Genomic DNA, 288,358 nt, shown 5'->3' with positions numbered 1-288,358 from the left:
ATTCAGACTGCTAGTCTGGTTCCGTGCCTGGCAGTTGGAGTCCATCATAGAACAATTATGGTGTCAACAGGCAAAGAAGAACATGATGATACAAGTGAGAGGATGCCACTCAGCCCATCAGGGTAAGAACATAAGAAAGGGTATGAAGGTGAAGAGGCAATTTCGCCTAACTAAACTGTTTGGCCATTAGCGATTAATTGACCCAGGGATCTCATCCAGCCATTTCCTGAAAGAAACCAGGGTATCGACCTCAACACCTTGGTTGGGTGGGCTGTTCTATACTTTCATTAACCCTTTGGGTAAAGACGTGCATCCTGATGTCAGATTTAAATACAGTAGACTTCCACATAATTTCCACTTGTGGCTTCTGCTTCATGTTTTACTGTTGAGTGTGAAGACATCTGCTGGGTTGACTTTTTGAGTCCTTGTTTCGGGTCTTGTGGTAGCCTTCTATATCAAACACTGAAAAGTTTCAGTTTCTTCAACCTGTCAGTGTAGTACATGCCTTTGAGCTCCACAATGAATCCAGTTGTTCTTCTCTGAACTGATCCCCGTGCACTAACATATTTTCTATAATGTATGTGGTGACCAAAACTGTGCACAATATTTGAAATGAGTCCTTACTAGTGCATTATACAATTTCAACATAATGTTTCTTGATTTACGTTCTATGCTTTTAACTATATATTCTAACATATTGTTTGGCTTTTTAATTGTTTCCCCACATTGTCTAGAAAATGAAATCAATTGTTTCATTAATGCAACTTTTGATGTTACTTTTTATCACTTGTTTAATAATTCTTTGACTAACAAAATACCAGAATGCATTTGCCTTCATTTCCTATATTTGCTATTTAATTTTTAGAGACATATGACATACACCTTCATAACAATAAATAGAAAGCATTAAAGATTGTGTGTGGGCCAATTATCATTACCAAATCCATTATCCTTTGCACTTAGAGCCAAGAGTATTTCTGGACCTTAATTTAAAGAATAAATCATTTAACATTGCTCGTGGCCTAAGATCATTTTTTTTGTTAATGTACTATATGTACATATGACTTGCTACTCTCCTTAGAGAAAAGAAAACACTGACGTTTGATGGTAATCATTTTTTGTCTAGCTAGGCCTCACAGAAATAGTTTGTGCCTGTCTCTTTTATTTTTCTTGGACAGAGAAGACCTTCTGTGCCATTTAATGTCAAGACATGTACACCACAAGAAGCTGGCCACTGGCACTTTAGCCTTGCATGCTTGAGGGAATGATTGTTACAGCCTGATCAGAAGTTTCTGTGGCACTTCGTCAAGATCCTGGCAGTGGTTATAGGATATTCCGAATAAATTAATCATCACTCCTCCCCCCCTCACACAAAGACGCACACAGGGTAAAATGCACGCTCACCAATCCAGTGGACATGACAGAGAGAAGGCAGAAAAAAAAAGAGTTCTGAATTTAAATAGTGAGACCTTTTAAGGGAGCTATGAATCGTCCCTTCAGAAAAATAAGGCTGCAGTGCCAGCTGGAAGTGTTTACTTTAGGGGTCTAGAAGAAGGCTGGCGTCAGTCGGGGCAAAGGACATGCCAGTGGAATGTAATATCAGGAGGAAGCAGCAGGTCACTGGAGGGCTGGCACTGTGCCCAGGAACGACTGGATGCCTTTGTATTTTTTTTAAAGGAGCCCTGATCCAAGCCTCCACAGTGCTTTTTTTTTTACATAGAAATAGCCTAACAACGGTGAAAAACCAACAATCTCTATGCAACATGTCTGCATGAGAAAGCACTGCTTGCATGAAAATGTTTTTTTAATGAACTGGTATTACTTTATATATATACACAAACATACACATGTATAATATTGTGAGTAATAGAATTATTTTGGTTGTCTTACATTGCTGACGTGTAAGAACAAACTTCACTAATTCTAAATTATACAGATTTTTCTCACACCCGAAGAAGACTCCACAGCTGAAACGTTGTGTTTCCTTTCTTCTCTTTTCAGCATGGAATAAACATTTAACTTGTTCCTTTGCAGCCTACGCATGCTGACTCAGCTACCTACTTCATTATACAGATTATACTTGCATGCAAATATCTAGGTTATAATTGTAAAATCATTAAATATAGTTAAATATAGTATGTTCATTTGTTAATGGTATTTTTCTTATATGTATATTTATTTGACTGGAATTGGAAATTCTGTCATAATAATTGATTTGACTGACACAAAATGTAGTAAACAAGCATTTGTTTCCTTGAATTTGCTTCCAGTTCTCAAGGGACAACATCCAAGAATCTGATGCTTTGTGTATGTTTAGGTATTTTATGTAGGATAGTCTAAGCTTAGCCCATTTGGTTAAAGGACAGCCCCCTGGCCATAGAGCAAGAAGGCTCAAATCCCACCATTCAGAGAGAGTTTACCAAGGGAAGCTGCGAGGTGGAGATAGGGTTGAGAAGCGATGTATAAGACAACTGAAAAAAAAGGTTTTTGTGTGGTTTTAGTGTATGATGAGGATCTGATTGTCCCACTTCACTTGCTCAGTTTCCAGATTTGCTCTTCATCAGCTGTACCGTGAACAACGAAAAAAAACAGGTGCAGTGCAATTTGTTTGTTTTTAAAAGACGAGTAAAGCCTAGAAAACACTTCAGTGGTGATTCTTTGGTATTGATTTGAGAATGTTGTAATGGAAAGTGAAACAAGAACCAGAGAGCATAAGTGGAAACTACTGTACATGTGAAAGTGCATTTCAAACCAAGAACAACCATTTAGGTAACTGCTTTACCTAAATGGTTTTGGGCACTCTCCAGCCAAGTTAACTCTGATACCCCAGATACATTAGAGAGTTTACAACTGAGAGGAGGCTCTTTGGTCCTGCTGGCCTATTTGATAGTTCTTGTCTCTTGGTTTGTATTTCACTGTTCATTCTGGAAAAACCTTCCCGGATGACTTTGTCCATGTGTTTGAGGATGTTGAATAGTTGTATCAGATTCCCCTTCTTGTCGTCTTCTCCATTCAAGACTAAAAAGGTTCAGTTCCTTAAAACCTGTCAGTGTAGGACATTGCTTTCAAATTCCAGAGTGTATCTGATAGACCTTCGCTGGATGGATTCCTGGCCAGTAATATCTTCTCTAAAATGTGGTGACCGAAATTATACAAAATGTTTTAAATGAGGCCTTACTGGTGCATTATACAATTCTAACATAGCATTCCCAGTTTGAAATTCTGCACTTTTAACCATATAGCAACTTTATTTGCATTTTAAATTGCTTTCCTATGTTATCTAGAAGATATAATGACGTGTGAACATCAACATCTGTCTTTTTCATTAGTACATTTTTGTTTATGTGCCTTTCCATGAAAGGTAGAATGAGGAACTGTATTGTCAACCCACACTTTTTTTGTGAAAATTATTTTTCAAGAAACGAAAAACAAATTTACAATCTGACCAAAGAGTTTGAAATGGATTACAACTTCATCCTCTATTCTTTTTACTTAGAAAATAACAATTTCATTGGAAATTGAAATGAGAAGATGGAAAACACTTGGCTACGGCACTGGAAATGTTAACTATTGGTATTTTTTAATATTTTATTCTCATACATTACAGAATACCCACCTTACAAAAACCAAAAATGCAAAAATATTGAGGCCCTTTTTCATTAAAGAAATATTTTTTACATTTTTCTCTGTAAATTGGCACAAAAAGAGATATTTCTTGTCTATTCCAATCTAAGAGAGCCCTGCTAGAGTGTGCTATCCTAATCACTATTTGTAAAGCTACTGAGCCTGTTAAGATTTACACAAAACATGAGCAAATACTTGACATTATAAGAGGTCAGACTATATTTTAAAGAGAATTTCGAAGGCTCACATAAACCACAACCTGACTAAAATGTCAAATTATTACTTAATCCTCCTAATACTGGAAAACATCATGTACTTTAATTTAGATGTGCATTACTTAAAGCATGTTTAACATGATTGGTTTGTATAGTCTCCATTTCTTTTATGTCTGAATAAATGTACTGATAGAGCAGTGTTTTTCAGATAAGTCTCTGCAAAGCTTAGAAATGTTTCTTTGCCCTCTCAGAATTCTTAGATCAATTATATTTATTGATGGTAAAATAATTATGTTGCTTAAAAAAGAAGGTTACATGAGGTTCATATTTAATAAGGTTTTCATAGGTTTTAATATACAATATGATTTCTAGCCATTATGGTTGAACAGAGCACAATGGTTCTTGTTAAAATAAAATGGTGTTTTATTTTCCAGTAATAAATAAATCTGTTTGTGTGTTTAAAGGCTAATGGAATGGACGTTTCTGAGCACAGAAGTTAGTAGCTGATGGCCAGAAGCTGCCGCCCAACATGCACTTTGTGGGATTCCTGGTGTATCAGAATGGCAGGAAGGAAAACGCTCTTTCTAGGGAGTGTGGAACATTACTGCTGAGGGTTTACTATTTTCTCAGCTGGAACGGCTGCTCAGGTCACATGGGGTGTAATGTGCACCTGTGTGACCTCAGCCATAATCCCCCTCTAATTACAAAGGCCTGAACTACCATGTCAAATGAGTGTTATCTTAGTTACCTAACTGAATAATTATAGTATATAGAGGCACTGTGGCGTTGCTTCTGTATGTGACAACAGTGCCCAACTAGAGAAAAAAAATTCTGAACAAAAAAAACAAACTTTGAAAAGTTCATTGAGCACAACAGCATGATAGCACAAGTGTCAACATTTTTCAACATGTGGCGCCACTGTGTAGCCCGCTCACCGGCCTTGAAGATATTTGCCAGCAAATGTGACAAGCAAAATGAGCGCATCAGCGATTTGGCAAACTTGCCTGTAAACGTTTCTGCCTTGGCTGATTTTTTTTTTAAATGATTTGATTTCTTAAATAAAATGTTTCCCACCTGTCATTGCCAGGTGAGAATGCTGAATCCTTTTGCATCACTTATCAACTGCCATTGCTTATTTTTTTATCTCAGAATAAAATGATTATGCACAGAACTCTTCGGAAAAATCAAGTTGGAAAAATTATACACGATCCTTATTTAAAACAGATCAACTATTAAAAAGTAAAAACAGCCTAGATATGATGATGCCCTGCATGATACAAGGAGAAAAATGATTATAGGGGTAACTCCTTACTCCCAGCCGCCTCGACCTGTAGACAGGAGGTTAGCTGTCATGATCGTCATCCCTCCTCTTAAGGTCCAACCCTTTCGTATTTTAGTTCATTACGTGCACCTGCCCCCTGTTTAGTCTACCATTATTTAAGCCTGGTGCTCCCGCTATTCCAGGCTCAGCATTGGAAGATGGACGCCTGCCTACCCACCTACCCGCTTACCCACCAGTCTAGGAGAGACCCGACAGCATAGGCTTCATTGAGGCGTCCTGACCGTCTGAGTCTGGGGCTCGGAGTGCCTGGCCTCGTTACCCTGTTTTTACTCCTTGTTCCTGTTCCAGATTTTAACTTTTTCCGTCTCGGATGGATCCCCCGGTTCCTGGACTCTGGACTGCGCCCGGATTTCCCCCTTTGGACTGTCTGGGTTGTTTGCCTTCACCACGCCCCCGAGCACCAGATCACCGCCATCGCGCCCCCGTCTGTCAACCCGTTCTGATCCTCTTCGTCTTTTCCCTGTTGTCCTTCTCCACTTACTTCCGGATTATACCGTCTGCATAGGGTCCTGAACTACGCTTCACGGGAGCTGGACCAGCTCCCATTACATTTGCCCTCAGCCAAGCGAGTTAAGATAAATTTTATGGTGACTAAAACACACCTTTCAGTACATTTAATTCTTGGGTGTTATTCCTAATGAAATATAGATGAATGTGTTTATTTGTAAAGCACTCTTGTAAAGAAGCTTACGGAAGGAATCCATTAGATGCCTAAGTTCACACTGTCCTCTGTGCGAAGCACATTTAAACAGAAATTATTGAGATGATCAGGCTGATAAAAGCATACAATAAGTAAAACCATTTTTAATTGTTTCTAGACAGTTTAAGAATGATATTTTAATTAGAGGCTACAAAGTGTGAGCTAGAGCTAGAAGTAGAATCAGGGCTGAATGTGCTTTTCACACAAAGTATAAAAGGGCTTACCAGGTGACATGATGAATGCCCCATATAATATAAGCCTGGCTTTTTTGTTCTTGGCAGGAGATACACTTTGGCAGTGTTTAATGACAATCTGTGTGTTTGATATGTATGGCCCTTGAATTGTTTTCATTCCAAACAAAGCCTGCTGATGCCTCCTGAGGTATTTCATACGCTGGAAACAAAATGTTTCACCTGGTGTCTTCCTTGGTCCCATAAGAACGAAGCTGTCAGAAGATGATGTCACCAATTGCATACAGCAGATGTTAGTTCACCCCTCTGCTTATTTCAGGATGGGCTGTGGGGCATGGGACAGACTAAAGGATGAAAATATTGTTACAATTTGTGAGTTATCAGAGAAGCCTGCCGCGAAGCAGAATCTTCCTGACATGGTTCCATCCTACACCTTCAATTTGGAGACCAGACATCATGTTAAGACCACAGTGACATGAGAATGGAGATGTAGGTGCCAACTGGCAGAACTCCAAGGCCCAGACACCATTTACTTATCAAGGGTGTACTTGGAAGTCAGGAGACGGAAAGGCTAATACATTTGTTTGTATGTTAAGATAAATTTGAAGTCTGTTATTGATGCAGTGTTTAACTCTAGACAAGGACTGCAAAACAGGAAGTGACAGAAGGAGCTGAAAGGGAATTTTACTGAGACAAGACCTGCAATTTTCTCATCCACCTGACCCTCTCATACTACTCAAAAAACAATCCCTATGTGCAAGACACAGGTATCTCCTCACACCTCTTTCAAAGCTGCCACATAGAGCTACAGCACTAATTATTTGGGAGCTCTCTTGAATATTTTAGTATATTGAGTCCTACGTTCATTAAGTGGAGTTTCATTGTATTTAAAAATATGCAGGAACTGCAGTTCTCAGTTTCTCTAACTGTATTTTGCTTTCACATTATTTTTCGTGCAGTAAACTGTACAATCTATAATTCAGACCTCCACGCTTGGTAAGTTCTATTACCAATAAAAACGGTGAAAAGACTAATGTAATAAAATAATGATTTTCTCTTGAAATGTCTTATAGTATTTTTAATCGATACTTTTTTTCATAGTCATAGCATTTAAAATGATTAAAAATGCTACTATCAGATGAGGTTTGCTCTCTGTCTTCTTCTGACAAGCTGTCCCATATCAGAGAGAGGAATCTGTTATCTGAAAACTGTGAAAACCAGAAGGTTCCTGGCTCAAGTTCCAGCATTTTTGCAGACTCCTTGCAATTCACTTTTAGATGAGGCGTCTATTTTAAGTAACCTTGGAGCTTTAGCTGTTTGGACAGTTTATCCCTGAGGCTCTGTGAAGTTAGTTTTTGATAGGAGTATTACCCAAATAGACGACAAAGAAAAACAACAGCCTCGGATTGAACAGAGCACACTTTTCACTGGAAATTTCCCAGAGCTTTCCAGAATTGCAGAACTAAGATAAAAAATCAATCCGATAGCTGTATTTGGGCCAGAACGACATATCCATTCTGGCGTGGGCTATGTAACGCATGGTGGTTAAAAATTTAGGCAAAAGTAGATTAGATGTCACCATGGAATTAATCTGGCTGTGGGGAATTAAGCAGGCAAGGCTTAATTAACACATGTTGAGTAAAGACATCTGGCATCATATTGCTGCTCGTCCACAGAACCCCTTACAGTGTGTAATGTTCACAGTACAGAGAGAAGGTGGGTTTAACAGCTCATCTGGGAAAGGTGAAAAAGAGTCCTTTCACAAAATACAGGGACACCTGCTGGTGAAAGATGACACTAGTACCCAGCTGGCTGTGAAGGTCTCAGTAGCTGCAGTGAAAGGGAGCCAGCTGTGTACACTGCTCGTCTGGCATGCGTTCAATACAGCACATTAACCATTACTGTGCTGATAACCCTTCTTAGCACAACACTGTGTTACATCATTCTTGTCCCCAGAAGAGGCCATTTTAGCTCTGAAACACCACACATTTTGTTGTTCATTTGTTATCTTGCACTTCAAGTGTTTTTTTTTAATTCTGACCTTTTCTGTGCATGTGCATGATATCAGCATCACATCATATTGCATAGTACAAAGGATATTAAGGACCCAGTGCCAATGTGCATTTTCAATGTTTTGAAAATGTCCTTCTTGAAATAAGCATGAATCTTTTCATAAGCAAGCCAGCAAGCCAATGAGGAGTAAGGACAATCATCCACATACCTACAGTCTCTTCGTTTGAAGTGGCTCAGAGGAAAACTAGCCACAGAGAAACCATTTAACCTTACAAATGAACGCAGGAAACCTTTTTTTTATGGAGCGAGCTTATTGCCTGAGGCGATATCAATGACTGAGACAGTGGAGCCCTGAGTGGAGACAATCCACATGAAGAGTTAAGTCTTTCAGCACAGGGGCAACAAATAGATAAGGAATCTTGTGTGAGGTTAAGGTTACAAGTTTAATGAAGTTCCCAAAATGGTCAAAGGAGGCTGAATCACATGGCTACCATAATTTATAAAGAAGCAACTGTTGCAATGCCTTATCATATCTCACACAGTATAGTAATAAGAGTAAAAAGGAGTTGTTTTTTTAGGTAGGACCAGATGGTCGGACAGATGAGGAATAAGGAAGTGTTGAGGGCCAATTCCATAACCCTTGAATGCCGTCACCCCTGTAATGACCTGGGTTTTTGAAGCAGTGTCAGGTACTGTATAAAGGGGAATTACTTTGATAGTCTTACCTAGCTCTCTGTGCCCACACCATAAAGTGTGGTCCAGTCTGTTTACCTTTCAATGCAGGCTGTGGAAGTTGTTTAATCAATTTTCAATTTTTCAATGGACAATGAGCTGCTGTTAATAAGGTTATGCACTGGTTCTTCCACTGAAAGGGTGAAGCACGTTTACAGGACGCCGTGGCTGCATATTCCTTACCTTACCAAGTGGGAAGATTGGCACCGTAAGATTTTCGCAAAAGTCTGAATTCCAAGCCGCCCTTAAAATGTTTTTCGACTTGTTAGCTGCTTCAGCGTCCGAGCTGCAAACTAAGCATTATTAATTTCTATACCATTTTGATAATGAGAAATATGAGCGGACAAACACGCAGATTGTTCGCTGTAAAATAGTTCATTACAAAAGCCTGGAAATCCTTGCGAATTTAACGTTTTATTTTAGAAATAAGAAATACCATCTGGCTTCACTGTTGGATTTCGTTCAGACAGTAAATTCCCGTTTATGTTAACGCCATTAGTTCCATTTTCTTTTTTTTCATGCAAGTGAAGTGAAGCAATTTTAACATAAACTTATTTGTTTTAAGTTGTAATGGCTATATATTGTGTGAATAAGAAATGTGGCAAGACATATAAATGAATTTGGGTTAAAAATGGTAGCGCTTAAACCTGTAAGTCCTCAGTGTGGCCGCAGTCATCACTAATGTCTAATGGGGGTGTTGTTCTTGTTTCGCATTGGAACGCTGCAGCTTTAAATTAGTCGCAATATTTGTACTGAAGTGCTAGGAAGCCCGTTGGCTGTGAGGCGGTCTCCCTGCTGCAGGCGGCGTGCTGACTGATCTCACCAACAGGGGCTTCTGTGTAAACTGAGGCTAAACAAATACAGATGGATCTCCGAGCGCATTCACTAAAAATGCTGGCAATGCGGCAGGGACTTCAGATGACACTCTGAATCCACAGGAGTCACACGCATGTATGCACTCTGCAGAAGATTCGCGCATTTAAAAGCGTTACTATTACAGGGCGCGTAGTTTCCACAGTTGAACCTTGTAGGTATTTTTGCCTCAGATTGCAGGATTGTTATTATTTTTAGATCCCCTGTTCCTATTTTTTTTCTTTTTTGAGGTGGGAAAATGAAGAACCCACAACTTCTAGGTGAGGGCAACTGGAAGAGTCTTTATGGGAAGGAAATACATGGGATGAAAAAATTCAAACGGAAAAGCAAGGATGCAGTGAAGCATATTAATGGAATTAAAAGTTTCAAACAGGACCCCAAGATGAGTGAGCACTTGTTAGGTGACTTGATAGAAAGGACTGGGAGAAACTCTAATGAGGAATCGCTGCAGGAGAGAGCTACTGGAGCTTCCAAATGTTTGGATCACGTCGTTCACCTAAGAAGAAACTCGAACACAGCTATTGACATGAGGACTACAGCACTGCCTGTATTAACAGGGCAGCACGCTCCGTCACAGTCACCGGTTCCTATAGGTAAAGACACATTTGGTTCAAGATCAACGCCGGTCACCGGCTATGACCATCAGCAGTCATTTTCCCAAGAACAGGCACTTCAGTCGAGAATACTTTTGTGTCAGCATCCCTCTGAAAGCTCCTACACCTCAGTCTCACAGTCACCGTACAGAAATAATAATAGCGACCCCACTGCATCGCCTAGGAAACGGTTGGGTGAAACTTCTGGCGTCGTCACCGAGATCAAAGCCATTCAGCAGACAAGGAGGCTGCTAGCAAATGCCAGGGAAAGGACCCGAGTGCATACCATCAGTGCCGCTTTTGAGGCGCTGAGGAAGCAGGTATTTCCCAATTAGATTGCTTGCTGTCCAGCTGGGGTTTTCATCATACTTAAATTTAAGAATGATTTGACTGTCATCTGTTTCAGGGGCCATACTAATGTTAATCTTTCTACATAACGATTTCATTTACAGTACCTGCAGCGTCTGGTCTTCCGAAGTTAGCACCGGGACAACGGCATACAATTATGAAGCACTATGTTGTTTGAACAAAATGCATTTGTATTTCAGTGAATAGTAGTTTTTTTTTAATTGATATGACTTTTGCTACTTTATTCAGATTTACTATAAATCCTAAGGCGTTTGTTTAAAAACAACAGAAATGTGCTCCACTGTTTTGTATAATGTTCGTGTAAAAGTATGTAAACTAAGTATGATCTGAAAAATATTATATAGTCTTGTGCTTTTGTCTAGCCAGATTGTGGTAGTAGCAGGAAATGTTCTACTTTACCTTTTTCCATAAAGGAAACCGAGATACAAAATGCTTTCAGTGTGATCGCACCATGAACATGTTATTGTCTACATATTTCTATATGCATATTATTCATATTTCGTTACTCTATTACTCCCGTTGAAGTGATGCAGTTTGACAATATGCTTACATAACTTTCAGTGCTGGCAAAAAACAAGGATTAATTTTTCTCCTAACAGCACCGATATCTACTGATTAAATGCCATGCTGTAAAATCTAAACTCATCTTGGAACATCTTGGAATTAAGCCACCTGTATTTCTAAACCTTTCAACTTTCTGGAAAATTGCTCAGAAAAAGTTATAGGATAGTCAAGTCTCCATATGATTCCAAACAGCCATTCTTGAGCCAACCCACCAGTATCCCTGAGGAGCCTTAAAATATTTGAATTCCCAATGCAAAAATAAGGTCAGCAAATTACAACATGAAAAATTCCAGCAACACTGAATCTTTTGTGCTTTAAGTCTGTCACAGGCAACAAATGAATGGCAATTACAACCTCTTTTTTGTTTTTTTTTCTTACTGAAAATGCAATTATTGAGAAGAGTTAATGCAAAAAGCGTAATTCAAATAAAGGTTTTACCACTATTCATGATTTAAGGAAAATACTATTTTTTCCCTTAAGGCAGTTAGTTAAGCAACATTTAAATCCCTTCTTCATTTACTCAACATTCATTTTTACTGTTATAGACATTTCGTATTTTTATAGGCTATTAAATTGCACAAGGAGGGACTTATGGCAATTCTGATAATCTTCAAGCTTGCTAGTGGCACTAAGAAATAACAAAATAAAAGGTTAAATTTAACAGTCTACGTGCAGTATTATGCAAAATTCCTGTATGGTTTGTAATCATTGCATTTTGAAGACTTGGTGGTCATCTTTCACGTAATGACTTTAGTATAAAGTCAATTTAATTGAATAGGTCCCTTGGTGACAAAATAAAGTGTGGATTCCCAGTCGCCCCCAAACCAACACAGAGTCAATCAAGGCAGAGTCTGTTAGAGCTGAGCCATGTCCTCCATACCCGAACATTGTAGATACATCTGACTTTTTTCTTCTGAGTCTGCTGAAAACCAAGAAGACTCTTGGAAGAAGAAGGTGGAATGGCCTTGGGCAGATGTGAGCACTAGCTAATGAAGAGAACTGTTGGCGTTAGACTCTAGCAACACTGCCTTCGAGGGCTGCTTTCCAGTGGTTTCAGATGACTTTCTATTGCTTGTTTCTGTATGGAGAATGAGGAGAACAAACCCCCCAGCCCACACAGTGTAGTGATAGATGAGGCTTCTGTCTTAGCCAGTGGGAGTTTGGACTGTGTCTGTTTGGGTGGTTGGGGAAAGTATTCAGCCCATACTGATTTACAGCGTTTTTGCACAAATGTAAAACAGCACAGTTTCATTTAACCAAAACTGTGAATTCAGTTCCGTGCAGTTTTTTTTTAATTCTTCAGGAAAGTACTGCACCTACTAGGCCTATAGTTCAGAAAAAATCCAGATTTGATTATGAAGTCTCGTTGTTCATTGTTTATATGTTATCCGTTTAACCATTTTAACTATAACAGCAACTCTTTTTTTATTATCATGTGTACACCCTAGCCTTACAGATGGATATTTAAAAGCACTGCAGGTTAACTCAGATGTTACCCTTGTTATGGGTATGTTCACTCCTGTGAACAGCTTTGTCAGTTCTGATGAAAAGGAAGTGTAACTGGTAGTGATACAAAACTCATGTGACAAGGCATGTAAGGAAAAGAGGCTCACTGCTGGTGTCGCAACCTGGTTGGTGTATTTTCCTTTCTCTCAGCCAGTATTCTTTGACTTCTTTCCTGAAAGAATTAAAAAAAAACTGCTACTTTTCAGATGATGCTGAAGACGGCAAAAAGATCTAAAGCTGTAAACACACGAGTCAGTGTTTTTTTCCTAATGACTTATCATTTACTTTTTTTCTTCCAGGTGCCCTGCTATTCCTATGGACAGAAGTTGTCTAAACTGGCCATACTGAGAATTGCTTGCAATTATATTCTTTCTTTGGCCCAGCTGGCTGACCTAGATTACACCTCCGATCACAGCAACATGAGCTTTTCTGAATGTGTGGAGCAGTGCACTCGGACGCTGCAGGCTGAGGGCAGGTCAAAGAAAAGAAAGGTAAGCAGGTAGGGAGACGAAGGCACGCGAGATACAGCACTTATTATTACACACTGTTGGCATGGAACTATAACTCAATATCAGAACTTGAGGCTGAGATATAAGAAGCAGGGCAAGAGTATATAGAGCAAAAATAAACCCTGATGTTGCCAGTCGTGTGGAGCAGTATTCTAGTCTCTGGACAACAAACAGCAGAGCCATGGATTCTCAGCTGGGATGTTGCCACTATACCCTTGAGCAAGGTAATTCACTCCGATTGCTCCAGTAAATGGCCAGCTGTATGCACGGGTATTATTAATAATATTTATTCATTTGCCTGTTGCTTTTACCCAAAGCAACACTTTGTACATATGTACTGCAAGCATGAATACAGCTAGCGCAATCTCCAAGTCCATATTATAAAGAAGAATGTGAATCCGGCTGGCTTGCATAATTAAATAAGAGTGTTATTCTTTTACCTTGTGTCATCTACCAGTCTTCATTCCTCTTTGTTAACATCTGTTCATACAGCAGTGAAAGAAACGCTGAACTGGATTTTGTTAAGTCATGAATGTAAAGCATGAAATGTACAGTATATGACATACCTCATAAAACACCATTTTGAATTTTGTTGTTAGCAGGGCCCTTCAGTTAAAATCAAATGCTTATGGCTTCAGCATTTTCTGACTTATTATAGCAAAAGCTTCTTTTCTTCAAGGAGCCCGGAAAGGTTTGTGTATTTGTAAATTCTTGCAGGAAATATTCAGCTATGGATACAATATGTCGGCAATAATGTTGTATTTCAGTAGCAGCTTTTTGAAGTCGAAAAAATATTTTTCTATCACTCAGATCTGACACAACATAGTCACCTTTACAGCTGTGACTGTAAATGGCTTTCACTGAGAACAGTGGCACTGGGAATTCCAAGGAATGCACTCTGTCTAATTAACGAATGCATTCCTTTACGTTGCTTAACAAAGATCCAATTAAATTAAATCATCATCAAGTGGTATTTGAAAGGAAACTCAGTGTTCCGCCAGCTTTCCTCCAGAAAATAAAGAAAAAATGAGGCATGGGTGAATAAAGGAGGTGATTGATGCCTTTGTGCAGAGTTTTATGACAATGGGAGTTCTGTAAACTTGAACTGAACTTCCCTCAGCATTCTCCTGGATCCAGATGTCAGGGTTTACCATAAATCAGCAGGATTTTTAATGCATGAATAAGACCCAGGCTGGGAGACATTTTATTTTTACATTAACGCTTTAACTAGCATCAGCTACTGCTGTTGCTTGCTTTTCTGCAGTCTGGCCACTGAGTTCATGTTCAGACTTCTTACAGCATTCGGTTTACACAGGTATCACGAGTTATCCAGCACGTTTAAAGTTTCATTTAGAGATCAGTTTGCTCCTATCTCATTTATGCAGTTTTTTATTTAACATACTGTATACTGTATATTACAATCCATTGTGTTGTGACACTAGGTAAAAAATATGTTTTTCCTCATGCCTCATACCTCACCCAGAAAACTTGAATAATTACACGAGTATCTTATAAATTCTATGGAAAATGACGCTTCTCACTCTTCTTATGGACCTCAGTTCTATCATTAGGGTTTCAGGAATGTCCTATACAGTATGTGGCCAGGCTGGCAAGAGATCATTACTTGTGAGATGTATATTTAAAAAAAAACAAATTTAAAATGTTAAACTAATAAATAGTGGTACTTAAAGGATTAAAAGATTATAAATGAGACTTGCTTTAGTCCACAGTTAACACAAGCAAGGCAAGTGTCATGGGTGCAGGGCGTTTTCTCAGTTATACAATATTTGCTCCTCTGAAAGACATGGATTCAATTACTGATGTGATCTTTTAACAGAACATGGAGAGTAAGAGATCCAACTGAAAATAACTGCATGTTGTAACATGCGCCAGCTGTTGGATATATTCATAAGAAATTGACTCGTTTTGGGTATGTTGTTTGTTTGTAATCAGTTGCTGTGATGTCACTTCATGACACATTTTGATATGTTACAGTAGCGGGGATACAAAATTCTGGTTCTTACTAAGTCCAGATGTTTGCTGTTGGCAAGGGCTGATTAATAATGTTTTAATTGTTCTTGTCCCTGCTACTTGTTCACTATTAGAATTATTAAGGTTAATAATAAAAGAAGTTACTATATTTTTTCCATGAACAATGAATGTTTTTAAAACAGAGATGGATGATAAAATACTTTATTACTAAATCATTTCAACTGAGGAATGCTTGAGTTTTTTGGACAACAAACCATTTGTAAATTAAAAGGCTCTAGGGAAATATCCCTTTAGTTTTAGAAACTTAAGCCTTTAGAAAATAGACACACTTGCCCATAAAACAGCAAATACAGTAGTTGCTTTCAACAGGTTAAGTGAACAAGTGAATTAGACATTTTAGTTTTACTGAGGATGTCTGAAACTAGTGCTGATTGGAAGGCAGGTAAAGTCGCCAGCGTGAGATCATACAGTACCGAATTAAATATTTTGCAAGATTTGTCTGTGAATTCTTCACAAAATTTGAGATACACACATTGAACTTTATTAGAAGAAATCGTAAGCGAATCATAATCCTCCTATAAATGTCAGTGAGGCTAACTGGCTATCTGGAATTTCACAAATTTCCCTTCAACCTGTTTAGAATGATTGTATTGATTTTGATTGTTTTGGTATAAACAACCTTTTACTACATATAAAGCTTCCCTTGCCATGAAAATGTTATCCTTTCTATGATATTAAAGCAGATAACTAAGAATAGGAATTTTAAAGTTTACCCTTTGTTAAGTAAGCATGTTTTTCTGAGTAGCACAGATGTTATATTTCACTTGCAAACATTGTCCCTTTGTGTAGCCCTGACATTTTTAAGCAGTGCCCTTCATTGAACTTCACTGAAGCTGAGTTCTGTGCGTTTGTTTTCTTCAGTTTTGCAGTCGTAACTGTGGTGGCAGGATGTTTCTTTTTCTTCCTGAAGATGTAACTCAGTATTGCGATTCTCTTTCTATGGTTACCAGTTCAAGGATCCAGATGTTTATATGACTACTTTGGAAAAAAATTGTTAAATATTTGTCAGAATACTATTTGCTATTGTTTATTCTATTCAGTGTCAGTAGTAATGTAAGCTATTTCAGTAGGAAGCTAGCCCATCACATCTTTTTCTGGCAGCCTCCAAATCCAGATGTTCAGAATGCTAAATCTGGAAGGTATTTTTTATTACACGCACACATACCACACAAGCACGCGCGAGTGCGCACACACAGGGGTGTTACAAGTTACTTTGAGCCTAATATAGAAGATATATCTGGTGTACCTCTTTGGGGTGCATTGATTTAACTCAGTGATGTTATTCTAAATTATTTTATTTCTTATACTGTATGTGCAGTATATATTGTCCCTTGCAGGTTACCTGTCCTGACATCATTTTTTAACAGCCCTCATGGGTCTCTCTGTGTGTGTATTATACTATAGTGTTGTTCTTAAATGGCAAATGCTGTTCTTTTACTCATAGATGTGTACAACTGAAATGACAGTGCCCAAGGACACACCAGTGCAGCTATTGAATGTGATTACCAGTGTTTTCTTTTAACCAACAGAAATGGGTCCAACCCAACCCGCTCAATGAAAAACACACCCAAAATACAGCAAAATTACACTTACCACAGAAGTCGCGAACAATTAACCAACAGGCATTTAAATTCAACACAAGTCCTTTTTAGGTAGTAAGAACTCATTTTATAGTCCCGCTATTGTGGGACTATAAATGGTGCTGTTAATCAATTTGCACTGCTATACATTTAACAATAGCAGACGTGGGCGACAAAATATACAAACGAAGACTCCTCCTGATCACAATCCGATATTTCTACCTGCGACCTAAATTAATGAAGACTGTACAGTATATGAGCGCTAGTGCAAAATTCTTTTCGGTTTCTGCATATCTTGAATATGGAATTCCTCAATGTGTTGTTGTGTTCAATAGAACAATACATTTTTTTTACTTCTACGTCTCAAACCCCACACTGTGTGTGATTTGCCATGATCTTTGACGCTTTCGTCGCGTTTTTGTGTTCTTTAGTTGTAATTCCTTTAAGGCGTGTTCTGCCAACTGTGCAATTGAGTCAGCTTGATGGATACTGTATATTTTCTATACAGTATATATGTTTCCACCGGTTTATTAATTAAAGCATATGCCTAACACCAAGCAGGTAGGATTTTGATTGCATTTAGAATAAAACGAATGGACCAGTTCCTTGCGCCGAGAACATTTTTTTTAAACTAAAGCACCGGTCACCGTACAATTATTTCTTTATTCCAGATTTAGCAACTGGTTGTTGTTTAATCAAACCAATCAGACAAATAGAGGTATGTAAAGCTGTTTGTATACGCCATTTTGTATACTCGGCTGTACAAAAATAAACCGGTTCATGCTGACACATTTTGTACTCGGCAAATCTATTTTCGTTTAAACCTGGCAAGGACGGGTAGCAGTTGTTCAAAGTAATCCATACTGTTAGGTTTTTTTTTTCAGTGTTTATAAAATTGCTTTAAGCGTAATGTACCTTCACTGTATGTTTTGGCGTCTTTTTAAACCCCTTCAGTCGAGTTTGACTGTATAAGCTAACCTAGTGTAAGCTCATTCAGTAGGAAACTAGCTGAGCCTTTTTTTCCCCCTTTTTTTCCTGGCAGTCCCAGACTCCAGATGTTCATAGCGCTAGTTGGGAAGTCCTGCTGGCGCCACTTAGGGCAGAGGGCAGGGTGAAGGCACGCGAGCTGGAACCCAAAGCACTCACTCACTGCAGGAATTGGCACATTCCCCAGCGCGGCGCTGGCACATTCCCCAGCTCTCCCCTGGCCATCTGTTCCAAAAAAACACTTTGAAATAAAAAACACTCATCATCACTCAGGATACAACACTGAGAGCAGCTGTTACAGAGGCCGGGGGGGGGATGGAGATGGGGGGGTCATGAAAAAATCCCTTTGTTAGAGCGAGCCTGCAAGTCTGAGGGAACACTCGCAACGACGGGAGAAAACGGGAAAAAAGTTACAGTCCGGGGCTCATTAAGAAGGTTTTGAATGAGCGTTTGTGGAGTTTAAAAATGATTCCCTTGCTTATTTCAAATTAATGATCTGCAGTGTTTGATGCATTATAAATGTATTTATGTAGACCGCTGATTTATTATACCACTTTAGTTATGTCCATTTTTTCTTCTTCTAAGAATAACGGACTGTAACAGCTGCAGGGAAAGCAGCTTGAAATTTAAAACGTTGCCGTATGTGTTAGTTCGGGAGATAGGGGAACTACGCCTAGAACTCATTCATGATCCTTCTGAATTGATTTAATGCTTGTTTCTAGCAATGTTGGGGTGAAGTTCTGCTTGATTATTCTTACCTACTTCGAATGTGTTCCTGCTGTTAACACGATTTCATACTTGTGTTTTTTATTGTAGGTTTTTGCTGTTTTTTTAACAATCACACGTTTAAAGGTAATCAAACGTCCTGTTATTCTTTAGCATAAAATACATTTCTAATTAAAAAAAAAACATTGGGAGGTATCAGGATAGTCCGTTGTATAGGTTCCATCAGATAACAGAAACTCTCGTTTTGGAGAGTCTGAAGTGAGTGATTACACCTTTCCACAATTTCTTCACTGTCTGAAAGTAAATCCCCAAACATGTCAGACTCTGCAAATGAAAGGATGGTGAAAGACCTTAAAAGATTTGTTTCCAGAAGAAATATGTTTGATGACATACGGTACATGGAATTTGCTGTGCTGTCTACCTAACAAAAGTCAGTATGAGTGGTTTAGTACAACTAAGTGATAAAGTTAACTTACTGACATTTCGGTGAAGGTGAGTTTTCCTTGAGAAGTAAACTAATACCTAGTTATTGACAGCACGATTACACGAGACACCACTGCTGGTAGGATTAGCATCGCTGCAGAGTTGTTTCTCCTCCAGTTTGGTTCATCACAAGCCATCTGCTTTATGAATCCTAAAGACTGGGCGATAGGAGCAAAAGAAAAGACAGTGCTCTGAAATGGATGACCTGGCTCGATTCCTAGTCCACCTCCAAGCATGATCCAAACTGGGCATTGGTTATCCTGCTAAAAATATCTGCCATGAGCACATGGTGTTTTGTCTGCCTCAGTTCTGTATGAAGCGTCTTGATTCCAAGAAGCAGCTTTCTGTATGAACAAAAGCCCAGATCACTGTATGCTTTTCCATCACTCAATGATTTCATTGTTTTTTCCCAAACGAATACTGAAGTAAGGGTGGTGCATTGGTGTGTTGCTACCTTGCACCCTGGATTCAGTTCCTGAGGCGCTGTCTGTGTGGAGTATGCATGGTCTCCTCATGTTCCCATGGCTTTTGTCCAGGTGCTTCAGTTTTCTCCCATAGTCCAATGATTTACTGTTAGGTTAATTGGCTTTTGGGAACTCTGGTCCCAGTGTGTGTGTCCTGCCTTGTGCTCATTGCTTGTCTGAATAGTCTCTGGCTCCTCTGTAACCTGGATCAAGCAGTTAGAAGATGAATGGAGTACTGAAGTAAATGTTTGACAGTGAGACTTGAGACTACAGTATATATAGTATGAGTAAATAGATGTCCACTATTGGAAAGAGCGCCTGTCTATGTCCTGTTTATTTTGAAAGTTTATACATCATTGGCAAAATTGGAATGGGTTTAGTTGATTGGGGTGCCAACTTTACTTTGTACAGGAAAGCAGTGCACTTGCACTGGAAGCACATGTATGGAAGCGATCAGCAGTTATCTCTGTGGGAGTGAAGCTCATCCTGGCACCTGAACTGTGTGAGAGAATCCTTGTAAGTGAGTAAGATGGGATGATTTTACAAGGATCTGAAAGGGACAGGCCATAGGCTGTAGGTCCCTGTCTGGTCACCGGCCAGACAATGGCTTATTTGCAAAGCACTGACATTCTTGCCATCTTTGCATTAAACAAACAGTGTGAGCTAGGGCACCATCTTCCAAATAAATACATTCATAGGGACTGATGAACCCAGTATGGAAAATTAGATGAGACATTTCGAGAGTAATAGTTCAGGTATACAGTGTGTATAATTAAGGTCAGAAACTAGTTTCATACCATTCTGTAGATTGGACTTTTGCAAGTTTAGAATGAACTGTTGCAGTTTTAAAATTAAAATTAAATCTATATTTTTAATGTTGTATCATCACTAGTGAAAAATGCTAGAGATGAGAAATAAAAATGTGTGATAGATTTCCGAGGAAATTACACCATGGAAAACAGGTAACGTCCACAGTTCCAAATGTTTCTTTTGAGGAACATAAAAAAGGAAATTTAATAAATAATTTTAAATCTATTTTGTTTCTTTTCCTGTGCCATTGCGTATTCATGTTTTGATTATTTTGGGGTATTTGTTTCTTTTGAACCTCAAAGCTTTGGTGAGTGTGTAGTAGCTGAAGTATAAAGGGCCAGAAATTTAATTGAAACCACCCCTTCTTTCCTTTGTAATTGAAATGAAAAAAAGAAGAAAAAACAGCGCATTTTGCCCATGGCCACTCCATGTGTCAGTGCGTATTACCTATAAACCACAGGAGCTTCCAAAATGTATCCTTATTCTAAAAACGTAAATGCAAAAACTATGCAGAAAGTTCTCAACTGTCTCCACTAAAAAGCTTTGTACTTTGCTGTGAATGTTATTCTCATAAGCTTAGAAATAACTGTGCAGTACTTGAACTTAAATCAGTTATGAAATCATTATACTATTATACGTTGTGTATATATACAGGTAAATCACTGTATTTTATAATGGTATTAAATGATCGACATCCAGTTAATGCACATCAGATGTTACTTGGCAGGTTGTCTGTGATCAGCTGTCATCAGTTAGGAAGAAATGTAGCGGTACCTTCTCCAGAACAAAGAGGCTGTGATCATAGGGAAGGATGAAAAATGGTCGAAAAGACTTGAGAGCCCCAGTACTGTAAATACTGCAACCATTGAGCGAGATGAGCATATTACTCACTGTTCCTGTCGGGGCTATTACAAGCAACCTGGAGATTACTCCATATTCTTTTGCACTTGAAACCTTTTGCACACTGATGGTTTGCAACATCCTGCTTCTCCGAATGTCCCTAGTGAAAATAGTGATATAATTTTTCCCTGCTTCGCCTGGTCTGTCGTGTAAGTGGGGCTACTGGTGCATAGTGGTTTCTGTGTGTCACCCAGGTGGATGCAGCACTTCAGTGGTGGATGAAGTGGACAACTTTCTTTATGTAAAATCCTCTGGGATGACAAGCTCTATATAAATGCATCCTGTCTACAGTTTCTATGAGATAGAATTGGTCTTCACTCAGAGTAACTAGGGCTCACATACTGTATGTCCTGCAATATGATTAAAGTGAACCGCTGACCAAGGACACATGAAACTGCCCAATCATTACGTTTATATAGTACTTTAGTGTGATGTGCACGATGGAAAAAATCGCAGGATGGCAAAGCCAAATGAAGCAAGTTTTAATAGCAAAAAAAAAACAATAGCCTTTGAGACACTGTCCCTTTAAAGATCATAATAAGAGAAAATCCTAAAAATGAATGAATCCGCAAATGAATTTCAAACCAATGCTTGAAGGAGAAATTATTTCTCCTTTAGTAATAAAGCAAGCATCCTCAGCCCTCTTTCAAATTATAAACTTCCCTGAGTTACATCAAACTGTCAGTAGACTGAATAAAAACATATTTATAAGCCTCCCTGATTTAATACAGAGGGAAGAGTTTAGAACAGCAGATAGAGGTTTAAATGTTGGGCTTCATAATGTAAACTCCATTGAAGGTCAAACATAAAGTTCTTCTGTTCTGATTTTTAACAGTTGTTTCTGTTCATTGTGTGATATTTGTGTGTTTATGTTTTGAATTGTAGGAATAGCACGAAGGAAGAGCTCAAGTCTTCAGAACACCAGACAGCATGTTGAGTCCCAGCCAGCCCAGGCAAACATCTGTTTATGAATAACTACGAAAGACTTCATTTTGAATTTACACAAGACATCAACGTGCATGGACATTCACAGACTGAAAGGCTGCTCACTGTGATAAACACAGTCAGAATGGCTTCGGAAAGACAGCTCTTTTGGCAAATCTGAGGTGTCTAGAATGTGCAATTTCTAAAGCACTTATATATGTATTTTTTTCTTTTTCTGCTTGGCTCAAGAAAACATTACCTAACTACTTCTGGCGGTCCTGTCAAAGAGATTTTTATTACTTATGGCAGTCATTGATCCATGTTCTGTTTCATCAAACAATGCAATATTTTTATTATATAAAATATATAAAGGAAATATTATTTTTAGAAACAGAGCACGTTTACAGCTTGAAAAAATTAAAACTTTTCTTGTAATGAATGAACAGTATCTTAGCTATTTTGTCTGCTTCTAAACTTTTAGATTTATGTTATTTATTTGTAGGTGGTCAAGATTGAAATTCTTTCCTTTTTTTTCAGTGTACACTATACAAACCTTCATAAATCAAATAAAAAAATTGTCAAACTGGCATGGGTTTCAGCATTAAAAATGCGTGTGGTTATTGTCCATTCTACATAATAGTAGAATAGACTAAAAATAATCATTTTAAATCTGCTATAGGATTTCTTGTTTTTAACCAAATGACATACAGTATGACAAATTAACCAAATAGTATATTTTTCACACTATACCCACCCAAATACCTTTAGTATTTGGCATTGCTTAAAGTGTGTTCACATCTTGGCTAACAGCAACGATACTCAGAGCCACATGTGTTATGATTGAAACTAATAACCAGCTTCCATTGAGCCATGTGTTTTTTAAGAACAGAAGAAAGATTACAAACAAGAGGTGACCATTTTGCTTATCAAGCTCATTGGTTCCAGCACTTCATCCATATATTTCAGAGAAGGCAGGGTATCGGCTTCCACAACATTCCACAACTTTCTTTCCACTTCCAGTGATGGAACGGTATTTTGAACAAGCTGTATATCCTGTGTTCCAGTCGTTTGCCAAGTGCTCCAGGTGAGAGACAGGTGTATCCTAGTTAAGAGCAGTGGAAGGTAAAAAAAACAAATTATGATTTCAGATGTGGTGTAAAAGCAGGGAAATAAAAGCAAAGTTGATATGGATAAGTAGATTTGTTTGGAAGGCGGGGGGCATGGGGTCAGTAAGTTGTTGACAGATCAAATATCAGATGGAAAATAAAACATAAATAAAAACTCACACTTTCAAGGCTGTTCTTCACTGAATACAAGGGGAAAGAACACAAAGGAGCCGAACAAACATACATAAACAGGAAGGAATCAGGCTAGTTAGAGGCCTCTATAATGCCATCTGCTCAGAGTCCAAGAAGGCCAGAAGAGACTTGCAGACTTTCTTTTGTCTCTGTGTAATGGCCGCACTGGGTTACTAATTGCAGTGAGATCATGACATGCAAGTTCTCCTGCAGGTCAATCAGTCAGTTAACAGTCCCAGGCAGACACCAGCTCATAAAAGCAGCAGGGCGGGATATATTGTCCCCTTATCATAACGTGTATTTTGGATAAGATGGTACTGGACAGAGATGTTGGGCATCTTTTTATTTTCCTTCTTTCAGGGGAAGAGGAATAGATACAGTTATGAGCAGTTTTCCTCCTCAAGCAAAATTCCCCAGGGGGCCTATCAGATGGTGCTGTTGACAAGGGGAATTTGACTATATCTTGGTTAGAAGCCAGACCGACAATTGCCCTAACATTGCCGAATGTTGTGGGACTGCGATATTGCCGTGCATTGTTAGCATTCCCACACCCTAAAGTAATAATGCTTTCTTGTATGCTAAATGAGGACAACAGCTTTAGTAACAGCAAAACACAGGAAATGTCTTGACGCTCCTTGATGACTCTAAAACATTTAACTAATTACCACTGGGATCCTCAGAAATGTGACTGTATAAAAGAAACAGTATGCAGAGATGGAACTGGAGTAGAAGTATGATTATCCTTGTACGCTAACTTTACAACTTATTCGGGTAAAAAGCAACGTTGCTTTTGTAAGTGTACATACAAAATCTTTCCACTACAATAAGCAGAACTCTCCCTACAAAAATCATATACGTAAACATACTTATTAGATATTTAAGGAAAAAAAAGCGCCATTCTTACTTTCTGTTTGGCATTTGCTGCTTTGCACCATTAATTACTGTCTTTTCAGCTGCTCCTGATTTCAGCTGCAATCAGACTGCATCTTCCTACTGGTTTCACAGACTAGCAGTATAAGACGGACTTTTAAAATGTAATTCTAACTGTGAAATTGTGGACTAGGAGGTAGCTCGGAAGTGCTTGATGCACATTTACATGTCAGAATAAACTGCACCAACAGTCAAGCTCACATCAATGTTGGTGCTCACATAAATATAGGGTACCTTGAAAACGTTTTCACCCCTTTCCAATGATGTGCCACTTTTTTGAATTATCAATGACGTTTTGGGTGACAATGGTATGGTGGAAATGCTATGCTGCTTCACGGTACCTGGGGCCTGGAGTTCAGCGCCTGGGGGTGCTGTCTGTGTGGAGTTTATATGTTCTCTCAATGTTCATATGGGTTTCCTCTAGGTGCTCCAGTATCCTCCCACAGTCCAAAGACATACTGTGGTGGGTTAATTGGTTTCTGGAAAAATTCGCCCTGGTGAGTGTGTGTTTGTATCTGTGTGTCTGCCCTTTGATGGACTGGATCCTGTCCAGGATGTATCCCGCCTTGCTCTTGCTGCTCGCTGTGATGGCTCCCCTGTGACCCTGTGTTGGATAAAGTGGTAAGAAAATAGATGGAAGGGTATACATGTTTTTTTTAAGTGAATATTTTTAATTGAAACTTGAAAGCTGAAAATGAGCACTTGTATGGGTGACCAAAGTTAAATGTAAATTTCCCAGGGTGCAAAGCCGGTCAAACCTAAGCAAACAAAGACAACTGTAATCGCTGAAAGCTGGCACTAGTAAGTATTTACTCAATTATTTTGCAATTAACATATTTTTATTTTTTTAAATCTTTTGTCTATTTATCTTTTTTTATTTTTCTTTGCAGTTTTTGCTGACATTGAACTTCTTTTGTCATGATTTTGTTTTTATTTCTACATTTCGGTTTACTCAGCAGCTGAAACAGCAGAGATACAGCGATGCTGTGGCAGATGTGCACTTTTACATACTTGTTTACTCATATGGATTCTTTTGCCCCAACAATTGTGCCGATCTGCAAAACTCTGCACAACTGTGTCCCAGAGGGATTAGCATAACAATAGACAGTGCAATGATGCAGCGCATCGGACAGAGGTGCTTGTACAGATGGATTTTGGAACTGTGAAAACAGTTGTCTCTTCCCGAAACAAAAAAGCTTATTTCGATTCGTCTTTAGCAAACTACCACCTGGCTGCCCTAATGTTTTTTCCATCCTCGGCTCTTGTTGTCATTCAAAACCTTTGAAGTCACTGGTCCCAATTTTCCGGTGAAGTTATTCAGGAAGAGTCTAATTATCTCACTGTGTTATTGCAGTGGGTCTCCAGGCCTCCTAAAAAACAGCCAGCAGCAATTAGGCAGGCGTCAGCTACTGAGCCCAGACACTGGCTGCCAGCTGTACAACTATAAACACCATTGGTGTCATAGTTTAAAAAAAAACAATGTTTGTGGTTACGATGTACTTGTTACCAATTGCTTGCACAACTTCAAGCTATTTGTATTGGGAGCAACCTGTCCCAGACACAGGATATACAGCTTGTTCAAAATACCGCTCCATGCCAAATCCTATTGTTCTCTGGAAAACATTTTGAGCTTCATGTCAGGTCAGTTAGATCATAAGAACATTTTCAAATGAGAGGACGCCATTCAATCCATCTAGCTTGTGCTGTCGGTAGCTACTTGATCTCATCTACCCACATCTTGACAGAGGCAAGGATGTCGGCTTCAACATGGCTGGGGAACATCTTCCGGACTACCACAACCCTCGGTGTATAAAAGTGCCTCTTGTTCCCAGTTCTAAAGGCAATTCCCCCTGGTTTCCACCCCTGTAATGTAAATAATATGCCTGGTACAACAGAGATGTGTTAATGCCATCTCATCAGGAATTGTGAAGCATGTTGAAAAACTGGTCCGCTGAGATCTTTAGCTTGATGAAGTCCAGAGAAAAGAAAACCGCTGCTAGGAACACAAAAAATGAATGGAATGTGCTGATGTGATAGTCTCCTCTCCTTCACATCTGTCTAGATGTGCTTGCTCTGTGAAAAACAGATAAGTGGGAAAAATATATTTGAAGGGTGGCTTGGAAGGCTGAAATAAAAATACATCAGCCAATTTGGTATTACAGGTTGAGAGCTGTTTTCAAGATTCATTTTTGCAATGCAAAGCTATTCCCTCACATTTAGTGTCTTCAAAAAAAAACAGTCCTTTTAAGAGCATTGGTAAGGGGCAAAGCACTGCGGCATTATCACACCTGAAAAACCTCATCTGTGTACCTTCTAGACACTTAACTGTGAAGGTGCTCTTCGGGAGATGTTTCACTGCAACGATGTGCAGGTAAAACAACATTGGCACCACAAACAAAAGTACTGAAGAGGAAAACCAAAAAGTCATGCTAAGATAAAAAAGGCCTGTCTCACACAATTGGCCATATATCCAGCCCTAGAATAAGTATGGGCCATAAATCTTCCCTTCCTGGGGATTCATTGCTTAACATCCATTAACTACCCCCATTTCTGCCCTCATTGCCCGCCCTTATCTACTGGGGATTGTGGGGAATTTTTATCTGCCCATCCTCTGGCCTCAAAAAGATGCAGTCTCACTATAGAATGCTGTAGTCGCTTTCCATTGTCCTGTAAAGAAGATATTCATTTCTCCATTAACTTCCTCTGTATTTTGTGGCAACTGTTTTAGGAGAGCTGTACTCAGGAGTTTTTTTTTAGTTAACGTATTTCTACCTGAAAAAGAACATTAGGATTCTTGAGCTCAATAGTGCTACATAAGGCATAGTGACGAACAGATTTGTTTTTAAAACTGTTCTAACAGTTCTAACAACTGAAACACAGCTTTCCTTCATCCAGCCATACATTATCTAACTTCTTTATCCAATGCAGGGTTCCAGGGTAGTTGGAGCTCTACCAGGCAAGCAATGGATGCAAGATGGGGGACACAAACACAGACACTCACACCAGGTCAGATTTTCCCAGAAGTCAATTAACCTGCCAGTATGTCTTTGCATTATGGGAGGAAAACCCAGGGCCCCAGCACTGAGAGGCAGCAATACTTACCACTAAACCACTGTGCTGCTTTCCTTGATATTAATTGTAAAAAGGGAACTTATGGATATGAAAAGATATCCAAGACCTTTAGAAATGTAAAGAATTTCTCTTAGTCTTGCAACTAGAGAACTGGTTGTGTTAGATATAAATGATGTGAAGTAATGAAGATGTACAATTTTGTTAAATGGGTAAAATAAGAGGCAAATGCTTAAAAAAGACAATTAAAATCTGGAAAATTATAAAGCAGAACTGGTATCGCATCAAAGTTTTAATTCTAAAGTGGAACAATCAAACTTTAGCAACCTAGTCCCTATAGACAAAGTAAAAGGACAGAACATTTAAAAAGCGTGTCTTTCAAGGGCTGCTTCTTTTTACTGTATGTTATTTCCACATCTGGTTCCATTTTTTTTGCACTGACTATCTGGTTTTTAGATTCAAATTTTGTCTTCTGCCAAAAGCCATCTTGAAGGAACTGTTTGTGAAAGCATCCATCAAGGACCTCCTGAGCGGCTACACTGGCGAAACGCAGGTTGGGCTCATGTGATCATGGGTTTGCGCTTGGATGGCGCGAATCGACTGTGACTGGGAGTCCCTGAGAGGTGGCGCACAACCTGTTGAGCAACATGGGATTAGCCAGGGCCCTCTCTGCGGCAGGGACACAGGGAACCTCTGTGGCCTCCTGTGTGCTTCCAGGCATGCAGGGCTGGGGGTGAAGGATGCGCCTCTCCCCCAGTCAGCACTGAACCTCTGGTACCAGGCTTGTGCAGCCTGGACCTCTGGCATATTGAAAGGCAAGTGGCTCAAAGCCGGGTGGCGTCAAATAGATCCGCCTTCACTTCTTTATCCTCCTCTGTGTGTGGCCGAGACGATTGAATATTCCAGTTTGGTTGGGTATAACAAAAATAATTGCAGATTCTAGATTTTTTTAAACAAAGAAACAAAAGCATCCATCAAAAAAGACTATGATGCAGCATGGCAGGGAATCAACTATGTTATGCACAGTCCTCCAAAGCCCATTAGTCATGCAAGGGATTCAGTTCCCTATGCATCAGCACTGATGCAGTTTCAGCCCTACTTCCCAGTATGACTTCAAGGAGTTCCAGAGCTATGCACTACTAATTTCTGCAGGCATCTGTCCTTTTTGTATTCTTGAAACATACTGTCCAACAAAATTAGAATTGTTTTAATATTTAAATTCAGATATCATGGACACCTGTGGTAATGCTGATGAAATCAGATCATCAGTACTTTCTGGTAAGACCTAGGAACAGAGAGTGTGTACCATAAATAAGTCCTTATACTGAGTCTGTTTGTGTATTTCATCCTGCTATTCACCCCCCATATCACCCTGCAACTCACAACTGGCAACCCACTGAAGCTAAGCAGGTGTGAGCCTGGTCAGTATCTGGATGGGAGACCTCCTGGGAAAAACTAAGGTTGCTGCTGGAAGAGGTGTTAGTGAGGCCAGCAGGGGGTGCTCACCCTGCGGTCCATGTGGGTCCTAATGCCCCAGTATAGTGACGGGGATATTATACTGTAAACAGGCGCCGTCCTTCGAATGAGACATAAAACCGAAGTCCTGACTCTCTGTGGTCATTAAAATCCCAGGGCGTTTCTCGAAAAGAGTAGGGGTGCCAATGGCAATGGCAAAATTTCCCATTGGCTCTTACCAATCATGGCCTCCTAATAATCCCCATCTATGAATTGGCTACATTACTCTGCTCTCCTCCCTACTGATAGCTGGTGTGTGGTGAGCGTTCTGGTGCACTATGGCTGCTGTCACATCACCCAGGTGGGGCTGCACATTGGTGGTGGTGGAGGGGAGTCCCCATTACCAGAAAAGCGCTATATAAGTGTAAGCAATTATTATTATTATTATTATTATTTCTGTGTACACTAAACTATTGTTGTTCAAAACGTGCCAGGAAGGCTTTGTATTGAGGGCTTTACAGTAGGAGGATATTTTGATGATCCATATTGTAAAAATACAGTGCACTCCTTGGGCTTCTACTTCTGTGTCCCTGACCTTAGAGGAAAGAAAAGGTGATTTGATTTTGGTCACCATGTCTGAATTGATTTATGACCTAGAATATATGAAACTATCAATATACTTAGAATTATGTTGGACGTTGATGCCACATAGCATGGCTGTTATCAGTACCAGAGATTTCTTTAAAGAAATTCTCTTGTGTTGGAAATACAAAAATTAAATATTTTTGAAAAGTTCCATATAATTAACATCATGTTACACAGTAAATAGCCATGTTACATATTCAGTTGTCAAAATTACTGATACTTTGGCTCCCAAGTGGATCAACTGATAAAACTGCTTTTAGAAGGTAAAAAGGAAATGGCAAATGTTTTAAATTAATAATTCACTAAAATATTTGCTAAGAATGTAATCATCAACATGCTATAGATTGAGAAAGGGCAAAGTACTAGATTAAATAGTATCAGTTCAGAAGAGGTTTAGGTCTTACAGGTGCTAGAAACACTTAAGATAAATTCATCTCTATCTCACCCGATAGCATTGTACCAGTTGTACTCAAGGAAATGACGGATGTTATTTATAGACTGCTAACAAAAAAACCTTTCAATGTTCACTCGAGACTGTTATTGAGTTATTGAGTAACCAATTTAATGGAAAATTAGTGATATAGCACCAAGTCACAAAACAGGTAAAAAACCCTAACAGGTAGTTATAAAATAATAAGCCTTACGTCTATTATGCACAAGGAAATGGAGATGATAACTCCAAACAAGAGGTTATCAGTGTATTAATTTATTAATGTCGGTATATTACAATATTAATTTAGAAAACTTAGATCTTCTTGAACTAATTTGTTAAAGTTCTTTGAACAAGCAAAAACAGTAATTTATACAAAGAGAACATACTGTATGACATACTAGATTTTCAGTCTTTTGGCAAAGTTCCACATAAAAGAATAACCTTTTAATTGAAGGCAATAGGCATAGTAGGTAACAAATGTATTTAGACAAAGAAATGTTTACTTCACAGAAAACAGAGATAAGAGGTGAATAGTCTAATGATGGTGATGTAATTAGTGTTGTACAACTGGGATCTGTATTAGGATCAGTGTTTTTCCTAATTTGTATCGATTGTCTTGATTCTGTCAATAAACTTGTGAAGTTTACACATGATACAAATATTAGCTAACATTGCAGCAATAGCAAGTCAGATTCAAAAAGACATATACTGTACAAAGTGTTGCATAATGATAGAAAAAACAAAACATAAATATAAGATACGAAACACTGATGTTGAAAATGTTAATGGAGTTTGGTAAAAGTTTGGTAGGGATGACAACAGCCAAGCTGAATCAGACACAGCTGTCAGTAATTCATGATCACTCCTGATGTCATTTCCTCACCTAAAACATTATAATTACCGTACGTGATTATGTTGACACATTATTTCCTGCCTTTAAACAACTGAGGAACAATGTTTGATTACAGAGATGAGGAACGCCAATCACTCATTTTCAGACTGCATCTCAGATGGGACTCCAAATGTCTGTTTGTGTTGTGTTTTTTGCATTATTAATATTGATTAGTAATGCTTCACATCATCCTAGTGGAACAGTAAGTGCAGTACTCCTCAGCTCATTCTCAGTTGAATGTCCTTGACTCTACCATTCAGAATGCCTCCTTAAGTCCCTGTGGAGTCTGTGCAGGAGTTTTGAAGGCATGCCTCAGGACAGCTGTCGCCAGACTTCAGGATTCTGTGAAAAAAGATTAGGAAAATGCAGACTCCCATAAGCCAAACTTAGAAAGTAAAATAAGCAAAGTGACTTTTTCTTGGCTCTCTGTGCTGCAGAATTGTCCATCTGTACAACATCGCCCTGTAGACCTTTCTAAAATAATGAAAATGGGCACTTTTACAAAACTCATAATTCTAACCTCCAGTAAATAAATATTTTCATGCCAATTAACAAAACTAGTCTAGATTATGAACCATTTTCTACTGGAACAACAGCATGAAAGAGCTTGAATGTGTGAAGAAACATCAATGATTTCTCCAGGTGAGTTCACCTGCACTGCGCTGTTATATATACTGTACACCTCTTTGTTGCAGTGTCATCTTTGCTTGATAAAGAAAGACAATCATTATATCAATGAACAAATCATCAAGTGATATAAGACAATGAACAGTGGTATTGTACACCATATTTTTTCATGGTTCAAGGAAATGGATTACTTGGATTAAGAACTTGTTAATGGACAGGACAAATAAAGTACAGGGCTGAATGCTCAAACTAGGATAATGTAATTAGCAGAATAATATGATTTGTCCATCCATCCATTTATTTCCTAAAGCTTCATCCTGTTCAACGTTGTAGATTAGCCAGAGCCTATCCCAGCAAGCAACGGGCACAAGGTAGGGTTCACTGCAGATGGAATATCAGTCAATTGCACAGTAGACATAGAGACACACACTCACACCAGGGCCAATTTTCCCAGGAGCCAATTCGTTCAATACCTGGTGGAGCCCACATTAAGACAGAGAGAACAGACAAACTCCAACCAGATAGCACCCCAGGTCTAGAAATGAACCCAGGGCTCCAGCACTGTGACTCAGCAGTGCTAACCACTGTGCTACTGAACTGTCCTGATGTGATTTCTATCAGTATTAATTCAGATACAGTGAGTAAACTGCTGAAATTTGCATATGATTGCAAAAAAGAGGATGAGCAAATCAGAATTGCAGAATCTGCAACAGAATTTTTCAGTACAAATTTTGGTTACATACATGTGTAAAATGGGAAACACAGAACCCAAAGAAGTAACTTCTAAAAATGACTGAGATGTTTTCAGTATGTTGACACATCATTTACATCCTCCATATAATGTGAAAAGGCAGACTTTTGGTGCTGCATGTAATCATATAAGATTACAATGTTAAGACACAACAAACACTTCAAGTCTAAAATTTAAATCAAGCAATACTTTGTTGAAATTGTACAATGCCCAAGTAAGACCTTGAATATTGTGTAGTTTTGATCACTATACTACAAAAATGAGATTGCCACTCTGAAACCGAATACATTCCCATGCTTAAAGGAATGTTCTTTAAGAAGAAAAGAACTGACTCTGTTGTCACAAACAGAAAAGACTTCAAAAGGACCTGATTCAAGTATTTAAAAACCTCAAAGGCATTGGCAAAATTAACCCCAAAAATTAACAGTGAAACATGAACTAGAGGACACAAATGGAAACAAAGGGGAAACGCATTTAAAATTCAGAAGGGAAGGCACTTCTTTACACAAAGGGCTGGAGGTGTTTGCAGCAACCTAGAGCCATGTTTTTAAAGCTGACAGTTTCTATTACCCTGGTTACAATGCAAGACATTCCAAAAAGACATCCAAAATATCCCATGAATGAACACGGGGATTGTAGCTTGGTAACCTGCACAGAAATGATCTGTATGCTTGGTGGCCATTCAGTGGTACCATGGACAACAGAGAGACTGTATTATCACTCATCCTTCAGTGGTCCAGAGAACATCTGAGGTGGAGGGAGGCAGAGTGGTGGGGCGCTTAATTCACCAATGAATGCTGGTCTTCCCAAGGCAGACCTTATGGAAAACACTGCAGACAGTGTGACTTGCATTGTTCAGATCACCAGGCTGTGTGGTGGAAGTGCAGCGATATGGGGAGGAATATCCTATAACACAAGAACGCCTTCGGCGAAGATTGAAGGCAACCTTATAACTCAGAAACACATTGATGAAATCCTTGAAAGCCAACAAGTTTTCCTGCTCCTGCAAGCTCATCTGGGCGTGTCGCTTTTCCACCAGAACACTGCAAGATCACACCGTGCTAGAATTACAATGGCACAACTTCAAGAAACAAGGCTACCCTGATGAATGGAATCATTCTGCCCATGCCAGGGCACGGGATAAGAACAGGAAGGAGATACTTAGTCGTAGAGCTCAAAACAGCTACTGAAAATTCTTGTTTTTGCTTCTACATGTTCTGTCATGGGTACCACAGTGGCACGGGGTTTGGTATTACTGCCTCATAGCACTGAGGCCCTGGGTTCAATTCATGGGGTGCCATTTGTATGACATTTGGATATCCTTTACACGTTTGCATGGGTTTTCACTGGGTGCTCTGGTTTCCTCCAAAGACATGCTGGTAAGTTAACTGGCTTTTAGGAAGACTGGTCCTGGTGTGAGTGTGTGCGTGTTTGTATCTGTGTGCATCCTGCCCATCACTAAGGTGTACCCTGCCTTGCACGCGTTGCTTGCTGGGATAGGCACCGGCTCCCCCACAACCCTGTACTGGATTAAAGTGGTTAGAAAGCAGGTGGATGGATGTTCTGTCATCCTGAGAGCTAAAAAACAGTCAACAAAATGTTCTAAAATTATATTGATATTTTAACATGCTATTATTTTCTTAAAAGAGAGTGCATAATCTAATAAATCAATTTGTGTTTTCTGATGCAGATCATAAACATCAAGTCTATTGGTAAGTCTCCCTGTTTTAAATACTCTTTGAAATACTTCCACTACAAAAATTTATTTTCACTGCCCCACCTTTGATCACTTTTTACATATAAGAGACAATCTAAAATCCTTACAGTTTAGTGTATGCTGGAAAAATTAAAAGATTTAAGATCAGAAAAAAAGTGTCATTCACAGATAGGAACCTAATTCTCATGTTTCAAAGTGTTTAACATTTTAACAAAATCATTGTAAATACACTAAGGTTTATAGCCATTGAACAGTATTTATTTTCCATAGGGTGGCAATATTTACAGTACCTGAGCTTTATTTAAAGTGAAGGATATTGAACGATACGTATTATTACTCATTAAATGTAACTTATTATATTAATTATGATAAAACAAGATTTATGACCTTTGTTATTCTATTATGAAATACATTTTTAGGCATATATTATTTATTTCTGTAATTATGATTAATTTATACCAATGTGGATAAAGGTCAGTTAAGTGAAATGATACTCATCTTTTTTCAGTTCTTTTTTTTGATTAACCAACTGTTGGTCAATCACCCAAATTGCTTAACAGAAACCCCCAGTCTCGTCACAAATCTTGTACCTCTTGTCACTTGTTCTTTTCCAGCTTAGCTAGTTTGCAGTACTCAGTACTCAGGCTGTCTGGCTTTCACCCACAAGTGCAATTACAGTACATCTCCCAGTTTCCAGTTCCTGGCTCAGGTCGCAGTTGGTCTGTTTGCTCCCATTAGTTTAATTGGCTCCACTTGTTCTGCTCCTCACTACACACACCAGGAAATCTTGCTCTCCCGGTTGTACATGGTCACCTGAATAATCAGCGCTGGCAGAGTATTCAGGTGACAGCATGTACTATAGCTGGACAACCCCACAAACTCCTGGGTATTTCTCATGGCAGGAAGATCCATCATCTTGCTCCCCTCTTGGTGCAACATCATATATCCTATCACCCCCATTACCACTCAGAAAATTAAAAGTCAGTTAAGAAGCATTTAAACCTCCCCTAATAGCCAGGACACAGCCATCTTATGAGAAGGATTTGTCAGATCTTTCACGAGTCTCAGGTGTTTGTGACACTATTGCTAGTCCCCCTTCTGGGCAGTTTGGGGCTGCTGAAGTAGCACCCTCTTTTCCGGGCACAGGAGCTCATTAACTTCTTCCACCTGTCTGGCTCAGGAGGCATTGACAACTCTGGCACAGGTACCAAGGAAAGCTCCTCCTTGCATCTCTCTTGCACCCAGGCTTTGAGCTCTGTCCACAGTGACAGCCACTGGTCTTGACACTTCGAGGTCAGATCAAGAGCTTACGAGCCCTTAAAAAGCTCTTTTCATGGAGGCAAGGGCCAATCTTTGTCCTCTGGATGTTCCACCCACAGCAGGAGATGATCTTCCTCTGGCTCATGCTATGGCAGCAACTCGGTTGAAGGCAGCAGCTCTTCCCTCAGGTACACGTTTCTTCCCGGTTAGGACTTCATTCCCTCTCCTAAGCTTTCCACTGGAAGGCAAATTTCTGACTCTCTTCGATGTTTCTAGGTTAGAGCACAGGGCTCATCTATCCTTATAGGAAACTTCAGAGACATCAGCCATTGCCCACTTCAGTCTAAGGCCCTCTATGCATTTTTCTGACCACCATGAATCTGGTATCTTATTTTCTTTTTATTTCTTGCTGGCACCAACAGCCACCAGGCCCACTGTTCCCAAAATTGCAAGGGCCTGTAACCCCCTCCACCACATGACATTATAAGAGGGTGTTGGAGGCTTTTTTAAATAGGCAGGGTCTAAGGAAACAGACATGTGATGCCAGCAATATGATGCAAAGAACAGCTTTTTATTTAAAGAGTAAAACAAAACCTAACCCTGACTCAACTTTTGGAGCCTCACACCATCAGTCAGACGGCTAAGCTGCTTACTGGCTTCCATAAGTAACCGATTAAAAAACACTGCCAAACAGCAAATCCTTCACGTGTGCTCAGTTGGTCACTTGTTCTCTTCCATGTCTCAGTCTCTTGTACTTTTCAGCCTTACTGGCATTCCCTTAGGTATAATGGTGGTGCTTTGGTGAGCATTGCTGCCTCACAGAGCTGGGGCCCTGGGTTCAGTTTCTGAGGTGCTCTCTCTATGAAGTTTATATGTTCTCCTTGTGTACATATGGGCTTTCTCTGGGAACTCCAGTTTCCCCCCACAGTTCAAAAACATATTTGTACATTAATTGGCTCCTGGGAAAACTGGCCTTGGTATGTGTGTGTGTCTGTCTTTCCTGTGATGGACCGATAGTTAGAAACTGGATAAATGGATGGATGTCCACTGATCAATTAAGCATGCATCATTTCAATATATTTCTGTTTAAAGCAAGTATCCCAGTATAAATGCTATGCCCCATTGTGGGGAGGCTGGAAGAAATATTTTATAAAGAATAGCAGTATGGATGATGGAATCTGGACTGCAGGATTGTGGGTATCGATTCCATGGGGAACTGCTATTGTACCCTTGAGAAAGGCAGGAGCTGTTTGAAAAGGAATAGGAGTATATAGTGGTTAGGATGCAGGACTCAAGAGGGGAGGATTGTGAATTTAAATTGTGCCCTTGAGAGAGGTACAGTAGATCGCGGAAATGCCCAGTTGACACCCAAGGTAGGGGTAGAATTAGCATTCACACACTACATAAATAATTTTTAAGGTCAGCACTGCATTTTGAGGCCTAAGTCAGGTTTGGGACGAGTAATTTTTTGCTCATATCTGATTTTTTTAAAAAAATCTCTCTGGGGCCTGGATAGCGAGGTGCACTGCACGGTAATAGTATCCCAAAACTCAGTCGGTCGGATCAAAAGTTGTAACCAAACATTATAGAATCTAACACTTATAACAGTTTTTATAAATGGTTTTGATTGTTTCCCACTCATACTTATTGGTTTTCGAAAAATGGCAAAATCCGAGTCCCAGAGAGGTTAAGAAATAGATCCCGGAAAAATGCTCAGTTGACACCCAAGGTTGGATTAGGGTTAGAATTCACACACTACTTAAACAATTTATAAGGTCAGCGTTGGATTTTGGAGCCCAAATCAGGTTTAGGATGAGTGATTTTGTGCTCCTATCGGAAATTCTTTTTTTGGAAACTCTCTGAGGCCTGGATGGCATGGTGCACCACAAGGTCATTGTATCGCGAAACTGATCAAAAGTCGTAACCAAACATTATACTGTATTATATCAATTGGTCAATAAGTACCAAACAGGCTGGATGGGCTAAATGTCCCACTGTTATTTAAAGCCTTTCTTATGTTCTTATGAGTTTGGCAAAGTAATGGCCGGGCATAAATAACAGAACATGTGAGAAGCAAAACTGTGCCCCAGGTGTGTAGCTGGTGGCGGTAGGTGGATGTCTTTTTGCATTCGGAGGAATAACATGACATGGAGTCCAGGTTGAGTTTGTTTTAAAGAGTGTGGGTGTATTAAGAAGCAATGAATTTAGATTTCAATGGGCACTGCTGAAGATCTGCCAGAAAATGTTGCAATCTATAAAAGTAATTATGTTTTAGTTCCTGTAAATATGATTTCCTATTTTTCATTGTGGGACCTTTGGTCAATAAGACACAAATCACAACAGATTCTATACCCATTTCAATCGCCATCATTTATAGCACTATCCAATTGAGGATATAAAAAGATATACAGTACTCCAGTCGTGACACCTTTTAGAACGTTTCCTCCACATGAAACATGGCTAAATTCTGTAGTGCAAAATATTTCAATCCTCTCAAGTGGGCAAAGGTTGTATAATGGAAAAAGAAAACATAAAAAAGAAAGAACAACTAGCCTGATCACACACACTTGATTATTAGCCCTGGTTTCAATTAACAATGAGAATTGAGATAATGAGGTAAAGCAGAATGTCTCTGCTAAATCATCCTGGAAAAGAGCTCTATATGAAAATGGCGGTGGTGTCAGGAGCATTCACCACACTCTGTCAGTCGATGTGTGGGCTGTTTTTGTCTGCTGCTTGCAAGAAACCAACGCTAAGCCCCGAAAACTGGAACCAGTTCAGTCTTTTACAATCCTTCAAATTGGGGCTGGAGCCGGAGAGGAAATACTAGTATCCTGTATATACAACTTCTGTCTGTCGGAAAAAAAAAAATGCTGCACAAATTGAAAGCATGCACAGCCGGGAATCAGTCTGTGTTTCATGGGCAGCGGAGTTTAACTGTGCTGTCTTGTGGAAAAAGAAAAAAGATGGGTCTTTGGCTCCAAGAAAGAACAAAAAAAAATTTGGAACAACTTTTGGCATTTCTCTGTGAGTGTAACAGTGTATTTATTGTCAATGACTGGTGAATTGACACTGAATTCAAATGAACAGTACAAATGGGATTTTTTTTCTGTATTTTCCCTCTGTAAACTTAAGCAGCTTCTTTTATATTATAAATCAAAATGTAAGTATTGAAGGAGCAATACACTTTAGCTTTTTCTAATAACCTCAAGAGCAGAGACTTGATTTGACAGTTTTCCTTTCTGTTAAACTGTCTTATTGAAATAATTAATCAAATTGATGTGACTTTAAGGGAGGCTCTTGTGGCTAGCTGTGAAAGTGGCTTTGAATATTACAAAATTGGTCAAGTAATGTTTCCGAAAAGCTCTGTTTATTTCAACGTTTAACTTGGGTTAAACGGCACAGGTATTTCCTCTAGCATCTGTCATCTTGCGGGAGAGTTTCGGGTCATTCCCAGGAGTTTCAGATATAAACTTAGCGCCATCTGCTGGTGTGATTTACTGTTACATCAAAAGTGAACGGTCTTTCAAATTGCATTTAATAATAATAATAATAATAATTGCTTACACTTATATAGCGCTTTTCTGGACACTCCACTCAAACCACTTTACAAGTAATGGGGACTCCCCTCCACCATCACCAATGTGCAGCATCCACCTGAATGATGTGACAGCAGCCATAGTGCGCCAGAACGCTCACCACACACCAGCTATCAGTGGGGAGGAGAGCAGAGTAATGGGGATTATTAGAAGGCCATGATTGGTAATCATAAGAAGTAATCCAATGGGAAATTTGGGCAGGATACCGGGGTTACACCCCTACTCTTTTGGAGAAACATCCTGGGATTTTTTTTTTATATAACCACAGAGTCAGGACCTCGGTTTTACATCTCATCCAAAGGACAGCGCCTGTTTACAATATAGTGTCCCTGTCACTATACTGGGGCATTAGGACCCACATGGACCACAGGGTGAGCGCCCCCTGCTGGCTCCACTAACACCACTTCCAGCAGCAACCTTAGTTTTTCCCAGGAGGTCTCCCATCCAGGTACTGACCAGGCTCATACCTGCTTAGCTTCAATGGGTTGCTAGTTGTGAGTTGCATGGTGATATGGTTGCTGGCTTTTTATAAAAACTATTATTTAAAAGTGCGTTACACATGAAATAAAGAGCTGTAGATTGTCACACGCACAAAGCATATAATATAAGTAAACAAACAGCAGTAAAATTCCCAAATAACACCAACTGAAAGAAACATTATACATTAAAGACCAGTCTTTAAGTCAATCAGCTGCAAAGTCTCTTATGGATTTGAGTAGCGAGTTCACAGACATTTTGCTGCACAAGAGAAAGTTTTGTCACCGATTGTATTGAGTAAATTGAGCTAAACTGTTCAGCATCTTATATGTAAGCACTATAGTAACAGTATAGTAACTATAAGCACAGAAGAAACTTAAAATCAATGCCAAATTTCACGTCAACGCAATTTACACACGACAGTTATAATCCTGAGGTAAACGAGTTTTAGTCACCAAGAGATGCAGAATTCTGGTTATACTGAAGCCTATTTAGAAAACTAGTGTATAACCTGCAAAGGAACGAGTAAAGGATTATTCCATGCTGAAAGGAAAAGAAAACAGCCACAATATTTCAGCTGTGAAGCCTTTTTCTTGAGTATCAGATGTGGAAAAGGCTCCAAAACCGAAATGTCTCTCTTTTCTTTTTCTTCCAGCATGGAATTAACCTTTACCTGTTCCTTTGCAGCCTACACATGCTCACTACTTCTATTAGATAACCTTGTAAGCAAGTCTTTGAAGTAATTTAAGGAATGTATTGATTTTTCATCAGCAGATAGAGCAAGATCCCACTGTCGCATAGATGGACAAAAATACAGCCCTGTAATTTAAACATGGTTTCTGAATGACAACATAAGGTCAAAAAATTCAGGCAACCTTTTTATTTCACTACTCTCAACAAAGATACTGAAATCTCCAGCGTTGTGTGCAGTGCTGAGAAAATGTTTGCAAACCCCAAATACAATTACAGAAATTTCATATTTTTACCATGATAGCCTTCTATAATCAAAACTTGATGCATAGTAAATAATCAATAGGGTTTATTGCAACCAATTCCATGTCAACAAAATGATGTATGAACTAAATGATATATGAATTAAACAAGAAATGAGTCGTTAAGGTACAGAGGATGTGAAAAGGTAAGTGAAAATTCACATTTCAACCCAATTAATAATTAAAATCATTGGCCAAATTTACAGATTTACAAATTGACTTCTAGTTAATAAATAGGAGCTAAGAAAGAGTACCTATAATCCCTGAATTATTTTCCAGGTTAATGAGAAAAAATTCATGATGATTAATATCAAATGCTGTTTTTAAGCCCCGAAGAAGAAGTCCAGATGGCTAGTAACTCTTTAACTACTTTAAACATCTTAGACCAACTGCTGTTTCAATAATGTATCTCTGTCTAAACATCAACTGAAAAGGTTAAAACAAGGTCTTTGGTTTCAAGAAAAGATGGCTAATTAGCTGCAACATTCCAGAATGACAAACCAAAATTGGGAAGATACTACAGAAATGAATGACACCAGACCAGCTAGATTTAAAACAGGAATGACAGATGCAGACTTTAAGGCAGTAGTTCTCACACAGCTGCCGGTTTTCAATCCATCCCAGCTTAATCAGATAATTGAAGACTTAATTGATCTAATACGTTTGGGGCGGAGCGTTGACTCTGTGGCTGGAAGGTTGCCAGCTCAAATCCTGTGGCCGGCAGGGTAATCCTACTCTGCTGGGTCCCTGACCAAGGCCCTTAACCCCAACTGCTCCAGGGGCGCCGTATAAATGGTTGACCCTGTGCTCTGACCCCAAGCTTCTCTCTCCCCGTCTGTGTGCCTGTGTGTCACATGGAGAGCAAGCTGGGGTATGCGAAAAGACAAATTCCTAATGCAAGAGATTGTATATGGCTAATAAAGTGATCTTAAAAAAAGTTCCTTCAATTGAATATTCACATTTTGTTTCTAGTCACAAGTTTTGTATTTTATTTTACTTATAAACTATAACCTTTAAAGCTCCAACATGTTCAAGAGGTGGGAACAAACAGTTCAAATTCATCTTATTATTATGAAGTCAGTGAAGGCTTTTATTGTGTAACTGAGGGCCCGACTGGAACAGAAACCAACAGGTGTGTCACCAGGGTCACCAGGAGCAGGACTGGGAGCCACTGCTTTAAGACAACAGGTTAAAGAGCAGATTTCAAAGAGTCACTGATTGGGTTAGTAGAAAGAAAGCATAGAGCATCCAGAGCAGAGGTTGTGAGTCACACTTTAATTACCAAAATGACCATATAAGTACAGCATGTTCCCCTGCAGTAAAATGAGAGCAACTCAAACCTGTGTAGGCATAGTTGACATGATTGCACAGGCCAGAAACTGGTTGTTAATATTGTGTATTTTGTTCTGTAAAAATGTCAGGAATGTATTACTCTATTCAGTAGAGGGAGAAAGGCTTATTAATAGTTACAAGTATTTTGTTACAAGCTGATGTTGTTCATAATTCTGTATATCAACTGGGAGCCTCATCTTCCTCGACAAACACAAAAGGTGTTATCTCTCTGCATTTACAGAATTCAGCTCATTTGTGTACGAGGAAAGTTTTTGTGGGATCTGGATAATCAGTCTAGTTACAAAATTAAGCAACAGAATCCTCACGCAAAGCAAACTGGGCTCCACTAAGGGGAGTTTTTGTCATCTTGTACACCAGACTTGCTGGATTCACAAAATTCTGTCTACAGACAGCCTTTTGGATAGAAATAACCATCTCAGATTCTTGGAGGAAGAATTAGCCTAGTCTAATGTATGACTGCAGATGTGTTGGGACATTGACATGCTGAATGAAAGCAATGCAGTCTAAGATTGACCTAAGAAATCAACAGATACTGAGCAGTCAGGACTAATCAATTATATGTTCAAATCACTAACAAATAAAAGGCTTGCCATCTTTCGGATCAGGCGTTAAACCGAGGTCCTGACTCTCAGTGGTCAGGAAAGATCCCTGGGCATTTCTCGATAACATTAGGGAGTTATCCTGGTGTCCAGTCAAATTTCCGCCCTCTGCCTTTACCGTGGCCTCCAAATTATTTCCATGTATAATTGGCTTGTACTTGCCCTGCGATGATCTGGCGCCCCATCCAGGGTGTACCCTGACTTGCGCTCGTTGCTTGCCGGCTAGGCTCCGGCTTCCCGCTACACCGTATGGTATAAAGCGCTTTGGCAAATGACATGACACAACATAAAAGGCTTGATAAGACATAGCTGAGGTGAGACACAGCAGTGTTAATAGCTTATAAATATCATGGATACAAAGGGTGCAACATCCATCACATGAAACATATTTAGCCCGGAATCTACCCAGAAAGTAACTGTGAAAACTCCACCTTCACTCCAAGGAGAGTAAGTTAAATATTAAAAATAATTTGGTATAAATCCAATTTGTTAGAAAAAATACACTTTCTGGTAATAAGCACATGGAGAATTGTTGTTTAATATTAAAGAGAGCAAATCTTGTACTGTTCTTTACCAAAGAGAGCTTAGAGTTAGTATTTTAAAAGGAAACTTTAAAACACTTTAAAAAGATAAAACTGTATTAACATTTTAGGTACCAGACTGTTTTTAATGAATTACAAATACCCTATTTTTACAAACCTTTATTAAATACCTAAATGGTAAATGCATACAAATGAATCTAAATTTAAATGATAGCTAAACCTATTTACTGGTTTATTTTTTTTCCTCCTGCTAACAAAATTGATCTGCTTGGCAAGTCAATCGCACAATGAACTTTAAGAGGCCAAATGAGAATGGTTACCGTGGTAAAAAAATTCTAGAGCTCTCCCTGAATTTCTTGACAGCTCTCTGCCCTCACACTATCCTCTTTGTGCAGAGGGCCACTGTGCTTGATTCAGCCTGGCACAAGAACATGATGAATTGGACAGGATCACAATGAACTGCAAGGCCTCCAGCCTGATGAATAATTAACGATTTTTTTCTGTGCAATTTCATTAAGGAAACCCTCTCTGTCAAAACAAACAAATGCATAAATCTCAGCAGTGACTGACTAACTGTGCTCCAGAAAGCTGTATAAACCAACAAAGGTTCACAACCTGCTGATAAGCTTTTTAACCGAGTGGAAATAAAAAGGAAACACAAAAGCAAAACAGCACCTTTCAAAATCAGGATGGTATTGTGTTATCCGGGTGCTATTCACTGCCTCATTCATACAAGTACTTTTTTTGGCAGCCTGGCAAATTCCCTGCTGGGTGCACCTTGGCACAGAGAAATAATCTGGTGGTAAAACAATTACTTCGAGCCAAGAGGGTTTCTGGATTGGAGATCAACAGTTGAGAGATTCATGTGCACATGTGTGTTAGAGCTACAAGAGTAATACTTCTGTGTTAATTTTATGTCTTGCAATGGAAAACAGAAACCAAGGACATAGGTGGTCTATATGTAATTAAAGAGAAATTTCCTTCACTTGTAATACAATCCATCTGTAAGGCACAAAGAGAAACAAACAAAGAACATTAAAAATGCTCTTAATAAGTAACAAAAGAGTGGGAAAATTTGATTTTCCAATCTTTTGATTTTGTGTTTTTCTCTGATCAGGTAACACCTCTTAAACCTTCCAGATGCCACCAAGGCAACCCAAACCCTGCCTTCCTCATTTTCTTGTTTTTGTCATCCCTGCCATCTTTTTTATTTGGTTATCTATCCAAAATGGCCAGGACATGGAAGAAGGCAATTTTTTAGCCTTGTTTCCTCAGATTTCTCCAGAAGATGTTCAAACAATGTGGTTGTCCTGAAGCTGCTAAAATAACCCCTCTAATGGAGAAATCGGTGGAACAGCAGACACAGAGCATGAAAACTGAACTGGCAGAAGTGAGCTCACAGATTGCTGTAATCATTGTGGATGTATCATTCAAAAGTCAAGTACTTGGCAACTGACCACAAAACTGGACTTGGTCTAATGGGACCAGAGTAAATTGAAAAAGGTTCTGAATACTCACTCAGTGAAGAGGGAAACTCTGGAACATTAGGTTATCAAATGAACAGCTATTCCAGCCCCATCAACACCTAGTATACATAGTAGTAGTTCAGGTGGGTAGCTGCGTCAGCATGCGTAGGCTGCAAAGGAACAAGTAATAGGTTTATTCCATGCTGAAAAAAAGAAGAAAGAAAACAACGTTTCGGCCGTGGAGCCTTCTTCAGGTGTGAGACCTGAGATCTTGGCTCCATGGCCAAAACGTTGTGTTTTCCTTCTTCTTTTTTCCAGCATGGAATAAACCTATTACAAGTTCCTATACAGAGTAGGTTTGTCGGAGGCACATGAATGCAACAATTTAGTCAAATTCTTGGAAAACATATTCCCTGTATAACCCCTGTGTGGTTTACAAATGTGTCATAGCTGGAATAAGGTAGAGATGGCACACAAAATAAATGCAAACCACTCTTCTGGAGGCCTGAACAAGCACCTGTTTTAACTTTAAAGTTTCACTGTTACACTTAAAAACTATTGCTTTTGAAACAAAACAGGTAATACAACCCTAGATGAGTTTCTGTCCATTCTGTGTTTTTACTGGGATTATAGTCCAGGGACATCCTTGTAGAGACATGTCTTTGTAAATGTGAAAATCACTGAGAAAAGGAGGGGGGGGCAGCTTTCCCATTGTAACCCACAGTATTCCATCCTTGTTGAGACCTTGGTGTGGAGGAGCCCATCACATCTGAGGGCCTACTCAAATCAAATCTAGTGGTATATATTATTTTTCAAGGATACTAATATTCTCTGCAACATTCCTTTACAGTAAGTGATCTACAGTAGGGTCTCGTTCGAGAGGGCTCAACGCAAAGGACCTTCTCAAATACCCAAATTCACATATAACCAAGTCCATCCCATACTGGTGCATAAGTATATAGTATGTACTGTAAGGTTAACAAAAAACAAATGCATTGCCCTTTAATTTAATTAAAATAAATTTGATCAACTAAAACAAACAGTAATCACAAACTTCACTAATCACAGTGCAGTAAACAACATGAATCCCTCCACTGTGTCAAGAGGATGCCTGCACTTTCTCTGCAGCTGTGATTAGCACACCCCTCTGTAATGAGAAGGGCAGTAAAACTATCAGTGAGCATGAAAATCGTCTCCAGTCTGTCATTCCCCACCCAGCCGACTCAAAACCTAGAGTGCACATTGCAATACAAAAACAGACCACATTAGGTTGCGGATGCTGGGTAGGGGGCACTTGGGCAGGAGGCAGGGAGAGGCTCACTCACTAGATTCGTCTTGCATTCCTTGTCTGTCGGCTTATTTAGAAGTTGCCCTTATCCTTAGGCTCAGTTTCATCCTGCTCCGTTCTTATTCCATCCAAGACCCCATCAGCAAGGTGAATCACAAATAAGCAAAAAAGAACATTATTTGCATATATGCACAGACATTCTGAGATTATGATTTTGGCTGCCATTAGAACCTCTACTCAGACCCTCCTGATTAAGCAATGTTGGTACAGGGCCCCGGTTCAAAGCCAATCCACAGTTACTGATTGTCACGAATGACCCGCTGAGCGAACGGGAAGATGAACCCTGTGCGGTACCTTAGGGGTTAAGAGATGAGTGAGAAGTCTCCAGAGGGAATGAGGGCTAGATGAGGGACGAGGTTCGAGTTAAGTTCCAAGGTCCATAACGAAGGTCGGCGAGAAGGTTTCCAATTCAGAAGGGCAAGACAGAAGACGTGATCGAAGGAAAGTTCCAAGGTTCGATACGAGTAGAGAGTAGGATCCAAAAACAAAGGCGAGGTAGGAGCTCCGAAGAACGACCAATAACAGGCGAAGAGCAGAGGGTTTTGGAGGGTTTAAGTATTGTGAGATGGAGGGGGTGCGCTGATTGATGGAGAGTCGTGGTTGGCTGATTGACAGGAACAGTTTCGTTTGACAGAAGTGCTCAGGGCAGGTGTGTAATTAGCGCGGGTGCGTTTCCGTGTTAGAATGTGGTAGGAAGAGGGTGTGACACTGATGGGGAAAGAAAACAAAATGATGAAAAATGTGTTGGTTTTTTTTTTAAACTTTTCAGTTGCCCCAATGTGGCTGCTGTGTCTTAACTGAAAGAATCTGGTATGGACAGCACTATTCTATCTTAAAATGTTTGGTTGTCAAAGAAATGTAAGGAGTCCCACCAAAAGAAAATTGCTTAAAGAAAAAGAATGACAAAACACTGACCATTTTTTTCCTTCATCCCTTCAACATGTACCTAACGTTGCTTTGTCCATCTAGTGGAGTCACTGTGTGTTTTTAACAAACCTTAAAGATCAATTTGAAAACATGTGGAAATATAAGACCAGCAGCTGTTGTCCAAGACATAAACAAAATCTACCCACAACACCGACCCAAACATTCAGAGCAAAAACATTGCACATCATTACGGACAGATTATGTGCATCACAGTCGCCAAGAGGTGTACAGGAGTGTAGCTAAAACTCTTGGCTTTATGACCAACTATAACAGCATGACCCTCACAGAGTTTCATTCAGCAGAAACAGCTCTAGTTTCAAAATGTTCATTTGATTTTTCCAGATGAGCCTGAATGGTTGTTGTTTAAAAAAATAAGAACGCAAATGTGCAATGAACTTCTTTCAGCAACTGAAAGTTCGCCAAAACCGAACTTTGTCAAACTTGAACATCCTGCTACAGCATAATTTTTGCTGACTTTGCATAGCATATTTAAATATGGAAGCACAGCAGTTATTCTCCAAAATGAAGTGAAAGCAGAATGAAAAATACAGACACCACAGGAGAATGATCATGACGCCCCCACAGTTTGTGAATTACAGCCCTGACCTATAGCAGTGTTGGAACAAATCAAAGAGCTATATGATCAAAGTAGCTCACTGGTAACATGCTTTGTTAAAGGGTGTCTTGTACCTGATAATGTTTGCTTGTCTCTTTCAAATTAGTCTTCACTTTTACACTGGGCTACAGACAATGCTTCCTGTGTTTCGATGCCAAGGGAAAGATTTTGTGTGGTAGTATTTACAGCATTTTTGGATTCCAGTTTCATTAATAAGGTTACAATGATATACACCATCACAGCAGCAATAGAGTTATCAGGCAACAGCTGGTCATCTCAGTTTGGTATGGAAACTCCCTCTAGATGTTCAACGTTTCCACTGTTACTTCCATCACATTTTTAAACAGCTTGACACTGACTTGAACATTTCCCAGTTTTCTTAAGGTTTTGGTCTCCATGAAAACAAAAAAGTGTTTACTTTCTTGATTTCTCTTACCCCCCCCCCCCTTTGGACCACTAGGAAGGTAGAATGGTGAATGTCTAAATTTATGTGAAAAGGGAAGTGAACATATATTAGTGTCACCACTCAGGGGAGCGCTGCAGGTGGCTTAACTCTGCCAAAGTTTACATTGTATTTCTGCTGCTTTGTTTTTCCCTGCTTCGGTTCAATCTGGACATTCCTGACATCCACTTGAAGGAAGTCTGCTTTTCCCATTTAAACTTGAAACTACAATTTATATCTGTATTCCCCTTAGACCTTGTAGTTTGTATTTTGGAGCTGTATTTACACATTTATTAGAAAGATTTACAGATTTTCAGATGACATGACATGTCTATTTTTCTGTTTGCCATGATCATAAAACCCTTACAAGTAACTTTCCATTCAATTTCCCACTTTGTTTCCAAAAAATGTTAATCAATCAAAATGATCTACTTAAACCTTAGCACAGTGAACCCTATTCCTCTTAGGCATGATCATATGAAACTAGTTCTTCCAGTGCACTCTGAGTAAGCAGTACTACAGCAACACTTTTTGGGATTGTCCAGGTAAGACTACATTTTCAAATCAGTTTGTTGTCTCCGTCAACAATTCTAAATGAGGATCTGCCTTGCTCTCAGTTGTGTGATAACTCCAGTCTTGTCCGCTCAGCTTCATGTCGATTGTATTTTGCAGGAGAAGTGATCACATATAAAATGATATTGCCTGAGTGCCAGCTCTGATAATTTGGGAAGCCAAGGGCAGATGAGGTCTACTCATTCATGAGAATGCGTTACTGTTCGACAGTAGTGTAGAAGACATGATCCCCAAGCTATAGTGTTGAAAAATGCAATATATGCAGAGGTGAAAAAAAAATTAGGAAACAGTAAAGGTTTATTCCATGCTGAAAAGAGAAGAAAGGAAGCAACGTTTCAGCTATGGAGCCTTCTTTGGGTGAAAAAAATTATCTAATCATAAAACGTTATGTTGCTTAGACTGTCCAATCAAGGAATAAACCAACCGAGTTAAAATATCTCAATGCTATTAAAACGGTCATAGAGAAATTAAATACAGCTTTCCCTTTTCATCCTTCAGGATCAGGGTGGTCTGAAATCATTTGGGTGCTGCACTTTATCTCACTTTTATTGGAAAAGACAGGACTGTTATCAAAATGAGGAAATGCTGAAGAGAGCAAATACTTAACATTTCACTTCAAACTGAAGCAAAGCCAAACACCATAGAAGCATCTGTTCTTCATTTCGCACTAATTCCCTCACAGGAAGGGGTTTAATTCATATTAACATGAGCTTTTTCTTGAATCAAATTCTCAAGCCATTTCAAAACTAAAAAATCTGTCTTAAAGATTGATGGGTTCTCAAAAAGTTCATGTGGCATAAACTCAAGCACCAGGAGGAGCCATGAAAAAGAAAAAGAAAGACCTACTGTACTGTCCAACTACAGGTTCCTCTGTGTGTCCTTAAAAGATTGTTTTCCTTAGGTCAGTAAACAATTACAGGAGGGGGTCACCCTCAGATATTTATATTACAGATTTGCATTAAAAATTTACATTACATACATTTGCATTAAAAATCTGCATGTCATATTACACATTTGCATTACAAATGTAAAAGAAAGAAACCACATTTGACATTCTGTGAGGCCCCAGAAATGCACATAACCACGTGTTATCAGAAAATGAGCTCTGATAGATAAGATACTTGGTCCTGGAGAGTACCATAATGTAACTAATAGTATTACTATTCCTTAACAGCAATACTAGTCTCTATTTTAATATTTAAAAGCGAGATAATATTCATGGTTACTTCTAGTTGATCATTTATTTATTCAAATCGAATGTCAACATTTGTTCGATTTGTTCCTTAAATCCATTTTTGTTACTGATTGGCAATTGAGCAATTTCATCTATTTACATACTTAGTCAAAAATAACCATAAATGTCAACTATGGTTAACATTAACAAACATTTTTTTTTTACAAGCCATTAACGTGATTAGCACCACTTGTTTAATTTACCAGTACTATACATATCAATGTCACCATGTGAAAACCTTCACATTACAATTGATCGATCTGACAATTAGTGCACACAAAAGAGTCAGCATGTCAACAAATCTTTGTGGCAGCCTCAATAGCGGCCTCTAGTGGCAGGCCCAATTTTATTACAGCCTTCACGTGGGGCTGCTGCTACAACACACACATTTCCACGAATGCCTTTGCTGTGTGCTTCAAAGAACCTGGCAAACCAGCCATTCCTGATGTTATCTTTCCTCTGTTTTATTTTCTGCAGCTGGTTCAAACTTGAAATACACACATTTTCTCGAAAGATTCTTACTGCCACTGCTGCCAAGTCACATGGGCAGCTCAAGTAAACCACACCATGTCTTGTTACAGTACAGTATGTCACAGTGATCATTTGAAAAACCATACGACCTCAAGCAATGCTCTTCTGCTTTGGTGTTTTATTATTAAAAAAGTACTATATAACAACACTCAAAACAAACCGGGGTCTCTGATATTTTTACTCATTAGATAGTATATTTGCTTATAGAGTTATCAAGATACAAGGTAAGCCATCTGTAGCAGGCACTGACCTGGCTCTGTGTTCAAGGTGGTCAGAAAACATTGAGCACAGCTTTAGCATGTTTATGCAGACTCAGCCTGCCTTAGAAGCACTTAAGATCAGTGCTTCTATTTGGCAGCCCTTCAAGTGTATCTGTCTGCTGTGGAACTTCGGGCTCTCTGGTATCAAATTTAGCGAAGCTCCAAGAAACAAGGTCAGCGCCTTTATCAGATGTTTCGATTAAAGTGACACCTAACACGAGTAAATAATGATGTGGTTAAAATAACACATTCAACTTGAAAACACTTGCTTGGAAAGGCTACGCAGGGACAAGACACTTTTTTTGTTTGTTTTGAGCAGATGTGAAAGGAAAATTGTATTTGGCAACAAATGCAACCTCTGTGACACCAAGATATCTAACTTGTCGGCTATGGCTGAAGAATATACTTTGGTATGTGATCCTTCCTTAAAGTATAGACACTGATCTAAACACTGTTACATTGACATTATACATTATACAGGATGTGATAACCCTGAGTGTTAACAAAACTATCCTGTAAAAAACATGTAGTGCTAGCCACTGTCACCGTTCAGTGCTGTTCCTCATCCTTCAAATGATATTTACTTCAAATATCCTCCAAGTAGTGTATTTTGTTAAGCTCTCAGTTTTTGTGTTAATTTAGTTATATTTATGCATATAGTACGATGCACTATGCATTCAGAAAAAAGGTCCAATTTTGTCATGTCTCACTACATCATCTTTTGCCACATGCTTGATTAGACTCATACCAGCCCCCATTTTGGAGTGACTGGGATATTGTTTACCCATACTGTACATACCCATACTCAACATTTTCTCCTGTCTCTGTCACTGACCTCTGTAACTCTTTCGAAGCTGCCAAAGTCCTCACAATTTAAAGTTTCCTCCTTGCCCAGCTGCTCAGTTTGCTGGGGGAACCTCACCTAGGAAAAGGAGCATCCAGGCGTCTGTGACATCACCATGTTCAAAAAGATATTAAGGGTTTTTGAATTTTTTTTATTATCCCTCAAGTGTCTTTCAGCTGCTCTCTCCCTGGTTTTCATGGCTGCATCTCTGATCACACTTCACTGACTGAGGGATCATACAGAGATATGTGAATGCATTCTCAAATCATTTGAGCCACTATTATCGCACACGAAGGCTACTCAATTAATTGTAGCCCATTAAGGTAATTTTGTGCACTTAAGTTTAGTTCTGACACAGCAAAGGGCTGGAATACTGATGCAGTCGTGAATTTTCCATTTTCCCTTCATACCTACTGTATTTGCTCATTACCTTTTGTTTTATATGCTTTGAATTTGTAAAGTTATGGACAGAAAAATAGTAATTGCTACATCAAAGTGGCATAACTACAAAGTACAAAGTAACAAAATGTGAAAACTCAGCAAGGGTGGGAATATTTTTCCAAAGTCTTACATTTATAGAGAGTGGTTAAGGCAACAGTTTATTTCATGCACTAATTCAGGTAACTTACATCACTGAGGTGTTACTCTATAAGTGTGCATCCAGCATAACAGGTGTTGCACTTACATGATACTCTTCCCCTCTGCACTTTTCATATGATACTCAGTAAATTCAATTCTCTGGTGATCAAGTGTCAGCAATGTTCTGCAAGTTAACTGTTTGTGAGGTGTTAAATATACGGAACCGTGCATTATAGGCAATATTTTGTACAGGAGGAAAAACTCATGTTCCACATACAAATATTAAATTTTCAAAGCAAAACCAGTACATTTCAAAACTATTTCTTCGTTTGCCAAATTTGTCTAATTAAAAGTAATTAAATTGGGCTTCACTGAGAGAGACCATGTCAGCAACCGGCTCACTCCTGACATTATAAGCATATGATAAGCATGTGACTCCCAGAACAGAAGAACAGGCTAAGAGAAGAGGAAAACCTGTATCTGCAGACAGCCATGTGACAACAGTAACGACAGGAACTTTCTTTCGGTTGACTTCCTGCTGTTCAGTGCAATGGGCTAGTGCTTTTTATTATACTAATCTGTGTGTTTGTGTCTCAGACAACCAAATGACATTGTGCTAGAAAGGTTATTATTTAGAATGGCATTGCATAAGACTATAATGTTAATTTTATTAACTAATAACAAATGTTATTGCTTCTGATGACCATTTTTGTGTTTTTAATGCCTCTTAGCATATATTAATATCTAATATAAGATTAGAAAAACTAGAGGCTGGAACAGGAATACTTTTATGTCATACCACAAATTTAATAACAGATATTTACAAAAAGGTGGCGCTATTATGCAAAATTTTAAGATCCGTACAAGAATACTGTACGCACTCCACCCAAATAACACTCCTTAGAAAGATTAGAGTAAAACCGAAGAAAAAGAAACATTCACACTTACTGTATCTTGGTACTGGGTCTCACAAGTCTCAGTACTGGGAAGTGGAGATGATATCAAACCAACACATCCAGGGCTACATTCAATGAGCCACATCCCATTTCTCATGAAGATCTCTTTTGACTTGGCAGGCAAGTAACTGTACTGGAAGTGCTTCTAACATTTAGACTGTAGAGGTTTGGAGCTGCTCAAGTAAAAGTACTTTTTTTAAAACTTTTATAAAAGGCTTTCATGTCACACACTGCAAGAGCCTCATTTTCACAAGATCACCTAACAGAAGTGTGGAGTTCAGGAACACTTTATTTGCAAAGCAATTACTTTCTGAAATTTTAAATTATCACTAAAATTCACAGATATAGCTAAGCCCAGTTATATATATACTGTAGCAGTACAAAGTAGTTTGAACTCTTACACCTGCAACAAATTTGAATGTTTCACACATTTTGTGATGTAATTGTTACTATTCTAACATATAAGGATTACATCATCGTGCAAGCTTAAATAAGGGGAGGAGAAGACATTAGGTTATGAACCTCCCCTCTACCTTGAGGAGAAAGCCTGACTGAACTTAAAACTCTAACAAAGTCTTCATCTAATTAGAAATACATTTTTAAACCATCTGCCAATACTATGTATTGTCATAGACAAATGGAACAAAAGGTAGCAAGCTTTTTATTAATATTAAGACAAAGTACTTATCTAATTCAACACATTTTCTTTTTCCCAAAGCTGTATTAATATAGTTTAAATCCACGTGTCCAAAGTTAAGAGACTCATGGTTAACACACTTTATTGTATGACTGGTGTCCAGTTGCTACTGTCAGTCACCCTAAACTAGTACTTGGCAAATAGTTGAAGGTTTATCAGGCATCAAACCACCTTGAAGACTCACCGCCAAAGTGACTGTAGGTTTGCTGTATTCTGTGATCTTCTAGAACATGTCTATGTGACTTTCTGTCAGTGAAATCCCTCTGTAATTGCAATTACCAATTTCACTAGTCCATTACCAGAAAGCAGCTTATTCCTGCTGAGGGTCATAACAACCTAGAGCCTATCCTGGAAGCACAGTTAAGTTGGAGAGGAAACCAGTCCATTAACTACTACAAGGCCAATTAAGGTGTTTACTAAGTCCAATAAAAATAAAATACCTTGGACTCAGACCATGGACTTCATGGAAAAGTACTGGGTTTATAATTTTTAGTTGTGGGTCAAATTATTCCTTTAAGATGAAGCAAGGCAATAAATTAGGTGCTGTAATGTTCACAGTCTGTCCTCAGCATACAATATGTTCTTAAGTGCCTTATTGCCAGAAATACTATCCCTTTTTGTCAAAAAAGAACAGTGGATAGTGATTGTCTCACTAAACTTCCTAAATAAAATATTTGACAGCTAAATCACCAGCACTGGTTTGTAGGATGACTTATTTTCTGATTAAAACTAGAAAATTAAAAATCAAGACACAAAACACCCTCACCTACCAACTTTCAGCTGAAGTGAATGCACTATTGCGGTCGGAACAAGCAAAATCCCCTAATGACACTCATCAAATACACATTCTAAAATGTGACTGAAAGAAAAATGACAGGTTAATTGAAAGAAGAAGGGGTCATCACACTGAAAACTGAAAAAATCTCAAAACATACCCATAACAAACCCATTTCCAGTTGTGACAGCTAAGTTTAAACACAAATACAATCACAATGCACATTAAAAAACTAAAGTATCAGATTAAAGAAAACTAAGGATATATAAAAATAACGAAAAAAATAATATTCCAATTCTCAGGAACTGCAACATTGCCCTGTTAACCAAAGAGCTGTGGATGACTTTTATTCCACATTTTCAGGCATTTCAGCAACCAGCAAAGCAGCAGGATTAAACTCCCAAAACGACATCCTAGCTAATATACCCTGCTTGAAAGAAGTCACTCTTCGTTAAGCTGACAAAAGTTACTAATGATTCCAAATACATTGGCCCAGAGTAAATTAACCAAGTTTACTTGATCTCAGTTTCACTGAAAAAAAATATTCAGATCATGCATGACTGCAGATTGTTTCAAGTATGCGTCTCTGTTTAAATGTATAGATTTCCTAAAGCCAAAATGGTTTTCAGTTGAGCCATCTTAAGTGCACGTAAGACCACATTGCTTTATAGCAATATATTGGCCAAAGAGCTTTTAGCTCACATGCAAAATAAAATTAATTTCAAACATCCTAAAATACTGTGATGCATTAAACAGTAAGATTGGTGGAAGAATGCAAGTATAAAATAATGACAGAACAGCAGTCTTACATAGCTGGAACAAAGAAATCAAAAAAGACCAAAGAAAGTAATTCTCCAGTTTAATTGCACTTCCACTTGTGCTCTCCAGCTCGTGTTTAAAGCAAGTGCAAACTCAGTGGGATTTAAAACTGAGAACAGGAGACTCCTCTTTACCCAAAGGGAGTCTAGAACAAACTACCAAGGCATGTATGTGAAGCCGAAATCCTGGCTTCTTTCAAGAAGCAACTAGATGAGATACTTTTATCAAGTAAGGAATAAAACAGGCTACATCAGCATCCTCACATTTGTAACCATTTTTAGGTTTTAAATTAAGAATTTAAGCAACTGCTTTTTATGGAAAAAAAATACCAAAAAACAAGCTGTTAAAATGATAAAAAAGTATCACAGAATTTCTTAAAAGTACTGTATGCCAATCTTATTTCTGTTAAAATCAAGCTGGTTTCAGTTACTTTACAAACTTGTTAATTATTTTGATTTCTTACAGTTGTTCAATTTGTTGTCAATAGTTTAATAAGACACATCATCAGACTCACGGAGTAAGCACCTGCCTGCCTAATGCCCTTCATCACATTGAAACATTTCTGTGATGAAATGTCTCCTGCACACTATGCACATCACATCAGTCATTACAGTGACTAGTGAGCAGGAAGGGCCACTTCACATCACAATTTGTGCAAACTCTTGCTCTTGCGTGTGGCAAGACTAGAGGTTTGCAACAAAATGGCAACTATACAGTACTTTCACAAAGTTCACAGTTTTGTGCTACAGTATGCTGGAATTTGTAAAATTTTGCAATTCCGTCAATTTGTTACTGTGCTTTAATAACCAGTCTGAGAAATTGGAACAGAAGCTCCTCTTTAAATGGATGTTTTTCACTACAACAGATAGGTAGGGTGCCGTCATGGACTTGAATTGACGCAGTTCATTGCGTCACTGCACTGTACCTTTTCAAACCTGGCAAGAAACTATTTTTAACAGCGATGGTTCTTGTAACTTAAATGTGCCTTAGATTAATCTCAAAAGTATATTGAGGGTCTGTAATATGACATATTAAGATTATGCACACAGTGTTACTGAAGAATACAGTTCAAAGTGGCTTCATTGTATACATATTCATGCAAATTGGATATACACGGTCTTGTTTTATTGCAAAAATAAAATAAAAAAAAATAAATAAAAGTAATATACAGGTATCTGTATAACAAGTATTTGTTCCTTCACGATTCTCTGACAGTAAAGTATAGACTAGAGTAGGAAGCTAATGTGCCACACTGTAGAAAAAAAACAAATACCCCTCTCTTTTTACTATACATACAGGAGTCAAGGTACTTTTTTGGTGTTAAGATTTTACCTGAATGACTGGGTGACAGCCATTGTTACAGATGGATCACCACTCAGTCTGATCAGATTTGCTTTGATCAGATTTATGCAAACTTGCACGCAAAGCACACAGAGACGTTTCTTAGAATTATTCCGTTAACTGCAATCATGCTATAAAAAGCAACTAGAAAATTACACAATCACACAGTACTTTTACAAAAAGAACACTGTAATGGTTTTCAGTAATATACACAAAACAAAAAAGGCTCTACATTTATTCACAGACAATAATGCAGACATTCTCTGGGAAGTCAGAAATGCTGGAGTCCAATGCACCTTATTACTGTAGATCGTCAACATACAAACGCCCTATTCACATTTGAGGCGATATTAAAAGCACATATGAACAGCCAACGTGAGAAAACAAACAGAATATTTTTGATCTGCAAGACTGATGACGATATGAGGTAAAAAACAAATTAGTCCCGTTCAAGCAGACTCATCTTGTGACAGCTATGGAGCCGAGTATTCTAGTTCAGTGCCTCATATGTTTTACCTTAGTTTAATTAGTACAACTGTTAGCTGTTTTTGAACAATTTATCTTTGGGTAAAAGAATGACAAACACTGTTATGGTATTTAACAGAAATTCGGAATCTAATAAGGTACAGAAGTCCAATACTGTATAAAATTACGGAAAAAAATGATTTACAAATTAAAAGGATGAATGATTTTAACAGAGGGCAGATATTGCAAGAATTTTCAAATTAAAATCTATAAAGTACATGCTTCTTTTACATTTAAACTCTTTTGCTGTTAAAAAAAATTCTGAAGACTCAATTCATCGATAATACTGAAAATACACATATGGTCCTATGACTATATGAAACGTCAACATGAAAAACAAATTGAAACAAATTAATAAAGCACCTTAAAAAAGTTCATAACTGTTCTTGAAATATGTACAAGTAAAAAGAAAAATCTTTAACAAAAAGATGGGTTTCTGAGGTGCAACTCATTTACAGGATTCCACAGTAGCATGTTATACCTCTACATAAATAAAGTTCATGTCCAAGAATGAGCAGTAAGCAGGCCTGCATCCTTCGTATTTGAATTCCCAATGAGAAATATTCTATTATTAATATTGAATAAATAATCTTCATCACTGTCAGTTCTAAGGATGAAAGACACTTGAAAAATCAAGTAGAGCGAGAAATCCTTCAGTGTTAGCTTTCATCGTTTCCGCAGAAGCTGCAGTGAACTCCTCCGGTAAGGTCCGACACGATCCCAGCTCGCACCAGGCTGCCGATGAGCGTCCTCTCGGTGTCCACGTCGTGCATGTGCTGCACCAGCATGGCGTCCATGGAAACATCTTCATAGTAGTGTAGCGGAGCCCTTGGCTGGCTGAGGTTGTACCCGAAGCCCGCTAAGCTGACCTCGTCGCACAGGTACGTGGCCAGGTTGAGAGCGCTGATTCCCAGGGTCGGCACGTTCTAGACACAAGAGTGCAGGGTCAGTCAGGACTGTGCTGTGGAGTCCTTTCTTCTAGGCCAGCCACTTCCTAGCTTTTCACTCTCATTCAATTAGCAGTCACGCCATTTTGTTACAGCATCACATTTCCATTTTGATCCCTATTTTTTGGCGCTTTTTTTGCCATTATTTTTCCATGTAGCTCTGCCATTTTGAGTTGCCATTGGAATTGGGATGTCTATCAAAAACACTTTCTGATGATGACTCAATTCCTACAGCCTGGAGGAACAGCAATAACCTGTTGCCCCACCCTTCTCCCCTATAGTAAGGCACTGTGGCATAAAAACTGTTTTCATCTTTAAACCAACTGTTAATGACTGTTAACTGTTAAAATCCTCAGAGACTGCATGTCATTGTTCTTTTGACAGCAAAATTAACTTACATTGACTATGAATACTTTTCCTGTTTTATCCAATTCACAAAAGGTCATAAAAGTTATCTGTGTCATCAGCTCATATTGAAATGGAGTAATGCTAAATGCCTAACTAAAACTGGAAAACCATAGCTTCATTCCAGTTGCCATCATGGTTCATCCAATGGCCTAAATTCAACAAAGATAAAGATAATTCTTAATGCAAAAAATTCCATGTGCTGAATATCATTTCCATGCATTTAAACTGAAGTCAAACGTCAGACAATCTGTATGGGACAGACAGATCAATAGATCGAGTAAATAATTCTAACTATTATATTCAAGTCTGGTCCAGCCACCTTTGGCATACGCATGCATCAGACCTCAAAGACGGTCAGCCTTCCAGTTTCCACCTTTAATTTATGGTCATGTGCTAATGCACACCTGCAATTATAAAACAAGGTTGACTGCTCTCAACTTCACATCATGATCGTTTTACCTAATAACCTCGAACCTGGTATTAACACTGACTGGTGATCAGGCCTGCCAAACCTGTTTCAGTTCTTACTCTCCTGTTACTTATCACACCTTTGTTAATCTGCGTTCGTTATTATTCAAAGCCACCAGTTGAAGGAAATATTCCTGGCAAATACTAATCTAGCATAAAACAGCAAATTACATGTGCAATTTAAATGTGTAAGGATTTGTAGAAAGAAATATTAGTTTGAAGGGAGGTATGAAGCTGAGTAAATGTAAAAAAGTCAATGAATATACTATAAGACTATGAAAGAATCAGTTGTATGCAGGTGAATTACAAAGATTGATTCACCTCCAAATCATAAGTATACACCTGTTTTTCGGCAGTTTATCAATGATTTTGGGAAAAGGCTCTCAATATTTTGTTTTTATTATTCATGAATTTAAGATTCATCCCATAATCAAAGTTATTGTAAAGATTATTAATAATAACAATAATGTGTCTTGTATACAAAGATATTTATGTAGCTGGCATCAGACTATCATTTTAAAGTTAATTACAGTGCAAAACCATACCCTGTAGCAAGTCCTAAATTTGTCAGTAAATTTTAACCATAAAACAAGTCAAATCCGATCCAGATTTATATTTTTTTCCTCTGTATTAGTTGCCAATTCAGAGTCTGATTTAACTTATGAACACCACTGTCTTTTGGTGTCAGTACTGGGCCTAATGAAAAACACTGGGTCAAAATTGGTGTAAATACTGGGCCTAATGTGTGTACATCAGGAATACCAAGAAATACTACATACTGTACCTGTGGAAAATGTAGACGTTACAATAAATGTACACTTATGTATTTTACTAGCAAACGTATAACCTTTTTGTTATTATGTTACATTTCTGTACAGATACACTAGGGTGCAAAACTAACGAGTAATATGTTTAAATGCAGTAAATAAAGCATGTCCATTGTAACATTTGCATTTTATTTATTCACATATATACAGTATTATTGACATTGATATGAGCCTATGCCTTGCCCATCCAAGAGTACAGTCACAGTCACAGACCTGAAATAACTCAGGCTGTTGACTTTTCACAATGTTATCTGATCGCACTGTGTTTTGAAATGACTGTAGCTCCACAATAGTAGTTCAACTAGTTCACACATGGTGACAAATGTGTAAGCTGGAAGTGTTAAAAGAAAACCAAGCCACAGTTTATAATGGGTTTATGCAATCATACCTCCTCCCTATGTACTTCTGTACGAATTAAAAGAAAGTTACCTGGTCCCACCCCCAGATTTTCGGCTGTGGAGTAGGGAAGTGGAGCAGGTCCAGTGCCGTCTGTCGAATGACTTCAGGGTTCAAGATTCGAAACTGTGAGATCCCTATGGGGATTTCTTCAGGCACCCTCTGCCAGAAAAACAGCCAGTCCCAGAACGACTAAGAAGAAGGATTATTCATATTAACTTTGGTACTTTTTTATTTACATATTCCTTAGACAAATACATTCAGTCACAATGCTTTTGCTTCATTCCAAGTCAAACATTTATGAATGCCTCTTAATGAGATCATTATCCCAATTTCACTTACTTTTAGAGATCTTAATCTGTTTTCACTTGTTAAATATAAAATACTGAAAATACCTTGTGGTCAAGTGGGGTTTCAGCTGGGGTTAGTAAATGTTAGCAACCTTGGTGCCCCTGCAACACCCTAGCTACACAAATCAAACCTACCAGACAAGAGTCTCCAAAATGATGGTCACACATCACAAGCATTTGTACTCCGATAAGCTGTCCTGTCTCACCGCCTTTATATTTCCGCCTATAATTGCGACATGAGACAGCACTGAGGGACACTCACGTGATAAGCACTGACACAAAACCAAGAGTTCAGCCCTGGTTTGTATCCTCCACTGTATCAGGTGCGAAACCAGGACATGGAAATTGTCTTACTCATGTACAAATGCAGCTTCTCTTTCTCTTTAAATTACAGTGACAAGCTGTTGATTTGACAGGGTTACCCTAAATTCTCGAAGTCCACACCACTGTGTCGAAAGGAGACCATGGGGTCTGATTTGGCCAAAAATGGTGTTAATCCAAATCACCCCGTATTATTAAAGAGAACCAGGCCCGCTTTTGTGCAGGACAGATCAAGACTGCCTGTGGTGAGTTGGCCTTTCTGGAAGGAATCACTTCTGGAGCCTGATTGAAGATAAAAATCAAACAGGCTTCACTCCAGGCAAATGATCTAGACTGGAAAAGGGTTTTTAATTTACATAATGCTGATGCCACTGTAGTTGTACAATTTGGAATTCTGTAATGTGATCTTTCCTGATAATGTTTTTCTCTTTTAGTGTTCTATACTACATTTTTTTGTTCCCCTGTTATGGACAGTTTAATTCATTTGAAGTTTGGAACGGTTTCAGCTTCTTATTGATATATTTCGCAATATACCAGGAATGTTTAACTGCTGCCATAACTGGGGCGGTGCGGTGGCTCTGTGGCTAAGAATCTGCGCCTGTGGCTGGAAGGTTGCTGGTTCGAAACCCGAATAAATGGCTGACCCTGCGCTCTGACCCCAAGCTTCTCTCCCTGTTAGTGTGTCTCATGGAGAGCAAGCTGGGATATGCGAAAAGAAATTCCTAATACAAGAAATTGTATATGGCCAATAAAGCGATCTTATCATTCAAGCATTGACTAACAGCAGCGGCAGTTCTATTGTTTTCCTAATCAATGGAATCCAAAATTTCCACCACTGTCAGTTAAACAGTAACATGATTGCTTTCTTTTGTCTAGGTCAGGGGTCGGCACCTTTTTACAAGGAGTGTGTGAAAAGTTAGCTCATGCACTTGGTTTTACCGATTTGTGTGCCACTGACATTTTCCAATATCAAAAACAGCCCTACTTATATTTTTATTAATAAAAGTTATTATTAATAATAAATAAATAATAACATCACTTTATTAACCATTCACAATTTCTTGCATTAGGAATTATCTTTTCGCACAGACACACAGACAGGAGAGAGCCTGGGATCAGAGTGCAGGGTCTGCCATTGTACAGCGCCCCTGGAGCAGTTGGGGTTAAGGGCCTTGCTCAGGAGCCTCAACGGAGTAGGATTCCTCTGCCAGCTGGGATTTGAACCGGCAACCTTCGAGCCACAGGCGCAGATCCTTAGCCACAGAGCCACCGCTCCGCCCCAATAATTTGCGGTAGCCCCTAAATTACAATATATTATCTAAAATTATTAGATTCATAAATCCCAATTAGTGTGATTCTTGCCCTTGTTTTTCCTTGCCGAGGTCTTCAAGCTCGGGTTCACAGCAGAGTTTGAAACTGCCTGTGCATCAAGCTAACAAGAACATTTCACCAATGTAGTCCCCTAGTCATCACATTAAGATTACAAAAACCCCAGCACAAAGGTTTTCCTGATGAAATAATACAATGTAAATTTACCGTGGGGTGGCCAATGTACTTTGCAATGATCTTTACAAATCCCCTCTGTTTTCCAATGATGGCATCATCAGCCATCACGGAAAATATTTTCTTGAGGTCAATTCATTTTTCCTCAAAATAATTAATATATGCCTTAGCTACATCTTCCCCAAACCTCCACCTGAATCACAGTACCTCACAAGAATTGCTCATCACAGTACGTAATTTAAATCCATGCACTCGGAGCACAAACAGCACAGTCTTTATGTTAACAAATCCATATTCATCTCTCCAAAAGGGCTGGAATGAGCAAACCTCCAATTTTGCCATCTCAGCCAACTGCCATTTTGTCCACATTCTTTGACTTAACATTTTTCACAGTTAAGCTCTAATCAGCAGCACAGATTACAGGTTTTCCAAGTAAATATATTTTTTTCCTATGATAAAGAGCTTTCATTGACTAGCATGTTGTAGAGAATTACAGAACAGTCAAGCATAGTTTATCATTTTTTTTACCTAATTTGTGGCTTATTGGACTTTTATTGCATGTGCTGCTTTCCTTGGACAAACATCCCTTTGAGTGTCAATAATGGCAGGTGGGCCATAGGTTGCAAAACAGAGCCCTGGTGAATGTTGGTATATTGGAGACCACAATGCACGTAATCTGAGCTATTTACACACATATCATAAACTCACCTTAACTCAAACATTTTCTAATAGGACCCACAGGTGGTTCTAAGGTAAAATCAAATTTACAGAAGCTGTGTCTTGTGTAACCCATGTAGAGGAAGGACTGCATTTTAAAGGTAGCATTTGTACATTTCCACAACCTATTGCCCTTCCTTAACTTTGAGGATAAGGGAATGAATACAGTCTCTATTACAAGAGGCACAATAAATGGTTTTATCAGATTTTCAGCAGACCACGTAGTCAGCAGCATTCAATTAATTTTTTATTTGGCTAAATGAACGATATTACTCTTCATCAGAGCAGGACAGGGATTAGATCAGCAGGAGGAAAGCAAAAATAAAACAAAGGGGCTCTCTGTGCCTTTTTATGAACTGTCAGCTGGTAAAGATGTCGAAAAATTCCAGCTGGAGGGGGAAAAAAACAAAACTGGAAAGCAGCTGCAACTCACCACCCTCTCCTTCTTCATCATCGCCTTCACCCAGCTGAAATCCACCGATTTATAGACCACGGCTACGAACTGCACCTCAGGGTCAATGTCCTCCCACACCACCGGGCTGCCCTCAGGATAACTCATCCTGATCGTCGTTTTATTGCCAACATCTTTACTGAACTCCCGCAAAGGGCCACTGTTTAACCTGGAATCAGAGGAGGAGCAGAAATAATGCTGTTACTCAAGTTCCTACCACTCTGTCGGCAGCGTGTATATCGCAGCACGCTGAGCGCACTGCAGAAAGCTGCCAGAACACAACATGGACTGTCTATGTCATCCAGCCAGGCTGTTTAAGATTAATTTGCCATTTTACATTTATTGTATTGACACTTGCTTTCCAGAACTGCTTCATTCATCAGCAGTATTATCTGCCAAAGGAAGGCCTGAGCACAGTGACTAGTGGCATTAATCGCCAAGATGGTCTCATGTTACAGTGGTCTGGCTTATGACATTAGCACATGCAAAAAGAAACAAATGAAAAGCACCTTAAACTGATGTAATGAAGAAAACGGCTATAAAAGTAAACGTTCTGCTATGACTTAATCCAGAAGGAAAAAGGAGGGCAGCCTTTCAACATGGTTGCTTCTCGTCACATTGTGCCCTCTGGGAATTTTCTTTTATTTTTGCATTCTAGAATCTGTCCAGAGTGATTTTACTTACAAAAATAATTATAATAATAATTGCTTGCACTTATATAGCGCTTTTCTGGACACTCCACTCAAAGCGCTTTACAAGTAATAGGGACTCCCCTCCACCACCACCAATGTGCAGTATCCACCTGGATGATGCGACGGCAGCCATAGTGTGCCAGAACGCTCACCACACATCAGCTATCAGTGGGGAGGAGAGCAGAGTAATGAAGCCAATTCATAGATGGGGTTTATTAGGAGGCCATGAGAAATTTGGGAAATGGAAAATTTGGCCAGGATGCCGGGGTTACACCCCTACTCTTTTTGAGAAAATCCCTGGGATTTTTAATGACCACAGAGCGTCAGGAACTCTGTTTTACGTCTCATCCGAAGGATGGCCCCTTTTTTACAATATAGTGCTCCTGTCACTATACTGGGGCATTAGGACCCACATAGACTGCAGGGTGAGCACCCCTGCTGGCCCCACTAACACCAGCAACAACCTTAGTTTTTCCCCAGGAGGTCTCCCATCCAGGTACTGACCAGGCTCACACCTGTTGAGCTTCAGTAGGTTCGCAGCTGTGAGTTGCAGGGTGATATGGCTGCTGGCCAAATGCTTTTGGCCATAATGCTGGTCCTGCTTAGGAAAAGGCTTTACATTTGAAGAGGGTACAAGGACACTTTGGAAAATATAATCAAGTTCCCCTTGCAGTTTTCCAGAGCCTCAGGAATTTTAACCAATCTAAAATGTATGGTCTTAAAAGCGGTTAACCAAGTTTTCAGATTTTACTAGAAAGAACTAAGGAACCCTATGAGGCCAGCAACCTGCTAAACAAGACAGGACTCCAAAAAAGTTAAACGTATGAGGAGAGTAATGATCTTACCCTTTTCAACATAATCTGCAGTAGTGCAGCAATTTCTGATTTGTGGTATTATAGCTATTATAGGCATTATAAAATTGTATCCTAAATCATCATAAATCATAAATCAATGCTACCAAAACAATCCAGTCTAGATATAAAGGTTTTTTTCGTCCCCAACGTCTACAGCCTCATACTTGGAAAGCTTACCTGATAACTACATCAAACTGGTCGATCAGGTTTCCCAGCCCCAGGCCCCGTAGTATTCCTCCGTTTCCAATTACAACACAACGCCGGCAGGACTTGGCATCCTCTTCCTTGGCAGGGCTAGGAAAAAGGCTCAGGACTTCCAGCAGTTTCCCGCCTAAGTCCTTAAACCCAAATGGCGGTGGGTACTGAAATATCGTCTCTGTGAACCGGGAGTTCTTGGAAAGGAAATGATCCTGAACTTGGATGGAAGTGCTGAATCTCGCTTCCATCTCCTTCCTGGCGAAAGAGGGCTTGCATTCCCGCTGCAGGACTTGTTTAACGAAGGAGTGTACCAACTGCAGACATGAAAACATCATTAGACCTCCATAATGATGGGACATACAGTACTACCAATAAACTGCAAAAGTAAGAGTGGCTAATTGTAAAATGCCATTTGACAGTTCGAGATGATCAGGAAATCACAAAACATTTTTAACCAAAGGAGCTGAGTGAAGCTTAGGTTTAGGTTTTACTAAAAAAAAAATTCAATTAACTCAATTTATATAGAAACTAGATTTGTGTACATACAATACACTATTGTAGTCACAAAGTTAAACTGTAGCCTAAACCTTTTTATTCTTAAAACTGAAAGACAATTACACAACAGGCTAAGGAGAATTCTTCAACTTTGAAAGAGAGTTTGTGTCTTTACTTTAGCGTGTAACTATCCTGACGATCCTGAAGGTATTATATGCTGCTCAATGCCTACAATACATGTAAAGATGTGCAAAAACTGTGCTCATCTATCCTGCCATGGCTTTAACACCAGTTTAAAGGAATTACATCCAACTCAAAATCCAGGAGGTTGTTAAGAATAGTAGAATACACCGAAAGCAGAAAGAGATAAGAAATAATAAAACTATAGCCTCAGTTCAAATGAAGCACCTCAGAAATGAAAATAATACTCATTTTGTTCCTTATCTACAGCTGTGGTGTAGAAGTTGTTGGGGAAAGTACTTTCACATTTCCAAATTCCAACCTTGACATGAGTGGGATCCACGGTGTACGTGTTCCAGATGGTGTGACTCCCGTTGGTCCTGGAGGTTTCCAACATGAAGGCGACTAGAGACGCTAAAGTGATCACCATCAGAATCCCCACCCCACACCTCACATGTAGAGAGAGCAGAACAGTACATAAGGCCATTTCATATCGTCACAAGCCAACAGCGCACTTCAGTACAGTGCAATTTGATAAACAATTCCCTTCCTTTTGGTCCAATTCCATTAGGCACCGTTGCATCAAATCACTGGACTCTCCTAGCAAGTGTGTAAGAAAATCACATCTTTGCATAATATGATTTTCATAAATATGAAATCCACCTCAGTAACAAGAGAAATTTTGAAATAAAGCAGAGGCAGTCCTTTCATAAGAAGGGCATATCTTTGCTTTAACGATTGTTTTGTTAAAATATAACAAAACTTATAAAACTATAAAGGCTTCACATACTTTTTGTATGAACTATATTTTCATAAAATGCCTGCAGCTGTGCAGTTCAAGTGAAAACCCACAACACAATGCAAGCTGAATTCAAGATAAGCTGACAATGTTTTATACTTTGAAAATATCAGGATACGGTTCACTTTCAACAGTCCAAGCAGCATCTTGGCAACTTCCTTAACATCTTAGTTCTGTCCAGAAAAGAATCACAAAATGAAGAACAACTAAATACAAAACTCAAGAGATTCACAAAACCATCCAACTATTTAACTGCCCCCTGTCCTAAACCCAGTTTTAATTTCTTTGCATTTAGCAGTCATCTCTAGCTCCACTTATCACAGACATTTATTCTGGATGTGTTGAACTAAAGAGAAAAATTGTGGACAATGAGACAAATTATATCATGAATGCTGAACATAAGGCTGGTGTATAACATTTTTGGAATCGTGTACCCATTATAGAATACCCAGCTGAAACTTTGTGTGTATACATAAAATGCTGTCATTGTCTGTCACTATACATGTGAATCTTTTCTTTTCTGTTCATTTTAACAATGACCAGGAAACAACAAACATTTGGACTGCCTTACTAGGATTTTATGACGAAAGTCAAGGGGAAATAGGCACGCATCTGCTTTCTTATGTTTTGCATTTTTCTGATCTTAAAACATTAATTCCATATAATTTTTCCTTCAAAATGGGTATGATTTTATTGTATAAAAATACTTCATTTTAAGTACACAATTCACTTTGAACAACTGTATCACTAAGGTACAGTATGTGTAAATTTAGTTGTTAGGGTAGCTCTCCATTAAAGGTTTGCTTCTGCTCAAGTGCCTCTTGTTAGTGAAGAATCAAAAGCCTAAAAAGGTACAAAAGGTTTCTAAATACACTAGGGAGTACACCATCAAAAGTCACAACCCTGACAACATGGTTCACCTTTGCTAGGTGCTCATCAAGTGAAAACTAGCAAACTTCAACTGGAGACACAGGTTTACTGATTTACTTTTGATAGAGACCTTTCTTCACTGTAAAGGTATTCTGAACATAAAAAGAAAAATGTAGAGAAAAACCTGCAGGTCTTTTATCAGATTGAAAACCAGTTCATCATGTGTCCTTTTTGGAACTTAATCATTATTTTGGAAGCAGATTTCCACATTATAAAAAATGACAAAATAATATCACCCTCCTAATTGATCACATTCTGTCATTCCACAACTAAGGAAAATTCAGGCACAGAAGTCGCACTTAACAGTTCCTTTACAAAACAGTCAAGTTCCTTTATCCTATTCAGTTTTAGTAATTTCCTATGATTATAAACACAAACCTAAGAGAACCACTGCAGACACCCTTGGTTCTCCTCATAGTGCTGAGTGGTGAGTGGGGTTTCTCCATGAGTGGAGACGAACTGGACGGCTCTCTGTGTCTCATACATCAGACTCCTTCCCTGCATGCAAACAAAATACATTAATTATGACATTGTACAACAACACATGGCTTGTTCTTGTTTTTACAGATGCAAGAACGTGATGAAAGGAAGAATGAATACAAAAAGTCATTTTCTGCTTTCATCTTTAATTTTACTATTGTATTAGGTTTTATATAGTTAACTATTTACATTATTCCAGCTTAGATGGGAGGTTACATATGCAAATAATTCACACAAAAGACTGCTTCCTCTTGTTTCATAGAATAAAACTGGGTCTCAATTTTACCCAGACTTGCCAGTATTTGCTAAACCTCTTCACCTGTAACCTAAGAAAAGTTAATCTTTTCCATTTATATAAATCTTCACAACATTGATCTGTTGTTGGGGGTTCTTTAGTAAACAATTTTCTTGTGATTGTTTTCTTACTGGCAGCTAGAAGAATTACTAGTAAATATCTATACTTTACTTCCAAATAATCAAAAGTAAAGTAACCCAAATACATAAGGGAGAATTCAAATGGTATGTCTAGGTAAACATGCCTTGATCTTAAGTGAAGAATAGCCCGCAGTTTAATGGGTATTGCAGAGTATAAGATGATATACGAGTTCTTTGCAAGTTTCTTCAACAGTTCTTTTACCTTCTTAATGTTAGAAGAAGAAACACATTTTTACCTCTTGGTTAAATAAATCATTCCGACTGTGAAATACAAATCATAAATCCACAATTTAAATTTAGGCAAATAAATGTTCTGACAATCTGGCCTTGAGGTAGAGCTTTACAGTACTTCTCAGTACAAACAGATGTCAACATACTACACACAACAACTATTAATCAAAATCTTAAAAATGTGTTACACCAGGAGAATTCACATAAGAGTTATATACTTCAAAATGACAGGACTGTACTTTCCGAATAAAAATTAATGTTTATAGTAATAACATCATTCTTCCATCTCAGAAATATCACCGGACTACATTCGATGTTGTCTCTGTAGCAGAAAAGCCGGTCAACACATTCATCTTTTTAAGAATTTATTAGAGCAATGCCCTTTTCGCTGGTGTATCTAAATCTACAATGACAATCTTCAGAATATCCAATATTCGACTGCCAGAATGCTGACCAGGTCATGTACAAGTGATCACATTACCCCTGTCCTAGAGTCCTTGCACTGGTTTCCTATGGGATCATGTCAACTTCAAAATCCTCATGCTTACCTATAAGGCCTTACATGGCTTGGCACCTCAATACCTGTCTGACTTATTATCTTCCTACTCCCAACCCAGCATCCTTCATGTGTCTGATTCTGGTCTCCTTTTGTCGCCCAAGCTCATTTACAAGCTATAGCTGACAAGGCCTTCTCTTGTTATGCCCCAAAGGTGTGGAATTCTATCCCCAAGATTATCAAAACTTTCAAATACAAACTTCCAACCTTATTCAGAAGGCTTTTAAATTTTTGTCCATTTGCCTATTTCATACAGGTAGGATAGTCGAAAGGTGTGGCAGGGTCTCCAGATTTATACATATTCGTATTCATTCATTATAGCTATTTTAATTCAAACCACATACCAAACATTACGCACACATTGTATAGTTTTTCGAAAATCACATGAGCGGAGCTCAGTATTTTGTTATTCCAAGAAACAAACCTGCCTTTTTTAAATGTACAATATCATTATGTGCCCAATGTGTTACTGATAAAAATGACCGAAGTAGTTGGAAGTAGTAGAAGGCTCTGGAGCCTTCTCTGAGTGTGGAAGCCAAAAAACAATGTTCTATACTCAGAAAAGAAACAATTCAAGGGCTATCATTAAAGAGGCGTCATTCAAGATCATTCTAGTCATTCAGTCAGATATTAAAGAGGAGTCAATTTGCAAAACACTGACAGATATCTAATTATCTCCAGTTACCAGACTGGTTAAGTCACTACTAACCAAGCTCTGCAAAAATAGTTTCCAGGTTACACAATTAAAAACATAGCAGAAACACTAAAGCACTCGTATGCATAGCTGTAAAAGCACCCACAAGTAACACAAAAACCTTTCACTGAACACCATCCATTCGTACTATATCCCAAGCAGGACCACAGAGAGATGAAGCCTCACCCTACAGAATGGGAAACCAGGGACAGTTAGAAGTAGCCAGCATGTGTATCATTCAGCCTTTTCTTGAAAGACGCTTGGGTATCGGCTGCGACAACACAGCTGGGTAGCTTGTCCCAGATTTCAACAACCCTTTGGGTTAAGAAATGCCTCTTTTTCTCAGTTTTCAATGCACTTCCACACAATTTCTACACGTGCCCTCTGGTTTGGGCTTCTGAATACTTGCTTCACGTCTCCTAGTGGTTTTTCTCTGTTCGAGAATAAAAAGGTTCAGTTCATTACTCAGCCCGCCAGTGTAGAACATTCCCTTAAGCCCTGGTTTCTCTTCTCTGGTTGGTTCTCCAAGATATTAATTAACCTTTTCTTTCCAGAGTCTGGATTATGTGTCAGTTACCACAGATAGGAATTGGGCTGTTGCAGTTCTTCCAGACTGCTCCACGTTGCACAAACTGCAGATTACTGGTTTGTAAATGGCTTGCTAATTTTTTATTAACAGTGGCTTAAATGCTGTTATCCTTCCCGCGTATAGTTAATAGCTTTTCAGCTCCTCCTGCAATACTGACTTGCAAACTAGTCTAATTGTCAGTCAAACAAAAGGCAACTTATTTCTGTTAAAGGGTGACAAGCAAATTACTGCCCATGTAGAAAACAAGACTTGGTCTACCTTGATCTCTCCCACTTTGTTCTCCCAGCAAAAGCAAATGATATAAAATGCACAGAATTAAAAACAAGACTTTCAGTAAAGGAAATAATTTAGATTAATTTAATTCCAATTTCTGATATACTCTGTGGCTGGAAGGTTGCCGGTTCAAATCCCGCAGCCGGCAGAGGAATCCTACTCCGTTGGGCCCCCGAGCAAGGCCCTTAACCCCAACTGCTCCAGGGGTGCTGTACAATAGCTGACCCTGCACTCTGACCCCAAGCTTCTCTCCCTGTCTGTGTGTCTCATGGAGAAAAGCTGGAGTATGCGAAAAGACTAATTCCTAATGCAAGAAATTGTATAGGGCTAATAAAGAGATGTTGTGTTACATTACTTACATTTACAAAAGCAACAAAAAACAATTTACCTTAGCACAGCACTAATCAATGTCTTGTTTTCATGAGTTTTTAACTAATACTTTGACAGTATTGACAATACATTTAAACTTAGAGGTCAAGGCTCAGCTTGAAGTCAGGCTTGTCAGGCTCAAAGCACTAGCTGATGTGTTCTGCTTATCAGAGACTGTGCAACGCAAGGCAATTTCCTGTCAAGGTTTATCTGCAGGCTGTAGGCTGGAAAGACATACAGCACTTGGGTTTTCTATACAATAACAAATGGCAACCAGCAAAAGGCCTAAAAGGCTTCAAATATTCTGACCCAAAACTCGTGACACATCTCTACCTTTGCTGCAGAATCTGCAGCGACAGCATTTTTTAAAAAAACACGACACCACCGTACTGCGAAGTATACTAACTAAGCAATTGAAGTTTGAAAAACAAAAATAAAAGCAATATTTGAGCAAAACACATGCAGGAAGAAATATCAAATGCCGCTTTGTTAATTAGCCAATAGTTTAGAGGATATATGGTCAGAAATTTTATACAACTAACAGGGTGGCATGGCAGCGCAGTGTTTACAAGTGCTCCCTTTCAGCACTGGGGTGCTATCTGCAGGGAGCTAGTATGTGTTCATGTGGGTTTCCATCAGGTGCTCTGGACTCCTCCATAGTCCAAAGACATACTCCTGGGAAAACTGGCCTAAAGTGAGTGTGTGCCCTGCGATGGACTAGCATTCTGCCTTGGGCCCATTGCTTGCTGGGATAGGGTCTGGCTCCCCCCGCAACCTGATATTGGATAAAGCATTTAGAAACTGTATGAATGAATATGCTCTAATGGTCTCAACATGACAATGTGTCCTGATTTAATTCCACTGAACGTGCACAAACCGGCCTACGTAACATCCTCCTTCACTCAACTTATGAAATTATTTCCAATATATATATAACTAAAAAAAGGGGGCATTAGGTTTGTACTATAGCTTCAGCATTACTGTTATACATTTGAATGTATTAGAACAGTGGTTCTCAAACTTTTTGGACCAAGTACCACCCCCTGATCAAACTAAAGCATCCAAGTACCACCTACAAGTCATCATCTCATAGGAACCCCAGAAATTCTCAATGACCAACATGAGCGTGCGTGCGCGCACACACTCACATACACATATAATAAATATTATAATATAAACTTTATTTGATATAGCGCCTTTAAAGGTGGCTTCTCAAAGCGCTTTACAGAAAAAGAACAACAAATAAAAATAAATGATAAAAAAGCACCATTTCAGTGAGAGGGGTGAACCTGTTTAGTTGAGCAAAGCAGATGTGAATTCATTTTTCGAGCCTTGATACAATTTACAACAGAGGCTAACAGATTTTAAATCCTCAGGCATTTTCTTGACGGCAAAGGTCTTGCGGTGAATGTTGTTGTTTGATGTACACTTCTTTTTAGAACCAAGCTGTGTAACCAAAACTAAATGATGTTCAAATTACTTTTTTTAATATACAAAATTTGTTGACCTAGTTGATACTACCCTAGTTTTGTTCACACAAAAACTTTTTAATGGTAACTGAAAATAAACTGAAAATTTGTTTATTGGACAGAACTCTGCAATACAGTAAATCTTTGTAGTTATAGGAATGCGAACCCTGTACAATTTCTATTTGAAATAAAACAAGTATTTTATGAAAGAATGGAAAAGGACAACAGGATTAGGAAGACCAACTTTCTTGAAATATGTAACAACAATTAATGTTTCTGTGAAACAAGAACACAGTGACAGAAACACCCCCTTACACAGAAATAGGGGCTGCCTGCTATATCAGGGAGGGTTTAGACCCTCAGTGTGAGACATATTAGAGAACTTTACAGTATCGCATGCTGATCCCAGTCTGCAAGTAAAAAACTTTTCCAGACCAGTGTTTCATTTTCCAGAAGTCTGTCTAGCACTTTGTACAACCTTTACATCTTAAACTGTCTGTTTACAAGAAGGACAATTAGTCAAATCTCTAAAGAATCTCAAAGCTTAGGATTACAAAACAAAACCCCATCTTTGCTTTTGACACACTGTTATCGACACGTGACAGTCTGCAGTCAGTAGAGCACAGGTAAAAGCTCTTGCACAATCAGACAGCATTTACTAGGCCTAAATAACACTCATATATTCCAACACTGGATACAAAACCCACAGAAATCAAAGGTTTTCACCATCGCTTAAAATAGAGATAAGCAGGATTTTCTTAAATGCCAACTCTCACCACTATGAACATGGGTATCATTCTGGAATCTCTCGCTTTTGATTTTTACTTCACTTCTTTGATGAAAACAGCTTTCTAGCTTTTCATCCATGTAGCACTGCTACAGCTGGAACTTCAGATGGCAGGATTAATGTAAGAGACCTTAAAGCACACCCTGTGACTTCTCACCATCATTACACTTCCCTAAATATGCATTATCTGCTAAAAATAACCTCAATGGGATCCAGTTCTTAAGAATGTTGTAGCTATAGTATATTGCTTACTCATCTCACTCAGAACATACAGTACGCCCCTTTGTAATTGTTCTTTCGCAACTATCAGATACTTTTTAAAATGTTAGCAACTTGAAAGTCCTATAGGGCTTTCTGATGTTACATTGCTTAGTCTGTTGCCAATCAACCTTTAATATCTAAAAGTGCAGCTCTGCATGTTGCTGAAAAGCATGACTTCACCTGCTATGCTCGCTGCCTGAACATTTCACTCACAATTAGCATCCAGTTTTGGCAGAAACAACAGTTCTTCTACGCTTAATAAGCTAACCTTGGTTTTACCAGCTTCAATTCAAGTCCTCACCCAGGCCTCTACCTCCTATATTTTCCAAGATAATTCAAGATCTCTGAGGACACTTTTTTCCAGGTAGAAATAGCCTCTGGAGGGCTGGGTTAAAGCGTATTATTTTTCCCAGCGAGTTTAATACTGTATAGTGCATTTTGATTGCCTCAGCACAAACCGAATCACACAATTAAGAATAGCGCCACATTGTGTAAATCTATTAAATTTACTAATAAAAACATTATAGTTTTAGTGTGAAAAACATTTTAACTTTCCATTTAACACTTAATGTTACAGACTTCAGCAATAATTCAGTTTGAAAATCACTAATGAATTTCTACATTCCTGATGTATTTCTACATTCATCACCAATTTTGAAGACTTATGAATTACAGAATTGCAACTATACAGATATTTGCAACAGAATAATTTGACCATTTTCACCATAAGTTAAGGATAGTACGAGTCCTGTTCCATTTTGTCATGATGCCTGAAGTCTTATCTTTTCCTAATGAAAAAAAAATCACCTGGGAAATCAAATTATAATTTTATTTACAATGATAAAATCATGAAGAAACTATTTAACAACTAGTCGAAAAGCATCTACAGTATTACAGTCTTTTACACCTGCATATTGTGTGGTGGCTCTGTGGCTAAGGATCTTTGCCTGTGGCTGAAAGGTTGCCAGTTCCTTACGCCCCAGTATAGTGACAGGGACACTATACTGTAAACAGGCACCGTCCTTCGGATGAGATGTAAAACTGAGGTCCTGACTCCCTGTGGTCATTAAAAATCCCAGGGCTTTTCTCGAAAAGAGTAGGGGTGTAACCCCGGTGTCCTGGCCAAATTTCCCATTTCCCAAATTTCTCATGGCCTCCTAATAAACCCCATCTATGAATTGGCTTCATTACTCTGTTCTCCTCCCCACCGATAGCTGATGTGTGGTGAGTGTTCTGATGCACTATGGCTGCCGTCGCATCATCCAGGTGGATGCTGCACATTGGTGGTGGAGGAGGAGAGTCCCCATTACCTGTAAAGCGCTTTGAGTGGAGTGTCCAGAAAAGCGCTATATAAGTGCAAGCAATCCTACTCCGTTGGGCCCCTGAGCAAGGCCCTTAACCCCACCTGCTCCAGGGGTGCTGTATAAATGTCTGACCCTGCGCTCTGACCCCAAGCTTCTCTCCCTGTCTGTGTGTCTCATGGAGAGCAAGCTGGGGTTAGCGAAAAGACAAATTCCAAATACAAAAATTTTTTATTTAAATAAAGTGATCTTATCTTATCTATTACTTGACTGGCAAGAGCAATTTAAAAGGTGTTACTTTTTTTACACCTAGGGGTGACAGCAAAAACAATGGTGCATGTCTGACTTCAGCCACAAGAGGGCATCAAACTTTTTTTTCACTTAAAGGTAAAGGTACATTTTTCACCTTCAGTAGTTCCAGGTGAGAGAGATGCAATAGGAGAAATTTAAACAAAGCTGTCAGATGTCTTTCAGGTATAAAAGCTGCTTAACGACAGCGCCATCCTAGAAAAAGAAAATCAGAGTAAGGCTAACTCTGTATTTTAAGATCTAGAAAAAGAGGAGGAAACGGACATAAAAGCAAAGGGTTTTCCAAATTAGGGAACGTACTACAAAAGATAATTAATTGCCTTAAAGTCTTCCTGTACTAGAGCAGTACTAACCTTTCCAACAGCCATCCTTTGATTATAGGTCTAGATACAGACTGTTGAGCCAAGATATAGAGACCTAAAATACACCCCTGATAGCCAGTTAATACACGGGGATACACCTGGTTACACATAAAGAAGACACGCTGTCCTGAGAGGTTTAAAAAAAACAGTGGAAGATTAGTCGAGGTACAGTGTGCGGCCAGGTGGCACAACAATATAGTGGCACAAGATGGCTTACAGGCCCAACCCCGTGCTCAGTAAGAGGCAGCTATTGCTCAGATCCAGCAGCAGCTCAACGACTCACAGCTGAGCCAGCGAAGAGCTTCAAGGGAGCATCCCCAAGCAAAACCAATCTCCTGTACTTCAAAAGACACTGAGGGATTGATGGACAGCATGTGCCACCCACTCTGCAGACCTACATCACAGCCCCACTCCTGACTGCAGAAGTTCAGAAGGCAGCACCATGGGGGGCTAGACATTTTAGGCTGAGAGAGCAACCTCCTAAGTCTGGCCACTGATAAACGAGCAAACGTACGATCGAATTCATTGATCTAAGAAATGGCTCAAACCAGACTCCCAGTCATCGATTTAGCGCTGGAACTTGTCCTTGACAGCAGCGGAATTTGAGAAGATTTCCCAAAGGATTGTGGAGCAGCACTGGCAATATGAGCTCGAATAAGTTATAATCCATGGACAATGTGTATGATTTTCAGCAGTGCTGTTTTATGTTACAGTTAGTTCAGAAATTGACAGTTTTACAAAACGGACGTCTGAAACCGACTTGTACGCTACAAGATCTAGATTTCTCAAGTGCTCAAGTGTAAATAAATGAAGAAAAAAACTGTAGAAAATGAAAACATTTATATAATCATCAATATAATAATGCAAAAGATTTACTGAACAACCATAAGAAGGATGCCTACGTCTTTGACATCTTTTTTTGTTTTAGCTTTGTAATTAAGTTACAGACATGTAAAACACACTTAACCAAGTTGCTATCTCAGTCTTCCGTATAACTACACTGGAAGATCGAGTTTACCGAAATGATTGGATCTACAGTAAAACGGAAATGCTGAAAATATACAAGAGAAAACGCTTTTTGCCCTTGGCTGCCCCTAACAGATAAAATAAAAACAGAAAAAATTACCTTGCAAAATGTATAACAAAGAAATGGAGACCTACTGTAGTTTCGGATGAGTTTATTTTTAATCTCAGTTCACCTAACAGGATGAAGTCAGTGCAAAACAGTGCAAAAACTATTCATCCCTTTTTTATTTAAGTGTTTATACCCAAATGTAGCACAAGTGAGCACACTTCCAGGCTGCCTGTTCTGAAATGGATGCCATGCAAAGATAAACAGTTTCACTGGCTTTGAAAGTATTTGCAGAAACCAAATTTCCTTGTATTGTTACAGTCAAGTAATGTGAAATGCAAACTCAGTCCACCAAAAGAATAACTTGACCCACCCTGAACTTTGATAGGAGTGTCATTTTGTGCTGTATTATTTAGATTTGGTTTCAAGGAAATAGATTGACACCAGTTTTCTGTTACTAGAACTGAAGTTGAAGTACAAAGCATACTTTTTTTAAGCCGCTTGAGAAGTTAATACACATGATTTACTGAGTCACACCTACAATTAACACTTAAGGTACCAGTCATCAGCTAGAAAGATCTAATACAAAACTGCTGAAGTGGAGAAAACTACTCTTCCTACTCATATTATATTCTCTACCAAAGTGCCCACAGCAACAGCAAAATAATAGAATACCTGAAAACCAGAGGCAAAGTAACGAGAACTAAATTACTATCAAATAGCACCTCATCAGCCTGACTTCAATGAAATGGCTTTAATTAAAATATCAAATTTAATACCCTAATAAACTACGTGACAATTCACAGAATACATACAGTACCTTTACATACTAGAACATGAAAACTATTATGTTAAAATTCTAATATCTCCCCCCAGCATTTTATCCATTCCTGTTTAACAGGCTATCATTCCTCAGTGCTAATGTTTAATTTCCAGGTGCCGAGACACTTCCTTTAACTAAAGACCCATCTGCAAGAGTGACGAGAGAAATACTTTTGTGCCAAGACAAAAAATGTCTTGCATGGTGGGAGACACATTAATCAGGTAGTGACAAATCACCTGTCTACATCAATAGACAAGATTTGAAGCAGACAAAACCTAAATGAGAAACTGCATGTTTAAAAGACACAAGATGAACACAAGCATTCGGAAAGAAAGTTGAGCAAAGAGACACGACCACTTCCTAACAGCATGAAAACATGTGAATGTTCAAAACATTCAGCTCCTCATCTTCCAAAAGAAAAACATCAATAAACTAAGGCTTTCTTTGCAAACATAAACCATTTTTAAATTGGACCTCCTTTCGCAAGACCAGATGTGTAAATAAGACATTCATCCACCTATCACCAGAAAGCCAGTTTATTATTCATAATCACAGAAGCACAAGGCAAGACAGGGCAACTACAAGTTAAAAATGAATAATCAAAGAGTTTAAAATAATAGCACTGGTAACAGCCTGACTGACCTTGTAAAAGATATTGACCATTTACCGGGACACATCTTCCATTTTTACTGGAATACTGCAGCTGCAGTAGTTTTAACAGTTCAGGATAACAATATTTAACATCTCAGCAGGAAAATGCAAACGCCTGCGTACTCGTAGTTTCTGAAAATTGCCTGTGCAGAATAAAGCCTGAATAATGTGACCTCAACAAGCCCAAACCAAGATCTAAATCCAATATGTTTACTACTGATCTTTAATTAAATGTTGTTAATCCTACAATAACTCTTTGGTGCTAACTGGCTTGTTCTTTCCAATCCAGAGGAGATGACTGGTAAGGAGACTGTTGCAGGGAGGTTACAGGATATTTAGAAGGGGTCTTGTAAAAGAACATGTGCCATGGAATTTACACTTGCTTATAAGGGTGGCTTAGAGATGCCTGCAATTGCTTGTTTGTGCAGACAATGTTGAGCATTGCACATTTCTAAGTTAGAAAGGAAGGAAGCAGCTATGGCACACAGATTAAGGCATGGACAGAAATCCTAAAAAAACCACACTTTTTTTTTGCGGGAGGGTCTTGGTTAAGGGTGATTGAAATCTGTTGACTTCACTAAAGTCAACAACAGTAATGATCGGTTATGTTCAAGGCAAAGCAAACAGCTTTCCAGTTAACGTGAGGATTCGTTACGGAAAGGCAGAAATCTTTCAGGAAGTTTGAAAGCTGCTTAGCGTCTGAGACTAACGGCGGTCTTCCGCCAGAGCTGCAACTCTACAGCCCTTAAAGAGCTGTTTTTACTCAATATCCTGCAATTAAAACTCGGCTGACGCCTTATTGCATCTTCCATTTGCGCAGCCACATTTTTTTCCTAGAGCCCAGAAGACATCAGAGCAAACTGTTAGTAAACTAACGCATGATACAAGGATTTTTTTTTCCAGAATGGCTGAGAAGCCAAAGAAAATCTCAAAGAAGCAGAGACAAAAAAGAACCCAAGGGAAAAACATCACAGGACCAGAAAATGTAGCGTTAAACCTGGGGACGTTAGAAATAATTAAATGAGTGGAGTTTCTGTTCTACAGCTAAGCACTAGGTTCAAAACTATTAAAACATCAAAAAAGGTTTGCCACAATGGCCAGGAAATGTTCAATCACCTGCAACACTTTTGTAAAACTATTGCATGTAGGTTATAATTTCCTGCAGAAACACATAATGGTCTCAAGCGACGCACAGAGGATTCTTTCAAGAGACAAAACAAACATTCAGATTGCAATGGGGGGACATACACGGAACAAGTTTCTCCTGTAAGGCAAGATTCAGAACTCAAGAGTGAAATCAAAGATCTGAAACTCACAGAATAATCATAAACTGATCTTATCTAAAAAAACTGTACCTATCAAGACAGAGCTTTGAGGTTAACAGGTCAGCAAAATGAAAAAGTTTAAATCTAAACATGGTGAAGCAAAAAGATGTTTTTTTGAGATGCTAAAAATAGTTTTGGAAATGATGTGAATCTGTTGCAAAGGATCTACTGTTTATGATGCACTAATAGGCACTTAGTTTAGAAATCTGTCAGTTCCATACAACTGGTTTTGGGGTGAGCAGAAAAAACTTAGTATTATAGTATATAATTAAAAACAGTATTATAGGTTAAGGAAATACTTTAGAGGGGAGTGAAATTATGGAATCACCCCCCCTCCCACTCCTTTAGCTGAAAAAGGGAGAGGAATCCCCCCTCCCCCATCCAAAAAAATTGAAATTCAATTTAAAAAAAAAATAGTTCCATGGATTCAACACTCAATGATTAAATGTGTCAGTCATTTCAGTTATTACTTTTTACAACTGCCGTGTTTTTCAGCATTAATATAAAGCATGTTATCGAAACACAAACAGAAAAGCAAGGTCATGATGGAAAAACATGCATGACTTTGTCATGTTTCCGGTTCAATTCACACAGATCTCGGCTTTCCCAACAAAAAGCTCTGTTCCTTCCTACAACCTGCTGACAGACCACTGAAGACTCGCTTGTTCTGACAGCCCTTGGCCTCATCTCACTACAGGTGCACTTTATTTGTCATGTACAATAACCCCTCTGGTCTTGCACTGTAATTACAGTACCCCACACTTGCATTTCTCTGCTCTTGTACATCACTGGTATGCGGATGTATTTTAAGTCGGTGACTTATTGCAAACTTCTGCCTTACATAACCTTACTACATTACAGTCTTTTGTTTCTATTTATCATATTTATTGTATTTATGGGCTTTCCTGTATGGTTACACGTTTTTTAAACATTCCTCCAATACGTTTGTATCTAAGGGCCCACTTTATCGACAACATTTTTTAAGTTCTATAAAAAAACAACACAATGGAAGTACCACCTGATGATGAGGACCGCACTGTGGATGCTGGCTCCTGGTTCCTGGTGAAGCAGACATGGGTGCCCGCTAGCAGTCGCCCAGACGTCACCTCAGAGAGACCCAGTACAGAGAAGAGTGCGAGTCGAGCACAACCTGCCTGATCAAGTACTTGTTCAGAACTGCTCTCTCATGCGCTGGCTGGGGCGGGGGAATTCCAGCAAGGAAAGCACAGGGGATGACACGAGGCCACAGCGCGCACGGCACCGGAACACCTCACTCTTACAAACATCTCACACAGAGCACTAGCATTTCAAAGATCGCCAACTCCCTTCAGCAAACGGGTGAGCCACCGGGTGTCAAGACACAATCGTTTCTAAATGTAAAAACACCTGGCCGGAAATATTTATTCTAATATTTTTTAATTCATCAAAAAAACAACGACAGAAAGCGACAGTGGCATTGAGCCCTGCTTTCACCTTTACCACTTCTAATATTTACAGTACCTGCTTTGGCCTACCTCGTTTTTCACGACACAGCCTGTGAAGCAGAAACCCTACAGAACAAACCTGTTGAAAAATCTGTTAAGAGATAATCATATCTAGGTATAATATGGTCAAAAGTATCATATTGTGGTTAAAGGATTTCATTACACCATGATGTTGATAATTCAGCACTTCTAGACAAACCTGACTGAAAATCAACAGCTAATGAGCTACACTGAAATAGTTAATCAGTAACTCAAGACTAGAGAGGGCAGTCGACGTTTAACGGACATTTTAAGCACTAATATTTCCATACAAATATTTTCATAATGGTTTCCATAAATTACAAATTGTAGTCTTTATACATACTAAACCTTCAGAGAGACAACATTAAAGTACACAATTGCAGCTCCAGCTACACTTTCACAACACTAATTAAACCAGAAATCTCACAGGCTAATCATTTTCCTACCAAAACCTATAAAAGAAAATGTGAACTTCAAACTCAATGACCACTTTAAAAACAACACAAACTGCTTTCAAGGGGAACTGCAATCCCAATTTCTCAGACCGGTTATTAAATCTTAGTAACAAAATTAATTAATTGACTGTATCACAACATTACAAATACTAATTAAGCATAAAATTGTGAACTTTGTGAAAGTACTCTATGGCCTCCATTGTTGTCTAAACCATTGGTCTCACCATGGACTAGAACAATAGTTTGCACAAATTGTGATGTGGAGCGGCCCTTCCTGCTCACTAGTCACTGTAGTGTAATGTAATTATATTTACGAGCGAATAAAAACAGGTTGTGCAGCAAACATTTCACTGCAGAAATGTTCCAACGTGATCTGCATGCAAAGTTAACAAGTATGTTGTATTGATTAACAAAACCATCTCGCAGTCAAGAGCAATATTTCTATTGGATTAAGAGATGTATTCACAAGTCTGCTTGTTTACGATGTAATAGGGATGCTTCACCTCCCCAGAAGTGTGGATACCTCGTTTTGAATTACAGAATATATTGCCGTGCATACATGGAAATTTCGTCTATTTTGTGATGCAAATTGAAGGTTTTACACGTTACTGTGTACATTTTACTTTCACTGTGGTTTGAAATGCACTCAACAATGCCAATTGTCTCTAACCCTGAGATGTAAAAATACCTTTTCCCCTTTAAATGAACAAATGAAGAAGTGAAAATATACAACTTGTTTTACCAAAATGTAAAATTCTCAACTGAAATCCAATTTACCTGGCTTCCTTCAACAATCTCATCAACATGCAGTATGAGGTGTGTAAGATTTCTAATAATCTTCATATGCATACAAAGATACATGCATTAATGAACTAGAACTAAGCAGTTTTATACTGTTTAAAATATACACTTTAAAAACAGGACCTAGGACTTTTTATGTGGGAAGGAAGCACAGCAACTGATATGGATATTGTCACTGTCTAGCTCCAACACTAGAATATACTTTTTCATCATGGGTAGATGTCTCACTCCAGAAGGTAAAATGGAGCATCCACTAAATTAAAGGAGATATGCAACTAAGGCATGGGAGCAAACGCTGCTGCACTTATTAGCGGACAGTGGGACACCCATTTTCAAAGGAGGGGCGTGTGGTCAATTGTCATTAATTATATGGCCACTGCAAAAATGCAGTGCAAGACAATGCCCGCAGCATTACAGATTATGACCGACATTTTCCAGGACTGGCAGGAAAACTATTAATCAGCTGCCTACAGCCCAGAATATACAAACATACAAACGTTTCCCAAAATCCCACTGGAAAACTTCAGGTCTGTAGCCTGTAAACTCTACAACACATAAAAACAACAACTCAAAGGCATAAAATGAGGAGCTGTCTTAGCATTTCCGAGTACTTACATACCCTGGTGGCTTAAATGGAGTCCATCCAACTTCATTCTACATTACGAAAGAAGGTGTTCCATACCCTGGACACAACGAACACATTCTCACCTCAGACTTACAGAAGAGCACAAGGGGAAATGGCACAGTCACATGCTTTCGGTGGGAATACAGCATGGTATGAGTAACAGTGAACATTTCTACAGCTGTGCACTCACCCACATACTTTCCTGTTAAAGTGTTCTTGAAGGGGGATTAAGATGTTATGCAATGTGTTTCAAGACAGAGACGTATCAAAATTGTTCACCACTGTAGACAAGACTAAGAAGGCCAGTTCCTCACGTAGAGCAATTCCACTGCAGACTGTTAAAAGGTACAAACCACAGGAGACATGACACCACTCCCTTACCTGTCATGTCTGAAATAAATTTGCCAGCTATGTGCATACAACTGATAATTTCACACCACCTGTATATTTAATGCCTGTTCAGGTGAACTGCTTTCAGATCAAAGCTTTTCATCAGATAGCCTTGACTGCTACTACTACCGCTGCAATTAACGTGTCCGATAATCACTTTTGAACCCAACACATGGGCACAGTGAAATGTTCTAATAAAGTTTTGCTTTATTCTATATACTCCATACATACAGTAATAGACAGCTGAGGCATCTCAGATCATTAAATATTTCTAAATAAGCTACTGTGGTTTTTGACACCATCATACATTTAAAAGTTGTGAATGTCTTAAAGTTTGCTCACCACTTTGAACACTGTTTCTGGAGTGGTTTTAAAACAAATGGTTGACTACATTGTTTAAAACAGGTGTGTGAACCCTTGACCATAGCTCAACAGCGTCTTTCATTTGTCGCCAATGCAGGAATCTAGGTCTACTGGTAGATCTCAGGTAAATATAAACAGGGATTATCATATATAGCAGTTTACATATACATCTGATTGGATCCAAAGATGCCCAATTTAGGACTAAGACATGTAAACAGTTATTTCCCCACAGGACAGGGCAGACATATACTATGTTTCGAAGAGGCAGGTCATTATGCTCTCATTTGCATTGAGGTAAACAAAGGACAGTACGACATGACTCTTCCAATGTGGTAGTATTAATGGATTACTTTGTGGTACAAGTTTCAAGAGGCAGCGAGAGCCGTCTTTCCTATCCACAGCTTTGCAGTATAAATAGTCTGACAGTTTGAAAGAAAGTAAAGCTGGTGCCAAAACTCAAAAGCAATGAAAGAAATCAAGCAATTGAATTGAGATGGTTACTGCATAATTGATCACGGGATTGGGATTTTTTTGTAATATAGCATTTCAGCTAAAAGGATCACAAATAAGCATGTCTACAGTAGTGAGGTTCCCTCATTTCCTTTACATGTATTGAAAGATCTGAATTTTACATTTAAATTCTTTTAGGCTATATTGTTTGCACAGACAGGAAAGCATCTTCTAACTGTCTAAAGCATCACCTCTCCATGTAATTTGGGCTAATTACTCTGATGATCAGGACTTGTAACTTGTGGTAACATTAAGAAAATATCAAATAGCATTAATATTCTTATATTTAGATGTCAATTGTGGTTGTAACTTAATATAAGTGTGCATTCATAATACTATAACATTCTGGAAAGTAAAGCCGTCTTTAGAAATGTTTGCTACTGTCATTACACCGTGTTAATTGTAGTACAGCTGGGTTATAATTGGTAAAAAAAAGGATCAGAGGCCAAGGTCTTGCGGAGCCGGCCGTAACAGTTGGCGTTTGAATTAAATGAGCTTTGGACTAAATTATCTCCTTTACATTTGTAAAAGCCTTTGCTTAAAATTCTTAAAGAACTTTTTTATACGCTTGGAGATGGACATTATAATTATTTTTTACCCGTGAACCGTGGAACATCTCTAAGTAGAATATAACCAATGAAAATACATTCGTTGGCCAAGCTTTAAACGAGTTTAGCATACTGAGAAATACTACATGCTACACGAGCTAAACAAGAATAAAATAATAACATATCTTCCTACTTTTCAAGTTTCCTCATTAGCGAGTTGGAAAGCAAATAAAATAAAATAGCACTATCAAAACAAGTCGTGAGTGTAGATGTTATCCTTGCAAATTACAAGTTAAGACATTTATACAGCACCATTAAATGCCACTGCAATCCATGTGAATGTTTTTTTAAAAGACGTTTAAAAACACGCCTTCTATTTACAAAGACTGCGAGCTATATGTATAATTTATTCTCAATTTGTAATTACAATTTAAATGCCACAGCAAGCATAAAAAGGCATGTAACCATTCAAAAAGAAAAGCTTCACTTGGATAGTTTTGTAGTTTTATCACTTAGCTACAGTCTGAATATACAAATCCCAGCGGAATTACTAAAGGGTACATAAATTCAAGTGGTATTACAGAGCGCTACCAAAACATCTTAACCCGCTGCTTCATGACTAATTATGTTCCTCGCTGTGTTTATTAATACCAGCCAATAAATAAACACTAGCATCTTAATTGATCTGTCGGTTTAGAAGTTCACCGACTTATCATTCGACTTTATTTGCTTTTCACAAAACCAAAAGAAAATCCTTTGAAAAGCGGTCTACGGCCTAAATGCTCGCACTTCTCACCAGGGGGAAATAAAACGAAGTAATTTTTCGCCGATTTTAGCTGTGTAACAGCCTTCGCTGCCATAAAAAGGCAAAAGAAAACACCTTTTTACGGGCCATAATACCAATACACTAATCGGAGTTTTTTAGGTGTTTCTTTATTTTTTCTGTGTGTGTGGGGGGGAGTACAACGTGAAGTCCTAAAAAAAACCTTTAGTGAGCTGGTAAATTCAAAACGTCAATGTAGACGTTGCTATAGGAGACAGGGGATTCCGCAACTAAAAAATAATCCTCGTTTTAAAATAAAACAGGACGAACATTTTTCTGTGACGCCTCTTGCGTCTAGAAGACTGCACTGAGTAAAATTCCAAAGACCTCAATCTTAATCCAAAACGTAAACAGCAGTACTGTACGTCCCTTAAAACCGAGATGTTTTCCATTTTGCCTTTAATATATGCCGGTTTTCTTTTGCGATAAAATGCATGGCTAAGTGCTGTTTCTTTGTGAACCACAGAACCAATATTCGATTTTCTACGTGTTTTTTTACGCAACCTTCATGTTCAAAACATTTAAATATGTGCTTTTGAGGTAGCGTTTTGTAAAAATGCGAGAAAACGGAGGACATACCTTCCCGTCCTTGCAGAAAATGATCTTCTAGTATAATCCGGAAAATAAATCCATCTCAAAATGAAGAGTTACATAATTTTCACAACGTTATGACATCGAGAAATGCGAATTTTTTCAACAGCAAAAAACGCCAGGGAGACGCCAGATACAATTGTTTCACTCAGCAAAACGCTGTTGCTGATAATCGGCCGCCGCTGCTCCTTAACTGAGCGCAGCGGCGTGTTTCTGATTGGCAGATCTGCAAGCCAAAGAAGGGACTGGTGGAGCTCCTTAGCGGCGATTCCAGGACAAGCTGGGTCGCTGTTCTGCGTCGCGCTGGAAAGGTGGAGCTAAATGTATCTCAAAAATCCATCTTTACGTTATTACCCCTAGGGAAAGGTAGCTCGCTAAAATCTGAATTGCGTTTAGAAATGAAGAATTCGAAATGTTATATATTGATTACTCACAAGAGATCATCGTGCGTATTTCTGAGGGCTAGACGTTTTTAAACGTCATTCCTATAAGTAACAACCTAAAGGTTTCTGTAAAAATATCCAAATTCTGAGGCGTTTCTACGGAAACTAAATAGACATTTATTTACGTAATGGAGGACAGACTTTAAATAGGAATTTTAAAGAAGAAGGAATTCTCTAGTACAGCAGTTCCCAACCATGGTCTTGAAGACCCACATACTTAAAAGCGATCATTTCAGCCAAACCTTTTACCTACTGAATCTTTAATTCAGGCAACAATTTGCTCGACTAAAAACTTTGCAAGTTCTACTCAAAAGTTGGAGATTTTAAAGGTTCGTGAGAAATAGAATATTTAAAAGGCAAATAACAACATATTAAGAAACAGAAATTTCAAATTTCACGTGACGTTAACATTACACGGCCAGTTAATCCTTGTTCTGAGCTCAACTGCTCATTTGTGAGTGACAGTTGTACGATAGTGTGCAAGCTTTTATGCGAAAGTAAAAAAAATCAAAATGTCTCATTGCAGTGCTGAGTCTTGGAAAAGTGTTTCAGGTAATTTATCAAATTGCGAGGATGGTTTCTAATACTACTGCATGGGTTGTCAGTGAGTGTATCTAACACAAAAAACAGGGAACTGGTGTTTCTGCAATCGTCTGTAATAGTAATAATAATAATAAGTGCGCTTATATATAATATATAAAATAATACATATATATAATAAATATATAAAATAATATAGTATTATCTCACGGTCACTAGTGTTGAGACAAAAAGATATTTCCCACCAAGATATTTCATGTCATGTCATGAAAGAAAAAATGCGAGAGTTGCTTTCTTGGAGGAGATTAATGCCAGACTGCCTCGGCTAGGGACATAGCCTTTATTTCCTAAAAAAAGGCCCTCTGGTGAACTTGTCCAGATCACACTCCTTAAAATTTCCCCAGTCTCTGAGTGTTCCCTGGTTTCTGGCCTGGGCACATGGCCCAATTCTATGAAGACTTTTGTGGGTAATTGTTTTCATCTACATTTTTAATTTTAGTGCAGAAAACTGTGAGGGGAAATCCCATGTGCACACAGGAAACACATGCACACTCCACGTAGAGAGCACCCCAGGTCCCCAGGGCCCAAGGTCAATTTGATAAATCAATAATATGCATTATCTTTTAATATGCCCTGCCTTATTTCACATTCATAACAAAGGAGCTGAATTATCAAGTTTAATTAGATTTAAGTTTATACAGTACATTTCTTCTGCCTTATGGAACTGAAATGAATGTAGTTCAGGTGGGTAGCTGCATCAGCATGCGTAGGCTGCAAAGGAACAAGTAATAGGTTTATTCCATGCTGAAAAAAAGAAGAAAGAAAACACAACATTTCGGCCGTGGTGCCTTCTTCACACCTGAAGAAGGATCAACAGCCGAAACGTGTTTTCTTTCTTCTTTTTTTTCAGCATGGAATAAACCTATTACTTGTTGAAATTAATGTAGTTATCATAAACTTTGCTTTCTCAAAAAAAATTCTGTTGATATACTTTGTCTTCAAAGAGAAAATGGCAAAAAACATAAACATCCTTAAATGTTTCAGTCTTTATTAATTTAATAACAATTTTATCAAATGTCCAAAGTAATTGACAATGAAATGCCAGCAACTGCAATAGACAGCCTAGACAGAAAAACCTTATAACCAAAAGCCCTCCAGTGGACATTGTAAAAAACAGCATCAAAAATGAGATTAATTGTAAATAACAGTATTTTAACCTGGAACAGAACTGGAATGCAAGAGTTTTTGTGTCAGAGTAGGGATCTTGAGCTCCATTTCCATTTCAATTTTGTAGTGAAGCTTGAATGTTCAGTTTTGTGGATTCAGTCTTTCAGTAGACTTTTGAAGTCCAGCTTCAAAGTGAGTCATGTGCAATCAGCTGCAAGAAGCCTTTGGATTTGCATTGCTGTTGGGAGTGTTTCATGTGTGAAGGACAATGAGCCACACTCCTACAGCTAAAGGATCTACACAGTGTATTACTATTTAAAGGCATTGATCTTCTTGTGGTGCAGTGGTTAGTATTGCTGCCTTACAGTGCTGGGGCCCTGGGTTCAATTCTGAACCTAGAGTGCTGTTTGTGTGCTCATATGAGTTTCCTCCCAGAGTCCTCTAATGTACTGATAGGTTAATTGGCTTCTTGGACATTTTGGCCCTGGTGTTAGTGTATGCGTCTGCTCTGCAGTGGACTGGCGTCCTGTTCAGGATGGTATCCTGTCTTCCAGCTGTTGCTTGCCAGGAGAGGCTCATGAGATGATTAGAAAATGGATGGATGCTTAGTTTATCAGCAGTATTTCTAAGCAAAGATTTATTTTTATTTCTGTTGCTCGTTTTGCATTACAAAGTACAATGCTATACTGTCCTTTCTGGCATACAGACTGATTAACTACCATATGCACATGGAGTATTTTGGAATGTAGAACTTGTCTTGTATTTCACCTTGACTTAGTATTTCAGTAAACACTGACACACACTTCTGAATGTACAATATACAGTACATAATTTAGTGTCCCCAGGTAAATTAACAACATCTGTAAGAACTTTGAGAAAATGTATTTTCTAGACAGGATCAAAGATTTCTGAAACTTACTGTAAATACTAGGAGTATATTATAAATTATATTTTATATTGTGGATAACATTGTAAAAATATGTTTTTATCTTTTAGGTAGCTGCTTTGCTCATTACTCCACTACATCAAAGTGCCAGGTAACTAAGAAAACACATGGCAGGGTTACTCTTTGGTATTTCCTGAGAAAGAGGGGTGTGTAATTATTAACTTTTGTCATTTTCTTCCAAGGCAGGATGGCACCAGATCTGGACCATATTTTTATAACATTAAGCTCCTTTATTTAATTTGTTTACACCCCCTATCTTGCGAGAATATCAATAAATAAATCAATATGTTTAAATTATAAAAATATTATTCCGTGTATTATTGATTAAAAAGAAAAAGAGAGGGCAGTGGAACAGAAGAGGAAGCAGACCTGCTACAGAATTATGAACTACACAGTCAGACTTTCTCCAGAATTTACTGTACATGATTTATTTTCCAAAATGAGAACTGAACATGCCTCCCAGAATTCTCTTTCTCTCCAAATTAAAATCTGGCTAAAGAAAAAAAACAGAAATAAAAAAAAAACCTTTGCTTAGTCCAGTAGAATTATCTGTGGTCTGAAATGAGAATTAACAGTGTGATCCAAATTAATTCCAAGTATATTCCATGATTTAGGCAACAAAGGCAACAAACCACTTCTATTCTCTCTGTACATTTATGCCTGCAAAAAAGACTATACCTATAGGTCGTGTTACCTATCTCTGTCTCTTCTTTCTTTCTCATATGTAAACTAATTGCTGTATAACACTGTGATATAGGAAGGCATTGTCCTTTGTAAGAGACTTTCAGACAAGGTTCTGTCTGCTTGGTCACTGAAGATCACATTACACTTTTTCACAGCATAGGGGTGGTAACCCTAGTGTCCTGGCTAAATGTCTCTCTGGCCCTGTATAATCTTGCCTTCTTAATGTTCATCCTTAAATCAGAAATACAGAAGTAATGGCTATGCAGCAGAGTAATGATTGCTTTGTGTCTGCTGCTTCTCAGGTAGGTGGAAGAAGTTCTTCCCCTCTTATAAGCAAAGAGTTTAATTCCATTGGGATGAAATATAAATGCAAGGAATTGTTATAATTACTTTTTCTACGGGTAAAACAACAGTACTTTGACTAAGTACAGCAACATAGTAAGAGAAAAAGGTACAGATGCTGAAGGTTTATTCCATGCTGAAAGGAAAAGAAAAGAGACACAACATTTCGGCTGTGGAGCCCTCTTCTTCTCCTGTTCCTTTGCAGCCTGGGCATGCTGACGCAGATACCTAAAAATGTCTAAACAATATATAAAAGGTTACAAATCAAAGGAGGCCAAAACATAGGACCGTTCTCGTAATGTTGATTCATTTAAAAAGGAATGCGGTTATTAACTCATGGGACAAACACCTAGAAGTTATTCTTCTGCAGGGTACATACTGTACAGTATATCAGAATCCTAGTTTATTCAGACCCTATCGCCCAGACTAGTTTTCCTTTCCTAATCTTTCAGCCGAACCAGCTGAAACAGGAACGATAACTCACAGTGCAGGAATACAAAAAAAACATTTAGCCATATTTACTACAGCTGCTCTCCAGGGGAAACTGAATTGGCTTTCAACCAGGAAGCTTAACCTGGAGTGATAACTAACCAGCAAAAAAACACCAAACCTGAAAGCATCCCACCATGTTTGAGTACTGCAGCTTGACATCTATAGAACACAGGTATTCTGCAGATTATATTTCTTGTTTTCCTGTACTGTATTTCTTAAGTTGGATAAGGATTTAGAGGCCCATATCTGGCAATCTTTCACCACCTCTGGCCAGCGTTCCGACACTCCAGAAAAACTTGATTCTGTTACCTGTACATGTACATCATTCTCAGTACGTCATTCTTTCTCTTTTTGGCAATTCATAAATATTTGGCACATAGTTGAATTTAACCCTATATCTTCTCTACATATTAGTATAAATATATAAAAAAATGAAATCTGACTCATACAAGATAAGTATATTAAGATAAAATACAGCAGCTCATAGACGTCTTTGCTGATTTGTGTATGCATTTGCATTTTAACTATTGAAAACAAATAAAATAGCATATGGTCAGAGACTACTGGCTCAAAAACTAGAGGAAGACAGAAAGAGTTTTCTTGTGTTGACTGACATTTACAGTAGCAAAGAATATTTAATGTATTTCCATTCTTTCTTAGATATTCCAAGCCAAATTAAGGTTGGTAATTGCATATAAAGCACCTTAAATACACTTAAATGTGCATAGGTATTTACTCAGGCTAATCATTCGAAGAACACTTTTTCTACAGGCAGTGCATGCTGAAAAAGTGGACTTTTCTAAATTATTTTTAAAAGTGAGCTCATTGTTTTTTGATTTACAATTATTTGTAAATTTGCATGAGTTCACTAATATGTTAAAAAGTCTTTAAAATATTTTTATAGAACCTAAAGGGTTGTGCTGGTGTGAACAATATACTGTATTGCAGATCCCACCCACAGGTGAAGACAGAGGCTTGATTCAGTATGACTAGCAGGATATATAAAAGTGGGCAGACAGTGTATGTTTAAAGTGGGAGGTACATTCCTTCACATTCTGTCGCTTTAATAATCCTGTTCTCCTATTCCTGTGTGCACTACAAAAACATTCTAGACAAAAATATTCAGTGGTTTCTATTGAACTACACTGCCACACCCCTTAGATTTGTACTTCTGCTAATTTGGAGCCATCAAGTGAAAATTATACCCGAATCACCAAATCAGCTTTTCTTGAGAGCTGACAGGAGAGGAATACAACCACACATTTTTTTTAAAAAACTAACAGCTTCTTAAATAGCCTGACACAACACTTGATTCCTCCAAGAAATCCAAACTTATTTTTCTTCTGTGAGTAACCAAAAGACTCCTCTGAGGTAAGCTTGCAAGTTCTGTTAGGAATGACAAATGATTAGTATGTGAACCCAAAGTTAAATAGCTACAGTATTTCCACCGTATTGCTTTTAAATTGAGAACATGACTTGGACCTAAATATTTGTGGGTGAAATGCAAAGAGTCCCTAAAATAAGACATTTCCTAATCCAGTCTCATTATATAAAGTTAAGAGAAGAGCCAGCAAGAGCTTTATGCAGCATACTGAAACTAAGAAACTTATCACTCTGTTTACATATGTTTCTACAAAAACTAAACTTTACAGAATTTGGATGTTGAGTAAATGTTTCTGGGTGGGATTCATTGTTCATTAATTCCATTTCAGTGACTTTTGCATGAGCATTTAACCACCTCGTTAGTGAAAATGTTGAATGGGCCAAGGCGATTAACCTGTTGAATGACAGAGTGCAGTAAAAATCAAGGAAATAAATCACAGAGAGGAATCAATCTGCTCCTTTGATCCAGAGGACAATGCCTTCGTGCCCTCAATAGGTGGGCACGAATAGGTGGGCAGTGGACTTTGCCAGTAGTGGAGTCAGGTGCCCTTTAGTAATGAATTAAGGTTTTGCGTAGAAGTGGTCAGATTTATAGAATGATACACTAATCGTTACATACTGTACAGCAGACCAGTGGATGTAATGGACTGGGAAAGTGTGTCTTGTCACTACAAACCTCAAGTCCTAGCATTTCACTAGCTGCTCTTCCTGCAATCTCATCCTGGTATAGCAACACTCCTTGTGTAATAATGGCTTTCTTGCAAGATGAGAAGGTGACAGGTACAGAATGTCGTTTGATGCCTTACGAGCCAGACGTGAGGCCCACTGAATGTCTGTGGGATGAGCTGGGACAACATGTGGGAAGTAGGGCTCCAAGAGTAGTGAATATGTACATGCATCCCTAGAGGGACAGGACAATATCCCAGAGCACAGCATCTGCAAACTGGAGCAACTCATGCATTGAGGTGTACAGCTTATACTGCTTCCGCAGCTGAGGTGCCCACACACTTGCTCAGTGGACAGGCTGTTGTTCGACCCTGTTGATGACACATTGTACCAGTATAATGCATTTATGTAGGCCTTGCCTTTGCATAATTTTCCTAATAATAAAGGTATAAGTTTCTTTTGCTGAATGTATATGTATTGTGATGCCTGAGTATATACAAGCCAAACTGGTTTTCCTCACGCAAGAGTCTCCATCTGTTGTTAGATACCTGCCCATACAAAACCTGAGCAATTTCATTATTTTGATGAGAGGGGAAAAGGAACAATAGGATTTTAAAGCTGGATCATATTAATTAACAGTACAAGGGCTGCTGGAAAAGCTGCGTAGGTGTGTGTGAGACAGAGAGAGTCTGGTGTAAATGACAAGAGCAGGGTCAGTCATATCTGATTTACCTAATTCATGCCGTTACTGAATTACAGAAGCTCATTGTATTTAATCCTATACAGCCTGGAGCCCACAAGTCTTGGCTTTACAGAAAGATAATGATTGTGTTTGTGACTCAGCAGTGCATGTCTCTCTGTTTCTTATCCTTTAAACACTTCATGCTTAAGCCCGGCAGCTGTGGAAGGTTGTCTTTTCTCTGCCAGGCTCCACATAGAAATGATTGTCAGCTTTCAAACCTCAAAAAGACTATATCACCAGCTTCAGGTGTAGGACTGGATGTTTAACAGTGAATGATTGCATTTTTTAAATGTAAATAAATTTGGAAATCCCAGCAACCTCCCTTAACAATAGTAGTTTTCAAAGCGTGTGTTATAGCAGTTAAAGATTCGTCCCACTAAGAAGCTGCTTCTTCCTTATTTAGTTCTCACTGCTTTCTTGTGTGACAGCTTCTTTCATCAGAATCAGAATCTACTTTATTGTCCACATATAGTAGAAATGTCAAGGATGTGTTTGCTTATACCAGAGCGCCTCAACCTTCTCAAGAGAAATAATCTCTGCATGTTTTATAAACAAAAACATACTCTGTGTTGTCTGAGATGTTTAGTTTGTTATCAATATATGTACCCAGATATTAAAAAAACAAGGCACAATCTCCACAGGATGACGATGTACTGTATATAAGTTGAAGTGTGGTTGGGTCAAATCTGCCTGAGTGTAATTCTTTTGTTTTCTTGGTGTTTATTTCCAAAGTGCTTTACTGGCACCAATTCATAAGAGTTCATACTTTGTCAAATTAAACTGTTTGCTCTGAACTTTCACTTCCCTACAGAAGGCCAACGAAGGCCATGTCATTATCATATTTAAACAAGCTAAAAACACCCTGATTGATTTGAAATTCATTTGTAGATTGAAAATGACACTAGTGGTAAAACACATTTTTGTGGCGTACCATTCATTACAAACATTTCCTCAGTGAGCATACTACTCATATTATGATATTATTCATATTCATTATATTATTCATACTCATTATAGTCCTTGTGGCTAGTAACTAACACAATGTATGAATTCATGAGTGAATGGACACTCCACTCAAAGCGCTTTACAATGGGGACTCCCTTCCACCACCAATGTGCAGCCCTGCCTGGATGATGCGAAGGCAGCCATAGTGCACCAGAACGCTCCCCACACACCAGCTATTAGGGAAGAGGAGAGCAGAGTAATGAAGCCAATTCATAGATGGGGATTATTAGGAGGCCATCATTTGGTAAGGGCCAATGGGAAATTTGGCCAGGATGCCAGGGTTACACAGAGAAACACCCTGGGATTTATAATGACCACAGAGAGTCAGGACCTCAGTTTTACATCTCATCCAAAGGACGGCGCCTGTTTACAGTATAGTGTCCCCGTCACTATACTGGGACATTAGGACCCACACAAACTGCAGGGTGAGCACCCCCTACTGGGCCCACTAACACCTCTTCCAGCAGCAACCTTAGTTTTTCCCAGGAGGTCTCCCACCCAGGTACTGGCCAGGCTCACACCTATTTAGCTTCAGTGGGCTGCCAGTTGTGAGTTGCAGGGTGATATGGCTGCTGGCGATATTTATAAATATGGGTCTTGCTTGTGTTAGAAGCTCAGCTAAAGTTTAATAATAAAACTTCAGCTAAGGTTTTATGTTGCTCAGGTGTTTAGTTTAGGTTTTGCACAGGTTGAGAGTAGCATCTTCAGTTTCTCCACCATAAAAGAACTTCGGGAGATCTAGATTTTCGGCAACATGTAATTATGTAATCAATGTAAAATGATTAACAAGAATTCTCTCCATGCATTTTGTGAAAACAATGGTGAAGGCCACAGGTCTAAAATCATTCAACCTTTCATTTACCAATTTTAAATACATTCCCTTTAAATCACAGCAGAATGCAGAACAACAGAGCATCAACTTAGGGCAAATTTCTGATTTTTTTTAAACATTTGTGTGTTTTGTAAAAAAGCATTGCCATTCAGTAGCATAAAGCACATTAGTCAGAAATCAGAATACATTTGTGACCTTTGCAACTTCGTTATCTGGCTTATTTCCATAAAGATAATAACACTGTGGTAATAAAAGCATGTTATGACCTCTAATAATATATTGCTTACTTCACCACAGTTACATGAAGTTCAGAGGGTACAGGAACTTAATCATGAGCGTTTTAAAAGTCAGTGGAAAAAATAATAATTTACAGAGATAACAGGGAAAGATCTTAGAGATTTTCTGGGATGTTCCTGCAAGACTTTAACCCCTCCAATTCTAATGTAACCATATAAACATGAGATTAATGGATTACATAAACATATACAGTAAAATGTTAGTTAACCTGCTGTTTACCTACATTTTCATTTGTCTATAAACAGCACAGCACGTCTGTTATAGACCCAGTAGCAGTTTTGGAGAAAAATGGGCTGCACTCCCACAAAATTTGACTTTTTTTTGCTTTGAAGTTACTGTTCATGGTAGTATTTTATAATTTTTCCACTTTTTATTTAATCTCTTGCATAAACCATTATGAGGGTAATTTGTATATCTGTGAAATGTGAGAAACCACTGTATTAAAATTGGCTGGCATGTTTTTAAGAAATGTTTATAATATCTTGCCAATCATCTGCTGTATCCAGGTCTCCATAAACAAAGTTGAAATAAAGGAGAGACTTGGAAAAGTAGAACAAAAACATAAATACATACAGGAACATGTCATCATACTGTATAACAAACTAAACGACACACAGTGCTTCTTTCTGGTATATTATAGAATACATTTTGTTTTTAACCCAGTTTCTACTTAAAAGAGGATAGAGTACAACATTAATCAATCATTAATTGTATCCCTGTCTGAGATGTCTGTTTTCTTACAAAAAATATGTTTAAAAAAATACTTGATCCCTGATGGGAGAACCCAAGTCTTCACAAGTTCTCAGTTAGCACACAGGAAACATAAAAGGCAGTTACATCCCACTCAATGTTTTTCATTGGAAGTGATGAAAACATCCATCATTTTCCTTACTAATATCACCTCTTTCTGAGAAACATTCACTGTTCCAGATATCAGCTACAGTTGTTTTCAGTTTTGAATATTATTTCAGTTTTAAATATTACGTACCCCCTTTGTTTTTTTAAATTCAAATGATAACATCCTTAAATAACCTGTGGTTCAGCAGAGAGATAATAAAACAGGAATGGGTCATAAAATGGGTTGTATTTAAATATGTCACGGTACTCTAAGCTTTTGGCATCCAAATGTTTTGTGTTTGTTCTACAACCAGCTAATCAAAATCATTATCACACTCTATAAAAATGCATGCCAAAACAATCATACTATTTCAACATCTGTTGGCTTCAATTATTAGGTGACTTATTCTGGTTTTTGTTTTACAGTGTGTCATGTTATCAGAGCTTTCCCAGTCCTTAAAGACATGTCTTTTAGAGAGAATTTGGTAATTAAAAAGGCTACTGACTCCCTCAAGAACATGTTATTAATTATATTTTGCTTGGCTTTCTTGGAAAGACACTGTTATGCCTGTCCCTTTCATAGTGTAAGTCCTACTTTTCAGTGGGCCCTTGACAACAAGCACAGAATTAGAAGGTGAAGAAAGAGTCAGGTAACAGCTGCTCATCTAGAGTTATACTAACCAATCTCCAGCTGCATTTAAGGTATGAAATATTGCTCAATCACACAACTAGTCATTTCTAAAAAAAGGTATATTTATATAATAATTCATCCATCCATTTTCTAACTGCTTTATCCAGTACAGGGCTGCAGAAGAGCCAGAGCCTATCCTGGCAAGCAATGCGCCCAAGGCAGGAACACCCTGAATGGGATGCCAGTCTATTGTGGGGCACACACAGACAGGTACACACTCACACCAGGGCCAATTTTCCCAGAAGCCAATTAACCCACCAGTGAACACGCTCATCCAGCACAACACAGAGTGGGAAACAAGGGAGCTGGAGGAGAGGGTCCTTGCGAATCTCAGAGTAAGGATGAAGGGCGACGTCGCCAGATGGGGCTTCTCCACGGCGAAGGAGCACTGGAAGGGACTTTGGGCCCTCTACTGGGACTAAAGCAGAAATCCCTGTTTCCTGAGCTCCTGCGGAGGACTTTTTTCAGAGTTTCAGAGCCGGGACAGGGAAATGGTATAGACAACAGCAAGGGGTAGGGCTTGGAGGGACTCTTTCATTGTGCAAATCCAGCCAGCTTTTTTTTGTTTTTGTGAAATAAAGTTTATTTTGATAGAAAAAAAAAATGTCAGAACTGTGGCTAAGGAGTGCGGGAAAGGACTGTGGGCCCTGCACAGGGACTAAGGAGAAAAACCTAGTTCCTTTGAGCCCGGACAGGGAAAAAGGCATGGACAACAGCAAGCGGTAGGGTTTGGAGGAACCTTTTCATTGTGCAAATCCAGCCCCAGCATCCACTAGAGATTGTATGACTAGATTGTGTATTCACTGTAAGATGTCTATTGTGAAATAAAGTTTATTTTGTTAGAGAAAAAAAAATCTCTGGACTGTGGGAGGAAATCGGAGCACCTAGAAGAAACCCACATGAACAGCCACTAAAATCCAATGAGATGCCCAGTGAAATATGAGAAAGGATTGAATCTAAAGAGCTGGACAAAAAAGAGGAAAGACTGCCACTGGTGGAAAGTTCTTTCATGAACTGAACAATTTATTAATGTAGTCTGTGTTTTTCATAGGCTGATACAGCATATTTTATATCTGTTGAGCTTCATGCAATTTAAGTTCTTTCAGTTTTACGTTTGGTCACTGATATTTAAATATGGTTTATAAAGATTTTGGTCATTTAAAGTCTGCTCCACTGACTCAACCGCTCTTTAAAACTAATTAAAATCCCAGCAGATTGGAAATCCGCCCTTATTTAAACTTTTGTTAGTGTCGGGTCCTAATGGCTATAGACCTAAATTAAAAAATTCATCTTGTGTGGTCTGTCTGGCACTCTGTTCAATATTTGCTTTAGGGTGAAGAAGCTGAAGAAGCTATTTCACCACCACAATGCTGAATTACATTGCATCACCCTATCCATTTTCTGCTCCAAACCCTCAAGCCATAAATACCTCTTACATAAAAAAGTGTCATGTTTAATCATCCCAGAAGCCGTGATCTTTCTTCTGTCGTGTGCTTTGATTATTTTGTTATTTCTGCTTTCTAAACAGATGCTCTATGACCTTTTCACAGCAGTGTTTAACGCAAACCTAAACAAAATTCTAAATGGTCTTCTCTTTCCCTGAATTTGTTGATAGTGGACTGAAAATGGCTTTAGAATCAGATTCTAGTAGGTCACCATTGTCAGACTGCAGAATGTTGTAAAAAAAAGGTACTTAACTACAGCTCACAGCAAATCCAAGGGCACTCAGCCGTTTCCCATCTGTGTACAAACTCAAACGTTCTGTATAATGTTGACTGTGACTTGAGTGCTGAAACCAAGCATTAGTCAGGTTTTTTCCTCATAAAAGGCCCTTTCAGCCTTCACAAGCACAGGAAACGTTATCCTGTGCGTGCTGCTAGGATACAGGAAGAATTACACAATGGGATGGATTGAAGAAATTAGTCAACGCTTTCTGGAGCAACCTAAAACTTACTGGCAGCAGAGAAGGGATGACAGGAAGTAGTGTAAAAGGATCTCTAAATATTACCTCCCCCAACTGGAGCGCCCACCCTGCAGTCTGTGTGGGTCCTAATGCCCCAGTATAGTGGCAGGGACACCATACTGTAGTAGGCGCCATCTTTCGAATGAGACGTTTAACCGAGGTCCTGACTCTCAGTCGTCATTAAAGGTCCCCGGGCACTTCTCGATAAGGGTAGGGAGTTATACCGGTGTCCGGGCCAAATTTCCCCCCTCGGCTTTTACCGTGGCCTCCAAATTGTCCCCATGTATAATTGGCTTGCACTTGCCCTGCGATGGACCTGCGCCCCCTCCAGGGTGTACCCTGCCTTGCATTCGTTGCTTGCCGGCTAGGCTCCGGCTTCCCGAGACACCGTATGGTATAAAGCGGTTTGGCAGATGACATGACATGACTCCCCCAAATTAAATATATTGTAGACATTTTGATTTTTGGGGGGAGGAACTTGTTGAAAAATGTTAGCTGCAGGAATCCCTGTTTTCAGGAATATGTCGGGTAAAAGGAAAAGCCTATTCTGACAATATGAAACTTAGAACTTCTTTGGTGCTTGTTTGAGCCATTTAACTACAGATGCCATTAATCAAGCTACTGTCCTGTGCATGATCAATTAAATTCCAGTATTACTTCCTCACCTAAATGCATTAGTCTTCAAGTGTTTTGAGAAGTGTAATGTTTCACATAAATGCAGTACGTTATCATCTACAAATTCCTGCAGTGCAGTCTACATCAGATGAACAATAATAAGACCCAATTTTGTAAGACCCAAAAATCGACAGCATTCAGTATTTCTCACTATAATTATATAAGGTGTCGTAATGTGTTCTGCTTTTATGTGCTATTAGCTTTGTAAATTGTTAGTATACTTTAATCACACACTGCGTATATATGGTATGAGGAAGTGAAGCATCAATTACATAGCTTAACAATGGAGATTAAATTAACCACACAGCTTGATTCTTATAATCAGTGGAGGGATTTTTCCATTTCAATATGTCAGAATTCAGAGATTAGTATAAAAGCAAGGATTAGATTTAAAATGAATGTAAAAGTGGGGATGCTTACCCTGCAATTAACAGAGTTCTAATAAAGTACCACTCAATTTTAAGGCACATTGACAATTTAGAGAACTTTTAAGGAGTTTAACAAGGGAACATTCAGAAATCTTTCCCTTAATCTTATCATGTTATCACTCTTTGCTATTAAATGTGAATTATTGAATTCAAATTCTATCTCCAAACATATAAAATAATACGAATACATTTTTATACAGTTATAGCGATCACTGATTTATCACCCTTCATCTAATTATATTTACAAAATTATTTTTCCTTCTCCCACACAAAGGAGCTATTGATATAAAGAAATTTTATCCTTAGTTGCAGCAATACTGCCTGCTTTTAGAGGAAATCAGAGGGTATTTATACTGTAGGTGTATTCATGTCACTTAACACAGAGACCACTAATCACGCATGAACTGAGTAGAAAATAGGATGTAGTGAGAAAAGGAGAAATGTGCAATAATCTGTGAAAGAAAACACAGCAGTTAAGCAATATCACACCATACCTAAAGAAAATTCAATAAATAAATTGGATTTGTAAATATACAGAGACCTGAGGGCACACAGCAGCGGCCTCAGCACCCCATATTCCCACAGCACCTCCCGTAAGATAGCCCAGGGAACATGACTGTAAGCCATCTCCAAGTCCACAAAACGAGTATAGAAAGGAGCTGCAAACTCCGTAATACATCCATGCGAGGACAAAGGGTTGGTCTGCTGTTCCACAGCCAGGACAGAATACACATTGTTCGTCCTGTATCTCGGGCTTGACTATCAGGTGGAGTCTCCTTTCCAGCACTTTCTGTCACGGGGACCACTATCCCAGCCTGCCACTCCAGAGGTACAGAAGTGGAGTAGTAGGGATGCAGGGGTGGATGAGATCTGGCCAGAAATGCTGAAGATGCTGGACATTTTTGGGGTGTTATGGTTAATGTGCCTCTTTGATGAGGCACGCAAGGCATATCTACCACAACACCCCAACATCACTATTTCCAGACGGATCTCATGTACCCCATAGGAACCTCAGCCACAGTAATGGACACTGTCCCATTAGAAAGGGATCCTGTGCTGGCTCCTGAAGGGAGGGTGTGTCCAGATTCAGGAGTTTCTCAATGTGCTCCTTCACATCTCAATGACATCCCCTGTCCAGGTCATGATTTCCCTACCCTTGCTGAGAACAGCCTGGGTGATGTCCCTCCTTCCCCTCCTGACTTGTCAAATGGTTTGCCAGAATATCTTTGAGGCTGCTCCAGAGTCATTCTCATGTGAGTCTTCGAACTACTCCTGTACGACGGCTTGTACAGCGGTGACTGCCACATCTGCTGCCTTCTTGGCCTGCCAGAAGTAATAATACTTCATGTATAAATTAGATGTAGAAATTATCAAAAAACAAATGTAATAAGATAAGATCACTTTATTGGCCATACACAATTTCTTGCATTAGGAATTTGTCTTTTCACATACCCCAACACAGACAGGGAGAGAAGCTCAGGGACAGCCATATATATGGCACCCCTGGAGCTGTTGGGGTTAAGGGTCTTGCTCAGTCGCCCAACAGAGAAGGATTCCTTTGCCGGCCATGGGATACAAACCAGCAACCCTCCAGCCACAGGCACAGAGCCTTAGCCACAGAGCTACTGCACTGCCCATTTTTTTAAAAGTATAATAATAATTAATAATAAAAGTAGTCAGGGTCTATGAAGGTAATTTAAGTAAGGAAAGAAGACAAGTCTTTTTAGTTGTACAGAAACCTCAGCGAATGCTTGATTATTCAGGAGATTGTCTCATTTTCCATTCCATTTCCATTATTTATTCCTAAAAATAAAACCAACAAAAAGTGGGAACTGTATTTATTGTGACTCATCCTGGAGAGCTACTCTGCCTGCTGTATGCTCAGAACTGTTAGCCTCTGGGGGGTAATCTTTCGCAATAATTACACAGCTGAGTTTATCTGGTCAGCAGCCCTTGGAGATCAGATAACTCAATAGCTTGTGAAGCCGGAATTTCCATTCAGCAGCTCGTGTGATCATGTGTTATACTTTAAAAGTAGAGATTAAAAGTTAAAAAAAGATAGCAGGAGAGACAGATGAATAAAGACTCCTGAGAGTTTTTCAGCAGCATGGACATCTTCACCACCAGATTCTTGACAAACTTTAACCTATATCAGATACTTAAGGGACTTGGGCTAAATTTAGGGAAATGAGCTGCACTTCTGAAACAAAGTTGGTTGCATCTATATTCGGACACATTTCTTGACAAGGCCCAATGCTCGTCTTATTTTAGCATCAGTTTAGAGGACAGGCTCGCTGATGAAGGATTTTTTATTTTGTGAGTGCAATCTTATTTCCCCTTATAAGATGCATGATGTCTATTTTTAAGAGCAGTAGAGATGTGCTAGGAATGCAACGCATAAAGGTTAAATGTGATGATTTGGGTTCTGGTACTTAGTCCGACTAAATAAGACTTATAAATATTAGTTTGAGTCCTGTTAGTTTATCTAATAAATAGTTCCTTCTCCACCATGGAACTGTTCACAGATTCAGCTATGTTATGACCAGTGGACAGGACAGTATGATAATATACAATAGTGTTACTAAACTTCTGTTATCTGCTAAATACCACTTAAGTTAACATAGCCCAATAAGAAATGTGTCAGTTATTATTAAAAGCAACAATACCTTGAGTCAATATTTGTCTTTTGCGTCCCAGTTCATATACTGGCTATCCTACAGCAAGAGCTAAAATAATTTGGACTGTGTTGTGTCCCGGTCTCCTCCAAGAAAGGCAAACAGGGTGATTGCAGTTTGGGAACTCGATCCCAAATTGATCCTAAACTACCTCATATTTTAAAACTGTTGTGCAGAAAGCAGGTCTAAGGTTTGTCTTCAAGTTTTAGTTCTATTTATAAAATTTAATGTGTTCTTTTTCTTTAAGGATTGTTGTTTAAACTGAAAGCCAGTAACCCAAGGGAGGAGAAAATTTAACATCTGATTGACCACATGATGCTCATTGCAGCTGATATAGAAGTCTTCCTGTAAGTCTTGCTGCAGTGAAGATTTGTGTTGATATGCCCAAACATGTCTTGACGTTTCAAGCATTTACTGTCTCTGATAATGCTGAAAGTATTACTTTAATTAATTTGCTCAACTGTCTCCGTTAACTAGGGTGGGAAACAACATTGCTGTTCAAAGTTTAAGTAAATCAAATATTCAGCTCTATGCACTACATGTTGACAACATCTGTATACAATATACAGTAAAACCTTCTCCATTTCTCCAACTTCTCCAATTAATAAGTTAATTATATGTGAAAACATCAACAGGAATAAATATCTGAAAAATGTGACATGTGGTCATACACAGTCCATCAAAAGTGCTATCCATGGTAACATGCACTCTAAAATCTTTGATTAATATCTACATCTACATTTGGGGTGGTGCAGTGGCTCTGTGGCTAAAGATCTGCACCTGTGGCTAGAAGATTGCCAGTTCGAATCCTGTGGCTGGTAGAGGAATCCTACTCTGTTGGGCCCCTGAACAAGGCCCTTAACCTCAACTACTCCAGGGGTGCTGTATAAATAGTGACCCTGCGCTCTGACCCAAGCTTCTCTCTCTGTCTGTGTGTCTCACAGAGAGCAAGCTGGGGTATGCGAAAAGACAAATTCCTAATACAAGAAATTGTATATGGCCAATAAAGTGATCTTATTGTTACATCACTCCTGCACCACCACATAGCCTGCTCTCTCAGTCTTTCATGTGCTGTTACCGCAGAAAGTTCAGTAAAGTTGTGATTGTTCTTTATTGAAGTTTGTACTAGTAACCAAACTGATATGCCACATCATTTAAATCAAACTACTACACATCTAAATGGATTGCAGCCACACTATCATCAAGTTGTAAAAATGTATATCTAAGCCCAACAATTAAATAAAGAATCCTTCATGGGAACAAGTTAGAGACAAGTACTTTGGCTCATATTGGAGGACTGAGTGTATAACTCTAACTGAGACTGTGTATAACTGTATTAGAAGCCAGGATGCTATAAAGTCTAATAACAGTTTACATCTCAGTTGCACTACTCAAGGCCTTTTACAGAAAGCCTAAAACAAATGGGTATGAACACAGATTACCAAAACTTGTTTTTGATGACTGATTCTGGTAAATTAATCTCATAGTAAATTATTAGAATGGCAATAAAGAATAAACACTCCACAAGGCACAGAATACAGAGGCAAAAGGCGGAAGGAAGACAGGGAGGGAGAAACAGGAACAGACCAAGAGAGGCAAGAGAGAGCTAAAATAAACATGAATCCCTCCTCTGTTAAGGCCTGTGCTTCCTCTCTCTGCCTGTGTGATTAGCACACCCCACTGTAATTAAATAGGCAATAAAACTGTCAATGAGCCTGTAAAGTCACCTCAAGTCTGTCATTTGCCACGTCGTCACAAGGAGTCCTTGTTACAGTACAAAACAGGACCATGTCGAGATGCGGATGCTGGGTAGTATTTGTTTAGGGGACAGGGAGAGTCTCACTCCCTAGATAGGTTTTATCTCACATCCTAGGCTTCTGAGCAGCTAATTTGAAAGCTAACAACCTTTGACCGGTTTCATCTTACTTCGCTCCTCTTTCAACCAAAACCCCTTCGGCCAGTCAGAATCGTGAATTTGCAAATGTTAAATTCGCAGATGTCAAGACTCCACTGTATTAATTGGCATTTCATAAACTTTTCAGTAAAGGCAGGGACATTCACATGTGTGTAAAAAATATATATATGTACAGTACACAGTCATTAATGCACACGGCTGCATTTATGTGTCACTACGTATTACAAAAGTTCAATTTTTCTCCAATGCAGACTTGCCAAAAAAGCAGCTTTAGAGAAATGTAACCCCTGGGATGGACATGGGTCAGCTGTACTTCTTATCGCACACAGTATGTTAGGGTCAACAAAACTCTTTCCGAGTCACGATCCATTAGCCTCAAGGCTGTGTGAGCTCTCCAGTTCTGTTCACACTTTATACAAATGATTGTACAAGCAGTAGTCAAAGCAACTTCATTTTCAAATTCCCAGATTATACAGCTGTTCTCGGCTTAATGCATAGAGGTAGCAGCTCATCTGTAGACATGTCAGAAATCCAAAGGATTGTGCAATGGTGTGACAACAATAGCCTAATTTTGAATGCTAAAAAACCCAAAAGAAATAGTTTTCAATCCCAGAGCAGCTGGTGATCACTCACAGGTAGTAATCCACAACGAACTCATCGCTCAGGTTGATTCATATAAGTACTTAGGTGTACACATAGACAGTAACCTGTGCTGGTCTAATCATGTTGAGAGTGTTTGCTCAGCATGTTCAGTGTTCAGCAGTGCTTATATTTCCTGCGAAGACTAAGAGTGTTTGGGGTTTGACGGGAAGTAATGCTACTCTTTAACCGTGCTGTAATCGAGAGCATTATCAGATATGGTATTTCAGTGTGGCTTGGTAATCAACTAGTTCATTTTAAATCGCAAATTACCCACCTCATCCAGATACTGTAGATTTGAAGGTCATGGGAGTAAAATGGCACCCCTCCCTGTTGACAATCTTTGAAAAATCCATAATCAAACAGGCAGGAAAAATATATCAGATCCTTCCCACATCCTCAACTCTGAATATCAACTTATTCCTTCTGGCAAACGTTTTAGGGTTCCCAAATGTAAGTCAAACAGATACAAACATTCCTTTGCTCCACTATCCATTAAAGCTGTCAACGCAAATGTCAAGGATAATCACAATTTTGACTCTTACAACCCACCTGAGTACAATATGTTTTGTGATGTGTTATAAATGTTACATGTTGTTATGTGTTAGACTGTACATGTGCAATAGAATGATGTGCAATGTTTTTATTATTTTTTGTAATAGTATAATGTGCAATGTTTTTCTTTTCTTCTTTTTTTTGCATTCTATTTAAATGTACAGGAGTGCTGGGGGGTCCATAAAAAATTCCCTAAGGGGACAATGAAAATTTTATCTTATCTTATGCCTCACATGGAAGCGACAAAATTTAAAATTTTTCTGTTATAGATCTCACATTTATTAGAAAATTCAGAATTTTCCATTACATTCTTTGGATGTTCAAATAGAAAACAGCATAAATGTGAAGTCAAATATTTAATGATGATAACAACAACCATAATAATTCCTTACCTTATAGAGCGCTTTTCTGGACACTCTCATAGAGCTTTACAGGTAATGGGGACTCTCCTCTACCACCACCAATCTGCAGCCCCACCTGGATGATGCGACAGCAGCCATAGTGTGCTCATCAGCTCATCACACATCAGCTATCAGTGGTGATGAGAACAGAGCGATAAAGCCAATTCATAGATGGGGATTATTAGGAGGCCGTGATTGGTAAGGGCCACTGAGAAATTTAGCCAGGATTACACCCCTAATCTTTTCTTTTTAATGACCACAGACAGTCAGGACCTTGGTTTTACATCTCATCCTAAGGACAGTATAGCGTCCCTGTCACTATACTGGGGCATTAGGACCCACATAGACCACATGGTGAATGCCCCCTGTTGGCCCCACTAACACCTCTTCCAGCAGCAACCATAGTTTTTCCCAGGATGTCTTCCATTAAGATACTGACCTGCTGAGCTTCAGTGGGCTACAAGTTGTGAGTTGCAGGGTGATATGGCTGCTGGCTATTTAGTAAATAGAAGGCTTACTATGAGCACTCAAAGTAAAAAGGAGTATAAGGGTTAACAGCACTGAGGTGAGGACACTTCTTGAGATCCAAAATAAAAATATTTTAATCTGAAATTAGAAACAGTGAGACAAGACGAGCTCTAATATTGAAAAGTCTATGTGTGAGGAAGTTTGCAGTCTGTGACATGAATGGTAAATTACCATTACCAGTAAATACTGTTTTTAGCCATACAGTATGTCCCATACTGTACCAGAACAGAAACATGAGAAAAGAGAAGTACAACAAAAGGGAAACACAGCAAAAATGTCAGTGCAACTTAATAAATCTCATTACAACTAAATACAGTGAACAACACAAGCAAGATATCTTGTGTCTTATCAAATGGATGTGAACCCTATATCACCGGCCAAATATTTTCATATTATTTTGGATTTCCCCATGCTTAACAACTGCAATAAAATTACCAAACAAAAATAAAAAGAAATGTGTCATTCCTTCTTTTTCTTTTTTTGACTTCAATTTTACTTAAACACAGAAAAAACAAATTAAACACAATAGCTTTTCTGGGCCTTCTGGGTGGGGCAGCTCTGGAGAACAGCAAAGTGAGAAACAGTCGGATCCTGATGGAACAAATTCCTTCAGTCTTGTGCTGAAATCAAGTTTCGTTTCCCCATCTGCCGTGCAACCTGGGGAGCATTTGGAGACCTCCAGCTCAGCTCAGCACTCCTTTCCCCCACAGCCAACACCAGTCTGCATGTTCAAATTACAAAGGCTTCCCTCTCCCTCCACAGAGTACTGTTGCTTCCACAAAGACCTACTGGAGTGGCTGCTTCAGGTCAAAGAGTCCTGTTCCTCCTTTAACTACCTTACCAACCACTAGACATGCTGATGGCGACTTCAGCTCATCATAGGCACCTGACAGGCACAAGAGATGAAAGAAACATCAGAATCCGTGTGAAATTTGACAATTATGTAACTGTAATTGCATTAGTACTGTATAGAAGTTTTACTACGTTTTACACTTATCTGCCTATGTTCTAGGATGGGTGTTCAGACTCTTACTGAAAAGGTGCTGTATAGAAATGATGGCTATTTCAAAGAAAAAAAACCCTAAAACAACATCCAACAACGAGTTGCTCCGCTACTATTTTGCAGTTAAATTCTTCATTTACAGCACGCACTGTTCTCAAGACTACAGAGCCTTTTGGTTTCAATTCCACCTGAGCTTATAATAATGTCTCTGAACTGATGATTAATTTAATTGAACCAATTTAACCCTTCTCCCAGGTTTAAAGCAGGTAATCACTTAGGATCTGCAAACCCTAATGGATTATGGTCCTCAAGGAGGAGAGCTGAAGAGCTGTAATTTACAGCACAAGCTGAGTGATATCCCTAGAAACAAAGGCTTTTATCAGTAAAATACAGCATTAGACTGAGGCATACGTGTTTGCATCACACTTAAATAAAGTCTGTCTTTTTTAAAGTAGCAGCAACATAAGCATAGACAAAGATCCTAAATGTACTGTACATGGACACACTTAACCGTACAGCAACCAACACCAGCTACTTCTTAGTTACTATATGTCTTCTGAAAGGATGTGAAGCAAGTTGATTTAAAATACAGGAAATCTGTTTTTAAGAACCAAGGCTAGATGTTTGAAGTTCTTTTTCACTGAACTGAAAGTTTCATACTGAGAGCTTAGAAGTAATTAGGAAGTGATGTGGCATGTCTAAAAAAACAGATTATCAGAAAGAAGCAAAAATTCAAAAGAACCACAGACAAAACAGCATTTTTCCTATGCAAGTGTCTCAAAAGGTATTCATTTTCTTAATAAAATAATATAATAAAATGATAAATAATTGTACACCACTGTTATTAATATAAGCACACTTAAAACATAGTTGACTGTGCAAATTAAATATATAACATCAGAATTCGATTAACATCTGAGGATTAAAACAATCTATTATATGTTGAAACTCACATACAGTGCCTTGCAAAAGTATTCACTCCCTTCCAATGATGTCCTATATTACTGAATAAAATGATGTGCACATTTTCAAAGGGCATATTTTTAATTAATCCAAGAATGCTAAAACTGAACTCCAATGTCGGCAAACACTACAAACAAAATTAGTTATGCAATCACCCCTTCTACTATAAGAAATTAATTGAGATAAGGCACACACAATTTAAAAAATTGTCACACAATTAACCTCTGTGTGGACAATAATTGTGATTCACATAATTTCATTATTTCACTAGCCTTTGTAAGGTCCTGCAATCATGACTTTCAAGCAAAGGCTCAACTATAAAGACTTAGCAGCTTTCAAAACAACTCAGGGATAAAGCTGTAGAAAGGCACAGACCAAAAAAATCAAAGACACTGAAGGCTGAAGATCTTTGAGTGGCGACTTAATATACAGTCATGTGAAAAAGAAAGTACACTCTCTTTCAATTCTATGGTTTTAGATATCAGGACATAACAAAAAATCATCTGGTCATTTCCAGGTCCTAAAAGTAGGTAATTCTAACCTTGGGTGACAAACAACACTACAGATTCCACTATGTCATTATTTAACAAAAAATAAGCCAACATGCAGAAGCCATGTGTGAAAAATTATGTACACCCCATGATTCAGTAGCTTGTAGAAGTTTGAGTTTGAAGACTGAGTTTATTAGTATTTCACATCGTTTTAGAGGAATTTTGGCCCACTCTTCTTTACAACATTGCTTCAGCTCATTGATGTTTGAGGGCATTCATTTATGCACAGCATCTCAATGGGGTTGAGGCCTGGACTTTGACTTGGCCATTCCAACACCTTGATTCTTTTGGCTTTTCTAGTTGTAGATTTCCTGGTGTGCTTGGGCTCATTGTCCTGTTGCATGACCCAATTTCGGCCAAGCTTTAGCTGTCGGACACATGGCCTCACATTTGTCTCTAGAATACTTTGGTATAAAGAGGAGTTCATGTTCGACTCGATGACTGCAAGGTGCCCAGGTCCTGTGGCTGCAAAACAAGCCCAAATCATCACCCCTCCACCATCGTGCTTGACGGTTGGTATGAGGTGTTTGTGGTGATACGCAGTGCTTGGATTTTGCCAAACATGGCATTGTGCATAATGACCAAACATCTCCACTTTTGTTCCAGAAATCTTGTGGTTTGTTCAGATGCAGCTTTGCAAACCTAAGCTGTGCTGCCATGTTCTTTTTGAAGAGAAGGGGCTTTCTCCTGGCTACCCTTCCATGAAAGCCATGCTTGTTCAGTCTTTTTCTGATTAAACTGTCATGAACTTTAACATTTAACATGTTACCCAAGGCCTGTAGATCCCTAGATGAAGCTCTTGGGTTCCTGGCCATTACTCTGAGCGTTATACAGTCTGGTCTTGGGGTGAATTTGCTGGGACACCCACTCCTGGGAAGATTCGCAACTGTCTTGAATGTTCTCCATTTGTAAATAATCCGTCTCACTGTAGAATGATGGATTTCAAATTGTTTGGAAATGCCCTTATAACCCTTCCCAGATTGATGAGCAGCAACAACTGCTTCTCTGATGTCACTGCTAATGTCTTTTCTCCTTGGCATAGTGTTAACACACACCTGAATGCTCCAGACCACCAAACTGCCAAAAGTTCTGCTTTTATAGAGGTTGTCACACTTTCTGATGATCAACTACTCAAATGCATTTGATTAGCAGCACCTGGCTGCTAATTACCTTCTTAATTCCTATGGAAGCAATAAGGGTGTACTTAATTTTTCCTACATGGTTTCTGCATTTTGGCTTACTTTTTGTTAAATAATGACATAGTGAAATCTGTTATGTGTAATCTGAGACTAGATTGGTCTAATTATAGAAGTTGGAGAGGACCAGACAATTGTTATTTATGCCCTGATAGGTAAAACCATTGAATTGAAAGTCTTTTTCACATTACTGTATGTGTGTTTGTATTGTCCCACAGCTTTCTGAACTATCATCTAGCCGCAATTGTTTTTACATGGCAGCAACCTGAAAAGTGACCAAATTCTGTGGATTTTCTTTAAGAATTCACTGAGGAGACACCTACATCCCCTACTTACCATGAACAACATAGATGGGTCGAAGTTTATGTTTTTTTTAATCCCTGACCTTATGTCTTGTATATAACTCCATCTACTGGCAAACCAGTAGCAACATTGGATCCGCCAGATGTATTTAATTTTCTTACCCAACATAGTCGCATCTTTAAGAAATTTGAAGCTGGTCTCGAAGGTCATCTGCTGCAGTGGGGAGGAGTTCGACTTTATTCCAAAACGATTGAGAGGTTTGTAAACACCTTCGAAACACATGTAGTCAGCGACCAGTGACAAATGACGAGGGTCTACCTCAATGCCTGCGGAGAACACAAGGCCAGGTCAGAGGGCCATGGCAACAGCGACATGACAGGTACCTTTGTGTTAAGAAAATAAAATCTTTAATGCAAAAACATTAGACTTATTAGGTGTGAGATTCAGAGCAAATCTGAGGATTTGCTCATTCTATTCTGACAGAGGAATTAATTTAAAATGCTTAGAACACAGAAATGGATGTTTATTGCTAAATTTTAAAAAAGCAATTTGATGGAGTTATCGACGCTGTGAAAACAGCCGTACACCAAGTGGCTCAGGTAAAGAAAAGGAAGAACAGACATACTTGCCAGACGCAGCTGAAGAACTCATCAGTAAAAGACAGTAACTGAATGACATCAGGCGTCACAAAGGGCTGGATTAACAACTCTTCTGAAGACAGATGCTCATAATGACACCCACAACCACAATTAGAAAGGACGCCTCCTTTTTATAGATTTAATAGTACGGTGCTGCTCTAATCTCTTGCAAATTGTTAGTCATTGCTAAGTTGCTGAGAGGACGAACTCTTGAATGAAACAAGGTAAAACTGAAAATGTAGTGAGGAAACTGCTCTGTTTACCCACGTTTGAGAGACTTGAAATATTACAACCTCTGAGAATACAAACATACTCACCATAGACGGCAAACACGTCTTTGATCTCCTTCTCAATGACCCGCAGAGCCACCTCGATACCGTACGTGTTGGCCATGGCGTGCACATCATTACAATACAGCCTCTTCAAATCCAGGATCTTCGGAAAGAGAAGGAAAAGTCAGCCTGTTAGTTCGGCATCTGACCCACAGGAAGAAACAGCACAGACCAGCCAGGCTGGCAGCTGAAGTGTGGGCATAGTAATATGTATGTCCTGTGGGACATGTAATAAAAAAGGTTTATGAAAATTCATAAAAGACAATAAATCCACTGACACAATCCAGGCTGGGTTGTGTCAAATAAATAGTTTGTTAAATTATATATCTAGGTATTCAAATAAGTAGTCCACGATGAACATGTATGCCAAAATGGAAAAGCAGACTTTTAACTAGAAATGTTCATGGGGCTTCCAATGGTTCAACCAGTAAAGGTACTGGCCTGAGCCCAGGCTGAGTTCTATGATCATGGGTTCAAGCCTGGGCTGTGTCACTATATGACTGTGATTGGGATTCCCTAAGCGGGGGTGCACAACTTAGCCGGCAGACCCTTCCGAAATCATCGTAAAGTGTCAGGCCAAACATTTGTTGAATTCGCCAGAGAAAAGGGAATTCTCTTTGATAAATGGTGTGTAGCCAGTAAAGTGAGCGAGTTCAACTCATGGCGTGAGTTAATGCTATTAGAGGAATTTAAGAACTGTTTGCCTGAACGCGTTGTTGTGTATTTAAATTAAACAAAAAGTAACTTCCTTATCGCAAGCAGCTGTTTTGGCAGATGAGTTTGTGCTCACGCACAAAACCGTTTTCATGTCTGCGCGTGCAGAGAAGACTTTATCTACTCCCAGTTCCCAGTCTCAGTCTAACCCAGTAAAAACTAGTCCCCCACGTCCTAAAGAGGAGCTTGAATGTTTTTACTGTCACAAGAAGGGTCAAATAATTGCTGATTGTATGACGCTAAAACGTAAGCAGCAGCAGCAAGCTAAGAGTGTAGGGCTTAGGAATGCTGTTTCCCATGTTCCCGTTCCTTTGACTATTGACTAATGAAAGGGTCAGATTCGTTAACGGGTGAACCAGGGGATCAGAAGCCGATTCAGATATTGAGGGATACTGGAGCAGTCCAGTCATTTATTGTTGCAGACACACTGCCTTTTTCTGATCACTCCTCATATAATTCTAGTATCTTTGTCCAAGGGATTGAAATGGGAAACGTGAAAGTGCCTCTACACAAGATAAATTTGGATTGTGCCCTAGTTACAGGGTTTATTAAAGTTGGTGTACGACTTTCACTACCTGTTAAAGGTATAAGCTTCATACTGGGAAATGAAGTGGCAGGGGGTAGAGTATAGCCTATGGTTTGTTTGTTTTTCTTTTCTGGCTTTGTCCAAACATTAGATGTTTGTTTTTATGGGTGGGGGTGTTAAGTCCCAGTGTGTGGTCTATGTGTGTTGTTGTTGTTTTCCTTTGTGTGTTTTCGTATAGCTTCGGCTTTGTTGGTTTGTTGTTTTGCTTTGTGTGTTTGTGTGTTTTCGTATAGCTTCGGCTTTGTTGGTTTGTTGGTTTCTGTTCGTCTCTTTGTACTTTCGTTTGTTTGTGTTATCCTTATTTTGCCATTACCTTGCTCAAACTTCTTATTGTATCAACCTCTGTTTTCTTTTGTACCCTGTTACTTGTCTACTCTTGTGTTCGTAGTTCACTTTGCTTTGTGTATTTGTGTGAACTTTTGTGTATAGAGTTAGTTCAGGTTGCTGGGTACATTTTGCACACACGTAGTTGATTTTTGTATTAGTAACACTAGTTTAGGACGGGTGAGTGCCTTTTGTCTTGTATGGTTTTGGGTAGTCAGTGGAGGTTAGCTCGGGTGTTTGAAGACGCCGAAGACCGTGGGTTTTGGGTTTTCTTTTGTAGTCAGGTTAGCTTTCCCTCACTTTCTTAGCCAGCTCCATTTTGTTTGTTATTTTCTTTTCTTTGGCACCACTCTTGTTCCCTTACCCTATGTGTTATTGTGTCCAATTACAAACCAGTCACTTATTCATCTTAAAATTATCACTTTTGCACCGACCCTTGTTATCACACTTCCTAGTCCGTCACCAGAACCCACCTGCTTCCAAAAATTATCCTAAATGTTACACCCCTTTACCCCTAGACACTTGGGGTCGTAACACATACCAAGCACAAAATAGATTGAAGTACAGTACTTAAACGTACCTAAAGGCACAGAGGCACTCCGACAGCTCCACTGTGAAGAGGTGGCAGCACTCGTTTTATTACAGCTCTGTATTAGAGTAAATCAGTAGAAATCTAATGTGAAGGGGTGATTTGGCCAAAAATTACTTTTGCTGCTGCTCTTTAAAATTCTAAATCTGATAAACTGTCCTTTTGTCATTACAATATTGACTAAACTGTTACAAATTAGTGAAAGTGAAGCCCTGTGTCCTAGAAATAAGGCGGTGTGTTTGGACCAGGTCTGGACTCACATCGCTGTACTTGCAGACCTCGGTCAGGTTAATTCCCTCCGTGTTGAGCACAAGCTCCTTCTCTCCCCTGCTGTTGGCGGACTCATTCAGCAGGCAGCGGGTGATGCCTTTGGTCTCGTGCACCACTGCACTTTGCGCCTGAGATGCTATCAGAGAGGTGAGGTCAAAGTACACCTTGGTAACGGGGAGGTTCAGAGTAACCTGAAACATCAAAGAACACAAGAATGCATCCAAGTCACATCTGCATCGCATAACGGAGACATACGGAAACCAGAATTAAAACAGAGCTTTACAGTGTGATGAAGAACATTTGATTCTGTAGTTTTTCCAATATGGTGCTCCTCAATCTCGGAGCTGATACTGTGCAATAACTAAGGATGAAAGAAAATAATAAAACAGACTGATAAAATTAGTACAGGTAAAAGAAGTCCAGCCATCCACCCATTTTCTAAACCGCTTCACCCAGTACAGGGTTGGCAGGGCACACCAGTCCACCGCACAGCACACAAGCACACACAGACACAAACATCTGCACACTCACACCCAGAAGCCAAATAAACCACCAGTATGTCTCTGGACTGTGGGAAGAAACCAGAGGGCCCAGAGGAAACCCAAGTGAACATGGGGAAAACATACAAACTCCATACAGATTTTACTCTGTAAATCGAACCCAGGGCCCCAGCACTGTAATGCAGCAATGCTAAGCACTGCACTACCATGCCATACTGAATAAAAGTCACTAATACTAATTTAATAAAAGTGCATCTATACCAGATGTTGAATTGTGAAGATACTAAAAAAAATGACAAAGCAAAAAATTAGAATGAACAGAAATTACATACATGTGTTACATCCACATAAACTCAAAACTGATTAATTTCTCAGTATACCTTTAAGAAGTGATTACGTTTGACAAGAACTGCCGAACACTTTTCGACAAGCCTTTAAATGTCAACAAAAGTATCCTGTTGGGGAGGAGCACATTTTTTCCCTCATGACCAATGTGAGGCTCTTCACACAGGTCTTCAGATCAGTAACTAATAGCAACTGAATATAAGTAAATAAGTAAGAAACAACTCAGGAGGAACTTCAAAGTTCTGATAATATGCATTGTTAAAGATTGCCAACAAACACTGTGAAAGACCTCAAGAGTACAATCCAGCGATTTTAATTAAAATAAGCAAAATCACTCCTATAATTCATTTTACCCTACTTAAATGCACTAACACATGCACTAAGTGACAGACTATAAGGCCAAAACAAGCACACTGTACTGACCTCGCACCACAGTCCCTGCTCGGTGTCATATCTATAGCTCTCAATGGAGGAGCTGGTTCCCAGAACGGTGTTTATCCGGACCTCATCCAGCTCTGTGTCTGCAAAGGACTTCACTGCCTTCCTCTTCGCAGCAGGAAGAGCAGCAGTGCTTTGAGGAGGCACCTGACCCGTTTCCACTTCCTCCTCGTTCTCCTGCCGGCCCTCAGGTCCTTCCTCCTCCTCTTGCAGCTCATTGGCTTCGTCATTGTCTCCCTCTTCCTCACTGTCATAATCAACCTTCAAAACAACACACGCAGGCTGAGCAGAGAGGCCGCCAAGTGAAGGTCTAACACAGAATGCATGTGGCACGGAGCAAATATGGTCATGCACAAAACTTTTCTTTCCCTCAGAGAGAAGCAGGAACTTTTATAATAGCCACACACTAGCAGAAAGTTGGTTTACTCCTGGTATGAGGCACAGCAACCCAGAGCCAGTCTCAGACGCCAAGGATATACAGTGTGATTACACCTTGGACAGGACACCTTTCCATCCAAGGGCTAACACACGGGGAAGATAAAAGCACAACACAGCTTCTGGGTTCCTGTATTATCTCAGCTTGAAAGACTTCCTTTTTGGCATCATGACGTACTGTACATCATCAATGGCAGTTGTCCACTTGCGGATTCTTGAATCATTCTTTGAATCATACTGTTGCCATCTACTTACTATTTATTGCTAAAGATTTTCAGCTGGGGAAAAACTACAAGCCCTCTAATCCAACAGTCCCCTGTGTCCTGTTTCCTCTGTACCTCCTCCTCCTGTTTTTGTTTCCTCCTGGTGTCTGTGGCGTCTGCGTCTCCCTCGTCTGCCTCTGCATCCACAATCCTGGCATCCTCCTCACCCTCACCCTCACGATCATCCTCTGCCTGAAGAGAAGATCAAGATCAAGACAGTCAGAGGTGACAGGACATCAGAGACAATATCAAATACTGGACGCACCGCCACTGTACTTGCTACCCTTATTTACACTGTACTAGACAATATGCTAGCAGTGTGCGGGTTCTCAAGGTTACAAGGCATTTGGAACAGGACTCGTACTGTTGGAGAGCCGTCACACTCCCCGAACCAGAGGACTCCTCTTTCCACAAACTGTGGAGTCAAAATTTCTCATCACGCATCACGAAAACTACGTTAAGAAGAACGAAGGAGGGCCTTGGACATGGCTCACCAAAGAGCAGAAGCTTGTAAGAAAATGAGATGCTGTTTTCTTACTCCAACTTGGTTCATTTACACCAGAACCTCTTCATCACATCATGACAACACATCACATCATCACGGCTGTATACCCGTACCACTGCTGTGCATGACAGTGCTTGACTTTAAATTATTTGGGGAACTAATCTGTCAAGATGCTCAATACAGTAAATGTTCTCAATTTCATTTACATGAATAAAATGTTCTTTGTGTGGCTAAGCAGCAAGTTACAAATCTTTTCACCATAAATCTGGGCAGAATTTGTTTGGAATGGTTTGTGATGTGACCTAAAATCTAGAAGACAGGACAGATTTTTCTGGACAGTGTCATATGTGTAAACAAGAAAGCACTTTTTGTAACTTGAAATATTGGTTAAAGTGGGGAAAATAGAATTTAACTGAACATTACAAGTTTGTCAGGAAAGACCAGTTAACCTTCTATCAACCAACACCTTTCACCTCAGTATTACATGTCAATAACAATAAAAAAAACTTTCAACAACATATCTATAACTGTCTTGATGTTGCCTTTTACTGACTTTACTTTTTTTAGGATGCAGATTTCTCTATATTTCTCTATATTTTTGAGGAGTAAAAATTCCTCCATATATATCTCAAAATAGTGACATCATATGACCAGCCTACATGACTATTAATAAACAAAGGAGAATATAAACAATAGCAACTACAGAAATCTGACTCTGGCCTGGGGTCATTATACTTACCTGTCTTAAATGCATTCTAAAAAGACTGTGCGTGACACCCAGGAGTAACCGAAAGGCTGAGTTAACATTATGAGGTATAGCCACTGTGCCATAAGTGGTATTTTCTATGTTTCCAATACAATTGGTACTGTATTGGTATAAACACCCATCCACAGTAATAACAAAGGGTGCCCATGGCTAAACTCAAACTATAAACCCTCTGTAACACTGCCGGATTTCAGGACACTGTGGGGGGATACACTTTGTGTATCTTTTCCCAGTGATCTCTAGAAAAAGCCATTTTTACCACAAATTAAACTCATCTCAATTCATCAATGAACTGTGCTGTGACTCCTGGCATTTCTACACAGCTGACAGTGAAGCATCCACCACATACAAAAATTAATTTGTATTCACCTGAACTATAATCTAATAACTTCACAAAAATAACTGCTAATCCCAAGAATTTGGAATCAGATGTTCCTGCAAAGTCCAGAACATGGTTGGATGCAGACAAAATGGGAGCTGTCTAGATTAGTATTCCTTTATCATCTCCTAATCTTCAACAAATGGTCATCAATGTAACCCGCGATACCTATTCTTTTACTCATCTAGTTAAAATGCTCCAACAACTCCTTAAACTCCAGTTATCAATGAACTGTCTTTTCACTTACAGGAAAAGAAATAAGTACTTAATCTTAAAAGCTAAATAGATTAAAAAGGGCTAAAGAAGGAAGGCGTTTTCTGTCTTAGCCCTTACTTGTGGTTCTTCTGAGTCATGGAGATCCCTTTGTGTTGCTTTGGATGTATTTACAGAGTTCAGAGATGCCAACTTCAAGCTCCGTTTTCTTATAGCTTCCAAGAGTATCCTGAAGAATCTGCCATTGGTGAAGAGAAGAAGAACAAATGAAAGCCCCTCACAGGAAATCAAACCACACGTGCACAACTAGATCCCACAAGTCCCCAGAATTATGTTCTGTCTCGGGGTACAGAACAGATGACACAAACACGTGACCAACTGCCTTATACATCAAACATTAAACAAGTAGTTCAGGTGGGTAGCTGCGTCAGCATGCGTAGGCTGCAAAGGAACAAGTAATAGGTTTATTCCATGCTGAAAAAAAGAAGAAAGAAAACACAACGTTTTGGCCGTGGGGCCTTCTTCAGGTGAGGTACATTAAACAAGTACTATACCCCATAGATAAAGTAAATACAGTAAACAAGAACTACACTCCATAGAAAAACTATGAGGTTACAGAACAGTAGTCCTTATGGCAGCCAAACACTATATGAAAAAGAGAAGGTGTTGTAATTAATCTGTGAAGACTTACAGTTGACGTAATTGGTTGTTTCTGTTCTTTATACAAAATTACAATTACACAGTACCTGTCTACAAAATCCTTTAGCATTATGTTCTCTAAGTTCAACAGCTTGAACAAAACTATGAAGGTTCACTAATGGCAACAAAGTCAGATTTAACAGAACTCCTGGACTGGAATATGGTCTAGTAGTATAATAAACCCAGTTTATTAAATTTTAGTTCATACAATATCTATTAATTAAGCAATAACCAATACTATTGTCAGTAACTGTATATCCATACAGTACATAATTAAGGACACAAAGGATACAAATCTGAAACTATTTCTTGAAGGGAAACAACTTTAACGAAATAGTTTGGCAATTTGTTCCAGACACCCACCACCCTATTTGTAAAGGAAAGCTTCCTATTCTCAATCCTTGATGCACATTCTCTAACTTTCCACATTGCCCTTAAGTGAAAAGCAGCAAGTGGTTGCACATAGTGGAAAAAAAAATCAATTTCTAAAACAAGTTACAAAGGGTAAAAGATATTGGAATAATGAGACAATTGTTCACAGGATTATAACTGGGTGTTTTTTTAAGAAAGTTAGAGAAACAGCTGCAAAGTATCTGTTCCCATAAATGAGATTATGTTTGTAAAAACATTTCTCTTTTACTAAATCCCTTGTTGATGAGAACATCTCAAATTCTAAAACAGGGCATGATATGGCATGATAGCTGGAGAATGGATTTCTGAACAGACACAAATCATTCAACTGTAATCTCTGCTCTTTCCCCACAATACTATTGCATAATAAATCTGTGGATTAAGCCCACAGGTTTGATACAGTCCACCTAGAACATGTAAAAAAACAGCTTTTTATGCAAGTTCTTTAAAAATGGTCTTCGCTTTCATATGACAATTTAAATGGACTATTTGATAAGAAATCACATTCTTAGATAATTACATAATTGAATGTTTTTTTCAAATCAAAAATCACTGTGAATGTGTTGCATTTAAATTTTGTAAACCTTTTTACAAACTAATTTACATATACATTTTATTTTTTAAATTAAACAAATGTCTGTTATTAAAAAAACACTATATCTGCATGGCATCACAAATAAAAAGGAATCACACAAAATGAGGTAGGACTGTAATCTTTGATAAAATGTCATCTTTAACTCTAAAAACCTTCTAAAAATCTAAACTTACAATGTCATATTATATACCCTGTGTGCATCCACATTTTGATTGTTCAAAGAACTTGTAACAAGTTAAGGTGGGTAGCTGCGTCAGCACGCGTAGGCTGCAAAGGAACAAGTAATAGGTTTATTCCATGCTGAAAAAAAAGAAGAAAGAGAACACAACATTTCAGCCGTGGAGCCTTCTTCAGGTGTGGTGAGGTTGACACCTGAAGAAGGCTCCACGGCCGAAACGTTGTATTCTCTTTCTTCTTTGTTTTCAGCATGGAATAAACCTATTACTTGTTCCTTTGTAACAAGTTAGTTAAGCAAGATAAACTCTTTTCTAAATCCATGTTGACTAACCCCTAAAATCCAACAACTGCACAGATGATCCTATACTTTAGCTATAATTAATGCTTCTACAACCTTACATACAATAGAGGACTGTAATTATTTGGTTCAGTACCCTTTTTGAAGATCAGCGCTACCATAGCAATTTTCCAGTCAATAAGCATCACTCCTGTCTCAAGAGGTGGAGTTCTGTTAATGGCCTATGAAGAACATCTCTTGTTTCCTTAAGTACAACTGACAGAATACCAACAGGCCCTGGAGACTGGTTTATCTCAATCACTGCTTAGTATCAGTAACACTTCTACCTCTAATATTCTCATTTTATTTAATATAAAACTATATCCTTCTTCAATCCTGGGGTAATGTACATTGTTTTATATTTTTTCAAACATCTCTGTGAAGTACTCATTTATACATGAGCCGTTTATCTTGGATTACCTAAACATTTCCCATCATTATCTCCGAGACACTTCACTTCACCCTTTGCTGTTCTTTTAGTGTTGCTAATAGTTTGAGTTTTTATTGCTTTTATTTGTTCTGCCTCTTGGCTGTTCCAATATCCTTTTTTATGCTCTAGCAATTCATCATACTGGTTTCCTGTAATGGGATTGTGCGCTTTTTTTTGGTCATTTTTGTTTATATGAGGAGAAATAATTGTCTTAAAAGGTATTTGATGTATTTAAACCTTTTGGGCCTCTACCTTCTTAGATTTTTCTATCGTTTCCATAGAGACCAATCTCACATCAGCTCATTCCAGTTAGTTTTTGCCACTACACTGTCTAAACAGGCATTAAGTACTCTTTCTCCGCTGCCACTGTGTGATAAAATTCTTTAAAAAGAAATCAACACTTTCGAGACTAAATAATCAATGAATCCATCCAGACAAAAAAGACAATCATCACTCTTTTGACAACAGAATACAAAGTTTTCAACAGAAATATAGTCACCATTTCTAGAGGCACTGCTCTTGGAAATAATTTGAAAAGACAGAAAATCTGCTGACAACAGGTTCTCTGATGCAGATTATGGCTGAAATCTGGTTTGAACGAGTTCATGCTGAAGCGTGAAAGGTTCGTCTCCTCCTAAAACACTGTTTAAACATTACATACTTAAAGGGGAACCAAGCATGCTTTCACTTTTCTTGTTTACTTCGTTGAGTGTCACGAGTGAATGGGAACAACTGAACAACTGAAATTTCGTATTTTGAATACATGTGGAATGCAAATTTAACAGGCAGATTTTATTTTTTAGATTTTAAATCTCATCTTTAGAATAGGGTGGCATGGCGGCACAGTGGTTATCATTCCTGCCTCGCAGTGCTGGGACCCTGGCTTTACTTCCAGACCTGGAGTGTTATCTGCGCGGCGTACATTATGTGTATTCTTCCTGTGTTTGAGAGGGTTTCCTCTGTGTGCTCCGTTTTCTCCCACAGTCCACAGACTGAAGATTAACTGGCTTTTGGGGAAACGGCCTGTAGGTGTGAGTGTGTGCGTGTATTAGTCTGTGTCTGTCCTATAATGGACTAGCAACCCGTTCAGGGAGCATCCTGCCTTAAGCCTGGTGCCCCTGCTCCTCTGCAACTCTGAATTAGAAGAAGCAGTTAGAAAATGGATGGATGGATCTTTACAATATTTTTTTTCATTGTATACATTTTGTGAAGAAGGCTCCACAGCCAAAATGTTGCGTCTCTTCTCTGTTTCTTTCACCACGGAATAAACCTTCACCTGTTCCATACGGGAATCTACTTTTCTAATTTTAAAAATTGTTACAAATCTAAGCAAGGTTCCATGCATGTCATATTAGATGAAAAACTTTACAATTTTGAAGATGGCTGATCCTGTTTTGGGTTGTTTCAGAAAGGCAAAATTGTTGGCTAGTGGTTCTTAATCTTTACTGCAATCTCTGCCTCTTTGTTCCCCTCAAAATATGTTCTCACACCCCTTATTAAAAATCATTGAAGTAATTTGTGTTTTCAATAAATCACCTTTTAAAAATTCTGGCATGTCTCGTACCCCCAAAAAGGGCATCTCACACCACAAAGGAGTGTTTGGACCCCAGGTAAAGAACCAGTGCTGTAAGATAACAGACTAAAGATAAACGTGGATTCACAACATATACTGTATAATAAGGTTTTAGGCCTATACTTATCGTTAATGTCGCTGGTGCAAGGTTTTGTTAAAAAGTGCAAAATGTATCTAGCAAAGCTGTTCTTTTTTGTCTAATTATAATGTATATACAGTATATCCCAATCCTAAGTCTAGTATTTAAGGGTAGCTACATTACCCTTAATTACTAGAATCCAAACAAGATAGGTGAACTGACTGGCCTCTTCCCAATGTATAACTAAGCTTTTATAGCTAAAATCATTAAAATAAAATGTAAATGACACTCTCTGTGCATCATTTGCATTGCTTTTGTTTTTTCTTAAATTACAGTACTTGTTCCACTTTCCAAGCACTCGTCAAAGAACCTACGGATACACATGGCTTCAGGCTCATATTTTCGTAACAGCAGTGACCTTTACAGACATAAGGCATGTGTAAAAAATAAACACACACTGTGAAATAGCTAATCTAGCTCTGCACATGGTGTGCAGTGCAAGCTGCAGACTGCTGAAGCCAGGGTCTGTCTTCTCCAGTGAAGACTCGCACTGTGCGGTGTGGTGGCAGCAGCTGTGTGTACCTGGTCTCCATGAAGTGCAGGATCTGCTTCGGGGACAGAGGCTTGTCATGCTGGTAGCGCTCAGGAGGCAGGAAGTGGAAGGTGACCTGATAGACACGGCTTTTCTTCAGCTTCCCCTGCACACTTAGAGACTCCTTCACATCCACTCTTTGCAGGACCTTCACAACACAGAGGAGACATCAACTTAAAATACACCTGCGTGCTCCATTTTTACAAGAACTATGTCTATACACCACACAGATATGTCCATTTAGGGATTTTATATATGTATGTCCCACACTATTCTTTAATAAATGTTATTAAATATTACACTATGTATAATTACTTATTAAATATATATTTTCAATAGAAATAGTAGAGCCCAAATAGTAAATTGTATCATATGTACGCATTACAAACTAATATTTAACAGGGCATTACAAATTACTCAGGTACATGTTTTTGCAGCTACTGGAACCTTAACCCTATAGATTTATTAAACAGATCTTGCAAAAACTATTTTTGTACAATCACTAGCAAGCCACTTACAATTTGGGCAACTTTTTACTTCAAATTATCTCATAGCTCTAGCTAAAAGCTAAACATGGTATTAAACACATCCTGAGGGCTATACCATGCTTGTTGTAAAACTGTGCATAATTACATTGTGTTTAAATAAAGGATGAGGCAAAATAGGCATCATCAAACCAATCTGCAGAAGAAAGCAATGTGCTTCTTCCCCTGCTCCAGAATTCACCGCAACAACTATTACTTATAATAGTAAATAGTGCCGGAAATTTAAAAATTCTAAAACAAAGATTCACACAAGTTAATTTATTCAAAATATACTTACCTTGAATAAAAAATAAGCTCAGTTCATGAGTGCATTTCTCAAATTAAAAATGACCAAAAGCATTTTTAAACTAAACTCATGAACACTAACATGTTTAGACATGTCTGTTCAAATTAACTCTCTTTTCATCTCTTTACCATAAGGCAGACTACAATCAGGCACAGTGCCAGAAGCTATGGTCACAGCTTCCTGTCTTTGCTGTCATAATATGCTAATGGCATTATTTGAAGACTTATTTCTAGGACTGGGTGAAACAGTAAAAACTGAGCAAGTGTCTAATGCGCTCATTATACATGATTCATTCTTGATCTGAGTGAGAACAACCAACAGTAGAAAAACAATGGAAGTAAATCCCAACCTGAGTGAGGAGCTGCAGTCTTTGAGTTAGCGTTGTGTGCTATCTCTTTACAGGGATAACAAGAATCTTTCTGTAATTCTTTAACAAAACTTGTTAAAGAAATACGAAAGCCTTTTGTAACAAAATTCAATTTTAAAAAGACATTAAGAAAAAAGTTAGGTTTTCTGCATAAGCTGACAATTTATTTCTGTAAGCTTCAAAATTCATTCTGTTGCAGCCAGCATTGATATAGATCAGTGAGCCAGGCCCAGAAATGGCCATATGTGTCCAGTAAGGTTATGGCCTGAGTTTGTCTCTGGAACTGGACCAGTAGAATGTATTCTGATGTTACATTTCTGAGTTCTGAATGAATTCTAATGATACATTTTGTCAGCTTATGTAGAATGTGTCCATACTTATTGGATGGAACTTCACTGTGCAGTAAGACAACCGCCGAAGACACAAGCTAACACAATCACGAAGTTCATTAGCAAAAAAAAATGGAAATTGGTAGACTGGTCAAGTCTATCGCCCCTTTTAAATTCAATTGAGCATGAATATATAAGATTAAAAAAATCAAAGTCAGAACTCCCCGAGGACAGGCAAGAACTTACACTGATTGTAACAAAACATCAAAAGTTACAACACAGGGTTTAGAGAGTTCAATGGGTGATATTTATAATATGTAGAAAAGTGAATGTGTCCCAATAGTCATAGTAGATTGAAATCACTGGGTTGAACATATTTACTAATTTGTGATCTATTGCAAACTTCCCCAAAATAAAACATATATTATATTGCACTTATCATTCATCATATATTATATTGCACTTATCATCCATCATATATTATATTGTATTTATTATTCATTTGCTTAGCTTAGTTATGTTGTCTCATGTTAAGACTAAGACATTTTTAATTTTTAGAATTTAGGGAGCAAACTTTGCTAAATCAGCCTGTCCATCGTTTGTGTGGCACTAATCAGGCAATGCCACTGAGATGCACAACAGGAGACACATGCTGATACACACCTCTGACAGACACACACGAGTCAGCTTCTTTCTGAGCTTCTTCACCTTCTTCAAGGCTTTCTTTGTGTTGAGCACAGGGATGCTCATCATTGGGGTTTTGATGGAAGAACTGGCAACCATGAGGATTTCACGCAACCTTAAACACAGAGAGAGCCAGAGCTCAAAAGTCTGCTCAGAAATGAGTGGAATTTCCTATTTAACAAACTTGAAAAATTAAATAAAGTATCTAAGAAAAAACAGTTAAGAACATTAAAAACATCAGCTTCATGCTTTTTTCTCTGCAACCTTTCTCCACTTTCAGCATTAATATCTGTCTCACACAGCAGCCAGTGGCATCTACTTCAAGCTCCAGGTGACTGCAATCGGTATGCTTATCAAGAAATTCTTTCTAAAAAAGCTTTATCTTCTTACATGTTTAACTAATTATTTTTGTAATTTGTAAGATTTATAGAAACACAAGAACTCCAAAATAAACTCAATATTAAATGTATAAAGAAAGCCCTCTGCTCTTTTCCATTGCAGTCCATTTCTTTTCTATTATTTGTATGGATTACCAAGTAATATGCTTATGTTCAGTCCTCAAAGACTGCAGCTCTAATGGTTTTTAATGCAGTCAAAAGCTACTTAAGCCCTAAAACGCTATAATGGACAATTTTAGCAAATAATTTAGAAAAAATACGAACACCCTTCTTTTCCATAATGGCAGTAATGATTAATGGTGATTACTCCTCTGGACTGGAATGTGATAGGTTCAAATCCTAGTACTTAAGCAGTGTTCTTTATCTAGAACATTGCAGCAAATATTAACTGTACAACTCAGTCCTCAAGGTGTGAACAATTGAGATAAGAACACCTGAGCACAGAAAAAGCATAAAAGCTGATTCCCATAAGACATCATACAAGGACAGGATAAAGAAACAACAAATTTCATGCTGCTCGTTCACTTGAACCATGGCTCAGTGCTCCTGGGTATAGTGACTCTCTCATTCAGTGCTAATTTATGTTTAAATCCCAACTTTCGCTCTCTGGTTTTGTGGTTATTTAGAATGTTATTAGTTCTTATTAATGGCTCAGAAAAAGAAAAGTGACAAAGATGCATCAAGTCCTAGAAAAAAGAGAATAATATTTTAAATGAAATTGGACATCATACATTTTTGGTATGGCATGAAATTGATTTGACTTAAGACTTACTCAGGTTGAGTGGGGTTTTGGAACATAACCTGTTTTTAATCTTAAGACAAAGTGTACATTAAAAATAATTAGTAAACGTAGCCTCTCTTAGTGACCTTCAGAAAAGCATAAGCCAGATAAGATGATAAATAGGGCTTTTGTCCGATTAAAAAAGAATGATGTGGTTTGTACCTCAGCACATCAAAACAGCCCTAACCCGAAGTCTGGAGAACGACACTCCAAGAGTGCAGGCTGAGTCAGTACCTGGGGATCCCAAGGGTGACGTTCATCTCTCCTCTGCCAGCAAAGTGAAAGGTGTTGAGTGTCATCTGAGTGGACGGCTCGCCGATACTCTGGGCCGCCAGGAGCCCCACAGCCTCCCCAGGGTCACAAAGCGCCCGCTGCCACTTCAAGTGCAGCAAGGACTTCAGGCTGATGACAGAAGGGGGTAATAGACACCTTCTAAATCAGTACCTTCCTTCTGCTTTTCAGTTATGTATGCTGGCAAACAACAATCAGACTCTGTATAATGAAAAACTACCTGCAACTACCAACATAAAGTGGGACTCTAGCATGAAAATAGTGGATGAGATCAAAACACTGCAGGTCCAGTGGCTGAGAACAGGTACAACGTGCCCTCTGTTCAGGGGACATCAAAGACAACAGAAGGACATGGTGACTTAAATAAGAGCCAGGAAAGCAGTCCAGTCTGCTGCTGACAGCGTGGGAAGAGAGACAATAGCAAAAACCAACTTTCATCCGAAAAATTTGCTCTTTTTGGCTTCCTCATTTCTACATTAGTGCCCTCTTGAATTGCAGAAGAATCACTATAAATTTTGTCCTTAAAAGCTTTTGGTTTTGAGTGCAATGCCCACATTACAAACTTTAACAATGAGTACGACCAGAAGAAAGCAATGCGGCGAGTGTGGTAAGCTGCGGTGGTTAGTGGGTTGGGGGGAGTGCTCACCTCTCCACAGACAGAGACTTCTCGCAGTCAGCACTGCTCTGCTGGGCCTGGTAGTCCGACAGGTAGGAGTCCACGATGCTCTCGAAGGTTTCAGACACAGAGCCGAAGGAAATGTCCGGCCGGTGCACGGCCAGGCAAGGATCAGGACAGCGTTCCGTCTTCCTGGCATACTTCCTGTGGCCCTCCTTGTCCAGGGAATACCACCTCTCCATCAGCTGTAGGGTAACAGGGAGAAGGACACAAATGAACTTTCTTTCTGGAGTGGCAGCTTGATTCATTAGTATTTGGATTCTGTACTGTTTACTGGAGTTAGCACAGGTGTGCTGACAGAGGAATTTCACTTAAATGCAAAGAACAAAAAAGTGTACTTATGATGGTATGCTTATCAGAGCTTTACTGCAGTCCAGAGAGGCCTCCCTAAACAGTGTTATGTGAAGAAAACAGGACTTCGTGTCAGCTTTAGCAGAAATCATTGCTAAAGATTACCGCAAAATCAAACCTTCTGTCGTGCAGTTAGTGTACTGCTAAATTAACCTGGAAATGGCACTTCACTTCTTGTCTTTTACATTTTTTCAACAACCACGAAAAAAGAAAAATCTGCACTCACAATGTGGTTTTCCTGCAACATTTTGTTACATGTTTTGGAACTTGTATTTCTTAATTCCCTTTTAAATTCTTTATGCCCTGAATTTGTGCTTTTGTGTGAAAAAAGAAACACGTGCTCCTATATTGTAGGCCACTGTTCACATCTGTCTCTTTAGGAGATGAACTCTAGTCACCTCCATTCTGTAGTCTAATGTCAATGCTCACTGAAAATGAGCATTCTCCTTCCCTTCCTCCTCTTTGGAGGCCAGATTTTGAGTTCATAGTCTTTTACTGAGGGCACTTTCCAGTCTCGACAGGCCAGAAAGGGTTAATATAGAGGAAAGCTGCTTTTGTTTTGCACAGGATAGAGAATTTAGATGGTCGCGTCACCTGCAGGGCAATGTGCCCCAGTGCTGGTGGCCGTACCTGCTGTGTGGCGAGAGTCCTGCTGTTAACCAGTGACCCCTGCTCGCAGTGGGCCTGCAGCTTGGCCAGCTTCTTCTGAGAGAAGAGCAGAAAGGCTCCCTGGCGGGGAGAGCTGTTCTCATGCTTGGTTTTCCACTTCTGGATGGCTCTGAAGTGCTTGGATGAAGCCTCGGAGTCCATCTTGGATAAAGCCTCATCTAAGCACTTGGACTTTTTGATAACCTTCAAAAACAAAAACACATGATCCACTGGAACAGCAACCTTGACAAAGAGTTCTCCCACAAGCTCTATCTGCTAACACCACCAACAGCTCACGCCTGAATGAAACGATATGGAGATTCTAAAAAGCAAAGCCATCGACATTCAAAATTCTCAATACCGTTTACACAGCTGGTCTGAGCAGTAACACCTGTACTTCACAAACCGAGCTGGACAGACAATAAATAAGTTGCAGTGGTCCCAATATTCAGACATCCGGACTGTTAAAAATGTAAAGCTTGTACTATAGAGTATTATTTAGTACCTTCAGCGACCAAACCTTAGTATAAACTCATAACTTTCTCTGCCTAATTTCTATTGCTTCTAAACTTCTTAGGAGTATTTCAGTGAGGAAAAATTAACTTTAAATATGTTGAGACTATATGAGATTTTATTCATGTCATTGATGCCAAATACTATTTCTTTGCAGTAATGGACATGTATTCGTAGGTTCTTGATAATAATAATAATGTTTCTTTATTAGCCCTATACAATTTCTTGCATTAGGAATTCATCTTTTCGCATACCCCAGCTTTTCTTCATGGAGACACAGACACACAGACAGGGAGAGAAGCTGGGGGTCAGAGCGCAGGGTCAGCCATTGTACAGCGCCCCTGGAGCAGTTGGGGTTAAGGGCCTTGCTCAGGGGCCCAACGGAGTAGGATTCCTCTGCCGGCCACGGGATTTGAACCGGCAACCTTCCAGTCACAGGTGCAGATCCTTAGCCACAGAGCCACCGCTCCGCCCAATAAACAATAAGCACAATTGTTGATCAATAAATAATAAGCACAATTCATTCACAAAATGACCTTGGTTTTTCAGTAATCGAGCTTCTGCTTAATTATTTAATAAAAAATAAGAACTGCTACACAAAGCAGCCAAAGATGTGAATACGTTCCAAAGACACGTCATACCTCATAGTTGTCCTTGATGAAGGGGAACTGCCGAGGCTGTAAGAACTGTGTTTTGGGGATGTCCAGGCCGTCCTCTCCGTACAGAAACTGAACCACACTCCCATCGCTGTCCCGCACAGTCAGGTCATACTGCACCACCAGCCCCTCCAGGTGCTTGATGATGCACCTGCAATGACACGTGGGAAAGCGGATGTATAAAAAACATAGAACACTGCAAGCTCATTTTTACTGACTGAAAAAAAACACATTTTGCTTTAAAAGCCATAAAAGAACAAAACAAAATAAAGACTAATTCAAGGTCAGCTCAGGTATTATAAGATAAGGTTTGTGGATTTAACAAATAATGGAAAAAAACTCTAAAGCTCCAGACAGAAACTGTTATGGAGGTTTTTATTTTTCTTAAACTGATCAAACTCTGTCACTGACAGCATATTTTGAATAATGTGAAGATACTATTATTTTAACAAAGTGTCTTTCAAAATGCTTAAGTTACACTTAGACAAAAGGGCAATCACTTTAGTTTATGAACAAGAGAACAATAAATCTAAGCAAAAGAATATAACAGTGGTAAACAGACCGGTGACCATAGGGAAAAAACAACTGTAAAAACACAATGGGGTGACCAGCACAAAGTCTGCAATTATGTGAAAGACAAAGGTTTTGTTGAAGAAATAAAGCAAAGGCTGGACCCTTCTAGAAATGCAGTAGACACAATTTCTGCTGTTTGCAGAAACCTTGGACAATAAGTTCATAATTTTTATAATTTTTTATTATAAAATTAAATAACTATCATACTTCATTTCTAAGCAGTGATTTATTTATAAACAAAGACTGGGGGGTCATCCCTCCGATGGGCCTGTGTCCCAGGGGGGAAGGGGTCATGTTCACTCGTCCACTTGATGTCATGGAAACCAGGATAAGCTCTGGCCCCATGGGCCGCTGTGGTTCTGTGGTTCAGTCTGGGAAATTACCCAGAGTACTCAGTTTAAATTTGTTTAACACGCTTGAAGTAAGATGCAGTGTCCTCACCTCTGAAGGTAACCAGATCGACTGGTTTTTACAGCTGTGTCTACCAGACCTTCACGACCAGCCATACAATGGAAGAAGAACTCCTGAAAGGAAAAAGAAAGAACAGAAACACAAACATAAACAAATATAAAACCCTCTAGAAGACTGTGTGAAGGTCATAAGCGACCCCCTTTTCTAGTCACGCTAAAACAAAACCTTACTGGTGTGCACAATGTAGCCCAGGACACTGAAACTGATCTACAAATAAACAAATAATTCTCAATTATAATTTTAGAATTTGACAGTGCCATCTAGAGTATAAGCACAATGATAAAAGAGTTACTTCACATACAATGCTAATGCAATATCTTTATGAAGAAGAGTTACAACCTCCTTTAAAAAGAGTAATCATGAAAACCATGGAGAAGAGTTTTAGATTCTGTTCTGTCTTCTATAAAACAGGAACATGTGAATTGAAAAAACTTCACAAAGGAACTCCAAATAGCTTTCAACAGTACAGTATTTGTAATGAAGCAGTGTGTTATAGTGGCTGTAATTAATTCTTGTATAGACAATATTTGAATATAAATACCTTCTAAATACAATTCTTCACAAAATGTTCCAGGGGATAGTAGAATTCCACGTGCTTCTTTTAAAAGAACAGACTACTTTACATGTCTATTTTGACCTTCATTTGACTGGCACGATATTTCATCCTCTTATTTAAGCCCTCTATGCATTGTACGATTTATGAAGAGACCCTCTTCCTCCTCCCAGCTCAGTGGTGCAGCAGTTATGTGGCAGCAGGGAGTTAAGAGAGAACTGCTTCATCAGTGGAATTATGGGAGAACTTGTGGAAGATCCAGTGAGGGATTTGGCGACAACACATGGAATAATAACCATACTCTTATAAACAGTGCCAGGCAATCTTTAATGACCAAGCAATCATGACCCTGGTTTAACATCTCATCTCATTGATAGCATTTCATATAGCAGAGTGTGCCTGGTCAGCACATTGGTCTACCAATAACAACAACCTGGTTTTCTTGAGATGTCTCCCATCCTACTACTTATAATCACAGGCTACAAGGCGCTGTTGAGAATTACAGCTCTCCTCGTCAGACATCAAGATCCAAAAAACAATCTGAAGCAACATGCTTCCAGAGAACATGAAGGAGGAAAACGGAGTTGCTTACAGGGGGTTTAATCCCAGTGAGAAATCTGCCGGACACAAAGCCCCCCGCTCGAGGGGACACGTCGTAAGGCTGAAAACAGGGCAGAGATTTCCCAGATGGCATCAGTGGGGGGCGGCGTCCTTCCAGCTCAATCTGTCCCAGCAAGCAGGAAATCTGCACAACATCAACCGTTGACACATCAGAGTCTGAGGAACTGGACCCAGACATTGCACGTTTCAGTTCATATGTGTCGCTATGTGTCACTATTCGATCCTCACTTTAACAAAGAAAAGCTAGCAAATAACATTTCAAAAGCATGCCGAAAAACCCTAACATAATTATGCAAACCCCTCGTTTTCCCAAACTTTAAACTCTTTTTCAATCTTTAAAAATCTAGACCAGATTTAACATGGACCTATTCACCATGTAGACATTTCTTGAGTATGTGTGAAACATGTTTTACATTTTAAAGCAATATATACTGTCATGCTTGAAAGTTTGTGAACCCTTCAAGGTGGTCATTATTTTAGATATTATAGAGATATTATATGAACCTGAACTCTCAATGAATATATAGAATGAATATCCTAAAAAAAGACTTCCCACACAAAAAAGGATTTGAAGTCAGATTATTAGACTGATATTTAACAAATCACCAGATATTCTTGTGTGCAAAAGTAAATGAACCCTTTTCAGTCAATAATTTGTGGCACCTCCTTTAGCAGCAAAAACTTCATAAGTCGCCTTCTATAACCAATTTATCAGTCTCTGACATCTTGCTGGAGGGATTTTTTTCCACTCCTCTTTACAAACCTCCGCCAGCTCTTTGAGGTTTGAAGGATGTCTTGCATGAACAGCCCTCTTTTTGGTCCTGCCACAGCATTTCATTAAGATTCAGGACAGGCCTTTCGCTTGGCAATTCCAGGACACAGAACCTCTTCTTCCTCAGCTATTCTTTAGTGGACTTACTTGAATGTTAAGGATCGTTGTCTTGTTGAAGCATCCACTTTTGAGCCCAGCTTGAGTTTTCGAACTGATGGCCTGACATTCTTCTCAAAAATTCTTTGATATTTCTCAGAATTCATGATTCCCTCAATGATGTCAAGTTGCCCAGGGCCAGAGTAAGAAAAACAGCCCCATACAAGGACACTCCCACCACCATGCTTGACAGTAGGGATAAGGTTTTGTTGGTGGTAGGCTGTGTAGGCTCTTGGCCAAACATGGGCCCTCTTGTTGTGCTCAAATAGTTCAATTTTGGACTCATCTGCCCAGAGAACAGACTTCCAGAACTCTTCAGGCTTGCCCAGGTGGTCTCTGGCAAACTTCAGATGGGCAGCTTTGTTCTTTTTTGACAGAAGAGGCTTCTTCCTGGCGACCCTTGCATAGATGGCATTTCTGTTCAGGATTCTTCTTATTGTTGTTCTATGCACCACTACTCCAGAGGTAGCTAGGGAGGCTTGTAGATCTCTGGATGTTATTATAGGATTACTTTTGACCTCTTTTATCATTCTTCTTGTGACCCTGGGATAAACTTTAGGAAGACGTCCACTTCTTGGCAGTGTTGCCACTTTTTTAAATGCCCTCCACTTGTATACTATTTGCCTAACAGTGGATCTATGGAGTCCATTTTGAAATGGCTTTATAACCTTGTCCAGATTGATGAGCATCCACTACCTTTTTCCTCAGTTCTGCTAGACTCGTAGGAAGAGTAACTGACCTGCTTTCTTGCAATCGTTTATGTTTGCTCCTCCCTAACACATCATTTCAGATCTTTGGTTACCTTGGTTAATTGGTTAACACTCTGTCATTGACCCACCTGATCCTGCTTTACCTTGATTCTTATTAAATATACATTTTGTGGTTAAAAAAAACAAGAAATCTCAAATTATGCAATGGGTTCACAAACTTTCAAGCATGACTGTATTGTAATAGCGCAGTAATAATTTTGTTTTGCAAAGCAGTCTGGATCACTATAGGAATCTCACATTATTACACAGACCTCAGCAGGGCCTTGCTGATGTCTGCACTCAGCACTGTGGCTTTACCTGCATAGTGTTGACAGTGGAGCCCTTGGCCCCAGACTGCACCATCAGCTGGAGGTTGTTCTCTGGGAAACGTGTGTGAAGACCCAGGGGCATGCACACCTGAGAAGACAGATTGCAGCATGAGCCAACAGAACACACTGGGGACACGGACAGAAAACTACCTAACAAATTTACCTACAAATAACCTTTAAGGTTCTTATAAAATTATCATCACAAAATCTCTGCAAACATTAATATTGGAGAATCGCCACTGGGAAGAAATATTCAGTGCACTTATATAACTAAAAAAAGCATGGCAAAATTCTCCTTAAACAACCAGAAAAATCAAAATATCTATGCTATTCATGATAAAATCACGGATAAAGTTTAAGGGCTTCCTAAAATCTGACTGTTCTGAGGTTAACTCTAATTTTTGCCGATTCAATCATCAACAGAAATCATTGTCAAAAGAAAGAAATGGAAATACAATCATAAGAGCTCATACAATATATCTGTAGGGTATTTCTCTCTTAAAAAAAACTGGTTAAATTTTGTTTTGAGGTAAGCAACTGCATATTGTGACTCTGGTTAAGCAGAGCACACGATTTATAGAACACAAATACTTTGGGGAGATACCGTGCACTTCTGGGACCAATTACTCAATGATTAATAATGGGATGCACTTGAGATGGTACAGGAGTTAAACTGAATTATGTGGAACAAACCTCTGACTTGCCAGAGAGAGAGTGAAGGGATACTGTGAGAACTAAACAGAGAGCCTAAGCAAGTAGTTCTGGATGTCAAAACACTAGCCAGAGAACGTCAGAGGACAGAGCCAGAGAAGTTGGAAGGCTACCAAATATTGGTTTCATTTCCTTAACCATCTTTATAGCTTTAGTTCAGGACGAGTTCAGGTAAACACAAAATGTAAATAAGCTGCAGGAAAACGTGATCTGTAGCTATTGTGCTGCGGTAGCTCCAATGTGCTGTTAAACCTTCAGGTTTGGTTGTATTTTGTTAGAGAGAAATTTTCCAAATGAAGAAGTAAAAGCCAGCTAAATTCTCTCTGCAACTGCTGATTGTAGGTAGATACAAATACAGAAGGTATTCCATATTCCTATATCCAAGAAGAGCCAGAGCAAAGCTCTTTTACCTTAGCAGAACAAAAGGCGAGCGCCTAGGAGCTCTGTACAGAGCTGGGTGTTGCAGGAGCATTAGCAGGCCTTGCAGTGCCACATTTAACAATCACAGCAGAAAGAGCAGCCGAAGAGAAAGTGTAACAAGAACTGAAAGAAGGTATAAAGTCAAGAGACAGAAACTGCTCATAAAGCGGTGAGACGCACCAACCTTATTGATGCCATTGCTGACAAGGTTGGCCTGCTCCTTGAACTTGAGGTCCACCATGTTGAAGTCTCGCTGGTCGGGGCTGAGGTGGGCATCATGCCACTTGTCCCTGGCCTCACTTTCCGGAACAGTCTCGGGGAGGTTGAAAGCAGCTCGCACAGCCTGCAGCAAGACAGGTGGTTACTTCACTTACACAAGCAGCACACAGCACAAAGGGGGTGTATTATTTACAGATAATGACCACTGTTTTCTATATACCATCATGTCATCTAGATCGTGGGACAACTTGACAAACTGTTGATTAGACCAGTGTTAGGACCAGTTGCACACCTTTTAGAATATCGAGCTACTCTACTAACATAGGACAACTTTTAAACAGTTGTTAATTCTCTTTGGTAAAGGCAAAGAAAAAAAATCTTGATAAAACCCAATACAGACAATGTCTGAACACATAGGGTACATTCTATAATAACATAATAGTGAAACTGACAAGTGTAAAGATATTCTAACTTTAATCAAACTTTACCTTAACTTGTGCGAAGGAAAGGCAGAAATCAATGTAGACTATTTAGACTTGGTATAAAGTGCAGTGATGTTTTTTTCTTCCTAGCAGTTCAAGTTTGACCTTGTATAATTTTTAAAATAAAGCATTATCATTTAAACGAAACTGAAAAAGGAAGAAATTATGTCTGCTGTATATATTTAACAGGATGAACCCTAATTCATAACCTGGTATTTCTGCTATGTACTAGAAATAGGGGGATTTTGTGACATGTCTGGCTTCAGTCTTACTGTAATAAACAGAAAATGTGAAAACACAGCTGCACTGGCTAAATCAAGGACAAAACACAGCTGTGAGTGCTCTTTACAGGCACACTCCTGTACTTTGGCATCTATTTGAAGAAAGTCTAATCTTGACATAAAGACTTCAAAATCTGATTCACACTGAGGTGTCTCCAGCATATTTCAGTCTGTGTTTTGGGCCCATGACACCACAATTAAGACTTGGAGGTTAGTAGACTCACAAAATCACAAAAGACATTTGAGCACAAACTACAATTTTACATATTAATACATTTCTTAGTTAACTTTTCTGTATCTTTTCCCCTTTTGAGCGACAAAGGAATTCACATTCTCAGATATTTTCAACGATGGCTTTTGCACGTTATAGAACTTGTAATTAACTCACAAATGGTCTAGATGGGCCCAAGGACCTCCGCTCGCTTGCAGCCTTTCTTAAGTTCTAATCATAATGAGGGCTTCTAGGCTCTTCTTTGCTTCTATGCTGAACAGAGATTCAAGTAAAGTGAGCCTGTGGCATAACCTGGGGGTTGAGGGTTTATATTTACCAATGCTATCTTTGCATGGCAATCTGCTTCATATCAGAGGTAAAACAGCACGCTTGGCTTTCTCTCTTTATGTATTTCTATAACAGGCTTCATATACAGTAGTACAGTACCTGCTGAGCAGTACTTATTTGGTGCAGGAACTTGACCATTGCAGATGAGGCCATTTCGTGGGACAATATTTGGGATAATACAGCCTCCAAAAATCCTAAATATTGAATGAAATTCCCTTCACTCAGAGGATCTGACCCCTGACACTAGGAGACACTGTCTCCTGAAGATCGTTTAGAACACTGTTCATGGAACATGTGGATACCCATGTGGACATTTTTACAAGTTCTAGGAGTGTCAAGATGTTGCGTTCTGGGAACTTTTTGTCCATTATTATTAAACAGGGATATTACTCTTGCTGGTTGCAATACTCTACCTTTGCCCCACATTTGGTAGACTCTACAATGATCTTCTTTCTCTTTTTATTAGCTCCAGGCTTTACCAATATATCTTCCACACCTGCAGCAAAAAATGAAGATTTTAGTGTTAGAGCCTGTATTCATTACAAGAATGGACATTGCTATTATTCCCTCACAGGTTTGTTTGTAATTTGATCCCTTCAGTAGTAGACAACCAGAAATGTTAAAGTTCTTAATCTTATTTGTTTGTACAGTATGTGTATAGTTTTTTCACAGTGGTCCAATGCATTTTTCAGTGAATGAAAAATTATCTTCTCAAGGTCAAATAAGCATTTCTTAAAGAAGAACTGTAGTCCCAATACCTCAGACCTGTTAAGTCTCAGTAACAATACAAATTAATTGACGGTATCTCAAAATCTTAAGCACATAATTTTGAACTCTGTGAAAGTACTGTGTGGTCTCCATTTTGTGGCAAAACACCAGTCTCACCACACACAAGAGCGAGAGTTTGTATGAATTGTGAAGCTTCCCATCATGCTCACTAGTCACTGTAATGACTAATGTAATGTTATGTACAAGCGAATAAGTATAGGTTCCAACGTGATCTGCATGCAGAGTTAACAAGTAATTTGTATTTGTTGGCAAAAATGTGTCGAGAGCAGTATTTCTACTGGATTAAAAGAGAGGTATTCACAAGCCTGCGCTTTAAGGATGTCAAAGGGCTACTTCATGTCACCACAAGTTTGTTTCCCTGTTCCGAATCATAGAATACGCTGCATATCCTGTAAATATCGTTTTTTTATGTAAAGTGAAGGATTTACACATTACTGTGTACATTTTTTACTTTCATTGTGGTTTGAAATGCACTCATCGATGATGATTCTTTTTTAACCACGAAATATAAAATTGGTGTTGCAGCTCCCCCTTTTAAGACAAAACAACATACGTACACTAGTAGTAAAATGAATTGCAGTCCACACCAAGTATTTCGTTGGCCTTATTCAAGTAATAATCGCTATGAAAGTTTAAGGGGGACCAGCAAACCTGATGAATTGGGTTTTACAGATGTCTCCACAGCGGAATACAATTTCTGTCTGAAGAAATAAAAACTTGTTCAATTATACCTGGAGAGCTGAAAAGAAAACCATATAGCTCCACGAGACCCCTGCTCTGAAGGAAATGACGGGGACACATGGGTGACACGCACACAGCCCTGCTGAAGAATGCAGCAGGCTCCCACTCTGTTCTGCACAGCCTGAGCTCCTTACCCATGGTGAAGCCCCTGTACAACTGGAGGTAGGCTGTGAAGAGCCGGGCCAGGCAGCTCAGCAGTTTGCCACTGGTCTCCCCTCCGTACAGCTCGTAGCAACAATGAACCAGCCCGTAGGCTGAGCTGCCATAGTGGGCCTTGTCCAGAACTCCACACAGCAGCTCTCCATCCTGGATTATGACCTGCAAGAAAAAGGCACCACTGGAGTGAATACTGGGGAACCGATCTTTTATGGGTATGGAATTTATTCACATGTTGAAGGAAGCATCACATATGTCTTTCTATCATCAATGCTCACAGAGAAATGTTACAATAAAAGGTCGGACTGCAGATTTTTTAAATACAATGCTTAAGAAACCTTAAGACAAAGACTATTAGTAAATAATGGCACAAAGAAAATAAGATGGCACACAGTGCATATCCCCAAAGATACAGCCTTTGTAACTGTAAAACAATACAGTTAGAGTGAGTTCCAGTCCTCCTTGAAGAGATGATACAGCTGAAGCTCAAGCATGTTTATTACAAAATGTCTCACTCTGCGAGTGCTTCACGAGACAAAGGGCTGCCCTACCTGGGACTCACACATGGAGTCTGGGTTGTAGCCTGGGACAGGTCGCGGTGGCTCTTTGATCCAGGCCTTACTGGGAATCTTGGCTTTCCCTGAGAGGTTCAAGGGCAGGTGTTTTTCTGGAATTACGTTGATCAGCAAGGTAGAAACAACCTAGACATCCAGCCAAACAAGCAAGTTAAACAAGATGAAATTAATTCTTTCAGAATTCAACTGGCAGTTATGGTGAAAATAAAATATTAAAGAACTATCAATTTCTCCTAAAAAAAGTTCAATTTCTTATTTGCCATTTAATGAGTTATCAAAGTGCTTCACTAAGCATACTTCATACCATTATACGTAATAATCTTATTAGGGAATAAACACTGAAGGCTAACGAGATCCTTAATGTACTGAAAATGGTTCGGAAGTGTTTACAAGTATTACCTGAGACATGCTAGCAATCATCCACTCATAAACGAGTGTAAAGAACATTTTTACACTAAGAATAAAAGGTTTGGGTTATATTTAGTTATTTTAAGAAAAATGGTAGAGGTTTTAACACGTCAGCTGACACAAGGTGTGCAATTCTTACAACAGCTTTACATTTCAACCATTTTCAGTGAGCCCTGTGAGTATGGACAAGCTTTAGACTAGAGACCTGTTTCCCTGTCCACAGGGCACATGGCTTCAGCACTGCGGGGGGCAGCACGCGGACCCTGCCCCTCTTGTCCGTCAGGCCTCGGTAAACCAGCTCCATGTACTGGTCTCGTGTGAAGAAGCAGCCGCGTATTGTCATGCTGGTGCCCGACACCATGTGATCCTGAATCAGTCCTGCCAAGGGCTTCCCGTCCTAAAACACAGGAAGCAAGTGAACCAGGCAGACCTGTCACTGCGGGCACGATATAACGGCAGTTATAGTTTAAAAATAAATATAGTTTAAATATGTGTTAGGCTTTGTGCCTGCATTTCAAAAAGACCACTGAAGGATAAAGCCGTTTTATTGGGTAATTTCTGCAAACGAAGAAGGCATGTTATCAAATTACAGAATCCATACACTTCATTCAAAAGTATTTTTGTGTTCAATGTGTCCTTTTTTTGTGGAATAATGAACAGGAAAAAATAAGTTCTGTTAAAATTAAAATTTAATCTCAGTCTAATAAGTGGTGTAAACTATTTAATCCTATTAAAAACTATTTTAGAGATACATTATCTTAAGTAATTTGATATGATACTGCCACTATGTTTCTTCGTTACCTTGGGAACCAGATACTGTTGGTCAGTGCTGACAAGATTATAGGCCTCAGCCCTGCCCAGCTCACTCTGAGGGAAGTGTGCGTTCATTTCATCGCCATCAAAGTCAGCGTTATAAGCTTTGCAGTTGGCGTAATGCAACCGCAGAACCTTCTCTCCAGGCAGGATGCGGGCGCAGTGAGCCTGGATGGAGGGCCTGTGCAGGGTGGGCTGTCGGTTCAGCAGCAGGACATCACCATTCTTAATGTGCCGGTTGACCTAGCAGGGAGAAACACTTTTTTTCACTTTCATTTCAATGTACAAGCTAAGGGCCATGTTAGAGTAAATATTACCCACCAACCAATTGCAAATGACAGATTCAGTGGGATTTAATAACTTCGAAGTGAACATTTTTTTTGCTTACTTCTTTGTGTATTAGCGATTTTATCAAAATCGACAAATCACATCAGTGAAGTGAAGGCAAAGGACAGGTGCTTGTGGAACTTCAAAACCATATCAGATTAAAAACATTTAAAATATCAAAATAAGAAAAGATAAAGTAAGGATATGTGTCAGGTCCTCCAACCAGTAGCGTAGCAATGAGGGACTAATACACATTAACACCAGTTATAGGGTCCCTGCACCTTATTTTCTGTAACCTAAATAAAGCTGTCTCCAAGGAGGAGGAAACTGCCCAGACCAGCCCTGGTGAAAATACCCACTCCACCCTGACTTCGTCCAAAGCCTGTTTTGCCCCATCAGATTCCCCTGTAAACCAAACTGTAATGGAAGTCAAAATCTTTTTCACTTTTAAGCCTTAACCATAAGGGAAATCAAGCCTGCTTTTCCCTTATAACCTACAGGGGTGCCTGCTTCTAACCTTTTCCTCTTACTGCAATACTGACACTAGCCTTACGCCATGACTAGCTGAACAGACAACTTCTACAGTGCTCATAACCTTTCAGCATAGAAGTCTCAATTAAATGAACCTCAGGAGATCTTTCTCTCACTGCCTTGTGCAAAATGCCTGGACTTATTTCCGTCTGGTCTCTCAGCTGCTCAACACTGGCTCAAAGCAACAGATGGCTGAAAGACACAGCTGCTCCATTACAGCATATCATTAAACTGCGTATACCTAGAGCATCAGCAATTCTACTGTGACACCAAAAATACTGTCTTACAAGAGAAAACATCCATAAATAATTTTGCACTACAGCTGTAATCAAGGAAGGAGCTAAGATTCATGGTTAATAAAGGATACAGACAACAAAAGGGTAGATACACTATAAAGATGCACATATTAGGAAAAGGTACTTAAAATCACTTGAATGCATTAAATTCTGCATTTATTTCAATTAAATATCTTCAAGTACCACAACGATATCGCACAGCCAGCAACCCCAGGTACAGCTTAACCCCACATCCTAAACAAACTACCAAAACAATTCTACAGGACAAAAGAGGAAAGAACTGTTCACTGCAGATGCAATGTGGAAAGGTTTCATTAATGTGTCCTGAAATATAGTACAAAACGAATACTAGCCTTGGGTCTCAGAATCTTCAATAAAGAGAAAAGACCACTGATAAATATTTAAAATTGCTTGGAATGTTGACTTACATAGTATTGACCACCACCATCAGATTAAGTTCAGTCAAGTACATCTGTGGGTTAACTAGGGAAGCCCCAAGTAATAACTCACGTTATACCCTTAATTACCCTGCCGTAGCAGAAAATGAATACATTTGGGCTATTCTGTGATTTTAATGTTCTTTGTGAAGAATGTTTCAAACACTAATGAAAGATGCTTTTAGTGTGACAACATTTTAATAACAAATGTGATTTACAATACCTGACCTGTCCATTCATATTCAATTTAGAATTATGCTAAACTTCCTTCATAAACATTGTCGTTCACTAATCTCTGATAACAACTGAGGCCAGGATCGACAGACTCAGACACATTTCTTCCAACCTCCCTTCTCTGGCCAATCTGGTGGACCTAAACACATTTAGAAACAAGGTTTGATGCCAACTATCCTACTAGCCCAACAATTTACCACTCTGCTATCTCATACAGTAAAGCTCTTAGCCTCTTGATGAAGTTTCTTTCAATTGAAAAAGGTTGAAGATAATCCTTAGCCATTTAGTTAAGGAAATCACAAGAGACTAGAGGTGCCAAACAGACTCTCTCATTTATAACGTTTCTTAAATTATTATGATCAATGCAGCACTGCCTTTAATCGGTGCAAGAGCAATTTTGAAATGACTACACACTCCTGGCCAGGCCATCACACTTTGATATCTCCATCAATCCTTTTTTGTTCATGATCTTCCAGGCTATGACCTATTAATTGGTTGGTGTTTAGCTTCAATATCTTGCGAGTCTACAAATTGCTGCCTGTGAAAACCCCAGGCAGTGAAGGTTCCTGTCACGGATGTCGGAAAGGACGAACCGAGGAATGGCAGGAGAGCGAAAAGACCCTATCCGTAGCGGCGAGACGGGGGTTAGCCCGGGCTCAGCTGTTCAGGAAATGCCGTATAGAAGCCTATGCCCTCAGGTAGCGGACGTGGGGCGACCTGGTCCTAGGCGGGTTTCAGGACATCCGAACGTCAATGCTGAGCGAAGGCAAATGAAAGACCCAGAAATATATAGCCCCAGAGAGAGAGAGAAACAGCGGAAGGACAGCAAAGAACCGGAAATGAGAGACAGAACAGAGAAGGAGCGCCCTCTGGCTGCAGAGGGCGTGACAGTTCTGTGTGCTGACTCAGTCCAGCCTCCAAAATACAAATGTGTCACAAAGATGTTGTGTGGTGTTGGGGCACACTGGTTCCCTTTGATGTGTTTCTCTATTTTGACCAGGATTCACATTCAGCAGGTTAATGTGAACACAATCAACTCTAAATTCTTAAACAGACTTGATCAGTAAATGATCACTTAATTTGAAGTGAAATTAAAGATATTCAACATCCAAAATCCATATAATTCTTTAAGAACTGTTTAAAATATCAGTTTGTGCACAAGATCACTGAAATATGCCAAACCAAAGGTACACACAGCGTGTGCTGCACACAGACCTGTGGGTGCCCTCGCCTCACGAGGAATAACCAGGTCAGGACAAGTCCGCGCTCAGGTATTCACCTCTGTCAGTTTTTTCAAGTTCCATAAAAACAGCAAACAACGTTTCGACTAATATGGAAAGAGCACTTTTTTTAAAGCAAGTCTGCAAAGACCCCTGTAACTGAGCACAGACGTTGCTGGAACTAGTGATCACTCGTAATATGCTGGAAAAAAAGTCCAAATAAACCCTCGGTCCCTCCTGGTCTCCTGAAGGGAGCGACAGGGCAGGACTTACAATTTTCATGGGCATCCTCTGCGGGCCGGTGCAGGGCGTGAGCAGCTGCTTGGCGATGGCCTCTCTCTGCGTGCGGTTGGTGGAGCTGAGGACCGTGCGGGAGCCGTCCTCACTGATCACCATGGAGGCGCCGGGGTGCACGTCGGGCCCGTTGATGACCGCCTGCCGCAGCTCCTTCACGTTCCAGGGCGTGACCGGCTGCGGGTACGTCAGTTTGGTGGCAAACACCTGGTGGTACATTTGACACCATTTCTACCCCCGGCACTTTCAACACGGCTTTGGCGTTTCAAAAAAGGGGAAAAACACTTGAAATTTAAAAGCTAAACAAAAGTTTTACCACTGAATACATGGTATATGGTTTAAAACAAAAATCACCCCCTGCCAAGTTATACAGCTGTGTAAAGGACAACTGTAACTACTATAACAAACTGTTCTGAAGTTTTGTTTTAAAAAACTGTTAAGGTCCTTTTTGAATTCAGAAACATTTTGCATAATGTACGTGTAGTGTAACCATATTAATGTTCACACTTATCTGATACTTTACATTTGTAATGTAATTATAACTAGAATTACTGCAGCATTCCTTCAGCTGACTTTGTGATTTAGTAGAGTCTTATGGCTTTTGCGTTCATATCTTTAAAGAATAATGTCACAGCGTTGTGTTTTAACTGCGCAGGTTTTCTCAGGGGTGCTCTGGTTTTCTCCCATTCCAAAGACATACTGGTAGGCTAACTGGCTTCTACGAAAACTGGCCCGGGTGTGTGTGCGTGCATGTTTGTATTTTGTTTTCCAAGTGTGTTTTGCTTGCCAGGATAGCCTCCGGCTCCTCCACAACCCTTTACTGGATAAAGCAGGTTAGAAAATGGGTGGATGGATGATGGTTTAACTTGAATGTTGCTCACACAGGCATAGGGATGACTGAACACGCTTACCATGGGTATTCCAATTTCATTGGTGCCGATGTACATGTCTGGACAAATGACAGAACGAGCTGCGTAGTCCACACGCTTCCCCATCATGTGTTTCCGGAAGAGACCCTCCTTCTTCTCCAGCATCTGAGGAAGAAAACCGGCATGTCTGCTGGGCACCTTTCTCATCGAAGCTTATCACAATTAATGCAAAATGTTTTAAACAGTAAAACGTTTCACGTAAGATGGGGAAAAGAAAGAATTCAAGAGTTTACTGAAGCGAAAATACAAAGACAACAGACATCGAGATCAGTAAATTTAAAATAAAATTAAAGGCATTTTGAATAAAGAAGACCCAGGAGGTTGATGTGTGTCTTATAAAAACACAGTCATACCACTCTCTTCCCCGCATGACATTTCGTAGGCAGAAAACAATGCAACCCGAGGTTCTAGGCAAGTTGTGTTACCAGGACAGTTTCTTTCACAATCACTGAAAACACAACAGGTCATGAAACCAACACCCACCTGCCGAATTCCTGGGAATTTATCACCCATGAGCTTGTCCATATCGCTGTCAAACACAATGTTGACATGGCTCTGCAGATGGATCCAAACATTGTACAGCTTATCTGTGAGTGTCTGTCCTGGGATAGTGCTTAGGAAGGCCCTATCAGTTTGATTGGATTCCACCTCCAGCGCCTACAGTGACAGAAAAACAGAATATGTGAGCCGGACAAAACATGAAGAAAGTGTAGAAATGAAAATTCAATATTCAAAAAATATTTCTATATATTACCCCTCTAGGGAAGACACCAAGAGTTCATAAAAACCTCAGAAAGGTTACAAACAAGAGGCAATACTAGCTCATCTGATTCTAGTGACTAACTCATCTGGGGATTCTATCTAGTCTTTTTATACTGTGCATCAAGCACTGTTTCCGAACATTTGCATTATTATTTTCTCACAGTAGTTTTTTTTTCATTTGTACATGGTTATTAAATTATACCACTATCTTCTATGATGCCAGTCCAAATATTAGAAGCTCAAGAAAAAACTGATTATTTACATTGTTCATTTGCATTTGAACCAGGCTACTTAAGATATTTTAGTATTTTAATGCGGCAGTGTATGGTAGTGGGTAAGTCTCTGATCTCATGACTGCAGGGTTGTGAGTTCATTTCCCTGATGTCGACACTGCTGTTATACCTTGGGGTACAGCTGTTCTAGTCAAGTCTAGTTTATGGCTGTATAAACAGGGACCAGCACTGCTGGGAAGTAAATCCTGCAATGGGCCAACATCCTGTTCGGGGGTGAGGGGTCTTGTGCTGTCTTGTTTGCCTAACACTACGGATACTAGGATAAGCTCAGGTCCAATGAGCTGCCATGGCTTGGCCATGGATATTACACACCAATGGAGGACCATTACATTCAGGATTCTTCAGGACACACAACTGTCTTTTCACATCTATATACCCCTGCATTTTAAGACAAAGATAAGCTTTTGCTGCACTGGCTAGAGGGCTTGCCTTGTACTTACACTGGCAAAATCAAATTTAATATTACGAATCATTCAACTACTTTTACATGTCAATTGTCATTTCAAAGGTTCCCAAAGTGCTTGGGACCAGGTTCAGCTCAGGTGCAGCACCAGCTATCTATGTGATGAATGGCAGCCATTTTGTACCAGCAGCACCACTTCATACAGGTCAGGTAGAAATGTGGAAAAGTTCCCAGTCACCATACTGGAGAGTCTGCTCCAAAGAGAAGAGTGCCACCTACTTGTTCACCAACACCATTTAAAGCAACTTATTTTTTCTTGGAAGCTTCCCAGGCCTGTACTGGCCAGGCCCCACGCAGACTGGTACTAAGCTCACCTCTACTGTCTCAGTCCCTGTGTGCTCAAGTGCCTTCTCCTTCTCCTGTGCCATCAGGGCCAGCAGCTTCCGGATCACCGTGTTGTCCTTCATCACTGCCTGCAGGTTCACCGTCTGCCCGTTTGTGAACATCTGATCCCCCAGACGGTTGATGGGGCGATACCTGGGGGAACAGCGACATGTGGCGGCAAGATAGCTTTACAGCTGAAGGACCCATCACAAAGCTTCTGCACTGATGACTGACAGGCAAATCTCCGGTTAACTCTTTTGGGCCATCTACACAAAAAATAAATTTAAGACAAACTAAAATAAAAGGCCTTTACTGAAAATTCAGTCCTTGCAAACTGATTAATAAAAATGTAATGTATGCTATACAGCCTATTTTTAATTTAAAGTAGAATTACATTATCAACTTTTCATGGATAACGATTTCAATCTATCCATCCATCCATTTTCTAACAGCTTTATCCAATACAGGGTCTAGGGGGAAACCAGAGCCTGTCCCAGCAAGTAACGGGCACAAAGCAGAATGTTCAATTTTCCCCAAAAAACCAATGAACGTTTAGCCCAGTATGTTGCTGGGCTAAAAGATAAAACACATAATTAACCCAGAACAGAACTGGGAAGCACTGTGACACTGGGAAATGGGAAGCACTGTGACAAAAGTCATCCTTCAATACACAAGGAGAAACTTTTAAAACCCTTTGTGAGTCTGAATTTCTATCTTATGTTATGACCCCAAATCTTCAAGTCAACACCACGTCACTATTCATCAGTGGATCGTCACAGGCAGCCTGCATGACACATCTGGCCCACACTGATTGGTCAATAAAGGCACACCACAGTCTCGCTGTCAGGATTTCTGTGTGTTTTTTCCTTATGGGAAAAATAAAATGTAAAAAGATTTCGACTGTCACCAGGAATACTTATGGTGACTTACGGCAGTTACAAAGAAGTAAAGAGCTTGAGGTTGAACAAGACGAGTACAATGCTTGGACAGAAGAGCAGTCATTTAGCCAGACCATGACAAGAAATACGCAAACATACAATTTCCCACTAAACCTCACATGAAACATAACTAGTGCAGTTGGGTACGGCATACAAGTACACCATATTGACAGAACAGCTAATTAAGTCACTAGTCTCCAAGTCCTAGATGCCAAACATCATCCCGGGTCATCCCAAAGACGATCAGTAGGGCTTAGGCCTGGAGAGTATGGTAGCCACATCACGAATGTGGCATTCATGTGTTGTGAGGAAGCTATTATTACACAAGAGATTATAATATTTCACATAGATTTATTTTACCAAACAGACACTTCTGTGTCTGTTTCTGTGTTGAACAGGAGGCATTCAAAGTAGACAGATCTACTTGATGCAAGTAGACCTGTCACATCACTAGTTGAAGTGTTGTGATTGGTCAGAAGAAAAAGAGAGGAGAGATCATAACTACAAAAGTAATTTATTTTGGAAAACCCCAACCATATCCATCCTGGCACTTAACTTCACACTGACTGTCTGAAAAGGCCAACTGTGTAAAATAAAAGACAATCACTGGTATAGAAAGTCTAACCTGGACGGCGGGACAACCAGAATTTCCAGAAAGAACACATCTGGGTTGAAACAGCTCTTGGAGTTCTCATAGACCTCCAAACCTGAAAACAGGTACTTCAGGAAAAACCCTGAAAAACAAAGAGATTCAGTACTGAACTGTCCTTGAAATATTTAGATGTTAACCGACCATCTAACCAGACATGTGAGAAGATCTAGGAAACTACCAATGGTGCGAAGCTCCCATCTGTGCAATTATGAATAAATGCTTTTAAGTCAGAATCCACCCTAAACGACTTATTGCCATAAAACACAGATCTTGAAAGTTTTTTTTTTTAAATAGCCACACTACCTTGACAGAAACTCTCCTAAAAACAAAACACAAAGTCTAGTTTCTAGTTTCTAAATTTGACAATAGAACATTAAGAAAGGAATATTGTCTACTACCATTTTATTCTTAAGCCCACCGCTACAGAAAAACTTCTGTGTCTGTTTCTAAGAAATCAGTCTTACCTTCATTTTCCCAAAGTCGCAGGACATGTTCTTTGGTGGTGCTGGGCGTCAGATATCCACGCTTCCCCAGTTGGGCTTCATTAATTACTACAAGCAGCAGAGATACATATTTTAGAAGCTTATACTAACAAAATGTTGTTTTCAAAATCACCTGTAAGAACATTTTAAACATAGGTGTCAGTAAAATTAACTCCAAAACACTAATATTTGAAGAAAGAATAACTGATAATAATGCTTACACTTATATAGCGCGTTTCTGGACACTACACTCAAAGCACTTTACAGGTAATGGGGACTCTCCTCCACCACCACCAATGTGCAGCATCCACCTGGATGATGTGACGGCAGCCATAGTGCGCCAGAACGCTCACCACACATCAGCTATCAGTGGGGAGGAGAACAGAGTAATGAAGCCAATTCATAGATGGGGATTATTAGGAGGCCATGACTGTAAGGGACAATGGGAAATTTGGCCAGGATGCCAGGGTTACACCCCTATTCTTTTCAAGAGACACCCTGGAATTTTTAATATGCCTCCTATTTTCATTTTTAAGTGCAGTTTCCCATGTTAAACATGAAATTGAGAACTTTGTCAAAAATACATCTCAAAGACCCTCAAAACTCCCCCAGAGAAAATCATGTGAAAAAGCATCGCCCTTCATTGGTCACTACAGATGTTGTCCATCACCCCCTAGTAGGCAAACAATTACTTCATCTATCTGATAAATACATGTATATGGGGCCAAAGCAAAACTGCTATGTGACCCCTACAGAATTATTTAGGGAACTAGAAAAAAATCCTTTCCAAATGTCAACCTTACCTTCAGTTTCTTTCTGATTTGCTTCACCTGTCTTGCTTGCTTTATGCACAGATGAGGGCAAGGTCACTATAAGCTTGCTGTTGTGCTCCTTCCGGACAACTGATCGACCAGTTCTGTGGGAGAAGTTTAAAGAAAAATCAGCTCTTAAGAAAAGTACATTAAACCATTTGCTGCACATTACCAGAATTACACCACAGGTTTCCTCAGCTTGTTGCACAATAGCCACCCTGGTGATTTGCTAGAACCCATGATCTTATGGCGATATTAGTGAAACCTGCTTTTGGCCTTTCTAAAGTGGCTTAGCTATAAATTTGAACTTGAACTTTAAAGAGGTGTGAAGTAGAAGGAGCTTTATAACTCCCTTTTTCTCAAAAACATGGGGCAAAACAATGAATCTTGATGCAAGACAAAGCTCAGGTTACGCAAAACTTCTTTAACACAACAGCATCACCTAACTGTGACCATGAAGGCTCAACCCTGTTGAATATGAACACACCCAGCTGCTCATGACTGTGCAGGTAGTCACTGACAAAGACAAGCGAGGACAGAGACACTGTCAGCATACCGTTTAGTGAGGTTTCACTTGAAAGCCAGTGGAGCTGCCACAATGTAAAGCAACATGCAACACACATAAGTCTAATGCCTCTTTAATTTATCCAGTTTTGAAGGACAATGATACACCTACAGTGTCAAGGAAAACAATGAAAGTGACAATGGATGTAACACTTGTGTGGATTTAATTTATTCCAGTGTGAAGTGGCCTTTAAAATGGACTTACTTGCACCAAAAAGAACAAAGTTAGACAAAAGGCAATTTGACTCAAGTTCATTATACGAGTTCGCCTCTAGCCAGGGCTTTCATAACACTTACTTGCAGTTTGGACATTTCCTAGATTTCACGTGAAGTTTCCAGAAATTGCTGATAAGGTTGTTCTTAATTTCACAAACATTCTTTACCTGGAAAAGGAACAGCATAACTTTTTAGTTATGAAGAATTCTCAACAGGTTTAAAAAAGCTTCACTAAGTTCCATCTCAAATGCACCATACCCCTGTGATAAAACAGGACCAGTACATTCAATTTCCCATCTAAACATTACCTACTGAATGGACATCATTATTTACAGAAATCTGTTGTTTTTAATATTAATATTTTTACAAGGAAGAGAAAAAACTTAAATCATAATTCCAAAGCATGTCAATTATTGTGTGTGCTTATGATAGTAAAACCCAGATGTTATAAACTCTCCTTCCTTAGTCCCAGTCAGACCTCCATCCCTAATGGCACAGACCTTAGGGTTTCTTAACTAAGCCTCCCTGCTTGGTACAGGCAAGCTGGTGTTGTGTGTTGCACAACCACACTGCGTCCTGTCACTCCAGGCACTTGCTCCTTTTCCCCCTTGAACATATCTTCCCACAACTTCAGAAACCATTAGTTTACATCCTTATAATCTCCATAAAAAACTTGGACTACATTAGGAATCTTCCAGCTCAGTATTTCTCTGTGAGGGTGTGCTGGTGAGCAGGAAGGGCCAGTGTGACTCACCGGGGAACTGCAGCCTATGGCGGTCCTCAGGATGTTCTTAGTATAGTCCTCCAACACCTCCTGTATCTCCACACCGCTGGCCGACACATTGCCCTCCAGGTACTGCAACACACGTCACGTCAAGCTCAAGTTCACGGTTTTATCCCCCCTCCCCCCCCCTCCAGAGGATGGATGTGATTTCTATACATTTATAAATGTCAATTAATCACTTCCAATTGGAGTGTCTGGCTAATACAACTCTTCAGTTCAGAAATACTGTAATAAGAGAATTGTGGATGAGACAAAAAATGAAAACGGTAAAGAATTGAGCCAAGCCAGTTTGTTAACGTAACATAGATTATTTTTAACTCTGTGGATTTCAAGCGGTTTGATAAAAATAGCTTTATACAAATAGCCATATTAACCTGGTTCAATATTTGTATGCTAAATGGTATGGTACATTTCTTCCTTCCTGTTCCAATTCCAGCTGGTAGCACTGAGAACTGACTCAGTCTGTGAATGGAAGTCGGGAAAGCACGTACCCTGTTCAGCTCAGCCTCCAGGTCGAACACTGCATTAAGGGCGCCTGCCTCCAGCACCCTCAGCTGGTTGAGGAGCAGGTGGACAGCAGCACGAGAACACGTCAGCATGTGACAGCTCAGGCAGGAGCCGCGGACCAGCAGGTAGAGTTTCTGAGAAGAGCACAGAGTGGAACTCAGTCTACAGGACTTTCTTGTCCGGTAATGCTCCCTGATCCTGCAGGGCCATTGTCCAACAAGTTGAAAAGGCAACTTAAAATGACCTATAGATTAAGATGCATAAAACACTAATAATAACACAATTGAATCAATAATTCACTTCAGTCATCCACACATCAGAAGTAATTAAAAGAATTACAGATTCTCTGGGACCAGGAGTGACTATCACTCACACAAACAGGCTTCTGTTTAAACTTATTATCCTTACCTCATTACACATATACAGAATTCTTTATGGAGTTTCCTTCATGTTTCTTCTTGGAGCTGAGAAATACTGATTCATGATCGCAATAATCTAAACACTTTTTATAAAGCAGATCCAGTCTTAAACCTCTCTGGTACAGATAAAGCAATTGTGCTTACAAAACCTGCTTTGCTTTGCTTTACTGAAGGGGGAACCTAAACAAAACTACAACTAAAATAGGTACAAGTAAAGGTTGATTATATGCTGAAAAAAAAAGCCACACACCATTTTGGCTGTGGAGCCTTCTTCAGGTGTGAGGAAAGGGAGAGGAAAACAGGCAGTAATCTCCTGTTGTGTCACTTTTCAGCATGGAATAAACTTTTACTTGTTCCTTTGAGCCTATGCATGCTGACGCTGCTACCTACTTGATCCTCTACCACTAAAATAAATGTACCAAAGTGCTTTTCGAGAAAAATACTGTGTTGCTTTTATTTCAGAACTTATTGATTTAATTTTCAAAAAATGTGTCACACAAGGAACTTTGGTATTTACAGACTACAGCTGGTCAGCCCCTTAATAAGCACACGGCACTCACTCATTCCTAACAACTAGCGGGTTTTGTCACTAAACATTAACATTCATCCCTTCATTTTCTAACTGCTTCATCCAATTCAAGGTCACAAGGGAGCCAAAGCCTATCCCAGCAAAAAACAGGTGCAAGTCAGGGTACACCAAGGATGGGATGCCAGTCCATCACAGGGCACACACAGACACAAACACACACACTCACACCAGAGGCCAATTTTCCCAGAAGCCTACCTACCAGTATATCTGTGGACTGAGGGAAGAAACCAGACACCCTAAACACTGACACTTGGAACCTTATTATTTGCAAGGGTAATGGAAGCTCAGTGAGCACTTACATCGAAGAACATTGGGTTGTACACAGGCAAAGGCAGTTCTATATGACCCAGGTGGCCAGGACATTTGTTGAAGTCCTGCATGCAGGTGGTGCAGACTTCCTTAGAGTCGGCAGGGCCCAATGCCAAGTCATACAAACCATTGGTCGCTGGGTTCCCCACGTTATCCAGAAAACGGGGATTAGTGATTGTCTTTACACTAAGCTTCCTAGGAAAGAAGAGGAGAAGACCTTTTATTCAGGATTCCAAGTGTATTTGTTAGCTGACAGGACATCCCAGCTGGACAGCCGAGTTCATCCGATTTGTAAGCAGGAGAATATTACAAAAGAACTTTATAATAAGAGTATACAAATTTGTCACATGCTAAACTGTTCCCATACTACACTGTGCTGCAAATTCCATTAATTCCATCAGTTCCTGAAAAGTAAAAAGACTTTTGGGAAGTTGCATGTTTGATATTAAAAATAAATTTAAGTCCATACCTAAAAAACAATTGTGCGTACACATCTGAAAGTGGAGTATTTAAATATTTAGTTAATACATGATTTAGTTAAACTGATAGTAAACTATTTGTGTCATGAACAAAACATTACCCTATACTGAAAAAAGAAACGTCCTTAGACACATCTGGAGTTAGGGTACAAAGTTTTTTCTTTTAATTCTTCAAATGAATATTACAAATACAAAGGTATACATAAGGAAAATTTCGGGAGCTGGAGCTCAAAACTTCCCCCTTCAATTAAGGTAATGGCAAAATGTAAACCAATTAATTAATAAAAACCTAAATATAGTAAGATACAGTAAATGTCCCTAAATTACAAGCAGAAAAGTTATTAAACTTTTTTATATGACCGACTAGGTGTAAAGCAATATACTGCACAGTTAACTGTGGCTAAATGTGATTCTGGGAGAAGGATTTTGTATTCCAAGAGCACAGAATATTTTTTTAATTGAAGTTACTGTACTTGTCATATCCTGAGTAGTTAAAACCGCTTACCTGATTTCATCTGTGGAGTATATTCCAAAGGACATGCCTTCGAGGCGCCGCCAAGGTGCATCTTTAGCAAACAGCATTTTTATATGTACAGTATTTAACGTCAAAACATCTATTTATTTTCAGACGAACAACACGCATGGAAAACGCACCACGACCTCACAACACGTGGTACTGAGTATGGACAGTTCCACTATTACAAAACTCTAGGGGGGATACTAATAATCTTTTTAAAAGTAATGATTTAATTAAATAAATGTGTAGTTTGTAAATAAAATAATACATATATTATTTAATTTTCTCTTAAAACAGAAAAATAACAGAAGATAAATGTTTGAACTATAAAAACAAATTTTGATTCCACCCTTCCTTAGAGATAGTACAACCGTTTCCCAGCAGGCTGTTGGTGTCCTTAAAAATGGCGGCGCCCTCTACACAAGCGGGTTTAAATTTTTGCAGGACCACAAAAAGAATATTTGGTAAATATTGGTGTATGAGGTGAGACTTCTAAAGGATTAAGTATTATAAAAAAATATTTTATTTAAATTTTAACTTTTTAGTATAAAATGATTATGCAACCCTACTCTAGAGTTTGACCTGTAATTGAGCGGTAGGGCTGATTTAGACCATGTTCAATAAAGGGTATCTTTGTAGTTTTCAAATGATCCAGGGTTTGTGCAACAATTTAAATTATTTTGAAAAATTACTTAGTCAAGACCCGATCCAGAAAAAGGTTTCGCGATGGACGTGAGCACGGTTATGATTGCTTTTGGAGATAGACGATATGCCTACCGCTTTCACCAACTTTGGATCTGTATGATTCGTATGAATGTAAAATTCGTGCTTTACGAAATGTTTTTTTCAAGGGATTTCTCTGGACGTTCTGCGTTGTGTCTACAGGCATCGGCTCAAAAAACAGGTATGTTTTAGTATATGATTTAATATTTAGGGGCTCTTTTATTCTGGGGAGCTCGATCCGTTAGAAAGGGGGCCATGATGTCCTGAAAAGGAAATCCGAATAAATCGACGTTAACTGTATAACGAGCATGTGACAGAGGTGTATTGTAGGATTATTTTTACTGACAAACAGCGGAAGATGGTGATACTGAGGTACAATTATATTAACGGTGGCTTTGTTGCTAAGGATCTGTGCCTGTGGCTGGAAGGTTGCCGGTTCAAAACCCGCAGCTGGCAGAGGAATGCTACTCCGTTGGGCCCCTGAGCAAGGCCCTTAACCCCAACTGCTCCAGGGCCGCCGTATAAATGGCTGACCCTGCGCTCTGACCCCATGCTCTCTCCCTGTCTGTGTGTCTCATGGAAAGCAACCTGGGGTATGCGAAAAGACTAATTCCTAATACAAGAAATTGTAAAGGGTTAATAAAGTGTTGTTGTTGTTATTAAATTACAGTACAACAGAGGGGTCGTTTTTGAGGATTCGTGTCAAGGGTGTATGTTGTTGTGCAAATAGATCAATGTGATTATGGGAACTTTCCACAGGGGATCCTCAAGAGATTTTAATTCCGAAAAAGAAAACATGGTAAGTCATCTGTATTTGTTATTAATGTAGGAATATCTCAGTTAATTTTAAGTTCTGAGAAATTTTTTTCAGTGAAGCATATTATTGTGTTTTATCTGTGAATATACTGTTGGGTCTGTCTAAAATTCAAAATTTATTTTTTAGGGATAAACTGGCAGTACTACAGGCACTTTCCTCCACAGTTAACAGGGTAAGTTTTTCATTTTTTGGGGGGGAAAAAACTGTTTTTAAAAGCTCATATAACATCAAGGCCCTCTTTTACCCTTTAACCACATGGATTGTAAATTTTGTATATATACCACATTATAACTATTTGTAGTTTAACTATATAAATTCAGTTTTAACACAATAAGCAAACAAATGCAATCTCCCCACAGGACCCCACAGCAGCACATTATGCATTTCAAGATGACCCCTATCTTACCCCCCGGACATCATCAGAGTTTGTGAGTAATGGGGTTTGTGAGGGAAGGGTGTCTCCTTTCTTTGGATGAAAGGAGTAACATGATTAGAAATTAAAATAATTTGAATAAAACAGCTTTTGTTGTAACATTTGAATTGTGGGTTCTTCTGTAAGTCTTTTTTTTTTTTTAGCACTGTTACTATCTTAAGTTTGAGTCCCGTCATCCATTAACCAACTAGCTTGTGTCTTTGTTCCTTCAGAAGCTATATTCCCTGTCCCAGGAGTCTGGAAGAAATGCAGCCAAATATATTATCAATACGTATCCAAGGTTTTTCAAGAAAGACTTCGCTGAACCACATATTCCAGTAAGTTTGTACCTGAAGTATACTTGTTTTGAAAATGTGTTAAATGACTGAGGAAAGACCTGTACTTTTACAACTTATTAATTTTTCTTTATAAATTTTGCTATTGCATCAATGATGATACCATCATACTAAGCAAAACTAAGCCCTGGCTGATTGCTTGAAAGTTGTGGTGGTTTACCAGACTACTTTAAATTTCCTGTGGCCCAGAGAATATAGAAAAGCAGAGTGTGGATGTAAGGTAATGTTTGTGTAATAGGTAAAGTTAACTGCCTAACGTTTAGTTGTCAGCCCTACCACATGTCAGTATGTGGTAAATGTTCCCCTACTTTGTTTTCAGTGTATCAGACAGTGAATGTTGATACAACAACACCTGGAGATTGAACGTGAAAATTGTAAGACTTAAAGAAATGAGAAAGACGGCTTGTCTATTGCTGGTGCTAACTTTCTACTTAAAACGTGAAGCAGATGTGGGGTTTGAACATTTAACTTCCTAAGTACAGCAAAAGCAGTGAACAGACCTATGTAAATCAAGGAACAAGTAAAGGTTTATTCCATGCTGAAAAGAGAAGAAAAGAAACGCAACATATTGGCTGTGGAGCCTTCTTCAAGTGTGAAGAAAACTATTTTTCTTTTACATTTTTCAGAGTAGACCTCCTAAATACTCAGGTCGCTGTCTCCCCTTAAAATAAAAGACAAGCCTTCCACTTCTCTTGGATATGTTCAGTTCCGGTCCAGGATGGTCTCTTTAAAGTACAAGCATTTAACGAGATAGGACATGCTGTGAAATTGGTCCATTTAAGTCAATAACAGGCTTAAGAGCTGAGTTGGAAAGAGAATCTGCAGCCACACCAGGGTTAGATACCTCTGTTTTAAATACTTCTTTAAAGCGAGAGGGTGGTAGTTTTCAGCTGGCCGTAATTTTAAGGTTAATTTGTTTCTACCTTGTGTTTTAGTGAAGTTGTTTTCAGCCGCCATGGTACATTTTCTCTTCCCCATCTGCAGTGTCTGATGCCGGAGACGTTTGAGCCTCAGATCACAGAGGTGAGTGAAGCTGCCCTCCAGGAGCGCATCAGGTTGCGGAAGGTGAAGGCGGCAGTGCAGGTCTACGACCAGCTCCTGCAGGCAGGTAAGGGGAGGTTCAGCCCAGCACAGCCCTCTACACCTCCACGCTGCCCTCTGGGCCTCTGCGAGAGGACAGCAGCCGCAGCTGGTCTTATTTTGTTGGAGTGAAAGTAAAAGAAATGTAATTTTGTGTGAACTGTTTGAATGTGTAGGGGAACAAAAATCAAAACCTTGGTTATATAGTGATCTCCTATTTTTTTTGTAATGGAAATGATTATTCCATCAATGATTGATTGTGCTTCCCTTGTCTTAAAATGGAAATCCTATTAATATTTGCCATTTTTAAATTCAGATATACGAGAGAAGCCTTGTATTTTTTTTTTCTTATCGTTTCATCTAGGAGGATCTCAGAGTTAACAGTCACTTACATCATCTGTTTTTTAGAGCTTTATATGTGTCTTTGACTGTAGTCACTTAAGAAAATTTCTCATTCCTTAAAAATCAGCTCCTCCTTTATGGACCATGTTCAGGTTTTACCAGGGGTAACAGCTGTTTTAAGGATAATCCTTTTTTTGGGTGTCTCTAGTGATGTCTTTTTGGATCCTTGATGCAGGAACTGCAGTCTCTCTCGAAGCCACGAACGACCTTCTGGATCTGATCTGTTTTTATGGAGACAGGGACCCTGTTCGAGAAGACATGCCTGAGCAAAGAGAATCTGAAGAAGTGGTACAGTATCTTCATTGACATCAGGGCTGATGTAAAATTAAACTTGACTGGCTTGCAAAGTGCTGATTTGATAAACCCAAGACCTGTGTTTCTAGTGAAACAATTTTCCATCGACTAATTTAAATAAGTCACAGCCTTAATACCGTTGAAGAAAAAACGGATGGGAACCCTTCATAAGAACCAGTTGGCGAATAACTTTGATATTTTTACTTTATACTGACCAGCAAAATAAACATGTAACGCTAGAAAATTCACACAGCTGGCCGCTGACAGTTTTTCGTGTAGCAGGTGCTATGCCAATCTATTTGTGTGATAGAGTGACGTAAATTAATTCACTATGCTGATTAACATGCGCTCACAGGAAGGGCAGAGAGTGAGCTTCCAACCCTTGACCAGTGTTAATCAGTGTGCTCAGATTGCCCTGTCATTGCGAGTGTCACCATAGTGACTTTCCACCCTTTCACAAGTCGTCATAGCTGGATCGCCCCATGAACTGGTCTGTTGTACACTGCAATTAGCATTTCGTTGTGAACCTTGATTAATCGGTAGCGTGCCTGGCTCCACTGCTGGGGGTCCGCCTGAATGTAATGGTCCGCCATGCCGACGGTAGACCTTTTGAGGGAGTAAAATATTTCTGCCTTTCCGTGTCACTTGTGCCCAAAGAGCTCTCCCTCCCGTGGTGATTTAAGATTTCTGCAATGTCATCCAAGTATATTATGAAGTAATTCAGGTGGGTAGCTGCGTCAGCATGCGCAGGCTGCAAAGGAACAAGTAAAAGGTTTATTCCATGCTGAAAAGAGAAGAAAGAAAACACAATTTTTTGGCTGCGGAGCACACACCTGAAGAAGGCTCCATGGCTGAAACATTGTGTTTTTTCTTCTCTTTTCAGCATGGAATAAACCTTTTACAAGTATTTTATAGTTGGTCAGGATTTATCAAATTACATTGATTGCTGCAAAAATTATACCCACATCCATTTCAAAATGCACACATGCACAAAATTCTGAGTTCTTTTATGCTCTGTACACCTTATGTATTTATAAGGGTTACTGAATATTGATTTACTAAAGAGTATTGATAAACATTTCAGTTAAACGTAATCAGACTTGTGACCAGTACATCTGTATTATGTTATAGAGAGTCTATCGTACACTGTAAATTATGATGGATATTGTAAAAATGTTTATTTAGCCATTGCACGTATTTCCTTGTTGGCTTCTTGACTCTAGGGCTTCCCTGCTTAATTCTGTTACACCCATCCATCAATTTATAAATAAATCTTTCCTTGAAAACTTGTAAGATGAAACTTCATATACCAGATTCTTATCGTTTCACGTGTAAAACCTGATGGTTTGTTCTTGGGGTGTAGCAGATCATCTAATTTATTCAAGGAGGTCTGAATCATCATGTAAGAACTCTCTTGCTTGTTTAAGATAATCGCAAGATCCTGCAGAGCTACATTGCGGGAGGAGGTAGTTAGAGGTCATACTGTAGTTTGACTTCTGTTGTAACAAAATCACTCTGTTACAATACAAAAATGTACAACTTATTATAGAGATAATACCATGTTGAGGTGGGAGAATGGTATTACTATATAGAGTGATATGACACTATTTACCTACCTACACTAAATACAATCCATTGTCTAACAGATTGTGCTGTAGATTTAGGAGTTTATTATATTATAGACTTTTATAAACCTTATTTCTCAGTGGTCAAGATCTCAGATGTTTCACAATGTATTGTATTCCCCTCCAGGAAGAAATCCAAGAAGTTATGCAAAGTAATAGAGGAAGACTGCGCAAAGCTTCGGATTTGCTTGGCATTGTTTGGAGGCAAGTCTATCTTCTGCCTGTGCTGTCGAAGTCGCCAGCTTTTCTGTTGTTCAGAAAAGAGAAACATTGAGAAAACAGATTGGAACCAGAGTTTGTGGTGTGGCTTAAAAGAAATGTCTCTTGCATGACATGAGAGGAAGACGAATAGCTCAAACGGGGAAGTTCGTTAGGACATGTATAGTGTTCATAGCTTTAATATAACATTGACTTGCATATAGCCATGACATATTCATCTTGTATTGTATGTATGCAGGTCTGTTTAACTGTAGTTTCTGTAACTTCTGCATTATTGACCTGTCGAAAGGTATTAAGACACATGATTTATTTTTTGTGGTAACTAAGCATAGAGGATTCTGCAGGGATTTTTCATTTTGTAGTTTGCGAAGTTCTCCATGAAAAGAGTAATTTTCTTTTCTGTTCAGAGAAAACAACAATGCCGAAAGAATATTTAACTTGATGCCGGAGAGAAATGAACGATCTTACTGTGCATTGATCAGAGGGATGGTAAAGGTACAGTACTCTTTTTTGTAGACTTTTTCTTTTACAAATGTGAGGTAATTGGATTCTAGAGTGCTTACTCATGTGTACTATTTTCTTAATTCACAGTATGGTGCTTATACAAAGGCATTCAACACATATACTGATTTACTGAACAACCGCCTGACTGGTAAGTAACTTGAGCAGAGCTGCTTGTCGAATGTAAATCGGCTTTATGGTCACATAATTTAGCTTTTCTTTTTCTGTCTGTTAAGGCCATTTTCTTGTCACAATTAAAATCTAAAAAGTAGTTTTAGTTAGGTTTAATGTGGCAAATGAGTCCATATTCACATGTAAATGCAGCTGTGCGATTAGCATATAGACTTTGCTGTCGGCAACTTGGATTCACCTGTCTGCCCAAGGAGGTTTTGTGACTGACACAGCTCCAAGTCTTTTTATTTGATTGTACAAAACAAATCCTACTTTTAGAAACCTTTTGAGCCCAAACTCAGATTCTTTACACAGTGCTCTTAGATGTTACCTGTAATTACCACGTGCAGGCTGCTGGCGGTGATGATTGGCGCAGGGGTACGGACCTCAGCTGATGATGGGAGCTGAGTGGAAGTGTTGCTCTCTGTCAGCAGGCGAGTGGCTGGCTGTCAGAGAGGCACTGACACGACACAACCGCCTAAATCTGAGCCAGCTCACTGTAGTTCCTGGTTCCAGGTAGAACCGGGCACTGCTGGACCTGTCCAGTTCTAATTTCTCGATCTGCTTGGCTGATATGATCAGGAGCTAATATGTTTTTGCTAATTTAAATGACTAGTTTCACAGCCCCCCACTCTGTAATCACCAAAGACCCGTTTCTCTAAATTGGCTTTAGATCATTCAGGGTTAGTAGTCATTGGGGTCTGTGGAAGTATTTGAGTTTATTCTAACAGGGACAGTTTATTAGTGTTTGATTAAAAATACAAAGTTGTGACTGTCTTGGATAAAGTGTAGAATATAAGTCTGTTTTACTAAGTCAATAATTGGATCAGTTGTGTATCCAGGATCTAGAATTGGTACAAATCAGAAGACCCCTGACCCTCAGCTCACACACATTAATTGTACAGCACACTTACAGAAGATTTAAGATGTATTTAATCCCTTCAGTGTCCCGCTGTGTGTGTGTTAATAGTTGTGGCTTTTCTTTCTTGCAGCTGATGTCCACACTTTCAATGCCCTGCTTGCAACAGCACCTGAAATCAAGGAGAAATACAATGAAAAATTGGAACTTATTTTCGTAAGGCTTTTCTAAAACCAAATTTACAGCAGTTGTTTTGTGCGTTTTTATATTTAATAGCAGTTTTTTTTTTAATAAATCCACTAGTCTTAACTCCAGCTGTGGGCAAATCATTTTCCATCTCAAGTGGAAAACTGAGTAACTGGTTTTGTCGACAGCCTAGAGAACGATGGTTGTTGTTAAAGGTAGAGAAGATTGAATTTCCGTTTCCTCCCCTTTGGTAAATTTCTAGGTACAGGAATATTTAAATTGTGTAGCAGCCCATTGACCGCTGCTGGAACCTCCAGTTATTATATGCCCAGCAACTGTCGGGGGGACATAAAATAAACCGTATGTATTAACCGGACTGGGTTACATGGTGCCTGCAGCTCTTGGGTCCCGGGTTTGATGCCAGATAGGGAGTGGAGTTTGCCTGTTCTGCACATGTCTGGTGGGTTTTCTGGGAGCTTTGATTTCCTCCCACAGTTCAAAGTTGTGCTCCCCAGGTAATTTTTGTCTCTCTAAATCCCCCTCCTCCCTCAGGGCACATGTGAGTGTCCAGTGACGGACTGTCCAGGTGTAGTCTCTTCTTGCACCTTCTGCCTACTGGGTTTGGCTTCTAGCTGATAAAAAAAAAGATAAAAACGATGACTGAAAAAGCAAGGATGTTGTTGGTTTTTTTTTTAATCTTTGTACAAAGGATTTAACTTCTATTCTGAACACTCTCCTGCAGGACCTATTAAAGCAGATGGGTGAGCAGAAGGTGCAGCCCAACCTGCTGACTTTCAATGCTGTGCTGAAGAGCCTGCGCAAGTGTGGGCCCCTGGCCAGAGTCCAGGCCTTTCACACCCTCAACGAGATGAAGGCCCTGGGCGTTGGTGAGTAACGGCGAAGGACACGCGAGCAGGCGACATCCAGACATATCTGCCGCTTGTATAAAGTTTCGCCTGAGATGGAACAGGAAGAAATGACCATGAGACCATGAGCAGAAAGCCCCTACATGCCACCATTTGTCTGTGCAGGTAGTTGACACCTTTGGGTGCACGAGACATGAGTGGCTGCAAGCTTGGTGCAAGGTACCTGTAATTACCACGTGCAGGCTGCCGGCGGTGATGATTGGCGCAGGGGTACGGACCTCAGCTGATAATGGGAGCTGAGTGGAAGTGTTGCTCTCTGTCAGCAGGCGAGTGGCCGGCTGTCAGAGAGGCACTGACACGACACAACCGCCTAAATCTGAGCCAGCTTGAAAATTTAAGCACGTTAGAACCATTTTTTGGCAGGTACAGAAATGTATTAAATTAAAAATATAAGGACAAACATGTCCTTTTCGTTGTTTTTTTTTACCAGCCTTTTGCACAAAATCCTATGTGGGTTTCTTGCTTGAGTAATGATTTCAGGATGTTTATATCGCAAGACTGTGCTATTTTAATTCCTGCAAAGGTTTTTTTATGTATTAAAGAGTCATCTGTTAAGCATTATTTTAATTGTTGGTGGTTGTTCTTTGAAAAGGGGAGTGAAATATACCTGTTGTATCAAGGAATGGTTCTGTGCAGTGAGTTCATTTTTTTGTATTGATGAAAAAGAAAAGAGAAAAATCCCTTACCTTTTTAAAATGTACTTAATTTTCTTCAATACTTTTATTGAATACATTGGTATTGGTATTAGAGGAGTATTACAGAAGTTTAAGTAGTTCTGAAAATAAGTATATGGTGTTGTCTCAGTTTTTGTTACTGATATTAAGGTTCACAAGCTCCATCCAAGTAGTGTTTAGGGAATAGTATTCTTGCAAGAGAAATTGAAAACCCAGTACAAACCCTTAAGCATTTTTGTTTTTATCTCAACAAACGTCATTTCATTTTGCCTCACAGAGCCAAGTTTGGCTACATTTCACCATCTCCTTGGTCTTTTCTACAAAACTGGTAAAGTATACTTTTAAAATCTATCTATAGTTTTGGGGATCCTTGGGGTTATTTACATTTCCAACTTTTCTTGTTCCCTTAGTTTGGACCTTTGTTGTAATCGGTTCTTGGCATTTTTTTTTCAGAATAGCAGTGCTTGATGAAATAAGATCTATATGACAGTTCATGAATCCTTTGTTTGTTTCTATATAAGTGCAGTAAAAACATCTGTAGTCCCTGTCCCCTTCTTAGAAGCAGGAACCACCAAAGCCTTATGAAGTTATCAGGTCTGACCAGCTGTGATTGCTTGCTCACTGTCTCTTCAGCAGCTGACTGCTGTACATAGAGCAACAAGAGCTTTGGCCATTGGGGTACCCTTGTAGATATACTGAGGTCTTCTCATGGTTGTTTTGAACACTCTTTCCTGTGCAGCCTCTTCTGGCAGAGGCCCTACTGAAATCCTCCATGAAGTGATGGATGAAGTTGAAGGAAAGAGCTTCTTTGCTCAGGATCCTGATGATGGTACGAGGGCTCTTATGACATAGGCAAACTCTTTTCCCCCTCTAATTTAGCGCTTTGATTTGCAGGGTTTTTTAGTTTAGAGTGAAAAAGGAAACTTGAATTCATGTAATAGAACTCCACATTCTCTCCCTCCTTTGTCTGAAGATTTTCAAACATTAGTAAGGATTTAAAAATAAGTTGGTAAATGCTGCTCAGGTTAAGATCTACTTGGATGTCTTGAGTTTGTTAAAATGTATTACTTGGATGGTCTCGCCCTCTTTTTAGTTTTATTTCATTGTTATTTTCTTCCTTTGCAGTGTATTTCTTTTCTGGTGCCATGAAAATTGTAAGTACCCTTTTAATTCTCTTGGATTCACCATGGTGGCTTTTTGTTTGAACTATCTGATGACTTCAGTCTTATTTCTCTTTTTTTGTTGTTGTAGTGTTTGGATCTTAAAGACATCGAGCTAGCCTACAGACTGCACAGGTTCCTTGGGGAGGGAGACAACTGGCAGTTGTTGGGTGACTCTTACCTGCGAAGTGTTTATTAGTAAGTGTCCTTTCTAAGATCAAGTATGCTGAAACGTGTGTGTAATGAATTGGTTTAGATGAACCGAAGACCCCCATCAGTGAAGTCGGAAACTATTTCAATTTGTTTTTCAAGTGGAAGATTCTTCAGCTTGCTGTGTATGATGGAGAACATCGATGAGATTTTGAAGTGGTACAGAGACCTGATACCTTCTGTGAGTGATTACAAGAAAAGCTTTAATTTAATTGCTTTATTGATTTCCAGTTCTGTACATTTTATGGGACTCTAAAATTACGATTTAGTAATGTTTGTCGACTAGAGCGGATTTTTACCTGAAATGTACTTTTTTTGACCTAGTTGTACTACCCCAATTCTCAAGGCTTAAAGGATTTGCTCCAAGCACTGGACACTGATAATAGACTGGACCTCATCCCAATGATATGGAAAGGTTAGTTTTTGTTTGTTGATCAACATTTTAATGTAAATAAAGCATTAAAGGGTTTATTTAAATAAGGAAAGATTAAACGTATAAGTACATTGAGGTTAACCTGGTTAATTAAAAAAAGACTGACTTCTTTCAATCCCTAAACAGTTATTTTGTTTTAATTTTAAACATGAGGAGATAATGCATCATGAGTGGCAGTGATGATTGGCGCAGGGGTACGGACCTCAGCTGATGATGGGAGCTGAGTGGAAGTGTTGCTCTCTGTCAGCAGGCGAGTGGCCGGCTGTCAGAGAGGCACTGACACGACACAACCGCCTAAATCTGAGCTGACTTGCACGACTGGGTTTTAATTTGATGAGCTGTTTTTGGTTCATTTGAGTTGTCGCAATCTGCATGCTGTCAGATTTAGTAATGTTCCTAATGTCTTGCACTGTTTGTGAATACCCACAGATATTAAGCAAATGGGTCATGCAAACAAGGCTGATCTGGTAGAGGAGGTATTGGCATTGATGGCTCGAGACAAGCACAGCCCAGAGGTAAGTGCTTCTAAAACCTCTGCAACTGCAGGTACCATATATTAACATGGAATTTATTTTTTGCATTTCTATCTATAGAAAAGGCAGTCTTCTGTTTCCTGTTAATACAGTACCCATAAAAATAGCTTGGCACGAGGTATATTGGAAACGGCAATTTTCCTTAGTGTGTATCCTTTGGGACGGCGATCTCTCATGGTTTAGAAAATCGGTGAAATTCTAGCCTAGTTCAGGAGTGTATCGCAGTGGGGTTCTTCAGCGCTATGTTGTGCCTGCAGGTCCAGCAGGCTTTTGCAGAGTGTGCCCTGGCAGTAAAAGCTGAATACGAGCACGGGGATCGGGGCCGCAGATCTCTGGAGTGGACAGCCAGCGCCCTGGGGAACGTCGCCACCCTCCTGCTGAGAGCTGGCAGGACACAGGAGGCCTGGTGAGTGCCGGAGCAGAACCCGAGCCTTGAGAACCACTCCCAGAGCCTTGTAGATTGTATAGTTACAATGCATGAGTCCATTTAGCCTTGGATTTAAGCTGTGTTTTTTTTTTAAAAGTCACCGACTACTAATCATACATCGGGAAAGTGTCACTTGCTAGTTGTTAAATTGGACACCCTGCCTCCTGCTACTGTAGCTGCATCATTTCAGTTGGTGTAGAGTAAAACCTGTTAGGGGAAAAAACAGACATGGCTGAGTGTGAGCTTTGTTGTTCATAAGCCGCCTCTAATGTTTGTGACCATCAGTTAAAGCTGGGTAAGTGACATGGAGGTGAATATGATTTCTGAAGAAGAGCTGTAAATGCCGGGCATCACCCTGATGTTGGGCTCATCTGTACAATTGAGTGAAAAAAGCAACACTCCTGTAAAGCTGCCCCCTTGTGATTTTTAAAATGCATAGACAACCATTCTACTAAAAAGTGATTTGTGCAGTTTGGTCACAGGTTTGACGAGATGTCGCATGATTACAGATAAATGCCAAAAACTGGAACCTAAGTGCTAGTTACTTCAAGTTGAATGAATACCTGATCACTTTGAAATGTTCATGGCTTTTAAAACTCGAAGCTTAGAGATATGTCTGTGGAGTAAAATTAATGTACCTGGCAATGATGATTGGCGCAGGGGTACGGACCTCAGCTGATAATGGGAGCTGAGTGGAAGTGTTGCTCTCTGTCGGCAGGCGAGTGGCCGGCTGTCGGAGAGGCACTGACACGACACAACCGCCTAAATCTGAGCCATTTACATAACATGATCCTTTTCTAAATGGTTCCTCTGAACGAATTCAGACATTATGGATTTGACCTTGGGCTCTGTCCGTTCATCACGCTGGGTATTCGACAAGAAAAGATGCTGTGTATGGGGGTTAAACCATGGTGTCATTTGCGGAGTTGCTGTAAAGAGGACACTTGTTACTCAGTCAGGCACTGTAGCTTGTAGTACATGAGATTGTCCATGCAGAGACAATGCTTGGACTGATTTAGCTCAATCAATTTAACTTTTGTATCTTAAACTGAGAATAAATTAAGTTCTCCAACAGTATTTTTCTTTTCCTTTTGTTTCTCAAAAAGGGGAATGCTCCAGTTGTTCAAGTCAAGCAACAGAGTGCCAGAGTAAGTGTTTTTGTTTTTAAGTATGATCCGCACTTGTGATTTATCACTGCTACTCTGTATACCTTGTAAAATATAGACTTTTATCCCGCACCTTGATGTGTTTTAATGTTCTCCGGGAAGCTGATCAGAGTATTCGTTCTTAATCTTTCCAGCGTGGCGCTGTTTGCCGAGTTTGTGAATTTGGCAAAAGCAAACAACAACAGCAACCAAGCTGTGGAGCTGGTCAGGCTGTCGGCTGGATTCAGCTTGCCCATCACTGCAGAGCTCGCCAGCAGAGTGAAGGAAGAGTTCGAGCTGACTGACAAACAGAAGTAAGACCTAATCTCTTGACACTATTCTAGAGCTAAAGCAAAACTATTCATTGAGTTGCGTCGCTTATACAAGAGTAGAATGTTATTAAAAATACTGAAGCAGAGGGTTAAGGTCCGTACTAAAAGGAGCTGTTTTCTTAAAAGATCAGTCAAACCACAATTTTGTCTACTATATGACGTGTAAAATGTCAGGAATTAGATTGTCTAGCATAGTTAGGCTCTTTGAGTGACAGAACTTTTGTTTAAATATAAATTTGGACTTTGTCATATTAGGGATTCCTTGGGTGAACTGGAGACCTTGACGAGTGACAGCAGTGACAGCGATGAAGAATGAGCTCTTCAGCAGTCTATTCGAGCTGAAAGGATCCCCTTTAAGTCAGTCAGTAAGAACTACACTTGTGTCACATGGCTAAAAACCTTATGATGACTTTCTACAGCTAACTTTCCAAACACTGCTGTACTGTACAGGCTCTCTGTACTAAAGTAAATTAAGATATTTGGTCTAATAAAGCTTGGATCAAACTCAAGTATTTTGATTTGTCCTGGATCATGATGTAATATAATAAAGGTGAGTGTCTTGTCCTTTGTATATTTTTTTTCGAGGGCTGAAGACCATCTTGCTGAAACAGACGAAACTTGCACTGTAAGATAAGCTGCCATATTGATCACTGAAATACAAGTTATTGGTAAACACTGCATGTGAATGCCAATTTAAAGTATTTTGTTTAAAACCTGATACTGTGCTATCAAGAAACCAAACACCAAGCACTCTGTTATACTGCACCCTGGCTTTTTTTGCCCAGTTAGCTTCTGGAGACCAGAAGGTCTCCAAATTCTCATTTTAGTGACAGGATCTGATGAAAATTCTGATTTTTACTTACCCTCATAGTTTGTCATGACATGTCAAAAGGTAGTAGTGGGTATTTAAGAGTTGGTGAATAAGAGCTGCTTCACTTATTAGTGAGATGAATTGAGCTCCGAAACAATATACTGCAGTGCTATATGCCATAGTTCTGAAGAACAAATATGAAGCTAATGTCTCTAACACTACTCTGTTTAAAAAAATATATACTTTTCCTCTTCAGTATTTCTTTGATGCTTACTAATCTTAGCCTGATTAGTATAAAAAATGAATTGGAACAAAGTCTTCCTGCACTTTTTGACAGAACACCTTGAACCAACAGCAAGCTCTGGTAATGAGTCAACAATAACATGGATAAGTGCTTTGCCTGTGAGGACATTCTGGCAAATTACAAACCCTTGTGTTCGTAATGAAATAATCAGTTCGGTTAGATCCTAATAAATGTGAGAGACAAGGTTAGGTCTGGGTTAGGGAATGGCTGCTTCCCAACCTTGGAGTAAGGTTGTCCAGGCAACCCCCCCGATAAATTCAGTTGGGATGCACATCATTGAACTGGTGATAGCACTAGTGGTTAGCAGCAGTAGCAGGACTGTAGTTTGGATTAGATCTGTGAAGTGCACAGCTGAAGTCCCAGTGGCATAGCCTGGTGCAAAAGAGCACAAAAAAACTAACACACTTGCTGAATTTACCCAAGTTTTGAAGTGAATCCTTGAGAAGATGAATGTCAGCTATGGATGGAGCTAGAAGTGTTGGATGACAGCTGAAAATGGGGGGCAGAAGCTAAAAAGATGAGGAATCCATTACTGTAAGTTGCCTAGGCCTGAGTGCTAGGGACAGTGTGAGGATGAATGTGGAAGCCCACGTATCCCCCATGGTGCAGTGGGAGCCGGAGACCAGAGAATCCTGCAGTGGACAGCAAAAAAGGAGAGGGGAGAGACTAAACAATTTTCTCTATATAGACCAGGGCTGTGGGTGCAGTGAGTTGGATATTCAACCAGAAATAGAGGAGAATATGGCAGTTGAGAGTAGGAAGGGGAAGAAAAATGCTGCAGAAGCTCAGATGTTCTGGTAGACTTTCTGACATTATGGTGGGTGCCCAGATGCTTGTTTTGAGAGGAGTGTTGATGAGAAGAGGTGAGAGCAACTCTGGTCATGGATGAACAAGATGAAGGTAAGGTACCGGCGACACCAAATACAAGACATGTCAGTCTGTGAAGAAGCGAGACGAGAGAGGTGCGATACAGGAAGTCCTGGGTGGGAGACTTGCTATTTATCATAGAAGTGTGGATCTCACCTTCCTACTGCATTTCTATTAGAATTTGATTTTGCCGTTAGAATTAAAACTGATTTCAGAACAAAATCAGAAAAGACCTGGTCATATACAGTATCTCAATCTTGCGCAATATTCTGCCAAAGATGGTGGTTTTCACATCTCTTAAGGTCCTTCCCATATTTATTCTTAACCTTCTTTGGTGTCTAAACCATACCAAAGGCCTTTGTAAACACCAATTGGCATCATACTGGGATCTAGGGCTCCTCCGAGTTAATAGAAAGTATAGGAGCCATATACACCCCAGATCTGGACTCCATCCACCCATTTTCTGACCGTCTTCCAAATCAGGGTTGTGGGGTAGCCAGAGTCTATCCCAGCAAGCAATAGGCACAAGTTGGAGTACACTCTGAATGGGACATCAATCCATCGTAGGGGCACACACAGACACGCACACAGTCACACCAGGGAAAATTTTCCCGGAAGCCAATTTACCAGTATGTCTTTGGGCTGTTTAAGTTCTTCCTGGGTTTACATAGGCTTCCATCCAATCGTTATGCGGGTAGCCCAGACCTGAACCCAAGGCAGGGATGCTAACCACTGTGCCACCATGGTGGCCAGATCTGGATATATTTTCATCAAAAGTAACTGCAGGGGTGAGTGATGCTGAAAGCCAAGAGAGTCCTTGCCAAATAATCCCACCCTTCTCACTACAGTGCTTGGCCAGTTTTGATCAGTTAGCTAGAAACTAACCACACGAGGCCCCAGAGAGATCAGTCAATTTTAAATGCAAAGTTTTGAATATGATCAGTGAATGGTGAGAGAGATGCCAAGAAGATTTACAACAAATGATTCCATCAAAAATAGATTGCAAAACTTATGTGCAGTGAGAACTGAAGCACTTTCTAAAGGACTTGAAACGGAATGTGACCAAGGTATTTTAGAAAGAGAACTTATAGACAAAATCTATAAATAATTGTGTATATAAATTTTATAAATTGTGTATAAAATGGCTAATTCACATAGGAATAAAATACAGATAAGGGCACCAGTCTGAGATATTTCAAGTTTCTTAATATTTGTAAAACAGAGGACCTAGAAATAAAACATGAGGTTAAAATAGATTTGCACAGCACTAAATTTGACCAATGTTTACTGACATTCTCACACTACTTTTATTGTGATTGGTTTGAGTTTTTTGAACTGGCTTAAACATTGCTTGAGATCATTAAACCTTGATTAAAGAATAAAGAGTCAAAGAAAGCGCATTACAAATGAAAACCATGTTTTCCCGTGTTTTATTGATATGCACCAGAATTGGGGAAAATAAATCAACAGCATAATGCCAAAATGAGTAATTAAATCACAAAGCCTGATCAGGGAAAACCAGGAACTGAGCACACCGATTTCAACAAAGCATTCCTGTAATATGTGTTAGAACAGCATGAGCCAACGACAGACACTGCGAACAGAGTCAGGCAGTGAGGTCACTGACAAGAGTGCCCTAAGTGCGGGAGATAATTCCTGACAAATCCCGAGCCCCCATGTTCACAAAAACCGCAGGCTCTGTCCGACAGCACAGCACGGTTGCAAGCAACTCCTAAACATGCGATTCCCTGCAATCCGTTAGAAAGAATGTCGCAGGGAGACTCACACCGAAACACAAGTAACAGACATGTATTTGCATCTATCAACAGCACAACCACAAAGGGCCTGTTTTTCCACCCTGTTTTGACAGTATGTTAATAGTGATAGTTTACAATGCGCCTTGTGAATGATATTCTAAGGGATATAATCCAAGCAACCAGTTCTCTGTACAGTGCTTTATGCATTATTTAACTAAATTCAGGCAGAATCTGCTACTTATGAACATGAGGGCTCTCCGGTCGGGTAATTAAATTATTCTAGCTGGGTGGTGCCAAGACCCACCGCATTGGCGTACGCAGACAGGAGGCTGACTATCTGCCTGGTCTCTAAGGTGAGCCGAGCCTCTTTCAGCCAGTCCTGAGCCACTCTCCGGGGCTCCCCCTTCAGCTGGTTGAGAAACTTGGCAGCCAGCTCCAGGTCCCCGTGTTCGATGCAGAAGGAGGCGTAGGAGAGCAGTTTGAAAGTATCCAGGTCTTCGGCAGAGAGCTGGGCGGGGGGTTTGAGCTGCTCCTGTTCGAAAAGGAGCAGGGACTGCAGGTAGGAGAGAAAGTACTGGTACAGGCTGTTCCTGGTCTCGTCGATCATGGCAACGCGCCGGGCCAGCTTCCTGATGTGGCTGAAGCGCGCACGCAGGGAGGCCTCGCTGTACACGCCCCGGCTCAGGGCCTCCTGGGGCAGGGCCGTGGTCAGGGTCTGGGTGAACTCGTTGTCCCCGCAGCTGGCCCTGATGGTCTGCACTGCGCTCTCCAGGGGCTCCGTCGGGCTGTCCCCTTCCACAGCCTTCAGGGCGTAGCTCAGCGCCTCCACCGACAGCCACAGCTGGTGGGCCTTCCTGGCCTCCTCCTCGGCAACGGTGTGGCCTGAAACAGCGGGCATTTGGTTATTCTCGACGTCGGTGGGATTCTAGCGGATCTTTTCCGATTTTGGAACATAATGAAAAGAGAGGAAACTGCACCAAAGCACAGCTCGCCCAGTGGCACTCACTCTCGATGGCCTGTTCCAGGCCCTTCAGCCTGGCGTAGGCTGCATTCATATCCAGAGTGAAGTTATCCAGCTGCTCCTGCGTCATGCGCCGGTAGTGGGTGTCGTGCTCAGACATCTTACGAGCCAGTTCCTTCGCAAAAAAAAAAGGTTAATGCATCATTAGTGAGCTCTGCCTTACTTTTTAAAAACCCAATTCCCACTATCAATGGAGAGGATCATAATGGTTAAGGTGGTTCCTTTGGTTCACTCAAAACCCAACTCAATGCATAAATAAAACTGAGCTCATGAGAACAAATTCCAAGAGCCCGTCCGAGCCAACCACAGTTTAAACGATTAGCTGCGATTGAGCTTGCAATCAGACAAACAATGTCACGCACTGACAATTGGTACCCAATTCCTTTAAGCATCAAAGCTCTTATTGGCATTCTTAGATAATTTATGGAAGTATAACAGAACGCTGCACAACCACATCAGGACTGTACAGGAACACGTATTTGATCAGTAACCCCACAAATAATGTCAATGCAATTGTCATCTCCTTTATGTTATCAGTTTACAATATTTCAACAAAGTAGACCTGAACTGCATTGACATTTTAACAAATTCTCTTTCTCTGCAGCTGTAGTCAATAATCTTTGTGTTCCACAACAAGAAATGAGAAAATAAAACAGATGTAGAAATTAAGGATCACTCCTCTACACAGAAGTCCTGATCTTTGCTTGTTTCGGTTTTCTGTAGGCCATTTATTGATTCAGGCCTTTTAAATTGTGATATCCACAATCCCAGAGGGTCACAGGGTCTTCTGATAATCAATGCTCTTTAATCAATTCTTGACATTGTTTAGATTACCACTGTTCTGGTTCAGGGTTCTTTAGGGTTTTAGGTTACGATTCTTAGAAGAACAGAGCATCTCTGGCTTAGACAGCTGCATGACAGCCCATGGTTTCAATCAAAAACACTCAATTCCTGCTCTGCTGGGGTTGGGTTTATTGAAGTTGCTCTACTTGCCTCCTGCGCCTCGGCCTTGAGCTCCTGCTCCTGCACCTTGAGCACGTCTCGCAGGTGATCCGTGTGAGCCGCCGCCTGCCTGCGCAGCTGCGTCCTCATCTCGCCTTCCATGGCCTCCCGCACCTCCTCCACCTGCCAGCAGGGTGACAACACAACACACTCGCCATCTCCTTCTCACACCACAGCGCGCTGGCTGCAGGGCGACAACACAGCGCGCTCGCCATCCCCTCCTCACACCACAGCGCACTCTCCATCAGCTCCTCACACCACAGCGCACTCGCCATCTGCTCCTCACACCACAGCGCACTCTCCATCAGCTCCTCACACCACAGCCCACTCGCCATCTCCTCCTCACACCACAGCCCACTCGCCGTCATCTCCTCCTCACACCGCAGCCCACTTGCCATCATCTCCTCCTCACACCGCAGCCCACTCGCCGTCATCTCCTCCTCACACCGCAGCCCACTCGCCATCATCTCCTCCTCACACCGCAGCCCACTCGCCATCATCTCCTCCTCACACCGCAGCGCACTGGCCATCTGCTCCTCACACCACAGCGCGCTCGCCATCTCCTCCTCACACCACAGCCCACTCGCCATCATCTCCTCCTCACACCGCAGCCCACTCGCCATCATCTCCTCCTCACACCGCAGCCCACTCGCCGTCATCTCCTCCTCACACTGCAGCCCACTCGCCGTCATCTCCTCCTCACACCGCAGCCCACTCGCCGTCATCTCCTCCTCACACCGCAGCGCACTCGCCCTCATCTCCTCCTCACACCGCAGCGCACTGGCCATCTGCTCCTCACACCACAGCGCGCTCGCCATCTGCTCCTCACACCACAGCGCGCTCGCCATCTGCTCCTCACACCACAGCGCCCTCGCCATCTGCTCCTCACACCACAGCGCGCTGGCCATCTGTTCCTCACACCACAGCGCGCTCGCCATCTGCTCCTCACACCACAGCACGCTCGCCATCTCCTCCTCAAACCACAGCCCACTCGCCATCTCCTCCTCACTCCTCACACTGCGCTGGCTGCAGGGCAACAACACAACACACTTGCCATCCTCTTCTCACACTGTTCCACACTGACAGCAGGGGGTTTAAGGTAAAACTAAAGAATGTAATAAGCTCTTCAACTAAAACTGCCTAATAAGGGAACAAACCACCATCCTCTTCAGATCTCATCCTGCCTATGCACTTACGAGACTTTGAAAAACATCCAGCAGATTAAGGAAAGTAATTTAAGACATTGTTAGCCAATGTTACATTAGTAGCAAAGTTACTTAAAACACTGTAACATAACCAATGTGTAATACACCAGTAGCAGCACACTCACAAAACCTAATATTATTTTATAGGTTAATGATTAGAACTGGATATGAACTAGATTCCAGGTAGCATGCCTAAGTAGCTTTTTTCCTAAGTGTACTGTATAAGTATTAAAGGAAGGCATTTTTGAAATGCAGCAAACTTCAGAGCAAGAAAGAAATGGCTGGATGAGATCCTTGGATCAATGAACTATTAACTACTTAGATATTTCCTAGATGGGCTATATAGTCTCCCCTTGTTCGTAACCTTTCTCGTGTTCTTATACACACGTTCTTCACCTACAGTCTTAAAAAACACATCGGGAAGGAAAGAAAATTAAAATCTTATAATTAAGGGTGGTAATGTCACGATGCTATATTAACGTAGATTACTCACAGACAGAAGGAGATTTAACCGATGAGGTAAGACTATGGACTTCTATTTTACGGGCAAAAAAAGGAAATAAAACGTCAAATAAAGACACATTTGCAGTCTTCTCTGTAGCAAAACGTCACAAATAAATGCTATTTCTAACATGTACGTACACAGATCTATATAGGGCATAAAATAATAAAGTAGCAAAAGGAAATATTTCTGTCACCTACAGCTACAAATTTTACGATAATGATATGACATTAGATTTTAGAAATATATTTCACATGTAAGGGCACATAATACTACTGAAGTAAATGCTTCAATGAAGTAAGTTTGAGGAATCACTACTCTTGTGATTGTAGAAGAGTGCAGAAAGGTTTTTGAATTCATTCATCCTCTGCATACAACAATACACAATCTGACCAGCAGACACTGCAGCGTGCCGAGATCTCACTCCCAGCCGAGCTCCAGGATGCAAGTAAGTGCACGCTCTCTCTCCCGAGAGACTGAGCAAAGGAAGAAGCCGAATGTAGATTTGTTTTTCTATGAGCTATAAGGTAGCGAAGTGTCCGTGTCACGCGCCAGCCCGCACACTTCCCTGTGCTTCTCCCACAGGCAGCAGAGCAGGGCCTCACCTTCCTCTGCTGGTCCAGTTTGATCTCGGTGCGGTAGTGCTCCAGGGCTTTGGCCACAGCCGCCTCGAGCGCCTTCTTGTCCTCCAGCTTCTGCTGCTCCAGGGCGGCCTCGATGTGCAGCTGCTCCCTCACCCGCTGCTCCGCCAGCTCCCTGTTGAGCTGGTCTATGCGCCGGTGGGCGTGAGCAATCAGAGAGTTCAGGTCGTCCGGTGTCAGCTGGCCAGCTGGAAAGCACAAGCGTGGTTGAAGAACCCGGGGAAGGGGCACAGATCAAAGCCAGCACGACGGCGCCGCTTCTAGCGCAGACGTGCGCCTACGTGGACTGCTGTCTGCGTTGCGCACGCTTCAAAAGGCACTGAGAAAAGGAAGTTCTAGTGTTTTTCTAACACAATACACGCATTCACACCCCAAATGCCATCCAAGTGAGAAATTTAAAAGTAAAATAATCAAGGTGCTTGATTAAAACACATTTCGTTTTAGCAATGGATTTTAGATGTATCCAAAGCCATTTTGGGGGGGGGGAGGGAGTGTTACCCATCTTTCATTTGTAAAGGGAAGATTGTGTTTTTAAAGACGCCCCTTCTTCTGGTTATGTTCATCAACACTTTTCTTTCTTAACCACAATTGTCCGCAGTTCTTTACCAGAGGCTTTACCTTTGGAGGCTTTCCAAAGAAAATTTTCCATGGGGTACTAACACAGACGTTTTTAGAGATCAGAAGATATCTTAGTAGCATAAATACAAAATCACGTAGTATGGGCTAGTAACAAAGCCCTGGTGACTCAGGGTTAGGAACAGAAAACAGGTTAAAAAAATTACATGTACGTATGCAACAGATACTTTACAATCACTACAATGAAAATCACAGAAGACTATATATAAAGTCAAATAAAAGTGCACAGGCAAAAAAGTCATGTTCAATATTGCGTCTGAGTGCCCATTAAAAGGAATATTCCTAAGGAAAAGGAATAATCCTCCTAGGAAGAAAAAGGATGAATTAGGGGGAAAAAGGTCTTGTTTTACAGGGAAGCATGATGAAGTAAACAGTTATGATCTCTTCTCAGAGGCCTGTTAGTGCCATGAAAAAATCTGTGAGGAGAAACAAAGGCCAAAGAGCTCTAAAATGCGACAGAATGCTATGAAAGAAGTCTGTCAGGGCGAGTACAGTAACAGGTACAGTAAAAGGTGTCAGAAAATGATCAGCGGGCTTTACTTTCTTTTATCATTGCAGTGTTACAAAGCTAAATTTTGTTAGCACCTACAAACATGCGTCTACAAATTGATCAAATAAGTAGGAAATGTGTGCAAGCAATCCTTTCATAGGATCATAGGTGTTAATGTGCTCTTTATGTGTAAGATGCAAACTTTCTGACAATATGTGGCTCAAAAGGCAGATGGGGCAGCTTATGTTTAATACATTACTTATTAAACAATTCTGCTGCTTTAATACCGATAACCTGCAATTACACTGTCTGTATAATCTGTATAAAGTCAAGCCCTTAGCTTTTGCAAAGCAGCTAATATCATAAAAGGTACTCATTTTAAATCTTTGTTCAGATTATTTAAAATGTAGAAGTTTCATCGTTTTTAAAAACCTAGTTCACCTTTTATGAATTAGACACCATTTTTAGATTGTGGTACATTTTTAAACACTTCCAACAGAATCGTTCAATACAAGAGATCGATTGAAATTCAATACACGGTATAAAAGAGCCTTCTGTCGTAGGGCAATGCATATTGGCCACTTGAAAACAAAGCTCTTTGGGTTGACAATCAAAGCAATGCATTTTGTCTACGAAAGTGAACTACAAACAAAATAGCTAGTGAATCAAGACGGTAATGAAACGCATCAAAACCACGAAGCACTCACCTAAGTCAGACACCTCTGTAACAGAAAAGGAAGGCGTAGAAAGGTTAATTCACATCCACCACAGCACAACTACAATTAGTCACAAACCCAAAGCCATGCAGTAAAAGATTAAAAGTAAATGAACACGGCAAAGTAAATGAACAAAGCTTTGCCTTTTTGAATGTCACATAAAACAGCAAAAAGTTCCCATTGATCCATATGCAGGATTTCAATGCCTGCATCCTGTTTGTAACAACTGTGTTCATTAATGAACATGAAAAAATTCACCATCTGCAACTTTTTTTCCCTCAACAGCCAAGAAAAAAATACTATATGCATTTTTCTGCATTGTGTTTGCCAGTTAATTACATCTTGTGCTTTGAAGTACTAGACTTTTAAGTTTCATAGTAACATTATACTGTCATGTCCCATCACTGTACACACTGATGTTGGGGTGTTAATACATTTAAAACTGAATTTGACTACAAGCATGAACACCAAGAGCAAGCCATAAGCTGCTTCAGATAAAAACAACTTAGAATCCATGCCAGACGTAAGGCAAAATTCTGACCTTTGTTTTATTATGGTAACAAAACACTAGGAAAAGGCATTCTTATGACAAAGCCAGAAGAGACATGCATGTGCTAGAATAAATGTTGGGAATAGCACAGCTATTGTCCTTGTGATGTCGATCTCCATCTTCAGAAATGAAAAGGTCAAACATTCCTGTCACACCCTCAAGTCCCTCTTCCTCCATGTTTAATTTTCATTTACAATTTCCCAAAGTAGGATTTCCACCTACTGCACCGGTTTTTAATATTTTCTGAATCCAGCTAATTGGCCTTCCATGCTGTAAACAAAAAATCTGAAAACCAAATTTATTTGCTACTCAATTTACGGTACAGTTCTTTGCTTTGAAAATGATAAAAAATAGTTAATGGAAAACTTCCAATGTAACCATGTTAATATGCAAGAATAGGAAAACACTCTGATATTAACAATTCTGTAAAAACCATTATAATACAATCCGTCAACTGTGTTGGTGTGGACTTACTGAGTCCCTTCCAGCCAGGATGGATCTCAGGAGTGATGCTGTCCAGCTCTTTGAGAAAATGCTCTCTGGCCTGAGTCACCAGTTCGCTGTACTGAGCTTCAATCTTTGCTTCTGTCTGGGCTGCCTGGACCTGCAACACAGAATATCCAGTAACAGGGAATCAGGCCTCTCAAAACAGCATGTTAATGGCAGGGGCACAAAGGCTCTTCCCAGTTTCAAGTTCATTGTCATTATACTCATACACAGCTATATGGTATAATGAAATGCTATGTAGCTAGCTCTCAGGCGGTGAGTAGTACAAAAACCAACAATACAATTGTGTAAGAAACGAAAGACAGGGACAACAGGCAATGTGCAAAACAACAACAGCTAGCAGGTAATGTGCAAAACAGCAACAGTTGTGCAAAATCATACGTCAACAGAATGAAATAAAGGATACAAAATTATGGGGAGTGAACGTCTTGACGTGAGGTAGAGGTAGATGTCAATGTGCTTTTGAGTTTTGATAAAGTTTTCGCACACTTCTTACCTTTTTAACAACATTATCTAGGTCGACTAGCATGTTGTGCAAGTTCTTCTCTGCCGCCAGGATCTGCGGCTTCGCTCCGGTGACCTTGGTCTGCTTGGCCTCCTCAATCACCCCTCGCAGCTTCTCCAGCTCGTTCCTACAGGGGAGTCATGGGACAACTCGCTCTGTGTGCTCTAGTTCAATTTCAGGTTTTCAATTACCTGAACAACATACATTATATCCTAATGGAAAGACCATTAAAAAAAAAACTAAAAAAAAAAACTTTGTGTCCCAGCAAGCAACAGGCACAAGGCGGGGTACACCCCGGACGGGACGCCAGTCCATCACAGGACACACATTCAAACCAGGTCAGGGCCTGAAGCCGATAACCCACCTATTTCTGTATGTTTTTTGGATTGTGGGAGGAAACCCATGCCAACATGGGGAGAACATACAAACTCCACACAGACAGCAGCCTGGAATTTAACCCAGTACCCCAGAGTTGCGAGGCAGCCACTGTCACCTCTTTTAAATATTTAACAATCTAATTTTCCTGATGGTGGAAGAAACAACAATCCTTGTATTTAAAGAAGAGGGGCATCCTGACAGAGTTCTATTTGATTAAAAAAACTACTCTACCTTAAAACATGACTCATTTAAACATGAGCTGCTGTTTTAATCCCAAAAACAGATATCACAGTAAAGCAGGTGGATTTGAAAAGTAAAACTGAGTGAGAAAATGACGGAAAACCTGCAGTATGCAATGTGAAAGATTTCCAACACTGTACTTCTCTAGTCAAAAGATGTCAGCGGACTTGACATTCTTACTTGGCTTTTGAGAGAGCATCTGTGGCTTCATCCACACTCCTGCTGCGCTCCTTTAACGCATCCTCCAGGACACGCCACTGAGCAGTCTTCTGTTCTGACGAAGTCTTTCGAGATTGAAAACAAAATAAACTCTTCATAGAAAACGGCCTGGATCACACACATGCTGTACTACACCAGTTAACCTAATCCCCCATTAAGAATCTGCCACTGAGTGCATTTTGTTCTCAGTCAAACAATAAATCTTTAGGAGGCTGGTAAAGCAAACTCCAAGAACTTCAGGCCTGGAACACAGACTAGGTAATGAACACATTCCTTGACTTGTCTTTACATGAACATCGTATTTAGTACTAAAGACAGGAGGCACTTCTTCACATTGGAACTAAATTAGATACTGCAACTTACTAAATTATATAGTGCTAAATTACCAAATTATGTTCTCTAAGGTATGGTTGAGACTTTGATAAAAATGCTTTTAAACCTAGCTGTCTGGACCTATCAATTATTGTGAACACCTGAACTGTTGTTTTAAGCACCTAAATAGGACTAATTAAATATGATGTCTTTATTAAAAAAAGGGCAGGCTCTCTCCTCCATCTTCACTTCATTAATTAAATAAAGGTCCTTCTTGATTTTGCTGTGGGCAGCAGATGACTCTGTGTACCTCGGAGTTCTCCATGGCCTCTTTCAGTCTCTGGGTATGGCTGTTAATGGCGTGGACAGCAGCATCCTGGGCACCGATAGCCTGAAGGGTCACTTGGGCTGTTCTGCTCAGGGCTTCCTCCAGCATCGTGGACACCGCTACAGACAACAAACAACCACCCTCAGAAAATGTCAATGTGCCATCGCTGTTTTCCACAGACACGCCTGACCTACAGTTCCTCCTCCATCACCATCACGAGCAGCCAGAAATACCTCAGTCTCACATTCTCATACCGGCTTACCGGCTGCTTTTCTGTGGTCACATTTTTCCACAGGCTCTATACAAATTATAACACACTCCCCTATCTGCACTGTTATTTTCCTTTTGCACAATTTTAAGCTTAAACAGAAACACTGTCTGACTTCAATCTGGCAAGGAGAAGAAAAGCAAAGAAAGTCTAACAATCTAAAAGAAATCTAGTAATACCCAAAAGCACTGAGGACCTCTGAAGAATATCTAAATAAATGACTCCTACTTCCGTTAATATTAATCCCTGAAAGTGTGTAATTAATACAGCGCATGCTGATACAGGCCCCTTACAGGCGATCTTCTCCTGCTCCTCTTTGTCCTGCTGCGCCAGGTGGGCAGCCACTTCTTCTGGCGGGCGCTCTTTCCCTGCAGGGGAGTCTTCATGGGCACACTCCTTACAGTGCCCTCCTGCAGAGAGGCAAGGACACAGGGATCACAGCTCTGAGGCGCCAAAGCGCGCAGCTAATGAGAGCACGATGGATGAGCACTCTCCTATCACCACACAGCCACACAGAACTTAGTTTCAGAACGCATGCAACACTTGAAACAAAGAATAAATACAAGTAAGTTTAACAGGACCCATGCACTGAGCCAATTACAGAAGTGATGTCACCCTCTCTGAAATCTAGACAGTGCAGACCCAGTCTTTTGGCTCGGTGAAGTGATCTACTGCCCATGAGTGACTGGGATCCAATCCCGGAAGGGAAAACTGCGGACGTCACTCAAGCACACAGCGATGTGTGTAGCACAGCAGCCTGATCCAGATCACAAGCACGAGCGGGCTTCACACGCCCACACACACGCCCGGGAAATGGATGGATCTGGAAGAGAGGCCCCACACCCCACACCCCACACCCCACACCCCACACACGCAGCACCTGCGTCCCACTGACCTGACTCCGCCTGGGGTTTGTCCTCGCCCAGCTGCGGCCCCTCGTGGGTGCCAGGGGCTGGCACAGACGGCACCTCGCTGATCGCAGAAATGATGTGGGCTGCCTCCGTGGAGGCCTCTGCAAGACAGTCATCACACATCAGGGCTCTCACTGTGCACCTGAGACGCAAACTCATATCCAATTCCTCCTAATTAAACCTGCCAGGTATCATTACGTCTAACGCTATCGTAACTCTCAATGTTATAATGGGCTCTGATTTTACAAAGCCCTAAATATACTACACCTGGAGCAGATATCAACATACCCTCTACATACTCTCCACCTATTCCAGTACTATTTTGTCAGGCTGGCATTTTGTATAACATTATTTAGCATTAAAAACTTTACTTAAAACTTTATTGCAATTACAACTCTTTAAGGATAGACCAGGGTTGGGTTACTCTTTTTGAGAAATGCCCTGGGATTTTTAATAACCACAGAGAGGTAGGATCTCGGTTTAACGTCTCAACCTTTTTACAGTATTGTGTCCCCCTCACTATACATTAGGGCAGTGGTTCTCAAACTGTGGTACGCGTACCGGCAGTGGTACATGGAGTGCCGCCAGGTGGTACGCCAAATGACCCTGGAACTGTGTCGTGTGCGCTGAAAAATCGGGACGGGTTTTCATATTTTGTATTTTAATACGTGTCGAATACGCAGCCTACGTACTACGATACAGTGCGCGCTAATACTTCAGTGGACACAAGAGATACTCTGTAATTCTATACCACTCTATAGGAATGCGTGCTACGGATGCAAGTGACCAATTGTATTTAAAAAAAGCTACTGTATCTCCAGCAAATAGGGAGAAAGGAGAATGTGCGTGATTTTGGAACAATGCCAACGTTGTAAACACAGGAATGCATAGAAATATGTGCTACGAACGCAGGTAATCTTGTGAGCACACGAAAGCGTGATAACAGAAAAATATTTAAGAACTGTTCTAATTTGAGAAAAATACACCGAGCGTCTCTGTGTTTCGCTCCCATGCGCATGAAATAAAAACTTTAAATAAATACGGAAATAAAAACGGAAACACGGAAAAATGCAAGCTTGCGGATTGCTAAAGCAGGTAAGCTACACTATTTTTGAAGAACCTTATTTACCGTTGGCAAAAGAGCTGACACGTATTATGTGTAGAGAAAAAGCTGCTAAACAGCTCGACCTGCTGCCCCCCTCCCCCTGAAAGACAGTTATTCATAGAATTATTGAAATGAAGGATTATATCAAAAGTACACTGATAGAGCGCGTTAAGATGAGCAGATCTTTTTCACTGCAATTAGATGAGTCTGTAGTTGATTTGGCCAATTTGCTCGTTTACGTTAGATACGAGTTTGAGGGCATGTCCCATGAAGACTTTCTGTTCTGTAAACCGCTACCAACAGGAACTACAGGAGAGCACATATTTCAGCTTCTGAATGAATTTTTGAAGAGAATGGCCTCGACTGGATAAAATGCGTCTGAGTTTGTACAGACGGTGCTAGAGCAGTGACAAGCCGACATAACGTTGTAGTTGCACAAATTAGATAGGTTGCTCCAGAAATTAATGTACGCATTACAACATCCACCGCGAGACCTTTGCCGTCAAGAAAATGCCTGACGATTTAATATCTGTTAGACTCTGTTGTGAATTGTATCAAGGCTCGAAAAATTAATTCACATCTGCTTTGCTCAACTAAATAGGCTCACCCCTCTCACTGAAATGGTGCTTTTATATTAGTTGTTGTTAATGTTTTTTTTCTGTAAAACACTTTGAGAAGCCACCTTTAAAGGCGCTATATTAAATACAGTTTATTATTATAATATTTATTATATGTATGTGTGAGTGTGTGTGTGTGCACGCGCGCTCATGTTGGTCATTGAGAATTTCTGGGGTTCCTATGAGAATATGACTTATAGGTGGTACTTGGATGCTTTGGTTGGATTAGGGGTGGTACATGGTCCAAAAAGTTTGAGAACCACTGCATTAGGGCATTAGGACCCACACAGACTGCAGGGTGAGCGCCCCCTTCTGGCTTGCATTACATCAACACCTCAGTCACCAATCGTTTTTTAAATTACAGATCTACCACTTGAGCACAGCAAAAAGTCTCTGGCTCCACAAACCTTCCCCATGGAGCAGACCGTTACTAGATTTCTATGAAAGCCCACCTGTCGGCCACCACTCACCTTCCAGGCTCTGGTCCTTTGGAGATGTCTCCGGAGGTGGGGGCTTTTCAGCAGGGGTCACCTTGTCTTTTCCCTTTGGTTTGGGCTGCTTCGATTCCTTCATAGCCTCGGACACCGAAGAGATCTGGAGCGGACCTGGCTTTGTCTTCCAAACGCGAGAAACCAGAAATGGGCTCATTATAACACATTTACTGTATATCTCCCCTGATCCACTATCTCAACACACTGACTTCTTATACAACTTCTTTTCATAACACTGGACTCTCCAAATGAATTCTGTGTGTTGATAACTCTTCGTATCAACAGCTAAAAGGTGTCACACCCAACATTTGTCAAGAGGATTTAATTCAGAATCCATCTAAGCACAAAACTATTACCATCTCTTACTATGAACAATAATACAATTTATTATTTGACTTTATAATATATAAATATACGTTATAAGCATTCTATGATTATAAGAGCTCCAGAGATATTTATGCATTAAAAAATATGAAAAAACAAATTTTCTGTGGTCACCAACTCTAGGAAAACAAACATTAATGGTCTTTTTCCAGTGCAGTTTCAGCCCTGTTCCAATACAGAGCCTATTGTTCCAATATAGAGATTTATAGTTTAATTGTGGGTGACGTCAAAATCTCTGATCAGGATTCCATCAATCTACTGTATCTCACACACTAATGATTCAGTTTGTTTCCTACATTGTGAAGACACTTAAGCTGCTCAATTGTTTTCCCCTCTTATGCATGTCTGTTTCTTCTTTGGTAATGGGTTCATGTTGTGTTAAATGTATTGTGTTACGTCTAAATTCCTATTTGGAGGAATAAAGGAAGTAAATAAAAGTACTGCTTTGGTCAGACAAGGCTAGGTGACAGGGGCCATTACGTCTTGTCAGGTATTATAAAACACATCACTTCTCCACTCTAGACTAAGTCTGCTGTAGGTGTAGCGGGACAAAGGACTGACAAGTAGTGTAGTTCTGACAAGAGCACATTTCACATTTCAAGTGCACAGTCTGCACCCTCTTTCAAGATTATAGTACTGACCCAAGTTGATTAACCATATCTGAATCGGAGATAATTGGTACAAAAACAAGTCACAGCAAAGAGAAAAATAAAATCACAGTAACAAAGTTCACAAAAGACGAATTCTAAAAAAGACCAGAAACAACAGTTATCTTCAATCTGAAATTCGCTCTAATTTCAGCGATAACCTAACAATTGTCAACTAAGGGCGCTAATAAGTATTTTCACCACAAGGATGAAAAAAGGCACCTATCTGTTTAATTTTAGCTTGACAAACAAAAACAAACTCAAAGAGCATTTATATCCAAGCAGAAAACAGTGTTCAAGCCACTTACCGGTTTCTTTGGCAACGGCAGTGCATAAGGGGCAGGACCAAGGGTCATTTCAAAGACTGTTTCAGAGTAGGGGACGGACTTTTCTACATTCTCTCTGAATTTAGGGTCCCATTTCGCATACAGAATCGTGCCTCCCAGTCCTCCCCCCACAAAGAGGAGACCTGCTCCAACTATTTTGCCTGCAGAAGCCCTGTGTAGTGAAACAACAAATTAACCACAAAAGTACGGTAAATTACACACACCCTTACAAGCAAGTAAAGACATTGTTAGTATTCCTAAATTAGTGATAATGGGAGTGTTTAGCACAACATTCAATCTTAGTAAAAAGAACATCAGCAAGACTAAGATGTATAAATGGTATTGGGGAGAATGAAAACGTAAATATTACAGAACAGTGCCTGTAACTTAAAATTTAATTCTCCTTTTCTTTCTTACACTATGTTAGTTTAAGGTCCAAAGAAAAGTACTCACGCAAACATTAATTACACTGTATCTCAAGGCTAGTCAGGGCCCCGACAGAAACCTAACTACTGTACTATACCAACAACGTGTGCGCTGTCTGAAAAACTGCACATCACAGATCAGTCCGTCTCAAAGGCCCAACCAGCTATTTTTCTGTAAACGAGATCGAGGAGGTGCAGAAAACTGAACTCCCATTCTTCCTCCATGACACCCGGGAGTGAGAGTACGTACCCAGACCTTCCTGATGTCGTGTAGCGCCGGCAAGGCAGCAGTGGACGGACCGACACTTTACCGCACAGGCAGGTCTGCAGAGAGCAAAGCAAAATACCGGCGCAGTCACGTCATCTGCTCACTTAACTTCCTCGGCTCCTTCCATACATTTGACGTTCAAATACTTCACAAATCTTCACAAGTGCATTTTATAAAACAATTTTCCTGATTCAGCGTACAGTCTAAGCTATTTAGGGGGAAAAAAGTAAAGTGTAATGGATAGAACAGAATGAGCAACGGTGGCCTACCGTATATACAGTAATTGTAGGAAGAGGCACTAACACCACAACAAATGAGCACTGGAATCAATAGCATTTGTTGCCGTTCTAATGCCTCGTGGCTCTGTGGCTAAGGATCTGCGCCTGTGGCTGGAAGGTTGCCAGTTCATATCCCGCGGCTGGCAGGGGAATCCTACTCCGTTGAGCCCCTGAGCAAAGCCCTTAACCCAACCTGCTCCAGGGGCGCCGTATAAATGGCTAAACCTGCACTCCAACCCCAAGCTTCTCTCCCTGTCTGTGTGTCTCATGGAGAGCAAGTTGGGGTATGCGAAAAGACAAATTCCTAATACAAGAAATTGTATATGGCCAATAAAGTGATCTTATCTTATATACAGTGCCTTACAACAATTTAACTAAACTATAGACTTTTTTTAAAGCCAATATAAATGTGAATGCTCAACCTGACACTTTTATGGGCGAAAGACATACAGAAGACATCATATTCCTGTAATAGTTCAAGTTGGGAGCTGCGTCAGCATGCGCAGGCTGCAAAGGAACAAGTTAAAGTTTTATTCCATGCTGAAAAGAGAAGAAATGAAACACAACATTTCAGCTGTGGAGCCCTCTTTGGGTGTGTCAAAGGAAAACATGTCAAATTTCATACGAAATCCTTTAGGAATGATATTATAACGACGACATCTGTAAAGGAATAGGAGATGGTTAGAAAGCCTGGTCTTGGAACAGATCACTGTGAAGAGACTGAATGCTGGTTTAGTGAGAGAAGGGTAGCCCAGGGAGGAGGAGAAGGAATGACGAAGAGATCTAGAAAAAGATATTCCTGTAATGAACATTTTCGTTTTTGAATTTTCTTTGCCGTTTTTGCTCACATACAGTATACATGTAACTTATTCACTCATAAATGTGTTCACTTACAATCAAGATTTGATTAGCAGTGTTCAAAAAAATCACACAATTCATACTCAACAAAATGGGGCATTACTGGAAGGGATGTGAATACTTCTGCAAGGCACCGTATATGGGGCACCTAGACTGCTGAGCTCACTAAATGTATCAGCTATCGAGTTTCATAATAAACTACATATTTAGTGAGCAAGGTGTATATTAAAATATGCCAGAGGGATAGAGTGGGCAATGACAACATGACCAGTGGTCACACAATACTTGGCAATGTTCTCAATTTTGGATGGCAGCACTTGTGTTTATCTTTTTTATACGAAATAAAGGGGAAATCAGATGCAACACGCTCATAAAACACTTTAAAGTGGGTGAAGCAGAATAAAGCGTCACCACACCTAGTTTATCGTCCTATCCCAGTTTATTTTATTTTTATGGAATATGTTTGATGTGTTATGCAAACCTAATTTTACACCGATCGAGGTCGACAGCTTTCATGAGCATCAACCTTGTCTGAAAAGCAAACCAGAGTATTTCAAAATCTCCAATAACAAAAAGACATTTGGAGTTGCAATATAAAATCATTTAGTTTTACAAAACAGTATTAAGAGACCTACTCACTAGGGGTAAAACAATGCATTATAGGAGTAGCACGATCATTTCAAATTACGCTATGAAATCCTGTCTCCCTAAATCAGAACTTGGTAATGTAAATACATTTCCCCTGCCTCTTACACCCAGGTAAAGCCAACGTCGAAACCCCGATTCATACACATGTTCCACTGGCTAATGAAAAAAAGTTTTTAACAAGGTCATGTCCTTCTGTCATCCAAAACGTTCAGAGCCTTTCAGGCAACTGCGGTCCTTATTACGATTAATTGTGCACTTAATTAACGCCAAACAGCATTACGCTGTTTATACTACATACTAGCAGCATTTTCTTAAAATAAAAGTCGTATCAGCACGAAGAAATTACAGTTTGACATTGATGAAGCCACTCCTCGCAAATTTAATTCCCACTTTACTTTCCAAACTACTTCTAAGCCGGGCGCTTGATCCCACCTTATTCATTTTTGCAGACACTTATTGGATAACGTCTGTGTCGATCCTGGAATATTCTGCGCTAATTCGCTCATCGCTGCTGTTAATCACGCAAAAAAATGACACACCGTGCCCACCCTAAATAACGTGCCGTGCGTCATTTTACATGCACCATAGAAATTAAACCACTTTCGAAAATGCAAAAGAACGATAGCTCGGAAAGCATTTTTACTTCAATCTTACAGTTTTTAGAATTTCTATCACACATGGAGGCAAAGAACTCCCATGTTGTATCAATAAATGCACGTCTAACACAGGCCTCTTAGAGTCGGAACAGTGAATGACAAGACCGACTTTCGTTTGTAAGAAACGCACTTACTTGAGCTGCAGCACTGGCTGCTTTTCCACAGACGCGCAGCATTGTTCTTGATATACTTTTAGAGTCGTTGCGAGCTGTAACGGATTACGATCTCTCTTTAGTTAAACATGATAGGTACGTTCAGCCTCGAAAGCGCTTTTCCCGGACACCCCACACCGCCTCTCCAGCCCCCTTTGCCCTCTGACAGAGTACGGCAGCACATGCGCAGTCCTCCTCTACCGAGGGGCCCGCAAAGAGCAACTTCTAGGGGGCGGGTCTACGACGGCCGAGTGACTTGTGGGAAAGCCAATGAGAGAGCCGAGATCTGGGACCGGGCCCTTCCCCGAGCACATGGTGAGTCAGAGCTGTGTGCGTGGGGCCAGTCACCACAAGGTTGTTACTGAGACAAAATTTAATTGAAGCAGTTTTTTTCCGCCCAAGGTTATACATCTGTTTTACATATTGTAAAAGGAAAATACGTATTAAGACTACAAAAATAATTCCATTTACAGTGTTCATTGGCGTTATTTAGTGTTTTCAAAATCCAGGTCTTTGTAGTTGCCTTTTGTCCAGAGTGATGAAATTTACATTAGAATAGTCAACTTTTTTTAGACATTTAGCAGCATGTTCCAGCACAAGAACACCAGAGTGATGGTGTTCAGTTTTGTAAAGGCTAGCATAACACGTTGTACAATATGTTACTGTGTGCCAGTCTATTATGTGTTAACAATTACTTTAGACTTGAAGTTGTCTTAGTTCTGTGCTGTTGGGTTATTCAAGATTAGCTTGTAGGTTTTAGAAATAACCGACTTTAAGTTTACTTAATATTGTTAATGTTTGTAACTTCTGTGGAGACCAGCGGATACATGAGGGACTCTAGGATCCACTTTAGGAATCACATTCATAAGAATGCCTCATGAGGTCTTTTTTTTTTCTTTTCTCTATTTCTGTTTCTTCTGACTCCACCTCCCTCTCCCTCTCCCTCTCCTCCTCGTCTGCCAAGAAGCTCTGTGTCATTCTTGCCTCTTCGACCTACTGTTTAAAGCACATTTCTCCTCTCTGGCACCTTCTTCTTGAGCAACATTCCCAGAATTCATCCCTTCCTTACCAGCTATTCCACACAACCTCCACTCCAAGCCCCGGTACTGTCCCATAGACTACTGTCATTCCCTCTTGGATGTCCTCCAAGCTAAAACTGGAGCTCACCCAGAATTCCTCCCTTTTCTCATGCTCCTCCCTTACTCCAGTCCCTCCACAAATCAAAACCATAGTCCTTGTCCACTACTGTTTCAACCATCCTGGGATTTTCAATCCCCTTTCTCTCCCTAAACTCCCACCCTCTGTCTCTACTCCTTATTAGCCATGTAAATATTATTGTGAAAAGTAAAAATAAAATTCACCAGTATATCTTCAAAGACCCAGTCACTTATTCTTGAGTTACAATTACCGAAACAGCCCCATCCTAATTAATTCCTCGCAGACTATTGCATTTCGCTGCTTGCCTCAGTGCCAATACTATACACTGCCTCTCATCCGGAATAGTCTCTATTTTTCTCATGCTATTCCTTTTATATTTTTTTTGGTAAACATATGTAGAAACATACGACTTCAACTTTAAACCATATGAATACGCTCATTATTGATAATAGCACCAAAATAATGATATTTTTTTCCACATCACGTCCCTCTTGCCTACCCGCACTATTTGTTCTAACTGATGTGCCGTAGTTTGGAGGTCGTGGTGGGGATTAAAGATGGCGGCCACCTTGAGAAGATGTTGTGGTGTGTAAATTTTCGATTTATATTTCCAAAAACATGGTTTGTTGATGATTGTAACTGTGGTTATCATCAAATCGAATATTTTTTTTAAATTTATACTGACGTATAACATTCTTCGGGGGGGCAGAGCTATGAAATCATTTGTGATTGTAATTTACTGTAGGCTGTAGGTTCTTACATGTTTTGCATTTCCTGATTAAGATCACTAGAATAATGCACTTGCAGACTCATTTGGAGTATGTCATTTTTATGTTACATACCAGTTCAGTCATGTTTGTATGTACATGTTACTACTGTTTTGACACGGAATTGCGAAGCCGGTCAAAGAAATTATAGCGGCTTACTATAAGTAAGTTTATAAGTGAACATTGCGTTATTTAGGGTGAAATGTGTACAACCTACACAATAAAATTATGTCTATAGCCACGATTTAGGACCCCTTTAATTATAAATGCATTTTGATAGCTGAGATTGGGCAGCCCATTGAATATTAGAAGAGGTGCCACCTCTTTATACTGCACTGGTTTCTGAAAAAAAAATATACATGATTTAAAAACCAGTGGAGTAATGGCTGTATTTAGAAGAATATAATAGATGCAGGGTTATGAAGTCCTCCAATTATTGTGAACATTAGCTTTGCAAGAAAAATGAGTGCAACGAGACTTGTTTGACAAGATTTTCCTTATGTACAACTGTTTTTTTTTATTATTTTGAAGCAAAGATTAAGACTTGTCTGGGTTAATTATACTTTAAGTACGGTTTTTATTATGCTGCTATCATCTAAGTTAATAGCATTCCTTGGTCACTGGATGCAGTGATTCTAATATATGTCCTTGTACACAGGTTTGCTGAGGCCCCTGGTTCCACTTGTAGCTCAGGGCTGTGCTCGGGGGGCACCTGGCCTGGCTGCACAGATGTCCAGCAAGTTCTCAACTCTCCACCTGAGTCGCCCCCTCCCAAGACCCACACTCAGCTCCTCTGTCTGGGTCTCAGGAGTTGGCCAGAATCATATCCTGCCTTTACATGGCATTATCCAGAGGTAAGTAGGGATATGTGTGGGGGGGTATCCCAGCTCAGTTATCTGTTTCTCTCGGACAAACATGTTTTGACATGAGTTGCAGTTCTGATCACTCCTTCGATGCTGTTGTTTGATGAAGAGTGCCAAAAGCTAGATCAATATACCATATTTCTGCAGTTTCATTAGCTATAGAAGATAGGACTCACAGTCTTTTCCCATTCGCCTCTGTCCTGTCCCAAAGGGAGTAGATATTTGAGCAATAAGAAAGTATTTCATTTTTTAAAAGCATGTTAGTGCCTGTTTTTTACAGCAAATATATTTTCCGTGCTGATGAGACTTCTGGTAAATCCTTAAGCATACAAGCAAGAAATGTCTATGCCAGGACGTACATCAGCAAGAAAAGGATCTCAGCATTACTGTGCGCACATCTGATGGCTGATGTGCGCACATGCTGATTTACATCTATAGGTGTCGGCAAGTCATGGTGACCAAGGGTCCTCAAAGATCAATTGAATGTGCTTTCAGTAGTCTATTACCATTCCAAAAAAGCTTGGCTTATTTCTAATATATTTTTTTCAGCAAATGTTTTTTTTAAGCTTGAGATATCTCGTCGGTAATTTAATGGAGAGCTGGCAACACCAGACACTCCCTTTCCCCAGGAATAGTCTGGAAAAGCAAGGGTGTGCTGTACTGCGACACGATACCATGTATATAAGCAATACAGTGCACTAATATATTAAAGCACAGTGCAGGTATGTATTTACATATTCAGAAAGCATATATACTGATGGAAAAAAGAAACAACATTTTCTGGAATGAGAATACTATAGGTATAGCTTATGTAGCTCTGTTCTCCTCCACACTGAGAACTGATGTGTGGTGAGCGTTCTGGCGCACTATGGCTGCAGTTGGATCAATGCTGCACATTGGTGGTGGTGGAGGGGAGTCCCCTTTACCTGTAAAGCGCTTTGGGTGGAGTGTCCAGAAAATGCTATATGAGTGTAAGGATTATTATTATTATTGTTGTTTTTGTTGTTAACACCCAAGTAACTCAAACAGATGAAACAAGTAAACCAGAGTTTTTTTTTGTCTGGGAATAGGATTTTATGAGTTCTTATTAATTGTTATTATTATGTACTTTCACAAAAAGTTGTCAATTTGTTTTAAGCCCTCTTGCCAGCAATACAGCTTGTGCAGTGAGGCATTGCAACTTGCCAATTGCACGAAAGCTCATTGGGTGCACTTTTACCCAAAGAGGTCCAGGTGGAACAATGCCTGATCAGGACACCTTTAAAAAGGCCTTAATTGAAAGCTTAGGTCACTGCAAGAAAAAAGCCACACTTAAGTCAGTTTTCTGTGCATTCAATAATGCCTTGAATGTGACCAGAAGCAAGGAAGAGGGCCATTGGCATGCTGCAGGCAGCCATGTCATGTGCCAGCGTTGCCAGACACTATGGAGTAAGCCGCTCCACTGTGCCCCGACTGCAGTGAAGGTTTCAACAGACCGATAGGACAGGTGACCATCCAAACTCCGGTCGCCCTGGAGTGACCACACCAGAGCAGGTCCATCTGAGAGATTGTTTCAGATCTGCCACCCGTACTGCTGCTGAAACTGCCGGCAGACACAATGCCCGCATCAGTGACAGGACAGTGAGGCTCCATGCTGCTGGCCTTAGAGCAAGGCGACCTGTCAGAGGCCCTCTGCTCACACCTTCTAGACCTCACACCCGACTGGCTTGGGCCAGACAGAGGCTGCGATGGACTCATCAACAGTGGCATCAGGTCCTCTTCACGGATGAGTCACTCTTCAGCCTGTTCCACGCAGACGGGAGGGCCAGAGTGTGGAGGAGGAGGTGTTGCGTTTCTTTTTTCCATCAGTATATATTTTTCTCATATGATAAGTCTGTTCTGGAGCCAAAAAAATCGAATTTGTGATTTAACAGACATTCAGCAATAATGGACACCCCCTTCTTGTCCATTAAACTGATGGTTTGTTGTACTTTGGGAGAAATGTGTGTGAGCCAGTGTTTTTGTTTTTTTTGTGTGACAGAATCACACCCCTGCTACCTGGCCTCACCCACCAGCCAGCTAGGAGCCTGACATATGTTAGCCTGAGGAAGGGGAAGAGGAAGTCAGTGAAGGCTGTGGTCAAGAGGTTCCTGCGGCTTCACTGTGGACTGTGGTTAAGACGGAAGGTAATGACAGCCTTGTGTTTGTTTATTCAGTGCTCACTTGCAAGTGAATGAAGTCTGGTAGCTTTCAGAGCACAACACTGAGTAAAACTCAAATGAAGTGAAACGTTTACCAGAAGCAAACTGTGGAAAATGCAGCTGCAAACATGCCTTCCCAAATGCAGAGCGACAGCATATGTAGTGGTATAGTCATTCCAGAACCATCCGGGAGAGAACGTGGGGATCCCTGAGGTGTGTTCTGTCTGTATTTGTTAAAGTGATCCAGGCTCTTTGCTGTCGAATGGCGGCTGACTCTGTATTCTCTTGTGTCCAGGCCGGATACAAGAAGAAGCTGTGGAAGAAAAAGCCGGCCAGAAAGCGCAGGTTAAGGCAGCACGTGTTTTGTAACCGCACCCAGTCCAAACTCCTGGACAAAATGACCACGTCTTTCTGGAAAAGAAGAAACTGGTACGCCAATGACCCCTACCAGAAATATCATGATCGCACCAACCTCAAAGTGTAGGAAACTGCAGCTGCTGCTGTGTATGTAACAAGAAAGACTGTCCACTATCGTTGTCAAGTCAAATCAAACTTAGAGGAGAGTTGAAAAGCCAAAGTAAAAGTCATTTTGTTTCATTTCAAACTCTCTACCTGAAAAACTCATCTATTCACCTTTACCTTTGAAGGTCAGTGTTCAGCAGTATGCTGCCTCCCTGCCTGTATAATCATTTATAAGCAGGAGGATTTTGTGGCTGTCTACTGAAATTGTGTCAGATTAAAATTCAGGTTCTCTGAGGTGTGGAATTCCATTTTCAGTGTGGAAATTACTCAATTAAATTTAATTTCTGGTTGCATATATTCTAAATTTCCCCAGTAGAAAAATAAACAACATAAGTAAAAATGTGCAGTATAATTGCGTACGGAAAATGGCAGACTGAAGATATTCTATTACGGTTTCATTTGAAAGCCCATTCATTAATTTATATCATAAAAGGAATGGCAATGCTGTGATTTTATTGTTGCATATGTCTGGTATGCTCTATTATTTGTATTCTTAAAATGTTTATTGATTTCATATTCATATTAAAAGAAAGCACCCAGTTCCAACAGATGAGTTTTGTTTGCATAGCTGGAGTTTCTCATCACCCCTGTTCACTAAGCATCACTTTGCGTGAATATTAACCTTATATTCGCTTTTCTTTTTCTGAAAGTGTTATCTAATTTCATGGTCACTCTATATATTAATCTTGAATTCACTCCGTAATGTAAGTTATCCTTATCTGATCAAAATAATTTCTGAAAAAGAACATCTTCAAAAATCAGACAAAGAGCCTGAGATATTCATGTCTTAGTCCTATACATTTCAGTCAGCGTTTGTGATTTTGGGGCTATTATTTCAAATGGTTACTAATACTATGAGATGCTACATTTTAGTATTTATCTCAAGTCAGTCTTTGCACCAGACTGACTTGAGTATGAAAACCACTAACACTTCATCAGTTGTTACGTTCAGTTTTTAATTTAATGGCTGTGGTTGATTCAGACAGTATACAGATGGAAACATGTGAAACACATAAAAGCACTTTGTGAAATCCATTCCAGAACAGTTCATCCATCCTTTTCAGTTTACAGATGCTGTATTTCTTATTTTATTTATGTGAAACTGGAGAAAAGTCAAGATACAGTACATGTAAAGTTCAGGTATGATTCTGGCCTGCCAGACAAAGGAGAAATCTGGTGCAAAGCAGAAATGGATCAAAGCCAGAAAGAAAAGATAAACAAAATACAATCAGAAATCAATACTTTCACTGCTTCAAAAAGAAGGTAAAATCTTCGGTCTCAACTTACCTATCAGATTTAAAAATAGAAACCTTAAGACAATTGTCAAGATGTACTTTTAAAGAATACAATGTTCCTAACTACAATCCATGATAATACAGTTTTTAAAATCAAAGATCTGCCTAAGAAGAAAATCATGCTTTCTATGCAAAAATCAACAGAATTTACAAATAACTGATACACATATATTAGAAAACACTAGCTAAATTCATACAACATTGCCATGCTATTGAATGCACTAGTGAGTGAGGCTTCATTGTGTTTATTGACATTGTATGGCTTCGTGAATTCAGTTCTACCAAAATACATCTACTGTTTCTTTTGTTTTAAAGATAGCTTTTAATGTTTGATGACATTTTTTTGCCGGGTGTTTAGATGGTTCTATTTAAAGTACAACAACATAACCTACTGGTCTGTATGAATGGTGCAGCTTTCTAAATGCAGCAACAACACAAAACCTGAAAAAAAATTACAAAACCAGTTTACGCAGTACACGGTTTAATTTCAATATGTACATCATATCACAAGCAGTGAACACGAAAATGTGTGTTTCGCTTGTCTATAAAAATTCACTAAATTGCTCAACTAAAAGCATTCTTCAGGGAGACAGTGAGCAACTAACACAGTGTTCATATTTTCACTTGATCTTTATTTCTACGTTCAAGAGAGAAGGCAATTCAATCCCACTTTTACTCCAAACAGTGAAACGATACTACATCTACACCAACTAAGCTTCACGAGAGCGCTACTTAACCTATGTTTTAAATCTATAATTACAAAATGACAGGTAGGCCGACTTTCATTTTCCTCTCAGTCGGCCTTGGTGAGGTTTCTAAAGTGAAGCACAAGCCTGAGCGTTAACCATTCTGATGAGCTTTGCTCCCACGTGGACTCACTTCCCTTGTCCTTGTGTGTGAATTCACAGCTTTTGACATGGGTCCGGGGCCTGTAAACTAGAGTCTGAGCTAACATGTACTGTAACTTGCTGTGACTTGTGAGACATAACCTGTTTAGGATGGTTATTTACATGGTGGAATTTTTGGTAGAGGGGCTTGTTATCTGCAGGTGTCACCTGGAGAGCAGTAAAGTTTTCCTATCTCTGCAGCTCTGCCAGCACTACTAAACCAGGATTGTGAAGTCCACAACAACCAAAATAGTTATTCTTTACAGCTGTTGCTCTGTATCCACATCAAGTAGCTGGAATCCCAATATACTTTTGCTGCATTTTGGCTTTGCCTCTGCAAACATTTAGGATGCTGCACAAATGACAATATTCTCAAGAAAAACAACTGCTCAAGAAGAAGGGAACTCATTATGGGCCCACACTAGTCTATTCCAGAGGCACAATGCATAGGACTCCACAAGAATTTGCTGAGATGACTTCCCCTTATTTAGGATACTGAGTATTCAATGGAACTGGTTCAGATGCTTGGTATAATGTCCTTAAAACAAACACTTAAGAGGAAATATAACTTAAGCTGTTTTATGCAAGTGATAAGATAAGATCACTTTATTGGCCATATACAATTTCTTAGGAATTAGGAATTAGAAATTTGTTTTTTCACATACCCCAGCATGTTCTCCATGAGACACACAGACAGGGAGAGAAGTTTGGGGTCAGAGCGCGGGGTCAGCCATTTATACAGCGCCCCTGGAGCAGTTGAGGTTAAGGGCCTTACTCAGGGATTCCTCTGCCAGCCATGGGATTTGAACCAGCAACCTTCCAGCCACAGGCGCAGATCCTTAGCCACAGAGCCAATGCCCCACGCCAGGGACCACAGGGCTTAGCTACTGTCACCTTCCTATTTTGAAGTAGCAAAGTTACAGTCCAGTAAATAAGGAGCAGTTTACATTAATGTCCTCCTACAGCATTTGTTAGGAATTGTAAGGAAGGTTACAGACAAGAGGGGGCTATTTGGCCTATGATAGATTGTAGTAACATGATCCAAGGATCTCATCTACCCATTTCTTGAAGGAAGGTAGAGTATCAGCTTCAACAACATGGCTGGGCAACTTGTTCCATATCCCTAAGTTTTGTGGATCAGTATAACTTTTATGCATTAAAAATTATAGTTTATAGGACTTAGTTCATAGAGACCATGATCAGCAGTAATCTTGGCTAACCAACGTGCGTGTTAATTTAATGAGTCCACGACTAGTGCCGATCACAAAGACCAGTGACCTTGACCAGTTCATAAAATTTGCCATTTTCTTGACGTTTCTTGCCAATTAATAAAACAATGAGCTATGGATTTACCTGTTAATCGCATAAGGTATCAAATGAAATAGTCACTACAACTGATTTTACAAACAGGACTCTAACATTTTTACAACACAGATTGTTTTGCTTTGAGATGTAAAGTGTGCAGCAGGACCTAACATAGATCTTTTCTTTAAAAACAAAGTGCAGAACACAGAAGGGATGTGTAGCATGGCAGATACATAGGAGGGCCCCGGATTCTACAAATCGTAGAGAAATCTTACTGTTTAAGGGAGAATCAGCTCTGTTTCCCCTTATCCTCTGTGCAGTACATGTTGCGCTAGTGTACATGCACTCGAAGGACACCTCAGCTCCACATAGGTGATTACTAGGAAGCACAGAATGGACACACATTAGCATTGCACAGACCTGGCTCTCCAGCTGTCCCAGCAGTAGCAGCCTCAACAATGTAATGCTAATGTGTAACCTGTGTAATGAAGGTGGAATTTTTGCTAGAACAGTCGTAGTTTTCAAAACAAGCACAACACTACATAGAATGCTACAATACCTTTCAGAAACAATGAAAAACAATGTTAAATCCAGACATGTTAATAAACCTTAAGACGAGGAAACAATATAAAAATTAAGATCTTACCGCCTCCTAATAAACCAAACAATTTCTATCTCTGTTCCTTTTTTTATGTTAACAAACTAGGAGTCACCTTCACTCTTCTACATGATTTGGAGCTCTATTTTGACAGTTTGACGCAATAGACAATGCACATGTGTCTCAACAGGCACACTGAGCAGATGGAAGTCAATAAGACAGCTCACATGTGAAGCATCACTACATCTTGTGGATGATGTTTCATTTCTTCATAGTTCAGAAATGGAGTTGAGACCCAGACAGACCTAAGGAGCTTTGTTACCTGGACAGAAGCCATACATACCGTCTACATTTAGTTGTCATTGAGACCTATAGGAAAGAATTGGAGGATCAGCAGAGGGGTTTAGAACACTCTTGAGAAGGATAGCTGAACATGGCCTGTACTTCAGTGTGCAGCACAGTTTTTGCTGCTCGGTGAGCTCAGCCAGCTCAGCTCAATTAAAAAAAACAACTATCTGCCACAGCAAATCAAAATCTGTAAAATATAAACAGATAAATAAAGCTCAAAAGCTCACATCAAGAGACACAGACATTTACAATCAAAAGGGTAGATACATAGGCTTTCCTTTCGCTCTTAGCACATGTTATAGACTAGCCAAGCCTGCACAGTGAAGCCTGGATAACATTTCGGATAAAATGCTGCGTTGCTCGGTTTCTTACTATTTTTACATTTGTTTTTCTGCTGAACTATATCTTTCCATTCACATATTTTTTCAGCTTTGCATGAACAATGTACATTTAACTCTGCTGTCAATATAAGGCTCACATTCTACATTATATTCTTTTTATCTGATCAAACCTTGAGTTTTTCTGAAGCGAGACAGTACGAAATTGCAGACGCATGTCATATCCTAACACAGGTATACTGCTAGTCTAAATCGTCCTAGTCCAAGTCATGCTTGACAGCAGCCCAGTGTATACTGTATATACAATTACCTCACCACAAGCACAGCACACACAGCACAAGCAAAGGTAGATGCATTTATCTTTGAAATGACATAAACCTTTACTGCTGTAGAATTTTCTAATCACTTGAAGGAAGACTTGATAAAATAGCATTTCTAGACTTATTTCTACCTTATTCAGGTCTTTCACATTGCTATTGAATGCTACATTGCACATATTTCCTTATTAGTGAAATGCTTCCTTTCAATTTAAAAATGTTCAATTATGTTATGCATAACTACTAAATATTGATTGGGGGCATATTCATTTCAGGTAAGACAGAACTAGTACTTACATTTCTTTCATATTGCCTATAAATATTTTGTAGTTGTGCAATTTTGTCACAATATTTTAAAATGCAGCCTGTTTTTTAAAGGACGGATTGTTTCCTACAGTTCCCATGGGAAAGTGACTTAAAATACGTTACATTCCCATGGGTTTCTGTGAGTCGAAGCTAGAGGCCACTGAAAAACAAGAGTTTTTGAAGAGTCAAGGTTGCGATTAATTTCAAGCATAGGGTTTGCTGCGCTCTACATGTCCAGTGGTAACCAAACTTCACCGTCTCACTATACATGAAACCCGTTTAAAGTCACTGACAGCATTCAGTAATGGGAGACGCAGCTGTAATAAAGGTATGCTCTATCATTATCATCTTTATCATAATCATATCTGATGATCTGTGGTGCTTTGGTGTTTTTCTGTATAGCTAGAAATGATTTACATGATTCAGTGAAGGTGTAATTATTGTCTTTTACCACACCTAGCAGCTCAATTTCACTACTGTCACTCAATAGTCCTTCAATGATCACACTAGCTTCCTGATTACACACTAAATCGATTTAAAGTGCTTTTTTAAAACAATCAGATTTCTGCTGAAGGACCCATTAAAGCAAGTGACATTTCGTACAGAATGTGGTGCCGATTTTGATTTTTTTTTTAATTAAGCTTTTTTTTTATTAACAGCTTGCAGTTACTAACCACTGTAGCAAGATTTTGGCGTAGTCAGATAGGTTTTCACAGGCATTTTACCTTTTTACAGCTCCAACAGATGCTCCAAAAGCCAGCTCTTTAATAAAGTCTTATTTTATGTGGATTACTAAAGTGTAGCATTACTAGGAAAACTGAGCTAAAAGGAAATGGAAATGTACCCAATATAACATTTTACTCTAAAACCTATACATCATTCTGTCTGACCTACATCAACTCTTAATGTCAGCTGCTGTAGTCCTGCACCACTGCCCATCCTGATTCCACTTCATCCTCCGGGGGTGCTGTAAATGCAGGCCACCCAGAATTCCCTTTCAACGGTTCGGCTGCAGGAAAGACCGAGGCCCTAGGAGGCCCTGTCTCCCCCGTCACCTCTCTCACCGTTGCCTAAGACACAATTACCCAACCAAAGAGCAGGCATCACAGCAGGTACGTCAAGTGTATACAGTATGTGTGTGTGTGGAAGATTGTTTCCAGGAAACGAGGCCTGACGAACGTGGAGAGGGATGTACACAGTGGCGTAGGACATCAGTACTTCGAAAACAAAATCGAAGACCGGCACCCTCAGAACCCTCTAACAAGAAAAACACACAAAAAAAAACAGAAAATAACTCGAACGCACAGACACAGAAACCCGATAAAGGGAGAGATGTCTTGTCAACTCTGCTGCAGGCTGTCGTTGATATCCCAGCTGCCTGGTCTTCAGTGGCTCTGCTCCTTCTTGAGTGTGGCTGCTTTGTGTGTGGGTGGGTGTTTTAGCATGGCTTCCCCTTCTTTCTTCGTCTGTTCTCTCCAGTTAAGGCAGCTAAGCGAACTGAGGATGTCTTAATCGGCAGCGTCCCATGGCCTCGTGCTGTCACATGGTATCACTGTGTGAAGACGAGGTACTCTTTGTTCTGGGATGGGGCCTCGGAGCTCTAGGAGGAGGCTGAGGGAAAGGCAGGCAGAGAAGGACACTGTTAAACTCTGAAGAGGCTACGTTCTACACCCAGAAACTCCCACATACTGTACTGTACGTCAAGGAAGGGGGAGTTACTTCTTCCCAAAGATCCAGCAGAAAAAGTATTACAGATACACATTTTTCCTATGTTGTGCAGGGCCTGGGAAGTAACAATGATCACCACATCTAAATTGCTCCAATACAAGACAGTTAACTGGAAATGTATTTGGAGAGCATGGTGTTGTTTCGCAGTGATGTGGCACCTCAGTAACAGTGAGAGGAGCACAGGCTCTCCAAACCAGTAAGCATCCCGGAAAAGCATTCGTGCACTTCCACACTTTGGTCAGCAGAGAGAAACAAGGCTCTTTCTGCGCATTCGACAAAGCATATCCCATTCCATTTTTTCAAGTTCCATTTTTTTTACCTTTCCAGTTCATTTTAGAACTTCACATATATTTTTTAATAGACAGGTATTTCTGATTTTAAAAATAATTTCATTTAAACTCATGGAGAATTTAATGTCAGAGGCACAGGAAATCAGATGTGATCAGAAAACCCTCAACTGCACATTCAACACAGCTCTCAAATAAATGCGTTAGCATCGCCATGCTGGCCACCAAATCAACCCACACTCAGATATGGGATTACAGAAAGCAGATTCAGTTGCTACCATTTCTTTTACTGTTCGTCTGCTTTCCAGGTATGTGGCATAAAGAATGTCAACCCAGGCATTTCACATTTGTATCTTATAATCCCCCTCAAAATGCCCATATTTCAAATGGGTGAATGCAGTACAGCTAACTGGTGTTTTCCCTCCTGTACATTAATTTGTGGAGCAGAAATACAGGTATAATTTTCAGTATTTTTTAAATGTAAGATTGTTTACAAGTACCTCTGCTCTGGAGTTTGCTGGGTAACAAACTCCTTTATTTCTCAAATGCAATACATCGTTATGTTAAATTCACTGAGGTGACCAACAAACCAAAGCTTAGTGTCAGAGCCAGGCTTGATTAAGAGAGACTGAGCAGACCGAAGCAGTCGATTAGTCAGTACAATCAGGCTTCCGTTAAGGAACCATCAAGCTGCCAACAGAAGTACCTCGGGAGCCCTCCTCTTTACTGTCCTGGGCTTAGCTCTGATTTCCAATACATCCTCACCCTCCTGCTCCACCTCAGAGGGCGCGAGCTGCTGTTCCTTTGAGTCGCACTGCTCCGAGCTCAAGACCTCATACTCAGTAATGTCAATCTCATCACCTGAGTCCCCAGTGTCACATGCTACACATTGAAGAAAGGAAGAGCAAAAATCATACAGCGCCAGTTTCACAAAGTCTTTCGGCTGGAACCTGTCTCAGCCTAGCCTAGCGCATATTAGGTTAATGATGAATGTTAATTCAGGACTGGGAAAGCAGTATTTGGTGTGTTGGGTACAAAACAACACAGCGCTGAGCAGTTATTTCGTTATATGGCCAGCAGGTGTCACTCCTGCCCTCAAACAAAGCACTGCCCTCATTATTCCCCAGAGCGGAGGAGGTGCTGATCAAGACCAGAGCTATTCACATCTTAAATCCCATTGCAAGCACAGGCAGGACACTCAAAGGCTGCATACTTACAAGACATTCACAATGTGAAAAACTACACACTTAATTGCGCTCATTTTGAGTGTCAATTATTTTATTTTTAAAAAACTGTATTTTCAATAACGGTTTGATATGGCAGGGATTTATACTTCTTCATAGGTAAGGTTACAGTGGTCTTACAAGTTGTCCATGTCCATGTTGTTTCTTTAGGCAATACACAAATATCTATAGAGTACCTCTGTAGAGACTGTACTTGATCTTAGCCAAAAGGCCATGGCATACAGTCTATTTAAGTGGGTTATTTACTTCGATTTACCACTAGTGTTTTTGACTATTATAACAACTTTGACAGTTAATACAGGTTTGGGCGGGAATAAATCAAGTTTGTAATTTAGAGACATTTAACTTATATTGATGAAAAAAGTTTTAGAAATTGATGTAATTGACTCATTGTCAGGTACTTCTTGTCATTCATGCCACTAGCACCTGTCTACACCCCAGCCAAGCCCAAAGGCTACTTTTCTTACTACAAAAATGATTTATTCTGATTAATTATTAGTTAACAGTTCACAAAATGGTTAAAGTAAAAGACTGTCACAGAATGGTATCTACATAAAGAATGAAAAACAAGAAATGAAAGGAGTATAAATGATGTAGTTACTCTAAATATTTTCCACAGCAGTTATTGATAACCCCAGACTGGGATTAGTCGGTTGTCACCAGTGAGGTTTGTAGGCTAGCAGTGAGCGAGTCTGCAAGCGGGGAGCTCTGCTCCTTGCGTTAAACAAGGAATCGCTCCCCCTTGTGGCCATAGTGGCTCATTGCATGTTCTCTAGCAGTCCTACTCAACCCACAACGGCACTAGATCATCCTTAGGCTTTGTTTACTTACAACATATCCGATAAATTACAAGTAACACCCTTTAAAATGAATGATGTCAATAATTCTACAAATTTAAATTTTTAATTAGGGATAGTTTAAACACTAATTCAGTAACTTGGCCTTTAACTTTGGCCTTTTTGTTCACAAAGAAAAATATCTTGTACCCATAGTTTCTTTTGACTTTCTGTTGTCTGGTGTCTCATTTATTCTTTAAATGTAAGTAAATTAGCTTGATGTGTTTACCTGTGTTTCAGCCCACTCCACATTGTTCCAGCCAAACAACAGCACTCTTTATAAACAAGATCCTGAGACACTGGTCAGTAACATGCAGGAACGCAAACAAAACACAAGCACAAAATCACTCAACTATCATCACCAAGGAAGAACAGGATTCTTAGGGGACAGATGGCCATTGGACATTTACTTACAAATGTCACTTTTTTAACTTAAAAGTAAAACAGAATATTTAAAGGCAAGCACGTAATGACACACACTGAATTTCAACTCATGTAAATTGGAATCAAATTCCCTGCCACAAAACTTTAAATGAGCAACTGTGCATCCATATCATTTGGAAAATACAAGAAAAAATAGATGAGAGATAATAAATAAATTAACGAGAAGAAAAATGGATGGGACTAGATTCCATGAGGAGCAAGTAAACTACTGCCCACACATCCTGTCCCAGAATCCCTAGAAAGGGAAGTGAAGAGCTGTTTATTTATTGAGCGCCTGGGATTGTGTGCTCAGATCTTGCACTCGTTGAGATTCTGAGGTGTGTAATCAGGAATAGTGTTTGATTTTTTTTAAGTATTCAGTCCGAAAACTAACTTTATTTATAAATTATATTCCTAATACTGAAAGGCCTCTTAGAAGCTGAGGTGTCACTGTAGAAGTCCTAGAAATAAAGAAACAGAATCCCTGATTTCTCCCCCAAACAGTACATACAGTATGGTGGCAGAAAACAGCTTCAAACACGGCATACTCCAGCAGTTAGTCAGGGCTTACCATGGGCATTATCACCAGGAGTGATAATTCTATATTTCACAGCTCTCCTAGCGATACAGTGTTATTAGTAATGACTGGTAATGTTAAATAGATCTGTATTTGTTTGCCATGATGAGTTTTGAAATGAGATTGCAGGGAAGACGTCTGCTATATTAACTGCAAGCTGTCACAACATTCACACACTCTTGTAACACTTACGCAGTTGGCCCAGGTGATTTCCACAGAGCATGGGAAGGAAATACAAGCAATTAGGAAAATGTCACACAGTGATTTATCTCTTGCATATTAAGACTGCACGGGCCTTTTTTTTTAATCACAAGAGCTTTATGTCATTTCTTTTGTTTCAATTTCTCAACTCCATTAAAGAAGCGTTACTGCAGATTTGTAACCAAAACTTAAAGGGCTTTTTCACTGAAAATCTCCAGAAATAAAAACCAGCTTTTAAAGTCCACTGGGAAGGACACAGCTGAGAGTAGAAAACACTGCAAACAGGAAAAGTGATGGTCGGGAGGAGAGGCCTCAGGAAAACAATGAGATGGAAAATTTAATAAGAGAACAATACCTGTGACCAGAACAGGATGACACTTACATTTTACTATAAAGCAAGGGCGACAAATCTATTGCCCTGCATGTGCATCACTGTTGGAGGCTGAGAAAGCATCCTGCAACAACCACGCTTATCTTATCTCACACAGCTGCGATGCAGCAGCTATAATAAGCACAGCTATTATAGCTCCAAACTAGTCAAACAAGTCCAAGCCAGACAAAAACAAGCCACACAGCACCCTGGACACTGTCTTTTAAGAAATTAACACTCCCATAGCAAATAGTGTAAGAGATATTTTGAAATCCTTTTTTATTTACGTGACGATTAATGAAATTCAATCCAGTGTTGGGGTACTTTCTATGTCTTTAATGGACCGCTCTCTTTTGTGACCATTATGAAGCAGTTTTTCACCTTTAAAAAAAACACGCACACAAAAACTTCATGCCTGCACCTCAAGTCCTGTCTCAGGTTTCCAGAACATAGAATCTACAAAAGATGGAGATTCCCTAAAGAAAAGCCGGAGAAAGACTGGCATAGGGTTCTTGTGAAACAGGACAGCACTGGTATGACACAGCAAGTACAACAGAATCTACTGTATCTTACAAAACTAGGATTAGAAGACCTAAAAATGTGTCAGTGCCAGTTTTGGGATTCGACTGAGAGAAGATCCTGACAATTGCCATTTCCCCAGTTTGCTTTTATCGAAGGATCTCTGTATTTTGAATGTTTCCAATCCAAGCAGTTGCGCATCTCAGGAAATATTTTCAAGGAAACGTCAACTGCATGCATCTGGAATTTTAGACTCTTGCTGACAATCCAGAGCTATCTCCTTAACCCGGCTACATCCGTCCTCTCCTGGAGGAAACTTGACCAGAAACATCTCCAGTCACTCATGCTGAAATGATGTCACCCTTCCCCTCTCCTTACACAGGGAAAGCCCAGTCACCCTGCAGGTGGTCTCCTGCTCTAAAGGAGGTCAGGAGCCAATCAAAGCCAACATGATTCTGTAGAGGGCTGATGGGCCAAAGAGAAATCAGTTCTCTAATTCACACCAGTGCAGGCGGTCTGGATCCATGCAGGCAGTAAAGTTCTGTGTTATAGGACGGTTTGACCCTCCAAAGAAAACACTCATCATGAAAACTGTACCAGCCAGCTGGGTGAAACCTGACAGATGATGCAGTGTACAAATGCTTTGTTCGCATACCAAGTCAGACAACTGGAACTAATACAGTGACAATCAGTGAAACAATTTGTGAAAGTAATCCTGTAGACAAGCTTGGTGTGGTCCTGTTTTTCAATAATGCACAACATCCTCCAGATTCATCTTTTCGCCCCCCTTTCCCATAGTATATATAAACCACCTGTGGCACGCCAGACGTAATTAGGTTAGTAGTTACAGCTGACCTGCCACGAGTCGTAGTTTAGGCCTCTACTGTGTGTCAATGGTGAATTAGTTAAATAATGAGAGAACTGGAGGATGGCTGAAAGTCACATCCTCGCACGGTTTTAATCTAGAAGAGTTTGGTATTTAAAGGGATTCACGGTGTGAGCTGGTCGGATTATTTGAACAGGTGTACCTTTTGTATGTATATAAAAAAACTTCAAGTAGGGAGCTGCGCCAGCATGCATAGGCTGCAAAGGAACAGTAAAGGTTTATTCCATGCTGAAAAGAGAAGAGACACCTGATGAAGGCTCCACAGCCGAAACATTGTGTCTTTTCAGCATGGAATAAACCTTTTCCTGTGCCTATCAAAAACCTTTATTAAAATAAATGCTCATTGCTGAGTTTTCTCCTTTCCATTCTGGTTTGTCCATGTGCTCGGGCCTCACGAGCCCCCTGAGGAGAGGCAGGCCTGTCACACCAGCACCGGGCCTCCTGCCCACACTGCCCGTTCCACTCAGGTTTCACCCCCTGCTCAGTCTCCATGCAGCATTCAGCCAGCTCCGCTGTGTGGTTCACTCACCGGACACGGTGCTGCAGTGCGCACAGTGAACACAAGCTGGAAGAAGGGAGTTAGAAGGAAACTGTCACCCTGACTTGCTGACACAAACGGCTCTGTTTCTGTTCAGCCTCGGCTCAGTGTTTAAAACGGTCAATTCAGTTCAGGATCTACTGACTCATAGAGCAGCCTTGTTCCTAGCTATCTTAAATCCAAGGCCCTGATAAAACACCATCAACAACTGATAACAATACATTTGAACTATTACACACTAATGCGTTGCTTGATAAAGGTGCCTTTCACGTATGAAAATTCTGTGTGTCAGTATTTTTATGTTAATCAGACACACACTTTAGTAAACTGAATTCCCAGAACAGACCAAGAAGAGAGATACTAAAATGACTGCTGTACCTAACAATGTTAGTCTTCTTACAGTTATGGAATTAAAGATTACACTCTCACTGATACTCAAAATCCATAGATTTTTTTTAATCTTGGATTTTGTCACAAATAAAAGCTTAATAGACATTCAATAATATCATAAAAAAGCCTAAGCAGCCTGTACAGTAACTCAAGTTGGCATAGATGCTATAGTATTAAATACATAGTAGCCCATGAGATGTAGATGCACAATGAAATAATAATAAATTAAATAATATAATGGAATATACCGTATACTACTATTTGCATTGTGAATTAATGCAGATTAGATTAATGAATCTAAATGCATATCTATTGACTTAAGTTGCATGGTACAGAATTTTAGTTTTAAGATTTATGAAAATCCTTTCTTGCATCATACAAAATAAAACACTGGAGATATTTTATACAGACAAACTAAGCCCTAGAGTTTCTACCATATATGTGCTTATTACACCTCTCATAACCACTGTTAAGAGTCTATCCTCCGTTGAATATTATAATTCATCATACCCCTTGTAAAACATGAGGGTCACAACTTAACAAATAACACCATGAGTCTGGCAGCCAAGAACACTTCACTTTGATTTGTAAATATAAAAATACTTCTGAAAACACTAGACATAAATACAGATGGCAGATAAACTCTAAGCAATGGGCTTTTTGTTTTACAACATTGCAACATCCACCCATAACTCCAATGCCTTTTATGGACGAGATGATTAACAGTCACTTATGTCTGGAGAATACCGAGATGTCAAACTGGAACTGCAGTCGCAAATGTTTTTCCACTGCCTGCGAGCTGTGAGTTTCCTACAGATAAAGAATTTAAAGGCACTGCATTGTGAAGAGAATGGATTATTTTTAAAACCCTATATTAACTGCACATTAAACAGCTCAGCTCTTAGAAATAATTTACCAAAGACAAATACTAGATACCAAAAGACAATACTTTGTTGCTAAGCAGGCTTCATGTAAAAAATAACTACTATAAATAACAATTTGTTTTCCCAATCTCCTTTACTTTCAACTGGTTTGTGAAATAATGAGCAAAATTCTTTGTTTTGTCAAATTAAAACCTAAAGGTCTGCCTTTTTTATAATACTCTATTGCACTTAAGCAATTTATATAATCAGAATACTATTAAGACTGGTGAGCACACATTTTATCTTTTTTTCTCTTTTCAAAGGGAACGCTGATTAACACCAGTTTTCAAAAGGTTTACACTAGAAAACAACATCCAAAAGGAGAAGAGAGAAAGTGAGACGAAAAAGCAAAAAGAGAGGAGGGATTGACTTAACCAAGCAGGCTTTAACAAAATATTTCAGTATTCCTATAGAAACAACCTTATTTATGTATTCTGCAATATTTATTCTGTGTGTTTTTATGTCAGGCCCGGTAAATTTCTTACTTTCTCTAGAACCACTCTTGGAGGTAGCTGTGTTTGCTTATGATTGCTTATGATTGCTTATGATATAGACTTGAGATGAAGAGTAGCTGCAGCCCCTCTGACAGTGAGGCCCCCTGTCTGTGCCAGCCGTACAGTACGTGCCGTGGGAACTCACCCTTGCTGGAGGCTGATTCGGAGTTGCTGCGTGTGGTGGTCCTGGCCCTGGGGTTTGTGCTCGAGGACCGAGAGGGCATGGGGCCGGAAACAGGCCCTTCTCTCTGGATGCTGGACAGGTCCTGCATGCTGAAGCTCCGCAGTCTCTCAGAGAGCGCCCCCTGCCCCTGGCATCAGGAACAACAATTCATCGTTAACAACCCCTCAGGTCATTCGCTTCTGGCCACAAATAGCCCATCTTTGCGATGCCTTTCACAGACGACTACCTTCACGTTACTTCTAAACGAACTGTCCTGTGATGAACAACCTTGTACAGGCTAGTGAAAAAGGCTAGTCGCCTGAACTCGAAATCTCGCTTTAGGCAGCTGGTGTAGATCAGTATCTAAACAAATCTAATCATTTGCACTTTACCTAGTTTGTATTTACTCAGAAAAGCTCATCAATATTCTGAAATTCTGCAACGCAAATCTGAAATATATTTTCCTGAGCCTGTGCACCTTGGAATTATAATGGCAGCTACACACCCACGCCAGAAAACCTTCAGAATTAACGTTGTCCCCTCCTTTTTTTTTACCAACATATGCTGTAAGAGTAACTGCTTGCAACGCAACCACACTTACTGTCCAGCAGAAAGGCTCATTCTTATGGCGTGCAACTCAGTGCTGTCAAGGGTATCACGGCACAGTCCGTCAGTACCTTTCTCCTTAGGGAACTTGCATTACAAACCTGTTCTATAACACACGAGGCTTCTGTACTTTAGATTTTAAAAGAATCATGCTTTTTCAACACAACTCAGAAAGGATTCATAAGACACCCACCATGCTCTGCAGTGGCTACAGTGTCTTAGCTGGCAGTTGATTGAAAGGAAGCTGCAGAAGTTGTGGACAACTTATGAAAGACATGAGGCTTTTTTTGACTCACTGTAACTTTACATGACAAAACATTACACATTACGTATCAGCTTGCAGAGTGAGCGCTACAGAGACTGCCTATGACTTTGTACGCAACTGTAGGAGGACTGAATCTTTTTGAATAGATACACTGTCAGCTTTATTCACTGAAAAATGCTACACTGTGTTTTCTTTTGTTGCTGGTTGGACAATGTACTTTATGGACTTACAAAGAAACCTTTTTTCAGATACTTTGCATGAGAAACTTTATTGACCGTTCAATACCTTTTAACCTCATTCAACATCGGTTTCCAAAGTTAAATGTAATATCCTATTGTTTCACTTCATAGTAGTATTTAGTAGTTTAACATCCTGTTGTGTATCACAATCATCATGTCTTTCATTAAATGAACAATGATACAGGCTCCTTCATACAGTAGGTGGTGCTGGATATGATCTAAAAGAGAAATCATCTGCATCAGTGGACAAAACAGTGCCCGTCGATAGGAGTTATCCCACCTCTTCATATCAGATTCAGGTCTGCTGAAGCAACATCTAATGCAAATAAGGCTTTACTCAAAGGACACTTCACTGACAAACACGGTTTAAATTGTGTAGTCTTTCTTTTCTGAGACTGTCGAATCATGCATCCCATCTTCTACACTTCTCCTCCACTGCGCATTGGAAGCCTTAGCTGTCTGAGAACCGTAAATGATAAACAAAAACCTAGACCGAGAGAAAGAGCTGCTTTTGTGGGTTTTTACAATTGAAAAAGAACAATGTCTGAAAATGTGAAAAGCGTTCTGGCCCTTTCCTTTACATGAAGCCACATTTCAAAACATAGATTTAAAAGATCTCACCTTCCAATGTGGCTTGGTAATTGGATTCAAATTTGGATTAATTAATGAATGTGATTCAAAAGTATCGTAGTCCTATCTATGGTCTCTGAGCTTCACGCAGCACCTTTTTGTAAACTGGACAGTACACTTGACTACATTAGTGTATTGTTACACAGCACATTGCAAAGCACTATGACCTGCAGTACGATGATGTACAGTATGTGTGGTGAAAAGCTCATGCTGTACAATAAATCTGAAAGGACGCAGTGACTCAGCTGTTATGATCATCTTGAAACAGTCCCTCTTCTCCCTGTGCACATTTAGAGGCTGTTTTCAGTTTGAATGATCGTTGCTATGGTTCTTTGTTTCTTCCCTTTGCTAATATGGTGCACGTATATTTGTTTCTTTTACGGTGCTTTTCAAGGCATGGGTATCAGTCTTTGTGTTCAGCATAACAACAAGTGTTAGGTGGCATCCATAAAACAGGGCACATTCCACAACAAAACACCAATTCACACCAACTGTGAAACATGAGAGTTTCACATAGTAGCCAGCTAGGGCATTCTCAAACTGAATAGAAAAACTTTCTCAAATTCCTAACCGGTCCCAATTCCACATTTTCCATGCATCCACAAAGTATTTTACCACACAAAACAAGCTTCTGCAAACAATACTTAAGAAGAAAAGTTATATTACACAAGACTGGTGAATTTCCAGAAACAGAGAATATTTTTGCCTGAACACAAACTATATAGGTATCAACTTCATCCTCCTAACAGTTGACTTTATGGGATGATTGCTTAAAAAACAAAGCGATTTACACGGATATTGAGTGTTTCTTTATCTTCATCTTTCAGAAGCACCCATGTGTTACAAACTGGTATATTATAATGGCATCCTGAGATCTCAGTCTTCATGTGCACAACTATTTACTTTCTGCTTTCTGCTGGAGAAAACAGTATTGTGGTATTCCTGTCCTCTGCCTTCCCATGAGCTTAACGTTCGGCTTCAGGTTGTCAGAAATAGGCTGATTAACAGAAATTAAAGGCCCCTGACTCAGGGTTTAGAAGCTTTTTCTTGCTTTACCTTCTCAATAACAGTAGAGCAATACTGTCTAGATCTTTTGATTACCTGTAAATTTTGTCATATGACATATATCATCGCTACTGTATATCGTATCAATTATATCATCTCTATAACTTACTGAGCCTATATTGAGAGAGGTATATTTCTTGTATCCTTTCCTGGATAAGACCAGTTGTAACTTCCTGAGTATCTTATGATGTTAGATAAAGGATGTGTTTGAGCCTGGTAGTCTCAATAGTTATCCTGTTCCATGTGGTAGAATAATGCAATAGCTATGAAGTTAAATCAAATAACCACAAGTGTCTAGCAAGGAATAGCAGCTTTCCTCAAAATCATGGGAAGTTAATGGTAATCTCTGCCACTAAAAACACGCTAAAATGATCACCTTTGCTTTATTCAAGGCTGAATTCTAGAGATTCTATCTCGCAAACAGATAGAGCCGAATTTAGACAGACAATGCAGGACAGTGTGGTCTGAGAGAACATGGGGGTGCAGTGGCAACACTGGACGTGCAGAGGATACCCCTGAATATCATGTTACCGTAGGAAATTGTATAGTTTTAATACCCTTACAGCTTGTTTTAATTGTTATATGTTCACATTATGTGCCTAGTTCATGGCACTTCATGGTTCTTTGTCTCTCCTTTTATTTTAAATTTTTTATGTAACCTCCTTTTATTTTAAAATAACTTTCAAAAGGAATTCTCAACTCTGACCAATAGAGCACAGAAAAATGAATAAATGGTCATTGTCAGGCTTCAGCAATCCGCCTTGACATCCTTCTGTCACAGTGTCCCTACTCTACCTACTGTACAACCCCTGTCGCTCGTCCACTCCTTCTCTTCTGTCAGACCTTCTGTAACCCAGCCTTCATTCTCCCACATCCTGATCCCCTTCATTCTCTGCCTTTGTCCATCTTTGGAAATCACGTAAATCAGGACTATCCAGCCCCTGACCAACTTCCAGTTCCTGTGCTCCTTATTCTGCTTGATAAAAAGGTTAGGAATAAATCTAATGTTTCCTTTGTACAGTACTTCTGCGTAATGAGAACTTTGTGCATGCTGTAAGTTAGTATTACTCCTACTTTATTCAGATGACACTTTTATCTAAAGCAACTGACATTTGCACTCACATATACAGCTGGACATTTTACTGGAACAATTCAGGTGACTTGTTCAAGAATTCGACAGAGGTTCTCACCTAGGATTTGAACCTACAGCCTTCTATTCATGAGTCCAGAACCCTAACCACTTCTCCACACAGTCCAAGTTGTACTGGATATGTGTGTCTGCTAAGCAGGCTAATAATTTATGCATTTCCCTTACATATTTCCTTCCAATCAGCTTGTAGATGTGTCATTATCACTCGCATAGCAAGCAGTGTCTTGCCCTGTCTGAAGATCAGGGATAACAGCACAGTGAGGTAGCTCCTCCCCTGCAGACAGGGCAGTGCTACAGCTGACTGATTAAGATGCTTTCCTTTTTGAGGTTTTGGGATTCCAAGTTTGCATTTTGTCACAATTAATTGAATTGGCTCAATTTTATTACCTCAGGAATTGGGTGAATATGGCCCCAGAGATCTTGCTTGGACTGTTTTCTCATTCCCAGACAATTCCCTTCTTGAGTACCGTAGCTAAGTTTTATGTGTCCCACAAGCACAAATTTTAAGAAGTCAGGTACCTGACAGTTCCTTCACTTCAGTCCAGGCCGTTAGACTAGGTCCAATTGCTAATGTGACTGCTGTTCTATTTAATTAAACAATGTTTCAATACATTATTTTTAATATACCTGAACAAGAATTTTAATAATTTTTACAACTTAAAGTGATGCATTTTCTTATACTTAGACCATTACTGTTTTTGCAAAAAGTATGTTTTTGCAAAAAAATCAGACTTGTTAAGGAATTTTGTACCATGAAACACAGAATGTGAAGCATAAAGAGATGGAGGCATGGAAAGATACAGTTCATGTACTCAAACTCCGGAAATAATAAACGTATCATATTATATTATATCAAATATATCATTTATAATATGGAAAGGAACAAGTAATAGGTTTATTCCATCCTGAAAAGAGAAGAAAGAAGAGAGAAAACACAACATTACGGCCGTGAAGCCTTCTTCAGGTGTAACGTTGTGTTTTCTCTCTTCTCTTTTCGGCATGGAATAAACCTATTACTTGTTCCTTTGCAGACTACGCATGCTGACGCAGCTACCCACCTGAACTAATTTATAATATACAGTTGGGAAGTGCAAAGTGAAATTGATTCATGCTACGAGCGTGTTACAAAACACTTCTGAGAAAATGACTCCTGTAATTTTCAGCTAGATCATTTGTTTTGTGAGGCCAACATAATTTTGTTGATTGGCCAAACCTTGGCACAATACAACGGATAAATGTAGCACGTCACAGAAAATGTCCTATTCGTACAGATATGATTTTTTACAATCCAACTGTAATTGTTTCTTTAAGTTAGCATGTAAAATTCCTTTCCAAAATTAATGGCACTAAAAAGGACAGATATGAAAATGGATTTATTGTTTTCATTGAGCACAGTTCATTCATGGGGTCAGAAGTAATATGAGGCTGGTTTACAATGAACCCTCACTGTGTCAAATGTACAGTAGCTCAGCAGCAGCAGCCAATGACCAACCAATCTGATCCCATATCAAACAGACCATTATTTGTTGGTTACCTTGTCGGCCATTATAAATTACACCATTCTTTTAGTCCTTCCTGTCACAGCATAACCCTTCTGTGACGAACGTTTGAATTTCAATGGGGGGAAATCATTCTGTGCTTCATGTTCAACGACTGACAGTCTACAAAACAAGTCTTGTTAAAAAACCACAAGGTCATTAGTGTGCAGTTAGTCGTTCATGCTAATGGTTACCTTCCCATCAGTAAACTCCCAATATGTGATTATTTTGAGCAGGTCAGAAACCTGGTGGAAAAGAGATGGTTGTTATCGTAACAGAACATTTGGAGCAGAAGACTAGTTAATGGGGCACTTCCACTTTCTCCCTAATTGGTTCGGAGAATTTGAAGTCTGGACACATCAGGGCCTTTTGAAAGGATCATAACCATTTACCCTAAACACTGTAAAACCACTCTAAGCAACCACAATGTGCCAATGGATACATATGTTACAATAGTTAACTTTTCGAAGTCCCCTAATTAGATTGTATATTTCTTTGTGGATAGAATGCACCTCAGGTTGGTAATAACCAGCAACAAAACCTTGAAAAATGGAGCTCAATTTAGGCTGTCTGTTCCTGGCCCTTTACAAAGATATAGGTGCTGTTTCAATGTCATTTTGCTCCTGCCACTTAATAATGTCTGAATCCAAAAGTGTGATTTCCAAATCAATGCAACCAATACCTCTCCTTCCTACTGGCTGTGTACAGGCTGTTTTTTTCTTTTCCGAGGTCTCACTCTGTTTGCCAGGAAATTTTGTAATGGACACTTTAACCTGCTTGATCAATAAGGTCCTCCTTTCCTGTGAAACACGAGGTCAAGCTCAGGGTGTCGAGTTTCAGGAGTAAGGCTTTCATTAAACAAAAAAAAACTTCTGTCTCTCCTGTTCCCTTTACATCTTTACCACACCTTTTTTTAACTTCACTAAAATAAAATAACTAAAATAACTTTCTTCAATTTCTCCTTGAGATGCAACTTGTTGTCTCACTGTTTTTTTTTGTTCTCTAAATGCATCAGAGATTTTTGTTTAATGTAAAACCACATAAAAAGTAAAATGTTACAGCAAAACAAATTGGGTCAAGATGATTTTGACCTTATTGGAACATAGTTATCTGTATTTCCCAATTTGTAAGCAGCTCAGTTTATAAATTTTGAGATCTTCACATATAAATTTCCCAATAAAGCACTGACCAGACCTTGGGTAGTGGAAACCATGACAACATCAAGTTATATAACCATTTTTTCTGCACATATGTAACCTTAAGATATCTTCAAATGTTTTAATAAAATTACAATGCCGCACTCCGCTGTTAACAAGATAAAACAGGCACCACACTGTCCACCGCTCAGCTCACTATTAGAAAGTAAAAATTTACTGAATCAGATTCAGACATGTTCAGCAATGTTTCTTTTGAACACTAAAAAGGCCACGGATTAATGGAGTCCAAACAGCCCCTCAAGCTCGGTTTCTCTGTAGTCCCACAGGCAGTGCTGGTGGTGCTAGGACACCCCCCCTTCCACCGCCAAGTACGAATTCTCTGGAAGTACATGGGAAAACATGCAGACTCCACACAGACATAACTCTGCCAGAAATCCAAACCAGGACCCTGAAGCTGTGAAGCAGTAGTGCTAACTGCCACACCACCGTCTATGGACAAATCTATGTCAAAAGTATAAACAAAACACACACTGACTCGTAACGGAAAATAGTGTCTTTGTTCTGGATTTTAGACATGTCGGAACGTAATAAATAGGCCCTAGTCTACTGGCCTTCCCTCAGGTCTGAAAGCCCTTTGCAACACAAAGGGGCTCCACCTACATGCATAAAAAGCCTCAAAAAGACAAAACCAGAATCACAAAGGAGCTCCTCCACAGTCATTTGAACCCTGCGTACAGCGGTATAGCAGCAACACACCAGAGTCAGCAGGACATTAATCACACACACCAAGGTTTTCCCCAGCATAAAATACAAGTTGGCTCATAAAGATTCTTTTCATTGCAACCAGCCTCACTGGCTACAAGAGAGGAGTCAAGGGTTTGTGTACGCACTTGCTGCCTGCAGTGTGCTGTAGGTGTCCCCAGCTCACAAAAAAACAACAACTGAGTTCAGTACACAGCTTAACTTTCAGCCTGGTTTGATCCCATGAGCAACCACACCTTGTTTGAATGAATACACTCAGAATGTAACATGGAGGCTTCTTATACAGTGGACTTGAAGGACATTTCTCCATGAATTTCAAAGGTTTTCATTAGTTTTATCCTCTGCACATGCAATAAGCTAGGGATGCATACTATAAGCTTTATACATAAGAAATAAGCTCTGTGAATTCAGATGTCCCAAGCAGGGCTTTAGCCACTGTACCTTGCTGCTTGAACCTATAACTAAATCTAGTATCTGCAGTGTGTCTCTGTTTTAAAGTGCTGAAAGTGAGGTGTCTGAGAGTGTGCGTGTGTTTACTGTGCACGTGACTAGGGGCTGCAGAAATTCATTGTTAAAAAGGAGCATATAGAGAAATCATACTTTATCCTTAACCCTCAGAACATAGAATTCTTAGATAACCTACAGTTCATGGGGGAAAGGGAAATTCTGATACGTATATCATGCCAACCCTTCCACAAAATGCATAAGAAACTAAATTCCAACATATGTGATTAATAATAACGTATCCAGGGATGGCGCTGAGGTTCTGTTTCCATTAGTGATTTCATTGTCTTCCAGACTGCACCCCAAAGATGCAGTAGCTATGAGAGAGTCAGTAATTGTACACGGCACACACAAGTTTGTTCTGCCAATATCTAAATTAGTAAGTAGGATCTGAAGAATTAAAATGGGAAAAAAATTCATATGTCTCAGGGAATTCTTATTGATAAAATCTCCGAACGTGAGATTTTGAGAGTTCAAAAAGACAATAATTCATTTTATTTATAAGTGTGTAAAGGAGACTTGAAATTGACTCTAGAGGGAAACATGATTCTGATTTCCAGGAGCCAACTGTCACATTTTAAAAGCACAAGTCTTATTCTATTGAGTGAACAAGAGGGCAATATTGTTTTACTTCAACATATCTTAAGAGTGGTGATAAACTGCTGTTATTGAACGTTACACTGTTTTTAACAGATAAACATAGAAAATTAACCTGTCAGACTGAGCTCAAATAACGAAATAATTTAAATAATAAATTGCTCCTGCATGAATCATATTTACGCTGCTGAAAGTATGAGACAGCAGTTTTTAAGGCCCCCCCCTGAAAGAATCAACCTGGTCTATCACCAGAACGCACAGCACATTGACGATTTCCCTCCCCTGCAGGATGAGTTGGCAGAATGGCTGACGAGTCAGAGTGTCGCCGTTACCTTGGCAGCAGCCGTTACCGCAGCTGTGGCCGCCACGTTCAGCCCTTTCCTCCCAAAATGCACCAGGGCATCGTAGCTCTTGTCCTTTGCCTGGCAGAGATAATCATCAATTTCCTGGAAGAAGACACAATTAAAATGCAGAGGCATTAGGTCCACTGATTATACTTTATTTTTCGGTTTTTCAGAGCTTTGACCTTTGTGGGAAAGGCAGAACATGAATGCATCCTCACAGCTTGTGGCCAGTGCCCGGTAATGCTTGTATATACTGTAGAACATCTCTAGAATATTCATTATCTACTAAGGATCTAAGAAAATTTACCACACAGACAACAGTTTTACAGTTTAACAAAGGTTATTATATTTGACTATGCCTAATATTCTGCAGGTTTAAAGACAGAGCCTTTGAAGTCGTTGACGAAAACTTGTAAGTTTGCGATTTCTTGATCTAGCTTAGTCCACATTACTGATTTAGCTAGTTTATTGTCAATGGTATACAGCACTTTATTCTGTCACAGTCATTATACAGATGCAGCCATTCAAAATGCGTGCGTTATTTTGCGGCATACCCCGGTGGGCGTGGCGCGGCATCTCGCAGTGTCACGCAGTGTGACGTGTTAATCGCGCGTCATTTGACGCTCTGCCGGAAACTATCCGGCGTCACCTTGTAAAACCGCCAGGGGGAGCTTAACCTCTCATGTACAGCATTTGAGCCTTTAATTTTGAACAGTGTATTACAGCATGTTAATCTTCAGTCATTAAAATGTTGGTATATTTTATGAAAGCAAGATTGCTCAGTTGGACAAAAGTACACAACCTACCTTTATCAGAAATATTTATGCATCAAAGCCTTTACCGGAGATATTACTAATAGTATTAATAATGGATGACTTTGGACAAGCTGTATACTCAAAGTATAATTTCTTTAGCACATTTGTACAAGCACTTGGAATCTGTCCAAGCCATACTTTGTCAGGCATTTTGTTTTACTTCAACGGGCATAAAAACTTCCTTGCTTTTAACAGGGCGTTTCATAATTTCTAACTACGAAAATGATTTAAAATGCGACACCTATCATTCAACTAGAGCTTAAAATATCACAAGGAAAAATACACACCGGTATTCCATTTCTCCCTAAACATTGTAAGCTTCGAAGTCTTTAACTAACGTGATACCGGAGTCAACAAGCATACTTTTAGAATTTGATTAAAAGGGAATATAATATGGAATCGCGTATCTCAAGAATTTAATAACGGTATGATTATATCCATGTACTGCGGCAGGGCTGTGTAGGGCTGTTTCGCCTGCCTGCTCATGCGAGCTGACTGTAGCCGACTGGTCTAGGTGCGTGCCTGCCAACGGGCAGGGTGTGTGCTCGAATCCAGCTGGTGCTGAACCTTCCAGTTTTATTTATTTATTTTTTAATCGCGTAACATATTACCGTATGCAAACTGTACTGTATACAGTATGTATATGTATATTTAATGTCTTAATTGTGCCCGTTTAATTGAATTTTAAAAAATTATTTAACACGAACATTAAGCTGTTTACATCTTCCGCCTGAGAACAGTCACCCGTTGCTACCCAACGCAGAATGGTGATTGGCTGACACCATCTGACACCCCTCTGATTGGAGAAAAAAGACGTGCTAGTTTGCTATACATACTGTAACAGGAAGAGGATTTCTTTCTATTCAAAACGTGTACTTTAAAAGTTTAAGAAGTAAAAACCTTACAGCGTACACAGATTTCTAAACTGATCAGGATCGTTATCTTTGTCTTATGCATAACAATATTCACCGCTCTGTGCAGCAAATTAATAATAAACTTTATTTTATATAGCGTTTTAAACGAATAAGTAATTAGATTGCTCATAAACCTAATCACTTGCTTTTTCTTTTTATTTAGGCTCAGATTTCAACTATAGATCGTATTATTAATACCCTTGGTGATACCCCTTGGTGTTTCTCTCGCTCTCTCTCGGGTCACCTGATCATTAGCTCGAAAGATTTGAGTGCTTTGTGTATATTCTAATGGTAGTGGGGGCAGGGTGTGTGGGAACAGGTTTGGTTGAAATTGCATTGGAGATCTATGTTCTTCACACCTGAAACATTTTCTCTGAAAGCATTTTCTTCGCTGTTTAACCGATCTTGTTACAGCATGTTACAGTTTACTATTATTAACCATATTAATTTTAAGTGCTTAATGTAAAATCTTGTAAAAATATATTTTCATTGTTCAAATATACATTAAGTCTGACTATCATATAATAAGTTAAATACAAAACTAAAGAAAAAATAGGGTTAAATATAATTCAAAATATTTTGCTAACAATGTTAACTGTTTATGAATAATAAAATGTATTAGCTAAGGCGTAGGATGGCACAGTTGTTAGTATGTTTTTTGTTTTGTTTCTTTTTCATAAATACAACAGTAGTACCTGATGTCTCAGTGGCTTTCAAAATTAAATTATGCATGCAAACCTGTGAACTAGAAAGATAACTAAGATATCCATCCATTTATAATGGTGGCAAAGTGGTTAGCATTGCTATCTTGCAGCACTGGGGTCCTAGGTTCAATTCCTGCCATCCTGTGTGTGTGGGGTTTACATGTTCTCTCTGGGTTACATGGTTTTTCTCCATATGTGTGATATGACTCCCTCTCGCACTCCAAAACATACTGGTAAGTTAATTAGTTTATGGGAAACCTGGCCCTGGTCTGTGTGTGTTTGTGTCTGTCTGTCCTGTGATGGACTGGCGCTATGTCCAGGGTGTATTCTGCCTTGTGTCCGTTGCTTACTGGGATAGGCTCCAAATCCTCTGTACTGGATAAAGAGATTAGAAATGGAAGTAAAGGCACTGTGTGGATGGAACTATACACAGTGTTAGAAACCCACTATGAAATGGCAGCATCTCACTGAGAATAAAATATTTTTTACTGCTGGCTTAAGGAAACAGCCTTTCCACCTCTCTTGCACATCAGTATCCATACCTAGTTATTTAAACAAATTGCCTCTAATTATAAACATCTTAATATGCTGGCTCTGTGGATCCGCATCAGCTATGTTTGCCCATTCCTTCAATTCATGTGCATCCAACACACAGTTCAATGCCAGCAACTACACATAATCTAAAATACAATCCTTATTTCAGTATCTATGTAAACATATAGTCTGTTAACTTCATCATCTTCATCAAAAGTATGCCTAACCCCATTAGGAAGTGTTCTTGTTATAAGTGTATTCCTCAGCTTTCCCCAAACTATCTTCTTCTTGCCAACATCTCTAGTCTTTTATCCTGCAATAACTCAGCCAACACTTAAATCTCCAAAAGCTGCTTGTGTTAATTTCTTTAAATCACAAATATCATGTGTAAATACTGGCCATGTAATACTCTGCATTGTGGAATAATAGTTTATTTTAAAGGGAACTAGAGAAACTAAGAACTAGAGAAATCAAGAAAGGCTTTTTTTCTAGAATTAATAAATGCACATCCTGTTCACTGGGGAAATTAAATCCACACTGAGCAATCTTCAATATGTTCAGAATATGACAGCAAGAATCCTATCAGGGATGCATTACACCTGTTTTCAAGTCCTTGCACTGGTTACCTATCAGATTTCGAGTCAACTTCAAAATCCTTATCCTCCTTATATACTGTCCTACAACTGGTATTATTGTTCTCCGAATTATTGTACTTGACATGACTTCATTCAGCCTTTCCTGAACGTCTATGACAGGCAGAGTGAGTGCTGTTTCTGGTGCGATCTTTTACAGCTGACATTTCACTGTTTTAAACGAACAAGAAATTAGATTGCTCATAAATCACTTATTCTATATAAACACAGCGTAATTGCCCTCCGAAAATCTTCTTTTTCTTGTTCGTTTTAGAGACCTTGATCGAAACTGATTTTAGATGTCAGAAAGAATTTATTTTCTCTGTATTTCCTACATTGCTTTGTCAAGATTTTAACTTTATATCTAACTTTATATCTAGGCTCAGATTTCAACTATAAATCGTACAGTAATTAATAGCAGTAAATACTGATGTTTATACATAAAAAAGTCATGCCTTGGAGTCATGCAAAAAGTCATGCCTCAAGAGCACAGCAAAGAGTGTATTAAAAGACACTTGTATTTATCAACGCTTTCTTTTCCGTATACCAGATTTTATGGAACCACTTCAGAGGGGTGTCAGCCAGTCAGATTCCAGGATTCGGCACTTTAAAGGAAAAATACACACCGGTATTCCATTTCTCCCTAACGATTTTAAGCATCGAAGTATTTAACTAGCATGTGAAATAGCGTGTGAAAAAGTGGTAGTTTTAAGCTTTTCTGCTAATATAATATGGAATCGATATTGATTTAAATCGTGTTCTGATTTAAATCGCAAACGCGTGTTTAATTATATGTGTTTTTTAATCATAATCAGGCTAATGCAACATAAATTGATACAGTATCTTTGTCTTCTAAGCATCTTAATAAACTTTCAGCATAGCTTTCTACCCGTCAAGATTTATATTTCTTGGGATTTTGGGATCAAACGTGGAAGGATTAGATTATAATCGTTTTTATTTGTCAAATACGTGATTGTATTTCTGAATGTTATGTGACACCTACAGTAGTTCACTGCTTTAAATACATCGAATTAAGAAAGTTATGTGTAGCACTTTAGATCTTTTTTCTGAACCAGGGAAAATCTGATCATGTTTCTCTATAACAATAATAAAAAAAACTTTATTTTACATATCGCCTTTAAAAGTGGCATCTCAAAGCAATACAGTAGATCGAAAAACAGTTAAAAGGGACCAGATTAAATACCAGACAATCGCAAACGCATTTTCAATAAAATTATTTTATTCATTCAGCAGTTTGTGAGAGGAACATCCAGCAGGGAGAGACACACACACCGGTTTTCATTGACAAAATTGGTTTTTTTCAATTCCTTTTGTCTAACAGGAATGTTTTGTTTGTGGACAAACTGTTAGACAAGAGGAAAAGACCGCCTCCTCCTACGAAGCATTAATCGCGTATCTAAGGAAAATTGCAGTATACCTTTGTTCATGCACATCATTATACAGTACAGTATCTCAATTTGTATTTCGATAAAAAAAATCGTTTGCCCAGCCACTACTGTTGTTATTGTTTTTATCCTGTAAAGCGTTTTCTTTTTCTGCGTTTTCCATTTCCTTTTTCTGATCACTCGCTTTCTGGATACACATCTCACCTGTCCTGTTCTTTGTTTTCCTGGTTTGCTGATTATGCCTGCTGCGGTCCACTCCTACCCTCACACCTAAAGAATACTATTTTAAATTTCTTGGCGCAGTTCATTAACCCTTGTATGTGCTGTCCGCGCCCAAAATGCAATTAAAAAAAAGTAAAAAACCGCGCTCAAAATGCAATTTAGAGCTTAATAAGATACACTCCACAGGCAAAATTAAAGACAAAATTAAAGACGATTAAAATCTGTAATCTTTCCACTTGTACTGTGAGTCATCGGACAGTTTCTGCTTTGTGTAAGGATGGTGAGAAAGCTGTGTTCAATGTATTTAAGGGACTCAGAAGTAAAAGAAGATGCTTCATATTGCGTGACTAATTTTAAAAACCAAGTTATAAATGCAGACGCTCCCTCGGTGCCGCGCCGGGTGTAAATATCAAAGTATACATTCCCAACAAGAATTGTACCCATCTGTCATGCAAATAAAACACCTTGAATTGAATTGAGGGAGAGATGGGGGTAGTGGGACAGAGATACTGTAGACAGACTCAAGGCAAATAAGATACTTATGGGTACGCAGACATTCACGACAGCAACATACGAAACGTTTGCACGTACTGTATAGTTAAGTTATTACTTGGTTTTCAAAGTGCAACGAAATACAATATTGTTGTTGCTGCTGTTCTGGTTGTTTTTATCCCGTAAAGCGTTTTGAGAAGCCACCTTTAAAGGCGATATATACTGTAAAACCACTGATTCTTATGGAATGTGTTCCGCGGGAGATTCAAATTTTTATTTATTTATTTTTTAATCGCGTATCTTAGGAAATCTCAGTATAACTTTGTTCATGAACAGTGGCATGTTACATTATCATTCGTTTTTTTAACAAGGCTCGCCAGCTAATGTGAATCGAAACCTGTCTTGCTAGCTTTTAAAGTCGTGCATGTGTAAACTGTACTAGAGGGCATGCAAGTTACTCTGCCCCTTTCAGCGGCAGGGAGTCCCTCTGCTGCAACACACAGCAGACAGAACGGGAGACTATTGCCTTTCATATCTGACACCAGTGAAGTAAAAGGGGTGTCTAAAGGGGTGATTTTAGACCACATTTTAGTTACTTTATTTTGTTTACTTTTAACATTTCTGTAATTTACAGTAGATGTCACAATAGAAGCCCGAAGCCTATTATACTCAGTCTAGCCTTGGATCCTCTGAGTCCCTTGACTCAGTTATTGCATATTAATTTCTTGAGATACGCGATTCCATATTATATTCCCTTTTAATCAAATTCTAAAAGTATGCTTGTTGACTCCGGTATCGCGTTACTTAAAGACTTCGATGCTTAAAATGTTTAGGGAGAAATGGAATACTGGTGTGTATGTTTTCTTTAAAGTACCGAGACCAGCCATATACTGAACGTTTAAGTTCCAAAATTAATATCGTTTATGGACTTCACACGCGTTGCAGTATGCTCCTATTCTTTTTATGCTCAGGCACTAAAATCTCCCTTCTGCTTTGTGTAAGGATGGTATCAAGAGCAATCTTAAGTGGTGAGAAAGCTGTGTTCAATGTATTTAAGGGACTCAAAAGTAAAAGAAGATGCTTCATATTGCTTGACTAATTTTAAAAACCAAGTTATAAATGCAGACGCTCCCTCGGTGCGCTGCTCTGGTGCGCCGGCTGTTACACAGTGCCTGTCTGCCGTAAGCGTTACAATATACATACCCAACACTGCTTGTACCCATCTGTCATGCAAATAAAACACCTTGAATTGAATTGAATTGAGGGGAGAGGGGGGGAATACTAAAGCCAATACTGGCTCAATACCCTCAATGGGCTTTGACGTGCTAATGCGTTGGTTTAACAGTCCGGGTGTGGCAGGCTTCCAATGTCAACTCGACTCGATTGGAAGACAATGAACGTATTTTAGCCCTAAATGAATTAATAGCAAACATGGTTTACATAAAATACATTTTTCCAAGAAAGTTTATAATAATACGATCTATAGTTGAAATCTGAGCCTACTTTAAAAATAAAGGAAAAGCATTTTCAGAGAGTAATCATGCTGTGTTTATGTAGAAAAAGCGATTAGGTTTACGAGCAATCTAATTACCTATTCGCTTAAAACGCTATTAAAAATTTACTCTGTTGCACACACACACACAATAGAAGCAGGCACCGCTGTCAGAAGGGAAGATATGTTCAAAATATCGCAAATATCGATCATGTTGCGATATTTTGAAATATAAAAGTCAATTGATTGTCCATAATATCGCTATTCTATTTTTTCGAAGAAATGTTTCTTAAAAGAAAAGACCAGCACCAGCTGGATTCGAAAACACAACCTGTCAGCTGGTAGTCACGTCTACAAGACAGCTCACATGAACAGGCAGGCGAAACAGCCCTACACAGCCCTGTCGCAGCACACGAATACCATTATTAAATTCTTTAGATACGCGATTCCATATTATATTCCCTTTTAATCAAATTCTAAAAGTATGCTTGTTGACTCCGGTATCGCGTTAGTTAAAGACTTCGAAGCTTAAAATGTTTAGGGAGAAATGGAATACTGGTGTGTATTTTTTTCTTTAAAGTACCAAGACCAGCTATACACTGTATGTTTATGTTCCAAAATTAATATCGTTTATGACCTTCACACGCGTTACAGTATGCTCCTATTCTTTTTATGCTCAGCTACTAAGATTTCCCTTCAGTGGTAAAATTCAATACCTACAACGGGCACAGCAAAGACGTTTACTGTCTTTCTACGACAGACCAACGGACCACGAGTGCCCCTGTCGGTCAACCAATCACGTACTGCGGTGCCCCGCGTCATCTTGCGTCATACTGAGCGACGTCACCTGCGGTACGTGTCTGTAACGCGCACTTTGAATGGCTGCATCTGTATGAGTAAGATTCCAAGGTATAGCACAGTGTTTACAGTTTTCCATTATTCATTCATGACTCTGATAACCAGGAGCTGGAAGAACCTCAAGTTTGAAATTATTTTACTCAGAGCTCAAAGGAATGTTCTACACTGATGCACTGAAGAAAATGAACATTTTTTTTGCCTTAAACAAAGACTGTGAATGGATATTCCATGAACAATGCTATGAAGTTCTAAACAGTCTAGATGAGTCAAGTGGCCTCCTCCCATCTGTCAATTATCTTAAGTTCTTATAAAAAAGTTAAATGAAATACAGTACTGTAACGGACAAGTTATTTTCGGACCCTATGCGGACGACACGATCCAGGGAAAAGTGAAGAAACACGGGGAAAAAAGTCATGCAGGATACAGGGATCAAAACAGGGGGCGTGTCCTTAGTGCGCTGGTGTTCGGGGGAGGTGTGGCTGAGGCAAACAATCCAGGAGAAAGTCCAAGGGGGAATCCAAATGCTGGAAAAAGTCCAAAACCGGGCAGTCCATCCAAGACAAACAAGATTTAAAAACGGGAACCGGATTGGAACCGGAGGGGAACAGGAACAGAAACAGAAAATAAAACCTTAACGGGACCAGGCTGGTTTCGCCTGGTGTGGAAACCAGAGCAGAGCCTGGATTAACGTCAGCACCTGGCTTTTAAGGGGGACTGGAAGGAGGCTAGAACAAGAACAAGAACAAGGAGGCTAGAAGGGGCAAGTGCACAAAATCAGGTCAGAAGTGAAAGAGCCGGAGCGCCCTTAAGGGGGAGGGACTACAATCGTGACAAGTACACAGCCAGTCTGGCTTTTCTCGGGAGCTAAGTCCTGACACGTAGATCTTTACTTTGTTTTTAAATCAGACACAAGCTGAGCACAGGAGGGCCACAGCCTACAAACATCTCTTCCAGACCTGAGGAATAGTGTAAAGCGACTCTATTATTATTTACAGTTTGCTGACACCTTCTTCCAGGCCAGCTCAGAGGGGTTGCCATTCTTCCATTAGCTCAATAAGAGCTTTAAGACAGCAGCTGAAAAGAAGGCCGCAGGATATCACTGGCCTGAGGAGTGATAGCCCGTCTTCCCTTTCTGCTTTACCTCAATCCCTCAATGAGAAGGAAAGTGCCATGCTGCACTAGATCGTTAACTGCTCTGTAATGGGTTCAATATTACGAATTAATTACATCTCCGGCACTTATTTCCTCCTGATTCCTTTCATCTGCCATTTTCCTTACTCCTTAAGAATTTTCATTTAATCCGTTGAATTCAGAACAACACAAACAAAAAAAGAAGAGCTGAAATAACATTGGATCTTTTTCCCCATGATTAACAATTACACTGCTTGTGACCTGCATCACGTGAATGAATTAATAATGTGAATTAAAATTTCAAAGGCAGGCAGACTTGAGAAAACGCCAAAGCCTGCTAACCAAAGCCCCAGATGCTTTGAATGAAATTCACGGAGGCATAACTGGTTTCTACTTTATCTTCCACAAACTGGCCAGTGTGGCCAAAAGTGATTACACAAGTTATTTTTTATGCCATTCTGCACCCTCAACGTATTTTCATGGCATTTTGGCATTTTGACAGAAAATGTCATTCAACTTCGGTAATTTGGAGATATTTTGGCCTTTTACGATCAGACATAAAACAGAGCGCTTTAAACTTTGCAGTCTGTTTGAGCCATCTTCTATGTGTGTTTTATCACACTGCAGTATTTAATTTTTCTATTAAGATATTTATTTTGTAAATTTTACTCATGCATATTTTGACATAAAAAAGACTTGAATACTCTCTACCTCAGATTTGTTTAATGTTTCTGCTGTTTGACAAGTGTTTGTTGTGTTCTTAAAATAAAGAGTTGTTTAATTTACCAATTAACTGTCTGGTTTCTTCAACTTTCACTCAGGAGAAAAAATCTGCCTTTAAACTTGAAAGAATTTGACATTTATCGTGATAATTATCGATATCGACTGATATGAAAATTTTTATCGTGATAATGTTTTTGGCCATATCGCCCAGCCCTACTAACAGGCAAGTCAGACTGCTCTTACCTTTTCTTTAGAAGACAGGGTAGGGTGGACAAACTTCCTGTAGAGCACACTGGAGCCCTTCGTGTACGGAGACAGCAGCCACACTACGAAGGCAATTTTCAGCTCATAGTAAAAGGGGACCCTGCAGAGGAGAAGCAGAAGTTATACGAAGTCCACTCGCTTGATAAAAAGAGCTGTGATGTACAGCAGTCTCAGCAGACATTTACACTCCTATATAAGGAACTCACGAATGAGAACATGTATTTCTAAAGACTTAATAGACAAATAGAAAAAACAGCTCTGTAAATACAATTTGTACATGTGTAGTACCTCGCCAGGAGTTCAGTGAAAGCCCTCTATGTACAGTAGTATTAAAACATGTTCTCATCATTTACATATTTCAATCATATGTTTAAAACACCTATTATGCTTTACAGTTCATGCATTTTAAATACATAATTTATATTCCATATCCCTGAATCAAAGTCATTAATATTATAGAACAGTATAATTTGTTTTGAACTGAGGATGCTTATTACAGAATGTAAAGGTCTTTTTTTAGCCACAAAAAACAGACAAGGCACGATATAAAACATAGGTGACATTTTCTGTGTCATTTTGTCTAGAAATATCCGCATGGACGAGTATTTCTATTGTCTTAAATTAGGTTATGTTCTCTTAGAAATCAGATTACGGAGATCAGTGTCACAAAGACCCAAAACTGAGTCACATGTCTTCCATTAAACTGTCTGTTATCTGAATAGGCCCAGGCAACAAAGACAAGTTATGAAAGAATTGTTGCCAGATTTTTTCACTCTGTGAGAAAACTGCAGACAAATATATCATCCTGTCGTAACAAAAATGCAAAAAGATGATGCAGTTGGAGACATCGAAACTAAAGCCCTAAAGGGGAGGGAGGGCAAGACTCTGAAATAAAATAGTGAATTTACATAAGGATCAAAGAAACCAACGTACATTGTAATACAGTCTGTGTATCTCTATTCAAATGAGTTCAGAAGAAAAGAAAGAATAAAACACACACCAACAAAATCAGTGTACTACTCTATTATTACCACAAATAGTATACAGTATGTATCAGGGTACAATATCATGCATATAACTAGAGACTTCAAATGCTGTACAACATAAGAAACAACACAGTGTGTTTATAATGGCAATAAAGGCTTGTGCAGCACTGGTTCTGCAGACAAGCCTGTAGTCCAGAACTCTACTGTACAGTAAATCAGCTGCAGAATAGGGTCTCCAGATCTGTGTTTCTTGAAGTCACCACTGCAGACAGACTGCAGAGTTTCAGCCAGAGGCAACCTGCTCCTCAAGAGTAAACGTAGCACAGACAGCTTGCACAGGCTGCTGGGACTGAGATTCTGACAATCCTATTTACACACACGGAAAGGCATTTACATTTAGCTAAGAGCACTGCCATGAGACAGAGCAGTGTCCAGCCCCTTGGATACATTAGGTATGAAACTGTCTACATTATCTGGTCCCTTTTACTAGAGCATGTATCTAAAATTAGGCATGACTATGTTCTTTGTGTGGAGCAATTCATTTGTGAAAGCGCATTTTCCTGCAAATAAAAATATAACTTGATGGTTGGTCAGTGCAACTATTTCCACCGTCAGAGACAAAATGTTTTCTAGCCACATCAACCTGGCTTCCCATAGTTTGGGATTTGCCAACTCAACCTTCTGATTTCCTATTATATTCCTAATATATTATCCTGAAGCAAAATGTGTACTCTAATGCTGAACAACACTAAATTTAATCTTCTGCACTGTCCAAACAAGACAATAAAACCGGATTGTCGTCAACTATCAGCACACGTATATACACAAAGAGACATTATTCTTGTCTGATTACTTTATTCCCCTCTGCTCAGCCTCATTTCAGGCTAAACTCATATTAAACGTAACTGCTCTCACTGTGCAGCATAACAGATTACCTGCTGCTGTTGGGATTCTAAAGATGTCATGAAGAGCTGAAGTCAAACGGCACAGTTTTTCCCTCTCTTGTCATACATTCACTTTATTTGTCAGATACTATCAGCTAAAATCAGTTAAATATAAGACAACGTTTAGACACAATGTGAAAAAAGTCCAACATGTTTGTATGTGCACATTCATAGTTCATGATTTTCTAATTGCTAGAATTTAAATGCCAAAGTACACTAAGGCACCTTTCTCCTTCAGCACTCTACTACTGAAAACAGCATCAAGAGGTGCATTTCCACACAATTTCGCTCCGTAAGTTCTGAAAATAAAAGCACAAATCAAAATAAATTATCGATGCGGAAAAGATGTGTATTGTCTTCAAACACTCACCAGCAAAGAAATATATCCGTCATAGTTTCTGCTGTGGTGAAAAGTGCAAATATTATCCAGTACATCATCCATTTTACCTGTCAAAAACATAAAAAAACATAAAAAATTTAAATTGCATCTAGAAAAGAAGACAAACAATAGCTCTCATTGTCCACAAATTAATAACAACATTTAACAGTCAAATTGCACAAGGTAGGATCTCATTGCACTTGGCAATCTTTGAGCAGGTAATTCTAAGGTGGAAGATTCGGTAGAAACCCACTCCTTCTCCTTGATTACAACATAGTGTAATTTATATGTTAGATAAATGTTTTTCTTTACAAATGTAGAAGCTGAAGACTATTTTCCCTCCAATTCTTCTTTCTCTACTTTTCGTGTATTTGCTTATTAGATGCTCTTATGAAGGGCAACTTATGATGTACTGTATATACACATTTAAAACTATCAGTCAGAGAAAATGAATAAAATTACACAAGCACAATAAAGATGAAATTAAACAGGCACTATTTTGTTTTTAAGTGTTGGGTTTCCATTAAACGAAGAAGCACAAAGAGCAAGAGAGATCTCATGAGATTGTTGAAATCTGTATACAGTATATGCCTGAACTCACAGATGGACAAATTGAGAACTCGCACTAATGCAGGGTATTAAATGCTTGAGCCCCTGTCACACGGAGCTGTCAGGACAGCACAGTACCATCTCCTAGGCTGGAGAGTGTGCTTTGTGACTTGCCTATATTGGTACAGTGTTTTATCATGGCACTGTAGCTACCTCACAAGGTGGTTTAGGCCTCTTACAGAGCTGCCTGTGTCATAGGCAGTGCTGGTTGTTTAGTGGTACAGAAGGGTATGGTTAGACTAGCACCAGCACATGTGATTTCACATGTGCAAGGATGACATCACACAAGCTGAACATAAGTAAGAACAGTAGAATAGCCACAGAATGAGTCACCTGCTGCAGTAAGCATGAAGTGAATTAGTCTGTGGGCTGGAAGAGAAATAAGTCTGTACTGTACATGATTTTGTACATTATGTGTTTCATGAGAAGATTGATCACAGGCTGCTTACGTGTAGTTACTGTTATGAAAAAAGATCATTCACAACTTGATGCTTAAAATGGCATTTTGTAAAGTAAAAGATCAAAATTCTTGATGTGTGAAAGCTCTGAAATCAATATGAAAGCAATGTGGATACCTCTCTGTGTGTGAAAGGTATACGATCGCTCATTTACACTGCACGAGCTATATACCATACAGAACAACTGCAACACACTATATGACTAGAGAATTTGCAAGTCATCTCTGAAACGATTCACTACTGGCGTAGCCATGTGAAAAGGGCTCTCTAACCTCAAATCAAGACTGTTAGTATAGTTAGACTGCTAGTGTGAAAATATGTGCTTCCCTGCAAGCAGACTTAGAAGAGGGAGTCAAAATAAGCCAAGCAGTCTTTTTACAGAGAACTTATTAATCCAAGCAGCTACAGGATTCTCTCAATTTTGTGCTGGCACACCATGTTCTCATGTTAATCTGGCAGTTCTCCAAGACAATGATCTTTGAAGGCGTTTGGATGATGCTGCATTCACTGACTGCTGCTCTCTGAGGGCTCTCTGAGCTCGTCTGAAAGCTACCGCAACAGTTTTCATTGATTCTTGGTGTCTATCAACAGTCTGAACAAACTGGCAGGCATCTCGAAACCCCAGAGAGAGTTTGCAGTTTGGGTGTGTGATCATAGTTTTCAATTCATGGAAACAGGTCATTAATCTCTACCTTCATTTTCCTGTTTTATTGTCTAGTTTTATCCCATACATTCTCCCTGTTTCTCAGTATTTACTTCAGTTGAATATGTTCTTCTGGCTATCCTTCACAAAAACTGCTTTTCACAAATTATGTGGGCCAGATGTGTGGAAAACATGTTTTCCTGATATCTTATCCCAGGAGAAACAGCTGCATGGACACTATTAGACGAATGGTGATTCGTTGGGTGAACGTCATGATTCTCAGACTATCAACACGAACTCCCTATTTTGGGATCTGTGGCAATTTTGCTACATTTTGAACTGCAATATAAAAAGATATTCTGTATTTGTATGCAATGTTAAAGCCCATCTCATATTCACTTCATTCACAAAATAAAAGATGACACCATACTTACGTATTCTTTAACGTCTTTGGATTTCACAGCTTTGTATGAAGAGTATGCAGGGTAAAGTGTGCCAAAAATAAGCCTGAAAAAGCACATAGTTACACACATTAGTTTTTTGATTAACAATAATTTGCAGAGCTGAAAACATTGTGGTGGTGAAACTTTCAGCTCATGGGCAGCTAGTCCCAGATTTTGGAATAAACAGTATGGTTTCTAGTAATAATATGTATTGCTTTCCACTGGCAGGAAAATGGCACAGGTTTGATCAAAAATACTCATTCAACAAAATAGGACATCTTTGGAAGGCCAGGAATCCTTTATCAGGAATCCTTTTTCAAAGTACTGTACCTTTTCACAGCTTTTGCAATGTGCACTAATATCTGACAACGTTGATATTAATGCTGTAATATCCAAAGTGTGTCAAGCCAAGACTACCAGACAGAGTGAGTAAAAAATGCCCACTGTAGACTAGTCTTCAACACCTCTTGCTGGCATTGGTAAAAATCTGAGTAGCTTTAAGAGTAACCTAGATCATCCAAATTCCTGAACAGCCAGGACAGTGGGAGAAAGAAAAGTCTCACAGCAGGCAGAATACACAGTGAAAATGAGGAATCAAAAGCTCTAAATAACAGATGGTAGGAAATGAGATTTGACAATATAATACCATTAGAGGGAATTGCATTAATCTGTCAAGCAAAAAAAGCAAAGCTGTAAAGCCATTAAGCTGGGCGACATAGGTTTCTTTGCATTTAAAGATGGAGAAAATTATGTTGCCCGCGTGCAATCTAAGTGATGAATTAGGCTCTGAATACATATTAAGTTTTCTCAGTAAAATTAATACTGACAGGTAGGCAAATAAATGTATTATTGTCGTATGACCCATAAGGAGTCCCAGATTTTAAAACTGTCATTTTTATTTGGGAGTCATGGGCAGACAAATCATGCAATCCTGATCAATTGCTGTTATTAGCACAGTCATACCATTGACCCCAGTTATCTTTTTAAAAAGATTAGCAAATGTATTTTATAATTGGAACAGAGAGAATATGAGAACACAGGAACCAGTGTAAACGAGAGGATTCAGCCCATGTAGTAGTTAGCAATCCAAGGATTGCACCCCGGCTTTTCCACAGTGTATAACTCAGGGTATACATTTCCATCGTATGACTGTGCAGCTTATTCTATTTCCCCACAAAGCTTTGTATAAAGAATCATCTCCTTTTTTCAGTTTTAAAAAGCACTTCCCCTTAATATCAGTTTTTGTCCTCTGGTTCAGATTTCACTGTCGATTCCAAAGAACTCCCTTGGGTTGTCTTTGGCAAAGCCTTTGAGAATTTTGCTTACTTTAAATATTTTAAATCTGGTCCCTGCACTTCTATATAAGTTCATCTCAACGGATTCACTGTAGCTGTCTTACAACTTATAAAGCTTACATACAAAACGTACTATTAGATAGCGTGCTCATGACTATCAACATTTAGTATTCTCAAGTCTTTGATCTGTCCTACTAACCACAAAAGCAGTTCGGTGGCACAACACAGGTCACAAACAGACAAGCATGTTTTCTATTATATGAAGCAATGCATTGCTGGATAGCCCTTTTTTAAAGATGTATCCAGTAACAGTTCAAAAACTGCTACATGAGCAGAGTTTCACACTGTAGGCTTTCTTATGGTCTTTATGTACTTTATAAAAGCATTTTAGCAAACAAATTTTATAGAAAGTCCTCTTTTATTATTCATATTCTAAAACTAAACATTTGTATACTGTTGCCAAGGCAACAACAGATTACTAGTATTACATATTTTTGTAATTTGTCATAGATATACAAAACAAAGAATATATATGTAGAACTGCCAGAAATAAACCAGTACAAATATGTTTTCTTCAAGCAAGGCTTAATTAACATGTAACTTGAGAAAGAAATACAGGTAAAAAATATAGGGTTAAAGAATAATCTAATTTAATTGCAGTTCTGTTTGTAAGAGGAATAACTGTCAGATGTACATTTCACCACTCAAAGAGTGCTCTGATTTAGGAATAGAAGTCACTTAACCTGGAGTTCAGCTTTTCAGTTTAAAATTCTCTTGTAAGCTCCTTCATGCATAAGTCAATTATACAGAAGGAAACAAATGTTAAAAATCAAACTGTCTGGACATACATCCCTAAAGTGTTTCGGGGGCAGGGGGAAAGGCAGCCAAATACAACAGAAGGGGAGGCTAAAGATTTACATGACAGCCCAGCCGCTGCCATGTTATACAAAGCCATCCGGAGACGTACAGATACAGCCTCCACCTGCATCCAAGAAGAAAGGTGTTGTGCCAAGGATCCCAAACTGAGCTCTCCGTCACCATGTTGTACAAGCTATTAGATATTTTCTGCTTGTAAGGAATCAAACTATTAATTTAAAAGAACAAAATAACAATTTTCTAAATGTAGCATTTGAAATATGTGTATCACTGATAAAAATAAAAATATATAATGCCTTATTATTATTATTATTATTATTATTATTATTATTAATAATATTATTATTACAAACAACATGTAGTAATGCAAACCATTATGCAAAATATGTATACAAACAAATACAACTTGTAGACCTTTTAATACTCTATATACAACTCCAACTGTCAATGATCAGAAAGTGTCTGCTTTTTCTTTTCTTCTGAACCCTTTATTAATATACCAAATTGATCACATTATTCACTTAATATATCAAGGTGAAGCTGTGGCCTTTCCTTGTTTTTAAGAAGCTGGGGATTTCACCTGGAACTAAGGTTCCTGTAAAACCCACTGGACAGTGGCCGTTGAGGACCAGAATTGGGCTCCTCTATTGCTCCAAAGGTACAATAATAGTATATTTCAATATAATGTAACTGAATGGGATTAGATTCGTCCAAGACCAGGGTATCTCTTGAGATAGTGTGGGTACTTGTCAGCTGAGAGGGAGATGAGGACCAGAGGTAGTGTACACGATGGGGCAGATAGAGGGTAGAGAACCTGAATGAGTGCCTATGACACAGCGTGGGAATGGCAGGAAGGGAGCTGTTAAAAGACTATGAATGTAGAGGCCTGAAAATGTATTTACTAGATTATTGGCCGCAGGGCCACAACTAGTCCCCCTAAAAAAATATTTTTGGCTTCAGCTCCTGTGGGGTCCATTGCTGGCTCAGCCCTGCCACTCATTTCCAAAGGTCTGGGATGACAAAAAACGTCTTAAGGCCCAGTACTGTTCTTCAGATTTACACAAGGGAGTGGGCAGAGTCTCCCCATTTTATGTGGGTCAGGACAAGAAAAGGATTGAAAGAGAAAAACATACTGACTCATACATAATTCACTCATTACGTATCCCTGCTAATTGCAGGAATACATGCACATAGAAAAGAATTATTCATCCTGCACAATTAATTCCTCTTACCGCCAAAGTCCTATATATTTTTAACTAGCATTATCTTTAAAAAAAGCATACTCAATCTTCACCTCATATCCCATCAACCTAATGCATTTGATCAGCTTCCTAATTAATTATACATGCCACTTGTTTGAATTTTTCCTCACAGTTATTTTTAGAAAATCACCCAATGAATGAATCCTTGTCTGTTCAAAACTAACTTGCATGTGAAAAATTCTTTTTGTGTACTTTAGACAGGAGCAAGCGTCTCTCGAAACACCTCCCGTGTTTTCAAACAAAGGGTGATATTTCTTAATGGAAATTTAACTGGGCACAGAAAAGGACTGAGATGGATTAGGCTCAAGTGGAAGACATTTCAGGAAAAAAAAAGAGAACACCGCATCACTTCTACAGAATTTGTCAAATTATTTAGTGTTTGCTTTGTTATGCACTCACTTACTGTCACTTTTGTTATGACCAGTGAGGGCAGCAATAGAGAACTGAAGCAGTTCGTGCTTGAAAAAAGGAGGATAACAAGGGGCTTAATAGAACTTTTCTAAATCTTAAGTAGGGTAAATAAAGCACATGCCAATCATTATAAGACACTGGTTTTAGATAGCAGGGCATAAAGGATGGCATAGGAAGAGTAAGAACAAGGACTGTTGGCACATTAAGAGCATAAAATAAAATCCTGGAGGAGAAGCAGACATACAGTAGACATGCCAGACAATAGACTGGACTTGCCTTCTGTCACTAGGATCTTTTGCTTTACTTACCTTCTCATCAAGTCAGCCACTCAAAACCTCCAGCCAACAGGTTTTGAGCCAAAGTATTTGGTATACAAAACTGCCGATCTCACAGCTCTAGTTATAGTTTCTCAGCTTCCTACCCTGCAGTTAGCTTTCCGATCTTATCACCAGAGCTTGAGCTTGGAAAGTCTCCAACAGGACTTGTTTTTGTACACTTAACAAATTTTGTGAACTGTCTGGGGACAGACAGTCCCCAGACAGGAGCATCATCACCTTGTAGCCTGATCTTAGGTTCTCAGAAGCTAAGCAAGGCTGGGCCTGGTCCGTACTGGGATAGGAGTCCTCTAAGGAAAAAGCAGGTTGCTGCAGGAGGTGGTGCTGGGGGACCAGTAGAGTCAAAAAACACAATGCATCATGGGATGACACAATGGTGCAGTGGTTAGCATTGCTGCCTCACAGCACTGGAGTCCTGGGTTCAATTCTGCATGGAGTTTGTATGTTCTCCCTGTGTTCCTGTGGGTTTCCTCCCACAGTCCAAAGACATACTGGTAGGTTAATTGGCTTTCGAGGAAATGGGCCTGGTGTGAGTGTGTGCGTGTCTGTGGGTGCCCTTCAATGGACTGGGATCCTCTCCATCCTGCCTTACACCTGTTACTTGCAGGGATAGGCTGCAGCTTCTCTGAGATTCTTTCTTGGATAAGGCAATTAGAAAATGGATGGATGAACAAGGCCCCATTATGGTGACCGGGAACACTGCTCTATAGTCAGCACAATCCTTCAGATGAGATGTTAAACCAAGGTCTTGACAATGTAACCATGAAAGATCCCATATCACTTTGTGAAAGCGAAGAGATGTTAAATCTGATGTCCGTTCTTGTAACCTACTTCAACTGTTGGAGCAATTTCTCCCTTCTCTACTTGAAATGCTGCTGCCCGTGGGCGAATAATGGCCCCCTAGTGGAGGCTACACTTCCGTTGTGGAAAATGGGAATCCCCTCCTATATGTAAAATGTTTTGAGACCCTCAGGGATGAAAAGCACTATATAAATGTAAGAAATTATTAATTACTTTGTTATTTGCTTTCTCCTTTATAATGCACAGTTTATTAATTGCATTTATATAGACACTTCAGTGCTGCCCCATTATTGAACTCAGTATCTGTAAACTGAAATGTGTTTTGAGGACAACCTAGCAGAGCTGTATTTTATGAGCACAGCTGACACAATAACATTAGGGACAATCTGTCTGCCAGAGCTGGCAAGACAAAGACCTATCACCATTTGCAGAGGTAGATCAGGGACTTACATTTGCAATGGTGTTCAAGAAAGCGTGCTGCTTCAAGACAACTGAGCAAAACGAAAAAATTGCAAGTTTGGAATTACTTTGCACAAAGTACTGGTTGTTAATCCCACTGCTTACGTTTTTCTCTCAACCAGCATAGGAAACGTTAATGTCTGAACACACTGTAGAACACAGGATGTTTATGTGAAGAGCACTATATAAGAATTGCATTGTATTCCAGCAAATGACTGTCTTCATGGAGGTCATTTAACAGGGCTGGGATCAATAGAGTTGTACCACATACAGCATAATAGGCAATTTTGTTTCCAACAGGAAAAACACTGGTACATATCAGAACTTCTAACCTCATTTAGAAGAACCTCTTTGCATCTCATTTTACTGCTGGTGATGAAGACAAACAACATTAAGGTACTTTTTTTCCTTAAGTGCTGACATCATCTAGTCTACTTAGTGCTCATCATTCATAACTCTTACAGGAAGCATTTGGTCACAAACTATTTCTGTTTAGTATAAGGTAATGTTAATGTTTATACACAGACACATTAATATAACCAAGAGGGTATGTGTCAATGTACTGACAATTGAAGACATGCTGCCTGTCTCACCAATAACAGGTTCGTAAATACTTTCAAATTCTATTTATCAACCCTTTCATGAGGCTAAACTAGCTTAATATTTGTATTTTGCACTAAGTTGTGTTTAAATGAAACAACGGGCATAAACAGAAGACTGACGTTACCTATCTGAAAAACCTCCATGCTGTTCGTGTGCATGAAAAACATAAACCGTTACTTTGTTTACCAAACAAAGTAGACTATGTAACATGACTAGCTAGACTTACTAACACGCAGGAAATCTTTTGGTTTAATTTTATTTAGATGCTGCATTTATATCATTGGTCAAAGCCAAGATTTTGCATCTATTTTTATTAACAGGTTTATTACATTTGCAAAGGGTTTTGTCTTTGATCTTATTTACTGTGCATTTTGTAAAGAGCTAAGTCCGAAACATATAAAAAATTAGATTCACTGTTCTACACATCCTGTAATAGGACCAAGATTACAATCAGTTTCTCCCTATTCTCCCTATCTTAATTCCCAGACACCCACTATCAGACCCGAAATCAAAAGCTAGGAACAGCATACGGTTGTCGTCTCCACCTGTGAACAGCAATTATGGGTTTTTCACAAAGTTTTGTAAAAATTCTGGTATTATTTGAGAATATGTCATACAACTCCATGAGTAATTCATTCTCTCAGTACTGCAGGTGTACACCAAACAATAATTATAACTTTTCTAAATATGTTTACAAGCAAATTAACATTTATACTGTATCTGAAGGTACTATGCTTTCATTTGTTTTTAGGGAAACTCTATTTCCAAAGTAATGAAGAGATAATTTGATAAGATTAGCAGTGACTAATCAAATGCCTCTATCACTTCTGTTTTACCAGCAAAAACAGAACAAACATTCATCCTGAAACAAAGTGATAAAATGACAGGAGGCCTTCCTCTCCCTGGAGATGCCAGCTGTCTATCACATGACCACTCACAAAGCATCATGGTCTCAAAACGGCAGGTCAGCAGCCCTGCTAGAGCTGTGATTAGTCTGAAACCCTGGCCATCTACAAAACTAGAGATGAAACTCTTCTGATGTCTTTACAAACTCAGCAGAAGACAAAATAATTTTGCTGGCATTCAACAGATGTAAACGGCTATTCTGTGCCACTTTGCTTCTCTGGAAGAGGATTAATGGATGATGTGAACAGAAGTAGATTCACACAAACATCTGCTCTCAGGTTCGCCTGCTTCAGAAACATCGGAAAAGCCACGAAGGACAGGAGGCTAGATGGCCCATTCTGTTTGATGTGCTTTGATTTCTCTATAACCACATACTGTAGCTACTGCTGGCTGTGCTGGGACAAAAACTCCTTAAGTGAGAAATCCTCATGAAGCCCCCCTTGAAAGGGAAAATTTAGAGTCACCCTTGAGCTGTGAGGCAGTTGTGCTAAACAGCTTGTCACCCTGTACATGTGTAAGGTTCTTCTCTGTGCCCTTACGTACCGCATAAAACAGAATACAGTCAGAGAAAGGATTCACATATACTGTAAATGAATATAGACATGGAGAGCACCTCACCCTGTGTCTTCAGACATACATGAAACCTACAGTAACTCCTATGATGAACATACTGTAGTATCATTCTGCTGTGTTTTATTGATTATGTATTTTGTATTTGGCCAATTTTCAAACCCACAATTTTTAAGTGGCATTAGGAAACTAGTCAAGTGACAGAGCAAATTTAAGGAGATGAATCCTCAAATCTTAGTACTCACTTAGTACTTTAATGCAAAGCACACACACTATATGGTCAGGATTGACTGTGGATGTGAAAATGACACAATGAGAAATTACTGAATTTTAACATTCATTAGCTTTCATTTCGGTAAATGTGAGTACCTTACTAACACTAGAAAAGCAAGTCTATTTGAAATTAAATTCCCTTCTCCTTTAGACTAATCTCATTTTCTGAACTCCTTGTTATTAGATTTGACACTGCCTTGACTGAAATATACTTGCTTATTTGTATTCCTTGCAAAACATTCTTAAAGAAATCTGTGTTTAATGGTGATATAAGGCATGGGACAACAGTCAAGCAGGAATAGTTTAACTCTGATGGAGGAAAAAGTTAATTCATATGCCTTCAATTATTATAAAGAAAACTGCATTAATGGGAAACATCAGAGGTAAGAAAATGTGATTTAAATCTAAGACATGAGGAAAACCAGTCTGGAATTAGAAATTCCCTCAGGCCACGTTAACTAACAGCATGTTGTGCACTTAGATTGCCCTTTCCTATTAGTTTAATCAACATTTAAAGCTACCAAAGAAGCTACCAGTCTCTGTGGTTTCCACATGCCTCTGGCAAGTAACACAAGCCCTGAGCTCATCACGGTTTATACACTTCATTCAGGGTTTCTAACTTTCTGGCTTTTAGAAACAAATCCCTCTCACCAAGTATCCCTCAAGTTATACAGAAACTCAAGAAGTCTTCTCAAGATTAATGAATATTATATGGGGAAAAAAACAACCTCCATCAGCACTGTCAGAGCAGTTCCAGTGTGTGAGGGTGTGGCTGTTACCCCCCAAACCCATGAAAATCTCTCCTTGAAGTGACTCCTGCACAAGCTGCCATTGTATGGGAGATGCTAGCAGTAAATCCATTTGGGTGACTACTGCCTGCATTTGATTAATGGCAGAGGAAGGCAGAAATGGTTCACAGCTGCCTGCCAGGTTTTACACTTATTTCTGGGAATGTAACATATTTTTGTGCCTTAACACTGTTGTTAAACAGTGGGCTAAATACCCCTAGTTATTATGGTGACACTGAACAACCGTTGCTTAACAGGGTCGGCCTAAAGTCACTGAATCAATTAATCTTTAATACGACTCTTGGGAATATTCTGGATAGTGCTTCAACAGTTGCTGTCTGTAGCCCATTCCTAAGGTTGCCCTCATTTTATAGTAGATCTTCACCCTGCTGCTAGAGAGCCCCAATCTGTCAGGTTGAATACATATCCATAAATCTTCAGGATCTAGTGACTGCGAACAAGTTAGCTGTGATCTATCAGACTGCATAAGCAAAAAAATCTTACATTTCTAGAGATCTGGAACAAGTTAACTGTGATCTTAAATAGGTGATTTGTTTGATTATGTCATTTAATACTAATTTGGAATAAACTCAGAATTCTTTCAGCCCAGAAGAACTGAATTGTTCCCTTAACTGAACAAATTGCTAGTTAAATGAGTATTGATATGATATGCCATTACCTTCTTGTTAACACTTTGGGTAAAGAAGTATAAATAATATACTGTAATATATTATTAATATATTATTATGTGATATATAATATATATTATGTTATGTAATATATTAACAGGCCTGCAGCCTGTTCAGTGCAGAACAAAAGTTGTTGTCAGGATCGCTACTCCCCCTCTTAAGGGCGCTCCAGCCCTTCCTTGTTCTGCCCCATTACCTGCACCTGTTTTAGCTCTCGCCCCACCTTAAAAGCCAGACGCAGGCATCACCCCGACGCTTCTCATTGAATCCTGCTTCGTGAGAGCCCGGGGTCCTGCCGCGTCTGGCTCCGTTATGGTTTTAGTTTCCTGTTCCTGATTCCCTGCCCCGCCGGTCCCGACCCGGTTCTGGTTTTTAATTACTTTGGATGGATCCCCTGGTCTTGGACTCTGCCTCCTGTATTGGATTTCCCTTTTGGATTTATGCTTGGATTGTTCGCCCTGGACTCACTTCCCCTGGACACCTGCACTTCTTGGACACGCCCCCTGTCTCCATCCCTACTCCTGCATGCTTTTATTCCTATTGTGTCTTCACCAACCGGATTGCATCGTCTGCATAGGGCCCGGAAAGAACTGTTCCTGACAGTTGTGGTAAAACTAGGTTTTCATTTTAACGTCCAATTGCTTCTTGTTAGGTTTGAGCAGCCTGTTGAAATGACAGTTGCTGACCAGATGAAGTGTTTAAAGACACGTACAACCCAGTGAAATTTAGTGCGGCGCCCTAAAACCCATCAGCTGATGGAGGCTATGCCACATTGAACAACAAATGTAGCTTACTGCTTGGTCAGGAAAATACACTGCATTCCTGTCACCCAACACCACCGGTTACCCACTACGAACACAAAGATCTCACTTATGAGTCAGAGCATGACAGGACAGTCCTGTGTGACCTAAACTGTTAGCATCAAATCAAAATCATTAAATGGACATCACTCTTACTTGACTGTATTTATTGAGCAGGAAGAAATGTGCGTTGTGGTGACACATCTTCCAGGAAACCAAGCTATATACGAAGCTTGTTGACAAAGAACAAAATAAACAAAACAGCTCTGGCCCTACCATATAGTGCAACATGTTGTCGCCCAGCCAGTAACACTGCGTCAAGTTTTCTAAGATTGCACCACTGAAGGCAAGGTGCCAGGGAGTTTAATTTAAGTCACTGCACTAATCCCGCAAGTGTTCCTCCACAGGGACGCATGACCCCCTGTTATAAATCAGATCTGTCTCCTGCTCCACCTGTGTTATTTTAAAAGACTCTGTGCCATATAGAAAAAAAAAGAAACTGGCACAAAACATTCAGTTTGTAGGTAAAGGAAAAAGAAAGAACGAAACAAGAGAGGGAGGCACAGAAGTTAAAAGTTGAAGAGTCATTCTGGGTGACTCATGTAAATAAGCCCCACGTTTTTAGAAACATAAAATAAGGTCAAAATTTATACTACAGCAACTGTGCAATTGTCTGTATGTTTACAATTGGAGTAAATAAAAACACCTGAATTAAAGCACCTGTCAAGGATTGGTAACCCTTTAACTGTCTCTTAAGGAAACAAAATTGACAGACAAAAATGCGGTTTCCTTCTACTGATGCCTCAATTTTCTACGCAAATTAACTCAAAGAAAATGTCTCAACTGCCTGGTTGACCACACACATAAAGTTTAAAATGCAATTAAATGTGATTATCAGGACAATAATAAGCTTTCTTATCACAAGCAAACATTTCATGTACTGGAACTTAAATTGTATATGACAGGGGAGAATTTGGCTAACTTATACATTTGGTTACGTGTTGGGGTTTATTATTTTTGTATATAAGAACAAAGCCATTGCATTTTATGAGAACTGTAACAAATACAGTTTGTCCTTGAGAAAAGGGGTCTTTTAGGTTATGATCTGAAAACCTTTAATTCTTAAATTCTCTTCATAGCTGTAATTAATTAACCAACCACTGCAATCTAATTACGTAAAGAATCATGGCACTCCAACCATCATGTTATTTTCCCACATCCTTTGATGCACACTCTTCTGTTTTCTCACTTTTGTGTTCTTTTTTAAGAAGGTTCCCAAAGCTAAGATAACTATTAACATTACCTGTCCCCTTGCCAACTGAAGCCAAGCACTGACAAGTGCGTTAATAACCACATGAGCCGGGCGAGTGAAGTTAGTGGTTCTGAACAATGGTTGTTAAGCAGTGATAACACCCAGAAGCTGATAGTAAGGCAGTTATTGGAGGAAACAAAACGTACAGTTTTAAACTACTATTGGCAAAGTTTTGTTCAAGTGTTGTTCAAAGGGGGCGTTTTTGTTTTCTGTAATTCACCTAAGGACTCATCTTTTGAATATTTGCCAATACTGTTTAAGAATAATGGGATACTTACATTATGAAATCTAAAAAGGGAAACAATGTGACAGTTCTAGGAATCACAATTACTGTTAAAAGTAGGTAACAGATCTGTGTTTTTAACTGTAAATACTTCACATGACAACTCAATAATAAACTGCTTTGAACAGCTGTTAAACCTGACCTAATCAAATACCAGCAATCGGCCAACATTTTAGTGTTGTGGAATGAAAACTCATCCCAACACAGTGTAGTCTGTAGAGCTCATAATACTAAAACTACATGAAACTCTGGGTTCTTTCTACTAACAACACTGCAACCTATGGTAGAAACAGAATATGTGTACATATTCTTGGAAACATCTGAGGAAAAACATAAGTATATACAATTCATCATTCCAGTGATTTTTGTTGCTTTTCAGACATGTGTAACTTTTTTGTAGTATTCCAGTTTACCAAGAAATTAATCACAGCAGAAATACAGCACATTCTCAGAGAAATTTCAGAAAGGGTCCTGAAGAATCCGCATTGGACCTGAAGAAGGCTCAACGGTGGAAATGCTGTGTTTTTTTCATCCTATTTTTCAGAAAGGAATGAACTTTTCCTTATTCCTTTGCAGCCAACACACGCTGACTCAGCTCCCCACTTAAACAACTTGTGTAAGCTACTTGTCAAAGCCTATAGCAGGAAAATGTGAAAGTTATTTATTACTGTGCTATGATGTCAGGGACATTGGCTACATAACACACAAAGGGATAACAAGAATCAGTAGCCACACAGGTTAACAGCTGTATCCTCTGATACATATACATATATTCTTACCCTGAACTGTGACCATTTCTCTTTGCAAAAGAGTGGAATACTATTGTTTTGCAAGTACTGAATTAAAAATGACACCACAGAAAGCACTGAGAAGCAGGTGGGGTTCCTTACCGTTAAAATTAAATACAGCTGCTCCCCACTGTAAGTTTCCCTGCCGTGGTTCATTTCAGATGAATGTCTATAAAATGGCAACAGCCCACAGAGACTTAGAGGACACTATGGGGACACTTGCCTTCTTCCCCTTCAGCACAGGCTAGAGTTCCAGCTCCAGCAACCAGCCCGTCTGTCACATCAGCATTAGTACGAGATCCACTAAAGTGGATTGGACAGCACTACATCTTCAACGGAAAGCAAGTTGAACAGGAACGGATGGTGAACTTGAGCAGATTGTATCTGGTCAACAAAGCCACTCAGCTCCTAAAGACGCTGCAGCATCCAGCTCAGCAGATCTTTCTGGACTTTATCAGAGATTCAATTTCCGCTTTAGAGAGGCCTTGCTCGGTGGCGCCCTGCTTGGACAACACCAGACATCCAATTCACTGCCAGCAAAGAGTGGCTGGGAGATAGCAGCTCACCAGTGAAATGGGTCATTCCAAAGAATGTGCAAGTGCATAACCCAGCACAGCCATCCCAACAGGTCAGGACAAGCAAGGCAAGAGTGCCCTCCTCAGGGCCCTAACACACAGTTGTACTTGAGGCACCTGTCAACCTGGACCAAGCAGTGGAACTGCAGAGGGTATTGTCCCTGGGGTTCTGACCCCGGCGTCTGTTCACAGGAGCAGAGGAACAGGAGCAGAAGGCGATGATTGTAACTCTGCACGTTGTAGAAAGAGTTAAGAACCCTTTGCGGAGTTGTACAGCTGAGTGAGGAGAGGTCTAGGGTTATCCAAAACGTAAGGCGGAGACTCAAGGGCGAGTTCCGGGTTCGATACCAGAGAGAATCCAGGAGGAGAAGGCAGACAAATCCAAAACGCTAGACGAGATCGAGGTCAAAATGTAAGATCCGGGTTCGAGTATCCAAAAAGGCAAGAGGAAGTTAATAATTCGAGGCAAGGAGTTCTGAAGAAGCGAACAGTACCGAGCAGTGTTCAGTGAAACGGAGAAGGCTTAAGTACGTCTGGAAGTGGAGGCTGTGTTAACAAGTGAGGTGCTCTGATTGGACGAAGGGATAGATTGGCGGCGTTTGCGGAGATTGCCTCCAGCTCGCGCTTGATTGGGACGAGATTCCGTTTTTAGAGGAGGATTCCGATTAGCAGCGGACGTGACAATGATAAGATCACAAGATGGCGCACATGATCAAGTAAACCCCAGGCCCACCCACACTCACTGGACTAACCAAGACCGGGCTCTGCAGCTGCAGGGGAGCTCAATATGGAGAACAGGAACACAATCCCCAGAAGGAGGTTACAGCAAGAGCCACAGAGAGTATTGCCAGCTGCAGTGACCAACCAAGCTGGTCCTCCAGCAGCAGGGTGGAAGAGCTCAACACAGGAGAAGCCCACAGAGACGGACACCTCAGAGCACAGAGGGAGGAAAAAAGGACCAGCAAAACCCAGTCAACCTGCAATGAGGCCAAGATTTTGCTCTGCTCTCCGAATTACTTCTGCTGGGGTGACCGCCATTGGAATATGAGGATATTGTGTTGTACTGAAGGGCCCCTCTGCAACGCTGCACCAGAAGGGGGCATGAACGAAGTACAAAAGGGTGGGTGTTGCTCTTCCAGACTGAGATGGTCAAAAAAGAACTTCGTCATCCTCGTGCCTGTGGACTGTTTCACTAAATGGCCTGAAACGTACTGGGTCGCTGACAGGGGAGGATGCGTGCTGATATTTCCCAGGAGCTTTACGCTCAAGAAACCTGCCATTCGAAAAGCGACACAGATCAAACCAGCAGATAAGATCCAGTATAGAGTTCGTGGTCAATCTGCAGGTGCAACTGGACCACGCTCATCAGTGAGCTAGCGAGCAGGCGATGTAGGTGGGGTCCTGGAACAACAGTCAGAAGTAATTTGCAGGGTCCAAATGACATCCTGTCCATAAGATGTGGTGTTAATAAATCAACCACATTGATTAATGTGGTTCGCTCACCAGCAATGGAGAGCCAAATGGACAGCATGGGTGGACTGAGGGCTTCGGTTCTGTACTCATAGGAATTGTTCTGTTTGCACATATGCAGCTTGGGTATGGGCAGGGCCGAGGACTTAAGACTCTGGATGTTAGAGAGAGGTAAAGATTGTGTGGGACTTTTTGTTGTGGGAGAAGCTGGGCAGAATCTCAGGTTGATGGGGGTTCCCATGACTACCCCAGCGGGGAATGGAGCACCACTTTTTTGTTGGCTTTACAGCTCCAGAACGGAAAAATAGGGAGCATTCTTCCCGTACTAGCGAATCTGGTTTTAGCAGGTGTAAGGCACATGTTGTTGTGTACTACCATGATACGGTTACACTGTAAAAATAGTGCACGCAATGTGTTTTTAGTATTCGAGGTTAGGGTCTTCAGAACGTCAGCTTTTGTGAGATTAGCATTGAAATTTAAGCGCAACCGATAATTGAAGTATTCAGCACCGGCATTCAGTGATTAAACAGTGAAAAGCTAAGTGAATGTAACAGCAGTCTTACAATTACTAAAGAGAGTTTAACTAGTCTCATCAATTTTTTGACCAGGTTTAAATGGTAAGCTTGTGATTACCTACTCTGAGGTGACGGTATTTAGTGTAAAAAGCATATTATATTGCTTTTTATATTTTATGCGAATTACTTGACGTTTCTGTGAGGTGATACAATCATCTCGCAGATATTTCATTTTGAAAATTATAATAGCAATTTTATTCCGATTTTCCGAGGAAGATTGCCAAAGATGAAAAGGCAAAGAGAATAAAAGCCCATGGTAAATACATCCAGGCTGCTAGCAGGACAGCGCCTAGTTACGTCAGTCTAAAATGCAATGTAATCGATATATACAAAAATGACTTTCAGTTTCTACACCAGCGACAATCCTGCGCTTTTATATTATTAAAATCATCGACTGTACATCTCCATGCGACTTTATACATCCATGGATTTACAAATCCCTTCCCTCTCTCACCCGTATTCAGAAGAATTTCGGAATCAAAGGCACTATACAGATAACAAAAGCATTCACATACAGCAGACAACGGTGTCACGTGTAACATGTTTATAAATGCAACTAATTATATTATAGACAGATGAATGTGAAAGAATAATTCTCACACAGAAAATATGTCAATCTTAAAATAAATTACACAAAAATAAAAGATTAATGTGTGCTGTATAGTGTTTTTTTTGTATTTAAAGCAAGGGCTACAGTTTTCTCAAAATCACACAAAATCATATTTACATCAATACGTATATAAACGAATGCCTTTATTCGCGCATATAAAAACTGCATTTCAGTCTCAAGTCTATTCCCAAATTTAAACTGTGTCCCAGGCAGCTTACATGAATAACATCTGCTGCTGCCTAAATTTAGGTGACAAGTCCGGACCGCGGCGTCTGAGAGCTCTTTTGACATGCACCTTGAGCGTGCGCTACATGGCTATTTTGTAGTTGCACAAGCAAAAAAACAAAACAAAACCTAAAACCACCTTTTTCAGTGGAAAAGAATAATACAAATAACTTACACAACCAATCTAGAGATGATCCATGAGACCATGGCGCTGTGAAGGCTCTGTGTGATATCGGCAGGGAGGAGTTTCCTATGCCTCAGCACTAACAACGGAACAAGCGGCCCCTCGCCTCAGCCATTTGTTAGCCCGTTCGGCGCAGGCGTCAGGACCAGCACGCAGCCAAAGAGCGCAAGAGTGTGACAGGCAAATGCTTACTGGACAGAATATATTCTTGGGTATTGGGAAAAATCGAGTGGTGTGACGACCAAAAAGAAAAGACTTAATCACATAAATGGTCAGATTAACAAGCCCCTCTCATTATACAGTATGTTGCTGTTTGTGTTGTAATCTACCCTGTTCATTGTTTATGTACACGTTGATACTGTACTCACAATCCACTTCATTTACATCGTTCTTTTAGTTAATTAAACACTAATCACTACTCTTATAATTATATCTTAGAAATTCACACTCATATTATAATTAGTCTGAACATTATGTTGAGACGATCATAATATGGCCTGCAGAGGAAAGACCATTCTCATAAGACAGCACAAGGAAGGTCAGCATTCATCTCCCTCTGTCCTTGTAGTCTCTCACGCATACCTCTACAATTTTCCTTTGTGCCCAATGATGAATGAGCTGCTGCAGACAGACCGAGGTCTGCTGGCATCAAACCACAGAATGTCTTCTTGTATGACCTGCTTCTGAAACCAGAGGAGAGGATTTAGAGGGGTTCCTCAGCTTTTAAAAAATGTTTGAGTTCCTCTGCTTGTACGCACATGCAATGTCTTTACTATGCTAGGTATGCAACTGTGGTAAAGAGTCAGTGGGATAAGAGACTCGCCCAGCAGAGGATTTCTGGTTCAGGATTCCTACAGAGGAACAGATGTTCTGCTAACACTCTTTTGTGGTGTGCCCAGTGCCAGATTTCCCATTAGTCACTGTCACGCCCTCTGCAGCCAGAGGGCGCTCTTACTCTGTCCTGTCCCTAGTTTCCTGTGCTTTGTTCTCCTTCCGGTGTCTCTCTCTCTCTGGGGCTATATATTTCCGGGTCACTTATTCTCCTGCGCTCAGCATTGATGTTTGGATGTCCTGAGACCCGCCTAGCACCAGGTCGCCCCATGTCCACTGCCTGAGGGCATAGGTTTCTATACGACTCCTGAACTGCTGAGCCCGGACGAACCCCTGTTCCGCCGCTATTCATATGGGTCTTTTTCCGCTCTCCTGCCTCTCCACGGTTTGTCCCTTCCGACATCCGTGACAGTCACTGTAGGCACGGTGCCTAGGCAGGCCTACGAAATTTTTAGGGCCTACGAAGGAGGTAAACACTAGTGACTTACGAAAAACGAGCTGAAACAACATGCTTACGATCGACTCTAGGTGCTTCAAATCAATAATCAAACGCTATCTAGTGGCTGTTCTAGAAACTAGAAGTATCAAAGTGATGGTCCCTCGACTCACTTCATTAATCACATGGCTTAGCATTAGAATAGTTTAAAGTCCATCATGTCAATCGACGTAATTCAATTGGCGTTTACCCCTCTTTTTGCACATTTCGGAGTGAAAGTGTCTAGGGCCTACGAACACCAAAACCTGGCCCTGCCGGTGCCTCCTGCATCATTTTGAGGCCAGTAGTCTGCATTAATGGAAACATGCAAATGTGAATTAAAAAAGAAGTGAAACTTCTGGAATGGCATTCAACAAGTCTGGATGTGAATAAAACTCATATATAAACTAGTCATGAACTGAACACATTAGCAGACGCACGAGTATTGTGCATTTGTTTAATGTAGAAGAAAATGATTGCTGTTTTTGAAGGAGACCTGAAGTTTTTATAATGCCTGAAGACCATCAATTTTCATGATGAGTGCTATTTTTCATTTTGACAATGAATGTAATGGCTCACACAAAATCATTCAGAGATCCAACCTCATCACAAACAAACCCTGCCTAACTGCAGTGTAGGGGTGGGGTTGGAAGACTGTTTTGAATAACAGACTTAAAAAAAACATTTCATTGTTTTTGATGCAGAGGCTGAAGGATTCACCAAGACAATTATTGTCCCAGCACTAAATTGGCTCCAGTCACTCAATTAATTCTGTTTGCTCTGTTTCTAAAAGCCTTGTGGGTCTGATTATGTCATTTTGGCTCAGGAAGTTGTGTTGAGAATCATACTGCAAAACCTTCAGAGCCCTTTCTGCTTTTCAAGGTTAGTTTAATTCACAGAGCCGTATTTTAAAATAACATTTTGTGTCACATGGTTAGCATTGCTGCCTCTCATCACGGTAGCCTGTGTTTAATTGTGGACCACTGTGGAGTCTCTATGTCCTTCCATGTGTTAGCGTGGGTTTCCTCGGGGTGCTCCAGTCTCCTTCCACAGTCCAAAGACATACTGGTAGGGAAATTGGCTGTGATGTGAGTGTGCATGTCTGTGTTTTTGTCTGTGTCTGCCCTCCTGTTATGGACTTGCGTCCCTTCCAGAGTATACCCTGCCTTGCACTCCTTGTTTGCCAGGATAGACCCTGGCTCCCATCAAACCCTAAAGTGGTTGAAGAGGCTAACAAATGGGATGGATGGATTTTCGGTCCCTTTGAAGTAAGGTTAGTGACCAAAGCCAAGGGTCAGGACAAAGAGGAAATGTTTTTCCTAGCTGGTGAGATGATGAAGACGTGTATGCTGTAGCTGATGACAGGATGGACCTTTCTCTGCGAGGTGCTTTCTCTAACCTTGCTCCTGCTGTCATACTGTGAGCCACTTGCTTCTGGGACAACAGCTGAGAAAACACTATCTGTGTTTGTGTCTCTAGAGTAGAATGATAAATTGCAAGTAGGATGAAACGAGAATCATCTAGTTCCAAGTAACAAGATTTTTTACACCGACTGTAAAGGGCTTTGAGATATTACTTTTAAAGATAAAAATATATTATTATAATAATTATTATTACGAATATTAACAAACAGATTGTTGTGCACTGTTGTGGAAAGTCAGTTTTAAAAATGAATCTGTTATATTTACAACCCACTATATTAACTATTAAATTAATATGAAATTGGGAGAAATTGCTTTTAGTAAACTTTAAATAGTAATTAAACACATGCTACACAAATCATCGGAATTTTTAAATTTCTGATATTACTTTTTTACACAACTCTCCCCAGCACAGATTATCTGTATACTTAAAAAACAGACTCTGCAAGGTAAAACACAAATATCTGTGTGACCGACTGTTAGATGATCTTAAAAATAATCATAATCATAAAGTAAAGACAATAATAATGACATTTTATCAATGTCAACGAACTCAAACCACCACTTATGTCAAGGAAGATGTTTTAGTGCTTTTTGTCATTTACAGTAATTTACAAGTAATGTATATAATGTAATGTGTAGTAGTTCAGGTGGGTAGCTGTGTCAGCATGCATAGACTGCAAAGGAACAAGTAATAGGTTTATTCCATGCTGAAAAGAGAAGAAAGAAAACACAATGTTTCGGCTGTGGAGCCTTCTTCAGGTGTGAGCATGTAATGTGTATCTGTAAATTATGTTGTTTCCTAAATAACTGTCTGGAGTTAAAACAGTACAGAACTTGTGGTGTTCTTAATTATTAGAAAATTGGACCCAATTTCCCAGAGGAAAAGGTTTTCTTCACAGGGCTTACTGTGTTGGTCAGTATGAAACTAGAGTCCACCTAGCTGACCCAGACAGCTGAGACTGCACACTCCTTCAAATGGTGGCATATCTCAAGTTACTTCCTTTATACTTCAAGATTGGCATGGAAAAACACACTCTGCCTTCATCAAATTTAATTTAAATACATTACACTTGCTGCTGAAGGCTCTAAACCTGCCATTTTAACTTTACAACAGCTCTCCAGATCGTTAGTTCAGTTGTGTCTGAACAAGCCCGTCTTCAACTGCCCTAACGAAACAAGTCATTTCAGACTGTGGGATGAAACTGGGTCATTGACATTAATTTAAGTTTGTCAAGGGTGCATCGCTCAGTGTCACCTCTGTGACAGAGCAACTGAGGCCACTCTTGACCTCCGACTGCTCTCAAGGGAGAGATGTACAGAGAGTATAAGAGCTTCATCATATATCATGAGCCCTTTTGCATAAGAAATAGAAAAACTAAAGTATTGCAGCATTGTATTAAATAAGTACTTAATGTTAAGACTGAAAGACTCCAAATCACATTAAAAGAGATTACCAGATCAAACATAAATATCTGTTTTATTATTTACATAATACTACAGACATGTTTCAGAGCACTCAAATTGTGGTGTGAAAGCTTAGAATTACCAAACATGCTACTCTGCTATTTTATATATCAAGGTCTTTGAAATATTTTCATGAGCATCTGAAAACAAAATACCGATACAGCTCCGACGCTATACATTGTACTTTTCTTTTAAAATGTGAAGGAATAACATTCCCCCGGATGCTACACAGCAGCTAGCTTACTGATGCTTTAAGCTTTCAACTGCAGGTTCGAAGACAATGAAACCTGAAACAAATAAGATGAGAACTGCACTGACAGCGAAGAACATGCTTGTTTAGTGTAACCATGGGAACAGACTCGCCAGAGGTCAGTTACAACATCCACAGGGAGCGCTGATATAAAGTAGGTCACCCCCGGCAGCGGAAGAACCTGCCGACAATAACAGGGTGGGCTGTCGTGGAGGGTAACAGCGAGTGGTTTAACACAAGGGAACAAAAAAAAAACAGGAAAAAGAGCAGCCAGGCACTACGTCAGTAACCCCAGAGGTTACGAATGTGCTATTTTCCAATAACATGTTCTTATTCGTAAAATCATATTTTGTGAAGATGCTTAGCATGTCTTTTTATTGATTTTTTTTATTGTATGGTATGGTTTATTTTAACACTGGATCTCACCACTAGTGTTCCTGAAATGCAAGGGGAAAACATATACAATTCTAACAGATATTATTTGAGAATTTCAAAATAAGAGCAGAAGAAAACACCTCGCGTACATTTTCCAAAACCGAGAAGCACAATCAGCCATATTAGAATATGTGAACTGTATTCGTCGACTAATTTAAAATACGCACAACTCAGATTATCCCGTACTCCCAAATGAAGCAATTAACGTTTCTTCACCAAGCTCTGTCTTCCTCTAGTGGTGGGGAGAGAGAATTGCTCAGTAAAAATTCGGCTTTTAATCTTTTGTATTATTTTTTACATAATATATACGTGTCCTTCTTCGGATACATCCTTAAGTCGTAGGTGCTGATTTGATCAGAGATTTCTGTAAAACTGCAATGTTAACATACTACTATTTATATTTACCCAATACGGAGACATAATTTGGAATTATGGATTATCTTCAAGAAATAACCAAACGGTGTGAGACAGGTTTAGAAAATACTGAACTGTTAACTGATAATAATTGTTGAACTGTGGAGCCATTAAATTCTTTGGTGTATGATTTTCCACTAGTAAAAATAACTAAGAGAGCAGATAATTGATGAATAGTCTTTCTGCTTCTAGCAATCATTTTTGTTAAGACTGTGTTTACTTAAGAACATACGGAGATAAGGAAAGGTACCTCTACCGTTTACACCTTGACTGGGATAGTTTGTTTCAGTCACACACAATACTATATGTAGAAAAAAATCCTCCTTTTCTCAGTATATTAATCTCTAGTGTCCCTCTCCAACACACGTCTGAAGAAATTCAGTGGGTTTTGTCAGTGCCTTTGTGGATTTGGAATACAAGGTCTTGAATAATTCTTTTTTCAGGATTAAACAGATTTAATTTTTTTTTGGTCTGTCAGGTTAGGAAATTCCTTTACATCCAGGAATGGATAGGAATGAACAACCAAGTATCTGGTTGTTCATTCCCTGCATCAGTGCCTGTATAGCAATCATTGCTGCAACACTGTAACCAAAACAGGCGGAATGGTGGCACACTAGTTAACATTGTTGCCTTGTAGCACTGATACCCTGGGTTCAGTTCCTGGGGTGCCATCTGTGTGGGGTTTATATGTTCTCCCTGTGTTCACACCTCCTGGTGATCCAGATTCCTCCCACAGTCCAGATACTTGCAGTTTAAATGCCTTCTGGGAAAGTTGGCCCTGATGTTTGTGTCTGTGTGTACCCTGTGATGGACAGGCATCCTACCCAGGGCGTATATTGCCTTGCACCCATTGCTCGCTGGGAAAGACTCCAGTTGGTGGAAAATAGATTAATTACACTTATATAGTGCTTTTTCTGGACACTCCACTCAATAATGTAATGTAATGTAATAGTGTCCCCATTACATTATTCCCAGGTAAGGTAATGGGGACTCCCCTCCACCACCACCAATGTGCAGCACCCACCTGGATGTGACGGCAGCCATAGTGCACCAGAACGCTCACCACACGGGAGGAGAGCAGATTAAGATGGGGATTAATAGGAGGCCATGATTGATAAGGGCCAATGGGAAATTTGGCCAGGATGGCGGGGTTACAGCCCTACTCTTTTCTAGAAATGCCCTGGGATTTTTAACAACCACAGAGAGTCAGGACCTCAGTTTTACACCTCATCTGAAGGACAGCACCTGTTTACAGTATAGTGTCCCCATCACTATACTGGGGCATTAAGACCCACACAGACTGCAGGGTGAGCACCCCCTGCTGGCCCCTTCCAGCAGCAACCTTAGTTTTTCCCTATGACCAGCCTTACTGACCAGGCTTACACCTGCTTAGCTTTAGTGGGTTACCAGTTGTGAGTTGCAGGGTGATATGGCTGCTGGATGAATATAACCAAAATTTTAATATATCGCTTGGTTTTCAATCCAGAAAAGTCTTTGGTTTTTTGACACACAAAAGTGGTGTCAGCAGAGACATCTTTGTGTTTTTCATAGACAGCTTCTTGAAGCTCAGTGCTTCTGATTTTATATCTGTACTTTATTGTTTTTTACTGCCTGCAGCTGCCAGGTGTTTGCTCTGTTTTGAGTTTTCCCCATTCCTTTTGAATTTTCTATGCAGAGTCTACAGTGCTTGTTAATCCTCTCCCTCCTATATAATCTACAGGCGGAACAGCTTTACTAATCCGGAGGACAGAAACGCCATGATCCTACTATAGATCTATAGATCTACTATAGAAACGCCTATAGATCCCTGTGGTACACTACTAATGATGTCAACATTACTTAGGGGCAAGTACATTTACTCCTCTTTGTTTTCTATCTGATAGTTTAGTTTTCTGTTCTAATAATGAGGTGATTTAATTGTCCTGATGATCACAACCTTTAAATCTAGACTTAATATCTCTTGCTTTAGTCTCTGTTTTCCTTAGTCTATAATCTGTAATCAGATCCTGGAAGGCTACACTCTAAATGACAGTGCCAGTAAACTTCAGTTATTTCACACGTATAATCCTGACGACAGACTCAGGAAGTCATAATACCAAGCCTGGAATTTGTAGAAACTCTTCATTTAATGATTTATTCTCTTTAGTATACCACAAACACCGCCAGGGGTCAGTATTCCACGACGGGGAGTTGCTATTTTCCACTCCTCCGTGCCCACACGGGCAGCTGCTGTGAGTTTAACTGCTGTTCTAGTCCGTCAGCCGCAACATAGCAAAATAATCTAAAACAACGTTATAGCAAGCATCAGCTAAAGATTTTGACTGTAACAAAGATTTAACTCTCTTAACAAATTAATGGTAATAATTGCTTATTCCCACCAAAAGAAGCATTCTAACATTTTGTAACACAATTGCATTTCATTTCCATATATTAAATTTTACAATACTTACATTTCAAAAGTTAAATATTCTCAAAAAACGAAACCTACCAACACCTTCATGCCATTTTTGCAATATAAGTATTCTAAATATTTTATATTTGATATGCCCTCTTAAGAAATGCATTCTGATGCTTTAATACATAAAGAACACCTTGCATTTTGGACTGTTAAATAATCCTTAATAGAGGGTTTATTTAAGGTCACTGGTCAAGCAGGGTTTCTACCACGTTGTTTGAATGGCTTTGGAGATGCTCCTGATTCCAAAGAGCACGTTTGATGGGATTTAAGGCAGATATTATACTTTTTGATATGAGTCTTAACAGTTGTCCCTCTTTGTTTCTCCTTTTTATTTAAAATCTTTAGAGTGATCAGGTTCAATAAACAACTTTCACTGGAAATTTACAATGTCCCTTTAACAACTTCACCTGTTGTTTAAATCACATTTTCTGAAATACTGTTAGTTTCCTAACTGCTGTTTTCAAACATTTTAAACATCCTTCAGCAAATTGCAAGAGCTCGGCTCGTAACCCTGGAAATGCTGCCTTCTTTCATTGATGACCGGTGATCAAAAACGGGAGGGTGAGCAGTCCCGGCCCAATGCTTCTGCAGCGCTTGGATGCCCTCCCGCCTCGCCACTCCCCGCGCCCTTCCTCCCCTCGCCTTATCAGGAGTACGCTGCAAAGCGCACGTATCTACACCGGCTCACCGCTCACACCACAACAATGGATTCTTCCGCTTGCTGGGGGTCTAAACAGTTTGGTGCGACACAAATGTGTCTGTAGTGGAATAACGGAAATTAAAAGCAGTGATATTGTAGATAACACGGCTTTCTTTTATCTTTCAGCTACAGATTTTGCGACAGGCACGTCTTTCTACTTTTTGCCCTATATGGTCTGTCACGACATCGCGCATTGATTTAGCCGCTTGTGATAATGCTCTACGGCTCCTCGGGGAGCCCCGAGTGGGCGTGGAGGTCTTTTTTCTGTTGCCAATACAGTAGCCAATAATCTTCCAGATCAGCCGTAAGGGACCCGCCCCCATACGGAAAAGATAACCAATAAGGACACGTTTAATTGATGTGTGGGTGGTGCCTGTAAAGAGCAGACAGCTGGCGAGAAGTGCTTGCATGAAAATTGAAGTCAAATAGCTACGATAATCAGAATCTGTTTAGGTTGTTTTTGTGTGGAAAAAAATATTACATTCTTATCAGATATTTGAGTTTATCCTAATATTAAGAAATTGGTTAATTTGAGAGGAGCGGGGAGAAAGTACTTATGAATTTGCAAGCCGTTTGATTCAAGTGAGACCTATCCATTGTGTACTTCTTTCGTCGAATGCTACCCGTTTAATTTCAGTCACCAGCTTAAGAACGCAGTTGGAAATGCGATTTTTATAAAGCGCTTTTTGCGTTCGGTGGGCAGAGTGGGATTTCTTGAGCTGTGGGGTCGGAACCGGTACAAATGTGCAACAAAGCCCGCCAGATCCTCGTAGGAAGGGGGTTTCTCTGTGTGACCGGAGAGCTCCCCCTGAAAGTCGAAGAGATAGCGAAATGGGATTGGAAATCCGGGAAAATAAGAGCCGTGTCGCACAGGGATGTTTCAGACCAGAACCTGAAGGTATGTCGGACCCAGTTCTTTGAAACACAGTTACTATTCTCCGTCTGAATGGCGATAGCTACAGTTTCAGAGATGTGGGTGCAGGCTGTCATGTTAGGAAGACAGAAGCGCACGTACAACTTCGTCCGAACAAGGAGCGTGTTGGCGTAACTAATTCGTGAGTCTGATAAGGTGTGATTTACACGTTTTGTTCTGCACAGAAAACCAGTGATGAAGTAACTTCAATTCACACCTCTATTGTGCGACGCCCGGTGGGTTTTTCAGGTCGCGCGGTGATAATCTCCGTATCCTCACAAGAATTTGAAGATTAATTGTGGAATATATTCCTTCCACCCGACAAATAATGATCAATTAGTAACAGTAATTGCTAGCAGTTTCGTTTTTGTGTTTCGGTATTACAAAATAGTACCGTTAAGAGTACTGTTTATGAACCCATAGTCATACGCATTATCGATAGTAACCGTTAGAAAGGCTAGTTTGTGTCATTTTTACTGTATGTTCGCCAAGATGCTCTCACAAGGACAAATCTAGACATGCCGTACCTATAGGTGAAGTCTAGTCGACGTTTGTTACACATTCTTTGGTAACTTATTTACCAAAGCTGCCTTTATCTCGTTTCCTCTGATGAAATCGTGTCTTTCACCTGTGAAGTAGTGACTGAGAGAGTGTCGGGGATAACTCGAGGTGTTTGTACACTTCGACTATAACATTGCCAAGTCTTCCTATAAAAAAACACGCTATCCATACATCTCTGCCAGGTCGTGGTTCAGGGATACAGCATCGGAAATGTCCATTATATGGAGAACTGAATGCTTCTTCTGGACAAATGTTACTGAACTGACCGAATTTACTGAATTTTAACGTCTCTGGGAACTTGGGTTTTAAGATGGAAAACTGGTAATGAATTTCCATTGTGGTGCTTAACGCCTTGGTATATTATCTTCTGTACTCACAGTTTGGAGTTCAATCCCGATAAATTTGCTTTTTTTCTCTTAGAGTGTCTTGGAAACTTGAATTGTTTGTCCAAATTTCTTCCATTCTTATATAATACCTCCGTAGTTGCCTTCATTGTAATTTAGGACTAACCCCAGTTAAAGAATCTGGTTTTGAATCACAAACAAAAGTACGGGTAGCCTTTGTTTTGTCTCACCAGTCCATTTTTTTGTAAGTCAAGATGTTTATTGATTAAACGTATCTTTTATTCGTTTCCATGTTACTGAACAATACCCAATTGATCCTGAAGAACGGTAAAGTAAAAGTAAAGTTCTTGAAAGTAAAAGTAAAGCATCTTGATACTGCCTGATGGGATCTGAGGGTAACATTGTTTTCCATGATGGGTGCAGCGTTTTATGTACAGCTGAAAATAAAAACAAAAATGCACACTTAAGTGCCAGCCTTTTGATCATTTTTGATCAAGCCCACAAAGCCCAAAGTATTGAGCCCACAAAGATGTGGCACCTCAGTTCTAATTTGTTCCCATCAGGTAGTTTTGTTTGCAGTCATGCTCTTCTGTTCTAAGACAGGCCCCTTAACTTGCCTGTAGCTTCTCAACTGCTGTTCATGTGGGAGATGAGGAAAGCCAACCAAGAATCCTAACTCGGTTTCTCCCAAACTATCCCTTTTGCATACCTTATTGGAAAACAAGACATTGAGCAAAGCGCTTTAAATGTTTTTCTCCATTTGCATTGGAGATTCACTTGATTCACAATTCACTTGACCCTTCCCCCCCATGTAATCAGTATCTTTATGAAGATAAAGACATTATGAAATGTCTTCTGATCACAAGCACCCCCCACCAAACCATAACACTCTGGACGGCAGAATTTGAAAGGTAGGTTGATGTGAGCTCAGGAACCTCGCAAACTCTCCTCCTCACCCCGAAGCACGAGATGATGAGCTGCGCCAAGCTCCTGTGAAGCAGACAGCACCTTGGCCGGACAGAAAGGTGCTGAGACGTGGGCAGGGGGAGGAGACGAGGTGACAAGGCCAGGGGGAGGTGTCCTGATCTCTCGCGGATTCTCGCCGCAGGTGTTTGTGGAGTTCGACGAGCAGCAGCCGGAGAGCCGGAGGTGGATCAAGGTGTACGAGCCCCTGATGAAGGTCTTCCTGGTGGAGCACACCCTGGGGCTGGCTCGCCGGCAGCTTCCTGGAGAGACCGCCAGTGTCCAGTGGCCGGCTGTGGTACGTTCACCGCCGCCTGGCGCTCGCGACCTGCGGTTCGCAAGATAAAGGGTCTTGTAGCGACTCTCTTCTGTGGGTACAGTCCCAGCGGAGGCAAGTGAATTTGTGCAGTTTCAGCCGATTTGTAGCTTGGCTAAATTGTGGAGGCTGAGTGGAGTATGGAGCTCTCCCTGTCTTCGTGTGGGGTTACCTCCAGGTGCTCTGGTTTCCTTCCACTAGCCCGAGACACGCCGGTAAGTTTGTTAGGGAAAATTGGCACTGGTGAGGGTGTGTGCGTGTGTTTGTGTCTGAGCGATGGACTGGCGTCCCGTCCAAGATATATCCTGCTTTGCACCTGTTGCTGGCGGGGATGGGCTTGGCTCCCTTGCAACCCTGGGTTATTTAAAGTGGTTAGAAAGTAGATGAATGGATATGTTGTGTAGAGTTCCGACATAATGGAAGCTTGGAAAGCTTTGTCAGCTGCTTCAGGCTTCCTTCCTGCTTCCCTCTCTTAATCAGTCTATAATGAACACACCCTTGAAATGGAGGAGCCGCTTTTTCATAGAGATCCATTTTAGAACAGATTGGTACCTCGTTCTTCTTCATCTAAAATCGGGTGTATGTGTTTTGGTCGTTCTGTTACGTTGAATGTTTTAACTTCCGTCAACTAGGCCATCGGATGAGTTATTTTTTCAAAAGGAGATTCCTAGTTTCTGCCCTGCGATGGACTGGCGTCCTGTCCAGGATGTATCATGCCTTGTGCCTGTTGCTTTCTGGGGTGGGCTCTGGCTCCCCTGCGAATTGGACAAAGCCACTAGAAAATGGATGGATATTTTGCACAAATAAATTTGAGCTGCGTTGCTTTGTAGGTGACAGTGGTTAGTTGCTGTGTGCTACATTCCTGAAAGTGAATACTACATTAGTAGGAAGAAGAGTACCTTCTTATACTATTCTGCTATACTAAATGTTTTTTTTTTCAGCCATTGAATGTAGTTAATGTTAATATTACTTAAAATCTGACAGATTTTAAACCTGGTAATTTAAGTTATTTTAAAAATTGATCTTGTAAGAGATTTCTCACTCAAATATCTCCTTACAAAGACAAACACTGTATATTAAGAGGATGGAGTGTTTATCTGCTAATTTCGGATGTGTTTTGTTCTTTGCAGGTTTTTAAGCCTCTTGTGGACACGATTGGACTGGTGCTTATTCCTGTGGAGTATCTCCTGATAAACAAGAGAACTTTCATCCCTGTAGGAACTGTCCAGCCTCTTGAGGTATGCTTACAGCTATAGCTGGGGCAGAAACTGCACATTACTAACTCTGCCAGTGTTGTACTGTTCCCATATTGAACATCAGAAACTGTTGTTGCAGTGAAGGAAGGAGATCAAGAATTCAATTCTTATATACGAATATATCAATATTGCACAGAGAGCATGACCAAAAAGCCAAAATTGGTAATTAAGTAGGATTATATTATCTGTAGATTAGGCATCATAACCTTTGTACAACCAGTAGTGGATAAACTGGCATCATAGATGTTCTCAAAATGACCTCAAACATGATGGACCAAATGCTGTCTGCTTCTTTGCTAGCCTTATTTACTGTTTTTCAGTTTTTCTTGAGTTTATGATTAAGAATGCTTACTAATAAGTTAAATTGTTGAAGTATTCAATGACAGATGAAATGCAGCAGTTATTTTTTCCCTTCCCAGAGATTAAGCTGCTTAGGGTTTTCTCTGAGGGACTTCCAAGAACTTCAGAAGGGGGTGAAAGCCTGGATTAAAAAGCACGCAGCCGTACAGCTCCTGATACGAGGTACTGTACACCCTCTTTGTTTCTTACCTGGAAGCATTGTGGTCATGCATAGTTTTCTGGTTTTGCATTGCGAAACGTCTGAAATGCATCTCCTGTGTTCAGAGCGTAGTTCCAAATCTCGTATCGCAGTTTATTTTTGCATTTTAAAGTGTGTGGGATTTATTTATTCTTTGAAATGTAGTACCAATGTTACCATGTTTAAGGGCTGTGCTATTATAATCACTAGAAGGCCATTAGATACCTCACTTCAGTAAAATGTATTTCCATTCTGTTATCAGGCTGTCACGTTTTTATTTCGAAATCCCATTACAATCCTGTGTTACAGTAGAATGAATAAGCACATGCAACCAAATAATGACTTTTACACTCTCAAATCTACTCGAGTTTCCCAATACTTCTGGTCACTTGAAATCACTGGGTCCAGCATTAACTATGTTTTGTTCTAATATGATCAAATGTGGAATGGAATTTAAACCAAAATTAACATGTATTTTATTGTACACTTGGCATTCATATTTATGAGGTCCCGGCTAGCTCTGTTGGTAGAGCACGAGACTCATAATCTCAGGGTAGTGGGTTCATGTCCCACGTCAGGCGCCAGGTCCTCCATGTTGGAGGTTGGGCACAAGGCTAGCAACCCTGTCCTGCAAAAAACAAAATGTTACAGAAACAGCAACAGGATGTTGCTGCCCCTACATGCCGGAAGGCATAACGGGCAGACATCCATCCGTCCATCCATCCATATTAATGCCATGGTCAAATATACAAAATTGCTTGAATGTAAAGCAAAAATCAGTTTTGACTTTGCAATAGTTTTGGAGGGCGCTGTAACAGTTGGAACTACAGCAGGAGTAATCGAAGGTTTTCACATGGGAAAAAAAACTGGGGCACATGTTGTGGAACTGTTGTCTTCTTTTAATGTGCCACATTTTTCCATGTTTGCAGGCAACAGAAGCCTGATTGGTTCCAAGATGAAACTGTATTGTGTGGACTCAGCCTGCCTGTGGTCTGTTGCTACTGTTGTCCAGCAAAATCAGGAGACGCAGACCCTGCAGGTTCAACACGAGCAGGTGACCCTGAAACTGAACTCCCAGTCAAATGTTTTACCATTTCTCCCGTCTGCAAGAAAGAAGTCCCTGCCTTAAAGAATATAATGTCATAATATTCGTGTATTGCAGAGCACTATCATTAGCCAAGTTAATATTTTTCAGGTGTGAAAAAATCTAATGATTTCTTCATTTTAGCGCTTTTGGTCAGATTAATATTTTCGCATGTTGTCTTTTAGTTTTAACTGTTTTTTTTTTTGTCCATCATAAATTGATGTCATGCCTGTCTTTTCTGTTTTCAGTCAGGCAGTATAGAGTGTGTAGACCCATCTTTACTGGAAATGGAGCTCCTAGTTCATGTGTTGGACAGCTCAGGTACGAGTTTTCATGATCTTAAAATCTGAATGTGGGAAAGGGTGCAGCCATTGAAATAAGGGGCATTTTATGTTCTTAATTTCTATAAGTAATAGAAAAATATAATCCCATGCACACAATTGCCCTCTTTCTGGAAACCTTTGAGACAAATAATAACGTAAGAGTCTGATAAGGCCTGTTCTGGGTTCTACCATGATAGACAAGCAGTGGAAAAGGAATGAATTGCAACTAAATTTGTAACTTCGAGAAGTGTCTTGTGCTTCATTTGTTTTTAGCAAAGAACACATTCTGAGTTCTGTATAACTGTTTTTGAGAATTGGGTGGTTTGCGGGGGGTTTTGCAAACCAGTAGTGCTAAGAAGGTTTGCGCCTGTGCCCTTGCAGTAACGATGGGATTGTTTTGCACGCAGGAACCACAAACCTGAAGAGGAAGCCCGACGAGGAGGCAGAAGACCTCGATGCTAAAAAGAGGAAATCGAGCTGCGATTCTTCTCCGGGCAGCGAAATGCCAGGACCTCGCAAAGAGCCTCCCGTGCCTCCGAATCCTGACCCGGCGGACGCACGGGGAGACGCCGCGGCTGACCCGGACTCGGCGTACGAAGAGCGCCGGCCCGTTGCCAGGGAGCCCTGCGCTGCTTGCCCTGCCAAGACGGAAGCGGAGCCCTGCAGCCTCAAGGTGTGTTGCGGTGCCGTGTGTGTGCCAGTGTGAGCACCGTCTCCAGGGAGCAGACCAAAACGATCGGTGCGCTGGTGCGAACGGACCGCGTTTCACTGCTGTTCGGTGCAGAGGTGTCTTATTCCCTGGCTTGCCCTGTCGCGGCGGCTGGCTCACTGCGCGTGTGCTCTTGCTGCAGACGGTGCAGTCCATCCCCTCGCTGTCCTCGGAGGTGCTGGTGGGCAGCACGGCCTCCTCCCCCGCGAGCAGACAGCCCGGACCAAGCTTTGCCGATTCCCCGCCCAGTTTCCAAGCCCAGACACCGTGGGGGTAAGACCGCTTGTACAGCGCATGGGCTTTCTGTCCAGACTGTTTTTAATCCATCCTGCTTTATCCAGTACAGGGTCTCATAGGGTCTGGATAGGGAGACCTATCCCAGCAAGCAATGGCCATGGCGGGTTACATCCTGGCCGAGATGCCAGTCCATCGCAGAGTAGACACAAACACACACACGCTAACATCAGGGCCGATTTTCCATGAAGCCAATTCACTTTAGAGCACGTCACTGGGCTGTGGGAGGAAAACCAAGCTCCCGGAGGAGACCCATATGAACACAGAGGGAACATACAAACTCCACACAGATAGCATCCCAGGTCTGGAATTGAACCCAGGGCCCCAGTGCCGCGAGGCAGCAGTGCTAACTGCTGTACCACTGTGCTATTGTGCTGCCCCCTTTTGTAATCCATTGTTCTTCAAAACATTTCAAACCTCACATTACAATACGCATTTCATTTATACAGGGACAAGTATTACCTGAAGCTACTCTTGCAAATAAGAACATGAAACCTCAAAAATATTATGTGATAGAATTACATGTCATGCTTAACTTACACCAAGGCACTTTTGGCCATGGTATTGATATATTGAGTTTGTCTTCTAGATGTTTTCAGGATGTACATGGCTTCTTCTATGGTAGCAATCATTTGTGAAATTGCTACCATGTCATTTTTAAATTGCGATTGTAGCTGCCTTTGAGGCTTTTTAAATTCACCTATTGAATGTATTAGCTACATGTAAAGATATTAAGATTCTGTATTTATCCCTTCTGGATGTGACACCGTAGAGCTATTTAAGTTGTTTGTTCCTGAATTAAAGTAAAAATATGAAAAGGAAGTTTTTTTTTCCACCCTCAATTTTTTATTAAATTTACAGCCCCTTTCTGTTCTTTCTCTTATAATTTGACATTCCAGGAATGAAACTACCGATGGAAACCTGCTACAGAGCAGAATGATGCAGAGTGTTGCCCATAATCCATTTGAAGAAGCCTTCGGCTCATTTTTTGCCCCCAAATCCAGCTCTGCCTCTGCCGTGAAGGGCAGCCCTCCCTTCCAGGAGCTCCGAAACCTGCTCACGGCCAATTGTCCTAAAACAGCTGGACTCCCCGCGGTCCCCCAGAGCCTGTCCTCTCCCGCCGCTCGGCCCTGCCTTCCCAAAGCAGAGCCGGGCAGGACGAGCCCGGACAGGATTGATGCGGACCTGGGGCCGAGCGTGAGGGACGACCTGAAGTCCTTGCACGCCAGCGGCAGTCCGGTTAATACGAACGGTACGTTCTGTATGCCCACCCTTTCCCTAATATGAGCTTTTTGTTGTGTTAGTCAATTTCAAACATTGTGTGTGCACCAGGACTGCTGTCCTTTATAGGTATTGTATACCTGTGGTGTAGTATAATATTTCCCACTTCCTCTTACACACCCGTCACCAACCCAAGAACATTACTACTAATATCTCAAGCAAGCTTATTTTGATGTTTAATTTGAATTTGCCTCAAAAGTGCACAGTCGCCTTTTCCTGGCAGGAATCGATGACCGTGAAACATGAAGCTCTTTCTTCTCTGCTTTTATTTTTTGTGTCTGAAACACTCATGAGGACAGTCTTAGTGTGTGACTTCTATCTCTTGTGTACACGCAACATGCAACACGACACTTCGGTTGCACCACAGAGCCAATATGTCAACTTGTATTTTTCTTGTGCAGCATTTCTAAACCTGTGCATCCCGCCCTTTTCATATCTGATGGCATGCTGGTGTAGTGCATGCTTGAACACCAGTTCAGTTTGTTTGTCATATGCACAAGTGCAATGAAATGCTTATTTGCATGAATTGTATGCTCCAATACAAAGACATGAAGGAATCACCAAAACCTAAACACAGAACAGCAGCAGCACCAGCAGCAAGTTAAATAACATACAGCTTTAGAAAAGCAAGAGTAGGAGAGAGAGACACAAAAGACAAGCAGTGTGAGAAGAGAAAAAACACATGAGTGTGAGCAGGACTGTGGTATTGCTGGGCTGTAGACAGTGCAGCATGGCCGCTCCTAATCGAACGGGCGATCTGTCTTTCCCGGCAGCGCTGCCACCGAATTCCATTCTGAACGATGCCGCCGCGGTGGAGAGGCTGCAGCGCACAGGAGAGTCCTTCCTCCAGGACGGCTCCTGCAACAGCATCGCGCCGCACCTCCACAAGTGTCGGGAGTGCCGGCTGGCCAGCTACCGCCGCAGGAGCAGCCAGTCGGACACCACCGTCTTCTGCCGCTTCTTCCTCTTCAGGAGGTGAGCGCTCCCCTTTCCTCTTCCCGGACCGCCGGAGACGCAGGCGCTGGTCGGGAGTGGATCCCGAAAAGAGGGGCTTTGATTTCTTCTGTGAGGCGAGATGTTCTGGCACAGGGTTCAGGAGTTGAATGGGATTTGTTGTCGGGGATGAGCGGTAGAGTTAAAAGTATGTTTTATTACAGATTGCTGCCAGTGCAGAATCTATCCACCCTCTGATGTGGACAGGGTACAGGGTGTCCACGGATGGTTCAGGCAAGAATTCTCTTTCTGGGGAAACATTACAAAGGCTGCAGTTGTGTTACCATAATCAGTTACTATATTGAATAATTTATTGAAGTTATACACTGCTTTACATCCCGTAGGACTTCAGCCACTACTGAAAGTCAGCACCAGCACCAGCACCAGCTGGGTAGTATTTAGCTGCTGTTACACTTCAGATTAGGTAGGTCTGATTGGCCAAACCCTTCATTTGAAGGACAGCATCTCTACAGCACAGTGTCCCTGGCCAGCATACCGTGGTATAGGTTTGGGAATTTTGGTCCAAGGGGAGGAGTGTGCCATACTGGGGCACCATCACCATGTACAACAACAATATGGTTTTCCTTAGAGTTCTCCCATCCCAGCATGGCTGAGATGCATTGCTAAGGTTTTGAGATATGATAAGATCATGCTACAAGGTGGTTATACTACTGTCAGGAAATCTGTCACAATGTTTTGAGGGCAATAAGTGTAATCTTCTTGGTATTTTGATAAATCAGTTGATTTACGGGTGTAGTGACAGACGTTTGGTTTTGTATTACCAAGGCAGTATTTTTCCTTGTCTTCTTGGGATTGTAGTTCAGATGTACTAGAATTTATAATGCAGTATTACTTTCTTGAGGCAAACTACCTTCATAGACTGAGTACTTCAATTTCTGGATTTTGAAAGGTTATTGGATATTATGGTTTCGTTATGAGATAGTAAACCTGTGATACACAGGCCGGGGCTCTGATCATTTTATCAGGCCTTCATTGTAGTCCAGTTTTAGAAGTATTCCATTTGAGCCTGAAGTTGTAATGTCAGTATATAGTATTCTTTTGAAGGGATCTTTGTATAAAAGTGCTTTGGCAAGAACGCGTCTTTGATAACGACTTCTTTATATAAAACTCATACGAAGCATTTTCCTTGAATTCACAGACTTTTCTTGCATTAAAGACGTAATTGATACAAACCGATTTTTAGTGTCAATTTTCACTTGACAAAGTATAATTTTCCTATTTAGTCTGTGTTTTAGGCCACAGATATTGAGAGTATAATTCAGGGTATTCCTAAGAAAGGAGAAGTGGTCTTGAGTTCACGCTGTGTGCTGGGTACTGATGACGTTCACAATGTCCCCTGTGTCTGCAGGCTTCAGTTCACAAAACATGGTCTTCTGCGAGAGGGAGGTTTCCTGACCCCCAGTAGCTATGGTCCTGACGCCCTCAGCCTCTGGATGCCAGCCAGGAGCCGGGTGAAGGGCCTGGACCTGGACACTGCCAAATACATCCTGGCCAACATTGGGGATCAGTTCTGCCAGCTGGTCATGCAGGAGAAGGAGGTCATCTCTTCCATACAACCGGATGGTAAGTCTCGGGTGACGTAGTGTGAGCAGATGCAGCTCCGTAGACGCACAGGACAATTGTCAGCTGCAGTGTGGGAGTAAAGGAGATGTTGAAAGTGAACCACAGTTAAACAGGACTAAAAGACTTATGATTTCATGATGTGTTAGACTTTTACCTTGTAGCAGCTTGAATAAGGCATAACTGTAACATTCTTGCTTGCATAGTAGAAAAGCTTAGTGCATGACAGACGTTAAAAATGCAACCAATGTTACTGGTTCCAGTAGTCGCTCAACTGAGCCTTCATTTCACTGATAGTTTGTCTGTTTTCCTTCTGTGTGATTTGACGTGTTTGTTTTCCCAGTGGCGATAGTCTGGAAGCGCGCGGTCTGTGGAGTGCGGGACATGTGCGATGTGTGCGACACCACTCTGTTTAACATCCACTGGGTCTGTCCTAAGTGTGGCTTCGGGGTCTGTCTGGACTGCTTCAGGAACAAGAGCAACAGTGGTAAAATTCCACTTCTATACGTCTTCACACACAAAGGAGGTTACAGATTTGAACACGGGACATAGATCAGGATAAGTCTTTCTCCGGCAAAACAGTACTTGAGTGCCATAGAATCTGCTCAGCAAGGTTTCAGAAAAAAAAGTAATTATTCTAGATCCTAATTTTGAGGTCCATAAAGTGTCGGTTTCAATGTATTTTTAAAATGTAGCAGATTGAATAGCAGATTATTTATAGGCAGCAATTTGAACTTTAAATTTTAAAATGTGCTATATAAATCCTGAGAATTATTAGGGAAGCAGAAAAACCTAGCAGGATCTGTTGTGAGCCATGGATTTCTTGCATAAGCAGGACACGCTGTCCGAAGGTGGATGGTGTATAAACAGATGTTTACATGCGTGGAGAGTTTACTTTGTCTTCAATCAGTAATTGTGGGGGAGATCCTAAAAACATTTTACTGATATTTTTGGATAACTGTTGCTTGAATTTGTAAAATAATAGTTTTCAATGTCATGGTTCACAAAACTGACCTCCCCCAGTGCTTTCCAAAATGTATTTAATAATTTCTTAAAGTTAGCTTTTTTTAAAATTGTTATTCTTCATCCCATGCACATTATCTACAGTACATAGAAGATAAAAATGTTTTTTGTGCATTCTCACGACTGGAACAATACATCATTTGCTTTCTAAATCATGTGTGACTTTGGTTCCTCCTAGCAGAGGGAAGAAGTTCTCTGTTCTCCTGGATGAAGTGTGTGAGAGGACAGCCACACGAACTGGACCACTTGATGCCAACACAGATCATTCCTGGAACAAGTAAGAAAAAAATATTGTTCTAATTTTTTTTTGACAATCCTTACCATGAATCGGAAATTTGTCTTGTAATTGCTGTAAAGCTCTGAAGACAAATCCAGCAATACCTATGCAACTGGGTGTACGTAAGCCTGCATCTGTCAGACCAACTCATTTGGATTTTTTTTTTTGCAGCTCTCTATGATTTCTGTGACATAGTTCATTCTGTGAGAGGGAAATGGGGGATTAAGGCAAACTGTCCGTGTTCCAGTCGCCACACGAGAGCGACTTCGAAGCCACTGCTGAAAGAGGAAAGGAAGCCCCAGGTACTGAATATACTGGAAAATTAAAGAAAGAAGGACAATGTGAAGTATTTAGAAGTGGTCTTAAGAATGGACTGTGTAGGTGGCTAAGGTGGTAAAGGCAGTCACCAGTACCCCGTGATTCGGCATGGGCCATGCCACCAGCTCTCTGTCTGGGACAACTGAGTGAGGCCAGGAACACCCCAATCGGGCAAGATCGGGTGGGATTTAAAATAAGTTATAATTATTGTGCACAAATAGCATAAAGCAAGTAGATGAGACTTGGCAGGTGCTTAAGAGATTTATGTAACTAATTCACAAAAATATTATATTAAAGTTGTATTATTTTCTCCTTAGAATATAACCTTATTAGCAAATCCCTTGCTGGATTCTTCACTGCGTAACAAGTCCACAGATGCAGTTCCTTCCACTTCAACCAGTGCTGCTGTTGTAACAACTTCTGATCCGGTGGGCAGACCCCCAGCATCCCTCAACCTCAGCTGGTTATCTGCACTGGGCAGCCACAGTGTGAATAAGGAGAACAAGGGTAAGGTTTCGGAAAGGTCACACGATGAGCAGACTCAACTCGGAACCACCCACGAACACACAAGTCTTTGTCTGTGTTCTCTGGAACAGTGTATTTCAGTCCTGGACTTGAAGTACTCCTGCGCCTGCTGGTTTTTGCTCCAGCTAAGTTCTTAATTACATACTAATTTATTTAAGTTTTCCTTTTGAGACATTAGGTGCATTTGCTTTCAGTTCTTGAAAAGCAGAATCGGCAGGACTTCAGTAGAAGGGCAAACACTGATTCATTGCAGTAAGTAGTTGTCTGACACAACATCATTCCCACTTGTGTTGATGTCATCATCCTCAGTTGATCGCCTTTTAAGAGCTGCTTAGTCCAAAATAAGGGAGTAAATTCTTAATTATTGAGGATAGACTAGGCAAAGTACTGTGGACCGAAGTTGTCAGAAACACAACAGGATGTTTTTGAAATCAAGAACAGAGTACAGAAAAAAAATCTACAGATCCGTTACAGGAACTAATTAACACAAGTGATTAAGCCGCTCAGATGGAACAAAAACCAGCAGGCACTAGGGTGTTCCAGGAAAAGGACTGAGAAGTAAAATATCCGATATTTAGAGGAAGCCAGTTCTACACTTATGTGCATTGGTCTTCCATTGATTCTCTCACAGGGAGTATTCTCATCACTCCTTCAACTAATGAGCCCAAACGCCACAACTCCTCATCACCGCTCAGCTCGCTGTTCATCAAACCTTCCCACAGCCTGCAGACATTCAACGGTTCGGTTTTAACATCGGTGACCAACAAGAACACAGGGAGCCTCCGCAGCCTGCTCAACGGGGAACAGGTACCTGCCCGGAGCCGAGCGCAGGGAGGAGAAGAATGGCACTGAGAAATGTCCAGTTCAAATCCTAAAATTTCAAGGAGACACTTTTTGCACGTGTACGCACCAAACCGAATCAAAGATGGTTTGAGTTTTTTTTCTGAAAACATAGGAACCAGTCTTCTATATTTCAACGTTTCATTAAAGGACCTAATGACTTGTTAGAAAAAAAAAATTCAATTTAAAGTTGAGGTGTAAGCCCGGCACGGAGAACTTTTGTTTTAACAGTTATGGTATTGTTATATGTCCTACTAACGGGTTTTGATTCTTTTCCAGAGCGAGACGGGAACGAAAAGCACACCAAAAATCCTTGACGACATCTTTGCCTCAATTGTGCAAAGCAAAGTCCCGGGCGAGTCTCCGTCCAGACGGACCGATCCCAGAGACGCGGTGTGTAAGCCGAGGTCCGTGCTGAACCCCAGCGTGGTGAGCACAGACGTGCCCCACTGCTGGCTCTGTGATGGCCGCCTGCTCTGCCTGCAGGACCCCACGCACAGGAACAACTGGAACATTTTCAGGGAGTGCTGGAAACAGGGACAGGTGGGCCGACATTTTCTTTTTGGGGGATTTTGTTTGGGGTGGTTGTGGGGTGGTTTCTATTTTGAATATCCCAATTAGTATTCATTGCAAAACTTTCAACCCTGCTTTTTTACACAACTCACAAAATGTGAAGAGAATCGACGTACAAATCCACTTTTGCTGCTCAAATTCTGCTTTTTTTGGTTAATTCAACATGTACCACTCAGGAAAGGGGGAGCTTAAAGAAGACTTATCATCCCCCTTTTGCAAAGTGAGGATGTTATTAAAGGAGTCATGGGAGGGCAGTGGTCAGCATTGCTGGCTCATATCGCTGTGGCCCAGGGTTCAGTTCTGGACGAGGGGTGCTATCTGTGTATGAAGTTTGTATGTTCTCCCTGTGTTCACATGCTTTTTCTCCCACAATCCAAAGACATACAGGTAGGGAATTTGGCTTCTGAGAAAAAAGTGTGTGCGTTTTTGTGTCTGCTCTGCGGTTGACAGGCTTCCTGTCCAGGGTGTTCCCTGCCTTGTGCTCTTTGCTTGTTGGGATAGGCTCCAGCCCCCCTGTGACTTTAAATTGGAAGAAGCCATTGCCTTACCCATTCTGGTCTTTGTCTCTCTTGCGGCTCAGCCTGTGATAGTGTCAGGGATGCACACAGTGCTGAACCCAGAGCTGTGGAGGCCCGAGACGTTCAGCGAGGAGTTTGGGGATCAGGAAGCGGACTTGGTCAACTGTCGCACGAACGCCATCCTGTCTTCCACCACGGTGGGCGACTTCTGGGACGGCTTTGAGAACATATTACGTACGTTCCTGGCATTCAGCTTTTAAAATCGTTATTGGCAGTCATTCTTTATATGTAGAACCTTCACTTTCAGTGATTCAGAAAATACAGATTGTCTTGAGCTATGAGATGTTGCAATACAAAAAATTGAACTTGACTTACAGCTCAACTGTTGATCTGTCAGTACATGTTTAAGTTTGGAATACCACCTTTGTTTTTGTTTTTACTAACCTACTTTGGGATTTCCATAATTCAATCAGTTTGGCTTGCTGGTGCAACCCGCATTCCAGCACAGGATTAGTGGGCATCATGCTTGCTCTCTTTGGAAGTGTTTCTTGCAGTTTGAGCCCCTCAGCGCCTGCAGCAGAGTTGGCATCAGCTGGAGCAATGAAGTCACAGGGGATACTATAGTGCGGAGCAGTGGCACTGTGGCTAAGGATTTGGGCCTGTGGCTGGAAGGTTGCTGGTTCAAATCCTGCGGCTGGCAGGGGAATGCTACTCCGTTGGGCCCCTGAGCAAGGCCCCTAACCCCAACAGTTCCATGGGTGTGGTATAAATGGCTGACCCTGCACTCTGACCCCAAGCTTCTCTCCCTGTCTGTGTGTCTCATGGAGAGCAAGCTGGGGTATGCGAAAAGACTAATTCCTAATGCAAGAAATTGTATATGGCTAATAAAGTGATCTTATCTTATACTGTTGTGTGGCTACATAACCAGACTACAGGGCTCATCCTGCACGCAAAAGCTATACAGGAGACAGTTTCTTCACCCCCCCCCTTGTAAGTCTAATGTCTCATCTCCAGACTGAAAACCATCTCTACTCCTCCTTTCTCAGTGAGCCCCTGCTCTGCAGGCGTAATGTGTAATGCTTTGCTGTGGGTGGCTCGTGTGGGTGACCGGTGTGGGGGTCTTGCAGGGCGTCTGAAGAATGAGGAAGGGGAGCCCATGGTGCTGAAGCTGAAGGACTGGCCCCCCGGGGAGGACTTCAGGGACATGATGCCGTCTCGGTGAGCAGGCTTTTCTTTCTACTTCCTTCCGCGCAGAGTGATCTGCAGGCTGCAGGCTGCGTGGCCAATACTGCCGTCACAACAGAAATCAAGACATGCAATAGATCACTTATATTATTTTACATAAACTTTTCCTGTAAGAATTTCTATCTCATATTGGTTTTTGTGTCCCATTGTAAGCAGGAGACTGGGGAATTTAGGGCTGTTTTTCATTTCATTTTATACCCTTTTAAAAATGCCGAATGATGGTAAAGCCTTAGTTTTTGTTTTTGAACAAAGTGAAAATGGATGGCTGTTAATCATAAACTAGGTCTAGGTTTCTGTTATAATGTAACATTTTACACATGGTTCCTGAATTAAACATGTCAGGTGACATTAGCAGGATTGGATTTATCAATTAGAAATGTTGTGAAGGTAGACATTCAGTCCATCCATGCTGTTTACATTACAAGAATTTATTTAATGTCATACATTACTATATAGCACTCATTTTACTGTTGTGTAAGGCAGGGCCTCTCAGTACAGGTTTAAGAACACAAAAAGTCAGGTGTTTGATAACTTAAATGTTCTATTAAATAGCTTCCACTCTTGAAAGGCAAATGATTAGGTCACCTGAAAACTAGCCAAGTGGCTGGGACAAGGATCTCAAAAGTGTTTATCTAGGGTTATTTAAGATATTTGTATTTGATCATTTTTAATACTTTTAATTAACCTAAGGAAAGTGTAACCCAGCTGCCAGATCTGGAGTGTCAAAATTGAGTTAGGCCACCAGAGGGCGGTGTAGAGACTCTCCTGAAGTGGAGAGGAAAGGAATTGTCCCCGAAAAAACTTGTGAAAAAGCATACTGGCTTCACTGTTTGGAAGACAGTTTATCTATATAACCTGAAACTTTCCTTATATGGTCCATTCAGATTTAAGAAAGATCTCAAGGGTAGACAAGCACTGAGTAAAAGTTTAGCAAGAACAGGAAAAGGGTCTTTACGAGTAGCAGCCTTGGTCATTGCTGTGTCTGCCCTCCAGTAAGGCAAGGAAGTTGGTAGAGCGAGTCCATCCGATTGGGATTGACTGAGTTCGAGTTACTTTCCACTGCTATTCACTAAAGACCGCGAAGGGGGCAGGCGTGTAAGAGGCAGACCAGATTCAGGTGGGAAGATCGTATTTACATCAGCGTTGGTCCATCCTCTGCTTAATTCCCCTAGAAGGTTTTTTTTATGTGCAGATCCTCCACTCTGTGCTATCAAACAAGGGGGTGTTTTTCTCACAGTCCACTGACACTGAAAGCTCTCGTTTCTGAGATACTTTTGGTTTTAAGTTTTTGTTTTGCACTCTCGAGTGAAACCAAGCTCTCCTTGTCCTTCAGCTTTGACGACCTCATGAACAACATTCCTCTCCCAGAATACACCAGGCGAGATGGCAAGTTGAACCTGGCGTCCAGGCTCCCAGAGTTCTTTGTCCGGCCTGATCTGGGTCCGAAGATGTACAATGCCTATGGTGAGTTGTGAAGCTTTAAAATATCCCCTTCCTTCTGAACTGGGTAGAATTTCACAACATAACTTACAGAAAAAAATGACGTTCTTGCTTTTCAGGTCTTATAACGGATGAAGACCGCAAGTATGGCACCACCAACCTCCATCTGGACGTGTCTGATGCTGCCAATGTCATGGTGTATGTGGGGATCCCTGAGGGAGAAAAGGAGCATGAACAAGGTAGAAGCACCGACGGTGACAGTGAGTCTTAACAAGATCAGCATGTCTGGCAGTAGTTACATCTTGGGCAGTTTTTCTAGTATTTTCTGAGTAAAATTAAAGCTCTCAGAACTCAGAAGCTGCCAATGTGAAGAGCCTTTTTTGGTTATTGGGTGATTTCATCCACTTGGCATAAAGATGTTTCCTGTTCAACATCTTAAATTTCATTTTAGTTTCAATGTATCCTTGTTTCCATACTGAGCAAGAAGCTGTCCCAAATTATACCACTTGTATCGCATTTCCTTTCCATCTCCTCAGTTCTGGTTTTAGTAGATTTATTTCCCTTACCCTGTCTTTGAAAGGCAACCCCCTGAAAATCAGGAACCATTCTTGAAGCTCTTATTTGAACTCTTTCCAAGGCTACAATATCATTTTAGTGGAATGGTGACAAAAGGGTGAGCATGATATTCCTGACCTAGACAACCTAGAACAATCTGTATAAACCCCCAGATACTTCTCATTCGTAGCCTTCAGCAGTGCAGAATCACCCACGTGATGTGTAGTATGTTTGGGTCACTTTGTACTTGTCTACTCAATCCATGATCTTTCCAAGTCTGCTGGAGCCTCTTCTGTCACCCACTCACCTGTTTTTGTATCTTCAAAATGAACTGGCTTGCTATGTGTATCAGAGCCTGAATAGTTGATGTTGGTCACAGCTGGAAGAAGAATGTTTTATAGCAGTCCAAAGGGATACATGCACCCTGAAATGTGCCCTTTAGCTTCCTGTTCCGTCCTACAGCTATTCACTTGTTTTCCTCAGCCATTGAATAGCAGGAAGTAGTTTTAGTAAAGTGGGCACAAACGTAATGAAGAATCTATTATATGAATTTAAATCCAGACTTGTAGATTAAGTTTTATTTATATTCATTCCTACATTGCATTGTGAATTTAAGTAAATATCCCCATTTTAGCGATTTCTTTTTAAATAGCATTTCAATGATCTTCCCCACCCAGCTGTGCTGCAGACGATAGAAGATGGAGACGTAGATGAACTGACCATAAAACGTATGGTTGAACTGGGGGAAAAGCCCGGAGCTCTGTGGCACATTTATGCAGCAAAGGATACGGATAAGATTCGGCAGCTGCTTTTAAAGGTAAAAGGCTGGTTTATCATGGGATTTGATTTTGGTTGGCGTGAAAAACTCATGATTGAAGTCTGGTATGACTGTATGTTCACAGATAGAGTTGTATTGCATGCAGTTGGTTCAATTTTCATGGCTGAGTAACTAAACACCAGCGATAGAAACTTGTAACTGCAGATAATTGCGGGTGTCATGAAATGTCCAGTAGTAAAGTACATCGTCCTCTGCGAAGTGTTTTTGCTGTAGGTCAGTGATGAAACTTCAGTGGTGGCTTCTGAGCCCTGAAACCATGTTTTTCCAAGCCTGGTCCCAGGCCTCGTTTCACCAGAAAAGTAAAGATAGGGTTTACGACTATCCGACGATCAGGAACCTGATAGGGTTATAGCTGTGAAGGGGCCAAACCACCAAACCGTTTCAGGGATAACCAGCGAGGTCACTGGATCTTTCAAATCCAAGATGTCCAGAGGTTTGAAGTGGCGGGTGGTGTGTCTCCAGGTGGCCGAGGAGCAGGGAGAGGAGAACCCGCCAGACCACGACCCCATCCACGACCAGAGCTGGTACCTGGACCGGGCGCTGCGCCGCCGCCTGCTGCAGGAGTATGGGGTGCAGGGCTGGGCCATTGTCCAATTCCTGGGGGACGTTGTCTTCATTCCCGCCGGGGCGCCGCACCAAGTAAGAGCCGGGCTGGCACTACCTCTAGACGAGTGAGCGCATCGCTGCACTGCACTCTGGATTTTAATGGCAGGCACGCTTGTTTGTAATAACTTTTTGCATCTCCCCCCAAGGTGCACAACCTCTACAGCTGCATCAAAGTTGCAGAAGACTTTGTTTCGCCAGAACACGTGAAGCACTGCTTCCGCCTTACTCAGGAATTCAGATACCTCTCGAGCACTCACACCAACCACGAAGACAAACTGCAGGTAATTCCGCGCTCGCCACAGCCTTACCCACTGCTCTTTACTGTTTTACCTGCTAGGAAAGCTTTGTTATTATAGCCACTTGTGTGTTGACAAGTTATTTTCCATAAATGTTATTTTGTAAAGAAACTTTTTTGAGGGTGGCCCAGTGGTTAGCATCACTGTCTCACAGTTCTGGGGCCCTGGGTTAGATTCCAGACCTGGGTGCATGACAAGAAGAAAATAAAAGCTAAGTGAAGTGTTAGTATAAATAGAAACACTACAGGTTATATAAGTTGCTATTAATTCTGTCCACTTTGTATACTTCAATATGTATATTATGCACATATAATACAGTATGTACAGCAGAGGATGCAGCACAGTCATTCCACATTCCAGACCTTGGCTGCCATCTGTAAAACCCCATTAACTTCTGTATTCCAGAGGCAACGAAAAGCTTCAGAAGGTCTATGTAAAAAGCTTAACATCAAGTTTGTGAGTTGTTCAGTTGTGCTTCATGTGATTTTTAATTTCTTTAGAGAATTATGTTGTTTGCTTGAAAATAAAGGAAAACTCAAATGAGAAAAAACCTGAAATCAGTCATAACCATCTCCAATCGACTGTATTTTTTCCCTTGCAGGTGAAGAATGTGATCTACCATGCAGTGAAAGATGCAGTCTCCATGCTTAAAGCCCATGATGTTATCAAGCCTTCTGATTAAACCTCCAGTATGGACTGTTGCACTGTGCTTATGGCAGCTATGGTTGAGAAATTCCTAAAGCATCATTAAATTGGAAGAGTTGTTGTTTCTGCATGGTTGTAATATACTTTATTTAAATTGCTGATATACATTCAGAGTACAGATCTGTGTGTCCTACGTTAAATATAAACTGAATATTTCAGAAGTGATGTTTGAGTACAGTTGCTTTTTATTCTGCTTAAATGAGGCGATACAATATGCAGTGATTCAGAATATGCTTACATGTAAATGGATGGACTTGTATCATAACTATACACTCTTCTAGCAAAAACTACAGTATTTAAATGTAAGGGGATTTTCTGCTTTGAGTCTTGGTATATATATATAAATCTTTTGGAGGAAAATAATTTATTTTTAAAAGGAAATGTCTGGGTTCTTAAACAAATTGATGTAGTGAAACAAAGTGGCTTAATAGTCCCAGAAATCTGCTACAGTATTTGAATTTAAAAAAAACACTGAAACATGGCAGTTCAAAGTCCCAGCACTATATAAGTTTAAATAAATTTTCATTGTGATGACTTTTCAATGAGGTTATTGTACGATGTGTGTATTTTTTTAACTGTTCAGTAGTAAGTACACAGATTTTGAGAGCAGTACAGAAAGTATTCTGAATGTTCTGAATAAATGTCTTTAATCTGTTCTTTTTGTTTTTCAAAAATACATTTACAGCTACAGTGCCTTCAGAAAGTATTCACCCCCTTGAATTTTTCTGCATTTTGTTCCCGTTACATCTCCAAATTTTAACGCATTGAAATACATTTTTCTCAGTTCAATAACACAATAAATTCAACACATTAATGAAAGTTTTTTATTATTCAAAAGCATTCATTTCTCTAGAATGAAAGACTTACATTTCTCATTTACAAAAGTATTCACCCTCCACCGAGTCATACGTTGTACATACTGTAGTCCTTTATTAGCAATTATAGCTGTGAGTCTTCTTGGGTATGTCTGTATGAGCTTTGCACATTTAGATTGTGGAATTTTTGCCCATTCTTCAATGCAAATTTGCTCCAACTCTGCCAAATTACAGGGAGAGTGTTGGTGGACAGCAGTTGTCAGGTCATACCACAGATTTTCAATTGGATTCAAGTCTGGGCTCTGGCTGGGGCATTCCAGAAAACTTACCTTTTTTCAAGCCATTCCTTGATAGTTTTTGCCATGTGCTTTGGGTCATTGTCTTGCTGGAAAATGAATCTTCGCCCTAAACGCAGATCTCTGGCTGACTGAAATAGGTTCTCCTCAAGGATTTGCCTGTATTTGGCTCCATCGATGTTGCCCTTGATGGGAACAAGCTTTCCAGTTCCTCCTGCTGAACAGCAACCCCAGAGCATGATGCTGCCACCACCATGCTTGACAGTAGGGATGGTGTTACCTGGGTGTTGGGCTGTATTTGGTTTGTGCCAAACATAGCGCTTTGCTTTCAGGCCAAAGAGCTCGACTTTAGTCTCGTCAGACCACAAAATGTTCTTCCAAAAGATTTCAGGTTTTATCACATTCTAGCAAACTTCAGGCGTGACTTAATGTTGGCCTTTCTCAGAAGTGGCTTCCTTCAATCCGCTCTCCCAGAGATGCCGAATCTGTGAAGTGCTGAAGTCATTGTTGATGTCTGGACAGTTTCTCCCATTTGAGCCAAAGAGCTCTGCAACTTTGTCAGTGTTGTAGCTGGCCTGTTGGTCACTTCTCTGGCAATTGTCCTTCTTGTCCAGTACTCAGTCTTGTCCAGTACTCAGTAGGACGACCTGATCTTAGTAGTGTCTGGGTTTTGCCATGTTTTTTTCCATTTTTTATGGACTTCATGGTGCTCCTAGGAAGCTTTAAAGCTTTGCGAATCTTTTTATAACCTTGTCTGGCTTTTTTCCTCCTAATAACTTCATCTCAAAGTTCCACGGGCAGCTCCTTGGTCTTCATGACAGCAGGACTCATCTGATCTGCTGTTTTAGTTGTGAGACCTCACTAAGTCAATGATATTTATTGTGCAATCAAGCAATTGAACACAGGTGTACCTTGTTAATGTATTTAGTGTCATCTCTCAAGACAACTGAATACCTCACCCAATTTAGGTTGTTAAAACAAAGGGGGTGAATACTTACCAATTAAGTCATTTTCAGATTTTTATTTTTAATATAATTCTGAAGACATCAAAATACTTTTTCATTTTAACATTATAGAGAATTACTTCTACAGGAGTGGGAAAAAAATGATTTTTTTGCTCACGTTATGATTCCAAAAATGCAAAATAACCAGCAGAATACAAAATAAAGCAGTTTTGTTAGTTGTACAGGAGTGAACAGTGAGGAAGTAAACAATTTGTATGTTTGAAAGAAAATGAGTAGACTAATGCTAAATGTTTCATATACCACCACCATAGTACCTGACCCCCTGTATCTCAAATGAATTGACTGTGTGAACAATGAGAATTCAGAGAACATGTCGGTTATCATTGAGGAATAAGCGTAACAGTATCGGTGTATAATCTTGTTTCATAGATGGTCAAGCTCAAGTCTGCAACTGGTGCAGTTTAATGCAATAACAAAATGCTAATTATTTTGAATGTAGAAATCTTGTTAAATGTGGAAATATTAATTTTCCAAGGTAACTATGTACAATATCACCTGTTACAAAATGTGTAGTCTTTTTTAAACGTTAGAACTTTGAACCAACAAATTAACAGCAGCTTTGGATCCTGAATGCCTTTAAGGTTCTTACCCTATCATTGATAAAGAGCAAGGAAACCTTTGTCGGAAAAGGGAAATCTCTTGTGAGATGATGGGATTATAATTGTCTCCTAAGACTCAGGCAAAGCATTTCATTCTTTAACAAATTAAATTTAATTTAAAACTATTTGGTTCTTCTGTTGGAATTTCTAATCACACGTTCAAATACAAATCTGAGAGGACGCAAAGAAAACTTTTAGAGTGCAGTAATCTTAGTATACAGAGCGTAAGGGTGCAGTGTAACTCAACACTGATGACTTTTCAGCAAGAACATGAGAACAATATGGAGTATCCAGTCCTTAACTTTTGAACTCTTGTTGTATTAGTTCCTTTCTCCAACACCTAAAGTCAACCATAAAAATGTGAAAGCATTCTACCACCATGTCCCTCACTTAATACTCAAACTTAGAATACTTAGTACTTTGGGTAGATTGAGTTCTAACGTAACTGCATTTAATTCAAAACTAGAGGCAGCAACCTCCTTTTTCTCAAAGTCACCTATAGCTTGACACTTCTTGTGTAAAGAGTGTAATCTTGTAGAATGACCATCTGCTGAAAATTACTTTAAAAATGCACAATAAATGTATACAAGAGATGTGCATACTATTGTTGAAGCAGTTACATCTTTTTGTATTTTATCATTTTTACAAGGAAGACACAATGTTTTGCAAACATTACATTTGTCAAAAGAATGATATGTGGATGAACAATTATAAATAAACAAAAGTCCTTTCCCTTGAACCTGAAAATTAAATCACTTTAGAAGGTGGCCATTTTAAATCAAGATTACTCTATTTCAAAACGGGAACTTGCAGGAGCATTTCTTCATCCCAAACCTCACATCTTTTTTTTTAATGGAAATTCAAACAAATGGAAAATCAAAATAAAATCTCTGCAGTTACACTTACAACTTTCAAGATGAAGATGCCCAATAATATTGAAACTTTAGAAATGTATAAGAATGTATAAATTTGTGAATTGAGTTCAAAACATCCATCAGTCTTCCGATTCAATTTGTGGAAAAAATACTACCAAGAACTCTGCATGCATCCTTTTCCACAACACCTTTCACAAGAAAGGATATAATATATATATATAGTGCCACAATGGCAAGTATTTTTTTACATTTAAATTCTAGTGTTTTTAGAACCAAATCGTCTACCATAAAACTCAGACAAGAACGATATTCATCGAGCAGAAACAGGTAAAGTGCAGGATCTGAGAAAGAAGAGGACGAGGCAGAAAGGCCGAGACGCTAGCAAGAGCTCCCTCACACTGAAAAGGTCTCTGCACATGGAGCCGCCAGGCTCTCAGCTGCGCAGGGCTGCCAGCCGGGACTGCATCTCCTCAATGTCCTCCTCCGCTTCGTCCTCCGAGACGGGGGCAGGCCCCGCAGGCTCCATCTCGGGCAGCTCGTCCGTCACTTTACTGGGAGCCTTACCCAGAGCGCCTGGAACGCAACAACGCATGCAAATGTCACTGCTTGCTCCCTCTTTCATCTCTGGTTCCGTCATTCTTCTGTTACTCTCCTACAAAAGCCCCTCACACTAAGAACGGGAGTAACTGAATGTCTCGGAATATGTACTCTGTGGATTTTAAGTCAGACTGTCATTCTAGATCCTGCAATCCACTTTGTGCTCTATGCATCCTTCCTACTGCACCACCCTCCCCCACAAAGACTCTGCTCACTGACTGCAGAAGCCCTGAAGCCCCAATGACAAGACAAGAAATCATTTGGAAACGATAATCAAGGATTTTGAAAGGGATCACAAGTGTGCTGAACAAGGTTCTCTGAGCCAGTGTATTTAATATGTAAAATATTAATATTAATAATATGTAATATGTAAAAGGAGTATTAGACCTTGATGTTTTATACTCCTCAACTTTTTCAAAGCTACATAGATGTAGACAACTCTTAATTCCTTTCCATCTCTGAAAACAAAGGCTGGTACTATCTTAAAAGGCTGTACAACTCTCTCAAAAATCTTTGGACAAGAAGATGGTTACCTGCTGTGATCTCAAAGAGGATCCTGTCCACCTCCGCCTCTGCTGCCTCCTCCATCTCTTCCTCATCCTCCATGCCTTCAAAAGTGTCCTCCAGCATCTCTTCAATGATCCCAGCCTGGGGGCAGGAGCAGTCACAGCGTCACACACCTGGACTGCACCATACACGATCAACAGCCCTCCAGTACTGGAAGTGCATGCAGAGAGCCCCTTCATTACTTCACTGGAACATTTCACACTGCATGTCATTAAAGCTGTTCAAATGTAGAAAGGGATTCGCATTTCCTTTTTTTCTCTTGTAGCTTCATGGTGTTTTTCAATGTTTTAATTTAACATTTTAAAAGAATTTCTTCACTGAGAAATACTACTGGTAATGTTTAAGGAGTGAGGGAAATACTGTATATAAAAACCCTACACATAAACAAGAGTGTGAGAGTGTTCTTTCGCAAAATCACTCAGAGGGCAGAGCAGCAGACTTTGGCAAACATTAAGGCTGTAAACAAGAGGCCACACGGTCCACCTAGCTTTTGTGTGAATACCTAATTCATCCAAGGATCTTGTCCAGCTATTTCTTCAAAGAAGCCGGAGTATCAACAAGGTGTCTCATTCCAAAAAAAGATTGCAAGCCTTCGTCAAAGTCAGAATTGCATTCTGATTATTAAATATGTAGGTATAGAGAGTCCATAATGCACTGCACACAAGAACATAGTGTAAACTGAAATTATCACACTATGGAGGGTTGCCCACTCCTGGTGATAAGAACTGGTGGGAGAGAAGAAAGTGTAAAAATCTAAACAAGGCAAGGAGAACATTTTCAAGGAAAACAAACACACCTGGGAAGCCTCTCTTTCACGCAAGTGCATTTGTTGTTTGTGAAAATGTAATTGACCAAAAAACAAATACTACAGATGTCCACACATCTGAAAACAAGGGGGAATCTTCCTTTTGTAGGGCGGAAAGGTTCTGACTCATGTCTTCAGCAAACAAACTCATATCTGTGGTGGCAAACAATGATTAGAACTGACCCTACCTGAGTAAACGAATTAAACAGCCAGCTTTCACTCAGCCTCGCCCTCTCTAATCTTCTCTCCTTACTACAGTGGCCATTCAGCTCATGTACTCTGGGTGGGTCTCGCTTCTCTGTGGAGGATTCGCAGGGCTGAGTCTCTGAACTGCCCTCACCTTCATCATTTCCTTGGAGAGCTCCCTCATGGTGGCCTGGATCTCGGGGACCTTCACCAGGCTCTGCATGGCCTTCATCACGTCCGTGCTCTTCTGCAGGGCCCCCGCCACACGCAGCACCGCTGGCAGACATGACACAGCCACACGTCAAGACTCGGCCAGCACTCGCAGCTCCAGCCTCCCACACACCTCCATTTTCTGTCAGGACTTTCTCCTTTATCATCCCCATATCTGTCTCCCAACTATGTTTTTTGAACTATACGTCTTCAACTTTTTAAAGCTTTTTAATACTTGTTAGCTGTATTCCTGTACCATGTAAAACGCAGATGGTCCTTCTGCTAATGAACCTCTCCAATTGATCTGTCACTTTCCTGTCCTCAGTCTATGGGTAACTCAATGTACTGTAACACAACAGAGAAGGCTGTAAGTTGAACTTGTAAATGATTTAAATTCTTAATGTTAGCTATATTATTAAAATCTTACTCAAATACTTTGTAAAGAAACATTCTATATAACCTTTACATCTTTGTACAATATTTACTCAATTCTATGACTGCTTGATGTAATATCGCAATGGCCCTGCAGACAGAAACGACTATTCAGCTAAACTTGTCACTCACAACTACTCCACTTTCAAACAGTAATGAAAGAGGCCTAGCTAGGATTGATCTCAATCCTGTTTTGTAAACATTCAGCATTCAAGGTAAAGGACAGGGTAAGCCAGCACAAACATGGCTTTCCAGATTTTCCAGTTATTTGTTCTTTTATGTTTTCCATCACTACTGCACACTCGAAACACCAACTACAAAAAGGTTTTGAGGCAAGGCCACAAATAATCACAGCACATCAAAAACTGCATTACATCTGTCTTATAATACCTTTCATTTAACCCCTTAAATAACCAGAAAAGTCAATATATAATCAACTGAGGAGCTGCAGAACGGCCATCACACAGCAAGCTGAACCAGTTTCCTAGTGGAGGTGCAGAACTATATTCAGTAACTCAGGTAGACTTGAGACTTTTTTTAATAAGGGAAATAATCCCATCTTTAAAAAAAGAGGAGGATCCACGAAGCAAATAAAGAAAGTTGGTGAGCAAATTACCAAGCACTTATTGAAACGACTTCTTCAACACCGGCACAAATAACCAATATGTTCACAATTGTTTTATAATTTTATCTCCTAAGAGTCGTTATCGAGGCGCGATGTGTGTGGCGTACTCACAGAGCTGGTTCTTCATGCTGAGCAGCACGGAGTTCATTTGGGCTTTGGAGGAGTACAGTTTGTTGACGGCTCTCTTGGACTGGATCATTTCCTTGGCCAGGATCACACACACGTCCTTCTGGCCCTTCTTGGCAGCGTCTTTAATGGAGCGTTTGACTTTCTCCTGTTCCCTCTGGATGTCTAAGACAAAGCGAGGTGTCCGAGCATTGTTGACGGACTGAATCAAAGTCACTAACTTCTTGTGCGACATGGATGAATGATATTCTTTCTCATAAGAAACTAGATGCCTTCGTCAAGCCAGTACAAAAAATAATACTGCCGCTTTTGTGTGCGTCAAAAAGCTGGGCGTATCTCAGTCCTTAAAGAGATACCTCAACTCTTAAGTACAGTTTGTGTCTTTTATCCTGGAATTACCCTCATCAGACCCCTCACCATGTGTCACCGGCGATATAAATGATAATTATTCTCATGTCCTGTTTAATTAAGTTTTTGCTATTGTACACCAATAGCAATTACATCATAAAGAAGCTACACTCTTTTATACGTTTGGACTTACTAAATCAAGAGGTTCCAACTCCGATGCTGGAAAGTCCCAGTCCAGTTATTCTTACAGGTCATCCTTGTTCAAAGGGATTAGACCACCAACAATTATTTTCACTAACAACAGCTATTCTGACTGTTGCACCCCTTAATGCAGGACCTGAAGACTTGCAGATTCGTTCTGATTTTAAGTTGGACAGGAGGTGAACTTTAGATCTGCCATTCCATGTCTTTGCTCCAGCTGATGTTTGAATTCAGTGGTGGCCAGCAGCAGGGCCAGCTTGGCCATGATGAGTCGATTCACTCATCAAAAGGAGCAGACTGGAAGAGCCCCGGCTGCCTACCCCTTTCCTGAGGTACTCTACTGGCCCTGGCTGCAGTGCAGCCTCCCCCCTCGAGCTCATGCTCCACTGCCACACTTGAATTCGAGCTCAATGTCAAACGCAGCATGGAACCATGACAGAACACAAGAAAAGTTGCTCATGAAAGGAGGCTATTGGGCTCATCGCGCTTGTTTGTTCGATTAGAAGTTAAGTAGACTTCAAACTGAATCCAGCTCTTTCTTGAAAGAGTCCAGAGTCTGGGCTTCGGCCACTGAGACATCCGTTCCAGTTAGCCGGAGCTCTTTCTGTGAAGAAGTGCCTCCTGTTCTCCATTCTATTTCCTTTTACGTTTCACAATTGGAAACATGTTCTTGTTCAATATGAAATAAGATTCTGCCGGGTAAGACCTGTCCTTTTCGAGCTCTCTTAATACCATACATCTTTCCATTCATTTTCGAACCATTTCTTCCAATTCAGGACCTCAGAGGAGCCGGAGCCTACTCCGACAAGCAACGAGCACATGGTTGGTACACCCTGGCAGGACAGCAAACACGAACACAGGGGGAACATACAAACTCCACATAGACAGCACACCAGGGTCAGAATTGAACCCAGGGCCCCAGCGCTGCAAAGCAGCAATTCTAGCCATTGAGCCACAATGCACCCATATCACACATGATTAAACCATTAACTATATAATACTACCAAGATTATTATTGTCAGGATCCTCATTTGTAATGACATACAGTCATTCTGTAACAAAATCAGGGATTTTACAACCAACTTTTTTAGATTTCAATTAAAACTTACATGTTAGTTCCAAATTTCAAGAGCGCTGGACTAGAAACGAAGAAGTTGTAGCTGTCAGTGGATTTGCAGCTGTTCTAGGCTACGTCTCAGGATCCACTAGAGCTACAGACAAGCTTGTAACATTCTGCTGGAAGTGACGTGGTCAATTCAGTTATGAATCACCTTGGTTTTAATGGAGTATTAATTTTTTCAAGGTAAATATGACATTTTCAATGAAGTTGTTCTTATTAATGATTTTACAATATGTATCTGTGCACAAGGACAAAACAATGATTACCTAACGAGGGACCCATACAGCAAGTGTGTTTTCCTTAAGAGCTCTACAGTCACTACAGTACATGAGTTATTAAAATAGCTTGCTTTTGTCAAACACTCTCATAGTGGGGAATTCATAAAGAAGGTGAGATCTGACATAAAAAGCTGTAAATTCCTAATCAGCAATACAGAGAGATAATGTTTTAATTAATGTCTGTTTAGCGAAATTCACTGTGAGTACCAAGTGCAGTGTTTGTAAACCAACACTTACCTCTGATCTGCCTATCAATGACACGCATCTCTTTTCGGATTTTGAGAGACCATTCATTCACCTAAAGAAAACAGACAGATACAGTTTCAGGTTAATCATAAATCCAATCCTTACCAATAACTGCAGCCACAAGGTCCCTATGTGTGCTGTGGGGAGGAAGGACATAAAGGAGCAAGTGCAGACCCAGGCAATTCAGATGACATTCACTTGACATTACATAGAGGTAGTGGATACAAAAAGGGAACACCACTACAAAGTCACTTAACAGGGAGCTGGGCCATCACTTGCCACCAGCAAGTGGCACAGAGTCTACCAGTGTGTGGAATTCTGCAGGAGGGGTGTGGCACCATTCTCCCATGAGAAAGTCAATCAACTCAGGCCCGGCTGAAGGAGTTGGATGGAGGCATTGTTGCAGAATATCTTGTAAATGCTCGACTGGGTTCAGATCTGGTGACTGAGAAGTCTGTGATGTATGGACATGTTCATCAAACCGCTGAATGACCACACGTGTGTTTGCTATTGTCATCTTGGAAGATCTTTCTTCCCAGCTTCTCAGCACTATTCAGTAACGATTAGCATCAACCTTTCTGTCTAAGGGAATGAGTATACCCAATCAATGCCAGTAGAATGTGTCCCACAACATCACAGAACCACCAGAACTCTTCCCTGTTGGAACCATGCTCTCGTAGCTGTGGAGATCTTGAGGTCGGTTCCACGTGTTGAGAACATGGTGAAGGATGAAATGCAGGCTGTCAGGGCTGTTCAGTACATCTCCTTCACTAGGATGTTTGTTGCTTGTCAATCCAAAATCCCTCTCCACCCATTTCTAGAGGAGCATCCCTGACCTTGCTTCCAGGGGTAAGCTTGGTTTGCTCCATAAACCCAAATACTTCCAACAAAGAAGTATTTCTTCTATCCTATTCCTAGCCCTAAAACCACCTGTTATCAAATTCCATTTATAGCCTCTGTTCCAAGTTTGTGTTGGTGTTGCTCGACATAATTTAAATAGCAACATGAAAATAAAAGTCTGTGTCTTTGCTAAAGGGCCTTGCATCTTAACTTAGGCAGAAACAGCTGTTCTCTTTGCTAAATTCAAGCCGCAGGGCACCAAACCTGTAGGCGTGTTATTGATAACAAAATATTTACTTCTGCAGCAGTGATTTTAAACGTACATTTGTTACTTTTTGCATGTGTAATTAACGCGCGATGCAAAAATGCTTCTAAACTTGACAGACAAGAGGTAAACAAAATGGCCTCAACAAAGTACTCAGTCAAAGCGTAAATAGAAAAAATAGTATTAAAACATCGTTACAGAGGTGTACTACAAAGTTACTGGATTATTAGAAAGAACACTCAAATATGACACAGTGCCACACACGGCTTGACTGCCGAGCGATTCCCCCTACTGACAGAGAAGCCACTGTTTACACCGGAATACGCACAGCAGGGGAAAGATGTTTTTGCCTGAAAGGAGACAGGGCCATCTATTGGGAACCGAAAGCAATGCCACAAAAACTCACAGAATGCCCCTCACTTACCAAGTCCTTTGGCGGTCTCTCTTGTGTTTTACCGAACAGCCCCATTTTCTAAAGGTAACCCAGACCAAACCCGTGAAGTTAGTAAACGCACAATACGCTCCCACTTCCTACTTCCTGCGTGACGTCACCGAAAGGGGAGGGGGGTGGGGGAGCTGTTTCCAAAGGCGCAGTGTGTGTGTGTCGGAAAACGTGCTTTACAGCACTTGGCGTTTATTTTTTTCCACTGTCCCGACATTTTGTTTTTTTTTATTTAAAGCCCCTTGGTTTGCTGCGTGGTAAACATACTTAGCAGTACATGTGATACATTATGTTTTTATTTTTACTACAACAATAACAAATTTCATGCA

The 288,358-nt window shown here is 40.0% G+C and overlaps 9 protein-coding genes and 4 non-coding genes across 18 annotated transcripts; 8 read left to right on the top strand and 5 right to left on the bottom strand.

Moving 5' to 3' along the window:
• Positions 1-9,733: 9,733 nt before the first annotated feature.
• Positions 9,734-22,765, top strand: atoh8 (atonal bHLH transcription factor 8). The gene is made up of 3 exons (XM_088915275.1): positions 9,734-10,603; positions 13,022-13,213; positions 22,119-22,765. The coding sequence occupies exons 1-3, from the start codon at positions 9,929-9,931 to the stop codon at positions 22,122-22,124; spliced, it is 873 nt and encodes a 290-aa protein (XP_088771401.1). The 5' UTR covers positions 9,734-9,928; the 3' UTR covers positions 22,125-22,765.
• Positions 22,766-56,375: 33,610 nt separating this feature from the next.
• Positions 56,376-86,147, bottom strand: st3gal5 (ST3 beta-galactoside alpha-2,3-sialyltransferase 5). 2 transcript variants are annotated; one of them, XM_088919136.1, is made up of 7 exons: positions 85,852-86,147; positions 67,644-67,763; positions 65,859-65,985; positions 64,841-65,175; positions 63,100-63,286; positions 59,809-59,967; positions 56,376-57,655 (listed from the first exon to the last, which is right to left on the bottom strand). In XM_088919136.1, the coding sequence occupies exons 2-7, from the start codon at positions 67,745-67,747 to the stop codon at positions 57,389-57,391; spliced, it is 1,179 nt and encodes a 392-aa protein (XP_088775262.1). In that variant the 5' UTR covers positions 67,748-67,763; positions 85,852-86,147; the 3' UTR covers positions 56,376-57,388. The 2 variants fall into 2 exon arrangements, with proteins under 2 accessions (XP_088775262.1, XP_088775254.1); XM_088919128.1 differs by lacking the exon at positions 85,852-86,147 and adding an exon at positions 80,271-80,366.
• A 20,614-nt stretch (positions 86,148-106,761) lies between these two features.
• polr1a (RNA polymerase I subunit A) lies at positions 106,762-153,333 on the bottom strand. The gene is made up of 34 exons (XM_088929858.1): positions 153,185-153,333; positions 152,191-152,395; positions 150,868-151,017; positions 150,347-150,448; positions 149,674-149,759; positions 148,804-148,916; positions 147,983-148,069; positions 147,492-147,600; positions 145,919-146,081; positions 144,570-144,743; positions 144,069-144,191; positions 143,137-143,364; positions 139,807-140,061; positions 139,211-139,402; positions 138,574-138,723; positions 138,001-138,184; positions 136,750-136,832; positions 134,980-135,138; positions 133,654-133,752; positions 131,630-131,782; positions 130,455-130,537; positions 129,426-129,591; positions 128,254-128,475; positions 127,243-127,457; positions 126,540-126,707; positions 125,106-125,241; positions 122,906-123,063; positions 118,143-118,260; positions 116,235-116,351; positions 115,447-115,722; positions 114,169-114,369; positions 111,681-111,798; positions 110,887-111,051; positions 106,762-107,595 (listed from the first exon to the last, which is right to left on the bottom strand). The coding sequence occupies exons 1-34, from the start codon at positions 153,259-153,261 to the stop codon at positions 107,495-107,497; spliced, it is 5,136 nt and encodes a 1,711-aa protein (XP_088785984.1). The 5' UTR covers positions 153,262-153,333; the 3' UTR covers positions 106,762-107,494.
• Positions 153,334-153,584: 251 nt separating this feature from the next.
• On the top strand, positions 153,585-167,245 carry ptcd3 (pentatricopeptide repeat domain 3). 2 transcript variants are annotated; one of them, XM_088929547.1, is made up of 24 exons: positions 153,585-153,679; positions 154,048-154,100; positions 154,679-154,718; positions 154,863-154,908; positions 155,096-155,164; positions 155,382-155,486; positions 156,489-156,612; positions 157,162-157,274; positions 159,033-159,109; positions 159,532-159,619; positions 159,716-159,776; positions 160,789-160,871; positions 161,584-161,728; positions 162,719-162,769; positions 163,181-163,270; positions 163,567-163,595; positions 163,693-163,799; positions 163,914-163,992; positions 164,136-164,226; positions 164,674-164,759; positions 165,035-165,183; positions 166,311-166,352; positions 166,505-166,663; positions 166,937-167,245. In XM_088929547.1, exons 1-24 carry the CDS (start codon positions 153,600-153,602, stop codon positions 166,995-166,997), a joined length of 2,028 nt encoding a protein of 675 aa, XP_088785673.1. In that variant the 5' UTR covers positions 153,585-153,599; the 3' UTR covers positions 166,998-167,245. The 2 variants fall into 2 exon arrangements, with proteins under 2 accessions (XP_088785673.1, XP_088785752.1); XM_088929626.1 differs by having other exon boundaries at positions 153,611-153,679; positions 154,590-154,718.
• Positions 160,151-160,289, top strand: LOC148840926 (small nucleolar RNA SNORD94). Its single transcript, XR_016091649.1, has one exon. It is a non-coding gene; the product is annotated as a small nucleolar RNA SNORD94 (small nucleolar RNA).
• On the top strand, positions 161,954-162,092 carry LOC148840925 (small nucleolar RNA SNORD94). Its single transcript, XR_016091653.1, has one exon. It is a non-coding gene; the product is annotated as a small nucleolar RNA SNORD94 (small nucleolar RNA).
• LOC148840924 (small nucleolar RNA SNORD94) lies at positions 164,415-164,553 on the top strand. The gene has a single exon (XR_016091656.1). It is a non-coding gene; the product is annotated as a small nucleolar RNA SNORD94 (small nucleolar RNA).
• On the top strand, positions 165,843-165,981 carry LOC148840923 (small nucleolar RNA SNORD94). The gene has a single exon (XR_016091651.1). It is a non-coding gene; the product is annotated as a small nucleolar RNA SNORD94 (small nucleolar RNA).
• A 2,831-nt stretch (positions 167,246-170,076) lies between the features above and the next one.
• Positions 170,077-187,899, bottom strand: immt (inner membrane protein, mitochondrial (mitofilin)). Its single transcript, XM_088929750.1, has 14 exons — positions 187,689-187,899; positions 185,097-185,170; positions 184,404-184,593; positions 183,044-183,188; positions 180,836-180,952; positions 180,234-180,350; positions 179,655-179,791; positions 178,994-179,097; positions 178,187-178,322; positions 177,658-177,787; positions 174,756-174,979; positions 172,435-172,566; positions 171,427-171,556; positions 170,077-171,302 (listed from the first exon to the last, which is right to left on the bottom strand). The coding sequence occupies exons 1-14, from the start codon at positions 187,728-187,730 to the stop codon at positions 170,695-170,697; spliced, it is 2,286 nt and encodes a 761-aa protein (XP_088785876.1). The 5' UTR covers positions 187,731-187,899; the 3' UTR covers positions 170,077-170,694.
• A 1,503-nt stretch (positions 187,900-189,402) lies between these two features.
• On the top strand, positions 189,403-193,742 carry mrpl35 (mitochondrial ribosomal protein L35). The gene is made up of 4 exons (XM_088918366.1): positions 189,403-189,449; positions 190,290-190,485; positions 192,515-192,659; positions 192,970-193,742. Exons 1-4 carry the CDS (start codon positions 189,422-189,424, stop codon positions 193,156-193,158), a joined length of 558 nt encoding a protein of 185 aa, XP_088774492.1. The 5' UTR covers positions 189,403-189,421; the 3' UTR covers positions 193,159-193,742.
• A 393-nt stretch (positions 193,743-194,135) lies between these two features.
• Positions 194,136-247,894, bottom strand: reep1 (receptor accessory protein 1). 4 transcript variants are annotated; one of them, XM_088917234.1, is made up of 10 exons: positions 247,757-247,894; positions 231,667-231,739; positions 229,514-229,590; positions 227,193-227,313; positions 217,015-217,128; positions 213,857-213,907; positions 208,152-208,317; positions 206,191-206,226; positions 201,312-201,487; positions 194,136-200,201 (listed from the first exon to the last, which is right to left on the bottom strand). In XM_088917234.1, exons 1-10 carry the CDS (start codon positions 247,786-247,788, stop codon positions 200,130-200,132), a joined length of 918 nt encoding a protein of 305 aa, XP_088773360.1. In that variant the 5' UTR covers positions 247,789-247,894; the 3' UTR covers positions 194,136-200,129. The 4 variants fall into 4 exon arrangements, with proteins under 4 accessions (XP_088773360.1, XP_088773368.1, XP_088773377.1 ...); XM_088917242.1 differs by having other exon boundaries at positions 201,312-201,466; XM_088917251.1 differs by lacking the exon at positions 213,857-213,907.
• An 8,687-nt stretch (positions 247,895-256,581) lies between these two features.
• Positions 256,582-277,781, top strand: LOC148840918 (lysine-specific demethylase 3A-like). The gene is made up of 25 exons (XM_088929105.1): positions 256,582-257,114; positions 259,143-259,295; positions 260,444-260,551; positions 260,989-261,091; positions 262,037-262,161; positions 262,440-262,512; positions 262,922-263,187; positions 263,366-263,496; positions 264,417-264,769; positions 265,572-265,773; positions 267,161-267,375; positions 267,716-267,859; positions 268,574-268,672; positions 268,844-268,974; positions 269,308-269,497; positions 270,147-270,322; positions 270,635-270,898; positions 271,509-271,680; positions 272,574-272,664; positions 274,025-274,155; positions 274,251-274,370; positions 275,364-275,503; positions 275,987-276,163; positions 276,277-276,411; positions 277,028-277,781. The coding sequence occupies exons 1-25, from the start codon at positions 256,959-256,961 to the stop codon at positions 277,106-277,108; spliced, it is 3,936 nt and encodes a 1,311-aa protein (XP_088785231.1). The 5' UTR covers positions 256,582-256,958; the 3' UTR covers positions 277,109-277,781.
• Positions 277,782-279,251: 1,470 nt separating this feature from the next.
• chmp3 (charged multivesicular body protein 3) lies at positions 279,252-288,149 on the bottom strand. The gene is made up of 6 exons (XM_088928981.1): positions 288,012-288,149; positions 286,474-286,534; positions 284,275-284,454; positions 283,051-283,172; positions 281,872-281,986; positions 279,252-281,314 (listed from the first exon to the last, which is right to left on the bottom strand). The coding sequence occupies exons 1-6, from the start codon at positions 288,054-288,056 to the stop codon at positions 281,175-281,177; spliced, it is 663 nt and encodes a 220-aa protein (XP_088785107.1). The 5' UTR covers positions 288,057-288,149; the 3' UTR covers positions 279,252-281,174.
• Between the last annotated feature and the right edge of the window lie 209 nt (positions 288,150-288,358).

The sequence above is a fragment of the Atractosteus spatula genome, chromosome 1 (genome assembly GCF_055471065.1).
Source record: "Atractosteus spatula isolate fAtrSpa1 chromosome 1, fAtrSpa1.hap1, whole genome shotgun sequence".
NCBI classification, from domain to species: Eukaryota; Metazoa; Chordata; class Actinopteri; order Semionotiformes; family Lepisosteidae; genus Atractosteus; species Atractosteus spatula.
Note: the sequence above shows the minus strand (reverse complement) of the source record. Positions and strands in the feature narration are given on the sequence as shown.

Excerpts from the sequence above, each read along its gene's own strand:
- atoh8 (XM_088915275.1), top strand. The coding sequence starts at position 9,929 with ATGAAGAACCCACAACTTCTAGGTGAGGGCAACTGGAAGAGTCTTTAT. Across the intron at positions 10,604-13,021 it reads TTGAGGCGCTGAGGAAGCAG|GTGCCCTGCTATTCCTATGG; the intron begins GTATTTCCCAAT and ends TTTTTCTTCCAG.
- st3gal5 (XM_088919136.1), bottom strand. The coding sequence starts at position 67,747 with ATGAGACACAGAGAGCCGTCCAGTTCGTCTCCACTCATGGAGAAACCC. Across the intron at positions 65,986-67,643 it reads GTCTGCAGTGGTTCTCTTAG|GTGTGGGGTGGGGATTCTGA; the intron begins GTTTGTGTTTAT and ends TCTACATGTGAG. Across the intron at positions 57,656-59,808 it reads AAATCTGGGGGTGGGACCAG|AACGTGCCGACCCTGGGAAT; the intron begins GTAACTTTCTTT and ends TCTTGTGTCTAG.
- polr1a (XM_088929858.1), bottom strand. The coding sequence starts at position 153,261 with ATGCTGTTTGCTAAAGATGCACCTTGGCGGCGCCTCGAAGGCATGTCC. Across the intron at positions 147,601-147,982 it reads GCGACTTTGGGAAAATGAAG|GGTTTTTCCTGAAGTACCTG; the intron begins GTAAGACTGATT and ends TTTGTTTTTCAG. Across the intron at positions 107,596-110,886 it reads TAAAGATGCGACTATGTTGG|GTGCCTATGATGAGCTGAAG; the intron begins GTAAGAAAATTA and ends TGTGCCTGTCAG.
- ptcd3 (XM_088929547.1), top strand. The coding sequence starts at position 153,600 with ATGGCGGCGCCCTCTACACAAGCGGGTTTAAATTTTTGCAGGACCACA. Across the intron at positions 154,909-155,095 it reads TTTCCTCCACAGTTAACAGG|GACCCCACAGCAGCACATTA; the intron begins GTAAGTTTTTCA and ends ATCTCCCCACAG. Across the intron at positions 159,110-159,531 it reads TTGCTTGGCATTGTTTGGAG|AGAAAACAACAATGCCGAAA; the intron begins GCAAGTCTATCT and ends TTTTCTGTTCAG.
- immt (XM_088929750.1), bottom strand. The coding sequence starts at position 187,730 with ATGCTGCGCGTCTGTGGAAAAGCAGCCAGTGCTGCAGCTCAA. Across the intron at positions 184,594-185,096 it reads ACGACATCAGGAAGGTCTGG|GGCTTCTGCAGGCAAAATAG; the intron begins GTACGTACTCTC and ends TTCACTACACAG. Across the intron at positions 177,788-178,186 it reads TAGATAATGTTGTTAAAAAG|GTCCAGGCAGCCCAGACAGA; the intron begins GTAAGAAGTGTG and ends TCTGTGTTGCAG.
- mrpl35 (XM_088918366.1), top strand. The coding sequence starts at position 189,422 with ATGGCGGCCACCTTGAGAAGATGTTGTG. Across the intron at positions 190,486-192,514 it reads TTACATGGCATTATCCAGAG|AATCACACCCCTGCTACCTG; the intron begins GTAAGTAGGGAT and ends TTTGTGTGACAG. Across the intron at positions 192,660-192,969 it reads GACTGTGGTTAAGACGGAAG|GCCGGATACAAGAAGAAGCT; the intron begins GTAATGACAGCC and ends TCTTGTGTCCAG.
- reep1 (XM_088917234.1), bottom strand. The coding sequence starts at position 247,788 with ATGGTCTCATGGATCATCTCTAGATTGGTTGT. Across the intron at positions 229,591-231,666 it reads CCAAAGACGTTAAAGAATAC|GTAAAATGGATGATGTACTG; the intron begins GTAAGTATGGTG and ends TGTTTTTGACAG. Across the intron at positions 201,488-206,190 it reads GCACTGCAGCACCGTGTCCG|CATGTGACACTGGGGACTCA; the intron begins GTGAGTGAACCA and ends TTCAATGTGTAG.
- LOC148840918 (XM_088929105.1), top strand. The coding sequence starts at position 256,959 with ATGTGCAACAAAGCCCGCCAGATCCTCGTAGGAAGGGGGTTTCTCTGT. Across the intron at positions 275,504-275,986 it reads TTCGGCAGCTGCTTTTAAAG|GTGGCCGAGGAGCAGGGAGA; the intron begins GTAAAAGGCTGG and ends GTGTGTCTCCAG. Across the intron at positions 276,412-277,027 it reads ACCACGAAGACAAACTGCAG|GTGAAGAATGTGATCTACCA; the intron begins GTAATTCCGCGC and ends TTTCCCTTGCAG.
- chmp3 (XM_088928981.1), bottom strand. The coding sequence starts at position 288,056 with ATGGGGCTGTTCGGTAAAACACAAGAGAGACCGCCAAAGGACTTG. Across the intron at positions 283,173-284,274 it reads CAGCATGAAGAACCAGCTCT|CGGTGCTGCGTGTGGCGGGG; the intron begins GTGAGTACGCCA and ends CATGTCTGCCAG. Across the intron at positions 281,315-281,871 it reads CCTCTTTGAGATCACAGCAG|GCGCTCTGGGTAAGGCTCCC; the intron begins GTAACCATCTTC and ends GTTGCGTTCCAG.